The 288,358-nt window shown below is 35.9% G+C and overlaps 1 long non-coding RNA gene across 2 annotated transcripts; it reads left to right on the forward strand.

The window, feature by feature from the left end:
• Positions 1–23,096: 23,096 nt before the first annotated feature.
• On the forward strand, positions 23,097–150,149 carry LOC147913322 (uncharacterized). 2 transcript variants are annotated; one of them, XR_015548869.1, is made up of 3 exons: positions 23,097–23,414; positions 53,246–53,300; positions 150,111–150,149. It is a non-coding gene; the product is annotated as an uncharacterized LOC147913322 (long non-coding RNA). The 2 variants fall into 2 exon arrangements; XR_015548870.1 differs by lacking the exon at positions 150,111–150,149 and adding an exon at positions 121,328–122,223.
• Positions 150,150–288,358: the final 138,209 nt, after the last annotated feature.

Here is a 288,358-nt window from a genome sequence, read left to right on the forward strand (position 1 = left end):
TGTGTGAAGGCGTATATTGGATGTCACTTTCGGAGTAACTTGTTATGCAGTCGTGCTTTGGTGGTGGAGAAAAATACTCTTAATAAATGAGAAGAGAATAAGTTCCGGAGAAGAAAGGCTGACTCAGTTGATCATTATTTGTTTTAATCACCCTGTGCTTTCACGAAGCTCTCAAATAGACTTGGTTCAAGTCCAGAGCACACAATTGTCATTTGGACAGCAAGTGTTCCAAATGTTGTCACGGTGACAGGGTTTCAACCATTTGTGTATCATAATATTAAATTTGAATATAATGTTAAGTTAGTAGGAAGAGGAATTGAAGGATGGATTCTCAGAAAAAATAATACCCTTAAAGGATGTCTCAATTAGACTAGCTCTGTGAAAAGCATGCAATGGGGCCTATTAGTGTTATTTGCATAGTCTTCTGGATAGATCTAATTCCTTTTTTATACTGCTAAAGTACATAAATGAAAACTAGAACTCAGTTATCTCATTATCAGATGAAAACAGCCAGATCTATATTTCCATAGAGATCAAGAGCCTGGCTACCCATTCTTCATAGTATAGTTATCAGTGGCAGCTAAGATCATCATCTCTGAAAAAATATCTAATATTTTTCTTTCAAGTTTCATCATGTACATTTTAAGCCATGCTAATCACAGTGTTGTTTATCTTATGATGGATATAAAATATCACTATAGCCTATCTCATGTTTGGATTAAAAGTCCAAGGAATTCTGAGTTGCTTTGAACTCCTGGTTTATCTGTTAATGTGCTTTTGGCTGCAAGTTGCAGAAACTATGATTCCAACTGACTCAAACAATAGGGGATTTATTTCATACTTACCAGGAAAACCCAAAGTAAAGCAGGCTTTATGGTCGTTTTATTCAGCTGCCCACTTCTATCATTTTTATGGTTTCCTTCTTTGATTCTGCACCCCCGATTCATGTTGGTTTCACCCAATCTAGTAGCAAGATGGCAGCAGGGGATACGGATGTCACTTCCAAGCACCTCATCATTCGGGAAGGAGAAAAAAACATTTATTCTTGCATATTTTTCCTGAAAGGGAGGGAAATATTCCTAGAATCCCCCAGAAGGTAATTTTTCATATCTGATTGGCCAGAGTTCCATCACGTGTCCGTTCTTGAACAAGTAACTGGCAAGAGACATAATATGAACCTTAGGAAGATCGGAAACTGCATTAGAGTGGGACTTGAACTCAGTTTCCCCAGATGCATTCGGTTCTGTGGGGGAAGAGTGGAGATTTAGATAAAATCTGAGGTTCTGTTTGGAAGAATGAAGAAGAGATTGGATAGAGGGCAGGTAAATAATAGTGTCTATTATACCCTGCTAATTTTATTTGTCCGTGTTAATGTATGTACAAAATAGAAGACAATGCAACTACTAATCATACTTATCTTTGACATGTCTTGCAGGACATTTTGGGGGAAGCTAATTTACCATACTGAGTGTATGTATTTATGCTAATATCACAATAAGTTTCTTTGTTGTAGACAGTATTAAATAAACCTACTTAAAAGTAGATGGTGTCAGGATATAGCAGTCTGGGATTAAATATAGGTTAAGGCTTTTCCACAAGGTAAAACCTGTTTATATGGATAATAGCAAGTTGATGTTAATATATGTAAAATCTACGGTGATATTGAAACATGTTTTTGTGTAACCAAGTTGCCTCCCTTACATCATTTTTGGTGCAAATAATGTGTCACATTACTGCTCAGGATGCAGCGTACTTGTGAATTTACATGCCAATTGCATAAAGATGACTGTCCTCCTTCAAACACCACTTCACCACCCCCACCTCCGCCAAGGTCACCAAGTTGACCTTGGTCAGAGAGTTCTAGATGTAGAATCTGGAGGATGTTTCAGAGTCTGGGACAGCGAAGCATGCTAAAAAGCAGGCTCTGGACCCAGTGGTAAATGCTTGGGAGAAAGGGGGGGATGTGCACAGTGAAGAGGGCTCCTGGTCAGACTAAGCAGTCCTCCATTCTCAAACACTTCCAGCTCGCTCACATTTCCATGGAGGGCTGGTTGGCCCTGGAATGTTGGATGTAGAGGATAGAAAAGGTGCCTATATCAGGCCCTTCATAGATGCAAGGTGGAAATTGAGACTATCTGGACTAGTGCCACTAATACACAAGTCATTGTTGAAAGGGCTCAGAGGCTCCATAATATTGCTGCATTTCAGAAAGGGAAGAGAAGGACTGTCCAAGATGTGAAACTGTTCCCAGAGATTAAATGCACATCGTGATGGGGAAGGCTAAACCCAGAGGCTCCAGGATGAATGAATCTGTCAGTTTCATGCTCCCTTGAGAGGATTCCTGCCTCCAAAGGACCAAGTTCTAAGACTTTCATGTGCCTGGGTACTTTCCAGAGCACATGGTGACCTCGGTGAGCATCTATCTTTAGCCACTTCCTGGATTAAAAATTGCTATCCTTTCTTCCTAACTGGCTACCTGGAAGTTATTTTATTTATCTATGTATTTATTTTTAGCATTCAAACACTTACTTGATCTGGCTTATTACTCTCTTCTCTCTGCACAAAGGAAGAAGGTACTACATTCACTTAACTAATGGAAAGACTGCTACTTCTAGAAATAAAGAGGATTGAATAAGAAACCTCTTTCTACAAAACCACAGAAATGCTGGATACATTGTAACAAAATCATTTTCATGGCATAACTGAGTTTCAAGAAAGAAAGGGAAATTCCCAAACCCCCAAATGACAAGGAAGCTGAAAATCAGAGGTGAGAAAATGGTGGACCATGCTTGCCCTGAAGGGCATGTGCCAGTCGCCTTAACTCAGGAGCATATTTTTAAGGACCATGCAGGGAAAATGTAACTTAAGGCCTTGGACCCTTTCAAGGTCGAGAGGAGGGACTGAGAACTCCAAATGTACAGCTGTGACCCTTGAAATTTTAAACTCTCAAAGAAAGACTATACTCGAAAATAACTTCTGGTCTGCAAAAGGAAATGACAAAGGAATGTGTCGACCTGAACTCTAATTAGGAAAAATGTTTCTCCATTTTGCACATAAAATTCCTGAGCCTTCAGATGCATTTAGAATTTGAATTTACCATGCTAGTGTCCAGGAAACCTAAGCTGAGAAATGAATGTAAGTAGTCCCAGGTTAGCAGTGCTGAAGAAGTAGTTGCAAATATTTTCTGGAGGCCTAGGTACTTAATCTAAATTGTACAAGATACCCACAATAAAACCTAATCAAATATGAGCCCCCAATACAAAATTGCAAAATATAAAATAAAGCTAGTCACCATGTGTGACATTCAGCAGAAACAAACAAACAAAATAATACTCTCAGGATCTTGCAATAATACATTTATTTGTTTGGAGTATAAATATCTGTTTTAGTAATGATTAAAGAAATAAAATGTGAAATTGAAAACATGAGAAAAGAACAAACTACAATTTATTTATTTTTTTTTGCTGAGGAAGATTTGTCCTGAGCTAACATCTGTTGCCAATCTTCCTCTTTTTTTTTTTTCCGCTTGAGAAAGATTAGCCCTGAGTTAACGTATATGCCAATCTTCCTCTATGTTGTACGTGGGTCACCACCTCAGCATGGCTGACGAGTGATGTATGTCCATGCCTGGGATCTGAACCTGAGAACCCGGGCTGCCAAAGCGGAGCACGCTGAACTTAACCACCGCATTGTGGGGCCGGCCCCAAAGTTACAATTTTTTAAAAATCTTCAAGAAACAGTGTTATAAACAAGTCACAAAATGAAATGAGGCACTTGTCACATATATAACTAATAAGATTATTATTCGGTGTGTATTAAAAACTCATTCAAGTCAATGAGAAAAAAAGAGAACAAAACAGGAAAAAAAAGCAAAATATACAAATAAAAATTTTGCTAAAACTCAAGTGGCCAATACACTTGAGAAAAGATATTCAATCTCATTAGTAATCAAGATAATCAAGTGAAAATCACAAGATATTTTATACCGATGATGTTGGCTAAGAATAAAAAGTGAAACAATAGAATTTTTGACAAGGATGCACAACAGCAGGAATTTTTTCTGCTGTTATCTGATAAAGTTGAAGACGTAAATGTCCTCTAACCTAGCTCTTCCGCACAATTCATACAATTGATAGCAGTTACCTTCATAGAGGAGAAAGGAGAATGGAACTAGAGAGGGCACACACAAGATTTCACGTATTGCTAATTGTCTGTTTCTTAAGACGCATGGAAAAGAACATGGATTTTTATTTTATTTCTTTTTAAAGCATACATTTATTATATATACATTTATTTATATAAAATATATAGTATATAAATATAAAATTAATCATATTTATAATATTATTATATAAATAAGACAATAAAAACATATTTATTAAAACAATAAAAACATATATTTTTATATAACTAAAACAATAAAAACAATATAAAACTAAAAAAGAGAGAGCCACTGAGGACTATGTTAAAACAATATGCCAGCCCGGTGGCATAGCAGTTGGGTTCACATACTGTGCTTCGGTGGCCCAGGGTTTGCAGCTTTGGATCCTGGGCACGGACCGATGGTCGCTTGTCAAGCCACACTGTGGCAGCATCCCATATAAAATAAAGGAAGATGAGCACGGATGTTGGCCCAAGGCCAATCTTCCTCAGCAAAAAAAAACAAACAAAAAAACATGACATTGTACCAGGGGTTTCTCAACTAATAGTGTGGATTCAAGTTATGTATTATATATGTATTTTAAATTCACCTGGATTCACTTCCGAAGATTCTGATTTAGTAGATTTGGGGCATTTGGGGTGAAGAGAGTGGGGAGAGGAGATAGTGAATTTGTTGTACACAAAGTGTTGAGACTACTCCGTTTCTCCATTTGTGTTAAGGAATCTGGATAAACAATATTCTTATCAAATAATAGAACAGAAATTTAAGTGCCTTTGGCTAACTATGGAAGAAAATGAATTACTTTCATAAATGTATCTATCTTGATGAGCCAAGAAATTTTAACAAGTTAGCTTTTTTCTTTTCTAAACTATTTTGTTAATGATAGTGGAACTTTTATTCATTGTGAGTGACTTTAGGTATTGGCTAAGGTGACGTTTTGAGACAATTTTACAACACCAAGTTTTTATTACAATATTTCCTAAGCAAAGACACTTGTTTTCACAATTCTTCAGATAAGTTGCAGCAGAGTTGACTAAAATTTTTGTGCAGTTGCAACCTCACATAAATGGCTTGATAGTCATATTGCTGTCTTGCCACTTACCTCTTCTCTGTTCTCTGTTGCACATGAAGTCAGTTGGTTCTTTGCCTGTCCAAGACAAGTGCATCTATGGAGATGTAGAAGCTTCTAGAATGGATCTAGGCAAGACTTACTGTTATGGGTAGTTGTGATTCAGATTTCAGTCTTCCTTACAGCCCTCACATGCAAATGAAAATGTACATTCAAAGGAGCTATTTTGTTGCATACAGTCTGCAGTGTCAATGAAAATTTGATAGAGGAATGAAGTCTAACACCAGGTGAATTATGGTATATAGGATTATGAGTTGATTTTCATCATATGAATAGAATAGGGGGACATAGACAGATTTTTATTATACTTTGCCAGAAATTCCATATTAAATTTTTCCCTATGAAGACATAGATACAAATACTTATAAAGTATTTTAATTCTCCAGTAAGTAGAAATAACTTCACCAATTTTAATCTTTAAATTAAATTTAGAAACAAATTATTTATGTGCAAAAAGTATTATAATCGAACGTTCGTATGAATATTTAATATATTCATAGAATTTTGCATAAGATTTATTTAAAATGTTAGCTTGTATGGCAATGATTGCATACATGTTTTCCAATAATTACAGATATACAATACCCAAGATGAGGCATTTCAGATTTCCCAAACCCAATAAGGAGAGAATCAACAATGCAATTTTCCTTGGATTCTTTATTTGAAAATCAACAATGTTTATTTACACTAATCCCAATATATTTTCAAATGTATATTTTGGGGGATTTTTAATGGGGGGAAAATGCACATTAAGGTTTCCTCCTGCTATATGTAAAGTACAAATAAAAATAGTGTGAAACTCTTTTAGAAAAATAATGATAGGCACCAGATTAACTATTTTGACATCAAATGTGATGCTATTAGATGATTTTCTGGTATAAATTAAAAACAGAAAGAGGATAGAAATAAGTGGTCTGTAGAGCTTGAGAAAATGAGTAAAGGAAATCTAGAAAATGAAAAGCATCAGGAAATGACATTTATTGTGTGACTTATTTTTATAGTTATTGACAGTGACTTTATCAGAATTACTCTTTGTTTAAAGGTGCTTAGAATGCAGAGATTATTGGATGGATTTTACTCAGTATAACTGTGGTTTTAAATGTCTTCTCTTTTTCTCATATCTTTTTATTTATAATTATGCTTATGGAATGTATATTTTACCAGAACATTCACACATGAAGAAAAGCAGCAAACAGTGCAGCCACGGTGAGATGTGCAGGTTGTGCAGTAGCTAGGTGCACACCCTAGCCTGGAAATTTGCTCCTGTCCACTGCTTTACATGGTTATGCATCCAATTCACACCTCAGCAAAATGACCAATTATTATGTGACCTGGACCTTCAGGTTGGAGGATAATTGTTGAAGTGTGTTATACAGTAACCATTATCCGTTAAAAAGTTAAGGATGCACAGCTGTGTCATTAGGACAACTGACAAACCAACAAAGAAGAAAAAAAACTAAAGGGCTGATGTTATTCCAAACCCTTCATATTCTCTCTTTATCTCGAAAACAAGAATAATATTTACCTACAGATACTATGCATTTGATTATTTATTTAAACTTTCCTTGGTATGATTTGCCAATATAATTTTTTTAGGTTTGTATCATTTTGGTGTTAAACGGATGCCACAGCAGTAGAGGGGAGAGTTGAAAATCAATGACCAGAATTATAGCCTTGGTCAAGTTTTAGGTCCACTGAGCAGATTCATGGCAGGCAGGCATCATGCTGTTCCCATCCTGGTTAGAACACATCACAAGCTTCCTCTTCATCCATCTCAGGATGCCTCCAGCTATCTAAGTGACATTTTCTTTAATCAGAGGAAGCAGCTAATTGAATCCTTTGGATTGATACTAAGAATGAAATTTTTTACAATAAATAAATGGACTTATGGCTAAGATGGAAGCAAGTTTGTCCCCCCCATTGTAAATGTGTCATGGCCCATTAGGGTCATTGCTCTCCCAGACCCTGGGACACTTTTCCATTCTCAAAGCATGGCCAAACTGGCACACAAGCAAGAAGGTGTAAAACACTTTCTACTTGCTTTGCTTTGCCTGCCTTTCTTCCTTAGAGAATTTCGTTGAGCAGAGAACAGGAAACCTTCTGCTGTATGGAAACCGCTTTCTGGCTAGTAGCTTTTCACCAACTGTCTCCCCATTACCATTTTAGACACCCATTTGGAAGCTATAACTTAAAATAATGCAAAACAAACAGGCACAGAGGTGGTGAGGACTTGTTTTACCCCAAGTTGTGAAGTTAGTAGCAGGAAGGAGCAGAAATTGGAAGAAACAAGAGAGCCAGGCTCTCTGAGGAATGTAGAGCTTCACGCGTTCCTTCTGACAAGGGAAGAATGGCAGACTTTAACTTATTCAGCAATAAATTCCACTCAGCCTGGTCATCTGACCAGAGAGCAGGAACAAGAGATTTATCCTTAGTCCAGCAGAGCCAAACCAGATAAATGACTGATGGAGAGAGACGGGTATTTGGTCATGCATATTGACTGTCTGCCCTCCAGGTTAAAAGAGGATTCTAACAGTCACAGAAGGGCTGTAAGTATAGAATCCATCCAAACAATGAACAATGTGCCTGACAAGAGCTTACCCTATTCCAAGATGGCTAAGGTGAGAACACGCAAGATACAGCAACTACAAAAGATCCTGCACGTAAAATAAAGGGAACACCGGCTGCAGGATATGTAAGAATAGGATGTTCTATGGAAACAGTTCATTGAAGAGCGTAAGTGAAGAAATATCTGCAATTTCTGTTTTTTAACTTAATTAAAAAAAAATCAAAGTAATATGTGCACATGTGAACAAATACCATGGTACAGAAAAATTTAAGGAAGGCAAAGGAATCACGCTCTTCCACTCGTATGCCCTGTCCCACTTCCCAGAGGCAAATTCTACGAAGTTTTTCTGCTCTTACTTATTTCTAGGTTTGCTTTCACAAGTCTAGAAATTATTCTTAAGCCTTCGTTTCCTGACCAGTTTCAGACAGTTATCTATTCATTCTCGGTTATAACAGAGGAGGATTCAGTTCATCTTCATTACCTACCTCCCAAAGTTTGATATTTACATTATTACCCCAATTAGTTACCATTGTAATTTTAAATAATGTCTTTAAACTTTACTTCCTTTTGCCATAGGCATTTAACAGTATCTCTTGGTAATCCTATTAGTGTTCTTGCTCTTTTCTCTTTCATTTTTTCTTCCTAATGTCTTACTTTCTGTTACTTTTACATTTTCAAAGTTATTCAATGTGCATTCTGTCTTGCAATACGTTATACATATTAAATATACATTCTCTCTATACATACATTCATGTGTGTGTTTATGATTATATATGTTTATATGCATGTACAGCCTCTAAGTCAATAATATTTTACATTATTAAGAGTGTATTAATAGTGTTCAATATCAGGCCAATTTTGGTATGTTAGGGTTACATTTCCTTTCTGGTCTAACGTCATGATGTCTTTTAACTTCATCAATGCTTCAACTCATGCCACAGTTTTGTTTACTCCATATTTGGATAGAATATTTTTGTACCATTTTTTTCCCTTAAACTGTCTAATTGCAATATAAACACAATATACAAAAACACTAAATTCAGATCATGATTTCTACTGTAAAGAAAATAAAACATAGTTAGATGAAAATCAGTGACTGGTGGAGGTGCTCCTTTAGACTGAGTCATCAGGGAAGGTCTCACTATGTAGGTAGCACATTAGTTATGACGTGAGAGGTCAGAAGAAGCCAACCACGTCAAGGTCTGGGGGAAGGCTCTTCCAAGCTGAGGAAGCAATGAGGTCAGATGTGGGAAGTAAAAGACAGAGAAAAATGAAGATAGTGTATATTTGGGCTTGAGTAATTGGGTTAGGGCATTTATGATATGGAAAAGACTTAGGACAAGGAGGTTGGGGTGTGGAGTGTAGCGAGAGATGCGAAAATTGAAATAAACATGGATATCAAATGGAAATGCAATGTAGGCAGTTAGATATATTGAGTCTGTTTCAGAGGAGGAGTCAAAAGTGAAGATACATGGTTGGGAGGTTTGGTGTTACTGGATGGCATGGGACTGGATGAGATAACCTGGGGTATAGAGAAAGAATAGAAGAGAAGGATTTAAGACAAGACTTGAGGAACTCCAATGTTTAGAGGTAAAGCAGAGAAAAATGACACCACCAAGAAGATGAAGAAGGAGCAGTCAGTGAGAATTTTAGAAGTCCTATCTAGACTATGAAGTGTCCATTCCAGTGTCTTTCTTGTTAATGTTTATTTGTTTATATTGGTCTTCTCTTTCCTGCCCCTGGTTGTCCACATGCTTAGCAATCCTTAGTAGTGTTTTCTTTTTTTTTTTTCTTTTTTTGTGAGGAAGATCAGCTCTGAGCTAACATCCGTGCTAATCCTCCTCTTTTTGCTGAGGAAGACCGGCCCTGAGCTAACATCTATTGCCAATACTCCTCCTTTTTTTTCCCCAAAGCCCCAGTAGATAGCTGTATGTCATAGTTGCACATCCTTCTAGTTGCTGTATGTGGGACATGGCCTCAGCATGGCCGGAGAAGCGGTGCCTCGGTGCGCACCAGGGATCCGAACCCGAGCTGCCAGCAGCGGAGCGTGCACACTTAAACGCTAAGCCACGGGGCCGGCCCAGTAGTGTTTTCATATTTGAGACAAAAGAACCAGGTAACCAGTGTGGATTTCTTCTAATGCAATAAAAACAGATCTGTTGTCCACTGAGGGCAAGATGGGTCATGTAGAGTGAGAGACTTAGGGAATCAATTATGTTAAGATGGATTTAAAGTCTTCTTTTCATATTTAAGAATTGTGAACTAATAATGTATTAAGGAATTTAGAATATTTTTTATTTCCTTCTAGTTTTTATGCCTTTCTGATTTACAGACCATCTCTCCAAATGGTTAGGATGCCGCTTCACATATCACGTGAAATTAGAATTTCTAAACAGCTTCAGATAGAACATGTATTGATGGGGAAATAAGAACTTAATTTTATCCATTGTCTATACACATTCTGACCAAAATAACTAATTTAGAAAAAGCCATAAATTGAGTAAAATAGTAAATAAAACATCATAGTTGCTGCTGATTTCATTAGCTGATATTTTTACACTCTTACTGATAAAGATGCAATTTAAATGATTTTAGCATTTTGCTTTGATTCTGAAGGTAAAGCAAAAAATACAAATGTGAAGAATATCAAGAAGAGAGCATTGACTTACTGCTGTTAACTTGCTCTATTTTCTTATCAATAGATTGTCATTTTGTGGAAATATTCATATGTGTTTAAAACAGAATGACAGAATATACGACAGGGATTTTAAAAACAGTCAATCTGAATGTGTTCCATTAGTGCTATTCTTAATAGAAACATATATGACAATGTTGATCTTGCTCAGTGATTTTATTTTGCCATCTTAACATTTCTGTTTTGTCAAAGTTTACTATTTCCTTCATTCTTCTTTTTGACAAACTACTCAAAAAAACCCACCCTCCAAAATAAGGCTGTGTTGGCTGGCCCTGTGGTGTAATTGTTGAGTTTGGCATGTTCTGCTTCAGCGGCCCTGGTTCGTAGGTTTGGATCCTAGGCGGAGACCTACACCACCACTCAGCCATGCTGTGGTGGCGACCCACATATAAAGTGCAGGAAGATTGGCACAGATGTTAGCTCAGCGGTAATCTTCCTCAAGCAAAAAAAGAGGAAGATTGGCAACAGATGTTAACTCAGGACTACTCTTCCTCAGCAGAAAAAAGGAAAAGAAGCCCATGTCATTAGATGCCAAAATTAAAAACTCAGGTGATTATAGATTTAAATGTATTTAAAATGTGAATTAATGGTTTATTAACAAAGTTTATTTTCAAAATAAGAGCCCTGAAGAATTATCTCAGCAGACTTGTTTCCAGTCTGATGATGGTGCTAATCTAGGTTAAGCAGATGAGAAATAAGCATTTCTCCTTCTTACACACTTAGATCTCTCTAATCTCCAACATTACATAAAAATCCATATTTCTGTCTTCTTTGAAAAAATGGAAGGAACTGGCAACATCATGTCTACATGGCAAAAATATCTTTAGAAGCTGAGTAGTGGTGGCCACCTGTTACTCTACAGTACAACACAATCTCTACAATTCCTAAAATATATGCAATTCCTAAAATATATGCAACATCAACCTGGTTTCTCTAGGCATTTAAACTTGTCATCCTTATAATTGATCCTTGTGGTTCAGAGACCTATGGATGAAAAAGACAGGTTATCAGTCCCTCTTCAAAAAGTACTATACAATGGTGAGGCAAGGATAAGGTAACTGAAAAAAACATTTCACAGAAAAATAAAGAAAGGGAGACACACAATAGTCGCTGGTCCAAGGTAGTGATGAGATCTTTCTGGAAGGTCATGGAGAGGTTTTTCTAACCTGGAGGTAGGGAAAGTTCCTTGATTACACTCCGGTTCAGCACTCTGGGAGGAATTACCTTGTGCATTGTTCTCTGTAGCCTCTGTGAGTTTCTTCCTTGTTTTTATTCTCCATGGACATATTTGTTGGGCATCATGCCCTCTTCTCAGGTTTACAGTTTTCACAGTTTCTTCTTCATGTTTAAGGGCCTGAGGATGGGATTAAAATTCAAAGAGTCAAAGGCTGTTTTAGCCCAGGCTTGTGGTTTCTTTGGTAATACAATTACCTAGAAAACTAGTAGACTTTTTAACTTGCTTCCAGTAAGTTCTATGGATCCGTAACAGCCCCAAAGTTCTTTCTTGGACATAATTCTCATGAATGGTTTTTTTTTTATCTCTCTCTCTCTCACAATTGCTCTCCCTCTCTCCCTCCTCCTACTCCCCCACCCCCACCCCCCAGTGGGGTAACCAACCTGAGGTCATTGGCGATAATAGGCTCCGTGGGAGACACCACCCTTAACCTGAGTTGTGCCCCTGTCAGGGTCTGAATGGGCTTTGTCTTCCAAAACCTCTTTCATCCTTATCTCTTACTATTTGAGGTCCAAAAGCTCCCATATTTCTAGATTCTCTTGTGTTTCTTACCTTTCTGCTTAGAATCCATGCCTTAACTCATTCTTTTCTTGCAACACTTTGCTAAAATCTGAAAGAAATGCCAACACACGCTACCATTCTGACTTTTTCCATTTATTTCACCTGCAGCTACTTTTAATCTGCCTTCCAAGTTACCACAGGCTGCAGACTGATCACACACTCGCCCCTCTATAACACAACTCTATCTTTCCAACCTTCTTGCAGCTCAGTCACGCTCAGCATTTGACTTTCAAGGTCCCCTGCTTATTGCCTCCAGCAGGCAAGGCGGAGGAGCATAGATTTTTTTCTTAGTGATCAGGTCTATAGGTACTGTCCATTACTTCCCTTCACAGTCTGTTACTGCAAAGGTGAAAGGAAAATAGAGCTTAGGCTGTGTGTTGAGGAAGGCGAGGTAACAGGTTTGATGACTAGTTAGCAGTCTCTGCCACAGATGCTGAATGCTAAGCACTCACATCACTGTGCTAGGGGAAAAATAATGGCCAGATGATTCAATAATATAATTGATTAAATTTCTTCATATTTGCATATATATCTCAATGAGTATTTAATTTTGTATATGCTGCAGTTATGTATTCAAGTAGCTAGTTTATATTTACTTGTTGAGTGAGATTGCAGACTCCATAGCAAGGTTTTTATGTTTAAGTGGTTTCTCTGTTCGTAACCTCTAGTTACATGGGATTTTAAGGCATCCTTTAAAAGGAAGCATTGATACTGAATGTAATTATTTTGGTTTCGTCACGTGATCATCTCCTTCTGTCATCTATAGTATAAAATCCAAAGCCAATAGATGTGGAAAACATCTGAGTGGATTGACAAGTTGGACACAAAATGTACTTTAAATTTACATGAAATACGTAAATATTATGTTAAAAAGTGGACAGGTTTTAGTAGCCTGAAGACATATCTTTTTAGACTTTTGTTGTTGTTTAAGAGAAAACACTCAGATTTCTTAGGAACTTAAAATGTTTCTTATTTTTAAATTGCATTCATACCACCAATGTGCTATTTGATTAAGAACAGTGATTTTTTAAAGTGGTATCCTTGATGTAAAGTGGTCTTTGTGATTTTTACTTTTTCTAAGTTTTTAATCTGCATTTTCTGGTAAAGATGGGAAGCTTTGAAAGGCTCAGAAACATCTGTATTTTTAGTAAGCAAATGGGTTCAATAGAAAATAAAAAAAGACAGAAGAAGGAAGAAAGGAAAGAAGGAAGGAGAGGAATTAGATTACTTTAGTTTGAGTATAACCATGCTTTATAAAAGAGAAGAATGAGGGCAGCACCTTGGAGTTCCTTCCTTCTTCTCCATCACTTGCCATGAGGCTGTAGGGGATCAGAATTGGCCACTTCAAAATGTGTCTCTTTGGTTAAGGACAAGAGACTCTGAAAGAAACTTTGACCTTCCCCCTAACTGCCAACAAGTATTTAAGATAGAAGTCCTGTCCCCAGGACAGGCCATCACCATAGAAAACTCTGGGTATCCGTAGACTGTGAGGGTCCTTGCTAAGCCCATTCTTATCAAAGTTCTGTCTACCAAACATTTGCTTTTCCATTTCCGTGTGAATTGCCTTCCACCCTTTTGAACTCCCAAACCATTACCCCCAACAGCCTCCTTTGTCCTTAGCTGAAGATGGTATTTAAGGTGGTGGCTTTGGCTATTCTGGCAAGTTACTCAGCTTTCCCGGATTTCTCCCATGTACACATGTTATTAAACTTTGTTTGATTTTTCTCCTATTGTTCTGTCTCAAGTCAATTTAATTTTTAGACCAACCAGAAGGACCTAGAGAGTAGAGGAATTGTCTTCCTCCCCTAGGTGGCTATTAGCCATAGTCACTAGAATAAGAGCTTACAATAGACACATAGAATGCTGAGAGGTCATCTAACCCAACTCCTACATTTTTAGAGGCCTAAAGATGCTACATATCTTGTTCAAGGTCAAGCAGATTCTTCTTTGTACAAAATTGCATCTTTAATCTAAAAAAATGGTGAGCATTTGTTTTTACAACAAGAGACAAAAGGACCAGCTAATATTTAGAGAAATAATATTTTTCTTTTTTGTTTTGTATTTGGATATAAAATATCCATATGCATATTTAAGTATTCTGTCATTATTTTTCTTTCACTGAATAATTTTGATTAGGCTAAAACTTCAGAAAAGAAACTACACAATTACCTGCATGCAGTATCTTTCATCTTTAAACAAATGTTGCATGAGAGAAGATTCCAGCTGCTGAGGAGTAGGCACTAAAGTTTAGCCGCAGTCCAGACAGATGGTGAGATTACTTCTAGGCAAGAAGGAAGCAGGAGGGACAAAGCTCCCATTCAAATGTTCCAAAGATGCTTTCGTGATGTGACAATCTAGGTATGGTAACAGGCAGTAGTGCAACAGAAGGTCTTAGGGATGCAAAACAGTGTGACTGACTCTCTTCTGTATCATGTGGAGATGCTCTAACTTGGACTTTCCCAAGAGAAGAGGGAATTGTTATCACATCCTGCCTTCTAAGTTGGTGTTTCTCTAACTCTTTGCCCCATGCTGTTTGTTATATATTTTGTGTTTTTCATCCTAAAAAGCCACCCCCATAGCAGCATTATTGGCCAGTGACAGGCCCCCAATTCCCAGCCAGGAAGGCTGGCAACAAATTCCCACCTTGATAGGACTCTGCCAACATGTGCACATGTGAATGGCCGGGATTATGATTCATCAGCTGTAGGGTTTTTAGTGTCTTCACCCTAAAATTGCGTGAGGACGAAATAATAGCATAGATGTAGACGTAGCTTTGCCTCTACACTTTCCACTCCTCCCATAACTTGTCTAGTCAACTTTGGAGCTCTTTGCTGAGCCTGACTACCTGCAAGGCCTCCCTCAGCTCTGAATTCCTGTACCCTGGCTCCAGCTTGCTGCAGAGTGCCTCCAGGCTTATCCCCTCTTCAATTCCCGCCTAGACGCCACAGAATCGGAGGCCTTCCTGACACACAGGACTGACTTATGTCAAGCATATGTCACAATTATTTCACCTAAGGGTCTCTAGTCTTACCTCCAGACATTCCTCAGGTTAAGAAATATATACCATTAACTGGTGTGTACCTTTTTACAGAATTAAACAATGAATTCTTAAGCAGCGTGTAATAAAATCCCTTATTTCACCCAAGGAATATCCCATATACTGTCTTAATTTTTTTTTTTTTTTTTTACTGAGGAAGATTAGCCCTGAGCTAACATCTGTGCCAATCTTCCCTCACTTTATATGTGGGTCTCCTCTACAGCATGGCTGACGAATGGTGTAAGTCCATGCCCAGGATCCGAACCTGCAAACTCGGACCGCCAAAGCAGAGTGTAAAGAACTTAAACCACTATGCCACGGGACTGGCGCCATACTGTCTTAATTTTAATAGAAAGCATATGCTCTACTTTCTGAAGCTTGAAACTCTGGGACATACAGTAATATACAATATGTTGATGTAGCAGATGTGTTAAATAATTCAGATACAGGCAAAATGAAAGAAAATTATTGAAAATTAGTATGTGCAGTTTGTTAACGCTCTTGTGTAAATAAAACAAACATGAGGAATATTTACCTAAAACTGAATCTTGAGTTTATCACTTATATCACTTGCAGAAGATGAATATTTGTTAAAATAAGTACAGGGGTGATGTCAATAGTTACAGAAGTTATAATTTTACATTCCTACTTGTCATAGCAGCATAATTCCCTTTAAAAACAAGGAAGTAGCACATTGTATTTGGACAACTAGGTGGCACTGGTGCATTATCCTTTCAATCCTAGAAAAGCGAATTAAAAAACCATCTTATATATTCCAGTTCAGTGGTCTAACATGCGTATGATACTCAGCTGCACATTTCAGGAGTAATTTAGAAGAGACTCATGAGAGAATGTTGGAAGTACTGTCAGTCTTCAGAGACCACTAACTACTCTCTAGCCTCCCACTGGCATGTCGTGGATATGGACCTTGAATTCACTATATTATTTTTTCACTTTCTACAAAAGCTAACAATCTTCTAATAGAAGGAAGGATTTTGAATTCAGAAAAAAGTTTTCTTTGGACATGTGGGTGCTTAGAGACACCAGAATATTAAAAAGGGATAATTCAGAGCAGTTTTGTTACCATCAGAAGGGTGAAAATGAAATTTCACAGCATAAAACCAAAGGGACGCATTTAACTGCTTAGATCCCGCATAAAGACAATATGTAACTTTTGAATAAAGACATGCAAAATTAGATAATAACATCAATTACTTGTGTAAGTCTTTCGGTGTCAGGCACTGATCTGAGGACTTTGCATGTATTAACTTGCTTATTCCCTGCAACCACGTTTGAAGTGGGCACGATGACTCGCCTCTTTTATGGATGAGGTTACTGGGACATAGGAAGGAGTAGTCCTTTCCCCAGGCATACAGCTATAGTGGTGGAACAGAGTTTCAAATACAAGGAGAATTTATGATCTTAATGACTGTGCTAAATTGCCTCTAAAAGAGCATTCATAAACACTACTTTAAATGATTTGAATATGATACAGATGCTTAAAGTACAAAATTAAAATAAACTTGAAAGGGAAATTAGAAGGATTGGGCATTCATTTGATGTCAACATGATAGTTATAGGATCAATAACTTTACGTTGTAGAAATACTATAGAATTTAAACTTTACTTGCATATAATTTAAATATATTAGAGTGTGAGACACATCAAGAAGTATATCAAGGTACCTTTGAACTGGGTTATTTAAAATCTGAATACCTGGAGAAAACCAGCAGCAGTGTCCCAGATAATGATGTAGAAATACATTTCTTTAAATTTTTATTCTTTTTCTTTTTAATTTTTTGTTTATTGCAGTAACATTGGTTTATAACATTGTAAAAATTTCAGGTGTACATCATTGTACTTCTATTTCTGCATAGATTACATCATGTTCACCACCAAAATACTAATTACAACCCATCACCACACACATGTACCGAATTATCCCTTTCACCCTCCTCCCCCCCCTTCCCCTCTGGTAACCACCAATCCAATCTCTGTCTCTATATGTTTGTTTATTGTTGTTATTATCTACTACTTAATGAAGGAAATCATACAGTATTTGACCTTCTCCCTCTGACTTTGCATTATACCCTCAATGTCCATCCATGTTGTCACAAATGCCTGGATTTCATTGTTTCTTATGGCTGAGTAGTATTCCATTGTGTATATATACCACATCTTCTTTATCCATTCGTCCCTTGATGGGCACTTAGGTTGCTTCCAAGTCTTGGCTATTGTGAATAACGCTGCAATGAACACAGGGGTGCATGTACCTTTGCAAATTGGTGTTTTCAAGTTCTTTGGATAAATACCCAACAGTGGAATAGCTGGATCATATGGTAGTTCTATCGTTGATTTTTTGAGGAATCTCCATACTGTTTTCCATAGTGGCTGCACCAGTTTGCACTCCCACCAGCAGTGTATGAGAGTTCCCTTCTCTCCACATCCTCTCCAACACATGTTGTTTCCTGTCTTGTTAATTATAGCCATTCTGACGGGCGTGAGGTGATATCTCATTGTAGTTTTGATTTGCATTTCCCTGATAGTTAGTGATTTTGAACATCTTTTCATGTGTCTGTTGGCCATCTGTATATCTTCTTTGGAGAAATGTCTGTTCAGGTCTTTTGCCCATTTTTTAATTGGGTTGGTAGTTTTTTTGTTGGTGAGATGCATGAGTTCTTTATATATTTTGGAGATTAAGCCCTTATCAGAAGTATGGTTTGCAAATATCTTCTCCCAATTGTTAGGTTATCTTTTCATTTTGTTCATGGTTTCCTTTGCTGTACAGAAGCTTTTTAGTTTAATGTGGTCCCATTTGTTTATTTTTTCTATTGTTTCTCTTGCCCGGTCAGATGTGGTGTTTGAAAAGATGTTGCTAAGACCGATGTCAAAGAGCGTACTGCCTATGTTTTCTTCTAGAAGTTTCACAGTTTCAGGTCTTACATTCAAGTCTTTAATCCATTTGGAGTTAATTTTTGTGTATGGTGTAAGGTAAGGGTCTACTTTCATTTTTTTGCATATGGCTATCCAGTTTTCCCAACACCATTTGTTGAAGAGACTTTCTTTTCTCCATTGTATGTTCTTGGCTCCTTTGTCAAAGATTAGCTGTCCATAGATGTGTGGGTTTATTTCTGGGCTTTTGATTCTATTCCATTGATCTGTGTGTCTGTTTTTGTGCCAGTACCATGCTGTTTTGGTTACTATAGCTTTGTAGTATATTTTGAAATCAGGGAGTGTGATATCTCCAGCTTTGTTCTTTTTTCTCAGGATTCCTTTAGCTATTCGGGGTCTTTTGTTGTTCCATATAAATTTTAGGATTCTTTGTTCTATTTCTGTGAAAAATGTTGTTGGAACTTTGATAGGGATTGCATTGAATCTATAGATGGCTTTAGGACGTATGGACATCTTAACTATGTTAATTCTTCCAATCCAAGAGCACAGAATATCTTTCCATTTCTTTGTGTCTCCTTCAATTTCTTTCAGCAATGTTTTATAGTTTATACAGATCTTTCACCTCTTTGGTTAAGTTTATTCCTAGGTATTTTATTCTTTTTGTTGCAATTGTAAATGGGATGGTATTCTTAATTTCTCTTTCTGCTACTTCGTTGTTAGTGTACAGAAATGCAACTGATTTTTGTATGTTGATTTTGTATCCTGCAACTTTACCATATTCGTTTATTACTTCTAAAAGTTTTCTGGTGGATTCTTTAGGGTTTTCTATATATAAAATCATGTCATCTGCAAATAGTGACAGTTTCACTTCTTCCTTTCCAATTTGGATCCCTTTTATTTCTTTCTCTTGCCTGATTGCTCTGGCTAGGACTTCCAGTACTATGTTAAATAGGAGTGGTGACAGTGGGCATCCTTGTCTGGTTCCTGTTCTTAGAGGGATAGCTTTCAGTTTTTCACCATTGAGGATGATATTAGCTGTGGGTTTCTCATATATGGTCTTTATTATGTTGAGGTACTTTCCTTCTATCCCCATTTTATTCAGAGTTTTTATCATAAATGGATGCTGTATCTTGTCAAATGCTTTCTCTGCATCTATTGAGATGATCATGTGATTTTTATTCTTCATTTTTATTAATGTGGTGTATCACGTTGATTGATTTGTGAATGTTAAACCATCCCTGCATCCGTGGAATAAATCCCACTTGATCATGGTGTATAATCTTTTTAACGTATTGTTGTATGCGATTTGCTAGTATTTTGTTGAGGATTTTTGCATCGATGTTCATCAGTGATATTGGCCTGTAATTTTCTTTTTTTTGTGTTGTCCTTGTCTGGTTTTGGTATCATGGTAATGTCAGCTTCGTAGAATGAGTTAGTGAGCTTCCCCCTCTCCTCAATTTTTTGGAAGAGTTTGAGAAGGATAGGTATTAAGTCTTCTTTGAATGTTTGGTAGAATTCACCAGGGAAGCCGTCTGGTCCTGGACTTTTATTTTTGGGGATGTTTGTGATTACTGTTTCGATCTCCTTACTGGTGATTGCTCTATTCAAATTCTCTACTTCTTCTTGATCCAGTTTTGGAAGGTTGTATGATTCTAAGAATTTATCCATTTCTTCCAGATTGTCGAATTGGTTGGCATATAGCTTTTCATAGTATTCTCTTATACTCTTTTGTATTTCTGAGGTGTCTGTTGTAACCTCTCCTCTTTCATTTCTGATTTTACTTATTTGTGCCTTCTCTCTTTTTTTCTTGGTGAGTCTAGCTAAAGGTTTACCAATTTTATTGATCTTTTCAAAGAACCAGCTCTTGGTTTTATTAATTTTTTCTATTGTTTTTTTGTCTCTATTTCATTTATTTCTGCTCTGATTTTTATTATTTCCCTTCTTCTACTGATTTTGGGCTTTGTTTGTTCTTCTTTTTCCAGTTCCTTTAGGTGCATTGTTAGATTGTTCGAGATTTTTCTTGTTTGTTGACATAGGCCTGTATCGCTATAAACTTCCCTCTTAGAACCGCTTTTGCTGTATCCCATAAATTCTGGCATGTTGTATTTTCATTTTCATTTGTCTCCAGGTATTTTTTGATTTCTTCTTTGATTTCTTCATTGACCTAGTCGTTGTTCAGTAGCATTTTGTTTAATCTCCACGTATTTGTAGATTTTCTGATTTTCTTCCTATAGTTGATTTCTAGTTTCATACCGTTGTGGTCAGAAAAGATGCTTGGTATTATTTCAATCTTCTTAAATTTATGGAGACTTGTTTTGTGGCCTAATATGTGATCAATCCTGGAGAATGTTCCATGTGCATTTGAAAAGAACGTGTATTCTTTGGTTTTTGGATGGAATGCTCTGTATATATCTACTGGGTCCATCTGTTCTATTGTGTCGTTTAAGGCCAATGTTTCCTTATTGATCTTCTGTTTGGATGATCTAACCGTTGGTGTAAGTGGAGTGTTAAAGTCCCCTACTATTATTATGTTACTGTCTATTTCTGTTTTTATGTCTGTTAATAATTGTTTTATATATTTAGGTGCACCTACATTGGGTGCATAGACATTTACAATGTCTATTGTAACATTTACAATGTTATATCCTCTTGTTGGATTGTTCCCTTGATCATTATGTAATGCCCTTCTTTGTCTCTTTTTACAGTTTTTGTTTTAAAGTCTATTTTGTCTGATATGAGTACTGCTACCCCAGCTTTCTTTTCATTGCCATTTGCATGGAGTATCTTTTCCCATCCCTTCACTTTCAGTTTGTGAGTGTCTTTAGGTCTGAAGTGTGTCTCTTGTATGCAGTATATATATGGGTCTTGTTTTTTTATCCAGTCAGCCACCTTATGCCTTTTAATTGGAGCATTTAGTCCATTGACGTTTAAAGTAGCTATTGATAGGTATGTACTTACTGCCATTTTTTAAGTTTTTTTTTTTCTCAGTGTTTTAGTAGTCCTTCTCTGTTCCTTTCTTCTTCTATACAGAATTGATGGTCACTTTAGTTTGACCTCTGTCTGAAAGCTGTACTCTTTAACTCCCCTCCTCCCTCCTTTTATGTTTTTGATATCATATCTAACCTCTTTTTTGTGCATTTGTATCCATTACGTTCTAATCATGGAAATAGATAATTTTTCCTATTTGTGGTCTTCTCTTTTCCCCTTAAATCAGTCCCTTTAACATTTCTTGTAACACTGGTTTCTTGGTGACAAACTCCTTTAAGTTTTGCTTATCTGGGAAAATTTTGATCTCTCCTTCCATTTTGAATGATAACCTTGCTGGATAGAGTATTCTTGGCTGTAAGTTTTTTCCTTTTAGCACTTTAAATATATCGTGCCATTCTCTTCTAGCCTGTAAGGTTTCTGCTGAGAAGTCAGCTGATAGCCTTATGGGGTTTCCTTTGTATGTAACTTGACATTCTCTTGCGGCTTTTAGGATACTCTCTTTATCTTTAATTCTGGACATTTTGATTATGATGTGTCTTGGTGTGGGCCTCTTTGGGTTTATCTTGTTGGGGCTCTCTGTGCTTCCTGTACCTGGATGTCTGTTTCCTTCCTTAGGTTAGGGAAGTTTTGATCTATTACTTCTTGAAATAGATTCTCTGCCCCCTTGTCTCGCTCTTCTCCTTCCAGGACACCTATAACACGGATGTTAGTGCGCTTGATGTTGTCCCAGAGGTCCCTTAGACTGTCCTCAGTCTTTTTAATTCTTTTCTCTTTTACCTGTTCACCTTGGGTAATTTCTTCTAGTCTTTCGTCCAGCTCACAGATCCGTTCTTCTGTATCCTCTACTCTGCTTTTGAGTCCCTCTAAAGAATTTTTCATTTCCAGGATTGTATTCTTCATTTCTGATTGGTTCTTTTTTATATCTTCCATATCTTTGTTGACATTCTCACTGAGTTCATCTATTCTTCTCCCCAGATCAGTGAGCATCCTTAACACTCTTAGTTTGAACTCTCTGTTGGGTAGGTTGCTCATTTCTATTTCACTTAGTTCCTTTTCTGCGGTTTTGTCCTGTTCCCTTACTTGGAATGTATTCTTTTGCCTCCTCATTTTGCCTCTTTCCCTGTGCTTGTGTCTATGTATTAGGTAGGTCAGCTACGTCTCCTGCTCTTGGATAGGTGACCTTATGTAAGTGATGGCTTAGGAGGCTTCCAGTGTGCTTCCCTCATTTCTCAATGTTCCAGGGTTGACCCCTATGTGGGCTACGTGTGTCCTTCTGTTGTGGCCTGTTTGCTTTCTCTGTAGGCACCCAGGGAGGCTGAGTTATGCTCCTGGCCAGCTGTTGTAATGCTCAGCTGCTTGTAGTTGTTGTGGGCCCTTCAGTGTCTTTCTCAGGTGTGGGGAGCCCCAGCACAGTTGGCTGCAAGTTCTAATACCACATTTGTGTTGCAGTATTTCTTTTAAGTGAGTAGGCCCCCAGTGTGGCAGGTTGTTAGGCTCAGGGCCTTACAATTGCTGTAAGCCTCTAGCCTATTAGGTCTCTTGTCAGCTCTCTGAGGATTGCAGCTGGGTGGGGCTGGCCTCAGGCACAGGAGCACCCAATTGTTTCAGGCTTTGGAAGGTGGGGCAAACCTCCTATGTGGGTCTTTGAGAAGCACAAGTCTTCTGCAGCTGACAAGCCCTGTTGCCCACAGGTCCACACACACAGTCAACACGGTCCTGCCCCGTGTGAGCGCCCGTGTGAGCGCCCCAACCTCCCCAAGCGGACCCAGTCTCTCCACGGCGGGAGCCCCACACACTCCGCCACTGCCCCACACTCTCCACCCTCTCCTTGTGCACACCCTGCCCCACTGAAGTCAGCTCAGTTGCCAGGCTGCAGAGAATCCAGTCACCAATCTATGCAGGCCCACACGTTGCCTGAGGGCTTGTTGTTGGGTGGGGCCAGTCTCTAGGGTGGGCTGCCTGCCCTGGCTGAGCTGGATTAAATCGGTGCTCTAGCGGGTGGAGCAGACCCTGGGCTAGCAGGCCTCAGGGAGAACTCCAATGGCATCTGTGTCAGCACGCCCACACCAGGCCACAACAATGGCCGCCGCCAATGTCCCAGTCCCTGGAGAGGTCTCACCCCTCACCGAGATGCACTCAGGGCCTATTAGGTGAGTCTCTTGTCACCGAAGCACTGTGCACCTTTCTTTCTGGTGATTTTAGGATGCTTTCTGAAACGGGTGAGTTTGCGCGTGGGCCCTTTAAGAGCCGGTTTTAGTTTCTTTGTGAACCGGGTTTCTGGGGGTGCTCCCCAGTGTTTTAGCAGCAGGCACAGTCAGATATTATGCCGCTGGTGTCGATTGTGCTGGGTCCACAAAATGCCCACAGCGGGGGCGCTCCCCGGCTCAGGACCCCGCGCCTCCAGGGAGGCTGCATAACTGTGAGCTGCTCCCGGCGGCCGTGACGCTGGCGGCTTGTGAAGGTGGCGTTTTTCCTCTCCAGAAGGGAGTCTCTGCCTCTTCCACCTCAGTTAGGATTGTCCGTTGTTGCAGGAGTTCCTCTCATCCAGTTTTCAGTTCTGTCTCAGGGGTAATTTTTCCACGAGTAGTTGTAAATTGGCTGTGTCCACGGGAGGAGGTGAGTTCCGAGTCTGCTTACGCCGCCATCTTGACTCCGCCCTCCTTAAATTTTTATTCTTCTTCATTTTCATCAGTAGGAGCCTTGACAAATAGTTTTTTATATTTCAAATATCTTTTCTTACAAGATAAGTACAGACATTCAAGAAGTATTTCAACATTTCATGGATAGACATTTGTTGAACACTTATAATAAGCCAGAAACTACATCATGAAAAGCATCAGAACTGAAAAGAACATGACTGTATTCATTTTCCATTGCTTTATAACAAAATTACCATACATTTAATGACTTATAGTACCTGTTTATTAGATCACAATTCTATAGGTCAGAAATCCAGAATCTTGGGTCCTCTCAGAGGGTCTCATAAGCCAAAATTAAGATTTTAACTAGCCTGGGCTCTTATCTGGAGGTATGGGGAAGACTCATTCAGTCAGGTGCTGGCAGAATCCAGTTCCTGGTGGTTGTAGAACCGAGGTTCCCATTTTCTTGCTGGCTGTTGGCCAGGGATTACTACTGACTTCCAAAGGCTTCCCACCTTCTTGGCTCACAGCCCCCTCCATCTTTAATGTTGCCTCCATCTTCAAAGTCAGCAGTGCTGTATCAAATCTTTCTCAGTCTTTGACTTGCCCTGACTTCCCATGTGGCTTGCTCGTCAACCTCTTACAAGCTGTGTGTGATTAAATTAGGCACGTTATGGTTAATTTCCACATTTTAAAGTCAACTGACTGAGGGCTTCAATTACAACTGCAAAGTCCCTGCAGTCCCTAGACTAGAGTTGGATGACTAACCAGGAGATGGGAATATTAGGGAGTCATCTTAAGACTCCTGCCTACCAAATGGCTTACACCATCAAGTAGCACTTTTTGTTTATCTTATGATTCCTTTTCAGTGGACATAGTCTTCCTAATGTCAAGGTGAGTATTAACATGTATAATAAATCTAGAGATTAAACCAACCAAAATATAATAATAACCAGCATCGTGAATTAAGTACATTGAATATGCCTGGTACCATAAGTACATTATCTCCTTTGATCTTCATACAACTCTCCAAGTATAAAGCTGAGTTTCATACACTTTCAGTAACTTGTTAACATCAGACAACCAGTAAATGAGAGAGAGCCAGACTTCTGGGCAAGAACTGTATGAATATAGTATCTGTGCTTTTTGCGGCTCAGCATGAAGGAAAAGGGATTTAAGAGTCTTGTCCTTGAGAAGAAAGTTATGCTTCAAGCAGAAAGATTAAATAAAATTTGTTATGCAACATCAATATGATTAATGATTCATTACAGATAGCATAGAAGACTTTTATGTGTATGTACCTGTGATACTGTGTCCATTTTTATCACAATAATTAAGGAAGTTATATATATGTGTGTACATATATATTTATGAAACTAAGGTGAATTCGGAGATGTAAAAGCTGTTATATAATAATTATTGAGATAGGACTTTATCAGGAGTAGAGAAACTTGAGGAAGACCTAAAACATTAACTTGCAAATATAGTGACATTTTATTTGTTTACTCTATCCTCAAACTCCAGTTTAAGGGGCACTGTTTTAAATTGAGGTGTCATATTTAGAGCACATTTTAAAAAAGAAAGCAGCATCTCAGATAATTGCTAATAAACTTTTGGAGCAACTCTTCTCATACTAATGGATGAAACAGTCTTGTCAAATTTGTGAATTACAGAACCACGAATGCCAAAATAAATTTTTAGACTGGTACCGATGAATTGAATCTTACCCATCGGGATGTGGTTCTTAAAACTGCTGATGGTGAGAAGATCCTAAAAGGAATAGAAGTGGAGAAATCCAGTGGGGAATTTAAGTTTCAGGAAAATAAGAATATTGGTCAAACCATTATTTCTGCTACTATTAATACTATCATTTATTAAGTACTTATGTAGGCTACTGCAATACTGTGATTTATAAGAAATATATATATTTCTTATAACCAAATCAATATATTTCTATGACTAAATATATATTTCTTTTGTATATGTTTGATCTTCCACCAGAGTTCCTGATACAGCTCCCAAATCCCTTGGAATTTCCTGGGTGATGAGAGTTTAAAGGTGTCTCTTATGTTGTGTTAATGAGGTGACTTTTGGAAAGCATTTAAGGATGGGGGCTAGTTGCCAGTGGAGCCAACCATGTGATTAGAGGGTTGAAACTTTCAATCCTACCCCCTAACCTGTGGGTGGTTGGGAAAGAGCAACAGGAGAATGGCCAATGATTTAATCAATATTGTCTCTGTCTCCAAGGCTCCATAAAGACCCAAAAGAACAGGGTTTGAAGAGCTTTTGGGTTGGTGAATACATGGAGATTTAGGAGAGGGCAGTGTGCCTGGAGACGGCATGGAAGCTCCGGACCCTTTCCCGATATATCCTGTGTCGTATACATCTCTTCCATCTGGCTGTTCCTGAATTATATCCTTTCATAATAAACTGGTAATCTAGTGAGTAAACGGGTTTTCTGAGTTCTCTGAGCTGCTCTAGCAAATTAATTGAACCCAAGAAGGGGGTTGTGGGACCTCTGCAGTTGGTCAGAAGTAAAGGTAACAACCTGGGCTTTCAATTGGCATCTGAAGGGGCTGGAGAGTCTTGTAGGACTGAGCCCTTAAGCTGTGGAATCTGATGCTATCTCCTGGTAGATAGTGTCAGAATTGAGAGGAATTGTAGGACATCTAGCTAGTGTCCAGAGAATTGCCTGTTGGTATGGGGAAACCACCCCCTCCACACACACACCCATGTTGGAAATGTGGGTCCCAGAACACGCTTTTAGCTAGTCAAATGAGTTACACAATATTTCCAAACCATTGTGTGAAAAATGATATTTTCTGCATTTTTGAGATGAGGAGAGTAGGATCAAGGAACTATCACTTTCTCAAGCTTCATAGCAACTAATAGCCAAAGCTGGAATTCGCACCCTGGAAGGAGAATTGTGTCTTTCAAAGTTATTACTCTTTCTCCTATCCTATTGGGCCTCTCCGTAGTTCATCTATGTCCAGAAATATCCGACAACCGATAAGTACTCTGTGCTTTGTGTATGACTCACTAGGACAGGCATGATGCCTTCTCTTTTTCTTCCATTGCCATTAGTTTTAAATGAACTCAACCAAATGTCCTGTGCAGCCATGCATCAGTGACATCAGTGAGCAGGGTGAATACTTGATGATGCAAAATAATTTTTGTTTGTGTAAGACTCATGGGTGATTTTGTCATTACAAACACAAGGCTCTTCCCTATATGATTAAATACTCCAAAGTGATTGAAAATCATTTGTCATATTTTCAACTCGCAGTAGAAAAAGTGAAATTATCTCCTTTGTCTTAATGATTTAAATCCATGTCTGGGATTTGAAAGAAAACTTGCTTAGAAAATTGTGTCTAAGATGGGGAGAAAGATTCTCGTTAGGGACACAGCAGATAGAACAAACTGGGCAACGCACATCTCCCAGGAAAGCAAGACAAACACATATCACTGCTAAATAAAAGAAATGTATCTACTGGTTAGAAACAATGTAAAACAATTAACTATAAATTATTGCAGAGGAACTAATTGTTCTATGGTTTAATGAACTTGGGGTATAATGGTCTCTATAAAGAAATCTTTGTACTTTTATTTTCTAAAAATGTTTGCCATCAGCAATACAAAGATGTAAAGAAAAGAACTAAGTGTGGTTTAAAAGCTTTAAAGCAGTAAGAAAGAGAAAATTAAAATAAGGCAGTAAAGTGCTGATTAACAAAGCAATTGTGTTTAACATCAGTTTTCTGCCATCATCTGTGTACCATGGCCTCTGGGAAACTTTTGATAATTCAGTAAGCTCTTTGAAGATGAACTTTGGTAAGTGCAGTAAATTCGGGAGGAGGATCTTGAGGAGATCTGGAGGCTCAGGGGAAAGTGGGTCTATATTAAAGAGAGAGTGTTTGCTTCTGTTGGCAGGGGAATAAAGGAAACATTCATTTGGCAGGGATGTAGGAGAGGGTACTGGCAAAGTAGTTGGAGCAAGGCCCTCGCTATTGCAAACATCATTGTCATCAGGACTTTGTTCTGTAAGAATGTTACTATTTCATGGATTTTTATTATATACTAAAAGAAAACTGTTCCTTGCTCTACTCACAACACCTCTGACACTAACTACCCAGAGTTAGCACAGACCCCACAGGTTAAATCTCAGTCCCAGAAAACCGCCCCCACTTCAGACACCAATTGCAAGTCTGGGCCTCCCATACTTTTTTGTGTGTGTGTGTGAGGAAGATAAGCCCTGAGCTAACATCTGTTGCCAATCCTCCTCTTTTTGCTGAGGAAGATTGGCCCTGCTAACATCTGTGCCCATCTTCCTCCACTTTATATGTGGGACGCCTGCCACAGCATGGCTTAACAAGCAGTGCATAGGTCTGCGCCCGGGATCTGAACCTGCGAACCCCGGTCTGCCGAAGCAGAGTGTGTGAACTTAACCACTACACCACCAGGCCAGCATCATGGGCCTCCCATACTTCTGACAAACCAGGTATAAATTGGGACTTCCCCTGACCCCTTGCTTGGGTTCAATAATTTGTAAGAATGGCTCATAGAACTCAAGAAAGTGCTCTACTTGCTATTACTGGTTCATTATAAAGGATACATACAACTCGGGAATAGCCAAACGGGAGAGATGCATAGGGCAAGTATGAGAGAAGAGGGACATGGAGCTTCCCTGCCCTCGCCAGGTGCACCACCCTCCCAGCACCTTGATGTATTCACCAATCCAGAAATTCTGCAAATCCCATTTTCTGGGAGTTTTTATGGAGGTTCCACATGGGCATGACTGATTAAATCATTGGCCATTGGTCATTAATTCAATCCAGCCCTTCTCGCCTCCCCAGAGCTGGGTGGGAGTGTGGGACTGAAAGTTCCAACACTTTAATCACATGGTTGGTTCCTCTGGCAACCAGCCCACCCTCCAAGAGTCACCCCATTAGCATAAACTCAGCTGTGGTTGAAAGGGGCTTATTATGAAGAACAAAAAATGCTCCTCTCACTCCTATCACTCAGGAAATTCCAAAAGTTTTAGAAACTCTGTGCCAGGAACCAACAACTAGGACCAAACGTTATAACAAAAGATGCTCCTTCACCCCTATCACTCAGGATGTTACAAGCGTTTTAGAAGCTCTGTGCCAGAAACTGGGAGCAGAGGTCAAATATGTATTTCTTATTATGTCACATACACATTAATTTGAATATTGAAATTTTAAAAGTTGATAGACTTTATCTCTTAGAGCAGTTTTAGGTTTACAGAAAAAATGGACAGAAAGTACAGAGTTCCCGTATACTCCCTCCCTGTCCTCCACCACCGTTTCTCCTGTTATTAACATCTTACATGACATGGTGCATTTGTTACAGTTGATGAACCAATCTGATAAATGATTATTAACAAAAGTCCGTAGTTTTCGTTAGGGTTCACTATTTGTGTTGTGTAGTTCTATGGGCTTTGCTAAACGCATAGTGTCATATATCTATCACTATGGCATCATAAAGAATTGTTTTACTGCCTTAGAATCCCCTGTGCTCCCCTACTTCCCTCCCAATCCCTGGTGACCACTGACCTTTTTACTCTTTATAGTTTTGCCTTTTCTAGAATGTTATATAGTTGGAATCATATAATATGTACCATTTTCAGACTGACTTCTTTCATGTAGCAATATGCATTTGAACTTCTTCCACATCATTTCATGGCTTGATAGCTCATTTCTTTTTATTGATCAATAATATATCATTGTCAGATGTATCGCAGTTTATTTATCCACTCACCTATGTTGATATCCTGGTGGCTCTAATTTGGGGCAGTTACGAATAAAGCTGCTGTAAACCTCCATGTGCAGGTTTTTATCTGGACATAAGTTTTGAACTCCCTGGGTAAATATCTAAGAGTGCAGTTGCTGGATCATATGATAAGAGTATGTTAAGCTTTGTAAGAAACTGGCAAACTGTCTTCCAAGGTGGCTATACCGTTTAGCATTTCTGTTACTGCACAAAATTGGGATTCACTTGCCCGATGTGCCTAAACAAGCCAATTAATTATGGCATCAGCCTTTGGGAAAAGAGATTAGCTTTATTCTGTGAGATTAATCTGCAGGGAGACAGGGGGCATGTACCCTCAGATCTGTCTCTCTGATTCAGGATTTGGGGTGAAATTTAAGGGGTTAGGGAGAACAGGCTGGCACTCAGAAACACTGGCGGGACAGGTTTTGATTGGTGGGCTTCAAACTTTATGGTAAAGTTTTAAACATTTATGACAGGGTTCTAAACATTTATGATGAGGTGGGAAAGGAATTTTAACACTGAATCTTCCTGAATGAGGGACCCCTCACTTCTGATGAGAGTCTGACTTTCAAGTTCTGGTCGTGTCCCAGTCCTTAGGTTCTGGGGAGGAGGATCTTGGGGTCCACAGTCAATTCAGGTCAAGATTTCTTCTTTTCCACATGCCCTGGCTACATGACTTTGCAGATTTTCTGAAAGACAGTTCTTAGTCACTCTGTTGATAAGAGATGGGGTCAGTTGGACTGGTCCTGGAGGGCCTGTGGTTGCATTTCCACCAGCAATGAATGAGAGTTCCTGCTGCTCCATTGCGGATCATTTTTTTTTTTTTTTTGCAGCAACTAATTTATTCCTTTTTTTTTTAAATTTTTTGTTTATTGCAGTAACATTGGTTTATAACATTGTAAAAATTTCAGGTGTACATCATTGTACTTCTATTTCTGCATGGACTACATCATGTTCACCACCAAAATACTAATTACAACCCATCACCACACACAATGACAAATGAGAACTGATTCTGCATATTGAAAACTTTAATTGGCATTGACATGAACAATGAAGGGGTATTTTCATAAAGACTCATCATTTTTTCTTTGTAGAACTATGGGATACTTTATGTCTGAAAATTACAACACAGATCGTTTTCTTTTCCTTGCCCAGAGATGTATATTTTGAAATAAGCTGACAACTGAATAATCAGAATAATAGTAATAATATTTAAATATTTAATGGTTACACATATATTTCAAGTTTTAAACATGTTAGCTCATATAAAACAACTGATCTAACAAATATACACAATATTGTAGGTAATGTATACAAATATGAGTAATATACAGACTCTTGATTAATTTGAGTGGCATATCCTAGAGACAAAGAACATGGACTTTAGAAATTTATAACTTGGACAAATTACTGCACTTAAACTTCAGTTATATCATCTGTAAAATAGTTATAATAATACACTCTGCTGGAGGATGGACAAAGTCTGCAAATCAGGAAAGTATAGAATATTTTTGGTAGAGAGTAAGAAGTCGTTTGGGCTGGAAGGTATTATTCTTAAGGGATAATACTGTGGGCGGTCCTGAATGTCAGTGTAGAGTTCAGGTTCTATTTATTAGTTTATGGAAATCCACTAAGGAGTCTTTAAAGGGTTGCTCATGGAGTATGGCCTAATCAGAGTTTTACTTTAAGATTATTTGAGAATAGAGTCAAGAAAAATTTTGAAAGATAAAATCAATATGGCTTGGCAACTTTTTAGAGTTGCCATTGCTAGTCTGTTATTTCTTTCTGTGAATTAGAGAGAGGACTCCTTCCCTCAAGACATTCCACTGCCATCTTCTGGAGAATCCATGATGACTAAGATATGGATAGCGCCCCACAGAGTTGTGCAGTACACAACATTGCAACTGTATGCAGGAGTCCTCTCCTTAAAATCTTGTTATCGCCTCCCTTGTTTGATAAAACAGCCCTCTCAAGTTTCTTTCTTTGTCTTTAATCTCTCTTTTGAGCTAATTCTTTTTCTGCTCCATTTGCTTTAAATATTACCTAATGCAGATATATTTAAAATCTTTACCTTTAATCCTGACATTCCGCCTTGGAGCTTTATTCAGCATACTGGACTTGCCTACCTGATATTCTAATACTTTTCAAACATAACTTATCCAAAGTTGAAGTCATTATCTCCCAATCTCCAAACAGCTCTTCCTGACTACTGTATCCCTGTCAATGCCCTACTTTTCTCTCAGTCAGTCAGGTTTCAAGCAAAAGAGTTGTCTCTGATTCCTCTCCTTTTCTTCGTACATTCAGCATCACAGTTTGCATTTGTCCAGGTTGTGCACTGCCCAAATCCAAGGGGCATCATCTACATCATAGGGATTGTAGATTTGTACAACCATCATGACAATTTTCTGGCAGATGACAGCACATATTTTTATGGAATACACTGTTTTTCACTGGCATAAAGGCCTTACAGGCTAGTGACGGTGCTGTAAGGAGAAACTGAGAAGATTCTAAGAAAGTGGAGGCATCAAGGGTATAGTCCATGCTTCAAATGTTTGGTTGTAAATAAGTTAGATCCACAGCAATGAGAGAAGATTGTAAGATCTAAGTGTAGTCAGCCTTTTTTTTATGATTAGAGCACATATATAAGCAGAAAGAATAAAGTTATTAAACATGTGTGGGTCAGGGATAGAGGCGAGAAATGAGTTAACAATGTGAATTTATTGTATATACATTAATCGCATTTTATAGTGCAGAAAACAATATAAGAGATATTGAACCTAGTCCTGATTTTCTGCTTAGCCATTCCACCTAAAATATTCTGACAGCGATTCTCAAGGATAAAAGAGGACTGAGAGCCCAGGACTATGGGTCATTGAGGAAATGGTCATAGCCCCTCCTCCCAGGTTAGCTCTACTATCAGAATTTTGCAGATAGTTTGCCAGAGGACACATGTGGGAGACGTTTTCCTACTACAGTGTTTCGAATCAAAATTGTAAATCATGGGAGTTGATAGACAGCTATCATCATGTTAGCACACAAGGCTGATGGCACCGCGAATAACATCACTAGTGCTCGGGGGATGCGGAATGTTCCCCTGCACACGCTTGTTAGCTTCTCTCCAAGGCGTTCATGGGGAAATTTTATGCTGATTTAGTTCTTTCCATGGTAGGTACCGGCAGTAGGGGCTCCCTTACATTAAGCACAGATTGTTTCATGTGGCAGAAACAGACATGTGTCTGTAAAGACTGGTTCTTTCGTATGTCAGCAAACAGAATTACGTGTCATAGGGCTGAGAGTATCAGCCGAAGGTAACTAGATCCTTGGAATTACAAATGTATTACAAATAGTCATTATTTGCATTAACCAACAATATTTGCTATTCCTCTATGTTCAGGACTCTATCATGACAATTCTTATCTTATTTGCTTATTACTTGATACTTGTTAAAGCTATCAAAAGCAGCCCCACCTTTTATTTGAGAACAGCACCATATGGGCGGGGCAAGTTGTCTTACGACCATTTAACAGAAGAGACAACTGACGTCCAGTGAAAGAAAATTCTGGAAGCACAGTTAGTAACTAAGAACTGCACATGGATTTTTGCCCCATCCCTGGACTCCTTCAACTATGACCCACTGCCTCTTTATAGGTAGCTTTTTAAGTTACCTTTGAGATAAGACAGAGAGTAACTCTCAGCACATGGGTCTAAACATCATGATGTCATGCCCACGTCACTTACTCTGCCAGGATAGCGGATTGTGCTTTAATTAACCCACTTCCAATCTCTCTCCTACTCTGCAGCCACTACACTCAGCTCTTGGATTTCAGCACAAAAACATTCTTACCCAAGAGCCATAGGTACAGAGATTTTACATTATTAAAGCCAACACTTTGCAATATATGAAGACAAACTTTCCGTACTGGAATCTATATGAGAAACTTTAGTTCACTTCAGTGTCTTTCAGGTATCCATCTTCCCCTGGGAATGCCAGAGCTAGTAGATGTTTACTGTTCTTGGACGGAAGTACACTGGAATCCTACTTTAAAACCACCTTATAGATAAAACCATGTAAGTCATTCCCTACAATAGACTTTTCATTCTTCTGTAATTGAATATCCTTGAATGGAGTCCAAGCTGCCCTCTCCCCTTCCCCCATTCTTTTCCAGAATTCTCTTAATGTGAAGTGTTTTACAGTGAATTTTTAGTGTATGTCTCTTCTGACATAAAATATGCATACTATAAAAGATTTTCAATTAAGTTCTAATCTCAATTAACCAGACTCCAATAGATATTTAATCAAAGACAGTTGCATAAAAGTTTAATGTATTCAAGTTCCTATTTGGATTTAAGTTAAATCCATATGTACAAATGGGACTAGACACAGCGAATCTATTTCGTGCTCTTATGCAACACTGTTTATTATGACATTCTCAAAATATGCCCTGGTTCCATTTTTTTTATATGTATATGTAAATAATCTACAGTGCATCATAATGATAAATCTTTTACTTTGAGCTAATATAACTGCACACATGTAAACAGAAACTGGCTGTTTTAAAAAGGAAAAAGTTTTCATTTGCCCATCATCTCATTTGATATAAATTAACTATAATTCCTTGTTGCTAATGTGGTTTATAAACCCTAAGGAAACAAAACGTAGATTTACTTTCCTATCTCTTTTATGAAGTATCTAAATAACTATCCTTTTTGAAAATAAAGAGATAGCTATGATATAATATTGGTATAAACCAGATTGAGAAATAGAGACATAAAATTGATAGGTGTGGGCAGAATACATACTAAGCCTATACAATCTTCAGCTCACGCATCTGTAATTCATTATCTGATGGAAATACATCCGGGCTATTGATTTCCATAAGATGAAGATTTTGGTGTCTCTAATCATGTCCATTAGTTTCCTCTAGACAGATTAATAATGTTTCACAATTGCTAATGGCAATCGTAGACATTTAATTTTGCTTCTACTCGCATATAGTTGCTACTTGGCAGCATATTTGTACAGTAGTAGGTAAAAAATAACCCTTAGGCAATAAAACAGTCTACATCTGTTATAGTACTTTGTTTACAAAGCATCATTATAGGGGCTTGAAAGTACAAAAAGTTTCCACCTATTATTTTTTTAATTAAAAATTTATGTTAGACTTGAACACAATTTTGTTACCTAAGGGACTAAAAACTTATTATAAAAATGTATTACCCAGAGAAGATGAACTTCTTTATTTTCCTTTCACTGGTAAATCTGAAGACTGTAAATCTGAATAGTGCTTCTTTTGAAGAGAATGAAGTTATTGTTAAATCCATATGTAAAATTTTGATACATTCATGCAATAGATTTTTTTTTTTTACTGTCTCCTTCTGTACAATTTAGAGTGGTCATTGAATCTGATATGTATTAATTCTTTGGGAACATCTTAAAATTTTTCTCTACAAATATTTTTTAGGTAGGTCCACCCTTAGGTCTTTCCAATGGCATTTAGTTACTGAAATATTGATTGATTATTTTAGAGAAGTTTGTATTGTGGTGTGGACCTCCGGATAGATTTCTATAGTGATAGAGGATCTAAAAGTCCTCACCGCTCACAGTAAAAGTATTCATTGCAAAATAATTTTCAACTCCAAACATGAGCTCTGATTCAAATTACAATATATTCCAAACTACATTCAACTTCTGACATACATAAGCATAAATGATTCTTTTTCTTTTTTCTTTTTTTTTGGGTGAGGAAGATTGATCCTGAGCTAACATCTGTACCAATCTTCCTCTACTTCGTATGTGGGACACTGCCACAACGTGGCTTGATGAGCAGTGTGTAGGACTGCGCTGGGATCTGAATCAGCAAACCCCAGGCTGCCGAAGTGGAGCACGTGAACTTAACCACTACGCCACTGGGCTGGCCTCTTTTTTTAAAAATAGAATAATTGACATATAATATTAGTTTCAAGTATACAATATAACGATTTAATATTTATACATACAGTTGTCCCATGATATCCACAGGGGATTGGTTCTAGCCCCCCCACATACCAAATCCAAGGATGCTCAAGTCCCTTATATAAAAGAATGTGGTATTTGCATATAACTTATGCACATCCTCCTATATACTTTAATTCATCTCTAGATTACTTATAATACCTAATACAATGTAAATGCTATGTAAATAGTTGTTATACTGTATTGTTTAGAGAATAATGACAAGAAAAAATGTTTATCCATTTATCCATGTTCAGTACAGACACAACCATTGTAGACCCTGAAATCTGACGTTGATTGACTCCAAGGATGCAGAACCCAAGGATATGGAGGGCCAACTATATTGCAGACTGATCACCACAATAAGTGTAGTTAGCATCCTAACCATACATGGTTACCAAAATAATTTCTTTCTTGTGATGAGAACTTTTAAGATTTACTCTCTTAGCAACTTTCAAATGCACCAAACAATGTTATTATCCATAGTCCCCATGCTCTACATTATAGCCCTCTGACTTATTAATTTTATAAATGGAAGTTTGTACCTTTTGATCCTCTTCACTCATTTCACCCACCCCCACCCCCTGCCTCTGGCAATGACCAATCTGTTCTCTATATTTATGAGCTTGGTTTTGTTCATTAGTTTCAGATTCCACATATAAGTGAGGTCATACAGTGTTTGTCTTTCTCTGGCTGACTTATTTCACTCAGCATAACACCCTCAAGGTCCATCCATATTGTCGCAAATGACAAGTTTTCCTGTTTTTTATGGCTAAATAATATTTAATTGTGTGTGTATGTGTGTGGTATCTATCTATTCATCTCACATTTTCTTTATCTATTCATCTGTCGATGGACACTTAGGTTGTTTCCATGTTTTGGCTGTTGTAAATAATGATGCAATGAACATGAGGGTGCAGATATTTTTTGAGGTAGTGTTTTCGTTTTCTTTACATAAATACCCAGAAATGGAATTGCTGGATCATATGGTAGTTCTATTTTTAATTTTTTGAGGAACCGCCATAGTTTTCCATAGTGGCTGAACCAATTTACATTCCCAGCAACAGTGCACAAGGGTTCCCTTTTCTCCCCATCCTTGTCAACACTTGTTATCTCTTGTCTTTTTAATAATATTCATTCTAACAGGTGGGAGGTGATAGCTCATTGTGGTTTAGGTGTGCATTTCCCTGATGATTAATGATGTTGAGCATCTTTTCATGTACCGACCACGGTATCGACCATCTATATATCTTCTTGGGAAAAAATGTGCTTTCAGATCCTCTGCCATTGTTTAATTGGATTGTTTGGTTTTTTTCGCTGTTGAGTTGTATGAGTTCCTTATATACTTTGGATATTAACCCTTTATCAGATATATGATTTGCAAGTATTTTCTCCCATTCGGTAGGTTGCCTTTTCATTTTGTTGATGATTTCCTTTGCAGTGCAGAAGCTCTTCGGTTTGATATAACCACACTTGTTTATCTTTGCTTTTGTTGCCTTTGCTTTTGGTGTCGAATCCAAACACATCATTGCTAAGAACAATGTCAAAAAGCTTACAGCCTATGTTTTCTTCCAGGATTTTTATGGTTTCAGGTTTTACATTCAAGTCTTCAATCCATTTTGAGTTAATTTTTGTGTATGTTGTAAGATAGTGGTCCAGTTTCATTCTTTTGCATGTGGCCGTCCAGTTTTCCCAACACCATTTATTGAAGAGATTATCCTTTCCCCATTGTATATTCTTGGCTCCTTTGTTGTAAGTTAGTTGACCATATACACGTGGGTTTATTTCTGGGCTCTCTGTTCTATTCCATTGACCTATGTGTCTGTTTTTATGCCAATACCGTGCTGTTTTGATTACTATAGCTTTGTGTGTAGTATGTAGTACATATGTAGTATGTAGTGTGTAGTATGTATGTAGTATGTAGTATATAGTATGAAATCAGGGAGCATGATGCCTTCAGCTTCGCTCTTCTTTCTCAAGATTGTTTTGGCTATTCAAGATCTTTTGGGTTCCATATAAGTTTTAGGATTATTTGTTCTATTTCTGTGAAAAATGCCTTTGGAATTTTGATAGAGATTGCATTGAATCTGTAGATTGTTTTGAGTAGTATGAACATTTTAACAATATTCATTCTTCCAATCCATGAGCATGGGATATCTTTCCATTTATTTGTGTCTTCTTCAATTTCCTTCATCAATGTCTTATAGTTTTCAGCGTATAGTATAGTTTTCACTTCCTTAGTTAAATTTATTCCTAGATATTTTATTCTTTTTGATGCAATTATGGGATTATTTTCTTCATTTCTCTTTCTGATAGTTTGTTATTAGCATACAGAAACACAACAGATTCTGGTACATTGATTTGGTATCCTGCAACTTTAGTGAATTTATTTACTAGTTCTACCAGTTTTTTGGTGAAGTCTTTTGGGTTTTCTATATATAATAGTCTGTCATCTGCAAATGGCGACAGTTTTACTTCTTCCTTTCTGCTTTAGATGCCTTTTATTTCTTTTTCTTGCCTGATTTCTCTGGCTAGGACTTCCAATACTATGTTGAGTAAAAGTGGTGAGATTGGGCATCCTTGTCTTCTTCCTGATCTTACCAGAGAAGCTTTCAGCCTTTCTCCATTGAATATGATGTTAGCTATGGGCTTGTCATATATGGCCTTTATTATGCTGAGGTATGTTCCCTCTATACCCACTTTGTTAAGAGTTTTTATCATAAGTGGATGTTGAATTTTGTCGAATGCTTTTCTGCATCTATTGAAATGATCATATGATTTTTTTAGTCTTCATTTTGTTAATGTGGTGTATCACATTGATTGATTTGTAAATGTTGAGCCATTCTTGCAACCTTGAAATAAATCCCACTTGATTATGTTCTATGATCCTTTTAACGTATTGCTGAATTTTGTTCACTAATATTTTGTTCAGGATTTTTGCATCTATGTTCATCAGGGATATTGGCCTGTAATTTTTCTTTTCTTGTAGAATCCTTGTATGGTTTTGGCATCAGGGTAATACTGGTCTCATAAAATGAGTTTGGAAGTGTTCACTCCTCTTCTGTTTTTGGAAGCGTAAATCATTCTTACACTCTATAAATACTGCCTATAATTAAGGAGCTTATCATGTGATATAACTATAATGATAATTAACATATATTAATATACCTATTGCCGTAATGTCAAAATAAGCCTTAGCTGAAATATGGTCAATGTGCTATTTAAGAGGTAGATTGGGTCTCAGCCTCCAAATAGCCTGGTGGAGAAAAATGGTATGATTTGTAATATTGAGGCTATTTAAAAATTCCAAAACACTTAATAAAAAATTCTGAGAATTTAAGGAGAGTAAATTAGTTTGACCATTTTTTTTCTGTTCCTTTTCAATACTATGCTGATTTCCTAGGTAATTATTTCAACATATTCCTAATTACTAAGTACCTCCAAAAAATTAGAGTGGCAAGAATGAATATATATATGTGCAGAATAACTGGATAGTAAGGAAAACAAATTTGGGAGGAATAATATCTACTGGTTAAAGACGTTGAAACAAATTGAATGAGTCCCATTTTATGTTTTTGGAGTCAATAAACATTTTGAGGAGTAGAATAATATGTTGAATGAGGTACTTGAAGTAGGGATTTTAGTCTAGAAAAAAAGGCCAATTTTGAATCTTTGATAGAAATCCAGACTTGCATGATGACGACATGGAAGAGAGTAAAGGCAACACAAAACAGAGGGCAGAAAAAAAAGAGATCCTTGGGATTTCCACGGGATGAAAAAGAAGGAAATCATTCTGAAACCCTAAGCACCATTGATTGAAGTGGGTGATAGGGCTGGCAAATGGAAAGGTCATAAGGGAGAAAGATACAATAGAGGGGAAAATACTAGTGTTGTTGTTAGTTTTGTTTGCTTGCTTGCTTTCAAGAGAATTGTATTTATTTGTTTCCGATATCATGGGGAAAAGTTTGAGATCTTTTTCATCTTTCTTCTCTAAAATTGTGCAAGTATATTTACAGTCAAATAACTTTGCATTTAAGTTATATGTCATGGCTAGCATTCAAAATGCTTTAATTCATTCATTCCTTCAACTAGTATGTATTAAGTGCCTATCATTAGCATGGATTTGTGCCAGGCTCAGGTTATTTAATGAAGAAAAAATGAGTGAGTTCCTGAGCTCATGGAGCTTCTAGTTTAGTGGAGAAAAACATTACTCACATTATCATACAAATAAATGTAGAATTTTATGCACCACAATCAATGAAAGTAAAAGAGTTCTTAAAAATTATATAACAAAGAGTTTGGGGTGTCAAGAAAACCTTCCATGGGGCAGTGACATCTACCCTGGGATTTGAAGGATTACGGGAAATTACAAAGGGAGAGGAAGAGAATTCCAGAGAGAAGAAACAGTATGGACAACACCGTGTAGCAGGAGAGAGAGTGATATCTTACAGAGAGCCACAGGGATAGTGGTACAGGCAAGAGGAGATAGAAGAGATATAAGCATGAACCAGATCACAGACAGAAGGGTATTTAGAAGATAAAATGGACTATCTTTGTGTTGAATTGGATATGAGGTCTAAAGAGCATTGTCAAAGTTCATTAAAATGAAGACGTTTAGTAGGAGACAATATCTGAATATATCATTTTCTCCTGTTGACATTTTAGTTAACAAAATTTATTTTTCACAGCAAATTGACTGGGTACAAGTTCCCAGGTGTGTGTTAACCCTCTTGTTGAAACTTTGTATTGACAAGGTCCGTAAAGAGACCTTATATTGCTGTTGTATCTGCTTTCTTTACCTCCACGCAGGGGCCGTGGGTTTGCTATTCCTGGCTGAAAAAATCAAATTGGATGGTCCCTCCTTGCAGCTGTACATTTGCAGCAGCACAATGATCCAAGGCAACTTTCCCTGGAGTTGCTGCTCAGTGTCTAAGGTGTAACACTAATGACGGGAGCAGAAAGGAGCTTCGCTTACTGCGGTTCTGCTGTAGCTCCAAGAGAGTCACAGGTTCCTGCTGCTGCTGCAGATATTTTCGAAAAGACAGAAGACTAGATGGCCAAGCTGGCTGTTGTTTTGTGAGAGTTGTTGATGTCCATCTCCTGATGATAATTGGAGGAAATTGTAAATGTGCAAAGAAAGGCAAACAGTGCAATAAGGTGGGAGGAAAGCAATATGAGGTTAAATGAAGGGGAGATCAAAGCTCTTTGGGTGCTGAGGGAAGTTTATGCTTCTTGGAGGATGTTGTGTTTGAGCTATGGCTGGAAGGATGGCAGGTACTTAAAAAATGGAAGTGGTGGGGCCGGCCTGGTGGCATAGTGGTTAAGTTGACGTGCTTGGCTTCCACAGCCGGGAGATTGCGGGTTCGGATCCTGGGCATGGACCTGCACACTGCTTATCAAGCCATGCTGTAGCAGACATCCCACATATAAAGTAGAGGAAGATGGACATGGATCTTAGCCCAGAGCCAATATTCCTCGGCAAAAAGAGGAGGATTGGCAACAGATATTAGCTCAGAGCTAATCTTTCTCACCAAAAAAAAAAAAAAAGAAAAAAACGAGAGTGGAAATCAGAAGGGAAGAACATTTTAGGTAAACAAAAAATTATAAACAAAGACAAAAAAAGTGGGAAAATACTGAGTATGTTGAAAACTAACAAATAGTTTGTTTTGACTAAAATTTAAATTAGATCTATTTTAGGGAGATTAGTTTGATGCCAAAACAAAAGTGAACAAAAGACTGGTGATACTCCTCTCAGTTAGGAGACTTCTAGAAAGTGCTACTAATTGTGTATCCTCAGTTGACTGAAACACATATTACTCTTAGGGACAGTTGGAAGTGATTTGTGACGTTTCCTTAAGTAACTGTCAACCCCTCTGCTAATATATTTTAATTTGCAGATACGCACATTTGAAGTGGGTTAGTTATTGTGTGAGATTTGAGTCATCTATGTTGGGTGAAAGTTAAGGTAGTGAGAAGAAATGCATTTACCGAGAGAGACTGCAGAGAACAGGGCAAAGAGAGAGAAGACTCAAGAAACGAGAAAGTTAGGTCAGAAAGGAATTCACAACAGCCCATAAACAGTGACCACGTGGACGGTATGGGAGAAAACTGTGCATGTGTGATAAAATTCCCAAGGGAGAAGCCCACATCTTTCCCATGTCGAGATTCCCTAACAGCGCACAGCACTTACACTTATCATAAAATCATTAAACAGGTACAGAATGATTCCAGCCAAAAATATACTTAATAAAAATTACTGAAATATCTATTTTAAAAATACAATGTGAAAGAGTAAATAGATATTTTTTCTAGCCAATGAACCTGGCCAAGAGGGTTCCCTACAGAAAGACATGCAGTGTGATGGACGAGAATGGGACTCGAGTTGTGGACCCAGTGAGACTTGGATTGACAGTTGTCTGACGTTGTATCTGCTCTTTGAAATTAGAAAATAAATCATACTTCACCATGATAGAATGCATGTAAAGCACTCACATATCTTAGATGAATAAGAATTTTAAAAGAGAGTTGAAGTATCATTTTTGTAGTTGACCTTTATTGTTTCCAGGAAGGGTATTCTCCATAACAATCCACAACTATAATTTTGATCTTTAATTGTTGAAGATAAAATAGACCTGTGAAAGTCCATTTTATTCTCTAAAGATTACAACCACTTGATAACTCATTCATTACCATCATCTCCCTCCTCCTCCTAGCATTGGCTTTATTTGAAACTTTGTAGAAAATTAAAGGTTCCAATAAGTATTTGTGGTTAAATTTCTCAATTTTTCTCATCATGTGGTCTTAGATGCATCAGAGTACCTAAGAATAAGTTTGGAAGCATTAATTGGAATTCTTCTTTATTTTATTTTTGCTTTACTGTGCATTGTTTCAAAGTCTTTAATGTAAAAATAACGGACAAATGAAATTTATGTAACTATACAAATTGAAAAGGGCAAGGAAATGCATTTTTTTGCAATACCGCTATATTTTGTACAATTCTTTTTTGTAATTAAAGATACAGCTCTGTGTGAACAACATAAAATGGAAGATTTACTATAACATTTGCCTTCTACTTATATCCACTTTTTTATGCTAATAGCTGTACACTGTGTGCTTTTTACATTCTTTAAAAAAGACAAATTTTTCAGATTTATTTCTCTATTGAGAACTCTAAAGACACAATATTCATATTAAAAAGGATTTATCTTTTCTCATTCTAGAGAATTGACATTCAGTTGTTAATTTTTCCCCCTTCATTTGTTAGTGGTAAATACTAAAGATCAAAATGTTTAAGTATTGTACATCTTTTACCTAACTTTGAAGGACAGATGAATGACACAATTGATTTTTAAACTTCCACGTTAGATACAATGCTCCACTAGCACGTTGACAAAGAGTTCCATGGGTTTCAACTTTGGAGATCCTGCTTATTGCTCTTCTGGGTTAAAGTTTGCTGCTAGGCCTTAGTGGCGGCATTAGTCAGAATTCTCCAGAGAAACAGACACAGGATGTGTAGGTGTGTAAAGAGAGAGGGAGAGGGAGCAGGTGAAGGAGAGGGATGGGGAGAGGGAGAGGAAGAGAGAGAGAGGAAGAGAGAGAGATTTATTTTAAGAAATTGGCTCTCATGATTGTGAAAGTTTGGTAAATACAAAATCTGTAGTTAGGCCAACAGACTGGAGACCCAGGGAAGAAATACAGTGTGAGTCCAAAGGCAGTCTACTGGCAGAATTTCCTCTTGGTGGGGGGAGGTCAGTCTTTGTTCTCTCAAAGCCTTCAACTGATTGGAGGAGGCCCATCTACATTATAAAGGCTAACCTGCTTCATCAAAGGTCATTGATTTAAATATTAATCTCTCCAAAAAACACCTTCACAGAGACATCTAGAATAATGTTTGCCCACATATCTGAGCAGTATGGTTCAACCATGTTGACACGTAAAATCAACCTGTAAAATCACAGTGACCATCTCTCCAGTGCATTTTCTCTCTTCATTAGCATTTATACATTCTATTTATAGGACTGTTGCTCTTTTCTACATTCCCAGATATTTGCAGGGGTGTTTTTTCCCTAAAGGATTATAAAAGTTTTTACTACTGATAATTGCTACCATTCTAAATTGTTACAATTACTGCTGCTACTGCCACTAATGGAAACCAATTGCTAAACACTTTCTATGTGGTTGGCAGTGAAACATGGGTTAACTTGCATATTTTCTCTCTAACCCTCACAACAAAACAGGAAGGTAGTTATAAATGTTCATTTTGCAGGTGAGGGACCTGAGGGTCAATAGGGTTAAGGGGCCTATCCAAGGCCTTACAGTCGTGAAGTGGCCAAGCCTGGATTAGGTCGCATGACTCCTTGTCTTTCTCTATACTAACCTGCCTGCCTTAATTAATTAAAGACATTTTTGTCTTGTAAACTGTACCCTACTCATTCAGCTGTTATGACTCCACAGTGACCAGGGAGGTTTTAAATTAAAGGAAGAAACATCAAGTAAGATATATGAACAGGTTTTGTAACTAAAAGTCCCTTTATCATAGATTACTGTGAGAGTTTCTGTAATATTTCCTTGAGTTTTGAAAACAGCCCTTTATTTTGGATTATTTTTTAGAGCGATCCTGACTAGAGAGAGGAAAATTGAATATATTCAAAATTTTCTTCCCCCTCTGTCATCTCTGTCTCGCCTTCCATGAGTTGATGAGGGATGACATTGGAGAGATTCAGATTTGAGTTACTTGGTAAAGATGATCAAGATCCAAGCTGAGGAACTTGGATTTGTTTTCATCAGAAACAGATGATGCTATAGATTCAAAGGAAGGAGCATGCTAGAGCCAAATGGACTGGGAATCCTGTATTATGCCATAATGGTACTGCCTCACATTCCTGAGACAATCTCTTAATACTTCTTACATTATGATCCACTAAGATATCCCAACAATGTTTTATGTCACAATGTTTATATCCTACAGCGTTTCTCTATCACAGTAAGTATGCCATCAGCCCCAGGAGTGTCATCCTTCTCTAACAGTTAATATTGGCTTTGGAAAATGGTATTGCCTTTTGAGATCACCATTTAGAATATCCTTAATAATATATCAGTTGCTATTGGCAGTGATAGCAAGGAGCAGCACTCAGAACTCTGTCTTGCCTGTAGTTAGAACAGCCCCAGTGGAGGCTTAAGTGGAGCCATCTCTGCATTTTGGGGCTGTGCATGCTCAGCTACTCTGAGCATGGAATACAGAGGTATTGGATATTGACATACATAGTCTTTAATTCTGACACAATCTAGTTCCTTTCTAAATTTTTTTTTTTATAATTTTGTAAGATCTTAGAGGTAATTCTATGTCTTCCATAGAATAATTCACATTTTCCTGAATTTTATACAGCACTGAATTTTTAAAGTTTTAAATCAAGCCTCTTTGGGTTGGGAGAATTATTTACTGTATTTTGATAGGATCATCAACCTATTTGGTTATATCCCAAATCAGAGTGCATGTAGCTTTCTTTAAAAGTATTCGTATTTTAAAATGTTGTTTTGCTATCATTTTTGTTATTGTTTTTCTTTTAAGTCTACACGCCACAAAAATATTAAGGTATGCTTCTTTAACTTTTCTTGAATCCATTTATAAAAATTATACACTTGATCTCATTGGGGAAATGTGATAAGCACAACACAATTTTAAGCCTAGAAAATATTTTGTGATTCCTGACTCCGCTTCCAACTAGTGGCTGGTTGGTTCACTGTGGCAAGCTACTTAATATTTTAAGTCTTAGTTATGTACCCGGCGCATAGTGGAAAGTGGTAATTATTTCTATTATTTTTAAAATTAGCAATTCTGTCTCTGAGAGTCTTTTATAGAATAAGAGAAGTATAAAACTGCTTCCCCTCCAGGAACTTACAATCATGTAAAGCATTGAGTCCAGTCTCCTCAACTTAGAAATGATGCATTTGTGCAGGAAGTGTAATTGGGTTTGCTTACGGCATGAGGAAGGACCCTTGTTCTTGTTAGGAGCCATACAGCTAAGGGCTAAAGGGCAGTGGACTAATCTATGGCACTCTTGGTTTACATATCAGTGCCAACCCATAGTTTTTTTTGTTTTTTTGTGAGGAAGATCGGCCCTGAGCTAACATCTGCCAATCCTCCTCTATTTGCTGAGGAAGATTGGCCCTGGGCTAATATCCATGCCCATCTTCCTCCACTTTATATGGGACGCCACCACAGCATGGCTTGCCAAGCGGTGCATCAATGCGCGCGTGGATCCGAGCGAGCACACCCTGGGCCGCCGCAGAAGAGTGCGCGCACTTAACCTCTTGCGCCACCGGGCCGGCCCCAGGTTTTGTTTTTAATCGAACATTTTGGTGGTTTTAAAAATATATTGGTAAAAATACTAATTTCATTCAGCAAATGCTGAATCTATGGCAGGACCTGTTCTAAGTGCTTTACTGATATTTTCTCATTTAATTCCCACAACAATGGTAGGAGTAGGGAACAGTTATATGTCTGTATTATGATGAGGAGGAAACTGAAGGTGCTAGAAATTCTTTTGCCTAAGTTTGTAAAGGTAGGAAGTAGCAGAACAAGAATTCAAACCTTGAGTCTTATTCCAGAGTCCTTGTAATTAGTGTCTGACCATCCTACCTTCTTGGTGAATAATGATGATTGTCATCAAATAGTATCGGCCATTGACACCTCACATCTCTTGGTTCTAGGCATTCTAAAAGTATCTCATTAATAGTGTTATTAACAGGTATTGAGATTTTTGGATATTTTTTATTAAAAGACTGAGAAGTAGTTTTTCTTTTTTCCTCATAACCTAGAACAAAATTATTATAAGGTGGTATTTAAATTAATATACATTTTTATATTTTGTGTAAATATTCTACTTAATATTCCATCAAGTTACATTCCCTTAAATAGATATCATTGTGACTATTTTGAAGTCATCAGAATACAAACCACTGTTACTTTAAATGTTTAATACTTTAAAAATTGTATTGATGTCTCTAAATGGAAAATTATCTCATTATTTGAAAATTACTACAAATTAATATGAACTACCCAATTTCTTAGTATTTTTTTGATCATCAACCTTACATCTATTTCATTAGAGAAAAGTAGCTTCTATATTTTATGAAATATACATTCCAAAATTCTTATTGCTTTCCACCATAGTATAGTTTTATTTTGAATTTGAATAGTCAATATTAGATATGCATTCTTAAACATTTTTTCATATTGTTAAATCCATATAATTTTCCCTTTTTGATATTCATTAAGGTAAAAGGAAGGAAATATTAACAAAAAACTACTAAAGTTACATTAATTTAACGAAGTTATCCTACCGTTATTTTAGAGCAGATAGAAATAATTTTAATGGCAGATTATGATTATTCATCTTGATTCCAATGAATTAATAAAACTTGATACCATTTTCAGAATTTATTTTGTAGAATATTATCATTAAAATGCTTAACTATTTAAATTGCATCTTGAAAATAGAAGAAACAAATAGGTATTATCTCTATTTTATATGGGGGAAATACTGTATAGTTATTAGGAGAATATTTAAAGTGATGAGAAACGTTGTTATCTTCAGATGCACTAGAAGATATTAAACTTTTTATTTGATATATTTTTCAAACTTCAAAAAAGATAACACTTCTCTAGTTAAAGCAATCTAAGAGTAGAAGTATCATTTATTTACAATAAAAGAACTTGCTAGCATTTTCTTGGCATCTTTGTTCTTCTTCTTGCCTGGACATTTACCCGTTTGACTTTACATGAAAATTAGATGAGAGCTGAGCATCTCACTCAGATCTGCATTTAACTCCTCCAGATTGAAGATGGTCACTCTCGGCTGACCTCTCTTTCACTTAAATTGCAAGATGCTTGCCACAAAATATTATTTTATTATGGACTTTGATATCATTTATAAATTATATGTAATGTAAAACTCTGGATTTATAAGTCCAGAATATTTTTAATACTAATTACCATTTTCCAATGTTCATGTATAGTTGAAATATATTACCTAAAAATTAATATTGTACAAAACAAAATACTGAACAAAATAACAAAGCACAAAAATATTTATCAGTCCTGAGCAAATTCTTATAGGAAAAAAAAAAAAAAAAAAAAAACCTGTTCTGTTGTTAAATGCATTTGACAGATTGATTCTTGCACTCTCTGTTGATGTACTGCTTCCCCTGTCTGTTGGATAGGGATTATGCCTTGTTTATTTTTGTGTTTTTGCAACTTAGCACAGGACAGACATTCAATAAATAGTAATTAGGAAAGAAGGTAAGAAGAAGAAAAAGAGTGGAATGGTGAAGGAAAGGAGAAAGAAATGAGAGACAGTGATGCTAACTAAACAATAAATACTACATATCCTTCTGAAACACTATTACTTTACATATGCTATTTTTATCAGGAGAGAGAGAGGTCCTCTTCTCTGAGATTTCTACTCATATCAATAACTGTACTAAGGCCCAAATTATGTCCATTTTGATTAGAAGAAGGAACCAAATAAATGAAAAAAATAGATAAATAACATGTGCCAAAATGAACTGGAAACTCTTTTAGTGTGAAAGACTTGTAAGAATTCAAAGAAGCCCAGAAAGGGATGGTAAGCTCACATGGCAGTGTATCAAAATATTAAAGAAGATTATGAATGACAGCATAAGATAATGAAAATAGTACATTAAAGGGGGAAAATTGTTGAGGAGTGACTCTGGACCAAAAAAACTCTGGATCTGGAATCTCTCCCTTTGTCAGCTGTCAGTTAGCCCTGTCACCTGGTGGGGCCTTTCTTTGCTCTTTCAATGCTCTACTACTAAAATACCCCTATGCAAAACACGTGGTGTGGTGGCTCCCATTTTATTTATTTATTTTTTTTGCTGAGGAAGATTCGCCTTGAGCTAATATCTGTGGCAATCTTCCTCTATTTTGCATGTGGGTGGCTGCCACAGCGTGGCTGCTGATGAGTGGTGTAGGTCTGCACCTGGGAACTGAAACCAGACCACCAAAAAGGAGTGCCCCTTGGGGTTCCCTTTTTCCCCATCTACTGGAGAGAAGCAATGAATTTGCCTCTCCTGAAATCCTGAGACCCTGCCCTCCTCAAAGCCTAGGGCCAATTCTCCTTGCAGACTCATTTCACCCTCTTTGCCCTATAAACCAGATTCACTAACTGTAGACAAGCAAGACTTGTACTCTCTCCTTCTTTTCAAGCTTTCCCTAAACCAGGCTGTCAACCTCAACACTACTGACATTTCGGACCACATAATTTTTTTGTGTGTGTATGTAGGGGAGAGGAGGGCTGTCCTGTGTATTGTAGGATCTTTGGCAGCATCTCTGACCTCTACTGACTTGATCACAGTAGCACCCTCCAGTTGTGATGATGGAAAATGTGACCAGACATTGCCAAATGTCCTTTGTGGGACACAACTGCCCCTCGTTGAGAACGTCTGCCTTCAATAAAGATTATTCTTATTTCCTCTCTTCATCCAATACTACACTTTGATTTATTTTCCAGTATACTTGCTGGACTTGCCCTGGTTCCTTCTCAGTCTCTCACTAATATCACTTACACAAATATAAGGAAAGAATGTAAAGGTAGTTTAGTTCTTCATTCTGGAACCAACCAATCCCCTAAGGCATCGGCCCAATTACTTTGGCCTTATTAGCATAAAATGATTTCACAGAATTTTTTAACTGTCACTATTGTGTACCACAAAAAAGATTAATAAACTATCCAATAATTAAAAGCAGAACATGTGGCCAAAATGTCATTATGTGGTATTAAAAATATAGCTGGAAATACCAGTTGGTATGTTAAATTTTTTAGTGAAGTCACATGTATAAGGAAATATTGGTTAAAAATATTATGACATGTTTTTCCTTTTCTGTATCTGCCACATAATTATTTCCAGCAAACCTTGCCTCTGAAAATGACTATACAAAGAAAATTGTCAGAAGATGGAAGATTTTTTTTCTATCATGGGATATTGTAGAGAATGAACATTAGGGATTACATCCCTAATTCATTCCACAACCCCAATGGTGCAAGATGGGACTGCGTATGTATCCACTTTCATGCAGTCTACTTTAAGCACCCAAGTTGGATGATAAAGAAGTTAATGTGGTTTCCAGTAGTGCCTAACTTACCCTCAGGGAGTAGCTCATGCTGGGAGAACCTGGCTCATTATGGGTTATTTTGCAGCATCGATCATGCTATGAGATGACAAGGCTTTATAAGACAAATATTATGGATCAGTCTTCAGAGGCCAGCACTCCATGCAGCCAAAAATCCTCATTGGCAGAACAAAACTGAAAGCCCTTAATGAATTCTGTTACTGTGGCAGCATACTGTCAAATTATGCACTAATAGCGAAAGAGCTAGAAAACCGTACCAAGAAACCAGCATGTCTTTTGGCAAGCTGGAGACCAAGGTCTGGTGCTGAGCTTCCAAGCATTCTAAAGGAGAGAATTAACATCAGAGTAAGCCAAAATCCTGGTGCAAACTCTCCAGGCCTTCAGGTGTGAATCCTAGAGCAGCTACTTGAACATGAGGGTTATTTTTTCTTGTTTCTTCTCTCTTTATTTTTTTCTTCCAAATGTAATTAGATGTTAGTTGGTTCAACAATAAAGATCATACCAAAAGAGTAATGATTGTATCTGGGAACACAGTCACATTTTAGGAAACAGAGTTCTACTTTATGAGTCAATGTCTATAGTACATCAACCTCTGTAATTTAAGATGTGGCAGAATCTTAAGGCAATGAGTATAAGATAAGGGTAACCACATGTCCTTAATTGCTTAAGAATGAGCCTGTATTTTATATTTCTGTCTTTGGAAGAGAACCACATTAAAATCGTTCTCAGATTGAATCATGCAGATGATGTTGTAGGTCACCTGAAATATCAGAAAATCAGAGATTTAAATGATAGATAGAAAGCATCTGGGAGAAGGAAGATATCCAGGTTGTCTGTAACGTTTTCATTTATTTGTAGTATTTCTTTTTTTTTCAGTGCCTTTGTTTCAAGACTGTGTTTCCCAACCAGTTTCTGAAAACATTCCATACGTACCTGCAACATGGTCTCTCTGTTGCCTGTATTCTTACTCAAATCCTGTACATTGTTTCATATCTCACATTTCCCTTTTCTTTCCCAGAAAACTTACAGCTTCCCGGGTCTCTTCTCCCACTGTTTTTTAAAATTAAAGGAAAGAATATGGAAATGGAGAAGTGGATTTCATAATTTGCTCCCTGAAAACCTAAAGTTTTGCAGAAGTGGCTTCAGAGCTGCAGGTGGGGAGGGAACATAGGGTGTAGAAAGAGTCTGGGGCCCCCATTCCAACTTCCAGCGCAACAATTCCCAAAAAATATTTCATTTGGAGAAAGATTTCCACAACACAAATATCTCAACAATGATAGAACCCACAAGACTATTAGGTAGAATATACCCAGGTGGGGCATTTGACAAAAGGAAAGTAATCCCACTGACAGATGGAAGTGAAGGGATGTTGAAGAAATTCACTGTAGGGGTTCTATCTCATGATTAATCTTTCTTCAACCACCTTAAGTGCAATCTAAATCTAAACATCAGGAACTACTCACTTCCTCCCATTTAATAGTAGCTTCGACTCTCCAAATACCTCTAGCAAGATTTAACACATTCTGTGATCTCAACAGGAGCAAAGCGTGTAATGGTACTAGAGTATTTCCATTAAGTAGGATGATTAAAAGAAATAGCATGAGAGGGTAAAGATGTAACTAGATAGTGAAGCAAGGAAACTAAAAATGATCTCAAATGATCTCTCTGTTGTTGTCCCAAAGAAGGATGATGTATCTCAATAGTTTCTATGGCTAGAAAATTATTTTTATAGCCAGAAATGCTATTTTTTAATCATAAAGATATTTTGATTTGATATAGCCTTATTCTTACATAAAATAAAAAATTACACTTTGTATGTGTTATAATAAGATGTAAAATTAATTTTAAAATAATTTATAACAATACATTTTTAAAATTTGTCCTATATTAACAAAAATAGAATTTGAGATTTATAGGACATGATGTCAAAATGCTAACACTTCCTAGCAAAAACATTAAAGAGCAGGAGGTCATAGATCATTAATTATTTTTATCTAAGTTCTCTAAGTTTAACCTCAAATTAACCGCTATTAAGTAGCTTTTAGAATAAGATGTTTGATGATAAATCATTTAAGTTATTATTTATCTTGGTATCTTTCTTGAGGAAATAACTCTTATTACCCCAAAAAAATCTTAACATAGTAGAGAAATGCGTAAAGAAACATTTTAGGTTACAATATGTCGGCAGATTTTGATTATTTGAAAAAAAAAAGAAGCTTATTAAACAAAATAACATTTCCAATTTTGTATTAAATTTTACCTTTTCTACTGTGTAAAGCAGGGAATATTTTGGCGAGATATAGCTTTTAAAACTAACATTAAGCATATTACTGGAAAAAGACTGAAAGTTGCCTTGTGCTCTTAGCAGTGGCTGGGAAAGGAAAAGAAATTAAAATAGATAAACAGATAAAATGGAAATGCATAATTACCATGAAATGATACTTAAATCCAAAGCAAGTTTCAATATAATTAGAATATATTTTTAAATATCTTCAAAGAAATAAAAATGTTATCTCTTTTAAGATTAAAAATTTGTTTGACAAAAGTATATTTTCAGATGATTTTATTTGTGATTATGCACGTCTAATTCAAATCATGTTGTGTTTCTATCTGTGTTTGCTAACATCCAACCATGAAAAGTCAAATTAGCGTTTAAGAAATAATTCAAGGGAAAGACTCTTCCAATAATATTTGCCCCAGTGAGCTGGGTAATTCTTGTAAATTGGTCTTTTGGCCTGAGTGATTTAGATAATTACTTAACTTCTCTATATCAGGTTGAATATTCAGATAGTACTCAATATCAAGCATATGGTAAATGACTTGTTTTATATTTTATTAGTAAATTGATCTACGATTGAGTGAAATAGTGTACTTGAACTGTGTATTGCCATCATATAATCTCAAATTGTTTGGAAGTAGTGTCTCTCTAATTTGATTATATCTTTTTCCTATTGGTATTTTTAAATTTGTTTGATGGATTAAGAAAGTTTTGTTCAATCAACAAGAACTCTGGATAAACATTAAAACATAAGTCTCTAATCAGTATGTAACTCAAGCTACTCTTTATTCATTCAATATAAACCAATGATCAGATTACCTATAAACATTAAGGAGTAGGGGGGAATGAGTACATTCTTTCCTCCAACAAAGATGTTTCTGTTTTTCTGTAATTGAAATTTTCTTCTCCTTTTTCAGGAGAAGAAACTTATGGTTAACTTACGGTTTTCATTGAGAAATAATTTTCCCTTGCCTTTTGTAGTTTTTAATTCATGAAAATAAACTAAAACCAAGAGATTATAGTTATAATAGTTCTTATTTATGAACATAAAAGAATCTTATTAACTATTGCAATTTAGACTTTATTGTATTTTAAATTAACATATTCACATTTTTGTGACTTTTTAACAGGCAATAACTTCAAGCTCTTGTGGTGGATATAGATTTTTGCTGCAAGGAAGTAACAGTAAGTGCTTATGCATATGCAATAACTTTTTAAAAACTATAACATCTCAATTTTGGAATTCCATTATGCTTAAATGCATGAAAAAATGTTAATATGATTATTGAAATTTAGCCTACCATTTTACAATTTTGATAACATTATATACTCTAATAATATTTCCCATAAAATTTCAATAGATTAATACCAGGTAATTTTAATAATGAAGAAAAATAGATCCATAGCCATGTCTTTTCATTTTGCCAGTGTGTTTGTTGTCAGTCTTGCTATGTAAATTTCATTTATGCATATATGACATTGATTATCTCTCTGATTAGCTGATTTATAAAGAGTCTGTTTTCTATGGGCAATTATTTGACAATTCGTTTTCAAATTTTGGATTGTGGGACATTTATTTTGCATTAATAACGTTTTTTGCAGCAACTCAAATTTGTCATGCATGAGTCACTAGTTCTTGTATTAATCTCACAAAAGAGAGGAGTATTTTTCTCCCAGTTGGAGTTAAATAGTAAAGTGGGACTGGACCAACCTTTCAGTTCTTCTGCAATGTGTTTTCATAATGGTTTAAATCTGTACTTTTATTTCAAATGTAAACATCAGTAACTTTCATTTTACCTGCCATCCCTGGTTGTCTTGTGCCTTCCTTTACATTAATGTAATTACTTGAGAATTATCTCTATTCCAAATTGAATAGGGAAATATCAACATGCTGCAGGCTCTGTGCTCATCCAGGAATTAAAGTAATTTAAGATATGAGGTTTTAAATGGAAACTCTATTTGTAAGGAGAAGATATAATTCACTGCCAGAGGTATCTGTCTCACTGAAACTTCTAGACGGGCAAAAATGCTCTCCAAATTCTGAATTCTTGATTTTCTAAACAGTTCAGATTGTGGTATCTTATTTACTCGGATAGATTTTTAGTGTGCTGTGCAAACCAGGCTGTGTCCTGGCCTCCGTTCCTTGCTGTTACCATTTTCTGGGTGTCGTCCTGACTTAAGAGTTGAGTTGAGTTGTTTGACAATACTCCTGTCTAGTGATCTTCAATTTGACATAGGCTTCTTAGGCAATTGCAGCGTCTTTCTTGAGTAGAATAAATTAAATATTGTGATTTTATAGAATAGATAATGATTATACTTATAAAATGCCTGCAAGGCTCATTCAGAGATATGCTGTATTATAAAAGAAATTATTTTCTCTTTTGAGGATTCCAACTTCACTTGTTTATTAATGTGGTTGTAGATAAAGCCTTTGGTGAATAAACTATATTGATCTTTAGAAAGCGTTGACTGGTACTAGCTTTGTGATAGCCTAAAGCATGATTTAAAATTACTGGTGAAATGACTCGCACTATTTCTCTGTCTCACTGAGGATAAGGGAGAGGAAAAAGGGAAAAAGAAAGTGCCCTCATAAATGAGAAGTGTGAGGATGTTCATTTCCTTACAAACAAGTGGAGGTCACCAGTAGTAGGACTGCATGTTTTGAAATAACGTTATAGCCCATTTAGTTCAAACTCTCTATTCCTTAGAATATGTTTCTAGTATGTTTCTTTTATCGTCAAATCATGTTTATGTACTTTCTAGGAACAATCAAATATAAATATGTATATAAATAAATAGATGTATTTATAGAAATGTGTATATATTTACATAAATATATATGTATGTGCACACATAACAGCAGAATCGTATGCTCTTAAGGCCCCCAAATGGGAAGCTTTGAATACACACACAGAATTTTACTTATCTTTGGATTATTCTAATTGTTATTTTGTCTCTATATCTTCAGTCCCAATCTGTTCTTATTTTGTCATTTATTCACGTATTTGACAACTCTTAGGTAGCTAGGTGCATGGTCTCAGACACTGGGAATATAGGGAGGAAAGATTAAGTTCCTGTCTTCTAGTTGCCCACAGGCTGCTGGGGAAAATATAAACATTTAACAACAATTTCATTGAAATGGCGGTGGTGGTGAGTGTGTATGTTCCAAAGTAGGGGCAGGGGGCAAGGGGCGAGGATCAGGAAGAAGAGACTGTAGGGAACATTCCAGGCTATATAGGAAGGAAAGGCTATCTATGCAGTATGTAGCAAGATCGAGGTGACAGGAGAACCTTACATGTTCAGGGAGCATAGAATAAAAGTTGCCAAGTAGCAGGAAATGAGAGAACTAGAGCATAAAATTATAGCTGTGACTGTACTAAGGACTTTGCATTTTATCTCATTTTTGCCCAGAACACAAAAAGGAGCCCTAGTAGATTTTACATCAGTAAGGAACATTGGAGTTCCATTTTGGAAATACCAATAAAGCAGCAATTTTTAAGGATTAAGGGAGATGAAGAAGGAGTGGCAGAAATGAAGATAAGAAAACCAGTTAGGAAACTATATTCATAGTTCCAAGATAAGTGACGACAAACTTATCAAAGGAAGTGGCTTTGCTGGTAGAGCAAAGAACTTGAAAAACTCTAACTCTGAACAATAGAGACCGGGTTATTTAGTTGAAGTTATCTGTCCTGTTTGAAGAAGGGAACCTACAGGACGATTATTGATTGGAAGGCTTATAACAATGGGAGTGGGTTGAGGGAGGAGAGGCTAATTTTAAAACAAATAGTTTTAAGAGCAGAAAGATTTAGTTCAATCTAATGTACTGGACTGTTCCTCTTATTCTGTAGGCTGTACTGGGAGTGAATACGGAGCCCAGGTCAGAACCCAGACAGAACCAGTTGACTATAATGACTATGATTATTTGTTCTGTCTTCCATATACTGTCCAGTACGGTAGACACTAGCCTCATGTGACTATTAAATGTAAAATTAATTAAAATTAAACAAAATTACAAATCTAGTTCCTCACTTGCAGTGACTACATTTCAAGTGCTCAATAGCCAAATGTGGTGAGTGGCTACCCTACTGCACAGCGTGTGTATTGCCAAAAGTCATATTGGACAACTCAGTTCTAGATTTTCAGAGCACTCATAAAAGAATGCAATTTTGCATCACAAAAGTAAATACATAACTAAGTGTATTTTAACATTTATAGCTTTCTAAAGTTTTAGAAGTAGAAAGACTTAATTAAGTTCTTGTTCCATAATCAGTTAGGCTGGTGAATAACATTTGAATTTTAATAGAAAGAGAAAATTTTAAATCCTCAAGTTTATAATTCAAGCATTTTTCTTTTCCATCAGTGAGGGGCATACCTAAAAGCTACCCTGGCTCTTATAGAACTGACAAAAACTCACAGTAACAAATCAAAGAACAAGACAATTTTCTCAAAATATCTTATTTTCTTAATGCTTTTTCAGCATCTCAATTTCCATCTTTAAATTCGTTAATAGAACTCATTAATGTCAGTCCTCACTAAAAGATGATAACATTTGGAATAACAGAATCTTATTAAAGTGCAATTTCCAGTGCTCAATATGTAAAATATAGTTCACTACCCCTGACCCCTGATAATGTATGAGATAGAAAAATCTAAAATATCAGCTTTTAATAATAGTGTTGCCAAACGATGGAATATCTTATTTCTGAAGGACCTATGCTTTGATCTTACAGGGAAAAGTAATGTTGCTCTCTATTCTAATTGCACACAATCTGAGTTCATTACCTGTGGTCTGTAGGTTAAAGAATGTTTTGTACCTGGTGGCGTGTTCATTATAACCAAATTATTTGATCTTCCTTTAACATGATTTGCAGATGAGATATTCAGGGAGAAAAGTCAGTTGGAAACAATGTACAAAAGAAAACAGTGAATAGCTGAGTTAATTTATAACTTCAGCCCTGACCTATTTTTCATAGAACGTTCTCCATGATATTATTTACTGGATATAAGCTATTTGCATTTGGTAATTTGTCTAACACTATAAACTAACATATATATACATTAGTTTATTGTATATATGTATAATATATATAGTATGTATATATAATAAATATATATATATAAAATCATATCAACCTTTAGAACAAACAAGTCCATACTTCACTCTCTTTCCTAGCTGAAGAAAAGTTTATCAATGTTTTTGTCTAATTCAACTTTGACGTTTTAGAATGAATTTCAATTCCCCTCTCTCAAAAATAGCTTCGTGGTTGGTCTCCTTGACACCACATACTTTTCTTCTTCCTATGCAAATTAATATAAGGTGTTGTTTTTATCATATCACTTATTTTGCTCATAATCCTTTAGGGAATATATTGAACCTGCAGAATAGTTTTGTCTTTAGCTTGGCATTCACAGCCCTTCCAATCTGTCCCAGTCTACAACAGTTTACACCCAGTCACTTAAATTAAGTGACTGGATATAAGCTATTTTGCTGCTGTTTGAGTTCTCCTCTACTTAGTAAGGGCAGTTGTCCCCTTAGCCTTCTCCTTTTTCTCTATCCCATCAGCCTTCATGGCACCTTTTCCAGATAGCCTTGGTCTCTAGTGATCTAACTTCCATCCAATATTCCCCACTTTTCATGGCATTTATTAATTTGATACATCTATATGCTCCCTTATGACCACTCCTGAAATGAAATGAAATGAATAATAAAGACTTGTTTAAGTCTATTAGTCAGTCCTCTTAGCTTGTTTGAGGGCAATTGTCATGTAATAAACTTATGAGATTATATTGGCAAGGATGCACTTCAAGGTATTTGTTGTTTGAGAATTCAAAGAACAGGTACCTTACACTGCATGCCTTGATCAGCTCACTTGCTCACACCAAACTGAGATGCGATATGGATAGAATTAGCAAAATCTTATTGTCCTTTTTATTGCGCTCAAGAATGCTGGGATGATGGATTTTCTTCTTTGAATTTCTAAAAGTCTCTAAGATCCATAAATATTGATACTTTATATGTTTAAAGATCAGTCAATTTCTAAAGTAACATTAATGTGTTCATGCAGTTACCTTTTAAGAAAATATGGATTTTGATTTACTTGCCTATACGTATTGAATTATCTGAAGTAAATAATATGGTTATTTCTATGTTACTTTATAATAAACATTTCATTGAATAAAAATGAAAGACAACACATTTTGTTAATAATTATTTTTAAATTGGTTTTCCAATGAAGGATGACTGGAGAGACTTCACAGCTAATGGAGCTGTCTTGAGGAGATCATCTTTTTTGTTTAAAAAGAACTTAAGTAACGTGAGAGTTACTTAGAGGCCTTTCTAACCCCAAAATATCTCCTTTAGCTACATCTTCTTTAGAAGAAATACAGATGTTTCAAATTCCTAATGACTACTTGAGAGTCTTCTGAATAAATTATCCAGCTATCTCATGCAAATATCTTATATGATTTTATCTTCCATTGTCACTTCATGTATCAAATGGTCTTCATGGAATGGAACCATGGACAGCCCAGTTGTGATGGAAGAATGACAAAAAAAGTTTGGAGCAATAAGAAACTTTAGCATCTAGGGAACAAAACAAGAGTGAGAAGTACCTACTATTAGCTAGTGAAAGGCTGAGGGATTTCTAAAATATGAAGAGAAGATTGGCAAAGATAGATTTTGATTAGATGCAGTTGTCTGAAATTTAACCCAGAATGTGAATTTAGAAAAATAAATGACTGTAATATATATATGCAAAATTTTGTTGCCTGTATTTGTCAATCCTATTTATAGTGTATTAATCAGTTGTGTTCGTTCCTCAAAATAACAACTTTAGGTGTGGAAATTAACTTGATTTGGTGGGAGAATTGTACAGATTCAATTTTATACTGATAATTCAAAGTATAGCTTTAAAATGAAACCAAGTTTTCTCCCCCTGAATGTACTGGCTCTGTTTAAATGGCTCATTTGAAACATTATTAGGTTTTTTTTTTTTTTTTTTTGTAGAGGAACATACCATAAGTGCTTCAGCTCTTTGAACTGCAGAATTTTCTACTATTAGTCACTTAATGGATTGCACCCGTATAGATCGTGGAAGCAGACAGAATTATTGGCTAGGATAAGGCAGAGCCTGTCTCTCCTTCGGGCTAGACTAGAAAAGTATCTTCTAAGAAAGTGATAAAGTGAGAAATCAGGAATAAAGCTAGCCTGGAACTTGGTCATTGACTTAAAACAGGAAATTCTAAAGGAGGAAAGGACTCTGCTGATAGAATGGAATGGAAACCAAAGTGGGTGAGGCAACTACACTGGGACTGTGGGGAGGAGGCTGCCTTCTGGGCACTTCATGGGCATCCTGCCTTGAGAAAAGTTGGCCTTGGCTTCAGACTGTGACCTTGATGGTTTTCTCAGTTTTCATGAGCGGTGTCAGCTAACTCTCCAGGCCTATGGCTCTGATTTTAACTGGCAGCATAAATCAGCCTTCTGGCATATACTTGTTAGGAAATTTTACCTCTTAATCAGTACCACAAGTTTGAAGAGGAAAAAAAAAAAAAAACACCACCACAAAACAAAAAAACTACATTTATAGGGATACGTTCCTTTAGGTTAAAAAAAAGCAAAACAAAACAAAAGCTCAATAGATTATTTTAGACAATCAGAAAGCTGGATCTCATTCTTTTGTCTCCTCTCCCGCTCTCTGCTCTCTCAACACACTTTGTGAATTATGTTTTGGTGTGAAATGATTATTCCATATATATTTATAAGAAATAATTCAATAAGATTGAATTCATTATTTGTTATATAGATACTGGTTAAGAACAGAGGATAGGAGTTTTTAAATCTTGTCTCTGCTAATTTCTAAAATTATGCAATCTTGGTAAAGTGATATGAGTTTGAACCTCATATCACTTTCTTATTAATAATAATTACTTATCTTATAAGTGGTTATAAGGATTAAAATAAGGTTGTGTGTATAAGGTACTTAGAAACAGTCAGTATACAGCACGTCATCGACAAAACGTAGACGCAGGTATTGCAGCAGTTGCCAGGACATTGTCTGTCTGAGAAAAACTAGCTAGGAAAGGAACTAGCCCTGGGTCTCATTCCCAGGACTGGGGTTCTACTCCTGGCCAGTCAGTCTGCTTTATTAGTCAACAATAGAGTCAAGCTCTATTATGCTAGGATGGTGAAATTTAAACCTTATTAGTTTCCCTTGGCTAGGCAAAATATATTTATGCTTTAATATTTTTACTATGATGTTACATATTTTTTAAAGACAATAGGAGCTCTCTTCAAAGATGTATATTTCTGAAAGGCATTGGAAAACTTGGTATATAATTAATTTATACTTAACTACCTTCCCACGAACAAAGGTGCCAGACATACTGAATCAAGGTGTAGAAGACATCTTAAAGAATCTTTACTGTTCGCTTATTGGTTTGTGTAATGCCAACCTTTAAAATTGCATTTGAAGCACCATTTAATACACAAATTTGTTGGATATAAGATCCTTCTATTTGTTGAAATATACATGTAAGACGATAACTATAGTTGCTGTATTTCAAAATCTGGGGGAAATTTAGATTTATTTTTAAATTAAACATTTCATTAGTGTCCAATTACCAAAAGATAGTTTATTCTAAACTTGTGTGGTAATTTTTGGCACTCTTGTTCTCATTATAAATGTACTAAGAAGACTAATGTAACAAAAAGTCACAGATCTGGATTACTCTAGATAGATACCTGCTTACAAGTGAAAGACTGAGTTCCAAAGAAAGTGTGAAAAAGTTTGGTGATCTAGGTATTTGGAGGGAAGTTGTTAAGTCTTTACTAATCATGAACTGTAGTTTTGCCAAAAGCCCATCAGCACATGCTCTGTCAGAAAAGAGCTGGAAAAGTCATAATCAATCTGTGATTTTGTATCAACCAAGAAAGATGACGGATCTGAAATAGCTTTCCTTTTACAAGGCTTAAGATACAAATATTTGTATGCATCACTTTAGTGATAATGGAATCTGACTTTGTGACCTCAAGTAATCTTTCAATGATATTTCCATGGAAGGCTAGGAAATTGCAAGATTATGTAGAATGAGTTAAATTTGCCACATTTCCTTTACTCGTTTTTAGAGAATGAATTTCATTATGCTATTTTACATTCTTATTTAAATTTTTACATAAGAATGAGGTCCTGGCATCAGAAGGTTACACCTCCTATGTGAAATTTAGCTGTCTCTTCTATCAACTTGACCTTCTACTATTCTGTGTATTGACTGGCTGCACATTTAACCTGTTCTTCATTTAGTGAAGCTATAAATAGGAAGAAGAAATAGAAAGGTTAGCGAATCAAAATGCAGAATATGGATAAAGGTCATGGTGATAGGGCATGCAATTCTAATTCCTGACATACACCAGACAATAAAAATCTGGCACATCATTCTTGTGGCAAAAATTGTAATAACGGAATTGAAAATACTGTGCAAATTATTTTCCATAGAGGACTTGGAGTTGAAATGGAGTAATAGTATTTGTCCATTTTCATTAAACTTTTTGAATTATACTCTGATGCTTGTGAAAAAGAAGCCATACACACAAAATAGAAAAACAATAACTGTATATTTGAAAGTTCCATATTTTTACACATTTTCTCTTTATTCGTTAATAAATTATAGTCTGAATTATATGTAGGCAAAATAAAGCATAGGGGAGATGAATCTGAGAGGGTTAGAAATCCAAAATGTAAAATGAGTTGAACCATGACAAAAATTGCTGATGATGTAATAAAGTTAATTTTTCTTTTCACTTAAATTATAGCATTTACAGATAGTTCTTGGCACTTGTGTAAAAGTTTGAGGGGTATGGGAGGCTCAATAATGGCTCCCCAAAAGATATCCACGTCCTAATAATCTGTGATTGTTTCCTTAAATGGCAAAAAAAGACTTTGTGGATACGATTAAGTTAAGGATATTGAGATGGGGAGATTATTCTTGATTATCCAGGTGGGACCCTAAATGCAATAACATGTGTCTTTGTAAGAGAGACGCAGAGTGAGATTTTTACAAACACACACACAGAGGAAAAGGCAATGTGACTATGGAAGCAGAGAACAGAGTGATGTGGCCACAAGCTAAGGAATGCCAGGAGCCACCAGAAGCTGGATTAGGCAAGAAACAGTTTCCCTTTTAACCTCTGGAGGGAGCATAGCCCTGCCAACACCTTAATCTCAGCCCAGTGAAACTAATTTCAGATTTCTGGCCTCCAAAATGAAAAGAAAATAAATATATGTTATTTTAAGCAACTAAGTTTGTGGTAATTTATTACAGCAACCAAAGAAATGAATACATGAGTCGTTTTTGGGTGAAGGAGCAGAGTTCTTAGAATATTTTTGCTGAAAGCAATATCCCTTTCAATTATATAAAGGGAGGGTTTTATAGATATAATCACAACTAATCTAATCATCAATTCAAACTCAAACGTTTCAGCTTATTTTAATGTGTATTAATCTATTAGCTAAGTCATCAGTTATCTAAGAGTACAGTGGTTTGAGGCTCACTGATCATAGTGCAAAGGAATAAGATCTGGATGAGGAATGAGGAGACTTGGAAATGCATCCTGGCTGGCTGACAGATTCAACCTCCTTGCTCCTTAATTTTCCCAAGTGTTTAAAGGACAGCAGAGGTGCTATATCAAAATCTCTTCCAGTAATTTAGGATATTTATTCTGAAGGAAAGGGGGAATTGAAAAATATCAAAATCTGGTTATGGTTAAGGAGATAAGCCTGGTGGGGTACCGTGGTGTGGATAATGAAGAATACGAAACTCTGGGCATCTGGAACATGAAAGTTTAGAACAGTAATTATGGAAGATAAGGACAAGGTGGAGTCGAAAGGTGTCCAAAATATGATTTTACAATATTTTAAAGAACATGTCCTGTCATTCTCCCTGCCCACATGTCCTAGATATTATTTAAAGCCTGAAAAGGAATGAAATACTTGCGTATAGTTAGAAAAGGGAAGGGATCCACAGAGTGAGCCTGGGGGAATTCCAACCTTTGAGAATGGAGAGATAAGGAAAAACAGCAAAGGATAACAAGAAAAAGAGACCTGAGAAATGGGACAAAAGCCATGAAAATATGGTGTCCTGGAAATCCAATCAAGAAAATGTTTCAAGGAGGAGGGAGAGATCAACTGTCAAAAGCTGAGAGGTCAAATAAAATAAGGATTGAAAATTCACCATTGATTTTAGTAAGGTGGGAGGTCACTGGTGACCCTCACAAAAAGCAGTTTCTGGAGAGTTGTCTGATTGGTGAGTTACTTTATCATGAAATAAACCTTTTCTGAAGTATTTGTACAAACTCGTTCTATGAAATTGATAAATACTCTATGAAGTTAGATGGAATTTCACTGATTGCCTTAAGGTATATCTTTTTCCCAAAGAGCTTTATTCCTAATATCAACGCCTAGAGGGAGAATAAGAAGAGAAAAATCATAAGCAATTAAGCTAGACAACTTTTCTAAGGAGTTTTGCAATAAAGGGAAGGAGAAAAATGGGACAATGTCTGGAGGGAAAGGTCAAGATATTTATATGGTAATGAGAATGGTCTTATAAAAAGGAAGGAATAAAGGAACTATTGATGCTGAAGAGGTGATGGGAGAGAAATGCTGGAGCAAGTCTTTGAGAAAGAGATCGGGGATAGAATCAAGGGCACAGGTGTGAGAAGCTGACTAGAGATGAGGGAGCACATCAGCTCTTTAGATGTAACAATCACCAAGAGATTTGGAAAGAGTGGTGTTGGAGGGATTACAGTAACACTGGAAGCTAAAACATTCAAGGAATGACAGAGAGTGACCAAATGCTGATGGATGATCCCAAGCAAGAGGGTAGAGGAGGAGTTGTTTGGTGACGTAAGATTCAAAGCTGACATTTTTCAAGAAGAAAGGAGGAGAATGATTTGGAAGTGCCACATGAGCAAAAAAGATACTCAAGCTCACTTAGAAACCAAGTGATACAAAGTATGTGGGGGCCAGGGGGAACTCACACGAAAACTTAAGAGGCCTGCAGGGAAACCGTGTCTACATCGAAGAGCAAGAGAAAAGAAAATGATCAGAGGCAAGGATGAGGGTACAGGGTATTTTCTGATAATTGACCATGAGTTCCAGAGGGCTCACTGGAAGAATTTCTAGAGTTGGAAAGTAGTGGGAGATGAGGTTCACTAACGGGAATTAAAGTAAACCAGATGACCAGGGCTTTGTTTGGTAACAGACCTAATGAGTAGCAGAGGGCAGGGCGAGGAGATTAAGTCTCTTGTGCTAAGGCTGTTTGTGGTGACAGGGCTGTGAGTGATGTGGAGGGAAGGAGAGTTAGGGGCCTCACAAAGAGGAGACACAGTCCTGGGGCTCCTACCTGATTGTTGCTGGGGAGGAAGAAGCCTCTGAAGAGGCCATCTTACTGTAAGCTCATAGGACTTCTAAGATCTGTCTTATCTGCAGCTGATAAGGGAGTGGAGGTCAGAAAAGATTCATGTGCCTCAAATCTCAATGGTCCTGCTGGGTCCCTACTTATAAAAGGAGAGGGGGTGCTGGGAGGGCATTTAAATACAAGGTCATTGAAATGCATACTTATCAATCCTGTATCAGGGCTGTGGAACTACTAAAGGTAGGTGGGACAACCTTTGAGTCATAGAAGTGATGGGATTTTAAAAAGTTGTATAGAATATCCGTCCTATCTCAGCAGGGCTATAGCTAGACGGGATCAGGCAGTTATATTTTCTTGCATACTAAATATGAATTATCTTCCTTATGACTAAGAACTCTTGAGACTTGACTAGCAAGGCATAGCGATGCAACTTTGACAGAAGTGGCAGATATAAAGCTTTACTTGAATGGTTGCATCTAATCTAATTACCAAGTGCTCGAGCCGTGCTATCACAAAAATGTCAGAATAAGAGACACATTTAGGATATTCTTTGGTAACACAACACTTTTATTGAGAAAGTTGTTTTAAAAATAAATGTTACCTCTATTATTATGCTTAGAAGGAGTCTGTCATGAGAGAAGATCAACTGTATTCTCTTAAGTTTTCTTTGGCGGTTCACAGATACAGACATACACACACACACAGACACACAGACATACACAGTGTAGCATCAGCAAACACAAGGAATGGTAACCCTAGAATACTTCCCAACACTCTAACTCAGTCCCTGGGCCACTATTTACCAACTTGAGTAGATAAGCATGAAAATTTCTCCCTAGTCAGTATATGGGAAACTCAGTGTCCAGAGATAGTTGTTTGCAGACTTACATTGCAAACCAGGTCCATCATATAATTTAAAAATGTTTTATTCGGGTACAAACATCAAAGTGAGAGCCTATTTTTAAATATCTTATCAGATCATAATACAAAAGGCAATTTAGGATGAGAAAGTTCACCAAAGGAAACTTTCAATGGTCAGAGAGAATCATTCCCTGGAGGCATAGAGCACTGGAGTAGAGCATCACCGAATCAGATCAACGTAGCTTGATGGTCCTTGTTCATTGTAACATTGTCTGCAACACAGGGGATAGTCTTGAATAGGAAATAAGATTACCAGAAATGCTTTTCAGATTAAATTATCCTGAAAACACGCTGCACATTAACCAAACATTACATTTTTATATATATTTTAAAAATGAGGGCTTGCAAAGTAGCAGGATCTTTATTGTGTTTCATTTAGTAAAAATCGTGTAATTGTTTTAATTGAAGTATTTAAAGACGGAATACTAATATGCCTCTAATTTCGACTAGGGCTATAGTGTTTGAATTGACGAGAAGTTGGCATAGTCCCTGTCTAATTAGTCATGTAGACAAAAGAAGAAATGAAAAGCAAATTAGTAAAACAAAAGTTATGAACTTTAAATTCTCAATTTTGAGAACAGAATGGAAAAGTAACTGAAGAGAAAAAGAAATGGAAATCTTCCCCCAAAATCAGTGGTTGAAAAGCCAAATAATAGTGAATACCAGCGAGGGGTGATAAAAGTACCTTTGCTAAGTCAACAAAATATTGATAATCTAGAAAGTCAGTCATGATGAGGGGAAGATGTTGTTTTATTACACATTTCCATGCCCCCCCAATGCACAATAATATGAAGAAGAGTAAGAAAGGGGAAGAGACAAAATCCTGATGTTGCTCACTGCAAAATAATGATCATTAAGATATATAATAAAAAATGCATTCCAAAATTATAGAAACTCATAGTGATGTCAAGTCTCAAAAATATAGAGAAAGTGCCACATGGATAATATATTAAATATGCAAATAATGTTTCAGAATATGATTATGGCTATGAATATATTTTTAATATTTTCACATCTCAATATAAAAGGCAATATTATATTCAAGCATTCCATTATATTCTCACATAATTGCCTCAAATATTTTTTAAGTAGGCAGAGTATAAATAAGCAATCAAACATATATTTAATTAATATATTTATACTGTTGCAATCGAGGGATTTATGTAATAGTACGCCACTGATGTTCTTATTCGCATGCCTATTTGATCCCAAAGGAAAAGAAATATTTCACCAGAGTGTAGGCCTGAAGACTTATGTCCCTTATCCCTTATATTTCATTTTATGGGCAACTGTTAAGATGGAAGTAAAAAATAAAGTATATTTTGCTTGGTAAATATTTTGGAAAAGTTCCAAATCTTACACTTTTAAATTAAATACATAGTACTTGTAATTTCATGTGAAGAATTTGATCAAATAAACATTTTTAAAGATATGTCTGTGGAGGAGTGACTCCTAAGTGTTGGAAAGTGAAAATCAATTCTTTCCTCATTATGTAAGTTGAAAGTGTTGGCCCAAGGTTAAGTTTAACATACAAACTGGAGTTGAAAGAGCCAAGAAATCATGAGTGTTCTGTAGATCTGAGGCAGAGAGAGAACAGGTAAAGAGAAAAGGCTCAATGGTAAGAATATAAGAGAAGTCACCATGCATAAACAAGGTCAAAGATAGGTCAAGTCTAATTCAGTTCCAGCTTGTATGTGTTCCATTGGAAACGCTTCTCCAATGCCCAGTGCCCAGGTGGGGACATGCCCCAAAAAGGACCAAACAGAGATGGGAATCTAATATAAGGTTGTTAATAAGAAAGGAGAATCAGTTTCTATACCTGATGATTTACAGGATCCTTGAAAAGGGACAGAATATAAGGAAAGCAATGTCCGGGCAGCACTATCTACCTCTAGACACCTCTTGACACCTTAGAAGGAAAACTTCTCTCCATGTTTCCGTGAAGCCATGAACTTCCTTGAGCTTTTTTTATTTAGAATTCTACACATCCTTTCATGATTTTTCAGCTTCATAGTCTCTCACGGCAAAGCAGTGTGGCAGAAATTAAGACAAAGAATAGCTCTTGCTGCTGTTATGCTAATGACTCTCTTCTAAGTATTATCAAGTAGACAAGCAATTAAACTCTAAAGAGAAAAAAAATCAATTTTTACAGTTACTCAAGCCCCAACGTCACTGCTACCTATCTTTGCTCTTTCTCCTTGAGGTGGTGTTATTTTCTTGTTTGAGAAGAGTACATCTCCTTGTATGACAGAAATGAATGGGTGAAACAAGTGATGTGGAGGCTTACCTTGCTGGGGAAATTTTAATAATCACAAAAGAAATTCACCAGCTCTAAGACATCTGATTTGTGTTATCAAATCACCCGTAAGACGTGTATACTTTCATTGGAGTTGAAAACCGTTTTTGTGTGTGTGTGAGGAAGATTAGCCCTGAACTAACATCCAATGCCAATCCTCCTCTTTTTGCTGAGGAAGACTGGCCCTGGGCTAACATCTGTCCCCATCTTCCTCTACTTTTTATATGGGACGCCATCACAGCATGGCTTGACAAGCCGTTTGTCGGTGTGCACCTGGGATCCGAACCTGCAGACCCCCAGGCCGCCGAAGCAGAGCGCACGCACTTAACTGCTGCACCACCAGGCCGGCACCCCTGGAGTTGAAAACCTTTTAAAAGACGTTAGGAAAAAAAGAGCTAGAACGTGTGATGGTCAAACATATCATATCAAGACTATGACTTAATTCATCTCTGGGGAATTTTATTTTCAATTTGTAGCAGAAACATGGAATAGATAGATCACTTGTCAATATTCCTTAATAGACGAAGGAAAGCTTAAGTGAGAACAAAAATGGAATTGGCAATACAATAAAGATGAGAGAGTAAGAATGAGCTCCATTTTGGATCACTGCAATTTATATTCATTAAAATCACTCAGCTTGATAAGCTAGCCTTTTTAAATACTAAGAACAAATTGTTAAAGAACTGTTATTATACTCTTGCCTAGTTAGATAATCAGTTCCATATTATTGAAATAGAAATAGCAACCTGGGGGCCAGCCCGGTGGTGTAGCAGTTAAGTCCACGAGCTCCGCTTCGGCAGCCCAGGGTTTGCCAGTTCAGATCCTGGGCATGGACCTACTCACCGCTCATCCAGCCATGCTGAGGCAGCGTCCCGCATAGAGGAACTAGAAGAATACACAACTATGACATACAACTATATACTGGGGCTTTGGGTAGAAAAAAATGTAAAAAAGAAGGAAGATTAGCAACAGATGTTAGCTTAGGGCCAATCTTCCTCAGGAAAAAAAAAAAAAGAAATAGCGTTCTGGATTTGATTGAATATCTGACTTTGTGGCTCGTGCAAGTAGTAATGATGCAGGGTTCCAAGGGTTAATTCTTGAGTGGTCTAGCATGTTCACAGACTTGTGTGGTCTGGAATCTAAACCCAGTCTTGGTAAGTTTCATGGGAAGTCAGATAAAAGAGTATGGATTAATCCAAGGGGGTGAATTATTTAAAAACTCATTTTTGACTGACAGTGGATCAGTCTGGATATCTGTATATAAGGCAGACTCAGTATTTGGTGATTGAATTTTCTGGTTCAAGGTAACTTTAGACATAGCAAGCATAACTTTCATTACAGAGCTACTATTTCTCTTTTATCAGTAGTTATATGCATTGGTTCGACATGAAACATCCCTGTGAGAATAAAAGGTAGAATTGAAAACCATGTGCATTTGTTCATCCTATGTGTTTGTAGGGGAGAAGAATTTGCTACCCCCAAATGTGTCTCCTTGGCTTGATTATTTTTAAGAACAAAAGACTCGGGAAGAAATTTTGACCTTCCCCCAACTGCCTAAAAGAATTTAAGATAGAAGGCCTGTCCCAGGAAGGAGCTAATATAATAGATAACTATAGTATAATATGAACTATGTGTGGTATACAGGAAGGAACCCAGCAAGGCCCATTTGGTCAAAGTCCTCTCGATGTCTCTTGTCTTTGCAAGATATGGCAAACATCTGTTTACCAAACATTTGCTTCTCCATCTCCGTGTGAATTGCCTTCACCCCCTTTGAAGTTGCAAACCACTACCCCCAACATCCTCCCTTGTCTTTAGCTAAAGATGGTATTTAAGATGGTGGCTTTGGCCATTTTGGCAAATTACTCAGTTTTCCTGGGTTTCTCCTATGTACATATGTTATAAATTTGTTTGATTTACTTGTGTTATTCTGTCTCATGTCAGTTTAATTCTTAGACCAGCCAGAAGAACCTAGGAGGGTAGAGGAATATTTCTTCCTTCCCTAGATGTTCATTACTGAAGGTTTCCAACTGAACCTTGTTTTCATTTATTCTTTTACATCTAATATGAGGAGGCATTGTTATTACCTCCATTGTTAAGATAACAGATCTACCTGAGACTCCTCAGCCAGAACAGAAAGAGCCTCTCCATCAAGATATATCTTCTCACTTAGCATTCAGTTATTTTTTCCTGTAATATTCTCCTATTTTACCTTGAAAGTAGCCTACAAACTTTTGTGACTTAATCAAAGGAAATTTCAACATATGCACTGGGCAGTAAAGCCTAGAGGAGAAACATGGGGTGTTTTTAACACATTCATTCATTCACCCGTCTTCTTAGAGACATGTATTGGCTGCTTACTCTGTGGTAGACACTATTCCATTTGCTGGTGACTAAAAAAAAAAAAATTGAATAAGCCACAAATAACTTTCAAAGAGGATCAACTTTTTTTGAGCTATAAATAAAATAGTTTAAATCAGCAAACATTTTTAACTTTGGATCAAACCTCGTTGAGCATGGAACAACATATATGCCAGGTTCAGGGAGATAATAGAAGCCAAGGCATTTGGGAAAATAGTGAATTAACATTTGTTTAACAGCCATTTATTGGTGCCTGCTTTGTCTTGGTCAAGGTGCTAAATGCTCAGGTTAAAAAAATAAGTTAAAAACAAAATTGACTTGAAAAATTTGTATTGTTCCTAAATTTGACATCTCTGGAAGCTAATTTAAGTAGAAAATAGGTTGTATGTATTATCCCTAAGCATGATTCTCTAAAATTTCTATGTCTCAAATAATAAGTGTGAAAATACTATTAAATGTAGTCTAACTGAACAATATGGTCCTACCCTCAATTACTGGCTAACACTTCTCTATTTACAAGTTGCTGGAAATACTTGCACATAAAAAATTCTATTACAAATACAGCATTCAATGTGAAAAGACATTTTTTTTCCAGTGCTCCTTCTCATTGTTTCTGGGAGAAAGCTTTAATTAAATGTTGATGTGTTGATGGTCTTTAACACATCTTAAGAAAGCATTAGCCATAGCAATTTCCACAAGTATGGGGCAGGAGCTAGAGAAGAACCAACTAAAAGAACCTAAATCCAATCAGAGAGTGTGTGTGTATGTGCCCGGCTGGGGGGGCAGGAGGGGGGCGGACAAGAGGTAGGGTAACTTCTCACATACTTGCTATAAATGTACTCCCTGTACTCTGCATGCTGTGACACTCTGTGCACGTATGATTTTATTTATTTCTAATGCCAGCTATATGTCTTATAGCATAGTTATCAAACTCCATGATTTTCATAATTTTATTTTGCTCTGCCTTTTCAGTTCCAGCTATACACCCAAAAGTATTGCACTGATTTTTGATCAGATTTTAATTTGAAGCCCGATTCCTAGGCACTTGGCATTTTTTCAAAGTTTTACTGTTACTCAATTATGAAACTTTTCAGAATAAAAACCCTGACATCCAAATCAGAAAGACACAAAGATGACACTTCTCATGTATAGAGTTAAATAATAGAGTAGACATGAGGTTGCCAGATTGTGCAACTAAAAATAGATACTACATGGGGCATAGTTATACTAAAAAATTGTTATCTGTAACTCAAATTTAACTGGGCATCCTGTATTTTATCTGGCAATCCTAAGTACAGAACTGAATGAAATACAAAATTAGGATAAGTAGACCATGCATTAATTCTCCTGACCATACACAAAACTACCAAAAGGAAAGTTACTAATTCATTAATATGAGTTTATTCTTATATATTGAATTAGATCTCCAACTAAGAATTGTAATACATCAAAAAGCCGTATATTGAAGAGTCACAACGTGAGATTAACTACCTTAAATTGCTTTCAATGACAGAAAAGAGGCCAGGGCTTATTCACAGGAAGCTTTCCATAATAAACTAGAAAAATCATATCACCTGCATGTTTAAGTAAATAAGATTTGGCCTGCATTTTGAAAAATGTAATTTCATTATTGGAAAAATAACTATTAGAAAATGAGCTGGAATGGTCATCAGAGGAGGGAAGTATAGTCAATTTTTCTTTTATTCTTTATTTTTGAATTTCTCTATTTTTAAAAATACTTCAAAAATCAAAAATCTAGTGAAAAAGACGAGATGAAGAAGAAAAAACATTACACACTAAGAATTATTTAAGTATATACACCTGGTTCTAATAACAATAGACAATTAAGTATATCCTTTACTTTAAATTTTTATCCTTTAATACTTTAGAAACTAAAAAGCAAAGAATTTGAACCAAGATTGTTTAAATGCTAGTCCCAGACTTACCATTTCCTAGTTGTGTCTCTTTGGGCAAATTAATCATCTTTTTATGCTCCAGTTTCTTTATCTGTAAAGTGGGGATAGTAACATTATCTCATTCAAAGTGTTGTTTTGAGCATTAAATGAGTGAATATGAAACGCCTGACTCATGGTAAGGGCTATATAAGTGTTAATGGCAGTTTTTCTTGTTATTCTTATTTATGTGTATAAGGCTTTGTTTGTTTTTAGCTCCATTTTGCTTTAGCTCCATTGAGCTAGAGGTTGCCTGATCCAGACGTTAAGATACCCCAAGTTGCTGCTGGACCTTTTTGGAACAAACCCAGTGAGAAGTTGTGGTAATGGGAAAGCCCTAGAAAGAGAAATAAGAATAAGCACTACCATTTCAAAAGTCTCCTTTAAAAGATTGTTAGCAAGTGCCGCAAACAGCTGCTTAGCTGCCAGTAACAACTTCCTATTTCTGGTAGACTTGAAATACAAACAGCAAGCTCTCTATAACAAAATACCATAGCCTGGGTGACTTAAACAACAGACATTTGCGTCTCACAGTTGTGGACACTGAGGAGTCCAAGATCAAGGTGCCAGCAGATTCGGTTCTTGGTGAGGGCCCTCTTCCTGGCTTGCACCCGGCCGCCTTCTGGCTGTATCCCCACACAGGGAAGAGAGAACACTCTGGTGTCTCTTCCTTTTCTTTTATGTGCACTAATCCCATCATGGGGCTGCACCCTCACAACTTCGGCTAACCCTAATTAATTCCCAAAGGCCCCACTTGCTAATACCATCATATTGGAGGGTAGGTCTTCAACATACAAATTTTGGTGGTACCCAAACATTCAGTCCATAACACAAGCCAATGTTATTTTGACTGAATATGTTCGTACTAAACACCTTGTGCGTACAAATCCTGACTGGGAATGCCATCCTCCAAAAGAGTGCCGATATCAGAGAGCCCTTGCCTTTCAAAAATCTTTGCTTCATTTCTTCATAAACAGTTGTAACCTCCAGTGTTTTTTTTTTCCTACCTGCCCCCTCCCTATTTATTTTCTTCTCAAAATTAAAAGTGAAAAGGGAGAATGATCCTCAGAAAGTGATCGGAAACAGCAGTAACATATTATAAGTGGATTTGGTCCACTGTTACATTCTTTTCTATTATCATATCAGTATTGCCTTGAAAAGATGGCATATGGCAGAGAGGAAAATGACTCACAACTGAATGTGCAATCCAGCTGTGTGTATGTGATTTGTCTTCATATGGGGTTAAAAATAAATTCCTGATCCAATTTAAACTTTATAGAGAAATATGTTTACCTGTGTAGCAGATGCACATAGTATCTATTTTTTATCTGAACACATAGATTTTTTTTTCTTGATAGTTACAGGATTTTAAGACTAATTTAATAAGTGGATGAGAGAAATGAGTTTAATTTAAATTGAAAATGAAGATTTGATCAGATTAATTATTAGATTTCTCACATGGATGGTGATCTAGCAAAATATGATGTATAATTAAATCCACATGGAAACAAAATATTTATCACCCTTTTATAATTGATTTAGGTGATATAATCATAGAATAAAAAGACCAAATGCAAATAGGTGAATACGCTTTTATTAATAGCATACTATTTTTAAAATATTAAAAGTATATATCATTTAATATTAAAGTGAAAGATTATTATTTCAAAATAGTGTTTTTCTGAGTGATCTCTATAAAAGTATCTGTAAGAATTTCATGAATATCTTATGATAGGATTACATAATTGAACCTTAGATTTAAAGTATATTCATGTTTAGAGAATTTTAATGTATAATGGAATAAAAAATCATTTTCTTAGTTCTAGAGAAAACTGCTTTTTTGCTTGTTTGGTATACTATGTTTATTGGAACTATCCTTTAAAGTAAAATATTGAAAAACTAAAAGAATACTGCATTAGAAGTAAATATTCAACTGGAATGTAATTAGATTGAATTTTCCCCTTCATTAAGCACAGGGACAAATCAGATGTGCATTTTCATTTAAAAAGTTTGTTATAGGGAAAACACGTAAATGTAATTATAAGCATTCATTAATTTATCTTTGATTTCTTGCCATTCTGCATACATGTCCAATTTCACATCTATGCAGGCCATTATCTTGAATTGAATTTCTGCTTTAGGGAATATGGATCATAATTATATTTGCAAGGCTTTCTGTCACTTACAGGCAAATGTCCATAAAGGTAACATTGATGTTTAGTCACCAAAATCGTTGAAAATAAGGCAGTTAATGAAGTGAGTGACTATGTAGGAATCCTTTTGAAGTTACTGAATAAGATTTGTGATTTATCATTATGAGTCACTTTTTAAATGTACTGTGGGATCCCATGTGACAAGACCTGGATTAAAACTGATTCAATAGATAATAACAAGAATATTACTTTTTAAGTCAAATCGGCCAAATATGTTGTTTTCAAACTAGAATATCTAAATGTTCTTGGAAAGTGCTATCTACTTGAGGGCAGAGAATATGTCTTTTACTTTGGCCTTAGTATAACTTAATAAAATGTCAAGGCCCAGGATAGGTGATCAATAAATGCTTTTTGAAAGAAAAATGCCACAGACTTAAAAAAAAATAACCATTATTTTCCCAAACACTGCTGTTAAGCTTTTTTAACTGAATGTGAGTTCAAACTATCCATGTCTCATTAATCTGGGTACCCCTTTCTTCCCTAGCAACAGTTCTTTTAGTCAAAATACTTCAGCAAGTAATAATTGATGAGCAAAATAAATATGATCACTGTCTTCAAAAAACTTATACTCTAGTCACATTAATCAAATAAGTACTTAAACGAGTATATAAGCACAAAATGTTGTAAGTTCTTGAAGGAAAATGACAAGTTCTATAAGAGGGTATTATGATACGTATGTCCTGCTACCACCTACATAAAATTTTCAAAAGCAAACCACAAAAATAATATCTTTATTCATTGATCCTACATATATAAGAGGAAAAAAAAATATGTCTGGTAATGATACATGCTAAAGAAAATCAGAGCTTGACAGCAGTTAAAGTGGTAAAAACAGATTTTATTCAGGAACTATTGCTATAGGGGAAAAGAGACCTCAGTACAGAATTGGGCTCAATGCTGAATACAACAAGCACAAATGGGGATTTATAGCCAAGGAGCAGGTTGGGGAGTCAATGGATAAAAAATTACTAAGAGGAAACATCAAGGAGATTCTGGTTAAACTGACTTGACAGGATTCTTGCTGAACGCAGGCCAGGGTGATCAGCCATCACTTAAGAGATTGTGAGAGGTGAGAAATGTGACCGGATATCGAGGGTGACCACACATCCAGGGTAGGGGATTCTGCCTAAACTAATTTAGCGGGATTTTGGCTAAAATTGGGCCATCCAAAGATCGGCATGAAAATCCAAAAGTTGAGGCCTAGTTGAGAAGAGAGTTCAGAGAAGCCTGACTAAAGTTTAGTCAAGAGGAGAGTCTTGGTCATACATACCAGCATTGGGTAGTTCTGCTTCTGTGGAAGCAGGATGAGGGAAGGAATGAAGAGTTTGACCTTAGCTGTATTTGCAAAGTTATATGAAAAAGAAAACTGAAGCAGACATCATAAAATGTTAACTTTTGTTGAATATAGGTAGTAGTATCTGTTGTATTATTTAGTGCATGTTTGAGATATTTTGCAACATACAGATTCTCTTTTAAGAAACAGATGTTCTTTGAGCTGAGATCTGAAGGATGGTAGAAAGGACTTGAGAGGAGAGCCGATGGTGGGGGTGGGGGTCAAGAGAAAGCATTACGGGGTAGCATTACTCAATGCTGTGCAACAGGGGAATTAAGCTGTGAGAAATAAGACAGCTTAGGTGTATTTAGAGGTGTATATATGTGTATGTGTGGGTACAGAAATATATTTACATATCATTTATCATGTATGTGCTTCCTACTTCTTTCATAAAAGTTTTTGATGAACTTCTCAGCTTAAATTATCAAAGAAATGCTCCCTAAAAGGTTTACTGGCACAATAAATCTATAGCATTAATTATACGCAATCTAAATGGTGAATTAATCATTTTAAGAGCTTGAATTTAGTAAGAACAAACATTATATTAATTAGAGAAATACCAACTCTGCACTTTCACAAACTGAAGTGTGAAAATCAAAGCATCACTAGAGTCATTCTTTGTAGTTGATCGTTTCTTCACGTTGATGGGATTTTCTTTGTTCTATAATTTTCCACTCTGATGTAGAATTAATTGATTGCCTCTAATTATCATTGAGGTAATACAGTCATGGTTAGAAGACAGTTTCTGAATCAATTATTCTCTTTCAAACTTTTTTACATGATGTGGAATTCCTTTCATCTAGAATGTAGGATTTGTCATTGCTTAAAGTCTAAGTTGCCACGATCAAAATCTGTTTTTTAAAAATTTTGATAAATCTACCTATAATTGAGAATAGAACACATCTAATACATGCATAGTAGAATGGGCTTTAAAGTATATTTAAGGTTATACATTCTCACATATTCTATAATTTTATCTTAAAGACATTATTAATCACCAAATTGCAAGTAACTTATAGAAGTCATCCGGATTCGAAGTGGATCTATCTTGGAAAAAGCTTTATTAAAGCTTTATTATAACCTTCAATTTATAAATTTTAAAAGATAATTAGTTGACATTACTGACACACTGTTGATGATTTTTAAAGAAAAAAATAACACTTTCTCACCCTATTATCTCCTAATTAGTTAATTAGTTAAATGTGCTTATAGATATGAGCTCTATTCATCTGGCTGGTCACCTGAGATTCCAAATAAATTTCTAAAATACATACTTTTAAATCCAATAAATGACTTTCAGTTTATAAGAAAAAGAAAACATAGATGATGCATAGTAATGTAAGGCAGTCTTTCGTAAGGACACCGTTGTGTAAGTGGCCAGCTATAGGATTAAGTGGCAAGATGGGACTCAAGAGTCAGGTGCTCTGTCTTATCCTCACCGTGCAGTTTTTCTGCATTTTGTGAGAAGCAGCAGCTCTGCTATTTACCCCATAACCTGGAGTCAACACTAACCTCTCCAAGCCCTGTTTCCACACCTGTGAGATAGGGACCTCCCCTGTCTCACGGTGGTATTGGAAGGAGTCAGTGGGAAGACATGTATAAATCAGCGAGTTCACTCCAGTGTCTGACAGACGGAAGGTGCTCAGTCTGTGTTATTTCATTTCCCCTTTCCTGCTTCCCATTCTATCTTTGAAACAATGCTTATTGTAGATTTTCCTTCAGATACTATTCCTGTAGAGTATGTATGGAGTTGACAGAAAGAAAATGTTTAGGAAGAATGCAGTGTCATCCATGTAACGTATATTAAAAATATAAAATGCTATGGAAATTTTAAGATATCTTGTGAAAAAACTCCTGTTGCATCTTCAATAGACGTTGCTTATCAGCTGAATGAAATGTCTCTTTTCCTTCAATCCACCAATTTCCATTGTGTCTACATTGATGGTAAGGGAGCCAATAGATCAAATGTATTAGTGCCTTTGGGACTAGTTCTTCATTCTTTCGGTCTAAAATAATGATCCAGATAAAATAGCACACTGAAAGAAACAAGAAGACACAGAAGGAGAAAATATTATGGTATAATCATGTGTTATGTATTTGCTTCATGACAAATATCACCCTAGTGCATTTGGCATAGAATTAAAAATATTAGAATAAAACTTGACACCCAGCTAGCACTAAAGATATTATACTTATTTTTATTATAATTTTTATTATAAGGAGTTGACAAACATTCTAAATATTATCAGCACTGAGAAAGAAAGCAGAGGCTTCATGGATGAAGAGAGTTGGGGATAGTTTATGAGTTATTCAGAGAAGAATGGGAAATAAAAACCAAGGAAGTTTTAAAACTTAAATAGAATTACCATATGTTTTAGCAATCCCACTTTTGGGCACACACTCAAAAGAATTGAAGAAGGGACAGAAACAGATACTTGTATACCAGTGTTCGTAATAGTGTTATTACCTACAGTCAAAAAGTAGAAAGAGGGGCCGGCCCGCTGGCTCAAGCGGTTAAGTGCACATGCTCCGCTGCAGCGGCCCGGGGTTCGCCAGTTCGGATCCTGGGCGCGCACCGATGCACTGCTTGTGAAGCCATGCTGTGGCGGCATCCCATATAAAGTGGAGGAAGATGGGTATGGATGTTAGCCCAGGGCCAGTCTTCCTCAGCAAGAAGAGGAGGATTGGCAGATGTTAGCTCAGGGCCAATCTTCCTCACCAAAAAAAAAAAAAAAAATAGAAACAATCCAAATGTCCATTGACAGAGGAATGGACAAATAAAATGTGGTCTATACATACAATGGGGTATTTTTCAACCTCAAAAAGGAATGGCATTCTGTTACATGCTACAACATGGATGAATCTTGAAAGTATTATACTGAGTAAAATAAGACAGACACAAACAGACAAATATTGTATGATTCCATTTATTTGAGGTTCCTGGAATAGGCAGATTCATAGAGACAGAAGAGGAATAAAGGATACAGGGACTAGAGGCAGGGAGAATAGGGAGTTATTGTGAAAAAGGGACAGGGTTTCTGTTCGGAATGTTGAAAAAGATCTGGAAATGGATAACGGTGATGGTTGCCCAACACTGTGAATGTAATGTCATTGAATTATAAACTTAAAAATGATTAAATTGGTTAAAAAAAAAACAAGAAGAATTAGGCAATTAAACATTTAAATTTGCCTGATGATAACCTTCAAGACTAATGTTGTAAGTTAAGTATAACTAAGACATTAGGAAATGAAGGTTTGGAGTGTGGGAAGATATCAAACTATGCTCTTTCAGATCAAGACTGATGTGGGGGCCTGGCCCCGTGGCTTAGCGGTTAAGTGCGCGTGCTCCGCTACTGGCGGCCCGGGTTCAGATCCCGGCGCGCACCAACATGCCGCTTGTCTGGCCATGCTGAGGTGCCGTCCCACATACAGCAACTAGAAGGATGTGCAACTATGACATACAACTATCTACTGGGGCTTTGGGGAGAAAAAGGGAAAAAAAAAGAGGAGGCTTGGGAATAGATGTTGGCTCAGAGCCGGTCTTCCTCAGCAAAAAGAGGAGGATTGGCATGGATGTTAGCTCAGGGCTGATCTTCCTCACCAAAAAAAAAAAAAAGACTGATGTAACTTAAGTATGACTAAGACATTAGGAAATGGAGGTTTGGAGTGTAGGAGGATATCAAACTATGCTCTTTCAGATGTTTCCACATATTAACAAAAGAATAATTATTTAGATAATTGATGTATTATATTTAAGTACATTAGCTTTAAGATCATGCCTATACCAGACAGACTAAGGTTCAAATTCCGCTCTGTTACTCGCATACTTTGTGACTTTGGGCAAGTTATGTAAGTTCAATTTCTTCACCTGTATAATGGGGATGAAAATAGGACTTATGTTAAGGTTATGGTAAAGATGAAATGAAAGATGCTTGCAAAGTGGTTACCATTGTACTTGACATCTAGACAATGCTGAGCTCATGTTTGCAATTAGCGTCGCCTCGCAAAGACCTGAGTTCCAAGTCTGTTGAGAGGCGATGATTATTAAAACCACAAAGCACCAGTTTCAGTGGGAACTTCCACTGAAACTAAGTTAAATAACTTGTGTGCATGCGCCGTTAGACAGTTTCTGGAAAGAAGATCCCAGGGTCATGAGATACTTAAAGTGGTCCAGGACTTTAAAAGTTTCAGAACCACAGCCATAAAAGCATGTTTAATGCCATTGCTTTATCATTTAGGGCCACTCTGCTTATTGTAGAGTATTACTGAATTTACCAATTTAAGAAATAACTGAAGAATGTAATAAAATGATTTAATAAGCAGGCAATAAACTGTACCATTTGAAATGCTTTCTATTTCCTAGACATCTTCTTTCTCCTTAAGATAGGGAACACTTCTATTCATTTCCGTCTTGATACTCAGTATCAAGCTCTGTAAAGTCGGTGGGAACCCATCAAATATTTGACCAGCTTATATAAATTAAAATCTCCCTGCAAACTCTGGGAGATAGTTGAGAGCAGTAAAGTATAAACCCAGAGATGCTTACAAGGATGCTCGTGCGGGAGTTGAAGGGTGAAGTTCACTGTGGCTGAAAAAGGTCCACGTTTTCTCTTAGGTCCTCTCCTGGGTTTAGTCAACCAGCCCAGGATTCTGTGCATTTAATAGTTTGCACTTTGTCAGTAAGGTCATGGGTACAAATTACTAGAAGTACAAGATGTTAACTCCTGATCTAATATTTTAGTTAATTAATGAATAAATTCTAATTTACAAAACTCTTGAGTGCCGAAAAGATAAATAAGGACATTGAATCCAATGTTAACTGATTTGGGATGGGGAAAAAGTTCTTCCACTACCTAAATGTGTGACTTTGGGTATATTATTTGTCCTCTTTAGGCTTCATTGGTATAAGGAATTGGAACAAAGCAATGTTTTTAAAAATTTTATCCGTTGTGAAACACTTTAATCAAAGAAAAGCTTGCAGGGAAGATATAACTGTATAAAACTGATAAAACAGAGAAAACTCTATCCTTTCTGCTTGTGACCTACTTTGTTCTTTTTTTACACTCCACTACTCACTCCAGCCCCAGGGGGCATTTTTCTATAAAACACATTTCGGAAAACTCTTGGACTAAAGAAATTTAACCATTAGGTTCTAAAATTCTACAAAATGTAATTGTTGGGTGCCCAAAGTTACAAATGATAATGAAACAACATTTTAAACAAGGATGAGAATAAACTTAAGATCCATAAGTATTTCATGATACAGATGTCTATTTAAATCTCTATGTGAAAGCACTCTCTTTCAAATTTGGCGTTCAACCTGTACTCAAACTACTTCCTGTTAGAAGTCTTACAAGGTTATTGTTAGCAAGGTCCATGCCTATGCAGCATTAGACTATGTATAAAAGCCAGCTGGGTTAAGGAGTTCAAATTCCTTCTTTCAATAACATTTACTGGGACAGACACTATTAGAGGAGAGAGGAGAGTTACATAATTACAATAAAATGTTTTAGGTTCTTTAATAAAGAAGAAAGGCCCCCCTTGTGCCTGAGAGGGCCAACAGGAGGAGGAGATGGGTGGCTCAGAGTTAGGCAAGTATGTGTTTAACTAAGGTGGTACCTAAGCTGTTCTCTCAGTTACAGTTTTTCTCACTGAAGCGTCTGATACAATTATCCTGCATATAGACAAAGTATTCATTTTTATACTTATCAGGAAGAGTGAGGCCATAATAATTGTGCAATACCCTATTTCCCCATTAGGCCCTCAGGTAAGCTCGTTGCTTATAAAGGCTTCAATCTGTTTCTCTTAAAAAAATATTTATGGTCATACAAAATACATCTTCGCTTTGAGTGCAGAGATATGGTATAATTTTCTCTTTCTTAGTGCAAAGAGAACCTGTCAAATGTACAAATATTAAGAATATGAACAAGGCAACATAATCATTAAACTAATGGGCCTGGAGTAAACTTAACAGTCACAGAAACAAAGTGTGGGAAACGGGGAAATAAGCCACTCCATTTCAGGCTCTTAATTTATGCAGTAATTTGTATATACACAATGATGCCAAATAGAGTGATCGTTCTAATATCTGTGCAGAAATCCTTCAAAAACAACATGATATAATCAAACCTGTTGTTATTTTAAATATATGAACCGAATACTACTGCAGCAGAGTTATGAACGCGATGCAAATTCCTTGCTGAGAAGTATTCACATAACAAATGTTCGGCTTTGGCTTTATTTAGTCTATTTTTCTAACAGTTTGAACACTTATAACAATCTCCCTTTATTAAATTTCCTGGGTACTCCTGCGGTTACCATCCTTTTTAAAAAAGACAGATGTTTTATGAATCTAGTTTCATGTACCTGGTGTATTTAAACAGTGCTTCATTTTAAACAAACTCTAAAACAGTTGAATAATTAAACAAAAACAATATTTTATTAAAATATGTGGTATTTATTTCATTTGATATGAAATAATTTATACACTTAGAGACTAGACTTTTGGCAAATAGATAAAACCTATGGATGGACCTTTTCTTAGAAAGTGTACAAATACATGAAAATCTCCAATTTTTGCATATAATTTTAGGATATTCATAGATCCTAGATTAAAAACCAATTATAGTACATTTAATTTTTGATATAATATTTTGCACATTTCCATTCTTTATTATTGTCCATTTGCATTGTTTAGCTCTTAAGGAGAATATTACAGCCTGTGTAGCTCCTATGACTATATTTTAAATAATTTTATTTCATATGGAATGAATTTGTAGTCATACACTAATTAATATCATGTCTGCATAGTGTGTCTTTTGACCTATCTGTCCCCTGTCTTAAAATGTTTCAGAAGAAAGATTAAGTAGAATGTCTATAAATGCAAGTATTTATGTAACATTATCTGGTATAAATTAATCATAAAGAATTTTACTTGTGTCACGTATGCATATTTATGACACTGAGGTCTAAAATAATAACTAATTTTCTGTTGCTACATCAAACTACTTGAAAAGGTCGAAAGTGTGTCTTTATTCTGGAAAACATATTGCTTCGACAGGTCAGCTTGTGTTCATTGTTGTCCATTGCAGGGCTAAAAGGAAGGGCTGCATAGATAATTATTTACAGATGAAATTAGCTATATGGGAGTGCACCATAGTTATTCTCATTCTGACCTGAGGTTCTAAACAATTTAACCAACTATGAGTCAAGAGCAGATGGTACCTTCATTTTTTAAAGTAATAAACATAAAGAAGAGTACTCCTGAGGAATACAGTCCCCCAGAAAGCAATCATGTGCATTGTCAGCATTGGGAAGGAGCCCAGTTCTCAATACATTTTAAAAGTATAAGATTGCTTTGAATTGAACCATACTGACACCTTTAATCTATTTGTAATAAATAACTGTAATGCATTTGTCATTAACAACCTGAGGGAAAGAGCAGATAGAGGGAATTACACCATCCCCATCTGTTTCTTGGCTAACTAAATTTGCTTAAGAATAATCTACCTAAATGGATTTAGATATAAAAAGGGAGATACTGTGAAGGTGTTAGGTACTTTAACATCCTTTAGAACTTACTGAGACTATATAAATTAATCAGGCAGTCTTTTTCATTTTCTAGGCTTTGATCTCTGATTAGCTTTGTTTTCAGCAGGAATGAATGAGAGTCCTCGTGTTTTATTACTCTTTTAACCTCAAATGTCAGGCCCCATGGCAAAATCGAACGCAAAAATGAAGTGAGAATTTCTGTTTCTTTCCCTGCTACCTGCTTTTAATTGTATATTGAAAGGAATATCTCCGAAAATTTCAACAAAGGAAAATTAAACAAATAAGCATATTCCCATTAGCAGGAAGGCAATCGTTTGTATCATTTTGGGGAAGTTTGGATTTTTTCGGGTCACTGAAATTGAACAGAATAAGAAAAAGAAAGAACTTATCTCCTTTGACCAATCTGGACTCATATAATGCCAGATAAACCTACCTAGTGGCTGGCTTAGGGACAGGAAAATTTTTTCCATTTGTTGCCTCTTTCTCTTTTTACATTTTCTTTCTTTACATTATTTAACCATAACTTTGCTATTTCCATTATTATTTAAGCCACAAAACTGATTTACTTAAATGAAGTTGCCATAAGGTTGTTATGAGAGCAAAATGTACACCACCTAAAACAGGAAGCAACACAGAGCAACGCTCCATTCATGCCTGTTCTCTTTTTTCCTCTTACCCTTGCTTCCCCTGACCAAATGAGTCATTTAATGCTGTACACATCTACTCATAATTCAACTTTAAATTAGATCCGGGCTTATACTGCTGTCAGGAAGAGTGAGAATTTCAATCACTCCTTAATATTCTAAGACCTCTCTGGGTATATCTGATTCCTCGTATCACCAAAGTTCACTCTTCTGTCCTTGAGCTGGGCTAGTTTTGAACTGCAAGCTTTCTGCCCTTTGGGGCTAAATCTGGTATCTGGTACATATGTAGAAGAGATAGACATGAATCTGCGGGGATATTGTTCACCTCAGAGTCTATGTGAGTGGTACCCCATGGAGTTGTGCTCTGGAGCTGTGCTGTGTACAAACTGTACGGATGTATGCTTTAGCCCTGAAACTTACTTTGTCAAAACGGAGAAGGACCCAGTCAAATTGCTGAAATTTGTTATTAAATGTGTATTTAAGCACCTGTGCATTGGTCGTGCTCATGTAAAACATAAGCCAGAAAGGTATCAGATCAACTTCCGGAGCATGTTAACGGACCAGATACTGGCTACAAATCTAAAAATCATTATTCCAATAAGAAGCCTCATAAGACTCCCTTCATATTTCTAAGAAAGAAAGCTGTAAATGTTACCCTGCAATATGTTTATGTCTTTGAAAGTTTAAATTTCAATTTCTAAGAAATAAGAATATTATGGAAAACAAGCATGTTAAATTGCTTTTTATTCCTCATAGCTAAACACGATTGTGAATGCAATTTTTGAAATCATGCAGCAGCAAATGGAAAAACCCCTCAACAAATTGGGAAATTGGGTTGACTCTATCATAAAATATGGCAGTTGTGTGGAAGCTTAAAGATTTTTAAATGTACTGTTTTTAAAGTTTGCTGATTATGCTCTTATATGTTTATAATTTGTTTTTGACATGTGCTTACCTAGAGTTACTGAAATTTAATTTTGTTTGGTGCACATTTACAAATGTGTATTTCTGAGAGTCTGTCACCAGACAGAGCTAGGCTAGGTTGAGCAAAGTCAGGAAAAACTCTTCATGAGGAGTTACTTAGGATTTTTCAGTCTGGAGATATGACCATACTGTGAAAGTTCATGCATACATTCATGAAAGAAAACATGCTAACATTCGAAGTCTTTTCAAGTAGCTAATGAACAAAATGTATTTCTAAAGAATGGCTTTTTGGAGAGGAATCTCTACCTTTTAACACATATCTGAAGCACTCCATTGAACCTCTGAATATTCAAATATTCAAAGGGAGGAGACCTTGGATAAATTTGACTACAAAGCTATCCTATCCCACAGCTCTGGTCAGATAATGAATACATTAGGAAATTAAAATTTCACATAGTTGTTCAGTTTTCCTATGGTAAAATTGTCAGAGAAAGCAATTTAAAAATCCAGTAATGATGTCCTTTTCACCAACAAGTCATTAAATATGTGGTGACTGGTCCTAGTTCTGGGATGAACTACAGTGTTCATCTAATTTATTACCTTGTCTTCATATAAAATCAGGGCTATCATCTCACACAGACAAGTTTCTCTTCTGTGTATAATAACCTCTTAGGAAGAAGATTCCAGAATTCTGCAATAACTCATCAAAGTAACATTTTTAAGTCTAATTACAAAAATAACACAAACTAATTGCAGAACATTTTGAAAATACATACAAACTAAAACACAAGAAATAAAAGTGAAGCACTCATCAATCTAAAAGCAGAGATAAATATTGTTAAAATATTTTGCATAAAGCCTTATACTCTATAGTTTTTGTGTCTATCTTTTTCCTACTTAAGAATAAATTGTGAACACTTCTATGCTTTAAATATTCTTCTATTGTGTTGGTGTGTTGATGGGGGCAATAAAGAGCACTTCTCTTCCCTGGCCAAGTTGTAAACATTTGCGATACAAGACAGAAGTGTGGACAGAATGGGGCCAAAATTTCGTCTTTAATATTGATAAACACTAGGTTGGAGGATGTGGCTTATAAATTCAGTCAAGAGGCCATATTAATCCTGAACCCCAAATTAAACAGCATACCTACCCAGCAACAGATGGTCATGGCTTGATGTAGGTGTTCCTCTCCAAGACTCCTATCCAGACAATTTTAAATACTGGAGGAGTAAAGGAGAGCTAATGCTACCTGCAGAAAAACTCACTCCCAAGAGGAAAAGGCAGAGTTTATATACCCTTTTCCCCTTTCCAAACTCACCAATCAAAATCAGTCATTTTTCCATGATAAGGAGATGTGACAGGATGAAGAGAAGCCAGGAGTATCAGATAATTAAACTACCTGGAAGGAAACATCAAGACTGAGAATGAAAATGCTCCCACCTGTCTCCACCAAAATACAGCATGTTTTAATTGGCTCTGTAGTATTTTGTTATGCAAATATGACATCAGTGTCTAAATTTATCCTTTCTTGTGGGAGACTTTAGTTGTTTCCAAGTGTTCACTACTAAAAACAATATTCTGATATACGTATTTGTGTTTGCACCCCTTTATTATTATTTCTTTAAGATTAATTGCTAGAAGTTGAATTGCTAAATACGTATTGGCAAATTTCCCTCCAGAAAGGCGGTCAGCATGTGAATACTCATAAGCAGTGTTTGAAATTATCACACTTATATGCCAAGTTTGGATTCCTAGCAACCACTGCTACATCTAGTCATTCTTCTTAATACTTATCTCAGTTTACTAAAACGACAGAGACCTGATGAAATTGCTTTCCTCATTTTTTTGATTACTGTTGACATTTAACGTGTTGTGTGTATTTAATGGCCATTTCCATGTCTTCTTTTGTGAATTACCTTTTTTGATTAGCCCTGTTTTTCTTTAAATATTTAATATCCTATGTTTATTGGCTAGAATTTTCATTATATAATACCATGTATAGTAAAGGTTTTGCGAGATGTGAAACACTATATAAAGATTCCTCTACAAATTCTAATTCATATTAATTGTTATATTTTTAAAGTGCAATATGTTCAATGTTTACCCTGAGTGCCAAAAGTGCTTATTTACAACTGTCACCTCTAAAAATCTCGAAGTAGTTTTTTCCCAAAATAGATTTGGAACCCATAACACACTGAACTTGTCAATAAGATTAATTTTATAAAGAATCTATGTTAATTTTTAGTTGATGAATTAAAATATATCGTGGTTTGCTCTATTTAGGGTTTTTGCTTCTCTATAGCATTTTAGTGCCTCTAGTGCCAATGTTTAGTTCATTTTACCTGATAATTTCTCCCAAGAACTGAAGCTAATTTCAACACATGAAGCTTGGGCGATGTATTCCACTGCCATCACAAAATATTGTGATCTCTTCACCCGGTCCTTGAACTTCGAGGTGATACAGCTTGTGAGAAGTGTATTTTTGCTTTCTAATCCTTTGTGGGTAACCTTATTTATGGTTTCCATCAACCAGAATGCTCTAGTTCTATTTTCTTTTCACATCAAAAATAAATATTTCTCAAAGTATTGCCCATCATTGAGTTGAGTCCCCTTTGGCTACTGTGGAAAACAATGTTGCCATACCTATTATAGGTGATCTGGCGTGACCTTCCTACACTAATGCATGGCCTCATTACAGACGCTAAGCATTTTGTTTCCTCTTTAATTCTCAGTGGGGCACAAATATATTAACCCATGACATTTCTCCTAATAGAGATGAGAGAGCGAAAGTAATGCAATGAAACTTACATTAGCATTCAATGTGCTATTTTGCTTCAAAAAGGCAAGTAATTATTTTGTAGTAGTTTGTTGTTGTTGTTTGAAGTTGTCCCTAGAAAATGAAACTATGCAAATAATTACCTAAGTCTGGTATGATTGCTATTTGTGCAATATGACCACTGATCATCCAATTTCACAGGAGTCTTTTGAGCAATGGGTCAGGTCATAAAGATGGCTTTCCTCTGGGAAGCACACGGATGCAGTTAATGCTGATCTGAGGGCACCCAGAAACATATTCGAAGCAAGTCCACTTCGGATGAGTGAGTTTATGGATAAGGCAGAAAATACACAGAATGGCATAAAAACCAAACGATTTAGGAGTACAGAAGTGCAGTATCTACTATCACATTTATAGATCTTGGCTTTGAAATATTGTCCAGTTTCTTTTTCCCTCTCAGTCACTAGCTGAGCTACCAGGAGGAAAGTAATACTTATCTCTCTGAGGCCTTTGGGGCTTATTCATTCTTTTAAAAGTGGGAGCTGTGGAGGAAAATCATTAGTCATTGCCTGGATACTAAAGAGAGAAAATTTTATCCACTAAACAATGACCATTTTGCCGTTTGCAATGGACCATTCAACTGGGAATTTTTTGTTGTTGTTTCTTTGAGCTGAATGAGGTTATTCATCACTTTATCTCCCCCCAGGACTAGTTACTTTGAGGCTTACTGAATAAAAGAAAAGAAAGAAAGAAATAAAAGGGAGGGAGGGAGGGCAGTATTTTCACTAGCCTTCTAATTATAATGATTTGTGAGTTTCTAAACAGAATCAGTGTTAAATATGTCTGCTGCATGAATCACTATATTAGTTTTGAGATATATTGGACTCTGTGTAGATGAACTTTGGTCTTATAAGTGATGGCTAAGCTCCAATGGTTTCCCATTCAACCTGAAATAAAATTACTCTCACTCACAATGGCTACAGAGCTGTGTATAATCTGGGCCCTCACCTCATGTCTCAGCATTCCAATCATACCACCATTTCTGTCCCTGAAACTCACCAAGCGCATGCCCACTAGGGCCTCTTCTAGGAAAACTCTTCCCCCTAGAAATTTGCATGGGTGGTTCCATATTATCACTCAGATAGAGGTCATTCTTTCCTTAGGAGGAAAAGTCTTCTGTGTCTATTCTATATAAAAATACTCCCCTTCCAGATACTATCTATCACCACATCCTGTTTTAGTTTCTTTATAGCATTTATTGCTATCAGAAATGATCATGTTTATTTGTATGTGTACTTGTTCATTGTCTGTCTCCCTAGCTACTGGGTAAGCCCAGAGAGTGGGGACCTCACCTATCTTGTTCACCCCTCTGTCTACCACCTAAAAGAGAGTTTGGCTTGTAGTTGGTCCTCAATACAGAATTGCTGAATGAACTGATGCCTGTGTAGTCTGTACAACTACATAATTTTAGTATTCAGACCTCATCAACAATTTCAAGACTGCTGCTGACAAATTCAAGAGACCCCAGACAAATAAACCCTATTTTTGTAACAACACCAACATGTCCACTCCAAGATTAAGGTGACATCCTGAAATTCAGGGTTGAATTTTTTCCTTCTTTCAATAGTTTATATTGAATTGAATATTACTCCATGCTAGGCTCTGGAAGTCCAGTGATGAACCAGACAGACATGTCCTTTTATCTCAGAGTGCTTACAGTCCCAAATTAGTAGTGAAGACATAATTAAACAAGAAAATATAATGCAATATAACTTCAACATAAAAGAAAATGCAGTGTATTTTAGAAAAGTCCCCAGCCAGAGCACCTAATGTGGTTCAGGGAGATTGGTAAAGACTTCTTAGAGAAAGTGTTTAATCATATACTTTAAATGGGCAAAGTCAAGGAAAAATGAGACTGAAGATAAAAAAATCAGAGGGACGTAAGTGTTTGGATTTTATCTGAGGAAAATTAGAAGCACTGAAAAATTTTTAACAAGGAAGGGGATGGTCAGATTTGTATTTTAGAGACATCACTTGGCTGCATTATTAAAAACAAATGTACAGAAGCTAGATGTGAAGCAGGGACTTAGAAGCTGTTGCACTAATCTAAGCATGAGGTGGTAGGGCTTTGATCTAGGAAGTGGCAGTGGAGAGAGTTATATTCTGTTAGAGGGACAATCAGTGGGACTTTGTTATTGATTAGACGAGGGCATTTAAAGAGAGAATAGAGCATAAAACACACCCATGTTTCTGACTTGTACAGTTGGGTGGTGATACCTTCCATTCTTCGATTGAATAAATATTTACTAAACACTGACCATGAACTAACAACTGTATAAACGTTGGGGATACGGCCATCAATCAACACACGGTCTTAAAGTAAAGAAATAAAATATGAAATATATAGTATGATAGATAACAATATGTACTCTGAAAGAAAAGAAAGCATGTTAGGCAGGATGAAAGTTCTAGAGTGGTCGAGGAGGACATCAGTCATAAATGGCATTTGAACAGAGATCTGAAGGAAAGGAGGGAGCAAGGCACACAGAGATGGGAGTATATGAGGAGAATGAGCAAGTGCAAAGGCCCTGAGGCTTGGTGTGTTTGAGGAAGAGCAAGAAGGTTAGTGTGGCATATAAGCCGGGGCCAAGCAGTAAAAGGTAACTTAGAGAACAGCCAGGAACCTGATCATGGTGAGGTGTCCATTCAATCCTCTAGCATTTCACCACCCATCAGGGCATTCAAGTACATTTTGGATGAGAACTTGGTAGAGATGTTCCAGAAGGCATTTGAACTTAGTACAGATTCCTGGAATCCATGACCTTTAAATCTTTTCTACAGACTCTGAGATTCTGTGATTCTTTTATTCTAAATGAAGCCTAACCTTCATTATCCTCTGTATCACAAGCCACATTTGAGGTAATACTAAATTTTCTTTGCTGTCTTCTAATGGGAGCAGGTTTCTCTGTATAGACCCAGCCAGTCATCTAAGTATGATGCTTTTGTGACCCATAATAGCTGGATAATTATTGTCAGGTTCTCAGGTGCCATCAAAATTGTTTTAAAGATATATTCATACGATTATTTCTTAATAACAGTGTGACTTTTCTTGCTTAAAGAAAGTAAAAAATACTGTGTGAGAAGACCAATATGATATTAGATCAGAACTAGCCTTAAGCAAAATCGAGAAGCAAGAAGAGATTTTTCTTGAACTGTTTTTTTTCCTCCTGATGCCCCTTCTTTTTTCCTACTTTAGGTACCTTCTCCCACTGTTTTCTGTTGGAAGCCCCCAATAGAGTGCTGAAGGCTCTTCTTTCATCATCACAACCCAAATCAACCAGTTCAATTTCCTCGGGACATTAATTGTTATTTTCCAACGTGAAAGCTAGCTAATCTGATAAATTCATCTGTACAATTTTGCTGATGGAAAAGCCTGGCTTTTTCCATTTTTCGTCCTGTCTGTGTGATATATAGAATCCATAGTTACCTGTTTCATACAGTTTCTCCTGGGTTGACTTTTTCAGGCTGGCATTTGACAATTCAAGTGCTGTGTACAACCAGCAGAGGAGATATTTGGGGCACATGGGGTCTTGAGAAGTGTTAAGTCAAAAGTAAAGAGGTTTGCACTTACACTGACAGACAAGTCCCTTTCTGTAGATGCCATATATTTTCAGCCTGTTAATAGAATGCACGATGAACTCCAAGTCAGATAGTGGGAGAAGAGAAAGAATTATACTAGTGATCTAAGAAAACTGTTAAATGATCAGGACCAAAATCTCCAAAAGACTTTTCTGTGTACCAGGAAAGCTCCATAATAGCTTTTCGATTGGATCATAGCTAACAGTCTCTTTATTACTTGAATAGATTAAAGATCTTACTCAACCTTCCTCAACCAAAAAAATTAAAAATCAAAACTCAACTAAATCCTTATATCAATCATGGTAGAGACCGGATGGTGACAAGCTATCATAATTAAAGTATATATATATAAAGTATGGAATAGATCTTTTTAGTGTGGCATTGTTTCAACCTGTTATTCTTTTCAATGAGGAGTTAGGCTGTTGATATATTTAATTTCTGTATTTTTGTGTTGTTACGTGGGTTCCCAATGGCCTTCAGGCAATGAGTGCATTTTTAATAAATTGCATTTGAAATAAATAAACAACAGTGGTTCATTACACTGAGACTGACTTTTTTTCATGGTAGAATTAAAACGATGAATATTTAACACTATATTTTAAGTCTTTCAAACATGAATTTTGTGGGGTTCTTTTTCCCCGGAAAATGAAATGTTTCTCTTATAAAAGTAATTTTAAAACACTCAACTGAGAATAACTTTTAAAAAGAAAAGATTTCTGTGAGCATATATTTTTTCAAATTATTTTTGTGACTAAAATCTAGTACTGCTTATTTATAATTGTGCGTCCACTGTAGGTCTTTAAACCAAAAATTCTATTATTTTTCTATTTTGTCAAAAAAAATCAAATGTACCTGTAATTCAAGGAATTACAATTTTAATGAGATTAAAGGTAGATGTCTGAATTACTGAAAGTTAAAAGCCTCAATTTTTACAAAACTGTTCTTGTGCCTCAGCAAAATTTTTCGTTCTGTTTCAAGACAATATTTATACCACTTATTTTTTTCCCCTTTGGAGAAAGAATATTGGCATAGTTCCTAGAATCAAAATGAAGTAGATATAATGCACATTCTAAAACATTAAGACAGACATATCTTCAGCAAATGGATTCAGCATCTGATTACCAAAGATACTTTAATTGCTTATTAACAACATTTTAAACTGTCTGATGAATGCATACTGTGGAGATATTCTTAAAATCATTTTTCATAACAACAAAAAAATTCTATAACTTTCCACTTAAGACCGTTAAAAAAAACATTAGATGCAAATTTTAAATAGACATATACTTTGGAATAGAGCTACTTATCATTATTGCATACACATGTACATACTATATAGACTATATTTATAAATATTACTCACATATAAAACATAGAACTTTCAGTATTAAATATGAGTAAAATTAGGAAGTGAGTTCCTTTGCTATTCAAGGAAATATCAAGTCAGATATTGTGGATACATGTGCCTATGCGATGTTAGTTTGTAATACCTTTATAGTACATCCAAGAAAACAGTATATTCCCTATTATAGGTAGTACAGGCATATCATTTCCAGTGCTTGTGAAGTTAGGCCTTGCTTTAGAATTTTTGAATTCAGTATCCTACACTTTTTACCAGATGCTTAATTGTTTTCAAATTTGAATCCATAAAAGCAGACTCTCTTTCTTAATGATATGTAGAAGTTACTGGAGTTAGCATGCTTGAAGGATTTCTGGGAAGAGCCACGTTTTCTTTCTCTGGAATTTTTGGTACAAGTAGATCAATGCAAGTTGGATGAAAACTATTATTAGTTATTAGGGAGTCATTGAGGTGTATGGACTAAACCCTGCTTGCAGAACTGTAAGTATAGGTCAGTGAGTCGCAGGGTTGTTCTCTGCCTTCAAGGAACTTCTACTTTATATAGTGAGTCTGAACATGGCATGCAACTACAGTTCATTATATAAGAACATTAAAATCTACTATGAGTTTTGTAGAGTGGGGAGGCTCTACACATAGTAAAGATAAAGAGAGCAAAGTCTGTGGAATCAGATGGCCCTGGAGTGAATCCTGGTCACAACCACTTTCTGTTGTGAAAACTGAGCAAGGTATTTTGCCCTACTGTGCCTCAGTTTCCTCTTATATAAAATGAGGATATTAGCATGTATTTCATGGGGTGGTTATAAATATTAAATAATTCACTGTGTAATAGGCATTCCATAACTAGTAGTTTCTTCCTCAATGCCCTCAATGGTGATGAATATAAAGTTTTATCAAAATAGTTGAATAAATTGGAAAAGTCTTTTTAAAGTAACTGAACTAAACAGGCATATAAGGTAAGATGGCATGATACTGAGGGACCCTTAGATTCAGATGAATGTAGATGATCAGTTCAAATTGGAAAGTATAAGAAAGCTGGGCCACTGATTTTTCCTGCAGGTTTTGATGTGGTCACCAAAGGCGTGAATGGTTTTCTTGATGAAGCTACTAGTTCTGGGACAGTTTGTGGTGTTGAGGCATCTGGGGAAGGGCCTGTCTCATAAGGAACACTCTGAGCCCCGTTGACCCCCATAGCCACAGAGGACAGTATCACAGCCAAGGAGAGGCAATCTTGATGGGGATAAGAACAGTTGTTACAAGAATTAAATGAAATGGTGCAAATAAGTCACTTAGTGCTGTATCTGACATAAGGTAAACCATACGTGTTGATTGTTGTTATTATCATTGTCATTTACCCTACAAATTACGGTAGAAATTAGAACATAAAGATATGTAAGAAAGACAGACACGTCTCTCAGAATTTTTGGAGGATGGAGGAGTGATGTCAAGAAAGACTGACTTCTCAGAAAAGATAAGAATTTAGTTGAATTTTTTAAAACATTAAAATCAAGTGAGTAAGACATAGGCTCATATTCTAGGCCCAGAAGCAATATTTAAAGTCCCCTACCTCCCTGAGATTTTTGTGATTTGCTGATTTCTATAATGCCTTACCCAATGTAGGAGCTCAGCAAACACTTTTGAATAAAAGGATGCCTAAATGCATAAATACATTTCCTGGAATAGAGAAGAAGATTGGACATAACAATCCCCCATCCTTTCTGAGAGCTAGTCAAGTTTCAGGAACTACATCCCTTGAGCAGACGGAGAAGGAATATTGCCTCCGCAACACAACTGGTTTTCGGGCTGCATATTCCATTTTGATTCCTGGGCACACAAGCTGCTCGTTGTGAAAAGGCATATGAGCAGCCGTCTTAGCCTGCGGTCCAGTAGAGCAGAATTGACTACATGGTGGTTATCATATATTAATTAGTGTCCGTGAAGACATATAACTTTGAAAGATGGAAAACCACTCATGACTTTGGAAGGTCAGTTTCATCATATTGGATTTTTTGGAAGAGAGTTTCTGACATTAGTATTATTATGAGTCATTTTAATATCTGCTTTTCTCTTTTTAAATTTGCTGAGATATGAGTGTCTCCTTATATACCATTTATTTTAAATTTTATACTATCAGAATGGACTCTTGCTGCACTAGAGAAACTGCCTCTGGCTGTATTCCAGTCATCTGATTTTTTTCTCAGTGGCTGGACTGTCTATCGATCTGGTCACCTAAGGTGAGGAAAAAAACAAGCTCAACAAAAATTGTATTCAAAGCTCCTGTGATCATTTTTTCTCCTTTTGTGGCAGCAGGAGGGCAATGGGGGAGGGGATATGTCTTCCTCTCACTGGGGAAAATGAGAAAATCACAGCCACACACAATTTATGTAGGTCATGCTACTACTGAAAAGAGAAGTCTATGTCCATTTCCTATTAAAAAAAAAACAAAACTGGCCCACTCCGAAATTTAGTCCTTTGTCTATTTCAAAAACACTTCAGGTAACTGAAAAATCAAGCTGTTTCTATAATGTCATATTGAATAGTAGTATATATGCAAATGAAAAACCTATGTATAATAGACAAGTATTTTACTGTTATATTGGAAAATATTTCAGGCAAATGAGGAAGTTACTAACATGGATTGCCATTAATTTTAAAGAAATTGAAGTTATGAAGTGATGAGAAAACATTAGATAATTATCTAATGTTATAATTACTAAAGGCATTACTCTGTAATAAAATTTCATTTTAACCTTTACATATTAATTTGCATTAATAAATATCTTACCATTCTTTACTGTAAATATACTGTTTATCTAGTGCTAAACCAAAAAACAAATTAGAAAAGTTTTTCTCATGGCATTTTTGGCTATCTTTTCTCAGTTTCAGCTTTCCTTTATTTTTTTTGCCTTATAGTAAGCTATTTTGGATAAAATAAGATTATTTTCATCCTTTTCAAATGGAATCTTTAGCTTGCTCTCAGACAATGGGGTTGAAGGTTACGACAGAAGACAGCGGAGAAATATGGACTTGAGCAGAAAGCCCCGGAGGGAAAGCAAGGGGGACAAAGGGCATGGAATTAGGGTGGTCAGGAGGTGAGAAAGCAGACAGAGAGGGCAGGGGATTAAAACTGATAGCATCAAAGTGGCCCCAGAGCACAATTATGAGACAGGGTGGGCCAAAGAGTGCCTCAGATGGTTAAGGACACCTCACTGGCACTCTGACTTAGAACCACAAAGAGGATTACAAGCAGAAGCGAAAAAGAGACCTTTCCTTACAAACTCCTGTGTAGTCCCTGCTTGCCCATCAGTCTCACCAAATGACCTCTGACCCTTCCTATTTTACAAGAAAAATAAAGGCTCTCAGGAGTAAAGCTTCTCTTAACCTCATCCCCAACTTTCGCCCAAATCCTAAACACATCTACCCACCAGTTCCTCCTCCTCGGCAGTGATGGCTCTGTCTGTGCCATTAATTCCCTTAGCTCCTGGCCTCTCTGAGGCTTTACTCCCTTGATCTTACTGTCTCTTTGCTGCTCTCCACTTCTCCCTCTCTAACACGTTCCTTCAACGGAGAAGCATGCTCAAATCTCACAAACCAACAATAGGAAACAGAACAAAAGGCAAAAGTACAACGTTATAAAGTGGCTTGCATATCTTTTCCTGTTCGCTTCTGGCCTGTGGGATGACTGTTCTCAGGCTGTGCAGCTGACAGTGGACACTCTTGGTTGCCTACCCAACGTGTTGTCACCGACTAGGTGCCCTGGGGAACCCAAGGATGGATTTAGAAGCATTTAACTGTTCTTATGTTAAGGAGACAACCAATAGCCACTCTGAAGCTAACCAAGCCTCCCTATAAGAGCTACTCCCATGACCTTGCCTTAATTTTAATGCGAAGATCTCTTCAAGAGGAGATTAATCCTCATTACCATAATCTGCAGTGCACCCGCCTCTCTCTTGTGAATATTCATTCCCCAATCAAATCAAAGTTCCTGCTTCCCTTTGTTCGGGGTCGCCATGACTTTGGAAATGATTCCTCATGGCCTCCTATTTGCTGCAAATACACTTTCCTTTGTGAGATAACTTCCACTGGTATAGAGTCTTATTTAACTCACCAGGAGACGAGCCTACTTGGTTCGGTAACAATATTGCCCCATTTTTTTTCCTGATAGAACTGTAATTTTGTTCAACTCTCCACCAGGCCCAACCTTAGAGGTGGATTCTGTTTCACAGCATGTGGACTTTCCCTGGTTGTGCTCATCGGTCCAGGAGTGGACATGTTTCCCAAGTTTGCCTAACAAAACTGAAAGACCTGGCTTTTAGGCCATGCTAGTGGATGGGCTTCTGTCTATCTCTTTCTGGAATGTAAATGAAAAAACTTGTACCTACAATCTGTCTTCAAGCCGTGGGGGAACCAGTCTTAAGATGAGACTTGCTGAAGATGGCAAAGATCACAGAGAAATATGCTGATTACATTGAAAGACTGAATTACATAATCCTGGAGCCTGCGTTACCTCTGAATTTTGGTTATGTAATATCATACGTCAGCTCATCTAAAAGCTATTTTGCGTTGAATTTCTGTTGCCCTCATCACAAAGCACCCCGGTTTGCTCGTAGCTCTAGTGGACCACATTTTCACTTCTTATTCAGTCCTCTGCCTGTCCCACCCCATCACTCCTGAAGAAACAGATCTGGCTAAGATCACCAGTGAATTTTCACTAAGTTGTAGATAAACTATTTTCTTCTATTAAATGATTCTCATTAACGTTCCTTGTTTCTTGAAATACTACTTTCTATTGGAATTTTTGGCAATATTGTTCCTGGTTCTTTTCTTAACCTTAAAATGATTGTTTTTCCTAAGCAATTCTATGGCACAGCACTCCTACCAGAGTCCAGATTTGTAAATCCATTTATCCATTTATCTGTCTTTGAATGGTTCTCAAGATCTTAAAGCTGTCATGCCCAAAACCGAGTTTGTCATGTTTCTCCTCCTTAGCTTGGATCTCAGATTTCCTCCTTCTGCTGTCTTCTCTCCTGGTTAATTATTTTACTAAGCACTCAGTTACTCCTGACAGAAACTTGTCGTCCTAGATTCCTCTCTCCCTCCCATTCCCGTGTCCATTAGGTACCTGGGTTAATTAAATCCTTCTCAAGCCAATCCATCCCTCTTCATCCCTACTCTTTCTGCCGAAGATCAAACTTTGGCTATCTCTTCCCAAGGCTGTTACAGTAACCTCTATCCAGCTCCCAGCCTTTGTTCTTATGCCCTTTATAACTGTCCTTCATCATCCTTCCAGCCAAAATAAATTTTGAAATTAAAATGTGATAATATTAGCCCCTCTACCTCTAAAAATGTCCGTTTACATGCCATTTCCTACGGTATAGAGTAAATACTCCCCTGATGGCACACAGTCTTGCTTTTACTTTTGACTAGGCTTCATATCTGTTCCTCACGTACTTTATCACCTCCATACTAGCCACACCGAACCATCCACCTTGATGCTTTACTCATATTTTCTATGTTTGCAATATTCTCTACCTTTAGTCCAATTAATAAACTCTTTCTCAAATCTAATTTTACTTCTGTGAATTCTTCTTCTAAGCATATTTGATCTCTCCCTTCTTTGATCATTTCTGCTAATTATAAATACCCGTAATAGAGCATTTAAGACACTATATCACATATAATCGTTTACTACATGTCTTCTTCCGTATTTGACTTTAAGTTCCTTTGGGAGAGCAGCAGTTGTATTCATCACTGAATCTTTTCCTTTTTTTAATAAGTAAATGGTAAAAGGATTCAGTTTCTGCACAAGCAATCTATTAAGCTCAGTAATTCTAAAGTGTTGTTGATCTACAATATCTTCCAAAGGGGAGAGAAAGTACATTTATCTCACAGACCAATTCTAATCAATCTATATAGTAGCTGCCTGGAACTCTCTATTGAGAAGGATTGTGAAACTACACGCAAGTTCAGCTGGAGGGCATCATGGTCAGTTAGCTTGAGCCTGAGAACTCTATTTTGTTCTAAAGGTTTTACTCCTTAAGTATAGTTAATATTTTTTATAGCCTGCCTAGTATTTAATGTTGTCAGAGATACAAAATTATATTAAATATTGGAATCAGGAGGCTTGAATGTAGAATTAGAATAACTTTAGAGATCATCACTCTGTTTTACATATAAGGAATCTCAGACCCAACATAGAGAAATAGTTTTCCTGTGATGACGTAGTTGGTCTAGAACCCATGTTTCCTAATGTCTGATTCAATATTACGCTACAATTGCCTATTAAGAACAGAACTAAAGAGAATATTGTACTGGGATCCCTGAAACCTCCAATGTGCATCATATTCTCAGGATTGGAAAGCCATGTAGGTACATGTGAATGTAAAAATGTTAGATGATCCTCTTCCTTATTCAAGCAGAGACCTAATTGCTCCATCTTCTGGCGTAATGTATATGAATTATATGTGTCACTAATGGCAATACAACTAGTATCTACAGTAGAGAAAACAGTATACAATTCATTAGGTGGAATTCATAGTGGTTAAGGCCGGCTCTTGGTTAGTTTCACCAGTGAAAAGTTGTCTGACCTTGGGATCGTTGCCCATTTCTCTTTGCTTCAGTTTTCCACCTGAAAAGTCTTGACCTCATAGGCTTGTTGTTCATATTCTAATGATGCGTGCAAAATACTTGTAAGGAGGCTGTAGTTATAAATATTCACATATCTGGTTTTGAGAGACAATTCTGCGTGGGTTTATCATGTCTCTGTCTTGTGAGCAGAGAGACCAATTGCCTTTGTTCTGCATTATCTTTTTAAGGATGTTTATAGCCAGCCCACTGCAAGAGCAGGTGTCACCTGGCCCTAGGTGTATCAGCCGGTGGGAATTTGGGTTCAGGAAATCAATTCTAAATGCTGCTACACTTGCCACTGCTATTCATGTGAGTAATAAACTGGCCTTTGTTTCTGACCTCGAGGCCTCCTGTCTTCTGACAGCGCCACTAAACTGCGGCACACTAACTTCTTGGCTTGTAGGAGTGGTCAAGTCTCAGGCCCTTCTCACTTCTTCATGTCTGAATTCTGTTCACGTTTATAATGTTGACTCTTATGGTCTGTTCATTGTAATGAGTTATTTTTTCTTCATTCGAATGAATATTTTCCCAGTAAAGTGGTCATTGATTTGAATTTTCATATTATCAAATTAAATAGCAGAGAGACTCAGGATCAGCCACAGCTTTCACAGACTGACTCTGGGAATCAAATTATTGGCTTTGATTAAATGAAGAAATGTTTAGAAGCTGATTTAGCTATTTTAAATTTTCGTTTCTATCTTACATTTTAAGTACTGTGACAAATATCTTAATAAATGTGTCTGCCATGTAGAATGTCCTCCTTCGAACTATCTATTGGTCTAAACACTACTCTTCAAACTCAGCTCCTCAGGAAACTGATCCAGAGGCACGGTGAGCACTCCGTTCTCTGACATTCTATCTAATCCTCTGAGTCGCTTATTAAAAACTTGCTTATAGTCCCACATATTCTCTTTATCTTTTCATAAATAGATCATAGACTACAGAACGGCAAGGAACATTTAAAGAAATATAAATTATATCTGTGATGCTAACACATTCCAGGCAATCAATAAATATTTGATGAATATTATTAAAATCTTCATCCCAAATCCTATAAAATGATCTATGATTATATGCTTCTCCTTTAAAATCAACATAAAATTTAAGAGAATTTGACAAAATCAAAAATCTTGGTTATTCTTTTTTCAAGATTGCAATTCCACATAGATTGTATAAAAATATGAATGAAGAGAGAATAAAAATAACATATTCAGCTCCTTGACTTAATTACCTTTGAATGCTTACTCATCACAAGTGAGAATCACAATAAATGTCTCCATTCAGTAAAATTTGAGGGAAAAGTATCTTGATTCTGAACTCAGTTGTACTCTCAGGTTTACTATGGATGAAAGACTGCATACAAGACCAGCGCTGAGACCCTGGGGCAATAAAGACTCGGGAGATATCTTGGAGGAAGCTCCACGGAGCTGGAGTGTTATTAGCTTAAAAAGTAGACCATGACACCTCGCCCCAAGCTACTTCCCTGAGGCTGCTCTTTTGGCTATGCTGCAATAATAGCACCTTCATATCTAAAACCAAGAGCTGGAAAGCTCTCATCCATGTTGCTTACAAGTGTTTCTCACTGGAAGATAAATATAACCCTAGGCCTTCCTCATAAGGGGTGTATCATGATATGAGAAACAACATCCTCTACTCCTGTGCCTATTGAATCATAGTTTCAGAGTCCAGGATTAGATGGAAAATTTGCATCAGTAAGAAGTTTCTAAGTGGGAGTCTTCAATGGTTGCAAGCAAAATTTTCTTAAATTCATTAAACATCTTAAGCAACCCTTTCCTGCATTCATTTCCAGACAAGGTGTGTTCTTAAGAGTTGACATGCAGAAATAGATGGGATTCGGAACAGTTCATAATCTCGTTTTATCTGGTTTTCTTATCAATCTTTACCAAATAAATTTCTTCTACTATAAAGAATCATTACAAAACTTAGCCAGATAAAAATGTTATAGCTGGTATTCCCTTCTTAAAAAAATAACTGTTATAATAAGTGTCATAAATTGAAGGAAACATCTCAGCCCACACCATGTGCCTTTTGAAGGGGAAATGTGGCAAAAGTCATTCCAGAAAATGAAGATTAAAAGAGATGTTATCTTTAAATATTGACAGAAGAGAACACTATGTGAAAATATTCTGAAAACAGCTAATTACTAAAGGAATTTAGTACATAATGATTATCAAAATATGTATTTGAAAATTTATTTTCTAAATTTTTTTCTGCATGCTATATGTGATGACTTTATAGCAATATTACTACAAAAGAAAAATCACTGAAATTCAGTGGCAGTTTGAAAACTGGTATCTCTTATCCACCAAGGCAATGAGAGTGGAGTTGCTTTGTGGATATTTGATAGCAGGTGATCGTAATTAACAGCAAAAGACTTACCAATGTGGAAAAACTGCCAAGTTAACAACCATTAGCAGGTGAACTTGACTCAATGAGCAGTGAAAAATCTCTGAGGCAAAATTGGTTCATTTCCCCTCATTGATTTTCACTGTCTGTTGAACCATGGTTTTAAATTTATTTTCTATTGCCTTTTCCTGGTTGTGCAGAGGTTCCCTCATCCAGCAGATTCCATGTTGACCTCAATTACTCTAAACTTCTGGAGAACTACTGAGGGATACTCTTGGATTCTGTGAGTTATATATAAAATATACCCATGGGTGGCCAGCCTGGTGGCGTAGTGGTTGAGTTCATGCGCTCTGCTTCGGTGGCCCGGGTTTCGCAGGTTCAAGTTCCGGGCACGGACGTATGCACTGCTCATCAAGCCATGCTGTGGCAGCATCCGACATACAAAACAGAGGAAGATGGGCACAGATCTTAGCTCAGAACCAACCTTCCTCACCAAAAAAAAAAAAAATATATATATATATATATATATATATATATATATACACCCATAGACTTTAGCTAGCCTTAGGGGAATGTCTCCTTGCAACAGGTCTTGAAGGTCATATTGATATTATGAGGACTATTTGAAAAAGAAATATATTTTGTGTTCTGAGGTTGGCATATTTTAGCATCACATAATACTGGATTTTTTTCTCACCGATTTTACTGTGTTCGTGTTGCTATTCTTATCAATAGGCCATGTGGAACCTTAGGTAGCCATGAACGCTGCTAACCACTAATCCCTTGATCACCAAATGTAAGAGCTAATGCATCTACAGTAGCTAGGAAAGGAAAAAATTGGAACATTTCATTTTGGTACATGGTATGAAATTAGAAAAGGATAGTAAAGGACCAGAGACAGAAGAGAAAGTGGCTGCCTTCTCTAAATAAGCATGAGTGCTGATCTTAAGTCGGAAGACTTTTATGGCGACATCACAATGACTACCTCCACTGCTAGACTATAAATTCTATAGGATAGTGATTTTCCTATATTCTTTCCAGTGGTCAGCAGTACCAAACATATTGCCCACAAGGTAGTTGCTTCTCAGTTAATACTAACTGAACGCATGGATCAAATCATTAATCTATGCATGTATGATTGGGCTAGAATCAAATTTGAAATATAAAGCTCATTTAAAACGTTATTTGTAGACAATGACAAAAACAACAAAGAAGTGAAAGTATAATGCCGATCAATTAGCTTTTATTTAGTGCTGATTTTTCGGCCCTGAAGTCAGTTGAACCACAGTGAAGAACACATACAAATTCACTCATGCCAATACACATGCACACGTATAAATGACAGCTTTTGCTTCTGTAGCTTTACATTTCACCAAGTATTTTTCCTTAAATTATCTCATGGAGGAATAGAATCCTTTTCATGCGTTTACATTTCTTGATTGCACTAAACAAATGAAGTCTATTCGGAATCATGTTTGCTGAATATATCATAAAACCACTAAAATTTAGACCTGATAATGCCTAAACCCTTTTGTTCTTTATAGGTTTGCACCTTAAACTAATATTGATAGGAATTGCTCTACTCGCAATGGAAACTATTATGCATGGTTTTGCTAAAAAGGCATCTATACTCTTTGCTTTCGTATTTTAAATGGTGCTACTTTTCAGTTTTAATTTATGTCAATGTGCCTAAAAAGGCAATGTGAATGGAATTTCATAATAAATAGTATAAATTGGAGGATTGACTTGACAATGAGTCAAGTGAAGGAAAAAAGGAGACAGAAGATTTAGTTATCTTGCAGTTATCTGAATTTTAGAAAGACAGCTAAAGTAATTATAATATGCCCTAATGAAGTTAGTGTTCAGATAGAGGGAAAAGTCCCTCTGAATTCTCTATTAATAAAGTTTACACCTGGAATTATCTGTGCTTAAGGCATACTGGTTAATGGTCTTGAACACTGGCTCTCAATCAGAAGACATTGACAATGTCTCGTGGGTGCTATAGGCATCTAGTGAGTACAGGCCAGAGATGCTGCTAAGCATACCACATTGCATAAGATAGTTTTCCACAACAAAGAATTATCCAACCCAAAATATGAATTTGTGCTGAAGATGAGAAATGTTGATCTTGAACAGAGATTGGCAAACTACAGCTTCCCCGTCAAATCTGGTCCATCTCTTGTTTTGATGAGACTCATGAAATAACAATGGTTTTATCATTTTTAAATGGTTGAAAAAATTTTAATATTTATGAAACATGAAAAGTAGAAAAATACAAATTTCAATCTAGAAATAAAGTTGTATTTTAACATAGCCACAGATTGTCTATGGTTGCTTTTTGCCACAAGAACAGAGTTGAAAACTTTTGACAGGAGCTGTGTGCCCCCACAAAGCCTAAAATGTTTATTGTCTGGCCCGTTACAGAATAAGTTTGTTAATCTCTCTTCTAGAAAGTGAAAAATAAAAATATTCATAGTAAAATAACAAGAATATTTAGGGATCTGGAAACTATGAGGTAGTGAAATGTTATATTGCTTTTACTTCATCATTATTTTTATTGATATCAGTAAGTAAAAATGAAACATTTTTTTACATCCATACTTTCTTCAGTTCTTTAGTCTTATGTTTCTATACAAATGGAGCTGATGCTCACAATCAGTCTTGAGATGATGGTCTTGATTTTAGGAATGACCTGGTTTTTCAAGCATGGTTTACTGGTGTCACGTTTTCTTGTTATTTTTTTTCTTTTTACTTTTGAGAAAACCTAATTGCCGTTCCTGCTAATTTTGGTTGGTTATAATATTATTACATCATACTTTCCAACTGAAATGCTGTGTGGAACTCTGATGTTAGCCTGATTCTTCTCCCCCACCTTCCACTCTACTCTTTGTGAGTCTTGTTTTCTCTGCAGGAATGCCTAAAATGCATTTACTTGCTAATCCTTAAAGTTGAATAATTTACTTCATAGATTTCTTGATGCCAATTGTTCAATATAAAATTTTCCTGGTGTAATGTATAATTTTTGATCTTCAGATTTACTTTTTTCTTGATTTCATGAATATGTTCATTTACTATACTTTTGATGACCGTTTTCTTCCCTCTTTTAGGGTCTCTACTTCAAGGACACCAGTTATCCTTAGGTTAGAGCCTCTCTGTCGTCTATTATATATTTTCTGGTTGTTCTAATTGTCTGGCTTTCCTCTTCATTTACTTGAATTTTAAGCTCTTCTTTCCATTATTTGAGTTTCCATCTATCTCTGTCATATTTTTGGTGTTTCTAATTCAGTGGTTCTCAATCCTGGCTGCACATTAGAATCACCTGTAAAGATTTTAAAACTCTCAAGACCCAGTCTGCTCTCCAGAACTATTAAATTAACAGATACTGAGGTAACCAAGACACTGGTGTTTTTAAAGCTTCTGAGATAGTTTCAGTGAGGTCTACCATTTTAATCGATTTAGATACATCAACATTTTGGTTTGGTTTTTACCTGGGCTTTGCAATCTTCCTTTCCATCTTCTGTCGTTTTGTCTTCTTATCCTTTAACACGTCTTATTAAATTTATATTCCTATTAAACTCTTCCAGAGCTTGAAGCTCACCTGGATAACTTATTTCTGCTCTTTGGATTGCTTTTAATTCCAGCATAGGTCATTCTTTTGCCTATTTTATTGGTCTCTTCTGTTCTCCTTCTCTCTTCTCTCTTCTTCTTCCCTTTATTTCTTCCAACCCTGCCACTTCCTCTGTTGTTTGTAATATTGTGCTATATCTGTCATGCCATTTCTTGCTTATGCTTAATAAGGGCAACTTGATCAAGACCTTCCATTTGATATAATATTTTGTAAGTGTATTTTTCACCGAGACTTATTTTTAAAGAACGGTTTGTTTTCTAACTCTAGTTCCTCTTTGAGGTCTTGGAATTGTTTTCTATCCACTTTTCTGACCTGTGGGCATGCAAATTTGATGAAGGAGATCTGGACTGGGGCTGAGTACAGCCTTCCTGGTAGAGATTTAGACTTTTCTCTGTCTTCTAGACAATACCAATGAGCTCATGCAGTCAGCTCCACTCACTCAAGAGTGTGTCTCCTCTGTGGTTATCTTTGGCCAGTCTTCTTCAATTTTGAGGCATAACTCTGCAAATCCTTCAGAATAGAAACGCTCTTGCAAATGCTCAGTTTGAAACTGATGCCAGTTAGATTGTCAGGACAATGGCTTGGAAAGTTCAAGCAATAGCATTGTGTTGCATGAATCAATGTATGTACTCAGCACACTTTGTATTAGTGGCTGTTAAGCCTTAATGTTCTCTGGGAATCACTTGGAGTTCTTATTAGAAATTCTAATTCCTTCTGATTCAAGTACTCTAGAATGAGGCTTGGTAGCCTAAATGTTGAACAGTACATTAGACAGTTCTGATGCAGGTGGTGTGTGAATCCCACTTTTGAGAAAAAATGCTTATGTGCTTAGCGTTCTACTTGGTATTATGAGGGACAAAAAAGAATGTATGGTGTGGATCTTGCCCATGGGATACTTAAAAACTTATTTATCATATGTCTGTTACACATATGAAACAATTCTAGAACAATACAAAACATATTATTAAAAAAGAGATTAAATATATACAGAATTGTTAAAAACCCTAGACAAAAGTTTTATGGCTATCAAAATCCAAATTTAGGGGTGCTGGCCCCGTGGTGTAGTGGTTAAGTTTGGCATGCTCCACTTCAGTGGCCTAGGTTCACAGGTTCAGATCCCAGGCATGGACCTACACCACTCGTCAACCATGCTGTGGTGGCAACCAACATATAAAGTGGAGGAAGATTGGCACAGGTGTTACCTCAAGACTAATCTTCTTTAAGTAAAAAAAAAGGAGGATTGGCAACAGACGTTAGCTCAGGGCTAATCTTCCTCAGCAAAAAAAAAATCTAAATTCAGATTGAAAAAAATTAATGTTTGACTTTTTAAATCTATTTTAAAATGCATTATCAGAATTGATATGACTTTATAAATCTTTCTAGGCCCCACAAAAATTGTACCTGCTTCATGCAACCTTCTTCATGTGCTTTGTTACTCCCATAAGACATGCAACTTGCTAAGAATCCTAACATCCTTTTTGGCACTCATGGTTTTTCTGCTGTGTTTCTACCAATCCATGTGCTGGTTTTATTCTGCAAGAGAGCACTCCTTCAGGATAAGTTCTGGGCCTTGGCTTATTTATCTTTTTCTTTTTTTTTTTTGCTATTCTGCAGAAAAACACTGCTCTTTGCATATACAGTAGTCCCACCTTATCTGCGGGGGATATGTTCCAAGACCCCCAATGGATGCCTGAAACTGCGGATGGTATAGAACTCTATATATACCATGTTTTTTTCCTATACATACATACCTATGATAAAGTTTAATTTATATATTAGGCATAGTAAGAGATTAACAACAATAACTAATAATAAAATAGAACAATTATAATAATATACTATAATAAAAGTTACTGTAGATATTAGCAACCTCAGCTATGATTTTTTTTCTTTCCTTATTAAGTCGAGAACTTGCATCTTTTCACTTGAAGGAAGAACTTTTAGCTTCTCTTTGGCATATCCAAATTGCCAGCATCACTACTCTTGTGCTTTGGGGATAGTATTAAGGAAAATAAGGGTTGCTTGAACACAGACATTATGATACCACAACAATCAATCTGGTAACCAGGATCACTACTAAGTAAATGACAGGCAGTTAGTGGATACTGTGTAGATGCGCTGGGCAAAGGGATGAGTCACATCCTGGGCAGGAGAGAGTGGGATGGCCCGAGATTTCATCATGCTACTCAGAACCGTGCACAATTTAAAACTTATGAATTGTTTATTTCTGGAATTTTCCACTTAATATTTTCAGATTGCAGTTGACCATAGGTAATGAAACCACAGAAAATGAAACCACTGCTAAGGGAGGAATGTGTAGTAGATTCTCAACTGAAGTTTACAATAGTAAAGAGAAAAAAATACAACCAATAAATCTAAGCATATTATAGGAAAGAAGGACATACAATATTTCACATTCTTTGTGAAGAGATTCAAATTTCTCATGCCCAATGAAATTTACACTTTTCAGTGCTCTGTATTATTCATTCTTCTGCTATAGCTAAAAATAGAGGTAGAGATATACTTTATTTTTCATAAAGAATCTGGTAAACACAAAGAATGCATAAAAAATTAATAGTTTTCAAGAGAAATAAAGTATGCCCCCTGTCTTAAAAAATTTGCAGTATTGTTGATGAGGGATAAATAGAGATTAAAGGGAAAAAAGTATGAAACGTAACATAATTTTGAACACAGAAAAAAGAATATATTGATATAAAGTAACTTTATCAAGGAAAAGGTTTCTTGAGGGGAGAATTTTTAGTCAGCACATAAGAGAAATTGTTGACATATACTGGCAGTAAAGAAACAAAAAATTCCTTCCAGGTGATGGAAAAACTATGGAGAAAGACTATGATGAAAAGGATCATTATTATTAAACTAGTTGTTGTGTGGTGATTGTATTTGGGAATTGTATGAAGTCTACTGGTCTACCCAACCTGTGAGTATTGGGCTATGAGAAAGCCCTCCTCTTGGCACCAAAGGGTATATGGCAGTTTAGATAATAGTCTCTACTCTATAGGGGGTCCACCTACTTATGAGAAAGGATTTGCAAAATAGGTAGAAGTATATCACCAAGAACAAGAACTCAAATAACTCTCTGGAAGAAAAGGAACTTAATAGGCCTTTGAAGGACATTTTTCTATGAAGAAAGTTTTATTTTCTGTATAAGACATTTTTACAAGGTTTTGTTGGGCAGCAATGATGAAACAAGATGCTATGACCACTCAGTGGAATCACATTTTCTGTATTTGTCTATGTAAAAATGAGTGCACTATTAATCTCAATATCTGGGCTTTTTTTGTACAATGGTGATATCAATTTTGACCTACATAATAGTTGTGAGATTTAAATGAGATTTTGCAAGCAAAATTTTTTGTGGAGAATTCAGCATTCACTACAAGGTCAATGAATATTGATGAGGGTGATGAAAATGATGATGATGATGACTTTAGAGAGGAGGAAGACAGGGAAGAAGAAGAAGAAGATGAAAAAGGAGGAGGCAGATGAGGAGCTGGAGGGAAAAAAGAGAGGAAGAAGAGAAGACAATGAAAATCATTTTTGTAAAATCTATATGTCCTTTAAAATGGATTAGATGAAGAAGAGACTAGAGAAGGCAAAAGAATAGAAATTTGTGCACTCAGGAGCGAATCTAAGGCAATAGAAAAGAAAATGGGGAGAAAAGGATGAATTGGGGCCGGCCGGGTGGCGCAAGCGGTTAAGTGCGTGCGCTGCGCTGTGGCAGCCCGGGGTTCGCTGGTTCGGATCCCGGGTGCGCATGGACGCACTGCTTGTCAAGCCATGCTGTGGCGGCGTCCCATGTGAAGTGGAGGAACATGGGCACGGATGTTAGCCCAGGGCCAGTCTTCCTCGGCAAAAAAAACAGGAGGATTGGCAGATGTTAGCACAGGGCTGATGTCCTCACAAAAAAAAAGAAAAGAAAAGGATGAATTTGTCAGAGTTTCAAAGGAATGTTTCATAGCTTAAATATCAAACTTGGATGATTGCATAATGAAGTAATCAGAGGAAGTAGATAAGTGGAAGTAAAGTCCACTTGGGGACAGAGAAGAAAACAGATGGATGATATTTCAAAAATGTTGTGAAGTGATAGCAGAAAGCATCATTATGGAAATAACTTGTAACACTTGGAAATAGAGAACTGAAGATTGCATCCAATCTATTGGTACAGATTTGAAACTCATCAGTCTTCCTATAAATTGAAGCTCAGAAATGAGATCAGTGTACAAAAAGGACGTAGAGAAGGATTGTTCTTTTCCGCTTAGCTCTTCTTCAGTAGTCAGGATTTTTTCATCTCAACCTCCTTCCTTAACTTGTGGTACCCTCCACCCCTATGGGACTTAGAGATACCAGCCTTGTCCAATAATAAAGTAATTGATTTACAGACGTACATGTGCACACACATATGCTCAAACACAAATGTGTATTGCTAAATATATGCCCACTTTATTGAGAAGCTGCGTGTGCCATCCCATGGGGAAAAGTGAATTCAGAGTCTTGTCTCCTCCACTTACTGGCTTTATGAAAAAAGTCAGCAAGACGCTAATTCTCTTGGTGTCCATTTTTTTGTCTGGAAAAACATCTATATCTATCACACCCAGTAGTGAGGAAGCTGAGATGGTTTATAGAAAGTGTTTTGCCAGCTGTAAAGGTATAAATGTAAGATGGGTGTAGTGAGTCGCATAGAGTAATAGCAGACATCAGTCAATCCTTTTTTCTCCTTTGGTGTTCCTTGCCACATCCCTCCTGTACAAAGAAAAGTAGTTGACTTAAATCTTTTTTCTGCAGTTCCTTTGTCTTTTGTGCTACCAAGTCAACATAGGGCAAAGATCTAAAAACATAAACAGGAGACATCTAGGTATATAAATCAGAAACCCAGACCTCCTGTAAATGAGTAAAGCATAAAGTATATTAAGTTTATGAAAAAAATGATTATAAACGTTACCTACAGTCTTTTATGAGTAGATACAGTAAAACCACATTTATTTTATGACTCTGTCATATCAAGAGTGACACGCATGCTTCTTATTGGATAAAGCTTCAAATTGATGAAATATTTTTATTTATGGAGCGTTTTACATACTGTTTCCCATTACGAGTTGATTCTCTTTCCATTAGCTACTTGCTCTTACATAGAAGTTCTCTTAACTGACATTGATTGAGTGGCACGTACAATGGCCAACTCCGGGAATACTCTGGAGAAATAAAGAAAATAAACAGTATTTCTACACTTAGAGAAATTGTATTTTGTTAACTTCATTTATATTTTGGCATTATTTGTATCTATTTAGAACCTACTTAGAGTTTTGTAATACTTAAAAGACATTATATATTAATATAAATGTTCAAATACTTAAGAATTAAAAAAAATCAAGATTTCCGTTAAACTATGTTTCAATTTTTCCCGATAAAATTGATCAGATGAGTTTATTGAATTATTTAAAGTTCAGGCATTGTATTTCATGCTACTTTTCTTCCCCAGGATAGTGTAGTGGCAGGTGGGATTTTAGTATTTCTTAATGTAGGTCACCTTATATTTTGTTAAGCTTAAGAATTACCAATAAGAAAGCAATGACATTATTTCCTATCTTTAGTGAGTTTAAATGAAGAAAGCAACTACCATTTCTGAAGACCTGAAGCCCTATAGATTATAAGTTTAGTGGTTTAACATTCAGTAAGTGGACCTTGGGATGGTGAAGAGTATAAACATTTATTTTAATAGATTCATGGATCTTTGAGGGGAGTAGAGGGAATAGATATTTTATCTGAATTCTTATCTTGGCTTTCATGCTTACCTAAATTATTAAACATACAATTTAACATAAACCAGAGCAGTGCTTAAAATTACATAGGCGTGCTAATCATGAAAAAAAAATACCTTTCAAGGCTTAGACAATAAACACAATATTTGAGAATTGCTTTTTAAAATTTTATGTCACATTTCTCATAACAAGTGTTGTAATAAAGTTTTTATTGCTAAAACAATACAGAATTAGGTCATTCATAAATCTGTTGCAATTAATGTTTTAGGACAAAATAAAAATAAAGGTCTGTTATTCTCTTAGTAAATACCCAAAGTATAAAAGACTTCTGTTATAATTCTGTTCCTGATGGCAAGATCTTTTATAAATCTATGAACAACTATCTCAATAAGATTTCATATTTTTACCTAAAAGCTATATTTATTCGAGTTTCATACATTTTTTCCCCATAAAATCTCTTAGATAACTAAAGTAAAATTTGACATTTATATTTACTCAGCATTTAAGTGTTATAAGAAGTTCAATTAAAAACCCACTAGATTGTAAAACACTAAATAACACAGGCCGATCTTGTTTTCCCCATAAATAGAATACCAGAGATATTAGGTACTGAGCTCATGTTTTTGGATAAATGAATGAAATGAATGGGAAATTATGAGCATCTGTTGTCAACAAATGAAAATAATTTACTGTATTGGTGCAGTTATGGGACATGCAGTTATTTTTTCAACTGAAGAGCCAATATTTAAGTAGCATATTTATAAAATTTTAAAAATTATACACCAAAACATTATTTGCACTTGTCTGATAAGCTAACTACAATTTGCAGTTGTATGGTAAACTTTTCTTTTAATCAGCGGAAGAAACTTACCTAAAATGTGGCATTATATCATTTTTAAAAGTTTTTCCAACTCAGATTTTTGATATTCTTAAAAAAGCAATTTCAATATCTAGATCAGCAAGGTCAATAACTTTCTCTTCATGATCACATTTTTTAGTATTAGTATAGATTATGCATTGTATTTCATCTTGTCAAATTTCTGGTTTGAACCACAACATTGCCAGGATTTCGAGTTCCCAATACCTGTAATTGGAAGGCCACGTGAGAAACACATTCTGTGGGGTCACCTGTAAATATGATAAGAGTTGACTTTGGGCTCCAGCTTGGATTTGAAACGTGAGGCCATGAGGGATTTTATGGACTGCAAATATAAAGAAGACACCCAAGACTAAAAAGAGATTTTTTGTGTCAACATTTTAAATAGAAATGACTGGAAAATTTTTATCTGAAATACATCATAATCAAAAGATACTGTCTCCGTTTGTTTTTTCTTTTTTCCTCAAAAAAGACCCTGAGATGAGAATTTGAGTGGAAGTAGTCTATTTGGGAGGGGATCTGGGACCCCAGGAATTCACAGTGTAGGAGTGAGGAAGTAAGATAGGGAAGAGAAGGAGGCAGAAGGTGTGTTATTAAGCGAGTTGTCATTGTGGGTCACTGGAGTCTGACTGGATGGGGAATTCCAGGAGGTAGAACACAGTTCAGAGATTTATCCTAAACAAGCCAAAACCACTGGAATATTTATCCACCGGCGCCGCATCTGTCGCTGGTTGAGGGCTGCATCCAGCGCATTCACATTCTGGCAGGGCCGCCTGTGCTCCCGCAGCCAGAAAAAAATACGACCCGGCGCCGCGTCACAGGTGTTCACAATGCCTCTCGTCACCATGTAAGGGTGACTTCTGAGGGGTATGGGCAGGGCAGTGGCGGTCCTAGCGACATATCTTTAAAACCTTTGACTGATTGCACTGCCAGCCTAACAGTATTTTTCCTCCTGCCTCAAAATCTAGAAAAAAAATGTTATCATTATCTTTCTCATTGGAGTGAGTTCCTTATCACGCCTCCTGCTGGTCTGAACTTTCAGCCTTTTTTCCGGGTGCATTTTATCTTTTAGCAATTAAAGTATGTTTGAGTATGGGATTTAAAGGCTTTATAATTTTTGAAGGAATAGTTTAGATTACTTATCTCACTGAAACCTTAGAAGGATGTACCAATTTACCGTAATGATTTTTTATAAGTTGGCTGAAACAAATCTGTTATACTTATATTCACCAGACGGGGTTCTTTTCCCCCCTTCAAACATAAGAGCTGCCTCTTTCTTTCAGAAAATGTTTCTCTGAGTATTGGATGGCCGGGAGGGGGAATATCGGACTTAATTCCTGCTCTCAGTAAGTTTAAAATTCAGTTGAGGCCCCGTGGCTTAGCGGTTAAGTGCGCGCGCTCCGCTGCTGGCAGCCCAGGTTCGGATCCCAGGCGCGCACCGATGCACCGCTTCTCCGGCCCTGCTGAGGCCGCGTCCCACATACAGCAACTAGAAGGATGTGCAACTATGACATACAACTATCTACTGGGGCTTTGGAAAGAAAGGGAGGGAGGGGGAAGGAGGAAGATTGGCAATAGATGTTAGCTTAGGGCAGGTCTTCCTCAGCAAAAAGAGGAGGATTGGCATGGATGTTAGCTCAGGGCTGATCTTCCTCACAAAAAAACAAAAAACAAAACAAAACAAAACAAAATTCGGTTGCAGGGGAAAAGTCATATTTATTCAACTAAAATGCCATACAGTGTGTGGTGGGCACATGGACATAAGGAAAAATGTGCTGTAAAAATTTAGAAGCAATAGTTTCTTACTACAGAATCAAGGTAAGCTTAATTGAGAAGGTAATATTTGATCTTAGTCTCAAAGAATAGGGAGAAATGGAATACATACTGGAGAGAAGCTTTCCAAGTAAAGAAGACAGAATAAACAAAATCATGGAGATATACTTAAGGAGCTGTTAATAGTTAAACCTGATGAACAAACATTATTTTGAGTTCCTCTTTTCAAATCAGCATGAGTTGTATTGTGATTGCTATTTTTAGAGTTTGTTTTGTTTGTTTAAGAGTTTTGTGGTTTTTTTTTTTCACATCGAAGGTTTCCTCATAAAAGTGATGTAGGTTGAATAAAAAGAAGTAAGGAAATCAAATAATGAATAAAACCTTTGTAGCAGTAAATATAGAGGTTAAAACTATATACACAGGGCCGGCCCCGTGGCTTAGCGGTTAAGTGCGCGCGCAGCGCTGCTGGCGGCCTGGGTTCGGATCCCGGGCGCACACCAATGCACCGCTTCTCCGGCCACGCTGAGGTCGCGTCCCACATACAGCAACTAGAAGGAAGTGCAGCTATGACATACAACTATCTACTGGGGCTTTGGGGAGAAAAAATAAATAAAATTATAAAACAAAAAAAACCTACATATACAGTTATCATGGAATAGTCAAAGAGTGCCACACTTGTCAGTAGACCTAAATTCTACTCCTAACTCTGCCACTGATTAACTTAACCCTCTGGGTCTCAGCTTCCTCATGTGGAAAATTAATGTGTCTGCTGTATGTCATGAAAGCTTATTTAATCTCAAGTTCTCTGATAGATTAGATGATACTGCAATTTGTGTTAAAAAAAAAATATCGAGATGATTCTATTTACTACAAATCAAAATGGTTGATCAAAATATTTGTCTTAATGTCAAGAACTAAGGAGTACAAAATTGCCTCAATACAGAAGATATAAAGGCATTAACCTGTGTTTAAGCAAATAAGCAATAAATATACAAGGCCGGGAAGAAATTGTGAATGATATTTATATTAATCTAGTTTTTTCTGGTTCACATGCCATTCTTTTCCTAGTAAAAATCACTTTCTTTAATTTTATATTCAGTTCAACACTGTTGTTTCCTATGTGGAAAGGAAAAATCCTCAAACACATGCAAATTTCTAATGTTGTCATTATAATTTTAGTACTGGTATAAGGGAAGATAACATGAAGAGAAATCTTTGTTTTATTATCAGATTTGACTACCCACTCAAATACTACTCTCTAAATAACTAATCATTAAAATATATTATATACAGCATTACATGATGTATGTTTCATACAAATCAAATCAATACTAAAAATATATAATCAACACTTTACTAAGTAGGCCTGAGTTTAAAAAAAAGAGAGAGTTGTGTTTTGTTACAGGTGAAGAAAACAGACCATGAGGATGTGAAAGTTATTACTTGAACATGTTCCTTATAAGAATTCCATGTTCGGTATTTTGTATCTTAAAGATATATAATATTATTACATTACATTTAGAGTTAAGAAAATGCCAATGAACCTAGAGTAAAATTTACTAGGGAGAGATGTAAGAAACATGGTCACTGACCTTCAAAGTCAAGTTTAGAAAATGGTGGTGCAGTCAAGGGAAAAACCATAGACGTCGGAGGGAAGAGAATGAGTTCCAGCTTTCGCATTGTCATTAACTAACAGGGTGACCTTGCAAACGGAGCCTAACTACTCGAATTCTCATTAGCCACAACTGTGAAAGAAGAAATTTGGATGACATCTAAGATCCCATTCAGCTTGAACACGTTATGAGACTGTTTCGATATGTCTAAAACAGCCTTGGAGTTGCCAGCTTGGAATCTACGTACCATATGCAAAGTTCCACATTGTTTTATATGTGGAAATTTTTCTGTAAAAATGATGACAGTTTGATTCTTATTCCATTGTACATAGAGAGAAATATCCAGCCAATGTTTGCAGCGTCTGCAAGACTGATGCCTAACTTAATATGACTCCCACACTCAGAATCCTCTTGCCTAATGCTCACAAGGCACCATTCCACAAAAACGTCACGATTTTGTGTTCTGAGAAAGAAAAAACCCAGCTATCTTTCTGGCATAAGTATGGCACACATCGCTTCCCAGTTACATCAGTATTATAATGTACCCCAATTTCTGCGACCAAGCATTTATTGAGCTTTCCTTTTGAGCCAGAACTCTGCTCAGCTTTATGCAGGCATTGTTACATTTTTTTCCCTTACAGCCAGACTGTAAGTATTGAATCATTATCCCCACTTTATACACAAAAAAATGGAGGCTGAGAGATATGAAATAAATTGCCTCTACTCACAGAACCCAGTGCTGTCTGTCTCCCAAACTTGTGATCTTTTGAGGAAAGGGCTAAAAGATGACTCTGAGTTTAAGCCTGAGCAATTAGAAAGACGATCATAAAATTAACAATTATAGAGAGTGCCAGGCTTCAAATGGAACATTTTGGTTTCTGTCAAACGTTAAAATAGAGCCACTGATGGAATGTTCAAGAGAAGAACTCTTATAGTAAACTGGAAATAAACAATTAGGTTTGAACTAGAGAACAATCAGTTATAGATACCGTCCATCCTTATCTCCAGGATTAAATAAATCTGGATACCATTGCTAGGCTTTATTAATGACACTATTTATAAGTATTTACATACATACATACATAAAATAAAAAGCAATAAATTACAGCTCTTGTCTTTGGTAAATGACTGTTGATTGGTTGCCAAATTGAATGTTTATTTTACCAAAGGTTCTCTCTCTCAGTTTCAGAGGCTGAAAATCTTAATTATGTCTACACAGTGAGATAGATCTCATCACTAAAAGCTGAACTGTTATTACCTAAAGCTTATAAGAGATTGATATATAAACTGACATAATAAATTATTGATTTTAATTGACCACTGTCATACATACCAGAATGCTCTTATCTGTATGAAAAATGCATATTTTCCCTGTAGGCCAACTGACATGGCAAAACATTTTTTTTTTTTTTAATCAGATAGTTCCTTATTCAGCATGGTATTGAAGCAAGGAGAGCTAATTGGATGATCCAAATATTTAATAACTCCATTTTCATTTCCAGAATGCAATATACTTGTCGCGGTGAGCTAAGTGCTCAAGTTCCTTTGCTAGGACAGATATTTCCCTAGACAATTCTTGGATGGACATTGAGACAGTATTCCTCACATGCTCTTGCATTCAGATCTTGAATGTTTGTTTGGAGGTTCCAGAAGTAGGACTGTGTTTCCTCATATTCCATTAACTGAATAGCTCGCCTTTGACTGAGAAATTCCTCCCTTTTAGCCAATAATCTAACTTCTTGGGGAAACAATCTAAACTAGCCACATTAGGCAACTGTAATCTCCATCATAAAGTGTTTGATAGATACTACAGCCAGAGAACTTCAGAGGCAACCACTTTGATTCTTGCTTTTTTTCTGTGTCATGAGGATAAATGTACAAACACATTCCTCATTGTTATTGTTATCATTATTAGTAGTAATAGAGATTTTCTTATTCTCAGTTCTAATTCTTTCCTGTTATTCATTCCATCTTAAATTATATTTAGCAAATTTATGATCTAGCCTGCGTGTGTGTGTGTGTGTGTGTGTGTATGTTATTTGATTCTAAGAAGATAACCTAATTTTCCTTATTTCCATGTCTGGAAGAGTACTGTCTTATAGTCATTTCCTACTCCTAACCAGAAACTGTCCAAGTACTAAGAAAATCTAAGTGGTGATATCAAGTTTTCAATGCATGTAAAAGAAATCACTAATCTTTTGGAGTGTGCATTCATTTTTGTTAAATGAAATGCATGCTGACCTAAAATTTAATGAGAATATGATCAGATTTGTTCTTACCTTGTTTCATATCTTATTGGTAGAAAAATATTTTAAAATGTGTTATACATCTACTGTCATATCTGCAAGCATTGGAGAAATCCTGGGATAAAAATAAGATAAATAAATATATCACAACTGTTGTATTTAAGGAGTGCCTGTGTATAAATGCCAAATGTGAACAGAATGAAAGGAAATACAATATGGATTATAATTGCATATATGAATAATTCCAGAAATAGGTGGTTTAGTGGATCAAAAAGGAGAGAGAGAACCCTAGCCCAAGATTGTCAGGGAGGATGAAATGGATAAAGGGAAAATAACATTGGTCTTGCTATTTGAATTCTGGTTAATTGAGGTTTTGAAAATTGTAAAGCACGATGTTCTATCACTTTGCTCTGTTTAATTGTGTGTATGTGTGTGTATGTTTAATGATTTTACAATAAAACGTTGATGGTTGTTTCTGTATACAAAATTAAATGCAAGCAATGTTAAAATAGTTTATTTATATCAAATAAAAATGCATTTCTTGATGATGCTTCCTAATTTTCTTAGAATAGATTTTTTTAAAAAATTAGATTGCACTTTTATCACTATACGTTGTTCTTGAATAATTATAAGCATTGCAGAATGGATTTTAAAGGAATATACTTGAATTTAAACATAAAATACTGATTTCAATTTGTGAAATAAGTGTGACTACGTAAGTTGTCATAATTTTCTTTATAGCTAAATAAGAGTATTCTTTCCAACTTGTTATTCATTTCTTGTCTTCCATCCCTTCAACCTATAAGTATTTATATAAGAAGTATAAAGAAGAAAATGTATAGCTAGTTTAGGAGGCTCTAAAGATTTTAGTAATAAACACTTTCTATATAAAATTATTGTGCAGGTGGGAAAAAAGAATTCATTTCTATTCATTATTGCATCATTTCTTAAAAATTTGCTATGCAGTTTGTGGAAATAAGCTATAAATCTTTGCACGTTTGCAATTGTTAAAATGTTTTATTAGGACATATATTTGGCGTCCTGCCCCCATTTTACTTTAGTGACTGAGACTGTTGCTTGGAAGAACATTCTGTTTCTCTATGAGTAGTTTCTAGTCATTTCCTAAATAGTAATGGAGGGACATTGCCCCCAGCAGGGAAACAAGAGAATAGAAATACAGATCTATTCTAGCAATTCATGTAAAAGGTAATGAATGTGAGTATGAGAAACTGCACACATTGACAAGAAGTAATCTCACAAATAAATATGTAATATCACCAGCTATTGTTAGTGCTATTTTTTCAATCATTTACATTTTTAAGACAAAAAAATCTTGAAGAAAAATCATTTTATGTAGACAATATTGAAAATTAAAGTTAAGTTAAAATAGCTCATAGTTAACATTTATGCTCAAAAACATCATCAATGTTTTATTGTAATTAAAAACAACATCAGATTATTCTAGTTCTGTTACAGATCAGAACTAGATATAAACTCAGCTCTTAAATTAATTTTTTGACCTCTAAACTTTATGAAATCGGAAGTAAATGTACTTATTTGAACATCTTAGGAATTATCTCACTTCTAAAATATTAATAGATTGCTTTAATTTACATTTGTGGTGTCCTCTTTCTTTAAATATATAGAAACTATATTGCAAACACAGGAAGAAGTGGTATTTGACGTTTCTTTCTCTGTGACATTGTTCTGAAATATTGTACTACAATTACAATGCGCAATTCAAAATTTATGATGCATTGCATAATTTATTGCCGCATTTCAGGTTGGCTTATTTTTTTTTTAACTTACGGAGGGATGAACATTTTTAAGGTATTTTCAGATACACGCTTCTAAAGTTATTCTTTCTCTCTCTGTCTCTGGCCTGATTTCCGCCCCCGCATCTAGAATTGAGAACTTTTGAACACCTCAGTGTCTGTGACGAGATTGAATTTATGTACGGTTGACATTTAAAATAAAATGTTATTGCAGAAAATGTCAGAAAGTGTAGAAGTTAAGTCATCTGTTAGATGACTTAATATACTTTATAACCTTGTAATTTTTATCAGATTTAAAAGATTTATTCTGTCATAAATAAATGATATTATCCATAAACTTGAACTTTCTCTTGGAGTAAATAATAATCACTGAAGAAAATAAACTGAAAGGTAAGGAATTTAAATAGACTGTTTAAATACTCTAGGATAGGTAATAGATATACTACTTTGAAAATTTTTGCAGTCTCCAATATAGGGCAGTATCTACTTGCATTTAGAATAATCAAGTCATCTACATATATTCTAAGCATAAGAAATCTCTAATGCATTGAAAAATATGTGCTTTCACTAGAAAGCCATTTACATTTTCACATAGTTGAGTTTCTGCGTTGAAAGGGGACATTTTTAAATTACTATACTTACATTCAACATGGGAGAGCTCTCTAATCCCATCATCCGTCTGTCCTTGGCTCTGTGGGAGATACAAAAGAAGAACACACATCCTCATTCTCATATTACTTAAAAATTCTAATTGGGAATATTAAACATACACATGAAACAAATTGCTCAAGATTCACAGCAAATCAAAAGTAAAATGTTATAGCACCAATGCCTAGATACCAAAGAAATACCTGATAAACAAGTGGGATTTAAGTTTATAAGCATTGTAAACATCTCTATTTTTTCTTATTCGACACTTCAAATCGCATAAAGGAGATTTTTTCATATTTCATTTACTTACTGACTCTTGAATATTTTAAGTGTGGTATTAAGAATAAGCCTTTTTATTTTATTTTAAAGTTTCATATACAATTCTGAAATGATTTTGATTAATATAACCACCACATTATTTAAATATTAATTATTCAAATGGCATTTGTTACTGCTTAATTTTGGGGGGTGGGAGGGACTAAAAATTAAGACTTCAAGTTTCCTTAAAGCTATGAAGTTTACATTTACTAGAAAGCTGCACAAACATCTCTCTCTATTTACATTTTATTTGAGGGAGACCAGTATAATGATTGCATCTACAAAAGACAAACCAGCGTTAGGTCGGCTCATGCTTTATGGGGATACACTTCCCCTAATGGTACGCAGATTACCCAACACAGCTGCAGCTCAGTTATCAGGTATTTCTGGTCCTGCTGACCTGGGAGCTTTGAGATTTGGAGCAAATTATTCTCTCGTCTTCACTCTCAGTGTCTTCATTTCCTCAGATATTGCACTCAAGTTGCTTAAGTTTATTCTAAATAGTGGGAAACATTATGATTCTCTGAATGGACAGAAAGAATTTTGACATCCCCCTAGCTGGAGAGCAAAGAATTGATTTTAAACAATGACAGGCCAATAAACAACAGTCCTTAATATGTTTGTGAGAGCATAGAAAGACTATTCCTCAGATGCTGCCCAGTTGGTTGGTAGAGATCATGCAGCCAGCTTTATTCCTGGTACCCAGTTTAGTTCTTTATTACTATCTGGTTTCACAGTGAGGAACCTTCTACTTGTGAGCAAAACTTGGTTTCCTGTGGATGCGTGAGTCTGGGAGGAGTTTGATTTCTCTAGGGTATTGAGAAAGAGGCAACAAGGACAAGCTATTTAACAAAACTGATGTAACATGAAATGATCCAAGATATAGAAAGGAAATGAAAAGAAAATAGAGTTCTGGAGAAAGCATCACCACTGTGAATTGAATTTCTCAGGTTTCCTGTTTCTCTACCTCCAGGTCCAATCATGAGCCAATTAAGACATTTTTACATGTAGTTTCCTCTTGTTTCTTTGTTTTGCCACTGTCCCTATTACCCCCAACAGATTAAAGCCTTTTGTGGCTCTTTCTAAAGTAAAACTTAGCTAAGATTATTAAAATAATAATTAGAAATTTATTTGGCCACCAATGAATACTATACTTAACCAAAAGTGTTACATTCTTATACCTCATAGGTCACCAATTTTGGCCGTGTGTTAAGAAGATGAAGAGTGAAAATAAGTTTTGTAAGTCATCCTTCAAGAATATACTACATTTAATTAAAGGAGAAATGTCCCATGACAGTGATACATTTGTGGGGAAGAGAACTTTGCCCCCTCATGAATGAAAAATGTCTGAATTAGGATACCACAGCAACAGCCTGTGAAATCTTAGTGTCCAAATAAATTTCTAATTATGGAAAGATCTCATTAAATAGTGAACATGTATAATTACAGAAAGGTTTTCACTTAATTAGAATCTCATCAGAGCTTTCATTTGCATTGAGATTTTGATAATAGAGGTCGGGACCTTTTGGGTCTTTTTGGGGAAAAGTAGGTCAAAATATGAGGAAGTTATAGATCTATCAGGAAGTTTTTGGCATAAATGATTTTTATTGAGTTCCGGAAAAATCAGACACAGAATAAATGCAGTCATAAATTGTAAAGGGTGGGTGTCAGCATGATTCGCACTAAGGATACCTGCTAAGCAATTATGCTCTTAGCATTACAAATTAAATATGCCCTAGCATATGCATTGTTGAACTGTACATATTTTAGGTGAGAGAAATTACAGTATTGAGAAGACAAAAATGTTGACCTCTGTAGCAGCAAATTTGCTGTTGAATGCAAGACTCCATGTATGGAATCATAGTTATCCTGCTGATAAACTTTAGACAGCAATTCCCCAGGAAACTATAAAACAATTTAATTTGAGAAGAAAGCTTAAATTGAATACTGTAAGTTTATATTGCATGTTAATTATAGCAGTGCATGGGGATCTACTTATTATAACATGGACAGTAGATGGATAGACAATCGTACTCGATGCTCGCTTATTTTTAAATATAATTACAAATTTACTATTCTAAATATAATCCTTTTTACTTTGATAGTGTGTTAAAGGAATGATTGTTATTTAGATGGTTTAGTTTAAGGCACCATTTATAAAAGGTAATAACTTAAATGTTGATGCTTCCAGAGGAATGAAAACCTAGCTGAGTACCAGGCATTCTTCTAGGCAATGGGAATATAACGATACGTAAGCTATAGTTCTCACCTTGAGGAACTCAAGGACATATGACCATGTAATTATAATACAACATTATAAACCATATAAAAAATGATAAGATAGCAGCAGGCCCCATGGCCTAGTGGTTAAGTTTGGCACGCTCTGCTTTGGCAGCCCAGGTTTGATTCCAGGGCACGGTCGTACACCACTTTTTGGCGGCCATCATGTGGCAGTGTCCCACATAAAAAATAGAGGAAGATTGGCACAGATGTTAGCTCAGAGTGAATCTCCCTCAGCAAATAAATAAATAAATAAATAAGTAAAATAAAAAAATTATAGGATAGTATGGAAACATAGAGTAAGAAGAAACAAAGACTTATCTGTGCCAACTACACAAAAATGGAGAATTTAGTCATTCATTCAAAGAATTTTTGTGGAGATGCTACTATTTACCCAGACAATGCCTTCCTGCCATCAGCTGGTTGTAGACACCCCTTTGCTATTAAGACTCTGAGTTATTTTCACATAATAGAGACCTCATTCGATGGGGCAATGTGATGAAGTTATCCAATAGAACTAGGGGGAAAGGATTAAGACTATACACTATACATGTTGTTAACTCATGAAAATAAAATTCCATTTCCTATGAATAATAAAGAACTTTACAAGGCCTTTCATCACGTATTTCTCTTTGCAAAATGCACGGGTAACATTCTATTAATTCAAATCAATATACACTTATTCAGCAAGCAGTTTGTTCAAGACATTGCCCTGATCTCTGAGGAAACACAGAACTTGAAGATGTAGTCCTTGCCCTCAAGGAATTTAAGATTGAATGGGAAAAATAAACAGATAAATAATGAATCCTAACACAAAACAAAATGTATTCAGTGCTAAATCAAGGTACAAGTAATTGGCTTTGGTAGGACAAAATGTTTCCATTTTTTCTCCATCTCCCTGACCACTGATTTAGTTTAAGTGCCTTTCTCTCTAGGCTGCCTTAATTCAGCAGACTTCCGACTGGCTTCTCTTGCCTCTTTCAGCTTAATCTCTTCCAGCATAATCCACTTTTGGGATGATCACATAATTTACTGTCCAAACAAGGACATTTTCGAGAATGAAGGGGGGCAATTAATAATTACACCAATACAACAAGCATGAACCAGAACTGTCCCACGCAAATCAGTGTGAAAGATTACCCTATTCATACTCCATCCTAATGCCAAAGTGAACATTGAAAGTGCAACCTGGTTATGTTGTGCTCTTACTTAAAATCATTCAGGGGTTCTCCATTTCCCTTCATGATAAATTCTAGCCTTTGTCTTGGGCACAATGGTATCTTGGTGACCTGATATCTCCTTCCTACTTCAGCAGAATCTCTCCTTATCACCTGTCACCTCCTCACTCATCACCTTGTGCATCTCCTGTTTCCTTCTGATTTGTAATTCCTTCTGATTTCCTTCTCACTTGTAATTATGTATTTGGAGGCTCTTTTCAGAGGCTACTGAATTCTTAGACTTATAATTCCCCCTAGGCTATAAGTTCCTTTAAGGCAGAGATACATTCTAGATTTTTTTTTAATCCTCAATAATGAACATAACATCTGACACATTAGTAAGTATTTAATTAACATTTGTGGACAGAAAAAAAGAAATGAATATACACGTGTTTTATGATGTGGGTTGAGAGAGAAAGATGATACACAAGGTCTCATTGAGATGGTGATATCTGAGCTGAGATTAAAGGAAGAGAGACTTCTTTATGGGAAAAAAATGAGTAAAAGGACATTTCAGAAAGCAGAATGATGGAAAGCATGAGCTATAAAAATGATTTATTTTCTTATAGAGAAAGATTTTCAAATTGCAGTAAGTTTTGAATACATTTTTAAAATGTATAGGTAGGAATAGAGTTTTCCAGTAAGAGGTTCTGAAAAATGATGGGGGTCTGTGAATGCAATAGAAGTTGCATTTATCTCCGCTGCAATACTTATATAGGTGCAGTTTGAGAAATGATCTAAAGAGACCTAAGCTTTCATAATGACTTTTCCCTTGATTCTGAAGGGTAACAATGCCATTATTTTGTGAGCCTGTGCACTATGCAAGGTTAATAGTCAAAGTCATCTAGTGCTATCTCCAAATGCTGAGACATCCCCAGGAGAATTTGGTCCCTGAGAGCATATTCAGAAGGAGGTAAATGAAGAACTGCTCACTTTCCTCTGGTCATCTCATCCTCCCTATGTATTAATCAGGACTTTCTTTTCTTTCTTTCTTTCTTTATTTTTGGCAAGGAAGATTGGCCCTGAGCTAACGTCTGTGCCAATCTTCCTCTGTTTTGTATGTGGGATGCCACCACAGCATGGCTTGATGACGGTGCATAGGTCCATACCCGAGATCCGAACCCACGTACCCTGGGCCAACGAGGCAGAGCACGTGAACTTAACCACTATGCCACTGGGCCTGCCCCAATTAGGACTTTCTTTTAAGAGGAAAGTTCAGAAAATGTACTTGAAAATTGCTTAAACCAAAAGGAATTTATGCTTATTGAACTGAAAAGAAATGTCTTAGGCATAGCTGAAATCCGAAACTTAAAAAAATATCAGGAAGTCCCAGTTTCTCTCCATTTCTTGGTTCTTCTCTCTTCCATGTTGGCCTCACTCTCAGGGAGGCTTTCCTTACATGGTAGCCCCTAGCATCTCCAGACCTGCATCCTCCCAGGTTCAACTCTGGCAGAGCAATAATTCTTTCCCAAAGTTTGAACCAAAGTCTTGAACCTCATTCACATTGGCCTAAATTGGGTCACACATCTTTCCCCAGCCAATAACTGTAGCCAGATTCATGCAATTATCAAATTGGCCAGCCCTATATCACATAACCATCCTGGAACTTGAAAAAACATACATCCCACCCTAAGGAATTGTCCTGAGACTACAGAAAAGAGTGGTTCTGAGGATACTGATGGCAGAAGGAGAGCTGAACTTCAAAAGCTGTAATTATCCACAACTTCTTGTCACCTTTCTCCCCCCTCAGCCCAATGATAAACCAAAGTTCTCTTGTTTAGATGTTTTAGTATTTCACCAAATCTTGCCTTCCCAGAGCAGTGAGACATTATAACAAAACTATTTCTATGATGTTCTTCTCTGTCCACTTCCTGTGACCCAATGGCAACTAATCACTAGAGAAAAAAATTTTTTTAATTCAATTTCAAATTTTATTATTAATTACTGATAAAAATCTAAACCAAGGAAGGTCAACACATACTCTGTGAATAACCACACGTACGGGCGAGGCTAACTAGAGCCTCGTAAATGAGTTGTCCTTCCCTTGAGTTCCTCTTTAACCATTTTGCTGGGGCTTCCTAAGTAATATCACAGTTAATTTCTTTAAAATCTACATATGGGTTGAAACCTAAGGAATTACCATTTTTGTAGGTTAAATGGTCAGATATAAGCAATTTCATAGGATTCAGCATGATATATAACCAGCATAATATATACTCATGATCATTATGTATATTCAGCATAATATATAATCTGACTCCAAACTCTCCACTGAACTTCTCTATCTGGTAATCTCATAAGTGTTTCAAATTACAAATGTTGAAAAGTAGACACATTATCTTTCTTCTAAACCAATTCCTCCTACTTTATTTGGTATATAGAAGAATCACGTCTAAGCTTTTGCCATACAACCAATTCTAAAGACAATGCCTCACTACCTTTCTTACCTTTACACATGTTATGCTAGTTGATGGCACTATATTAGGAAAAATAGGAATTATACAAAAACTAGTGTTGACCTCTGCTGTTGCCCTAACTCTCTATGGAACAAGTTGTTTAGTTCTGAGGAAATAAATGTATTGCTTTAATATAAAACAAAACATTGAGATCGTCTATAGGACAAAATATATTTAAACATACTGTCTCAACAGATACTTTTAAAAATAAAAATATTCAAAATATTCCCTTGTGTATGATACAATCAAGAATGTGTGCAGGCACATACATAGTTACATACAAAAATAAACTCACATCTTTCATGCATATAGTATTTCTATATGACTTTATACAAATGTTTGGATCTGTGTTGATGCTTACTGACAAGTAGAATAAACCCCTGTAAAATTATCTTTGTGACAGCAATAATTATTTCAATGTATAAAAATGAGACCCACATTTGTTTATCATTATATGGTTGTTAGTGAAAATTAAGTTCATGAAGAGGAAGACAAAGGCAGTTTTATTTTCAAAATCAGAATGTTCCCTAGAGAACTGAGATCTCAAATGTGTTTCGTGATTATAGAAGGAACATAAAATAAACCTTGTACTGTGCGTGGTACAAAGATTCTTTTCAAACAAAATGACTTTTTTCAAAGCCCAGCAACATAGTTTTGATAACTTTTGGTTGCCAGTTTAAATGCCTTGAGCACATTTACCCAGAAAAAAATATACATTTTTGCAGTATCTTGGATGTTAGTTAAATCTCTAAAATTAACTACTGTGGGAACAAATGTACAATGGTACACCTGGAAAAGACCTCAGGAAATTAGCTGTTTCTTATACTCATCAGGAAGGTCTAATCTAATACAGGATAGACTAAGATTGTTCACTTATTTAAAAATCACTCAAGGTTGAGAATCTAAAACTTCTTTTTTGGTAACTTGCATGCTTTCTCACCATACTATGTTAAGAGGATGGTTCTGGAGCTGGTCAGATTGAATTTGAATGTCCTGTACTCCACTCTCTAGTTATGTAACCAAGAGCAACTTGCTTGACATTTTAAGCCTAGATTGCCCAATTTGTAAAATAGACCTGTGATTCCTACCACATAGGATTGCAGTATTCACTCACTTTTTATAACACCTACCACATACTAGACACTCAATAATGGAGCCAAATTTAGTCTTTAGGAAAGTCATTAGTCTTTTTGCAGGTTTTGTCATGGTGATCTATAGAAATCCTACAGAAAATTGATTAGTTTCCTTTTGAGATTTTTATTTAATAAAACTTCTGTATGGAAATATTTCCATTTCATTCTTCATCTTATTTTTCTTGTCTCAATATTAAGAACTTCTATGCTCAATGTAGTTTAATTATTATACATTTTCTTTTTCCTATTGATCAAAACTTATAGTTCAATAACTGTTCATTTTCATTCATTCATTCATTCATTTGTTCAATTAGTCCACTCTAGACCCACTGCTCTTGGTTGATGTCTGTGCATAATACTTATTCTTATACCTCTTTGTTTAGTTAAATTATCACAAATACATTTGTATTTAGTTTAAATTCGTATTTATTCAGACTACCAATTCATCAGATTATCCAAAGCATTATACATTATATGTTTAGGTTTTCTAGGTTCTAGAAACTCTGATAAATTTGACTCATTTGCAAATTATGTTTATGGTTGTATTAGTTAGGTTTTTCTGGAGAAACAGATTGACAAGGTATATGTGTGTGTATGTATGTGTTTGTATAGATAGATAGATAGATAGATAGATAGATAGATAGATAGATAGATAGACAGACAGATAGATGGAAGGATGAATTGAGTTATATGATTGTGGAGGCTTGGTAGATCTAAAATCTGCAGGGTAGACTGGAAGGCGAGAGACCTACTGAAGAATTGCAGTTTAAGTCAAAAGGCAGGCTACTGGCAGAATTTCTTCTTGCTCAGGGAGGTCAGTCTCTGTCATTTTAAGGTCTTCAATGGATTGAATGAGGCCCATCCATATTATGAAGGATACTCTGCTTTCCTCAAAGTCTGCTGATTTAAATGTTGATCTCATCCAAAAAACACTTTCACAGAAACTTCCAGAATAATATTTGTCCAAATATCTGGGTATAGTTGTCCAGCCAATTTGACACATAAAATTAACCATCACAATGGCCTTCAATAAAAACTAATAATTAGTTCACATATTTTTATTACTGAACATATGTTTTATAATTATAAAAAAGCCCTTTCTGTTTTTATTAACAAAGATAGAGGGACTAGTTAGTTGTGTATTATCAAATAATACTTTATAGAAGTAACAATCATTCCCAGTCAATAAATTTTTGTACCAGAAAAAAATTTCATTCATTACCAATTTTAACTTCAAGTTCACTAGATATAAATTGATGCAAGTATGCTTCATATAAGTCAAATACTGTTTATATCCTTCAATATTTCATCAAGGTAGCCACAACTTAATTCTGTCTCTCATTAAATCATTCATTCTCTTACAGAAATAATTTTTCTAATGTTTAGAAATTATATTCTGAATTAAATCCAAAAAAGTATACTAATAATTATTGACTATACTAATAATTATTGAACACAATAAAACCGAGTTTGCCATTTGATATCCTGACACAGATTTCTGTGTGTTGGTATGAAAGGTAAAGAACTGGCTTGGGCATCAGATAGACCTGGGTTGAAATTCACATTTCATTATCTGTTAGTTATGGATTTAAAATGACATTTTAAAGAGACTTTTAGCCTTCTCAGCTCAGTTGTATTCAAAGATCTTCTCTCTTTAGTCATGGAAACTTTTGGATAACACATCTTTCAAAGGGAAGATTGGTCATGTCCTTGGCTAAATGATTTATTAAATCATGTGGATCTCTACTCAGCTGGCAGCAAAAAGAAATACAATCCAGGTGTTTTTATTCACTGCTATCTTGAGCTTTTGTGTATTTATTAATTTCTGAGTTAGAAATATATTTTAGACATTTTTCTTAAAGGACGTGTAGTCCTTTAAATACTTTAAAATATTACAAAAATCTACTTCCTATACAACTTAGAGAGCTGAGTAACAAACCTCATTTTATTGCATCCTCTCATATGATTATAGTCACTTTTTTGAGGATTGTTATGGAAAACATGTAGTCATTGTGGAGTCTAATGTAAGAATGATGCCATGGTTTTAATCCATTCACTGCCTTCTTTCCTTTGAACAGTGGGAGAAATTTCGGTGTAGTCTCAGGACCAGAAATGCTTTTGGTTCTTTTCTAGGGTGATTGTTGCTTTGACTACGAAATTTTTTAAATGTTTAACTTACTAGATTTATCTCTCTGCGTTGACTATTTGAAAGCTCAGAGCCAAATGTGGGGTCCATACATACATACATACTAATAATAATAATATTCCTAACTAAAAATTCCTTTAATATCATCAATGTCATATTAAGCACCTATCAAAACGAGGCATTGTACAAGGCTTATGACATATAATTTTATTTAATTCTTCCTAAGACCCTCTAAAAAGAATGCAGAATATGATGAAATTATTCTTAGTGTTATTCCTGGCTCCTTGTTAAATCCAGGTTTTTCTTTTGTGCCATTTTTAATTAACACTGTTTGGTTATAGTTTACGTAACTTTGTAAAGCTTACATCGTTTTGTGAACTCAGCTCCCAAGAGAAAGCAAATTCAAATGAAGACAAGTATTTTGTCTGTGTAGTTCACTGTTTTCTCCTCAGTATTTTATCCAGATGCTCAAAAAATATTTACTGAATGACTGATGAATGTAAAAATGCAGATATAAATGAATGTATAGATTTACCTCCCTACATACTCGACTGAAAGATAAAGACTGAATTCTATAATTTTCATATAAGGATATAGAGATAAGGCTATAAAGCTATCTAGTGGCGTTCCAAGTGTTAGATATGTAGTTAAGGTTGACATACAGCAGGCACTCAATAAAGGATAATTATTATATTTTGACAATAATTGAGACTGGATATCTTCTATATTAACTTCATCTTCAGTAAAAAACATTGCTCTGCAATATGCCACCAAGTGGAAAATAAAAATACAGGGAAGACAGGAAAATATTTCTCTATTAAATTATGAAAACATGGTATCACTGTCAGGAATGCAAGAAAATAAAACAATCCTGAAATAGCAAACACAGAAAAAAGAGATAATAGGATAAGGAGAACATAATCGATGTTTTCCTAAAATTTCCCAAATTTACAATTGATAAAAAAAAAATAGTGGAGGATATATGTTTTCTTGATTTTTAAAATAGAGCAAATATTGTCATGATAGGATTTTATTATTGTCACTATGAAGGTATAAGTTTAAAAAACATTTCAAGGTTGCAAGAATAACAGCTTACAAGATAGTCATTGCAAAATGCTTTCACGATAATTATCTACATTTTGCAATTAGGTCAAACCATATGAATTTGCTGATATCTGACTTTTTTTGAATGACAAACCAAAAATAGTTTTACACCATCTAAAAGTTCTCAAAGCTTCCAGAAAGTCCATAACTTTCATCACATTTTATTTATTTTTCATGTAAGCTCCAAAAATCTTGGATCCAAGATTGTCTTGTTTACCACTGTGTCTTTAGCAGATAATACATAATATACGTTTACCAAATATTTTTTGAAAAAAATTATCTCATTTGAATTTTGCTATAACCATGGGTGAAATAATGCAGACATTATTTCTCCCAATTTCTATTGTTTAGTTTTACTTAATATGCTGTTGTACCTACAGCTCTTTGTTTTCATGTTGGCTGGTTGTAGATTTAAGCATTGTTAGTCCATTAATGGTGCACATACCCATTGATGCTGTTTTGTCAAAAAAAGCAAGTAAACTGACTAGAATATTCAAGCATCTTCGTTTTTGTTTTTTCCCTGCAAGTAATATCTTCAAGGTCATACCTGCAAGGCAGGGGTTACTCTGCCTCTTAGAAAGAATGTGTCTCAAAAATATATATATATATTGGATTAACTGTGATCTTAGTCACCCAGGCAAAGATGAGCACCCCTCCTCTCAGGCACCCTCATAAATTAGATGTTTTTTTAAGCAGATCACTGGCCTAGCAACACAGATATTCAGGAAGAGGAAAATAAATCACTCAGATTGAAAGTAATTTTTCTAAAAGAAACAGAATTAAGATAGTGGAATTCAACCAGACTTGTACAAACAAGATTTTACAACAAACACATTTGAGGGATGGGAGTTGATCTCGCGTTAACGTGGTTTTGGTGTAATCGGTTGCCAGCAGAATGGGATTATTTAGTGAACAGTGCCCTCTGTGTGTCCAGTCTCTAATGTAACAGCATCAGGCCCTCTCAGAAAACAGAGATATGGACAAAGGGAAATTCAAACAAATTAGTTTATATTTGCCAAGCATTTTTATGGAGGAAAAATAAATCTACCAATAAGAGACACACTGTAATTAGTCTCTCTAATGGAAAAGTAGGGTCTGATTAAGAATCTTCTGCTAATGCACTCTAGAGTTAGTTATAACCAAATTACTGAAAATGTTCAAAAAGCCCTTCTATTATTACTTGGCTTGCTTTGTCTCGTTTGTCAAAGGGCTTCTGCAACCTTTCTTGCTGAGCAAATGTCCTTTTCGCAGCCTTGCATTTCTGTGTGGGGCTGAATTCCTCGGCTGGTTGTACCCGATCACCCAGCAGGCACAATTAAGGGAGTGCATTAGTTCTCCAGTAGATAATAGAAGCTCTTAAAGAGCTTTCTATAAGAGTCTGCATGGCATAGTTCTGTGTTTTTAAGTCAGCTGGATTCGCTGTTTAATAACATGAACAGCTTGAGTAATTTGAAATCACAAAAATACAACTACAAAAAAAAGAATTGGGGGCTGGCTGTGTGGTGTAGCGATTAAGTTCACGTGCTCCGCTTTGGCGGCCCAGGGTTCGCAGATTCGGAACCCTGGGCGTGAACCTGGGTACCGCTCATCAAGCCACACTGTGATGGCATCCCCTGTGTAAAGTTGAGGAAGATGGGCACTGATGTTAGCTCAGGGCTGATCTTCCTCAGCAAAAAAAAAAAAAAAAAAAAGAATGGAAGAAAGATAAAAGGAAAGAAAAAGACATAAATTGAGTAACATATTTTTATTCAGCTCATTGCACACAATTATCCTGTCTGAATATCTGAAAGAGGAAGATTATATCCAAACACCAGTAATACATGTTTACTTACATAATATGAATGTGCATTAGCTAACAATAGTTCTCTTCATATGCACAGTTTAGTTTGATCACTTTGACTAAAGAAACTAGGTTGGTAAGCAGTAGGATGAATAAGGTGCAGAATCAATACATCAATATTGGAAAAAAAGAAAATTGCTGATCATTTTTTCTATGTGTTTACAAACATTTAATTGCAATGATGAGTGTGGTTTGAAGAAATGGCTTTTAAATGCATAAAACGATAGTAAATCTTCATATATGTAATACCTAGGTGCTTGGCAGGGAGATATGTTATTGCAGGAATATAGGATATCAAAGAAAACGTAAGACCTTTATGTGTTTTGTTTTTTCCGTGATGGCTCCACCACAAACTGACTGAATCATAATCTTGGGATGGGATGGGGGAGATTTGCATTTTAGCAAGAACCATAGATGACGATTCTTTCCTTTAATAAAATATGGAACAGGGAACCACTGATCTGCATGTGATCTAGTTACTTGGTTAACTATAGTTATAAGTTTGGTCATGCCATGACAGGCCAACGGATTTGGAATTTCTAGGTTCCCGATACAAATCTATTTGACAAAATAAGCAACTGTTCACATGAATCAGTTAGACTTTTTGTAGTCCCAATTTACTTTTTTTTCAATTTATACTCTTTGATTTCCAATGACTGTGCAAAGCCCTGGAGATATGTAGACAAATATCATTTGTTTCTTCCCAATAAGGAACCTGGAGTCTAGTGTCAGAAGCAAGGGAGTAAACAGAATATTGTAATTTCAGCACAAGACTGCTATGGGAAAATCGCTGATAGGTCTTCCAGAAATGCAATGCTGCTGAATTTAGTGGTGCACTGAAGGGAAGGAGGATAGCAGGTAAAGCTTTGTCTAGCAGTGTGGGTAAGAGCAAGGTCATGAAGAGCCTGGTATTTCATGCTAATGGTTATAGATTTTATCCAATGGGCAATAGAGCAACCCTGAACTTTTTAGAGGAGAGTGACATAGTTAGATCTGCATTTTAGAAAGAGCATTCGAGTCATTGTGTGGAATATAGATAAGAGGGCTTAAAACTGAAAGCAGTGCCTATATGTCCTCACTTATCTGGATAATTTGTGAATGGATCACATTTGAAGAGACTACATACATGTCGATAGCATATAAATTTTTCAAATGAGAGTCGTTAGAATATCTTTAAATATACATTGTCTAAAATTGTTAATTATGTGATGAGCTCAAATATTCTGGATGATTGATCTGAAAAAATAATATCTAACATTTCTGGACCAAAATGTCATTTATTTATATTTGTAGTATTTTTCAGTGAAGATTAAGAAATCAACAATTCATTGAGGTTCCATTTTGTGTTCTTGTTCTTTCTCTATAACAGAAATAAAGAAACATAGAATAAGATATAAAATGAGACCAAAGTTAGGTACATTGCCCATATTTCAAATGGTACCTATATAATTTCTCTGCATTAAGTAAGATAAATTCTACATTTAACTCAGGCAGTGGGAAAAAAAGTAAAAATTGCAAGACTTTCCATCAGGAGACTTGGGTTCTAGACCACACGTGGACAATAAAAAGTTGTGTAACTATTTAGTTCCCAAATCTACCTAAGTTCTAGTTACTTCAGCTCTAAAAATCCTTGGAAATGATGATATCAAAGTTATATTTAGTTCTTTAATGCTAATGCAGTTTAAGCAATTAAATATGCCTATTGATATTATAAGCAGGTATAGTGTTTAGCTATCTCAGAAATAGAGAAGTATAATGTTGCCCAAGATTTTCAATTGCATATTCAATTTGGAATGGAAATTTCTTTCAATTTTAACTAAAATGTTAGGAATAAAAATACTAGCATCATCTTTTCTGAACATATGTCTAATATACGAGTTCATGTACAGGTCACATGGCACTTATTTTATTCATCTTTGGCAGGAGGTATCTTGTGTGGGAGTTTTGAGAACCATGTGGAACTCCAGTTGAAAATGTAGCCCAATAAATCTTCATATAATTATTTTATTATAAAAATATGATTCAGATCTTACCCTGAAAATCCACATTTGCTTGCCCAAATCATCCTAATACTTAGCTTCCTTATTAAAATAAGAAAAGTATATGTGGTTTGCATGAGTGTTTGTGAATGGATGTTTGACTACTGTATTATATCTAATGACTCTGCTCAATAGAGACGCTGAGCAAGGAAATGGTTAGGCTCTGGCATAAAATATTTTAAAATTATAATTGCTGAAATAATCTGGAAATATCCCATTAATTTTGTAAATTTAATTTTGACAGTTCTCCAAAAGTCCTTGATTCAAGTGATGATTAAATAAAAAATTAATACCATTACTAGAGTGTACTGGAAAGCTCTTTTGAAAGCATTTTAAGGTAATATCATGGCATGAGTAACAAGTTTTATATATATCATATTGTATATATAAATAATACAGGAAGGAGATTACTTACCATTTGATTTTTCTCCAAAGTGCTAACTCAGTCTGTAGAACTGATTAAAGTAACATATCTGAGTGTTATATGCAGGGAAAAAAAAAATCAACAAAAATTGTATATACACACACGCACACACAGATATATCAGTTAAATCATTCTCTAAATGTTATATGTTGTGTGATTACTATAGAAATTTTGGAAATAATAGGTAAATGATAAAGATTAAAAAAGAAAATTCACCTATAATCTCACCATGCAGATATAACACGCTTTAGTATATATCTTTTATGCTCTTTTTTGGTTCATCAAACATACATACACACATATACATTTTAAAAATAAAACATAGACCCTGTGCTTTGGATATCATAGGCCCTATGCTATACATATTGTTTATAACCTGGCTTTTGTTTATTTGCCAGTATATTTCCAAACCTGTTATGGTGCTACAACATGTTAAATAGCTTCACAGATTCCCTTTACATGGATTCACTATAATTAACTTCAGCAATAATCTATCATTATGCATTCTCTTTATTTCTGATATTTTTTGCTACATGCTGCCATGAGCATATTTGTGGTTAGATCTTTGCACATGATCATAATTTCTCTAGAATAAAATCCTAAGAAAGAATGTCTACATTATAGAAGAGGGTGATTGTCTTCTAATTTACATACTTATCAGTGACCAGTGAGTAGATACTCTCCACCCCCATGCTCTTGAGAACAATGAGTATTATCTTCAGCAGCCTGTCCCAAATTATGTTTTGAGGAAACCTAGCATATAACAGACATTAATACGCGTTCTTGAATAAAACAGTGAAATGGTTGATGAAGTTTGGGGAAGACTACATACTGAATCTCTCTTTTGGTGATTCGCACTGCACATTAAACTATTGTAGGCTATAGAAGTATTGATATAAATACACCAGTTTAAGCTTTGTTAACCCAGGATTTCCTGAACCTTGATCACAGACTACATCATAGAATTCTTTATTGATAGAATACCTATTAAGGTACGGGAAGGCGTTAATGTTCCTTAGAAAGCAGTTTGTAGAAACCAGTTTTGAGGACATAAAACTGATAGTTATGGAACCCTTTGTGAGCTGACTATGCAATGTCCATTCCCCTTCTTCCTTACCGCAAGTTATTCAGATGAGCAGCACGTCCAGCTAAAAGACTTTCTTGTGACCACCACCACAAACAAGATACAGAACAGTTCCAACACATAAGGAATTCCCTGGTGCCGATCTTTTGTCATCAGAACTTCTCCCCACTCTTAACCTCTCATTTTTGAAGAAGTTAGCTACTGGTTTACTATCACTATATCTCTCTCCAGCCATAATTCTTGGTCATTTCAGTATCAGCGTAGATGATCTTTCCAATCCCCTGAATCTTTCAGTGACTTAACCTCATCACAGTCACACATTCATACTTTGACCTGTTGTTACCAAATCAATAATACTCAGTTGTCTCAATTTCAAGTATGCCGCTCATCAGCCATGACTTACTATATTTCAGTAATGCTTTAAGTTTCTGGGAACGTTTAATTCTAACACCTTTACACTGTCCCTCTCCACCTCACCAAACCCATGTCCTCTCTTTTCTCCTTACCTAATTAGGCTCAAAGGACTTGGCCAGTCATTACAATCACTCTAATGCTTGTATCATCAACTCCCTCACCCCTTTCACACTTCCTGGAAACTGTTAGGCTAAACCTAAAGGTTGAATTCAACTCTTCACATGCCTGCTCCTATGCAGCCAACACAAAGCAATGATAATTGGATTTTTTTTTTAATTCAAGATCATTACACTAAGTAGGCTCTTAATGTTCTGCAGAATTCATCATACAGTTCCCATTTATCACTTTCCTATGTTCTCAGGTGACTATATCATATCATATCATGACTCAGATGACAATTTTGAAACTTCCTTAGATGACCATATGGTATCATAATCCCAAGCTCCCTTCTTTTAAAATCTCCAGCCCAGTCTTGCCGATTTTCCTTCTGAGCTGACAACATTGTATCCCAATTTATTGGGACAGTAAGAGCGATTAGAAGCACCTCCTACCACAACATCTATCCATGTACAAGCTATACATCTATAGGATACATGTGTACATGCAAGTTCCTGTATACTCTGCTTTAATCCTGTTCCTGTGGGCGGACTCCGTGTGCTCCTAGTAAAGGCCACTCTTGTACACTAAATCCCATCCTTTCTTGCCTATTTAAGGACATTAGTCTAGCACTTCTCTCCTCTTTAAATGGCATCATCAATTTTTCCCGCTCAGATGGATCTTTCCATCAGATTAGAAATATACTGCCATTTTTCCCACCTTAAAAAACAAACAAAAAATGTTAACACTTCTATTATCTCCACTTCTTCATCCAGGTACACATACCTCTCTTCCTTTATAGTCAAACTCTTCAAGAGTTGTCCGGGAGAGAGGTTTCCATTTTGTCTCCTTTCCTTCTCTCTTGAATCCACTCCAATCCATTTTTTTGCCCTACCACTTCCTTTAAATGCTTTATCAATATCATCACTGATGTCTACATTGTTCAATCATTTTAATTTGAGACACAGCAGTTTTGACAGAGCTGATCACCCGCTGCTTCTTGAGACACTTCCATTTGGCTTCCAGGACACAACGCTCTTCTGGCTTCCTTCTCCTCCTCTACCTGTCCCTTTTCAGAATCCTTTGTGGTTTCTCTCAGCCTCCTGTCCTCTAAACATTGATGTGCTCAGGCTGTGTTTTGGGACCACTTCTCTTACCTATTACACTCACTCTAGTGTCTTGGTTTTAAATGTTATCAATATGCTTACACTTCCAAATGTGTGTCTCAAACCTAGGCCTCTCACCTCAATTCTGGACCTTTATATCCTAATAGACATCTCACACGTGTATGTCTAAAACTGAGTTTGTGATCACAACTTGCTCCCTAAGAATCTTCCTCATCTCAATGTTACAACTCTATTCTTCCATTTCCTCAGGCTAATAGTCTTAGCATCAGCTTGATTTCTCTCTCTATCACACTCCCTCTATGATCCATCACAATATCCTTTTGCTCTGCATTCAACATTCACCCAGAGTCTCGCCAATACCTACCGTATCGACTGATACAGCCCATATTTTAAGCCACTCCTGTCTCTCTAGCAGATTATTGCAATAGCCTTCTAACTGGTTTCCTTGCTTCTGTTCCTGCCCATTGATTGTACTCATTCTTAGCATAGAGATGCATTGCCTGGAGGGACAGCAGCCAAGTTGAAGCCATGAGGACAAAACTCCATACTAAGGAAGACAGAGGTTGTATGAAAATAAGAGACTGACCCGCGTGGATGTCTATGGGAAGAGTTTTTCAGGTAGAACTAACAGATGTGGTGAGACTAATGTGGTTAGTGTTTGAGATTAAATGGTCAAATATTGTATGATTTCCTTCATTAAGTAGTAGATAATAACAACAATAAACAAACACATATAGACAAAGATGGGATTGGTAGTTACCAGAGGGGAAGGGGGGAGGGAGGAGGGCTAAAGGGATAATTTGGCACATGTGTGTGGTGATGGGTTGTAATTAGTATTTGGGTGGTGAACATGATGTAATCTATGCAGAAATAGATGTATAGTGATGTACACCTGAAATTTATACGATGTTATAAACCAATGTTACTGCAATAAACAAAAAAAAAAAAAAAAGAAAGAAAGAAAAAAAAAAGATTAAATGGGAGCCAGACCATGTAGGGTCTGAGTGAAATCAGAAGCCATTGGAGAGTTTTAAAAGGGGAAGTAAAATGATCTAAATTACACTTGGCCAGAAATTACACTGGCTCTAACATTGAAAATAGGAGTAGAGTAAGCACAGATCCTGGCTTTTTTAGGATCCCATGTCAAAGAGCCCTCTTCTGCTGCCATATTGGAAATGGCTGATAAACAGAAACTTGTACTGTTCTCTATTCATATAAGCAAATACTAATCTGGAAATATTACTTTCACTGAGGATTTGTTTCCACTTTTTATTTGTTTGTTTGCTTTTTCTGGCATGTATATTAAATAAGAGATTAATCATAAACGTACCATAGTCTATGGAAGAAGTGTTTCTGCTGCCAAATGCAGAAGCTCATGTGTGAAACTAAAAACAGGCTCACTAAAATTTGGGGACTATCCATTTCTGGAAAATAGCATATGCATCTATCATTCCACCACAGCACGTAGCAAATAGTCTGTTATTGAAGATATGTTCAACAATTGACCTGAATGGGCTCCTCACCCTAATTAAACGGAAATTAGGGAGACCCGAGCAGAACTGGCCTTCTTGCTTGTTCATAGCTCAGAGTGAGACCTGAGCTTAACCAGAGGCCCTATTTCAATAGTTAACACTAGAAGGGCCAATATGCAGCCTATTGCGAGATGGTAACATGGCTCTTTGGTGAAAGGTAGATAGACTGTGAGTCCCAAGTGGCTTATGTCTATATAAGCCAGGGCCACTGCCCTTGAAGAAACTCAGAGAAAGTTTCAGAGAAGAAAGAAGACATAGTGTAAATCACAACTTATCTTTGGAAGACTAACTGGAGATTTGTTCAGGTTAAGAAACTATTGCAGAATTCTTAAGTTTATCTGAATTATTGCTCCTCTTGGACCAAAGTACATGACTTATTTATTAATAAAGTGTTTATTACTATAGAAAGTATCACATAGACATCAAACTTTTTGCTTCAAGGTACTGAATAATTTGCACTTGTTGGCCACGAGGAAGGCAATAACAAACTTTCTTAGTAATTCATAGAAACTGTAGACATACAAGGCCTGGATCCTAAGAAGGATCTAAACTGGCAAGTATTGGATTGAGTCTGCTCCTAATCATATATCACCCTTTGTTTTGATGGCCAACAAATCCATTAACCTATCTGAATTGAGGCAGTTAAGTTATAATTACATTCTTTATTAGATTTCTTTGTCTACATGCAAACGAGAATGACTGTAAGGGGTCTGTCTTCTCCCACTGAAATGTAATTTCCAGAGATTCTCTACCCCAGCCCTTGAGAGAGTTCATGGCTCATAAAAGGTATTCAGTAATATTTAAATTGTGCATCATGGTATAAATATATTACTGAAGCAGTGCCTTAAAATCATTTCGCATGATGTACTAACCAGTGAATTTGTTACTGCTGTTGTGGTACACCAACTCAATCCTGAGAAAAACATTGTTTTAAATAATAAGTTGATTGCCTCAGCTTCAAAAAATATTCAGTTTGTAAGCTCTTCGTCAGTAGGTTCATAGCATATTTATTTTCTCCGGGAAACTTAATAAGCAAATGAAAGGAAACATTTGAAAAATTCAAAATTATAGTTTAGAATGAGCAATTGTTTCTTAAATTGTGTAGAATGGAAGCATTTCTTTTCCAACAATGTTGAGTGAGTTAAGGTACTTATGAGTTAAATTTTAGATTTATCACACTTTATATTATCATCCTTGGCAACAAGTAGATTTAGAAGAGAAACTGATCTATTAAAAGCCCAGAATTTATTGTTTTCCAAATGTCCACAAAGAAATGTAGATATTGGAAGGACTATTTATTACCAGCAGTATTAGAAGTACATAGAATTGCTTTTCTTATGAAAATATCTGTTGTGCCTAACACTGTGATTTATTTTTCTTTGGTTAATTGAATAAACTTCCATGTTTTTTATTTTATCAAAAATGAGGACAACGTTTTTCATTTGTTTTCTTTTCTTTTCTTTTTGGAGTAACGCAGAAAATTCTTAGCACAGAAAATTTCTTAACACAGAAAATTCTCTTTGGAGAGCTGTAGAATGAACTTATAGCTCTGCTGAAATACCATTTATTTCAACATAAATGCTACTCACAGGTGACAAAAAATAAAGTTCACTGTGATAAGGTCTTGCTAGATCATATAAATATGCATCATGGAAATATAGTCCCCTATAGGGTTTAAAAAAGAGGAAGTATTTTTAAAGGTAATATGAGAGAGTGTTATTCCAGAAAAATTTAATCCGAAGTCTCATTATATTTGTATAGAATTTAAAAGAAAATGAAAGGGTAACATAGTTGGTGCATATATTATTTACAGCAAATCCCAGATTAGCTTAGAAAAAACCTTATTCTCAATAAACCCTCCAGCTAATCTTAACCCCCAGGTAGCAACATTTATTGGAGAAGAACATGATTTCTTAAAACTTTTCAATTAATTTCTTTGTGTTAAACTACGCTGTATAATTTAAATCCTGCAGTTAATATATTCCCAACTATTCGATTCCTTGGAGGCTCTATATAAAAGGAGGGATTTAAAGTTGGTGAGATAACCTGAATTATTTAGTTTGAAAAATTTCTTAGAAGCTCAGAAAATACTTTCTTTTCAAAAATATTTCTGTGGTAAATCATAACACATATATTCATAGCTTTTAAAACAATTGCTTTTTTGAGAAACTATAGACCTTCTAGGGTCATGTCAAAATATTGTACAGTGGTTGAAAGTCCAGGTTCTAGAATTAACTGACTGTATTCCAATCCAACCTGTTCTTCCTGGGTAAATTTATCAACTTCTCTGTGTTGGTACCTGCCTTAAAAGGTTTTGAGAAAACTAAATGAATGCAGTAAGGTGCTTAAACCTATACCTGATACATAATGAGAAATCAATAAGTGTTGGCCAGTATTTTGAGATACTTACAAGTGCTAATTGATGCAGGGGATACAAGATAAGTGCCTCAGAAATTTACAGTTTATTCAGGGCTGAATAGGATCATTTATTCCTTCACTAATTCATTCAGCAAATGATTAGGGAGTGTCTACTTTTTTTGTGTGTGTGTGAGGAAGATCAGCCCTGAGCTAACATCCATGCCAATCCTCCTCTTTTTGCTGAGGAAGACTGGCCCTGGGCTAACATCTGTGCCCATTTCCTCCACTTTATGTGGGATGCCACCACAGCATGCCCTGACAGGCGGTGCCTCAGTGCGTGCCCGGGATCCAAACCTGGGCCACCAGCAGCTGAGCGCATGCACTTAACCACTACGGCACGGGGCCGCCCCGGGAGTGTCTACTTTTTATTGAGGATGAGACTACAAGTTGTGATAAGATAAAAACCTAGGACAGATAGGTGAGATGGTATAAGAATGATGACAATCCAATGAAATATGAACTACAACCGAGGTTGTACAATGTAGGATGGGAACGCGGTGGAGGAAAAGTAATTCTGCCATCTCAAGAAAAATGTCACAGAGGAGACACACATGAGATGAATCTTAAAAGTATTACTAGAAATTTGCCAGGTAGACTAGAGGGAGCTAAGTGAAGGAAGAAGAACAGGTGCAAAAAACCAGCTGCCTGAGAGACCGCATGGCTTTCAGCAATCAACAAGCAATTTAGTGGGCCAGGGTACCTGGAGATCTAGCAGGATAAGATGCGCGGATTGAGTTATGAAGGACCAGGGGTTGGAAGTTGAAGAGCGTTAACCTCATCCGTTATGCACTAGGCAGTTAATGGAAAATTTCATGTAAGCAAGTGATGTGATAAAATTTGTGTTTAGAGATTGGACTAGCCACAGCGTGAAGATGGAGGGATTTAAAGGAGGGGGCTATAGAGCCAGAGAGGCCAATTAGGAAGGCATTGTTTTAGTCTAGACAATAATTTATAAAAGCCTGTTCTAAATGGAAAGAAGACATGCTTACTGATTATTTACTAAGTTCTGAACACTGTTTTAAATTCCTTTCAAACATTATCACATTTATTCCTCACCAGAATCCTATACATTTGGTGTCATTGTGTCCAATTATAGCAATCAGACAAAACTGAGGCTCGGAGGGGATAAGTATTTGGATCAAGATCATACACCAGCATAGATTGGAGACAGATTTTGAATCATAGTCAGTCTGGGTCCCAGTCTTCTGCCTCTTTCACTATACCATTCTGCCTCCCATAGTAGTGCTACTAGGGATGAAGAACTAAAATTGAGCTTGAAAATATTAGGAGTTCAATTTCATGAGACTCAGTGGAGATGTCCAGGGAATAATTAAATACATGAGTTAGAATTAGAAAAGAGAAAGGCTTAAGGGTAAATTAAAACCATGAGGATGTGTAAAATTTGAAAGAGAATAAGCAAGAGAGAGTATTGAAAATATCAGTATTTAAAGATGAGGAGAAAGAGAGTCCATTAAAAAGGATAGAACGTGAAAAACAGGATAGCCATGGTGTCATGGAAGCCAAGACTCAAGCATCCCCAAAAGAAGGATGTAATCAAGCCATGTTACATCTACCAAGAGGTTCACTGTAGTAAGGAATAGAAAACGTCCATAAAATGTGAGCTGAGAATGATTGAGCCCTTCATTGAACAGTTTCAGGAGGGTGGTGGCTAGTGGGGACATCAGACTCTAGTGGACGGTGAGTGAATGGAAAGGGAAGACATGGAGGAGGAAAGCATAGAAACTGAATCTATTTCAAGAACTCTGGCTGTAAAGAGGAGGAAGTAAATAATTTACAAGAGTGTTATTTTTTCGTTATTGTTTACTTATTTCTTTTCTTTTAAAATAAGGTTTAAGAGGAAAGGTAAAGGAAGTGTGAGAAGGCCAGTCCTCAATGATGGGAGAAAGTGGAGATAAGGTCCCTCATTTTGAGTGGAGTGTGATGAGAAGTTGAGAAAAGTTTCTATCCCTATTTTCTTTATGTTCTCTAGAACATTGAAGAAGAGTAGGTCATCTATTAAGACCAGGGGATTAGATGAGAACTTAGGGAATGCTATTGTTCTAATGTTTGTGTCTTCTCAATATTCATATGTTGACATCCTAATGCCCAATGTGGTGGTATTAGGAGATGGGCCTTTGGGAGGTGATTAGGTCATGAGGGTGGAGCCCTCATGAATGGGATTAATATTCACATAAAAGAGACCCCACAGAGTGCCCAGGCCCCTTCTGCTATGTGAGGAGAGACTTCTGCAATTAGAGGTCTACACCCTGGAAGAGGGCCCTTACCCAATCATGCTGGCACCCTCATCTTGGACTTCTAGCCTCCAGAACTGTGGGAAATAAATTCTGTTGTTTATAAGCCACCTAGTCTATGGTATTTTTGTTATAGCAGCCCAGACTGACTAAGAGAGGGACTTTAAGAAAGGGGCAATTTTAAAATAGCTGGTGTAGAAATGGTGTAGTGGTGGTAGTAGTACACACTTAGAAAATGTCTGTTCTGTGCCAAACGCTGTTCTAAGTACTGTATATATGTTAACCCTCACAGCGACTATATGAGGTGGGTTCTAGTGTTAACCTCGTTTACCAAGGAGGAAACTAAGAAATGGATGTTACATAATTGTCTACTTGTCAAAGATTTCATAGCTTATAATGAAAGAGGGTGTTTCTGAACCACTTCAGAACCTAGATCCTATAAGATCCAGTAAGAGAGTTATCATAGGAAAATAAAACACTAGCATATGAGTAACTCCAATACAAGATAGAATAGAATAATTAACCAAAACATTTTTACATGGTCTTGGGTTTCAAAGAATAACAAAAAGAGATCAGGAGTCGTTAGCTAATATTGTAGTTAAAGGCACAAAAGGGCTAGTGGGACTCAATAATAATAACTACATACATAGAAATATTGCGTATTGGATTGCTCATTGTATACAATTCTGATTAAATCCTTAGTAATTATTCTATCTCAGACTTCAGAATAAGAAAGAAATCTGGTGGATTTGTGAAAGATTCAGAAGAAAGGTAGAAGTGAACATAAACTTAAATGTATAAAAATATCTTACAAAGGTATGACCCTTTGCTATACATAGCTACTGAAAATATACTACGAGAAAATAAATTTAAATGTGTGCTTGAGGTACTTAGGTTTAACACTGGAGGAAATATTTTATTAGTAGTTAAGAATTGCTCTACCATTTGTTATCTCTTTGACTATTTAAATTCTTTAAATTTTCTAGGTCTCCATCTCCTCATCTGGAAATGAGGATAAGAGAGTATCTATTTAATAGTGTTCTAGGACTAAATTAGTTAAACCGTTTAATGTGCTCAGCATAGTGGTGGGCCAAAAGAATTAACGCATGTTAGCTTTTGTGCCTTCTCTTCCTTATTACGGTTATTATATTCCAGAATATTTGTTTTCAATAAATCTTTCTTTATGCCTATAATGAATATTTAATTAGTCACCAGAGAAAATAAATATGTCTACATTTAGGATAAGAACTTAACTCTTGTAGATATGTTCTCTAGCATTGGTGACTTGACTGATTAATAAATTAGTCTCTAAGTAAAGAAGATTTGAATTTAAGTGTGAAGAAACATAACATATTCACTGAAAACAAATGGACCATTTTTCCTATGCTATAGCTGACTCTAATTATTTGCCTTATTTTGATTGCTGCATTGTATTTTACCATTTACATTATCATCTTATTACCATATGACCACTGCTATGGTGGAAAATGTATTTTCTATGATTCACAAAGAACAGTTGGGAAAAATTGCCCTTTATTTGCAAATCTCTGTTGATACTTTGCAACAGTTACCAAAGTAAAGCTACAGCATCAAAGCAATGTATGAAGATCATGCAAACTAAACGCAGAAGTGTTTGTGCTATGTTGTGACTACCAGGGAAAGAATTCATTGTAATTTAAGAATCTGGATGAGCATGGGGAGCAGGGAATACACCATTACACAATCCTGGCACCTGTATTTATGAATAGAAGGCAAATTATTTGGAAAATTACACGTTTTTTAAAAACCAAATTCTCCAGAAAGCAATGATCTGGCATTAAGTCCCTTCTATATGGGACACCTGCCAATCCTCCTATTTTACAAAAGAGCTATAGGCCACGTGAGTGTGGGATAAAGGCAACAAATGTGGTATAGAAATTAAGATCATTGAAATTCCCAAGGTATAGTCTCTGAGACCTTAGAGAATTCCCAAATCTGTGAATATCACAATAACAATTATAGACATCCTTCCTTAAAATGTAGTGCAGTTTCCCTGGAAGATTTCCAGGATCCCCTTTGGAATTTTAATGAGTTCCTTGTAAATAGTGACTAGAAGAGGACATCCAAACTCAGTGGAAAGATTCCAGAAAATAGGGTAGGCCCAATCTGAATATAAATGATCGTTCCTGCACCCTAGCCTCATAACACTAACTAAATTCATGTAAAATTAAAAATCATGCCATGTTATTGATCTTCAGGGTCAGTCTCAACCAACTGAAGCTGTTGGTAAAGCCAAGATTCGCAAGATTTGCTCTTTTTTATTAAGATATTAAGTATGTGGCATAAATGAAAACAAGTTAGAGAAAAGAGTGAGCACCGTAGATTTATCTCTGGGGAAGCAGCCACAGAAAACATGGGATGAGCACTAATACTTAACACAGTGGCCCTCCAATTCTGATATTCTGCACCATGCTTCATTTGTTGCATCAAGTTGTTGCAAGAATAAAAGCAATAATTTCCTTCCTCCCTTTTAAAAATAAAATTAAGAAAATGGATAGAGTTTCCCTAGTTTAATTTCTTTTCTATACAATTTTCTTAAGCCCTTGGCACTTGCTCCTACTTGCCTGCTAGCAAAAGCTAGCAGATGATAAAATGAAAGAACAAGTAGCAAATGAATATTAACAGAAAATTCAGAAACAAACAGCTTGTTTTGTGTGTATGGACATGTGTGCTGGTGGTTGCGATTCTATATTGGATACATATAATAAAATCATATTTTTCTGCTCCTGATTTTTATGACAAAATTAAATATATCAATATGTCATGGTGTTCCACAAAGAGGGTGGTGTTTTGCAAAAAACACCATGACTGGTAGGTTTAGCACTACCTGAAGAAGTTTAGGGACAAGGACTCAAAGAACGGAGCAGGGAGAAGGGCATGGCATCAGGACACAGAACCCCAGCATTAATCAAGGAACTGTAGATGGACATCTGTATGGCATGTGTGGGGGAATGTGATGATCTTCACTGAGGAGTCATAAGACATAAGAAAATGATTATCAAGGTAAAGTATAGCCATTCTGCTTCTGTTACTGAATACAGTTTTTCTGGTATATAGAGGTAATGTAATGTCTATAGTATATTAATTTCAGTGTGGTATAGGAGATCTATTCCTATGTTCTGATTTTTAATGTCTCCAATTATGAAAGGTATTCTTTATTCTATTTTTCAGAAATTTAATTTATATGTATCCAGGTGCTTCAGTAAATTTACTGAATATTATTTACCTTTGTTGTTGTTGATGATCAACTGCTCTATGTCAGGGGAAATCATGTTGTTATTCAAAAGCCTAGGGTACCAACTTGTCACTTCTACCTCTATGCATATTACCTTTTCCCCCTTAGGGTAACCTTAAAGCCAGATGTTCCGTACTGGATTGGAGCCATCATTTTTTTTGATGAGAGAGTTACACAGGATAAATTCCAAAGAGAAGAAAAGAGGAAAAGTTATCTTTTTGTTGATTTTTCTCAAGCTGTTCTTTCTTGCCATGTTACTACATTCCTAGTAACTTATCTGTCTTTTATTTTGAAAAAATTTTTATCAGGGATATTTTCTGAAACTAATGCTTTCTCTTTTATTATTGAATGTCTTTCATGTCCATCCTTCTTTTCCCTTCTCTCTGACATCACCCCCATTCATTCAGTGTTCTTATTTTTTTCCGTGTAAGTTTTTATCTACTGGATGGCAATTCATAAACCTTTTGAACTCAGATTCCAAGTTATCTTATTTGCTTTAGTTTCCCCAGTGTCAGACACATAGTAGGCAGGAAATAAGTATGTGTTTGAGCAAATGTATATATGAATCGATGAATGAATGATTCAGATTGGTTTTATGAATATGCTACAGCAGATTACTTTCTTTTTTTTTTTTTTTAATTGATTTATTTTTCCCCCAAAGTCCCAGTAGATAGTTGTATGTCATAGCTGCACATCCTTCTAGTTGCTGTATGTGGGATGCGGCCTCAGCATGGCCGGAGAAGCGGTGCGACGGTGCGCGCCTGAGATCGGAACCCGGGCCGCCAGTAGCGGAGCGCGCGCACTTAACCGCTAAGCCACGGGGCCAGCCCGCAGATTACTTTCTTATGAAACTTCTTACTGAACCCTTATACATACCAATGGCACATCCAGGATTTTGAAACAAAAACACTTCTTTTCTGGGATGAATTAAGACCTGCAGTTACCAAATAAGACAAGAAATATTGGTCAAATGGGGGTTGGAAGAGTTCCTCGTTGAAATGTGTTCTTATGGACATATCTAGATTATTGCCGCAGGCTTCTAATAACTCCTTCATTTTCAAATGCTACGTGATATCATCCATTCTACATACCATCACTAGATTAACTTTTTTTTTTTTTTTTGCGGAGAGGAAGATTGACCCTGAGCTAACATCTGTTGCCAATCTTCCTCTTTTTGCTTGAGGAAGATTGGCCCCAAGCCAACATCTGTGCCAATCCTCCTCCGTTCCATATGTGGGTCACTGCCACAACATGGCTGACTAGTGGTGTAGGTTCATGTCTGGGATCTGAACCTGCAAACCTGGGCCACAGAAGCAGAGAGCACTGAACTTAACCACTACACCACTGCGCCAGGCCCACTAGATTAACTTTCTTAGGACACCATTTTATTGTCATTCCCCTGTCCCTGTTCAGAAACCTTCTACCAATTGTCTTATTGTACCTTAATTCATTGTCTTACATCTGTCTCTCCAATACATTGTACAATTATTGAGGAAAGGGAATATAATAATCTCTCTGTTTTTCTCTCTATTTCTACTTATCTATACACAGATGTATATACACATATATATATTACATATTGTAACATGTATAACAGCAAATACTATGCAATCGATGAATGCTTGTCAAATGTTCAGGCATTTGTGTATGAACTTTAATATTAAAAAATGCTAATAAGAAGGGGAGGCAATGGACCTAGAGTAAGGAGTTTTTGTGTCTAAGTTGTAGTTCTGCCATTAAAATTCACTGAACGCTGGATAAATCACTTTCTCTCTGGGCCTCAATGTTGTCATTGGAAAAAATTGGGGTAATGGAGGAATGGAAAGGACTAGATCCTCTTTCAAGCCCTTTAAGACCTAACATGTTTTGTTCCTATTCATCATTATAGAGTGCAAAGGCAATATAAGTTTAACCATTTGGATGACAAAGTTTTTTTTTTTTCTTTTTAAACAAACAAAATTAGGTACGCAACAAGACAGGGAAGCCACAAAGTTCTTCCTGACATATTTCAGAGTTTGTAGATCCTTGAAGAACATCTGGGTCTATGTAGGTGTATTAAGTTGCCCACCCTTGAGCTTCAGATTACAGAGAAGCAGTGGACAGAGTTGGAATATGAAGATATGCTTTGCATTAATCAGGCTTGGGTTTGAGTCCAGATTCTCGCTCTAATTGTTTGACCTTCAGTCACAATGTTTTCTTCTGCTTCTGTTTAGTCAGCTGTAAAATGGGGCTAAATACTACCTTCAGGGTTGTTTTAAAAATGTATACAATATTTGTACTCTGTGTACAGTCGTTGATGAATAGCCAATGCTCAATGTATCATAGCTATGACTATTATGCGACTAAAAGTAGTGCTGCCAAGGCAATAATCTGTGTTAATATATCAATTATCACTAAAGGTACAGGATAAGAAGGAAAAAAGAAATGATTAACTCTGTTAACCACCCAAGAAATAAGAGAATTCTGTCTCCAACCTGCTGATAAAAGGCCAATTTTCAAGCTTTTGGTGTTCAAAGATTATTTTTAGTCTGACATTGCTCTCATCCCAATTATGAACCCAGTTCAGAAGTAATGATTAGACGGTGAATATGCCTAATGATCCTGCACATGTATAAGCAAAATTTAGAGGAGCATGGATTTACATTAAATAAACAAATAAAAATTTATCTGTCTGCCCTACTATAGACAGGCGGTATGAGATTAATACAGTTCCCCATCCTATTAAAATACACATGGAGTTTCTGAAGCCTCCCTCTAATAGATATTTACTGCGTGTCACAGTGCGAAACACCCTGATCTGCAAAAATTACAAGATATGTTTTCCAGAATAATATTGCTAATAATTTTTGGTTGCTAAAATGAGTCACCATAAAAAGAACTTAGCATATTAAGATATTCACTGTGTAATTGAAAAAGATGATCATGCCTGGCCCTATTTTATAGTGTTCTTGCCATAAGTTATCCTCATAATATTTACTCATATTCTAAAACCATCATAAATTATTCCATAGGATCCTTTTTCCCCCTTCAGTATGGCACCCCATTTGAAATGTATGTTGTAGAGAAATGTGGAAATCAAAGAGAAAGTAGCTTATTTCTTCCTCAAGCTTTGCTTATTTCTTTTTCATTCTGCAGCAACTAAACAAATTCATAAGGAGATACTCGTTAAGGCACTTATACGCAGGTAACCTTTTTTCTCTTTGTTTATAACTTTGGTTTTAGGATTAAAACGATGACAGAATGTGGAGAAAATTATTAATTTGTGAACCTGTTCCACAAATTGTTTCCCAAAAGACAACTTCCTTGAGTAGATATCTGTAAAATAAAATAAATAAATAAATAAATAAAAATTAAAAATTTTATTTTATCTCATATATTATTCTCCTTTCCTAAAAATAGATTCAATGAATAAAAACACAACCTTTTTTGCTATTTCGCTGCCTGCAATTTTGAATCAATGCTAAATATTCTTTTTATGAATGTTTCTCATGTTTAGATACCAAGCTTCTGTTACTGCTCTCGAACAGGATTTTAACTTCATCTCCTTTGTCTTTCTAAGAGTCCCTAATTGATCTGCCCATCCTAAGTCTCTTCTTGCACCGTTTCTCCCTCTACACTATTGCTGGGATTTTTGTTCTAAAATATATCTGGCCATGTTACTTCCCAGCCCAAAACCCCATGGTCTACACTTAGAAAATCCATACTCCTATCTTGGTACATTAATGTTCTTCCCCATATTCACTTTCCAACTCACCGCTTGCCTCTACTTTATTTCTCTTAAAATCTATTCACACCAAACCACTCTCCGTTCAACAAAGGTACCATTTCCGTTAATGCTTCATAATTTTCCATCAGTTCTTCTCTCTTCCTAGAACCCTCCTACTCCAGACTCTTCTCCATGTGGAGAGATCTTATTCACCCTTCATGATGAAACCTAAATGTCACCTCCTCTGTGAAGCCCTCGTTACTCTAGTAGACAGGGTTTGTGACTCCTTTCAGCCTCTGCAGCATTCATTCTCAGCTCTCTCATAACACTTACCTTAACATATTGTTAGGACATCCTGTTATGTTGTGATCTCTCTTTAAATGTCTCTCTACACTGTGGAGTCCTCAGAAACAGAGCGTTTCTTATACATATTCATATCTCTAATGTGAAACTTAGTGTGTAACATTACAGACCCTCCGTGTTGAATAAATAAGCAAATGAAAACTTGTTGGAGTGGCTGACCTATTGACAGATATTATACCTATTTTAGGAGGGATGAAACTGTCCTGTGGGGCTGGCCCTGTGGCTTAGCGGTTAAGTGCGCGCGCTCTGCTACTGGCGGCCCGGGTTCGGATCCCGGGCATGCACCGACGCACCGCTTCTCCGGCCATGCTGAGGCCGCGTCCCACATACAGCAACTAGAAGGATGTGCAACTATGACGTACAACTATCTACTGGGGCTTTGGGGGGAAAATAAATAAATAAATAAAATCTTTAAAAAAAAAAAGAAACTGTCCTGTGTATTTTTAATATAAGCTTATTTAATTTAATAACTACTGGGAGAAATAAATAATTTATATAAAGCTAAGAGTATTTATAAATATTTGCTCTTATTACTTGCATAACTATTATTGAACTGTCAAGTACAAATCGTGAATAATGATGAAGAAGGTGGGAAGTAGGGGGGGATGGCAGGAATGGAAGGGAAATTCTCTCTGGAGGTGTAAGTGGTGATGTAATGTCCAGAATGATTCCAACTGCCCTTAATACTTTCTACTTAATTTCCATTCTACTGGGTTCTCGGGTTGCTGGCGCAGCATGGTTATTTCCTTATCATCCTGTCTCCCCCTTAGCTTCCACTTATAGGATCATTATTGTTTTTGTTGCCACACAATAATTGGTATTTCTGTTTACCATTCTACGGGATGTGTGTGTTTGTGTGTGTGTCTGACGTGTGTGGTATATGCACGTCTTTGTCTGCTTAGGTTGCTATAACAAAGTATCACAGACTGGGTGGCTTAAACAACAGAAATTTATTTTCTCACAGTTCTGAAGACCGGAAGTACAAGATCAAGGTGCTAGCAGGATTGGTGTCTCATGAGAGCTCTCCCTTTGGGTAGCAGAGAGCTGCCTTCTAATGCGTGTTCACATGGCCTCTTCTTTGCATGTGAAGGGGGAGAGAGAGAGAATTCTTTGGTGTCTCTTCTTGTAAGGATACTAACGCCCCACTCTTATGACCTCGTTTAACCTTAATTACATCTTTACTCCAAATACTGCCACACTGGGGCTTATAGCTTCAACACGTGAATTTGGGATGGGCCACATACATTCAGTCTATAACAGCACATTATCGTAGAATTTACTGGTTAAAAGTTTTAGTACCATAAAAACTCCAATTACGATGTGGAATGGAGGACTAAGATGGACATGATTTCAGAGAGCAGAATTTTCAAGGAATTTGCGAGTGTAAAGGCTTACCATATTTTCTACGCAGAACACTCTTTCTTCATTAAGGTGACTGTAATTTTTTTATTCTAAAATTGAAAGCAGCTCCTCTTTGCACAATCCATCTTTGTCAGACTTTCGCTTCTGTTCAAATGCTTTGTAGCCACTTTGATTAATTCTGGGGCTTGATGTTCAGAGTTTCACTTTGATAAAACATAGAATCATTTTGTACAAAGTGTGCAGGCATTTCTTTTATTTATTATGGCAACAAGCTTTAAAATTTCCTTTTCTTCTGCCATTGGGGATATCTATTCAAGGAATGGTCCTATCTGTTGTACATTCCTCCATTGTCATTTTGGATGTCATCTGATGACTAAAGAAAATATAAATCTGCTTTCTTTCCACATTTCATATATCAAAATCTCTCTCATTAGTCATGGGTTGTAGGATTTTCAAATTCCATTGTGTAAAGCCATAGGGTTAGATTATTTCAAAAGGTACTTTTTTAGTGCTTCTTTCCAGGTGGAGAATCAGCAACGTACTGTCTTGAGAATTCTGATTAGTGGCTCAACATCATCAAACTGGCCCAGACTGCTTTGTGAAAAAAAAGTTGAATTTGGCACAATTTGGTATAATCCAAATTGGATTACAATAAATTGTAATAAATGTAATAATATTTGGATTATAATATAATTTATAAATTATAAATATTATAATTATAATTGGTTATAAGATACGGATTATAATAATGAGAATTGTAATAAATAGTACTTAAAATAATTGGATTTTAATAAGTATGCAAACAATATGTAATTGTTGGATTATAATAAATATGAGAAGATATACTGTAAAAAGAACCTGGATAATATCCTATACTTTCTTTGATTAAGGCTGATATAGGTCTATTTTCCTTCATGATGGAGTTGTGGCTTGTGTAATCGATCCTGACCTTGTCAAAGGATCGTAATCTGGTAAAAACACAAAGCTCATCCTCCGTCTGCTGATGTTTACGAAGAGTCTTGTGGCATTTGGTATGGAGCAGGGCCTTAGAGCTTTGCTTCTGGAACTCATAAACAATTACCAAGACTTAATGATGCAGATTGGTTAAATGTTACAATCACAAAATTGACTCCAAATATTCAATATATATGTCTTTTAGATTTTGCAAGATGTGTACCTTTAATCCATTCTAAGTAAAAGTTTCACTTGTATGATTTGAATAGAAAGAGCAAAGGAGAAATATGAACGATCTGATCAAAGAAAATCATTTCAAATGTTGAACCGTGTTCCATTATTACCATTAATTGGTTACATATATCCTTAGTTTTAGAAGTGTTTTTCTTCATAGGTTTATATATAATAGCTTCCAATTTGATAAACCCTCGGGCACAAGAAGATAAGGAGCACATTGCACATTAAGTGAAGAGAAAATGTAATTTTCATTTTGTTCTTTTTAGTAGCAAAAAGATTATTTGAATTTATGTAGATTTCAAAGATTAGGTTTTCAAAAAGTTACCATTGCTTTAAAAATACTGTGTATATGTAATATAGCCTTACATAAAAAAGAATGGGTTACTGCAGAATTGGGTGAAAAATACTGTCTGATCTATTGTTAGCATGCAAATATATTAAGATAAGTAATATAAATTATTTTCATATATTAAGATAGAAATTAAATCTTGCGTAAGCCATCAATTTGAAATAGATTTATGTTTTCATTAGATATAGCATAAATACAAAATAATTATAGTAGTAATATTTTAATAAGTTTTTAATATTATATCTTACTGCTGTGCACATATTTTTAAGCCTATCTGTATTCTACTATGTAAGTTAGGAAAAGGATATATTTGTCAGGTATGATACCTTGAATTGAGTGTCAAAAAGCAAGATAACCAGTTTTTTAAGGTTATTTTTCTCTTCCCTCAACCCACACACACAAAAAAAGAGGGAGACAGAGAGACAGAGATTTGCCTTCTTGTTCCAAATACATCTTCAATATTCCTTTTTACCTTTGTGAACTGATGAGCAAAAGTAGAAGTATATTCTCAATAGAAATTTTGAGGAAAAATCCTCTCACATGAGAATCAATGAGTGAAGCACATAGTGGTATGATGGAGTGTGTTAGGAACAATATGGAATGGAACAGGCTTGGTTGTTGTTATGTTGTTATATATGTAACAACAACATATGCTATGTGTGTATGTTGTTTTGTACGTAATGTTAGTGTACTGAGTTGATGTAGCCCAGTCTCTAGGATCTGAGATAGGATTACTTGCCTAGATATGCCAATCAGTAGGACAGCTTTTGATTCACCTCTGCTGTGCAATCATATTTTAAATGAGTTATTTCTTTCATAGGTACCTGTATGTTCCTGGGACTCTTCTCTGATTGTAGACCATTAATATTGCTTGTTGCATGGATCTTGGACCTCTGTTCTCTTACAGTTTTGATCCAAGTATCCGCAGTTTCTTTCTGTTCCTCTTATCTGTGCTAAAATAGAAGTATTATAATGTTTTTTGCCACTTCTTTAGTTCAAAAGTGAGGACCTCAGTCTCAAATTGCCTTCTTATCAACCAAGGCCATTTAGAGAGGACCCAAGGGCTGACATAAATGGCCTTTTACATTATCCAGCTTGAGAAAAAAAGAAAGGATTTTTATTTCTAAATTATAACCTTCCATTTACCTCACTCAATCCCATATAAAATTTACTCTAGCTCTAATTTGTACTTAAATATAAAGCCTGAGTTACAGTTACCCAAGAGTGAAAAATTCTATCAAGTTAGAGACATTTTAAAAGTTGAGATGACCAGTAGTAATATTATACATATATTTATATATATATATAAACTAACGTGCATTTATATAAAATATACTTATATGTATAAACTATTGTACACATTAAATTCTCTATTCATTTTCCTCACTTTAAGTTTAGTAGTTTTAGAAATATTATAAAAATAAACTTGATGTCTGAAAAAAATTAGATCCTTTAAAATATATAAAGGTTACTCTTATTCTATATCTTCAGACCTGAATTGGAAATGAGTATAAACTCATACACTCCCTGGAAAGATCAAAATCACGAAGTACAAAGATCATGTTCCTTATGCTATCTTGTATTAAGGAACAATGTTTAATTATTCTGAATATTTTAGGCAAAATCTTTCTTGACTATATGTATACTGTAGACTATAAACTGAGAAGCCTTGAGAATCTGTTGAGGATCCGTGAAATTAAAACTACTTTCATAATGATACTAAGATGTCATTTACCTTTTTCACTCTTTCTCTTATGAGTGTACCGTGGTATGTCAGAGAAATCATGATATGTGATAATAATATCACTCCAATGGTTAATGAAATATGTGTTTGTGTATTCTTGTATTTTCTAGAATGTTCTAATGTACTAGGTATAAATATGTACTTTTTTCAGAGATTAATTCAATTTATTCCCAATACTTCTATTTCACTCTTACTAGCGATAACCTAACTTTTGCCTAAAACAAAGGTCGGCAAACTTTTTTTGTAAATGTCCAGATGGTAAACATTTTTGGCTTTGTGAACCATACAGTTTGTCACAACTATTCAACTCAGCATTGTAGCCAGATATGTAAACAAAGCATGGTTATGTTCAAAGTAAACTTTGTTTATGGACACTGTAATCTGTATTTCATATAATTTTTGTATGTCATGAAATATTATTCTACTTTTGATTTTTTTTCAATCATTTAAAAATGTAAAAACCATTCTTAACTCATGGGCATTTCTAAAACAGGAAGAAAGCTGGATTTGGCCACAGAGCATAGTTTGACAGCCCCTATCTAATAAAACTTTATTGTTGAAACACTGGAGTTTTCCATTATAAATACTTGGAAACACATGTAAGAACAGTTTGCTGTTTCACTTTTCAAAACTTTTCTAAATTTTTAAATTTCATCTAAAATATTATTTTAGGACTTAACATGTTATTCTAAAATAAAAGAAAATGCACTTAAAATAAATTTTTCACACATTTAAGAATAATAAGCACATAAACAAAAGTTCTTGGGGTCCTCGATAATTTTTAAAACTGTGAAGGAGTCTCTTGACTTCAAAAAGTTCGAGAACCGTTGCTCTAGAGGCTATTGCAGGACATTCTCTGTCCCACTTCCAGAATGTGACGCTGGTCTCCCCAGCTGCCGTGTTGTTTGGGCTGTCACAGATGAGACCTTCCAGGAATAGCTTCCAGGCAGAAAGAGTGTATTAGTCTCCTACTGCTGCCATAGGAAAGTACCAAAAATTAGGTGGCTCAAAACACCAGGAATGTACTGTCTTACCATCTCACCCTTCTAGGTGGTTGGAAGTCCAAAATCAAGGTGTCGGCCGAGCCATGCTCTCTGAAGGCTCTAGGGGACGATCCTTCCTTGGCTCTTCAGAGCTTCGGTGGCTGCCAGCAATCCTGGGCATTCTTTGACGCATAGATTCATCACTCCAATCTCTACCTTCATCTTTACCTGGCACTTTTCCAGGGTGTCTGTGTCCAAGTTTCACTCATTTATTAGGTACCAGTCATTGAATTCAAGCCCACCCTAATCTAGTCTGATCTCATCTTAACTTTGATTATATCTGCAAGAGTCAAGAATCGAGTCCATGATATTTACATACCTTCATAAAGTCTGTTATTTATACCCTTTTCAAACGTTAATGTTAATAAATGTGTTTACTCTTTGTAACACATATGCAAAAGTTAATTATAATGCTATTTAGCAATATTTATGGTATTTCTGTAAAACTAGCCCTTTCAATCCACTGAACAAAATGTCTGTTATTTTTTTTACGCTGGACTTACTTTCCTATGACTGTTAACTCTCTGAGTAATCAACGTATTCTCTTTGGGATGTTTGCTAAATCTCCTGGAATTGTCAGAAACTGGAAATGCTTGGAATGGTAGATTGGAAAATTTCCAATAACTTATAGTTCTTTTGTTTCATAGACCCACTGGCTTCTTTTTATGAAAAAGTTTGCTGCCATTTCCATCAAAAGGATTTTGGTCTAAGTGTCAAATCTTAAGTCATAGTAAGCACTTCTCAGAACTATGCATTTAAAATTCTACAAGAGTGACTTAATCTTTTGTTTCTACATTCTTGCTGGAAAAAAAAGAAATTGTGTTTCATGTGTTTTTCTATATTTTTTTTAAGATGAACAACAATGAGATTAGCCTTACAATTTTTTTTTTTTTTGGTGAGGAAGATCGGCCCTGAACTAACATCCCTTGCCAATCTTCCTCTTTTTGCTGAGGAAAATTAGCCCTGAGCTAACATCCGTGCCCATCTTCCTCTATTTTGTATATGGCATGCTGCCACAGCATGGCTTGATGAGTGATGCATAGGTCCGCACCCAGGATCCAAAACTTCAAACCTGGGGCTGCCAAAGAGGAGCTCGCGAGCTTAGCCACTCCTCCGTCAGGCCAGCCCCAGCTTTACAATTTCTGATGTCAGATGTTGAGGATAGCAACACCCTCTCCCCCATTTATTCCTCCTTATTTCTTATTACAAGTTCTTTTCTGTGTTAAAACTTTCTTAGATGTAGTTCAAAGCCGTCCTTAGGAAACGGCTCAAGTTCTACACAGCTAAGTACAGACTTGATGACTGGGCAGGAATTGGGATTATTTAGCTGGAAGAAGAGAAGGGAGAGGATTATTTTCATAATAATAAAAACATATAAGAATTGCTTTTTACGAATTATTATTTTTTTTTTATTTTATTTATTTATTTTCCCCCAAAGCCCCAGTAGATAGTTGTCTGTCATAGCTGCACATCCTTCTAGTTGCTGTACGTGGGACGCGGCCTCAGCGTGGCCGGAGGAGTGGTGCCTCGGTGCGCACCTGGGATCCGAACCCGGGCCGCCGGCAGCGGAGCGCGCGCACTTAACCGCTAAGCCACGGGGCCGGCCCACGAATTATTTTTAAAAGAGGTCCACTATTTTGTCTCAAGGAAAAATAATAAAAGAGGAACATTGTAGTACAAGCATTTAGAGCAGATACAAAGGAGACTATACAGCTAAGGACAGGCCATTATTGGAGACCATTCCCGGAGGTTATCAAAAAGTAGGACTGTTTTATAAAATCGAAGCTATTTACTGCACACATGCAATGGCTATGCACAAAATGAAGTATACGATATGGGCCTTTCACTCAAGGCCATCACAGACTAGTGAGGGAGGCAACATCCAAATAACGGAAGATGCTCTAACAGCCAACAATGAAGGTGCAGCCAGAGACAACAATAGGAGTACTGTTAGAAGGAAGAACAGGACAAGATCTCAATGTCTGGAATATTCTATAAAGGCAATAAATGCTGTTAGATTTTAAACAAACAAGAGATTCTTTTAAAGAGAGATTTTTTGGGGGGATTGAGTAAGCAGACTTCAGTTAAATGGAAGAAAGAAAATACTACAGAAAATATTCAGAATGAGAAATTATGAGAAATGTTTAGAGTAGGCAGAATAAATGAATAATCTATCTTACTGGAGCAGAGATGGTTCGCCTGTCTTTTTATTTTTTTAGTGGCCTCTAAGATATGCTAAAGAGTTTGTATGTTATTCCTTCGATCAGAATGCTGCCATTCTAAACAGAAAGTGGAAACAAAATAAGAAAACAAAATGACATCCTAAAAAAATTAAAAATCACATGATGCCAAGGGGTTGATTGTATTGATTGTAGGGTGGAAGTTTTCATGCTCAAGTTATATTGGGAAACACTAAATAAATTTTTAAAAAATATTTATATATATATATATACATTCATATCTTCATATTGTCTATGTGTCTATATATATATATATAATTTTACTGTATGGCTCCTTAGAACTATTTAGGTGAACAGTAAATCAGAAAGGAATTATTACACACATTAAAAAAAATTGACCATAGAACCCTCATTTTTTTCAAAGCACCTATTAAAGCCTCCCAAGATGAGGAATTTATGCTTTGCATCTGTTTTCTCCAATACGGTAGCCATAAATTACATGTGGCTCTTAAAATTAAATTTAAGTTAAATAAAATTTTAGTTTCTCGGTCACACTAGCCACGTTCCAAGTGCTCAACAGCCACATGCAGGTAGCAGCTATGGTATTGAATGACCGAGAGAAAGAATGTTTTCATCACTGCAGAAAGTTCTATTGGGCAATACTACTTTAGACAACAAATAATAATCAGTATTATTATTTATTATTAATTATTAATTATTGTTATTCTTTAATTAGGGTGTTGAATTAACAAACCTCAATATGTAGGCATTGTATGGAAAAGACTTCTGGGTAGAGGAAACACTTAAGACAGAACATTATAATCCAGATATAAATTCAGATAAGGAAATTGAAAACATTGTATAGGTCATAAATCTGTATATAAATATTCAGATAAAATTTGTAAATGATGTAAAAATGGATATGTTACAAGATCTGTCCTCAACGCGTATCTCTTAGGAAAAAAAGACTGCTTTATGCATAAATAGTAAATATATGCTTTTTAATAAGCCAAACTAAGTAAAAACAACATGCTAAAACAGGCACAATTCATTCTAAGGGGTTCAAGGAAGGATTTGCTCTAGAAGTGAGTACAAGGATGGCTGGTAACAGGGACACTAAAGTTGACAATAGAGACTGGTAAGAAAGGATTAAAATAATTTTTTAAGAACTAGATGATAGTTCAAAGCTCCTTTCAACTCTCTGCCTATATGAACTTTTATTTCATTTACATCCTGTTACTATCATTACTCAGTCCATTTAATTACGAATTTTAAACACTTTACAACGTACTCCCAGTTTCTTTTGAAAGAATTTTATTTTTCTCAAACTCCCACTAAGCTATTTACTTTCAATTTGTGAGTAATAAATTGGAAATTGTGTGCTGAACTGTTAAACTGATGAGTGAACAATTAAATGAAGATAAGAAGCTTTAAATTTAATACTTAGAAAAGATAATATTCGGATCATTGCATAGATGTTATGGTAGACTCATTTACCCAACTACAACTGTGACACTCTGTGAATTCCCCAAAAAACTACTGAGGATAATATCTAGTAGAGTAATCTGTAATTTTCCTAAGTAAACATCCATTTAAAACGGGTTTTCTTTGTTTAATAATAAAGGTTAATTTTCCTTCAAAATTTAAGGATACAGAAGAAAATTTTTATTCTAAAGCTTTAGTTTACTATGATTGATTGGATTACTGTATTTCTTAGATATTAGATAGTTAATGAATAAACTTGATTTGCAAGACTTAATTATGATAAGCTAGGCATCTTCTAAAACTTTCCTCAAATACAAATTGTGAAAAATGTCAATTAGGGAATAAGAACTTTATTAAACACTAAATATTCAACATTAATATTAAGTACATAATTGAGAGAGATATTTTCATTGGGTCCTTTAGCACATGTTAATTATTGTTATTCTTGTTATTAAATATTCAGATTTTACCTGCTAGCAGTTTTTCTTTTTTTTTTGTGAGGAGGACTGGCTCTGAACTAACATCCATTGCCAATCCTCCTCTTTTTGCTGAGGAAGAGTAGCTCTGAGCTAACATCTGTGCCCTTCTTCCTCCATTTTTGTATATGGGATGCCACCACAGCATGGCTTGACGTGTGGTACATGGGTCCCCACCCAGAATCTGAACCTACGAATCCTGGACCGTCAAAGTGGACCACGTGAACCCAATCACTACACCACTGGGCCAGCCCCTCTAGTGGTTTTAATTTAAATCAGAGATGAGATTCATTGAGGAGTGTGTGTGTGTGTGTGTGTGTGTGTGTGTTGGGGAGGGCAAGATTTGTGTAATAATCAGAGTAGGTTAAAGACATGTAATTTGAATAAGCATGCTTGGTATTATAACAATTTCTGCTATAAAATCTAGAAAGTAAAATTTCTCAGAATCTTCTTATCAAAGAGAAAGCAGTGCTTCTCAGCCAGGCAAGGGATGGAAATGCAGGTGTGTCCTCTTCAGAGGTATGTTTGCATTAGGAATGGTTGAGAAACATCCACATAAATCAACTAGTATCAGTGCAGACAGTTTATAAACTCAGCAGCAGGTGATAAATAGCAAATACATTTCCAACATAGAGTCCATGTCATAATGACCTAAAAAATGAAAGCTGGAAGAAATGCTTGCCTAAATGAGAAATTAGAATTTGTATCTCAGCTCTGTTAGTAATTCAGGCACATCATTTAACTTTCTAAAATTTCCTCATTTGAAAAAAGAGGGAGTTGGATTAAATCTCTAAATCCCCTCCAGCTTCTCACATTCCACAATTCTAAGTCAATAAATAAGCTATGATTCTTGTCTCTGGGTCTAAAATAATACCACTTTAAAATTATTAGAAGAAAGATTATCCTTTCAGACATAAATCTAATCAGTGGGAGCAATTGGGGAGTTGGAGTGTACATCCTGATTGCTCTACTAATTGTAACAGTTTGCTACCTAAATGATACATTGTTTTAAGAAATATAAAAGTTCTTTCCACAGAGAATTCAGTACCTATAACCTAGAGTTTGTTTATTTCCTATTGAGTGAGAGTTGAGTGCAATTGAGTAAGGGGGTAAGGGAATGGCATACTTTGAACCTGGAAATATTCCCTAGGGCTCAAACATTTTTACATTGGCATGGGGCCCAGGGAGCACTTAGAGCAAAATGATGTTGAAAGTGCTGTGGTGATATTATTTGACATTGGATCTGAGGCAGCTGATAGCAGCAGTTACTGAAAAAATGGACATGAAATTGACAAACTTTAGCAATAAAAGTTTATTAGAATATTTGATGGTGTGGGAAATACAGGACATTGGATTCAATAAAATGTAACTGAATAAATGAAAAACATGGAATAGAACAAAGCTTTGTTATCCACTTCCAATTGTATAAAAGATAATGCCAAATTCTTTGTCCTCTGATCCTACTTTTCCATATTTGCAATCCAATTGTATACAACGGCAAAGTAATTAGAAATTAGGATAAAAACTATGTTATTCCGTATCACAGAGAGGAATTTCTCTGTATTCCTCTTATGTTTATAGACATCTACCAACTACCAACATTTATACCCATACTATCTTCAATCCTCTCACAATGGATTTAAGAAAATTTACAGGGGGCCAGCCCCACGGTGTAGTGGTTAAGTGCGGGTGCTCTGCTGCTGGCGGCCCAGGTTCGGATCCCGGGCGCACACCAAGGAACCACTTGTCAGGCCATGCTGTGGTGGTGTCCCATATAAAGTGGAGGAAGATGGGCACAGATGTTAGCCCAGGGCCAGTCTTCCTTAGCAAAAAGAGGAGGATTAGCATGGATGTTAGCTCAGGGTGATATTCCTCACCAAAAAAAAGGAAAATTTACTGAATCATGTCTACTCTTGCTTTCTCAGTCAATCACGCAGCAATTATCACCTCTCTCTGACACATTTAATTTCCCCCTTTCGAATGGATCATTCTATCTGCATAAAAACATAGAGCGGCATTTTAAGCTGTCTTCCATTCTCACTATTCTAGTCTTGTCAAGGTTACTTCCCATGTCTCAGAATCCATTAGTTACTTATCTCCCACTTAACACAACGTATCAGTGTTTGGAGTTTATTATTCCCTGACATTTGACATTTTGGCCTTTACTGACACCAAGTTCCCAGGATCTCCTTATCTATTTCCTTTCTTCTTCTCTCCCACTCCCCTCCTCCTGCTGCTTCTCTTTTTTCTATTTCTAACCTCTTAATATTGAAGGACACTTGACCTGGAGCCCTTGGTGTTCTCCTTAAATAGATACTCTCTTCCTAGGTGATCTCCTCCAGGCTTTTGACCGGAACCATCTCAATGCAGATAACTCCAAAATTTACATCTTCAACCTAGACCTATCTGTTAAACTCCAAACTCTATATCTGATTGTATGTCCACAAGGATATCCAGTAGGCATGCCAAAACATAGCTAAAAAGGACCCCACAGTTCAAGCTTCTTCCTCAAACCTGCACCCTTCCCATCTTTCCCATCTCTAACATGACATTACCATTCACTCAGTCCCTCAAACCAAAACCTGGGGATTATTTTGTATTTTTTGTATGTATTCGGCCACACTTCCTTCTAATTATTCACCAGTTAATCTTCTGTTGTAAGTCAAATATATCCTGAATTTGTCCCTACAAATACCACCTGAAACCACATTCCCATCATCCCCCTGAATGTACTATTGCCTCAACAACCCAAGTGATTGCCTTGCTCCCAAATCCAGCTACCTACAATTCATCCCCAACAAAGCAGACGGGCAGTTTTGTTAGGTAACTAGAATGAATTCATATGAAATATTTCGACAAATAGAAAAGTACAGAAAATAATATAACAAAACCCCTGTATGTATCTCACAGAATTCACAGAGGAGAACATTTTGTTATAATTACCTCGTAGCTTTTCGTTTCTAAAAGTGCAGTAGTATTAAAAAAGTTGAGATTTTCTCACTGTTTCTTGTTGTTCTCACTACTCATCTTTCCTCACTCCCTCCAAGGTAACACATTTTGACTTTCATGTGTATTTTCTCTTATTATATGCTATTAACACACATATGTGTGTATAAACAATACACAGTATTGCTTTGTCAACTTCATTAAAGACCCATATTTTCTTCTAGTTTTCTTGTTTCTTAATTTTGTGTGTGTTTTCTCAAATAAGAAATTTTAATTTTAATATAGTTAAATTTATCAATATTATCCTTTATGTTTAATTTATTGATCTTATTTAATAATTTTTTATTACCTCAAGGTAACAAAGATGTCTTTCTAGATTTCTTTCTAAAAGTTTAAAATTTTAATTTTGCCATTGATAGTCTTAATACATTTGGATTTCTTTTTTTTTAAGAGAAACTTCATTTTATTGTTATTATTATTTTTTTTTGTGTGAGGAAGATCAGCCCAGAGCTAACATCCATGCTAATCCTCCTCTTTTTGCTGAGGAAGACCGGCTCTGAGCTAACATCCACTGCAAATCCTCCTCCTATTTTTTTCCCCAAAGCCCCAGTAGATAGTTGTATGTCATAGCTGCACATCCTTCTAGTTGCTGCTTGTGGGACACGGCCTCAGCATGGCCGGAGAAGCGGTGCGTAGGTGCGCGCCCGGGATCTGAACCCGGGCTGCCAGTAGCGGAGTGCCCGCACTTAACCGCTAAGCCACGGGGCCGGCCCTGGATTTCTTTTTAATATATAATGTGAGGTGGACATCTTATACTTTTTGCCCTTGTGAATGGCTATTTGGGCCAATAATGTTTGGCTGATGTGCAGCGGTTCATGTCATATACCAATTTTTCATATTTGTGTGGGTCTATTTTAAGTTTCTCTATTTTGTCCATTGACCAATCAGATATAATACCACACTCTTTTAATTGCTTTAACTGTATCGTAAAGCTTGAAGAGAAATGCCGCTCCCCCAATCTCAATCATCTTGTTCTTTTCTTGGCCATTCTCTTGACCATTCTTGGCCTTTTGCTCTGTTAGGAAGACACCATGAATTGACTATACATATCCATTCACAATCACCGTTTTTCCTTGAATTCATCATTTATTGATCACCTATTGCATTTCTGGTACTTTTCTAGGCAATTGGAATGCCCCTCTAAAGAAAACAGACAAGATCCCTGCCCTGACAAAGCTTACATTCTATTGAATTTCTCTATTATGGAGAACTAGAAGCCTGAAATATTTATCTTCTCAGAATTTGTTGCATTTGGGATGGCATTTGTCAGAGTTCTGGATGAAATGTGGGAGTGAAGTTTTTTTCTTCTGTCTTATTTTTCCTTTCTCCCGTCTTCCTTTATATAATGCAAACACTATTCCTGGAGTTACAGCAGCCACTCTTAAACATGATGACAAAAGCCAAGCACTCAGGGTGAGGCAGCAGGGATGTAGGATTAGCCCGCTCCTTAATGACTCTCTTTAGAAGCTGGAGCAGTCTGTGCCTGCCTCTCCTCTTGCTTGTTTTACGCTATTATTTGTCTGTTTTGCTCTTTCTCAAAGCCTGCTTTTTCCTATCAGAGTTATTCTTCAAAATATATTTTAAAGTAAAAAAGTTTTCAAAATGTAAGAACAAAAAAATCTACATTGGGATAGGAATTATGTTCACTTTATAGATTAATGTGTAGGAAATGGACATTTTACTCTCTTAAATCTTTTCATTCACAATCGCGGTCTATTTTCCTGTTTATTTAGGTCTCCTTTTATGTCTCTCAATACAATTTTATAGTATTATCTGTATAAACACTGTACTGTTTTTTAGATTTATTACCTATTACTTTATAAGTTTGTGCTATTTTGATTAGAATTAGTAAAATAACATTTTCCAATTTGGTAATGCTGTTATATAGCAATGTTGATTTTTCAAACTGATCTGGTATTCAGAATACTAATTTTTCTCTTAAGTAAGAATAGTTATTTCTCTTTGTCTAGCTTGTTTATAGATTCTCTTATTATTTCTATGCAAACATATTACCACTGAACAATGATATTTTAACATTTCTTCTTTCCACTTTTTATAACCATATTTCTTTGTCAGGTCTTATTAACTCAACTAGACCCTTCAGTGTAATGCTGAATAGAAAAGAGCAATAGAGCAGTCTGACGTAATGATAATACTTCTGATGGTTTATCATTTCAATGACATTTTATAGAATTTTAGTGGAAACTCATTATTGAGTTAATAAAATTACACTAAATTCCTAGTTTGATTTGTATATGTTATAAAAACATATGTGAATGGGTGTTGAATTTAATTAAATGCTTTACTACATATTTTGAGATGACCATAACTTTTCACCACTTAATACCTCAACATGGTAGATCACAGTAAAAGATTCTCCAGTGTTGGAGCTGGCCCAGTGGTGCAGGCAGTTAGGTGCGCGTGGTCCGCTGCGGCGGCCCGTGGTTCGCCGGTTCGGATCCCGGGCGCGCACAGACACACTGCTTGTCGAGCCATGCTGTGGCAGCGTCTCATATAAAGTGTAGGAAAATGGGCACTGATGTTAGCCCAGGGCCAGTCTTCCTCAACAAAAAAAGAGGAGGATTGGCAGATGTTAGCTCAGGGCTGATCTTCCTCACAAAAAAAAAAAAAAAAAGATTCTCCAGTGTTAACTTATCCTTTCATTTCCAATATGGAAATGAAAGTTATGAATAACTTTCTATTATTAAAATTTGTATTAGCATCCTCTTCTCTTAATGAGTCTTGCTAGAGATTTGTCCATTTTATTATCTTTTTAGAAAATCCATTTTGGGTTTGTCAGTCTTTTATGATATCTTTATTTTCTATTTTACATTTTTGCTTCTATCTTAATTTTTCTTCATTTTACTTTCATTGTTTTTCCTCTTTTGTTATTTTTCTAACTTCTTGAGTTGAATGCTTTGCTCTTAAATGTCCAGTCTTTCTTGTTTTCTTTTTTTTTTTTGAGGAAGATTGGCCCTGCACTAACATCTATTGCCAATCTTCCTCTTTTTCTTGTTTTCTCCCCAAAGCCTCAGTACATAGTTGTGTTATCATAGTTGTAGAGTTGTAGATCTTCTATGTTGGACACTCCCTCAGCATGGCTTGATGAGTGGTGTGTAGGTCCCCCAGGATCCGAACCAGGGAACCCTGGACTGCCAAAGCGGAAAGTGCAAACTTAACCCCTATGCCACCGGGCTGGCCCCTCTTGTTTTCTTACATTTAATTTCATGCATGTTTTCATGCATTTAATTTCATAAATTTCTCTCTACTCCCACTTTAGATATATTACAAATTTTGGTGGGTAGTACTTCAAAGTCATTTGATTCTAAACATTTATTTCCATGTTTTATATTGTCCACGAATTATTATAATCGTGCTTTATAGTTTAAAACCTATGGGATATATTAGCTGCCTCCTTGTGTATATTTTGTCAGATTATGTGGCCTATATGCTATCACTTCATTGTTTTTTGTCAGGGTCATTTTTTATAAATATTTATACATTTTTCATTTGAAATTAATATGCATTTACTTTTTGGCATAAGTTCTAATAAATGTCTCTTCCATCAAGTTTGTATATGGTGTTCAAATCTCCCATCATCTTACTAAATGAGTTCCAATTAATCTTCCAGTCTGTGCAGGAAGTTTGAGTTTGTTTGACTCACTCCAAGGTTCTTTCCCACTTCTCTGGGCCAGTGAGTAGAGGTTTCCTATTCTATGTGGAAGCAAAAGCATTTCAAGACTCTGGGCTCTGTGTAGGAGGCTCACTTTAATTCCCTCACCTTGTCTTATTCCCCCACTTAGAGGGAGCCTTCTACAAAAATCTCAAGTCCCATGAGGCATTAGCTTCTGATTACAGTTAAGGTCTTGATTTCTCTCTCCCTTTCTGGCACTTAGGGAGTTTCCTTGGCCATGTTTTTAAATGTTGCTGGTGCTTCTTCCATTTTGTATACCATTTCTAAGTGTTTGTAAGAAGAGGGGATCCTTTGGCAATAGTTCAGTGCTCCGTTTTGTTATATGAAGATAATCTTTTTATAACCTGTATCGATCATGCAATTCTTCTATGTTAAATTTCCAATAGCTGCTTAAAACAGAGAGGAGAAAATCTTTTATGGCCTACATGCTCTGGCCTCAGCCTACCATTCTGGCCTTATTTTGGACAACTTTTTTGGCTATTATAGAGACACTGGCCTTTTCCTCTGTTCCTTGAACACAATTAGCTTATTCCCATCTCCAATCATTCGCACTGATATTTCCTTATGCCAGAAATGGGCTTCCTCCCAGCTTTTCAAAATTGAAGTTTTTGTCATAAAGATCTCACCTCAAATGTCATAGTCTTAGAGCAGAGCCAGCTACAAATTTATGAGGCTACTGCAAAATGAAAACGTGGTGCCCTTTGTTCAAAAGGCAAGAAAAGAGTGTAATTGAAGGTTCTAAAATATAAAACTTTCTCCTTTCTTCCACAGTCTCTCTCAATTTGAAATGCTGTTTTTTTTGCAATTTTCTATTTAATATCATTTGAAGTAAAAACATTAAAATTAAAATTATGAGCATAAATTTTAACATTCATCTTTATATTGTGCAATGCCAGTTTTGAAGGCAAACATAAGAATGTTTAACTTATATGCAGAATCACCAGAATTTCATAATTCATATTTGGTAGCTCATCTATGCATATGTTTTTTGTTCTTACCATACAGGAGAAATGCTACAGAAAACTAACTCAACTGTTTTTATTTGACTTCTGGGTATGCGCACATTCTACCAACACTCTCTACCTTGGCTTACTGATGAGTAAGGAAGGATTGAAAGGAAAAAGAAAGATCTTTCCTTTTCTTTCTATGTTATCATTTTCACTGTTAGTGGTTGGCTAATCCAGGGAAATACCATAAGTAAGAAAGAATGTGATAGGATTTTTAGGTCATTTGTATTTAGTAGAACATCATTGCCTTCTTTCTGCAGTGAAATGGGGCTGTCAGCACTCCCTTTGACTTGGTCCTAGATGTGACATGCTTACCTTGTCCTTGCTTTGAGTCTTGCTGAATTCCCACGTCCTGTGGGCCCACCAGAATTATGTGCTCATGGGCCATCATGAATATCATAGGTGAAGGAGGCTGCAAGGAAAAATACATGCTCACATTAAGTATATCTCCTCTGATTATGTGCATGTTCCATTGTCCTATTGAACTTCATTTATAAAACCAAAGTTCAAAGATAAAATTATTGATAATTTCAATAGAGTGACAGGAAAGCATTTAACCAAGTGCAGGAATCTTCTGAGTTTGGGCCCCAACCTCAGCTGTGATGGCACAGGCAATGTGCCCATAAAGTCATTGTGCCTCAGAGAGGCTTTCCTTAAATAGGGAAACTAAATTAAATGCATCTTCAGCATGTTCTTTCAAAATATGGTTTTATTTTCTTTCAAATTTTGTTCATTATCTGAAAATATTTTATTTATTCATTTGTTTACTTTTCTGTTGTCTGCTTCCTCTCTGCTCCTCATCTCTCTAAAAGGGACACTCCAGAACAGCAGGGGCCTTCCTCCCACTTGTTTACTGTTATATCTGCAGGAGCTAGTGCAAAAGGCACGCACTGAACATGTTAAATGAATAGTTCAGTTAATGAATGTAATTACACTCAAAGCATAGAGACAAAGGCAAGCATTTTTGTTTAAAGTACTTTAAAATACTCTATCTCATACTGTCCTGCACAAAGTTTTTTTTGTATAATCTTTTGTGGGATTTTTATAAGATCAGGATGTTTAAGAATGAATAACATTATAAAAGCTGGATTTTTCGGTAGGCTAGTAGACTCTAAAATTTTTTTACATTATTATTATTAACACAATTTAGTTTGACAAACGTTGAAAACCTCCTCTATGTAAGACATTCAGTAGAGGTATAGGAAATGAACAAAGAAGTAAAATAAATACAAGTAGACCTCATTCATTTTATAAAATATATCATAGGACTTGTATTCAACAATAACACCACCACCACCAAATTTCTAGCTATTCCAATAAAAAAACTAGTAAAACAAATTTTTGCAAAATAAATGGTTATATAGTCTAGTGGCAGACTACTAACTTATCGCCAAATCTGTTCCTCTTATTCCTGGGACACAACTAAACTTTTCCCAGCTTCCTACATGGGTAAGCGTGTCAAAGATGGAGTGCTAGACAATAGAATGTTAGTAGAAGTGATGTAAGCCAATTCCAGACCTGGACCCTAAAAACCTCCCACGTGTGAGTATCCATATTCTTTTCCTCGGAAGCCACATGGTCGAGATTGTAGATCCATTAAATGGAAGGATTTGGAGTCTGGGTTTGTGATCCTCCTGGAAAAGATGTACCCAGTAATCTAGGTCATCCAGTTTAGATTTAGTAAGTAAGAAATATGCTTGTATTGAATTAAGCCACTGAAATTTAGAACGTTTGTTTTTCCTTCCTGTTACTGTAGCTAGCATTACTTAATACTAAATTAATTTCACAAATTTGATATAGCTCCTTTTGTTGCACTAGTGAAGAAATCCAGATCTAAACAGAAACGTGAATATGCTGTAGTTTAAGTCAATTGAGAATATCACATACATTTTCTGTTTGGTTGCTTTTCCTACAAGTAGATTGGATTAATTGTAGCCTATTTTCAAAATATTTTTTGAAGCATAACTAAATACAAAATTTGAGGGCACATGAGAGCTTCCGGCACTTCTACTTATATTTAAATCTTATGTTTTGTTTTTGTTTTGTTGTTGTTGTTGAGATAAAACATCATCACCAAATGACCAACGGTCTCCATCTTGAGAAACAAGTGATTTCAAATGATACCAGGTAAATGGACAGATCTTCTAAGCATAGAGTCTTTTTTTTTTTTTTTTTTTTTTGTGAGGAAGATAGCCAATCCTCCTCTTTTTGCTAAGGAAAACTGGCCCTGGGCTAACATCTGTGCCCCTTTTCCTCCACTTTATATGGGACGCCGCCACAGCATGGTCTGACAAGTGGTGCATCGGTGCGCGCCTGGGATCCGAACCTGGGCTGCCAGCAGCGGAGCCCACACACTTAACTGCTACACCACGGGGCCAACCCCAAAACATAGAGTCTTGGTTTGGAATTTCTTGTTTGGTCCTCTTCTCTGATTAGACATGGGGTGACTATAGCTTGGCTCAAACTGGTCATTTCCATTTCCTCTGTTTTACCTAGTACCCAGTGTTGTGTCATATAAAAGGTAAAGAGAGACATTGAGATTGTGACCTAGAGATGTGCCCGAATCAGCTGAGAATGTTAGGTCAAAAACATAGTTGTCAATTCAAGGAACCAGATAGACTGAAATTGGAGCTGCAATGTGTTTGGATTGGTGAAATTAGAAAGCTAAGAGTGACAAGTGAAGAAGAAGGCAAAGGAGAAGAGGTTAGAGGATTCTGTAGATCAAGAAATGATAGCTTTTAAGTAGTCCCAGGATGAGCTTAAATGATTTGGACAACTTTACTTGTAGGTGTTAGAAAGGAGAAATGTGGGTAGCTCTTGAGTTCACTGAGGTCAAGGAGAGGGTTATAGAAAATCTCAAAGATACTGTTTCCCTTGTACCTAGGAAAAAATATCCCCTGGGAAATAAATGAATTGCCATCTGAACCTATCATTGTTCTTCCTCAATGGCCACTGGACACAAACAAAACTGTCCTATATTTTTCCTCATAATTTATAACAACTGGACATTCTTTTTAGACTTCTCATTCTTAGGAAATATTCCCCTGTGAATTTTTTAGGAATAAACCGAAGTTACATCATTGATAGTGAAGTGACTATTTGTCAATCATATCAATTCTCAAATGCTAAGTGACTATGAATTGCATGTGAAAAGAATTTTATTTTTCTTTCTTTGTGGTTTTGTGATAAAATTACATATCCAGAAGGATATTGCTTATTTTTTTAAACACTATAAAAGTATTCTGCCAGGCACCTCAATAAATATTTTTCTTCATAATACTACTTTCAACTTATAGAAATTTTGAGAAAAATCTGATAAAAATACATCTGTTCAGATTTACACATTTTTACAATTTAGTGTCTTAATATACTATGACTCCCACTGGTCATGAAGGCAGTCAGTGCCAAAATATTTCTAAATCACTAATAAAAATGGTTGTTCAGAGTGAAAGGTGTGCACTCAATATAGCGTGTCTAGCCAACCTGAGGAAGGAAAGATAATACGAACCTTGGCCCAAGATTTCTACCTCCTTCTCCATTAACTCCCACACTTTTATTCTCACCAGCTGCAATCTCTCATTCATCACGTGTTGTTTCCATTTTCTATCTCAGTAAACTTGGATCTCCTTCCTCATAAATATACATATATCTTCATTTCATTCTGTAATCTTGCCCTTCCTCGCATTCTCCACCCTTCTCACAGGAGTGAACTATCATCTTAGCTGCACTTCCTTACTGCCCACTTTTTCCTTAATTCGCAATCTTGCTTTTGTCCTCGCTGCCATTTTGAATTCTACACACAAAAGTCACCCATGACATCCACCTCTCCTTTGGCCATTTCCAGCCTTGATTTTTCTTGTCCTCCCCAGTATTTGACTCTTTTGATAAGCCTTCCTACTGAAGCTTTCTCCTTTGTTGGTCATAATGAGGATGCTACATTTTCTAGTTTTCCTCCTACTTTTATTGGCAACTATGTCTCTCCCTAATTGTGTGCTTCTTCTTCCTACCTAGCCCATGTGGAATATTTCCCGAATTAAAACCTAAACTCCTCTCTTTTCCTTTCCTCTCCTCTCCTTACAGTTCTCACCTACTCCTATGACTCTTTGTATCGTCTAATATGTAACTTTCAAATTTTTACATCTGGCCACCATCTCTCTCCAGATCTCTAGGTTTGCATTTCCAAAGGTCTGGATTCTATCTTCTACCTCCACCCATTCCTTCTTCTATGATTCTAATATAGGCTCCTGTCACCTCACATCAGATTAATTAACAATTTCTCCAATTCATGTCCTTTGTAATTTTTTCGTGCTCTAATCCATTCTGTGTACCATAACCCGATTATTGCCCCTAAACTATTTAAATTATGTCAATCTGCTACTCAGAAATGTTCAGTGCCTCCATACAGCTTAAAATTTTAGAATCCTAACCTTGCTTTCAAAGCTTTTTGTAGTGTGACCCCCATCTACCTTTATTACCTTGTCTTCAAGTACTCACCTTCACTGATAATTTCTTTAACTTTTTCCAGAACACTTCTGGTACTTTATAGATCTTGGAATACTATGTCAATATCTGCAATGAATTAAATACAAAGGTAATAACTTCATCAAGATGAATTTTTATTATACAGGTCGTTCCCTGCAAACAATAAGTCCATGAGGTACAAAATAGACATCTGTTGAACTGTTGATAATATTTCCCTCTACTAACTCTGAGGTTGTTCAACCAAAAAATTGAAGGCCTTTCTGTTCCTCTCTCACTTTCATAGTCCTGCACTTATTTAAAGTTTACTAAAATAGGAAATAATATACTTGTGTACAATTCTTGGGCTGTCATTTTATAAGTTGACATTTATACACAAAGAAAGAATTTTAAGGATTACTAAACTTTGCCTAAGAAATCTCATTTTCTCTCTGGAATATAGGAGAAACTACAAAGTCCTTTAGTGCCAAAAGCCAACAGAGCCAAAGTTATTCACAGCTGTTAAAAGACAGAACAAAAATTTCTCAGGAAACATAAGAAAGGGTTCTTTGGTAGTCTACCTACAGAAGCCAGCTAGTCAGAAGAAATATTTAGAAGTCGAAAGCCAGTATCTTTATTATAAACAATTACTAGCCAATTAGCGTATTGATGTGCTTGTGTGTTACTATGTTGAGCTTTTTTTTAAGAATGGTTATGTTTTAAACCTTTCTGCTCCAATTGCAATATGGTAAAAGGGTAAATAGGAGAATATTAAGACTTGTTATTCACAAAATTCAATTTGGAATGAAAAATCTTCCATTCTTAGATAATGACTCTAAAACTAAATTGTATGGGCTGAGAAAATAGGTATACTCATTTGAAAGCAGCAGTATTTGTTTGCAAGAAAATACAAAGAGCATATGCCTTGCATGCCAGTAAGACATTTATGAAGCAGATGAAAGTATTGTTGTGAATTTTACTCAATGCACCAATTAAATAAGGGAAGAAGAAAACTTGACAATTTAAAAAATATAGACTATCGGTATTGTAATTCAACATGTTTTATAAATGTTAGAGACCTAATGAATTTGATTAAAGCAGTTTAATTAAGGTATAGTCTGCTGTGTTGCAACCCCCTTCCAGACAAAATAGCTCGGTGAACAGGTAGTACGTCCCCAGTGAACTGTGAATATCAAAGTCGGGGAAAATTCTTCATTTTAATGAGCTGCATTTTCTGAGCCCAGACCTCTCCCCTGACAGGGTAGCTGCAGGAGGCAAAAATGAAAGTAGTTGTTTTCCTTTGAGACATTCGACTGCTAAATGCTGTGGATGCCAGAAATTAAAATAGTGGCGTTGAGATTCTTTATGTCTGCTCTGTCTTGCACTTGCCCTTGAGCTGGAAACTATTGTTAAAGGAAAAGCCCTACAATTAAGAACGTTATTTTCATATTTAGGACACAATTAGTCCTCTTCTGAATATTATGAAGCATTCAAACTATCATAACCCATTCCCTTTATAAAAGTTATATTCTCATATAAAAACAACCCTATATAAATACAAATATTTAAACCAGATAGAGTGTCTTTCCATTGATTAATGGTTAGATTTGTAATGTGAATACTCTTTACAACCCGAGAACAAAAAATTGCACTTCTTTCACTGTTTAGGAAATTCACATGTCATGAAAGATTGTTATTTTCTGAATAGATGCCATTAAATATAGTCGAAAAAGAATCATTCAGTATTTTATAGTATTTTTCACTTTCTTTAAATAAGTTAGAATGTGGTAATCAGAAATTAAGTGTAGCCATTCTGGTAGTTATTTAAAAAATATTACTCATGGTATTGAAGAATATGGAAACCAGATATCCAATCATATGATAACTGTTAATACTCAACTCTTTGAATAGTTATCATCTAGATGCAAACACTAGTACCAAACACCACCAAGAAATTATCAGTTGGCAAGGAAAGGGAACCTTAAGTAATTATACTTGATTTCAATAAACATGTCATGAAAGTTGGAAGGAAAACTAAACACAATTTCAAAGAAGTACATTCCAAAGAAATAAGCATAATTACCTCCGTTAGTTAAAGGCTCATAGAGTGCTTCTGGATTTGCTCCAAGGTACATGTTGCTGTCCAGACCCAGGACAGCAGTTCACGGCAACCATTTCGGGGAAAAATAAAACCAAACCAAAACACATGCACAATGATTTATAGCTTCTAACATTAAAGTACTGAAATTGATTGCAGTTTCTTCAGAATTCTCGACTTGAACTGCTTTTCTATTCAGATTGTCTGGCTTATAAACCTACAAATTAATTGTATTCTACTTTAGCATGAAATTTTCTTAACATTCTATAAATACAAATCTCTCAACTTACTACTGTGTAAAATTAATGTATGCTACTGTGATTTTGTACTAAACATGTTAAATCCTACATGAAGAATGTTCATTCTCTTTTCTCTTCCGTAATCTCAATAATATACCCTGTGTGCCTTTCTGTTGTTTACTAAAATCAAATGGACAAGTAATTATAGATTCATGGGCTATCTTCTAATCTAGGCTACCAGAGTTGCACAGTCACAAATACAGTGTTTCATGTTGTCAAGAGTGCTGCCACTTTAAGAAGTTATTATCTAGTCTCCGGTATTGACAATGTCTCCAAGTCACTTGGGAATCACCAGCATTGGTTGGATGTTAACAGGATAACCAGGAAGGCAAAAATAGGCTACAGTCTTACCACAGTATTACAGAGTAATACCACAGTACACCCTTGTTTTGAAAAACTGATTCATTATAAAGGTATTTGAATTTATTGAGCCATATATAGTTTGAGTGCACATGACCAGGGTTAATTTGCTCATTAAAAGTTAGACTAGCAGTGTCCTCTGTATGTGATCAGAATATCTATGACATTTCAGATAATGTTTAGTCTAGAATTGTTTTTCTGAAAGACTGATCTTAAATATGAAATCCTGATTTGATGGTAATAGCAGTACTGAAATACTCATAATTTTTTGCAGGTACCCTTATTTATAATCGAGACATGTACGCCTGTTCCTGATATGTGTTACATATTGTATGATAAATTTAATAAAATGAGTCATTTTACTGTTCATTAGTACTTTCAAGGAAGGAAAGTCAGCATTAGCAGTTCCCAAGAAGCATACAGGATGAAATGAATTGCTATGAAAAATAACGTGAGGGCACTCAACTGTAGTAACTCCAGGGTTTTTTAAAGAGTAGAGTGGTGAATGGTGGTTGTAGGGATTTGTATTTGAAGTATATGTAACTGTATCTTCTCTTTTTTCTTTTTCTTTGTAGTTTCAAAAGATGTATTTTACCAAAATATATAGGAGTTTTTAAACAATAATAACATGGTGTATTTTGCATGTCACTCTATGCAGAATAGATACTCAACACACGTGTTTAAATAAATGCGTAATTGCTTTGAATAATGAATATATATTTGTTAGGTATTGCTCAGATATTAAAAACAATTAAAATTTAAAGATTTTATTCATCTGCACTGACACTTTGCAAAATATTTACTAAATTCAATTTTTCGATATGGAGTCCAAAATAAAATATTTGCCGTCTCTCACTTCACTATGATTTCTTAAAAAGAAATTATGCCTTATAATTAATTCTTATCATCTTATTTAAATCTGTTTTTTCTGCTCTTTTTTCAAACATAATTCTTTTAGATGTTTGCCAATTTCTGTGTTTGCCTCTTTTCTTTTTCTATCTTTACTTTTCTGCATGCGTTTTTCGTATAGCAAATATTTATCAGGTTTCCACATTTTAAAAGATTGAACAGATGGTAGTTCCTTAGGGAATCAAAATAAGGTATTATCTGATGATCTTACAAGCTATTACCCTATTATTTTTCTGTGGCTTGATTACATCTTGTTACAGATTATAGTTGCACAAATAATACACACTGATTCAAACCAACCAACAATAGTCACGTTCATTCTAGAAGCTAAAATTCAAGTTAAAAAAGTGCTTTCCTTTTAAGAGCATAATTTTTGCACCAAAACTGCCTACCAGGCAGAGGCACACTTTTGAAAATCCATGTATCTTCTCTAGAAAAACATAATAATGGACAACAAAAACAAAACATCAAAAAACAAATAAATAAACAAAAAACACCTTTGGGCCTTATTATGGCAAATATTTCTGATATCTGAGAAAACATTACAATAACACATTTTGTATATGGTAGCAGTATAAAAATATCTGTAATGTAAATACAGCTTCGATGGTAAAGAGTAACCAGATTTCCTAAGTTTGAATTACAGCCCTACCAGTTATTTATTATATGACACTGGTCAAGTTGATACTAATTATTATTCTCAATTTCTTCATCTGTTAAATGAGGCTAATAAAAGTACCTACTTTATAGAGCCCTTGTATGGATTAAATAAAGGAGGGCATATAAAATGCTCAGCATGTTGCCTGGCTTGTAATTAGCATTTAATTAATATGAACTATATTACATTCATTGAATTATATGCAGTTGAGTTTCTTCTATAATTAACTCGATATATATTTCATGGAAAATAGTTGAAATAGTCCCTAAATAGACTAAAAATGCTTGTCCCCAATACTAAAAATATTATGTAGTTTAGCCCTTGCATGTATGAAGGAAAACAACATGCAGTTATTCATTATTTTGAATTAGGATTTTGACTCATCTCCTTGATAATTTGCTAGGAGGCCAGTAAAATCAAGTGTATGTACTCTACCATATTTTTCTTTCAATTCTGCCTCAACACACACACCCCTGAGAACTGTGTATATAATTTAGTAATTTATAATCATCACAAAGGGTAGAGAGTAGAATTGTGAGCATCTTCAGTGGTGTCAAGGATCTAGAACTGTGGACATACCCAAAGGACGAGGATCTAGTCATGCATTTTCACTGATTCTCTTCAGGAGCGTGATCTATTTACTTGGTTTCTCTGTTTTCAAATTTTTATTTTTTTTACTTTTGTTTGTTTTTTGTTTTTGCTTTCATGAGGAAGATTGGCCCTGAGCTAACATCTGTTACCCATCTTCCTCTTTGTGCTTGAGGAAGGTTGTCACTGAGCTAACATCTGTGCCAATCTTTCCCTATTTTACATGTGAGACGGACGACGCCACAGCACTTGATGAGCAGTGTGTGGGTCTGCGCCTGGGATCTGAACCTGTGAACCCCAGGCCGCCAAGGCAGAGTGTGCAAACTTAATCACTTTGCCATCGGGCCGGCAACCACGTTTTCAAATTTTTAATTAGGAAATGAGGGGTAATCGTTTAATCTTGATTAACGTTACAGAAGTACTGTATTTCTTGATACTTGAGTCTACTCTAAATTAATCTGCACCTCAAGAATTAAAGAAAACAAATAAAAGTGAAAACCTAGTGTATAGATCACATAAATAGCCTCCACATAAATATTGTTCACTTTGCTTCACTTAAGAATGGCTGGAATATGGTGAGAAGGCTCCAGTGTAGATCCTATGGGCTGAGAACTTGACCAGAGATAACGTAGCAAGTCAACTCAATGAACCAAGACTTGTGGAAGTGTGGTATGGGATAATGTGGACAAGCGTGGAACTGTCAAAACAACAGCAGAAGAAATAGAAATGTGGAATTTGGACATGACATGCCCAGTATTTTTTCCTCTCTGTAGTTCTTATTTGTCAATAAAAATTTTGGAGGAATTATTTTAAAAGAAAATTTAAAAAATGTCAATATGTTAGCAAGAGAAAGAAAGAAAAACAGAAAAGAAGAAATGGAAAAGGAAGGAAAGTTGATTTGTTTATTTGGTTTTCTTTTTAAGGTTGCATAAAGACAGGAAGAATGTCTAAAAGTATTTTGAAAGAAAGACCTTTCTTCATGTGTGGAATGAATGAAAGAAAGAAGAAATTAAGCTAGATGATCTGTAGATGGGCATGCTGCTTTAATATGCTATTATTCTAAGAAGATACCAAGAAGATGTTGAAACTTAAGTGCTTGTGTGGGGCCGGCCCGTGGCTTAGCGGTTAAGGGCGCGCGCTCCACTACTGGCGGCCCGGGTTCGGATACCGGGCGCGCACCAACGCACCGCTTCTCCGGCCATGCTGAGGCCGCGTCCCACATACAGCAACTAGAAGGATGTGCAACTAAGACATATAACTATCTACTGGGGCTTTGGGGGAAAAAAAAAACGAGGAGGATTGGCAATAGATGTTAGCTCAGAGCCAGTCTTCCTCAGCAAAAAGAGGAGGATTAGCACGGATGTTAGCTCTGGGCTGATCTTCCTCACAAAAAAAAAAAAAAGTGCTTGTGTGTTTGTGTGTGTGTGTGTGTTCCTCCTTCAGAAAGTGTAAAAATAGCTTTGCAACAAGAAAGTCTATGGAAGGGACCATGATCATTAATTCAATTAGAATGACCTATGAAGATATGTTGTCTTAAATTCAAATCCCATAAATCAAGTAGCTTCAAAGCAATAGAAAGTTAGAGTTGACTTTAGAAGCAACACCAAGAGAAAAGGAACTAGAAGTATAAAGAAACTGTGCCATTCTCTTTAGCAAGTCAAGGATAAAGGTATTTATTTCTTTTCCTCAGCATAGCAGTGCATGTAGAAAATTTAGTGATCTGATTTGTAATATTTTTTCTATTTTAGCACTTTTAGTTAAAAACAGAAAGTGAGTTTAGGATTTTGCATAGTGTAACATAAAATAAAACTGGCAACGTCAGAATGAAGTTAGCCGCTTAGAGTCAAAGAAGGGATTTAACTGGCATGGGACTCCTCCACGCTATCTACATATGTGATTCCACAAACTATTTTAAAAAAATGAACATGTGGTAAGGAACATTATTTTGTTATGGAGAACAGTGCTTCCTGAAAAAAAGAGACTCACACGTAACCTTGGTGAGGAAAAAGACCACTCCTGTGCAAACTCAAGTGCATATCCTCATAATACAGGTGAAGAAGGCCCAGCTGGGATAGATTCCAGGGTTCAAAATAAAAAGGGGAAGAGAGATAAGAAAGTGGTAACACCTGCCCCAGTGAAGGCAGGGAAGTCTCCTCCCGGGGATGGAGAGGAGGGGAGGAGTGGAGCAGGGGTTTCAGAGAGAGAAGGGAAATAAAGGCGATGGATGTCCAGTGATGGCGACGGAAAAAAGGAGAAGGAAACCCCAAGGAAGCTTGGGATGAACGGGGTTTCAGTAAGAAAACAGCAGGGAAACAAATTTTTAAACCCTTGAAGAAAAAAAAAGGAATCAGAAAATACTGACTTCGGAAGAAGTTTTATCTGAAATCTATAGAACACAAAGGGAAGATGGAGGGAAGAACGTTGAGAAATTAATGGAGGAGATGATTAAAGAATTACAAGGCCAGTGTGGCCAGAACTGAAGTGTAAGAAAAAAGAACACAAGAAAGAGGATGTAACACAGAACTTGAGATCAGGGGAAGAGTTAGAACATAAGGAATCAAAGGGGGGAAAGAAGAGGAATTTAAAAAATCCTCAGACGGATAAATACAGGAAGACAGAACTTAAGGGAGCAACGTAAAGCCAGTGGCATGAGAAGGAGGGTATGTGGGCTGAAGCAAGGGCTCCAATTAAAGAATGAAGAAGCAAATGATGAAACACCAAAAGCAGCCTCTAAGAAGTACCTCGTGTGAATGACGTTTTTGAAGAAAAAGAAGATCTGACCGCTGATAGCTAAAAAGAGTTTTGAGATGTGCCTGAGGGTTGTTGTTTAAAAGGAAGATGTGGAGATGAATGTTGTTCTGCAAGCACAATGGAGAAGGAAGGGTTGACGATGCTATTTTTAAATAATTAGAGGGTACTCAACACTGGAGGCCACTGAACACAGATTATAAGAGTTTTGCTCAGGCATCTTCCATCAAAGGCTGGTAGGGTGCCATAAAGACAGATATCCCTAACTGGCTGGGGCACTTAAGAGAAATCATGGGACTTGCAACAGGAGGGAGCCGGCAAGGATGGTTTTCACATATGCACGAGAATCATGTTTTAGGATGAGGCAGAAGAGCAGTGTGCTGGATAAGAAATTTGGGGAGCCATTATCCACTCCTCATTACATTCAAAAAGCACATGAGGAAAAGTAAATGTGATGTTAAAGGTGATGTATATATTGCTTAGTGCATGTCACTTCAGACCCCTTCAATTTTGTCAGCACATCAGTTAAGACCTATAAAAATCAGAGTAGGAAAAGACAGTAGCCTAAAACATTAAGGTACAAATTCCATAGCAACCCCTTCTGGATGCCCAGGGGACTCTCCTTCCTATGGGTGGGTGACATAATGAAAATGTGTAGGCTTCTGACAAAGCCCAAAATGACTACTGCCTGCATGTCTGACCTTGGTCAACTTATTCAATCTCTCTGAGTTTCTTAATCTGTAAAGTGGGTGTGAAAACACATATCATTGCCAGATTTTGTGAAGATTTAGAGATTATATATGCAGCATAAATTTTCTATTATGTAAGTGGTTTTCTACAAATATTATACCCTGCTCAAAATATGTAGTTTTATTATGTATGTTTAAAAATATATTGAGTGCTACCATGTCCCAGGCCTCTCCTGTGTGTGTGTGTATGTGCGTGTATTGGGAGAGAGGATGGAGGGAAGGAGGAGTTCACAAATATGAACAAATAGCTCCATTATAGATCAAAAGCCCCATTGAGTATATTTCTATCTGGAACCTTCTTGTTATTTCCTCAGGAAAATCCAACCATTATATTGGAATGAAAAATCCGAAGTACTATTATCTTTGGGAATTAAATTACTATAACTTTCTAAAGTTCCTAATCCAATGCCAGAAAGGGTTCAAATGCAGACTGAATGCTTTTTTGGGATAAAAGAAATTTTTGACAGGAATACCGAACCTAGGCCTCAACTTCCATACTTTTAGTAAATAGTTTTAGTAATGCCACCAAACATTCCACTCACGGGCACTCACGAGCTTGGTTCCATGGAGGCTCGTACATTGTCAGCGTGAACTCATCCGCATTGATGTTGAGGTCATTCAACAATCGTATAGTTTGACTATCTAAAATTTAATTCTCTGCATGAAAACCTGTGTGTGTTCATATTTTTTTCAGCATCATAGAAATAATAGACTAGGGTGTACGTCCTGTTAAAGCAAAACAGGGTCTGCTTTTGCTCACTGTTTTATTCTCAACACATAGTAGCACACTGTTTTATTCCCTAACACAGAGTACATGGTCAATAAATATCGATTGAATGAGTGAGTAATACACAGAAGCATGCCGTATTCTCCACCATAATGAATAAATATAAAGAGGCATTGCTTTCAGCCTTGGTTGCTTTGAAGAACCTATGTAGGGCCTGAGGCACCCTGTTGGATGCATTTCTTTACTCTCTGATTTAACACAAAATCCAGAAACAATAAAGCCAGACTTAAAGCGGTAAATCTCAAATTTTATACGCACAGGCATCTCAGGAAAAACTAGTTAAAAATGCAGATTTCTCAAGAGATTGATCTAGTAGTTCTGAGGTAAAGCCCAGTAATCTACACTAATAAAAGAAGAGTTTCCAGGAAACAGAATTGATTTCTTACCATGCTACATGGTAAGAAATCAAAAATGACACTTTTGATTAATTGTCAAAATAGTTACAAAGATTCATAGATATAAAGAGAGCAGGATAGCAAATTTCCTTTGTCCCCTGTTCCATCCAAATAAGTAACACCTAAGCACATTTCCCTTTGTTTCTTACAAATTAATAATTGGATATTTTGGGCCAGAAAAAAAAATTTTTTTAACTTTTTTTAGCTGGAGTCGTTTTTCATTGTGTAAAGATTTGCTTGTGCATAAGCTATCTTCAAAAGTATTCTTCGTCACAGGTTAGAGAATCTTCAGGGGATATTCAATGCCTGTATAGGAAACTTGATTTAGTAACCCATAGTCTAATATCTTGAACTAAAGGGCTTTGTGGTAGTTGTGATAATATTTAATAGTTCATGAAATCATCTTTCTATCCCATGCTTCTCCTCATGGAGTAAATAAACACTCACAACAGGCATTGTTCCTACTCTTGAGTAAGGGGCTGTGAGACTCTTCAGATATATCATTCTTGGTTAATAAAGTCAAAATACAGTGATATTTTGAAATACTTGGCAATTTCATTTACCCAGGAGGATAGCTGTCACTAATGAAGAAAGCCTTTGGGCAGTTAGCACAAATGCAGTTGAGTACTTCTGTAAGTGGGATGCTTTTCATGCCACATGCCATTCTGTTTATTCTCTCAACCACACTGAACCCCTCCCCAAATTACAGGTAAGTGACTTACCCAAGTTGATCTCTGTTATAGTGGGATGCTGTGTCTAAGGATTATCTCCCTCCTCTCAGCATGATAAAGAAAATCAGATGAATGGATACAAGAAAGAATGAAGGACAGCTAACAGCCCAATAGCAAATAGAAGCGTGAAAAACAAAAGTCAAGAACTCAGGCACATGGACACAAGAAAGTAAAGATGTCTAAGACTCTTTGGAGGGGAGGGGTGGCCAACAGCTTTACTCTACACAGCCCACTGGATCCTGAATTTATCCTTACACTAAATTAGGGTGGAAAATTTGCTACCAAACAATGAAAATTCTAAGGTAGCACAAGAAATGAGATTACCAGTGATGTACTCTGTTTAAGAAAAGAAAGCATAAGTTTTGATGTTAAGAACATTTTTTATAAAAAAGGTGATTAAAATCAAGATATTTTCCCATTTAGCTTTGTCAATTAAATATAGCCACTTTTTCCTAAATTTAAAATATGAATATCACAAATGCCATTTGATACATAAATAAATTATATATTTTATAAATTACATAAGAGCTACTTTACGAAGAGGAAGAAGGAAAGGTTTTGTACGGTGTATTCCCTTTATCTCCATGGATATAAAGATTAAATTATAAAAATTCTTGATAGACAGAAATCATGATTGTATTGAGCTCTATAATGCAGGAACTCCATAGCATAATACTAACAGAGACTAGTTGGAAAAAGCATTGTCTGCACCAGACATTCAATTTTAAAGTATGATCTTTATTCTGAATTCAGCTCCAATGGTAATGTGTAATCTCTAAATTAATTATTTTGTATTTCATGGACCACTAAGCAAAGTACCAAATTCTGAATTCTAAAATATTCATTTTAGCAATCTTACTTTCTTGAGATAAATCCTGATCACTTTCTTGTCTTCATTTTTGTAATGAGAATGAGATCGTTCAAGTCACGTTTATAATATGGGATATGAATATGGAATAAGAATACAATGAATATGTAAATACTGACTTTCAGTTTAATTTTGAGAAGAATGATTGTCATTGTAAATATAGTCAGTCTTATGACAAAATTGTTGAAAGTAAATTTTGTCTTCCTTTTCATTACATACTTCTCCTCTTTTTATTGATGTAATCCCTTCCTTAGTTGCCCTACTTCTAGGTGATGTGTAAGTTTATGTGCAAATACACTTTCTGCAGGGTCATATAAATACAAGATCTCAAAAGGTAACTTTTTATAGAATTCTAAGGTTGAGGCTGACTTTAGGGTGAAGGGATGTTTTGGCATCTCCCTATGTCCCCCACAATATTATAATAATGATATGCAACATAATGAAGAGAGAAGAAAATATTGCCATCATTCTCTTCTGTGTTTGACACTATTCTGGATACTTTTACAGAATTTGTCTCATTTAATCTTCCTAGCAATACTACAAAGTAAATATTTAAGATTTGTTATTTGTAGACATGTTCAATGACATTTAAAGAGATGATGCTCCAGGTCTCATGGAAAAGTTGGGATTTGAATCTAAATCTATTTGATTCTAAAATCTGTGCTTTTCACTCTTTCCTGATGAGGGGAAGAGTATTCATGCTCTTTTAGATCATTCTGTCAATAGCCCCAATCCTGTCCATATACCCAAATGTTGGAACCATCTTTTGCTTTCTTCCTTCTTCTCACAGTCACTACAGCATACAAGTGGTTATTCCATTTTCTAATTTTCTGTTTATCGTTGTTATGGACTGAATTGTGTCCTCTAAAAATTTATATGTTGAAGTCCTAACTCCCAGTGCCTCAGAATTTGATGGTATTTGGAGATAGGTAATGAAGTTAAAACAAGGTCATTAGCATGGGCCCTAATTCATGATAACTGCTGTCCTTATGAAAAAGTTTAGACACAAATTTGATACAGCAGGACGACCATGTGAAGACACAGGGAGAAGATGGCCACCTGCAAGCCAAGGAGAGAGACCTCAGGAGACACCAACCCTGCTACAATGTTGATCTTGGAATTCTAGCCTCCAGAATTGTGAGACGATAAGTTTCTGTTGTTTAAGCCATCCGGGCTGTGGTACTTTATTATGGCAGCCCTAGCTGACTAATACAGTCATCATCTCTCAAATCCATATCCTTACCATGTACACTAGAACTTTTTGTTTGTTTCCTCTCATTTTGGTGAGTACATAGCACTCAGCATGTACAAGTGCAGGCGTAAGCACTTTTCTTATACTACTCATTTAGTTCACACCTAAAGTCTTAAGGACTGTTGTTATTAAGCTATGATCTGAACACAGGTAGTCCAGTTCCAGAATCTGTCCTCAACTCTGGGCTACACCGGCTCAGTGATCAAGTCATGGCCCCCAGCTCTCTTTCCATCTCTGAAACACTGCCCTTGCCCAGCAGGGCTGTTTGGCTCACCAACTAATCTTAAAATGCTTATTTGAACGAGTCTCCTACATTAAGCCCAAGCTGTAACTGAAACAAAATTATCAATAATTTTTAAAATATTTCATTTTTCTCATCTCTCTGTCTGTGACCTTATGAAGCTCCCTTTTATTGTCATCTATCAAAATTCTGTTTGTTAAGACCCAGCTCATTTGTCTCCACCTCTATGAATTCTATTTTCCCAGCCAGATGTTTCCTCTCCCTCCAGTGAACACTGGAGTTCTCTTTACCACACATACACACTTGCATTATAATTTTCACATATGTCTTATGTCAAAACAAGGTTACAAGCTCTTTTAGGTTATCAACTGTGTGTTATGCATATTGACGCTCTTCACTTTCTAATGCTTTGATGACTGTATTAGTTTGCTATCACTTGCCATAACAAAATACCACAGACTAGGGGGCTTAAACAACAGAAATTTTGTCTCTCACAGTCCTGGAGGCTGGAATTCCAAGATCAAGGTGTTGGCTAGTTTGGTTTTTTTGTTTGTTTGTTTGTTTTTGTTGAGGAAGGTTGGCCCTGAGATAACATCTGTTGCCAATCTTCCTCTTTTTTTGCTTCAGGAAGATTTTCCCTGAGCTAACACCTGTGCCCATCTTCCTCTATTTTGTATATGGGTCACTGCCACAGCATGGCTTGATGAGTAGTGTAGGCCCGTGCCTGGAATCCGAACCTGTGAACCTGGGCAGCCAAGGCAGAGTGCACTGAACTTAACCACTAGGCCACTGGGCTGGCCCCAGCCAGATAGTTTGGTTTTTCCTGAGGCCTCTCTCTTTGTCTTGCAGAAGGCTGTCTACCCACTATGCCTTCGCATGCTCTTTCCTCTCTGCAGACACATCTTTGGTGTCTCTCCCTCTTCTTATGAGCACACTAGTTATATTGCATTAGGGCCCCACCCTTATGACCTCATTTAACCTTAATTACCTCCTTAAAGGCCCTATTTCCAAATATAGTCATATTGGGGGTGAGAAAATCAACACATGAATTGTGGGGGCGGGGGACACAGTTCAGTCTATAACAATCACAGAAGGCATTTAAGAATATTTGTTTAATTTAATGCTGATCAGTTGTAGGGTATGGTGTGCTGGTAAATGTTTAACAGCCAGCTCTGGGGGTAGCTCTGGTTTGTAGTGTTTTCTGGTTTCCCTGTACAAATACACCCACCATTTCAGAATTCAGGCTATCAATATGTCAACTAGCTTGCAATTTTACCACTCAACCCAAGTGAGCCTGCATGAATGGACTCCAGTATACTACTGACTTATGCCAAGGTTCTTCAGGGCTGATGGAAAAAAAAAAAAATGGGAAAGGTCTGAGAATGCTATGTTTATTTTTTTTCCTTCTTTGTTCATCCCCCCAAAATGGAGCCTCAAACTCAGAAATCAAGCTGTGTTCAGGGAAAAAACTTATATTACTTACAAATCGAAGTTTGTAGGCCAAAAGTCATACTCACTCCAGTAGCTGCTTTTCAGATGATGCTTATCTTTGCTTGGGCACCCAGTCAATTGATAACAGGATAAAGAAAAACTTCACAAGGTGACATTTTAACAGACAGCACATTAAATTAAGTCATTAAAAATTGAATCCCCAGTAGTCAGCTTAATCATTATAATTAAACCAAGTAGTTTGAGTAAAGCCTAACCCAATCTGTAATGCTGCTTTCAAATGCTTTCTGTGTTTTGATAAGTTGTTCATTAGGAAAAATTCCCATTTAGCACCAGTAAGTAGAATAAATGCATACCTCAAAGCAGCACATTCTATTATTTTCTAAACATTGTTCTCACTAGTATGCAATATATTCACACATTACTGAGAATAAGAATGTGATATTGTGCATAATGTTTTGTATAGTCATTGATCCGGAAATATGCTCTGTAATAGTTTGATGTGGTTTGAATGCCTTAACTAATGTAAGGGTGGGATAAAGGTTATCAATTACCGCAGGCATCACTAGAAATGTGCATATGGGACGTAATGCTTTGTGTAGGCATCGCTGACCCAGAAAGTCCCACTGTAATAGTTCGGTGTCTCTTGAATGGTTTAATCAATGAAATCCAGAGTGTAAAGGTTATCAATTACTGCAGGCAATACTGGGAATGGTTTGGTTTTCAGTGATACTTGTAAAAATATTGTATATATTGTGAGCCACTGTCATCAGCAGTACCAGCTCCAATACTGATATGCCAGACTGCAGATGCTCCCTTCAGCTAGGTGGATGTCACAGCTCTCTAGAACACTTTCACTTGCAAGAATATGATGGTATCTGCCAAATACTGACCCCTGCAGTAGAACCTCTTCAATTACAAAAAACGGTTATTTTAGCTGTTCAAATGTTAAATATAGAGGTTAAAATAATCTATTCATCTAACCCCTTCATTTATAGGGGTTTTTATGTATTAAAACACTCTATAAGTAAACACTGGCATTATATTAAGTCATTGGATATTGTCAATTTATTTTTCAATTTTATATATTTAAAAATATATACATATTATAAATATAATCAATATATATCTATGTTGTAATTAAGGTATAGAGTTTTGAAACAAGTGTTTACATACTAAAAAGGAGTTTGAAATGGCTTCACATTAATAAGCATATATACCACACAACTGCCAAGATATTTTTGTTTCTGAAAAATTTGCAATATGATAAAATCGCTTGAAAATATGTCATCTGGGGTTAGGCTCATCCTAGTTGGGAGTCAGTCAGTATTGCATGGTTTTGTGGGTCTTCTGGCCTCAGCTTTTCCCTGGCATCTGGCACCTCTCTATTAGAGGATCATGATGTGTGAACAGGATCTCCCATTAAAACAGAACCCTCTCTCCCATCGCTGATTGAAGACATTGGCAGTTTCGTAAGTTCTTTTGTATAGTTAAATTTATCAGATTCTTTCTAAGTGATGGATGATGGTAGCTGAAGAGAGATTTTGATTGGATTAGGGAGGTAGGGGAAAGGTAATTAAAGAAAAAAACATTGACAGGGAAATCTGTGTGGTGGGTTCTGAACAGCCAGACAATGTTATCGGACTATCTCTGTAAGACTGGTGCGGTTGCTTTATAGTACAGTATTTAAATTCCCTGTTATGTAACTCTAGTCATTGCTTTACACACACACACATAAACACATGTGCATACACATACATATGACACTTAACATCTGTGTTTTTTAAATCTCGAAAAGAAAAGGAAATATATACCATGGACAATGAAGGTATGTATGTCATATTTCCAGGTTTCTATTGATAGATATTTTAAATAAAACTTTAAATATGATGTCCTTCTTGGAAGCGCTCTAGCTATCTTCTCAAACCAATGCCATCAAGGGACCATGTTTCTGGAGTTTATGATTGAAAGAATGAGTATTTTATAAGATAGTGGGTTTTATAAAAACAAGTCATTAGCTTAATTCTCACTTTAATTCACTGTTTTCTCCCTCTCCCCCTCCCACTCTCCCTCTCTGTCTTTCTGTTCTTTTTCTCTCTGTCTGTCATATTCTGCCTTCAAGTACTATTCACCCTCCCTCACTGATTCTCTTGTACTTCTAATAAAACTTCTAATTTTTTACTTTCCTCATGTCATTCATTTTTCTCAACTAGGAAACTGTTTTATGAATTAAATCTTTGGTACTTGACTATGGAAACAGCTCATGCCTGCTTGAAGCATAGGGTGTAATGGAATTTAATTTAGAAGATTCAATAAGTTTTATAACAAATAATAAATGTTCATGTTCAATCCCTTTATTATGATCCTCTTTAGGACTGGCAAAGAGAAAGGAAGCACAATAAATTGTAATAACTTACAGAGAATAGGACTATGTGCCATAACTATATAAACGAAGCACTAGTTGATATGTTGAACTATTCTGTGACGTGGAGGACTGCCCTGGCTTCAGAACCTGGCTTCGCAACTTTACAGCAGGTGACCTCAGTTGCATAGCTTCAGTTCCCTCATTGGTAATATGAATATAATGGAAGTAGTAATAGTTAAGGTGGCTGAATTTCTAATAACCATTCTGCCTAGAATCATTTTGTCTAAGCAAACCATGGTAATCCCATTCCTCTTACAGGTTATTGGCTTATAGTTGGCTTTACGAAAGAATTCTATATAAGAGTTAACACTCTGATTTCTTCCCTCCTAGTAAAGAGACTCTAAGGAGAAATAGCTCTATTTCTTCATCTGTCCTCTGCTGCATCAAGATGTGATGGGCACTGCTGGAGCTGTCTGGGGCAGGGTAGGAGCTGCATTAGTTCCCTAGGGCTGCCATAACAAAGTACCACAAACTGAGGGGCTTCAAACAACAGAAATGTATTCTCTCACAGTTCTGGAGGCTGGAAGTCTAAAATCAAGTGTTGGCAGGGCCATACTCCCTGTGAAGCCTCTAGGGGGTGAATCCTTCATTGCTTTTTCCAGCTTCTGGTCGCCCCCCACCAGGCATTCCTTGGCTTAAGGCAGCATAACACCAATCTCTGTCTGTATCTTCATATGGCTATCTTCTCCCTGTGTGTCTCTGTCTTCACATAGCATTTTCCCTCTTGTATGTCTCTGTTTTCTCTTCTTATGAGGACAACAGTCATGTTGCTTCAGGGCCCATCCTAATGATCTCATCTTAAATTTCTTGCACCTGCAAAGACCCTATTTCCAAATCAGGTCACATTCACAGGTATGGCTGGTTAGGACTTCAGCATATCTTTTTGAGGTACACAATTCAACTATAACAGGAGCCAACTTGAGGATAGTTCCACTTGAGTTCAAGTCTTCCCTTCACCCCACCTCCTTCTGCCACCCCGGGGAGGATGGCAGGTGGAAAGATGGAAAGAACTGAGTCCTTGGTTACATTATTGAGCCAACTATAAAACCACTCTCCTCTGGACTTCTGGGAAGATAATAATTTTCCGTAATGGGAAAATAGTTTCATTTAGGACTTCTGTTAGTCCTAGCTAAAAGTCTCTCCCCTGATACAAGAAAACTGACTCCCACTGCTATTGCAAAAATTAAAGGAACTAATGCCAGTCTGACATTTAGCAGACTGTCTCGCATGTGGTAAGACATAATAAATGTTGGCCATTATTATTTTTATTATCATTAATGTAATTATTATTATTTAATGAGAAATCAAAATTATACATTTTCCATTTCCTTCTTTTACTTGAGGTAACAAATCTTGGTGACAGATATATCTAGATCTTGATTCATAGATTTTGTTTCTGGCTAACTTATAATGGAAATAAAATCCACTTTGTTAGCTGTTGTTGAATATGTAAATGTAATTAGGTGAGATCAGGTTTTATTAAGAGCTAACAAATCCAATAAAAAGCAAATATATATTAAAGAAATAAGACAATATACACAACTCATTCCAGTTTATAAATTTCTGACTTAAAGATTCAATTCACATTTTAAAATATCATTCAAAGTTCTATATTGAAGCAGCAAACGTCAGTGTCACAGTGGCCACACACTGATTTCTATGGTACTCTATAATGTAAAGATATTGGCTTTGTTTAATATAAGTCTGGTTGTGTTTCCAGGTGAGATTGCATATTTTCTCTACATGAAAAAAAATTGCATTGAGTTTCTGGTACTATGTGTACTCAAAATCTTCTTGTCATTGGAAATTTCCTTCCTTTATTCTTTACAAAATTCAAGTGATAATAAAAATGCTCACTAATACTTCCCTAGTAATTCTTCATAGAAATATAATGATTAAGTTTTGGGATTTATGTCAACAGACTATATCTGAATGTAGCAGTTTTAAAATTCTAATGTTATAGCATCTTCTGTTCATCATAAGAGGTAGAATTTACTCACTTTGAAAATCCTTTATTGAAAGACCCCATATAGTCAGCATTCGATACATAAATGTTTAACTTTTATATATATTTTCTTGTTTTCTTTTCCATTGACTATGGCTAAGTAAATCCATTATGATGCTTTAAATCATATCTCTATATTCTATGTTCATGTTAAAAAACAGTTTTCGCTGTTCTTTCTTATCTCTAAACACAGATCCTCTTATTTTTCTTTCTTCACGAGTCTTACAAAATCAGCACTTTTTGTCACATATGCTTCTATTATATTGTAAAAAATACCTGTAGCCAGGATGAGGTAAATTGGTAGCGTTAACAAAACATCCCTTAGTGTGCTATGTGAGAATCTACATTATTGGCACAGTTGCAAGGAATTCTCATCTTGTTCTACACCCCACAGAGCTCCCACTGACATCCGAGGACATTTAACTTGAACACATGCTCTGTACTCTGTTTCATTTTTCTTTTAGATATAGGTCAACACCATTCCATAGCTCTTATGGCAATTAGTGTTTTGAAGTTATTTGATTTCTGCAGTGTTTCTTGTGGAATCTTTGCATATTAAGACACTCACCAAGAAATGGAATTCTCTCTGCTTTTTTCCACCATGACTATAAGGAGTAAAACTAAGGGACAAAATATTTGGTTAGGGCCCATATAGGTGTGATGAGAATTAGGAGCTTTTCACACTGGTTTACTAGATAACGGATACTTTAAATACAAGTGCTATTGACCTGTCCCAGGTTTTAAATTTGAATTATTGAATCTACAATATCCAACATAATGTCAAATACATAAAACATCTTAATAAAAATTAATTAAGGTTGAACGACATCATAGTTATGAGAGAAGCAAGAAAGGACCAATTCTGGCAAACCATAGCCTTCACTTTCCATTCTCAGTCTCAGATTATGAATTTAGTGGGAACCCATTCTTAAAGAGCAAAATGGATAGAGAAGCAGGAATCTTAGTACTGAAATGCTTCTCTTTTTCACTGGAGAGTCAAAAAAGCATGTATAATGGTGGATATTCTGATCATATGATGACTCTCAGGCCATTCTAAAAAGATTCATTGGCTACATTTAGGAGAAACACAAGCATAAGTACTCTGAAAGAGGGAAAGAAACAAAGAACTTAGTCTTTTCTTAAGTAATGATTAAAACTGATGGCCAAAGTAAACTTGAGGATTAGATAAGTACTTAAAATACTTTTCACAAAAAACAATTTTGATGTCAGATTATCTATGTTCAAATCTTAGCTCTGATATTTCCTAGTTGTTTAAGCTTAAGAAAATTATTTAAATATATCTCAATTTCCTCATCAGTGAAATAAGAATAATAAAAATAGCAACTTGAGAAAGCTTTGTTAGGGCTAAATGATATCAAATTTGAACCTAATATCTAGCCCAGCATGAGTGGCCCAACAAATACTAACTGTGCAATGTTGAGTGAGGACAGATAAATTCTACAATAAACAATTGCTCAACTCTTTGAATCATCAGAGGGGATAGAGTTTTACACGTTGTAGCTGGCAGTTTTTTGCATCTCATATCTAATGAAATACAAATTTAATAAAATCTTACCAAGATTTCTCCAGCAGAGTTTAAGTCAACATGAATGCTTTTATATTACTTGTCTACTATCTAATGGAGTGTCCTAGTTTCTTGGAAGCGTTGTCATTTGAGTCAATCATGCTTTCAATCTTAAAATTATCTTCAAAATTTTCCGATTCATTCTTAGTTGGTCATAGGAAATCTGATCTTTCTGATTTTATGGTCATGCCTTATTTCCTCAATAAGCAGAATGTAGATAAATATTTTGTTATTCCCAGTCACATTAAATGTGCTGCCTCAAAACCTCGTTCTCTTGGTCAGGTAAACCAGATATGAGACTGACATTTTCTAATGCACTAGAATGATGTGATGTTTAACTAGCGAAGTCCGTCAGGCTGACACAGGATTGGATAAGTCCTGGTTATTTGAACAGCTGATAGATGACCAGGATAAACTTATCTTCAGTGATTGCACCTCTGTGTCTAATGCATGAGGGAGAGATGCCATCCGTCAAGGTTTTCTGGAACATTTTCAGCATGACCCCTGTGATTGGTTCTTTAACCTTTTTCGGATACAGCATTAGACGTGCATATTACAGCATACCCAACATCCTTGTCAAAATAGCACTGATTTTTAATTTTTTATATAGTGATAAATATTTTAAAAGATTCTTTCTTCCTTCTTCCATTCTCCAGAGCATTTGTTTCTCAGGTTTTGTAATATTTTTAATAAAGGTGTACAAGACTGTGTAGTGGTTGAAATCTGCTTACATTTTGCATGATAATAAAGATATTTGCATGGGCTCTTTTCTAATAACTATGTATCATAGCTATAGAAACACTTACAAATTGAATAACTCTCATGGAGCAGCGTGAAATTGGAGAATTAGGTGGGGAATCCCCTAGAGTTCTTTCTATAGTTCAATTACCATTAATGTGTTCAAAAGTGGAAAGGAGAGAAGGGGAGAATTGCACTTATCTGACTTTTGTTTTATGTATAATTGTGAATTTTCTCTCTTCTTTGTCACTTTCTATATCTATTATTAGGAAGGGAAAAGAAAGGGGACTCTAATGCTTTAGGTCAGAAATACTTTTGCCTAAATCTCCCATCTACCTCTCCAACATGGAAAGCAGAAATCAAAGATAAAATGTGGGAGACAGACATGTTTTATTACTTTTCAATTTCTAGACATGGTAGGATGGATTATACTAACTTTCATTTTTGTATTCAAAAATAGGTCCTTTGTTCATAAACTTTTTATGATGAATTTACTATGTATAAGACTCTAGTGGCTATACAGTCTGTAGCCTTTATGGAAAATTGAAGGTGTGGTTCTGTATTTCAATTAATTAATATTAATAATAATAATAATAATAATATAAACAGATAGTATACATAAGTCTATGGATGGTTAACACAGAGTTTCATGCTTATATATGTAAGAGAGGATATAAGACAAATGCAGTTTTTGAGGCAGCCAATAATGATATCCATAAAGCACAAAATGGGAAAGTATACATAACAAATTAGCAATGTTAAAAATTATCCTGTTTAATGGAAATACTATACTTATATGCAATACAAAATATGTGTTAAACCATTTCTGCCTAACTCCTTATTAGTGGATTCTTGTCATAGACAATAATGTAGCATAATCATTTCTATCTTAATTATACCTATATCCTCTTACAAGCTCAGTGAATTCTATGGGGGAAATGATATCTCCATTGAAAGTTTGAAAGGCTGATATGCCAAAAGATTATGAATTATCTGAAATGTAGATTTTCATATTTACTTTGGGTCCAATGAATACAAGATGATGCTGCCAATCATTTGGGTTCTGGTGGGCTTTCACGTTTGGTGATAATTCATTGTCCCTAATTCTCTGAACTGGGCACAGCCATCTGCCCAAGAATAAAAAAGAATGAAGAGATTATGGGGGAAAATGTTTGGGATTTCAGCCACCACACAAAGATTATTAATTAGAAAAGTGATACAGAAGAATTGCTAAGGAAATACAAGGTAGATTTAATCTCATACTTAGCTCAGCTTGGAGAGGGAGCTTACATTGTGGGTGTAGGGGAGAAAAAACTATTCCTCTATCCTCTAGGTTCTTCTGGCTGGTCTAAGAATTAAATCGACATGAGACAGAATTAAATGAGACAGAATAACAGGAGAAAATCAAACAAAGTTTAATAACATGTATACATGGGAGAAACCCAGGAAAACTGAGTAACTTGCCAAAATGGCTGAAGTCACCACCTTGAACACCATTTTCAGCTAAAGACAAAGGAGGATGTTGGAGGTAGTGGTTTGGGACTTTAAAGAGGAGGAAGGCAATTCACATGGAGATGGAAAAGCAAATGTTTGATAAACGTTTGCCATGCCTTGTACAGACAGTGAGACATCGACATCGAGAAGACTGATCAAAGGGGCCTTGCTAGGTTCCTCCCTGTCTACCACACCTAGTTCATATTATACTATAGTTATCTCTCGTATTAGCTCCTTGCTGGAACAGGCCTTCTATCTTAAATTCTTTTAGGCAGTTAGGAGGAAGATCAAAGTTTCTTCCTGAGTCTTTTGTTCTTGAAAATAATCAAGCCAAAGAAACACATTTTGGGGTGGCAAATTCCAATCCCCCACTCAGGGAAGGGGGATAATTACTGAAAGTGGCATCTTGTTTTTTTTTTGTTTTTTGTTTTGTGAGGAAGATCAGCCCTGTGCTAACATCTGCCAGTCCTCTTTTTTTGCTAAGGAAGACTGGCCCTGGGCTAACATCTGTGCCCATCTTCCTCCACTTTATACGGGACGCCGCCATAGGATGGTTTGCCAAGTGGTGCGTTGGTGCGCCCCCAGGATCTGAACCGGCAAACCCCGGGCTGCCACAGGGGAGTGCGTGCACTTAACTGCTTGCACCACCGGGCCAGCCCTGGCATCTTGTTTTTGATATCAGTTACTCCTTATAAACCAAATTGAACTTTTTAGTGGTAAGACCAGGAGTTTAAAAGCATATAGTTGACATTTTTAGCATAATGAATTTCCTTCCTTGTCACGGTATATTTCTAATTTTTTTCTCTATTTGCCGTCTAAAAACATGTTGAGCTACTATTATGCCTTAGGTATTATCTTCTATACCTCAAACCCCTGTACCTTAAATCTGGGTTTTTAAGAGTCTCAGACTTCTTCCATCCTCTGAGGTCTCTCTATCTTTTAAGATTCAAATAAAAATGTCTGAGCAGCCTATTCACATAGAGTGGAGAACCCAATGCCTTCCTTTTTCCCATTTACCCTACTTTACCCCGCCCTGGACACTGCCTCTGTTCCTTTGGTCAGAAGATCGCTAATGTAAGACATTGACAGATGTTTTGGTATTGTGGAAAGATATTGCCCCAAATCAAAATACAGGTAACTACTGAAAATTAATGTTTGATGTCAAGGTTCTCCAATTTACAATACTCTCCTGCCAATCAACTCCTTCACCCCAGTGACCCAACATGCCGGGTCTTTCTTGAATCTGACCCTAAATCTTCCTCAACTCTTCCTCCCTCTCCCTCTTCCCGAGGCCTGGACCCCTCTCTCCAGAGCTCACTTGGAACTCAATATTCTTCTACTTTATAGAACAAATTTGTTCTCTTACCATCCTGGCTATGCCTAGGAGGGCTCATCTTCTGAGCCAAATGGCTCATACAGACTCACCTATTCATTTCCCTTAAAAACAAACCAGAAATATATTTGTGCCTGCCCTTGCTCACCAAATAAGTTTGTTTCTTTTTCCATGGGTGCTTCTCCTGCTAAAAAGATAATACCTCCTCTCTGGCACGAGTCATCTACATTCTTTTCCTTTTTTTTTCGGTTTTGAGGCATTGGGGCTGCTTTCTCTGCCTGTTGCTCACTACTGCCACCTACTGATGGCTGCAGAATAAGGCAGAGCCCTCACTCTTCACCTTCAGAGGACTAGTCAGTAGATCCTTTCCTTTGCAAATTTCTTTTTGTCCTGCTGACAATAGGTGAACAGGGGCTATCAAATACAGCAAATAAGTGAAAATTACTAATGACAACTACTGTCCCTCCGAAAAAAACCACAAAAATATTCTGTGGATCAAACAAAGCCAAGTTTATTGCCCACTGCAGTAAAAGCCATCACCACTTAGACGGAGTCTTGGCAATGTCTCAGAAGAGCGGGTACAAGGGCAGATGCATATGAGATGTTGACATCTGGTTGAAGTCAGATCTTTTAATGCTGGAACTTGATTGGGACTGAGCAATGTTTGTGATATAATAGTCTAAGGCTGATGGCCTCAGGGAGAAAAAAGGATTTGAGATAAGTCTCATTGAGTAAACTGTCATTTGATAAGCTAACGGTTTATCCATTTGAGCTAGGTATTGTTCTGAGAAAGGCCAAGTTGAGGAATCTATCCTTCAAATTAATGCATTTTCAGGAAGTTCTTAAAACAATTTTATTTGCAACTTTGTCTTCCTGGACAAGAATTTGGGGGAACGCTAAAGTCATGTTAATATGGACAGTCTTGGTTCTTGGTCTAACAAGCTATGTAGTTATAGGCAAGTTATTCACACTAACAGGAAACTGTCCTGTGTATGTGTTCTTTTCTGTGCTCAAGACACCTCATGGCAGAGACCATTCAAATCTGTATCTACAGTGCCTGGAATTCACTCAGAGAAACTTTCCTTGACCATGCAAGATCCTTCCCTCATCTCTCCAGTAGGGATTCAATAATTTGAGGGAGTGAGTGAGTGAGTGAATGAATGAATGAATGAACCAATGAATATGCCCATTGTTGAATTAGACACTTAGAGAATGGAAGTAAATATTTTTTCAAGTTTTCATTTAAATCAAAGTTAATTGTAAACAGTTTCTCTGATATTATTCTGAAGACCCATCACATTACTAGTCCTGAAGGGAAAAGTAAAGATGCCATAAGGTCTTAATTGCATCTTAATTTGCATTTCTGAGAAACTCTAAGCATGCATTTCCCTTAACATGTCCCTTCATTGGAATAATACTTCCTCTTGAGGGAATTTCCTCAGACCCATATCTGTCTCAATCTAAACTTCATCCCACCTCAACAGAGCATAACACTCACTTCAACCCTTCATTCTCCTTGTAGGATAGGGGTCATAAGGGAGAGGTACAGGAAAACAAGGTGAGTGGTGTTGACAACTTACAACAGAAGCAGCCAAATAGGGTGGAATATCTACTCTTTTAGTCACTATACAAAGAGAACCATTGCTGGCTTAAATATAATCTCTTTGTTTTCAGAACATAAGAGAGCTCTCTCTCTCTTTTATTCCTTTGCAAATATCAGTATATTTTCTCTGTGCTACTGGATAATTTGAGTGATTTCCATTAAAAAGCCTACCAACTTTTAAAACAGCATTTATTTTGGCAGTCTACATTTACTCCAGATGTGAAAAGGATCAATACAAATCAATTTTTATTTAATATCTGTCTCATGAAAATTTTTGTGAGACCTAAAACGTTTTTTGTACTACTCAAAAAAAAAAAAAAAAACCTCCAAGCACACATTATAAAGTCCTTTATGTCCAAGCAAATTGATACAAATATTAAAAGCATTTACGAAGTTTAAAATATTTTAATAATGGAGGCTAATGCAAAATCTGTCCACATATCTCCTGATAGATTGTATTCAGAGGCATTTTCCCCCCATCATATAGCCATGGGATCTTATGATCGTGGTTTTGATACCAAACCTCTTAATCTCAAGTTCATGTGACTGATGTGCAGTAAGCCAATCACTGAGACATCAGTGCTTGGAGATGGAGAAAGATTTATTCCCATTGGCCAAAACAAAAAGGCAGGGGGATGGGTTCTCTTCAATCCACCTTAACAAGAGAAGAAAGCAGGGGGCTTTATAGAGCTAAGGGTCTTGGCAGGAGGAGTTTTGGAGAAACAAATGGAAAGTCTTTGTTTCTTTCTTTTCCAGTAAGCCTCTGGGCAATCTGACTTCTGGGCATCAATGGCAGCTGGGGGCTGCTTATCCGGTGATCCTTGAAAGCATTCTTTTTTTTCTGCAAAACAAGCTCATAAATCCTTGTGACCCTAAGTCACCCCTCAGGTTAAACAAGAAAGCAGCAAATTGATAAGATTAACTTCTTTTCATCTATGTCTGTGTTGGGAACAAGGTCAAAAGGTAATCTCATTGAATATTTACAGTAACCCTCAGGTACCTGGCTTCAATTTCTTCGCTCAAAATCCAGTCTATAAAAGAAGAAGTACAACCCTACTCTCCTCATTAAGGTTAACATTTAATATCTCCACGACTTGTTGCTGGTAAAATACATATTACGATGTGAAAGACAAAATGTACCAGACAATTAAGGAAATGGTTCTGTTCAGGCTATTACAGTAGGGAGAACCTCATATCTCAAAGAGAGAGAAAAGCTGGGTGGAGTTGGGTCTTATCTGAGTCCTTGAGGAAGGATGGAGAGGGGTCTTATCTTGGAAGATGTGAGGGCAGGGTGATCCTTTGCACTTAGCCATTTCTTGGGACATAGAAGAGTGGGGCTTTTAGAGAACAAAAGAGTGGAAGGATTTCTTAACCAAAGCTATTTTCTGGGAGCACAGAGCTAGAGTAGACTTGTACATTGTCTTTGGAAATAGAGATCAAAGTAACTAATGAGCACTCTTTTTCATTTCTGTTTGCTTTTTGTGCCAACATGAAAGAGTAGACGTGAGAATCATGTTTTACTTGGCTTGTATAGTTTTACCATACTAATTTCTTATACATTAGGTATTTTCATTCATGGAGATTTCTGGAATAAGAATGAATTTTGCTGTCTTTTTTAGATCATAAACTAGTGTTACAGGATTCTTCAGCGGTTACTAGGGTTTACATAGAGCGTATTGTTCTTTTAGGGCTCCCTATCCCTGTGGTCCCAAACTCCTGTTGTGTTATCTCCTTCACTTATTGTTTGTGCCCAGGTGGCGACATTTCCTCTTTCTCCTTCCACTTGCACTCTATTGAGGCAGTGACAGATGTTTGGAATAAGTAGCATTATTTAGGACCCAACCTAGAAAGACTTTTTTTTTTGGTTCTTTGTTTTTTTCCTGAGTAACACTTTTATGGAGAGATTCACTGGTTTCTTACCTTTATGTTCCCATCCCTCTGATGCCGTCACATGGATGGGTCTGTCTTGTCTAACAAATTAGTTCTTATGGTTTATGTCAGAACAGTAACACACCAATATAATTACAGGGCTTCCCAACAATAAAACTTCATATTCATTAGGCTCCCAGCATCAAGTCAGTTTGCCTAGGGCTAGGTATCATTGTCTTATAGATATTATTCTTAGATATTCAATGTCATGTCTTTTTACCCCTCCTTATTACTGAGTGGGGAGCAAATCCCCCTTTCTTCTTTGCACAATAAAGTTTCCAGTGTTAATAGCCACATATATTTCTTTATTTACCAGGCTTTTGATATCCAGTCCTTCCATTATGAAGTCCTACCATTCATGAAGATTTTGTTCTCCAGAGAAGTAATTGACATTGTGTTGGAATTTTATTTATAAACTTTAGAAATATTCTTATTATTAATGATGACAAAGATAATCTTACTCTATTTTCATCTATGCCCTCAGTATAAAATTTTGTTTCCTAAAAGGAAAAAATAAAACTCATTTTACGTGTGTTCTGAAAAAGTTGCAAGTAATTAAATGTTTTATCCAACAAATGATATTACTAGAAAGTGTATAAATTTGAGTTTCAAAAGATCTAGCACTGGCTAGAAAAATCTATATATCTCTAGATAAGTTGACTAACCTTTATTTGAACATGGCACATTTTCAAATTAATTCTAGACATCAGGATCTGATCACAATTTTATTTGAAAGTAAATCAAAGTTATTCTATAAGATATAAAACTAGATGGTCTCTATTTAGTAATAAAAATAGTATTTCTTTATTCACATTGATTTCATAAATTTCTTCATAATTAAACAAACATTAGTTTATTTTGATATTTTGAAACTTTATTATTTACTGTGAAAAATAAAATTTACTCCACCTCAAAATTGATATTCTGCCTTTTGGGACAAATTTGATGATTTCCAGAAAGATTCACAAAGTCTCCATAAATTCATAAGTCCATGTCAACTGAAAGAGAATAATATTCTTAAAGTGAACAGGAATAGTTATTATGGCAAAATAGGGCAACCTATTTCACTTTTATACTGATGACTCATTTTCAGAAAATGACAACTTATTTCAAGAAGCTCTCTTCTAAAAGCTAGGTGAGTCTAAAGCAGGACTTAATTGAAATGTTTGAGGAAAGGAACAATCAAACAAGAAACAGAAGAATACCCTGTGTGTCCACTGGTAAGGCCTTCAACACAATGAATTTGAAGCTTGTCATGAGCAGGGACAAGGATACAGCCTAATGGTTGGCACATGATCATTTAATTTTATTTATTTTTATTTTATTTTATTTTTGGTGAGGAAGATTAGCCCTGAGCTAACATCTGTTGCCAATCCTCCTCTTTTGGCTAAGAAAGATTGGCCCTGAGCTAGCATCTGTGCCCATCTTCCTCTATTTTATGTGGGACGCCACCACAGCATGGCCTGATGAGCAGTGCGTAGATCCCCTCCGGATCCGAACCTGCGAACGCCAGGCTGCCAAAGCTGATCACACGAATTTAACCACTACTCTACTAGGCCCACCCTGGCACATGATCGTTTTAGTTGAAGTAAAATAGCAGTGGAGAGTCATAGCTCAGAAGTTGATTACATGAGGCTTGGTTGGAACCAGTGATCTGATTTCAGCATAGTGCTTCAGAATTTTTATATATCAAACAATAAATATATTGCTGACAAATTTATAGGTTAATATATCATCTACATTATTTAGCTAATTTCAGAGCTACATGGTCATATACTGAATATGATCGAACACCCACAGAAATATGACAATGTAAAAAAATCAAATTGATCACAAATCAAAATTAACAAATATCTTAGAAGCTGCTAAACATTGCTTTATTACTCTGTAAAATTGTAGAGATATCATCCTTTATCCAGGCTCTTTTGGAAAATTATTTAAATAACATGTAATTAACATAAACAATTTAAAAACTATTGCAATTAGCATAGAACAATGAGATACATGTAAAATTGACACCTTTCACTGATTTACCATATTATTAAAAGCACTATTACGTGCACTAGAGATACATTCAATAGAACATCATATTTTTGTGAAATTTTTTTAATGAGATTAAGCAACTAAACAATACCATTTTTCCAAATCTGTATGTATAGAGATAAGCATTTGAAAAGAGATAGCAATGCACCATGAATATCTTTTTGATATTTCAGATAGAGGGAATTTTTCTAATCTCACATCAATAATCATCAGGAAAGAAGTTTAAGATAGGTTGGACAGAAGAACACTAACAAAAGAAAGAATAAAGCGGCTTAAACCAGATATGTATTGGAAGAGATGAAATTATTTCCTAGACCCCATGTCACATTTTTAGTGTTTTTTGAGGGGGCAGGGTGGTGGTGTTCATGGATTAATCTCATTCTTTTAATCCCTTCTGTGCGATTTATTTGCAGAGAACCTTCAAGATTCTTCTAGAAATGGAAAGAGCAAACAGGAATCACTAACTTGACAGCTCAAGGGCAGTGATGTGTATGGTAGAATGGTTAATCATTTAGGCTCCAAGACTTCTAGAAAAAAAATTTATAGGGCAAGTAGAAGGTCATATTGGATTTATTTATCATAATATGGATCTTACCATTAACCAGTTTCCTGCAAAGGAGCCAATCCAAGATGAAATCACTGGGTAGCCACGTGTGCTTCTGGTGTTTCATCACCCCTTCCTTCCTCTGGCCCACCACTGTGATTCCACCATGATTTGAGCTTTTTTCATTGTCCCCTCACCTCTAGGTACAGAGATTTGTGCATTTCTCTATATTTCAGGACCCCCACCGCAATCTAAATGGTACTACCTTAGTGCCTATTGAAGGATAGGTTCTACAGAACGTTTAATAGTTTTCTAATCTCTAATTTTCTCTAATCAAATTTTCCACCAGTCTTTCCCAGTTGCGTTTACTAAAGGCTAATGGTGCCACTCTTTTCCTAGTAACTTAGTTTTTTCAGTGTTTATTGCTCAGGGACTTTAACCCCAATCTTCAATGAGTTATCAAGATTTGCTAGTTTAACCTCGAAACTTCCAGTTGTATCTTTCACTAATACTACCCTTATTTGGGCTATTTTTATCACTTCTAGATTGTTACAGTTGCTCTTTGGCTGGTTTCTAGGCACCAGTTCTTGCCCACTCAATCTAACCTCATATAACTGAAAGATTCATGCTGATAAAATACCATTCTCAAAGTTACTCAGACACCCCAAAATCTTCAGTCACTCCCCATTGCCTACTGACCAAGGCCAAATCTCCTTTCCTTAAGTATCTACCCTTTCCTATTGACTATCCCATAATCCTATATAACAAGGATATTTTGCATAACTTGGTGTATGTAGTCCTCAACAATGATATGAAAGTTGACAGTCTTCCATTGGCAACTCTCATCCGCTCCCTTCTACCACTATTGGTTGGAATTTCCTACAGAAACCACAAGATCAATGTCAAATTTCACTTTATAGAATCCATTCCTGATAACGTCGGCAGGAAATCATCTGACCCTCCTTGAATTTCCCCAGCAATTTTTAAATCTCTGTCTTTAACTCCCTTTTAGTTTTAGAAATTTGTAGATACCTGTTCTGTTAAACTCTCAGTGAGTTGGAGGCCTCATCATCATTTTTATCATTGTTGTTTCTCACACCATTATGATGATCGTCATCTGTATGACCGCATCTTTTTTTTACCTGTTGTCTTTTTGCTTTGTACTTAATTTCTGATTTTTAATTTTTTATTATGAGCTATATCATAAGATTAAAGGTTTAGATACAATGTGTAAACAATTTTTAAAAAAATAAACATAAGTGCCTACCATCCAGCTTAAGAAATAAAACAGAACCCATAAACTTTGAAGGCTTCGATGTTCCTTCCTGCTCTCAGACTGGCAGATGAAATGACACTGCATTCTGGGTTTAATTTTTAAATCCTTGATTATAATTAAATTGAGCATCTTACTATGTATTGGCATCTGTTTTCATCTGTAAAATACCCATTCATTTATTTCGTCTCTTTTTCTATTGTCTTTTAAAAATTTTATTAATCGGAGTTCTTTTTGTATTCTGGATATTAGCCCTGTGTCAGTATGTTTTCTGAGAATTTTCTTCCAGTGAGCAGCTTATCTTTTCACTTACTTTATGATGTCTGTTGATAAACAATGGTTGTTAATTTTAAAGTAATAGAATTTATCATTCTTTACCGCAATGGTTAGTAATTTTTGTGTCTTGTTCGATCCTTTCCTATTCTGAAATCATGAAGACAATCTCCAATGTTGTCTTCTAAAAATTTTAAAGTTTTGCCTTGTATAGTTAAGTACTTCTTCAATCTGGAATTGCTCTTAGAATAAGTTGTGAAGTAAGAATCAGGCTTCATTTTTCTTCTTTTTTCAGATGGAAATTGCCAAAGCATAAGAAATGGTCCATACTTTCCACACTGTTCTTCAAAGCTAGCTGTGTAATATGTCAAAACTTCTATAATACACAATAATACAAGCAAGAACTTTTCCTTGTTTTGTTCACTGACTTATCCCAAGCACCCACAGCTATCCCTGACACAGTAGGCATTCAATAAATGTTTGTTGAATGAATACGTTTGGATCTGTTTCTAAGCTCTCTATTCTCATACACTGGTTTAATTGTTTATCCCAGAATGAATATCTCATTTACAATTGCCATAATTTTGTCTGTTCTTGGAATGTAGTTTTGCACATAAATTTTTTGTCAACCTGGTAAGTTCAACAAACCAACCAACCAACCTTTTGGGATGTTCGTTGAAATGTCATGTAATCCATAGATAATTTAGGCCTTATGAACACCTTTAAAACAATTTATTGTCCTAATCATAAACATGGTCTATGTTTCTCTTTCTTTAGATCTTTTAAAATGCCTCATAATATATATATATATATTTTTTTTTAATTTTTTGTTTATTGCAATAACATTGGTTTATGACATTGTAAAAATTCAGGTGTACATCATTGTACTTCTATTTCTGCATAGATTACATCATGTTCACCACCAAAATACTAATTACAACCCATCACCACACACATGTACCGAATTATCCCTTTCACCCTCCTCCCTCCCCCCTTCCCCTCTGGTAACCACCAATCCAATCTCTGTCCCTATGTGTTTGTTTATTGTTGTCATAATATATTTTTAAAATAATTTTTCCCATAAAACTCTTAGCGTCTTTCTTTAAATTTTCCTACTAGATACTTTGTGTATGTATGTGTGGCTGCATAACCACCTGTGTACATGTGTATGCGCATGTATATACATAATATTTTCCATTGTTGGTGTTGCTTGTGGTTAGAAATGTAATTGATTTTTTTTGGTACTAACTTTGTGCTAAAAAGTCTTATCTCAATAATTTATTCTAGTAATTTATATAGTTTTTTATAGTAGGTAGTGCTATCATTTTAAATAAGGATAATTTTGATTATTTCTTTCCATAACTTAGAACTTTTATTTTTGTTTCTATTTTATTATTGTAAACAGAACCTACAGGATGTTGAAGGGAAGTGGTGGTGGTGGGTATTCTTGTTCCTGAAATAAAGGGAAAACTTTTACCATTTTGCAATAATTTTTCATGTTGCTTTAGGGCTTTCTAAAAATATGTTGTTGGTTTTTAAAAGTTTCTTTCCATTTCTATTTTGCTAAGTGATTTTGTTGAACTTATAGATTGCAATTTTTTTCATCTATTGATATAACCTAAGGGTTTTCACCCCCATTGAGTCTGTTAAAGTGGCAAATTAGCTAAATAGGTTTTCAAATGTAGAAGCTATATTATAGTCCTGGGGTAAATCCATCTTGTTGATGATGTATTATCTTTTTAAAACTAATTCTGGTTTCATTTAGCTAATATTCTGTTTAGGATTTTTGCATCTATATTTACAAGTGGGAATAACCTATAATCTAATGTTCTTGTAATGTCCATTCCTGCATTAGTATCAGCTCTCTAATAACCTCATAAAACTCTCTGGAAGGGTTTGTGCAATGTGAAACATATTTTTGTTGAATACATTGTGGAACTGGCATACAAAACTCTCCTACCCTGGGATTTCATTGTTGTGACTGTTTTCAAGTACTGATAAAATTTCTCCAACAAGTATAGTAGTAGTTTAGTTTCTATATTTTAAAATCTATTTTAGCAATTCATACATTTCGGATTTTGTTTTTCTAATTTGACTGTCTTCAAACTTTTTGACATAATAAAGTATTCAAAATATTCTCTTATTATGTTTTTAAATCACTGGGGTATTTAATAAAAAAATGAACATTTCTATTTCTAACAGTGTTTGTCTATATTCCTTTTATTTATTTATATTTTAATCAAGCTTGACTTAGGTTTGTCAATTTTACAAAACTTTTCAACAAACCAAGCTTTGGCTTTGTGGAGTCATCTATTTAATTATTTTCTTTTTCATGAATTCTGCTCATATTAAAATATTCCTTTCTACTTGCTTTAGATTTATTTTATTGGTTTTTTTTTTTTGGAACCGTTATTTTGAATACTTAGTTTATCTAATTTTCAGTTTTCTTTCTTTTCCAATATAACCATTTAACACTGTAAATTTCTCCCCACACACTGCCTTAATTTAGATCCCACAAGTTTTGATTTGTTATTGATCAGTTGTAAGTGTTTCTAAAGGCCTTTATGGTACTCTCTTAGACCCGTGAGTCTATCCTCAATTGTTTGTTTATTTTGGTCTTTTTAAATTACTGATTTCTTTCTTAATTGAGTTTGTAGGGGAGGAAAACTCTTCCTTTCTCAGTTCTTTGACTGGTCTAATACTTAAATTGATGTTAGATAGATTAACAGGAGAAAAATAAATTTAATTTTGTACATACAGGAGCCCAAAGATAGGAGGTTCAAAGAAGTGACCAAAACAGGCAGATTTTATACCTTTTAGACAAAGAAACAGTACATTTCTGAAGAATTGACAAGACAAAAGAGTTTGAGCTTGGGGTAGCTAGTAACAAGGTTTGTTTATACAGCCTTCTCAGCCCTGAATTCTCTCTCTCTGGTGATCTCTACCTCCTGGTACAGGGAGGGTATCTTTCACATGGGAGATTTATTTCCTGCTTTCAGGGGGACAGAGGAGGGTCAGAATGTCCTCCTTGCATCTGCTGTAACTTTAATTCAAAATAACCAATATGCCAAAGTGGTATATTTTGGGGTGGTATATTCTCTGCCACCTCAAGTTGTAGTCATTCAAGGTAGTCTGTATGAAATTTAAACTTTGAAATTTGTGGCTACTTCTTTTATGCTCTAGGACAGTGTTTCTCAAACTATCTTGTTCAAGGAGCATTTTCTTTTAAATTTCCTGTCCATCGTGGCCAATACTTTTGTAAAACACAGTAAATTGATAAATAATGTCAGTAGAAAAATAATACTTTAAAAGGCATACAAAATGCAAACTCACATTTTATTATTTACTTCAACAAACAGAAATTTGCATTCCAATAAATATAATCAGAACAAAATAACAATGGAAAAAAAAGAAGTTATAAAAACTGAATATATTGTTCACTAAAATCATACATATAGGTGAATAATATAAAGGATTGCTATTAGGCTCATAACTCTGTCCTGTTATCATAACAAAAATATAATACTTTCTAAGTGCTTACTATTAGTTTCTGAACTTGTTTTGTCGGGACTGTTAACAGGCATTCAAAAATCAGTCTTGTCTGTGGACTACAATGTGAGAAGCATTGATGTCCAACACGACGTTTTTTCTTAAATGTTACCGTTATATTCCAGTTTCTGGAATGGAATTGTTTGCTATTCACAACTTCTCTACCTTTCTTGATTTCTGGAGTGTTGATTTATAAATTTTTGAATATTAAAATCTTCCATTATGGTGGTAGATTGGTCCATTTCTTCTATAGTTCTGCCAATTTTTGCTCTATATATTTTGAAGCTATGTTATTTTATTTTTAAAGATAATACAGTATAATGATTAAGAATATGGGTTCTATAATTAGTCTACTTTGATTGGAATACAAGCTACATGACATTGGGCAAGATTCTTAACATAGAATCTTAAATTTCTTCACCTATAAAAATGGAGATATGAATCATATCTACCACATGGATAGGATGGTTGCTGAAAAGTTAATGAGATAATGTATGTAGAGTACTTGAGTGATACTTTTATAGTAAGCCCTTAATAAACATTAACTAATACAATTATTGTTATTTCCTAAAGTTGTCTATCTAATATATATTCATTAAACACTTATTAAGTAAATATTAAATAAATGTAAAGAGCTAAACTAAATTAATGCAGATTGTTTCATGTTACATGTGGAAATGGCACAGAGAAATCAGCCACAGATTTGAATACCTGCTTCAACACTTCTAGCTTTGGGGGTCTATGAACGATTTTCCTAATATCTCTAAGTTTCAAGGTCTGTATTTGTAGAATGAAGGCTAATAAATACCCAGTTCTGCCATTTCATACCTTTTGAAAAATATAGCAGTGCCTTCATGGCTTAACATAAGTAATTAGCATAGGGATTTTAGGTTCTTGTCAGGACCAATGGAGATTATGATTTTCGTTGGTGATGGAAGTGGGAAATATGGTGCCTCTCACAAGACACTAATTAGATGACTGCCATCCTTACCTGTTATTCTGGCCCTGACAACTAACAATATAATCCAAAGGAAAAAGCTACATACAGATAAAATAGCATGCCACTGCCCAATTTTTATTTTTAAAATGTTATCTTTAATATAATTGTGTTCTCAATATCTATGAGACCTATAAACCAAAATCATTTTTGGATTCCAAAGTTCTCTGTATAAAAGACATTCAGGATGCTAATAAAATGGTAGTAGAATTTAGTATGAGTGTTGTTAGTGAACACAACTCTTGGAAACAACATTGGCATAGAGGCAATTATGGCACAAAACACTCCCAATACCACTTGAGGGTCCCCCTTACTACAGGGTTTAGGATTCAACTTCCCAAACAATTTAAAAAGAAGTGTGTTTAGTTATGATTTTACTGGATGCGTTCCTGTTATATTAAGTATGTTCTAGGGGAATGGTGATTACAGTGGACCCCCCCATCAATACCAGCGATGTTTGTGGTGGCAATTGAAATATTGGAACACAGAATATTCCAAGACATTTCTTGCAAACTCACCTCAAATGTCATATTCCTAAAAAACATGGTACTTAGTATTTAATGAATTATTGAATAATGAATTTTCTTCGGTTTTACATGCCATATTGAAAATTGTTTAGAAAATTAAAATTATATTTTGGTCTTACTCATCATGGATAGTGTGTATGTATGTATTTCTTTATGCTATATTTTCTAGAATTTCTTTATTTTTCCAATCCTGTAACTCGAGCTGATATTTCCATATACTAGTCTCAATTTATTTACTCAAAAAACTTATCTGGGAAAAAAATGTATTATCTTAACTGAAAAAGGAAACACATATTTCTGAAACAGTGCATTCACTGGAAACATAGTAAATATGATTGCAAAGAATTGGAATTCAATTTTCTTAGCTCCATATGATAACCAAATTTTTAGTTTGTGAATCCCAAATAACACAGAGTACCACAACAGAGCAGTGCATCGGTATTAATGTTTTTTTTTAAATTTCCTTCTGATGATAAATATATGATTATTGTTGAGTATTTGGAAAAGTGTTAATTTAAAAATTAAAATTGCTCATAATTATCCATTCTCACTTATAAATTAAAATTAGAACTAATATTTTATATATTTCTTTCCAGTCTTTTTTCAATTTATTTTAAGTGAATTGAGAGTTTACTGTGCACTTAATTTATATGTGTGTTTATGAAAACAAATACATGCTCTAAATAAATATCTAAATAAATTATCAAAACAATTTCCTAACGATTATGGAGAACACTCATGTACTTCATGGTGCTAAAATTTAATCCTCTTCTAATTCTTTACAACCATGCCATCTACTTACTAATCCATATTGATTTTTAAACAAATAAGCATGCTCATGACCACAATTCACATTTTATTCTATAAACTGTTCTTTCTCTTCTGGACTGGTTTTCCTATTCCCGCTAGAGACTGAGGTTAAAGTTGCTGTTCTATTGACAAAATTCTAGTATTGGACCCTGCAATGATTCACGTGGGTGTGGAATTATTTCCCTTGAAAAGCAGCAAGGGAGTGCTAAGATGGTAAAGTAATAATTACTTCCTTCAGCTGCAATAGTTTAGGGAAAAGCTCAAAGACATATGGGCTGAATATTTAGCAGGCAGTGATGATGGTGGGGTCACAGATATGACTCGGTGGGATGCTAGCAAAGCAGTATTGCAGGGAAAATTGATTGAAATCTTTGCCCAAAAGAAAAGGGAAAGGCAAGTACAAATACCGGAGTTAGGGACTAAAATTAGGAACCTCCAAAAGGAGCATATTAAGAAGGGTAAGGCTAAAACTAATTGATTTAGAAAATGCCAAGGGGAAACTTAATAGGATTCTAAATGAGGGAATGGAGTGTCTAATAAAGCTCAGTAAGAGCAAGTTTTCATCCCATGGTAATAAAGCAGATACTATCTCCGCCTGCTAACTTAGAGGGAGAACACAATTGAGACTAATTACGGAAATTACGGGACAAAAAGGGGCTCCCCTGCAGCCCCCACGAAACAAGAACCAGTATTGTTCTTTATTATTCTCTCACAGGCACATAGAGCATTAAAATTTGTGTGTTATTTTAAAGTTTCTAGACTCAGTTGATCACAATAAAATGTAATCTACTTCATTCAACGTACTGTCTATATGTCTGTACATTTATGATGTTTCAATAGCCACTCTGTTAAAATAATGTGGAGTTTGGGACATGACGTGAAAAGTAATGTAATATTGTGAAAAGGCCACCAGACTAGGAATCAGAGGGCCTTTTGTCTAGTCTTACATCTTGTTAAATGATTTTCCTAAGTTCCTACATAAAAATCAAAAATCTGGCTCCTCCATTTGAGTTTAACAGAAACAGCTATATATTATTCTTCCAGAACTATCAAAAGATTGAAAGAAAAGCGGTAAATATTACAACAAAACTGTCTGGGAGACCATTTGTGCCAAAGAAGAGATGAGAAAATTAAAGGACGATAATAATGAAGTGACTAAATCTAACCGCATAAGATGACTTGCTAAGTGTTACGTGATGATAATTGAGCTACAGTTAGTTGAGTGCATACTATATCAGGTGTTTCGTTGTTATAAGAGAAATGCCTTCTTTCTTCCAATGGCTCAGGACCAAATTGCAGACCAACAGACATGGAAGAGATAACAATACCGAGCAACATATGGGTTTGCCATTTATTACCTGTGTATATTCCAATAACATTTTCAAATTAAAAGTATTACTTTGAGCAATTTGACACTTTAAACATTTAAACTTTTTCCCAATACATAAAAAAATCTTAGTGTTTAATAGATTTTTTCAAATATAATTTTGCTTATTTTAACTGGTGAAAAGAGAAGGAAAAACTGTGTGTTTACTTTCTAGTTCAGTTTGGTAAGGTCAGACAGTGAAACTGTTTGGTGAATAATTCATTTATCTACACATTTGTCTCTGCTTAACTTAAAGAATTGGTACTCAAATAGGTTCACCTTAACGCACTACTCTGTTATGCATTTTGTATCAAACGATGTAACCCCCAATTTTAGATCCTCAAATAGTTAAAACTGCAAAATCATTTGGTTGAACAGGTTATTTTAAGGATTTAAAGGAAGTAATATAATCAAGAGACTTAAATATGAAAGAAAACTTTTCATTCATTCGTATACATAATACATAATATAATATTATCGTCTTGAAAAAGTGTAATTTTATGTATCTTCAAAAATAAATCCAAGCAAAAATGTTAACGGAGAAATACTTACTTTAGAATTTACGAATTTTAACGAAGCATACTATATACTATGAGCAGATTTTGTGTATGTGCAATATTTAATGCAATTCAGCCAATATTAAATACCTAATATGCAAAAGGCACTTTGCTTATTGTAAAATATCTAAAAACCTACAAAAGTTATAAGTTCTTATTACAATGCATGATGAAGTTGAAGAGAATCCTTCTTTCTCACGTAATTTTTTAGTGCCAGGGAAGACTATTGAAAAGATGCAATATAAATAGATTCTAGGAAGGCGTGAAACTGCCCATTTCATGCCTCTCTATTCATCTACTAATTTTTCACGTTAAACCACATACGATCACGACTGGTCACACTGAGAAAGTAAGGATGAGCTGAAAAGAATATAGAAATTCTGGGGATATCTCCTTTGATTGTTTGTGGCAGTATCATTAGAAAAGGAGGGGGGTTTGGTTTCCTGGGACATTGTCCATTGCGGTGGGCTTCCCAGGTGAGCCATAGAGATCCACCCTCACCTGTTATGAATGTATAAGTTCTAACAGGAAGACCAGTAGAGAAACTCACAATAAATACAGACTATAAAAGAGAAACATGAGACTAAAATATGAAAGGATGATCAATTTAGATGTAAGTGCTTCATAGGATGATAGAACATGTACAGACATAAGCAAATGAAGAGACTGGGGCTGTAATTCTTAAGGAGCACATAGTAAGGGAGAGAACCTGGTAGCTTTTCTCTGGTCTTCATGACAAAGGTGAAAATTTACCTATTTAAATAATGAGAAAATATATTTATTTTTAGTTTTTGGAAAAGGAAATTGTGTATAAAAGCATGTATGAAAAAAATAATTCTTGAAGATATGTGCATTCAAGTTACCTGTATGAATATTAATTTTATGCAAAATCTAGAATGATCTGTAAAATCTTGTTGACAGAATTATTAACTTGAACTTCTTTAGCTGCTTAACCATCTATGCTGCATAGTGAGTACTGTTGTCCCACAGTCTTCTTTAAAAAGATTTTAATTAGCTTTAATTTGAAAAATTAATGTTCTACTGCTGATATAATGAAAGGGATTAGCAGAAATAAAATTTTAAAAAGAACACTTTAGATATATTTATGTTCATGTCAGAATGTTTTATAACTCTCTTTTCAAATTCTCAAATATTTTAATTTTTTTCAATGTTTATTTGTTTTTCAAAGCAGAAATCGGATTGTGTAATTCTGATGTTACTGTCATGTTGATTTTATAACTTTGTACATTTTTTCTCATTGAATTTTTTTATCCACTGAATATATTGATTTAAAGTAAGAAATGCTCCAAGTCAACAGTAATAATAAGTTTTGGAATTTTGTGTCTAATTAGATTGTTACTATATCAATGACATGATGAAAAATGACAAAATCTTCACCAAAAAGTTTCAAAAATACCAGAAGAAATATTGAAGAACTCTCCTATAGGCTTTTATCATATTAACAAACTGAATTAGAGGATTAAAAAAATTAGTGACACATATTATTACATTTTGACCAAGGAGGTTTTTCTTTCTTTAATGTTTTAATATGAGAAACATAAAATCCATGTACATCAAACCTCTAGATGATAGTGTGTATATTAATATACGGTTCTGACAAAGACTGCTGTGTCCTTTCTACAAAAAAGCACAACCATGTATCAAAGAACCATCAACCACTGGGACAGCTCTTTGTTTTAACTGATGTGACAAAGGCTCACAAATTCTTTGGGCAAAAAAGCGAGGGAAGATCAAAGAGCTTACAGGGGAGCTTCCAATATAAAGGAATGATCTCTATATTTATTCTATTTCAATTTTGAGTAATAGGTATAAAATAGAACACTTTTTGGCAAAATACAGGTGTGAACTATATAGATTAAATTTTCAAGAACAATTTATGATAATTGGATAAATATGTTTATTTTTCTTCAGTACTGTGTAATTTGGTTTAAACAGTGCTTAACCAAGAATAGATTATTTATTCTTTCATTGATCTAATAAAGTTTGTCTGGTACCTATTGTGTATACTCCAGTCAAGCTCTGGTCTATAGTATCCAACTTTTAGGTTGAGATGAGAAAACTATTGGGAGTAGAATTTGCTAAGAATAGAGCTTACCACCTCTCATTTTCCTCAGATTCCATCTTTAAATGCACTGAAGGCTTCAAGATGGAATCAAAGTAAAATGATAAGAATTTCCAGGCTTCAAGTTGAAAATTACTTTCTCTAAGGAGCCCTGTCTCTCATGGTTATTTCTTCATGTGAGAGAGACTTTAAGAATATATGTTTAACAATAGCAGAAGGAACAAGCAATTTAAAGGAGATGGATATTTTGACACGGTAGTGGGAAGCTCTCTGCCTTAAATATTTTTTAAAAAAGAGTGACAAACTCAACAATGATAGACAGTATTTGACCAAACATTTTCCTCTGGAACCTTCCATTTCCTCTTGCTTACCCCACCTCAGTGAGGTGCCACCATTCATCCAACCAAGTGCTCTACACAGAACCCTGAGGATCATCCTTGACCTCCCCACACTTCATATTCAATAAGTCACTACCAACAATTTATATCCCTCACGTCATAGAGTTTTCTCCAACCCTTTCCACCATCTCAGAGCCAGGTATCGTTATGTGCCCCCTGGATTCTGTAACAGCATCAAATCCGTCTGGCTCTGACTCCAGCCTTGCCAGCCCTTGTTCATTCTCCCCTGCACTCTCTTTGATTCCGCCATAAGGAACTGTTTGAAATCCGTGAACACATTACATTTTCTCTCACATCTGAGCTTTTCCATGCCTAGAGAAGCTTTTCCCTCCATGACTACATATTACCAGAGAGAAAATCTTGCTAAACCCATCCTGTTATTAAAATCTTCGCTTAACTAATAAATCCTCAAAACAAATCAAAGCTAGTTTCCCCTCCTTATAGGCTCTTCACAACTCTGACTACCTCTGTTGTATCAGCCCCTAAAGTGGGGTTTCCTTTTTGCCTGCTTTCTCTCTCTTTTCTCTGTTCCCCATAAGTTCTTTGAAGAAAGAGGTTGTTCATTACCATATTTTCGGTACTCAGACTATTTTCAAAATGCAGAATCAACTTGGGTAAGGTAGGGTTTGGTAGAAAGAGGGAGGAGGGCAATGGGAAGAGGTAAGAGAAGTCAAACGAGGAAATCATGGTGGTAATATAGGAGCGAGAAGATAGAGCTCTTGAGTAGCCTTGGTGGAAACAGACTGGAGCATATCCTAACCATGTAGAAACAATTCTGCATGACTTGGTAAATTATACAATTAAAGGTACCAAATGAGGGGTAATTAATATGTAACTCCGAGTTTCCTTTCTTAGAACATTATAAGAATGATCATTTAGCCCAACATCATGAGAAGTTTTAAAAAGCAGGAAGAGGGGCCGGCCCCACAGCTTAGCAGTTAAGTGCTCGTGCTCTGCTACTGGCAGCCAGGGTTCGGATCCCGGGGAGCACCAACTCACCGCTTCTCTGGCCGTGCTGAGCCGGCGTCCCACACACAGCAACTAGAAGGATGTGCAACTATGACATACAACTATCTACTGGGGCCTTGGGGAGAAAAAGGGGAAAAAAAGGAGGAGGATTGGCAGTAGACGTTAACTCAGGGCCCGTCTTCCTCAGCAAAAAGAGGACTGGCATGGATGTTAGCTCAGGGCTGATCTTCCTCACACACACAAAAAATAATAAAATAAAAAAAATAAAAAGCAGGAAGAAATGTATGAATTAAGCTACAAAATTCTCAAACAAGCACAATATTTTAACATTGTTTAATTAATGGTGAAATCGATATGTAAAATAGAGTGGTAATTTGTGGGTAATCTGAGCACTAAATTAAGCCTTAGAGATAAGTATCCACTTTCTTCTTCTTGTACTTTTTAAGAAAATTCGGGGGACATGTTTTGATTACCCATTATAACAGCGGTAACACACAGAACTGGAAAAGCAGATAGGAATATACTCATTACTCTATTGCCTTTCTTTCGTGCCTTGGTTCCTTTTGAAGCTCTACTCCTCACCATGCTCTACCTACCATCTCTATACCTCTGAATCAAGCCAAAATTGACTCTGATTTTTCAAGTTCTGCCCACATCTCTCAGGGGATTTCCTTTAAACAGAAGGCAATCACAAGGGAGTTAGAAGCCATTGCTTTTTAAATAAGAAAAGTATATAATGATAAGTGGAAAGACATACTTAAAATAAGATTCCACCAATCTCTAAGTTTTTCTACATTTTTCTTAAATGCGATGTAATGTTGAACTTACAAGTTTACACTCTCCCCACAACAATACAGAGTCCAAAAAAAATGAATTTATATTATATTAACATTTTAGACAGAAATCTTTTCTTTTTTTCTAAGATTTTGAGCATGCAATGTGTGGTATATTTCCCACATTATACTGCTTAGTATTTAAAACAACAGTTGATATAATACAATTTGTTCTTTAAATTCATGGAGCGTGATATTCACCTTTAAATATTATTTCTGAAAGCTTTTCTGGCTTGAACTCATATCCAGAACAGGACCAAATGCTATATCTATGAGGACATTTAAATTAACCATAATAGTAAGAGTTACGTCAATTCTATATATTGATCAAAACTCATAAAAATCTTTATATCATAGCATCTATAAACATGATAGCAGAAGATTAGCAGAGGTTGAGTGAGATATTTATAATAAGCTATAATTTAGGGCAAAGTTGATTTAAATTTTTGATATTATAATAACCTTATCATTGAAGAGTCACATTCATCAGGTGCTTAGTTATGCATAACACCATGCAAGTTTTGTACAAAAAAGAAAAACCTATCTTGATCTTAGTAAAAGAATCACCTGGCTACTAGAAAATGATCTCACATTCTGATTGTATGAAATTATAGAAGGGAAAAGAAACTAGGAAGCAAAATAAAATAGCCTTAGTTAGAATGACAGTGTCCATAAGCTACAGAAGAGATGAATAAATTCCTCTTTATCTCTAAAGGATTTGTTTGTACTTTGCATTGTTTAGAGCAGTTCCACCAATCCCTTGCAATCTAATTGGCCACATGATACTTTTTTGGCACTTGGGTTTGTCAGGGTTCTGTTTTTTCCTACATATATATATATTTTTTTTTATTGCAGTCACATTGGTTTATAAAATTGTATAAATTTCAGGTGTACATCCTTATACTTCTATTTCTGCATACATTACATCATGTTCACCACCCAAATACTAGTTACAATCCATCATCACACACATGTGCCTAATCATCCCTTTCTCCCTCCTCCCTCCCCACTTCCCCTCTGGTAAGCACCAATCCAATCTCTGTCTCTGTGTTTGTTTGTTGTTGTTGTATCTTCTACTTATGAATGACATCATACGGTATTTGACCTTCTCCCTCTGACTTGTTTCACTTAGCGTAATGCTCTCGGTGTCCATCTATGTTGTCACAAATGGCTGGATTTCATCGTTTCTTATGGCTGAGCAGTATTCCATTGTGTATATATACCACATCTTCTTTATCCATTCGTCCCTTGATGGGCACTTAGGTTGCTTCCAAGTCTTGGATATTGTGAATAATGCTGCAATGAACACAGGGGTGCGTGGTTCTAAACTTAATAAAATATTGAGGCCACCTTGGAGTATTTTGAGAATATTTTGATATTTTAAAATGTGAGGTTCAATAACTTCAGGGAAAAAATGAGGTTTCATTTATTTTAAATTGGTTCTCAGGATTTGGGGAGGAAAGCAAAACTGGTTCAGTTACAAATTAGATTATTTTCAATTTGCAACAAGTTAGAGCCACTTATTATGGTTTCTAATCATTAGTTCAGACTTGGCACTTATACATAGAAGGACATTTGGGAGAAAAATTCTAACTGTATCTTTAAAGAATATTTCCAGGTCTAAACTGAGCATTCTACTACGTAAATGGACTGTGGTAATGTGTTTGACTAAGAGTTATGGTTGGAATCGTTCTTAGATCTGTTCTCCTGTGCAAATAGATCAAGCCTTAGGTACCTTTATGGTCCACTAATATCACTAGTAACTTTGTGTTATTAACATATCATAAAATAATATTTGCTGTCGTCTGCTATATTCAAGAAACATAAAAACTGCACTACTTCAGATTTAATTGACCAAAGGGTTAGTCTGCCTTGATAAAATCTGAATTATAGAAGAGTTTAAAAGAAATACTCCTTTTTCACTCTATTTAGTGCCGGCTCCTAATAGATTATTAAAGGAAATTGATATGAATGATTTGTTATGAGCCTGGCTGTAATAATGTCCTTGAGTCCATGCCATGGAACTACCTTATAAGTAAGATCATTGTGGAATAAGCTTCTTTTAGTGATTTAGTAATTAAATGCTCTAAATGGTGTCCAAGACAAATGTGCCCCATTTACTATCTCTAGTTAATAGAATTACATCAAGTTCCCCTAGCACTTGACATCAGAAATTTCTCTTCCTTTTACACAATTCTTAAACTCTTGTTTGGTTTTTTTAAGCCTTTCCCTCATAGATAACAAACATGCTTATTTCAACCTTCTTTAGGTCAATATTCAAATCTACTCTTTTAATTCCCTTCTTTTGTGTTTTTAAAATAGTCATCATTCCATTCATGAATACTCCACTGCATCAACTCTGCTTTGTAAACAACACTAATAAATTACTTTATGTGTATTACTTTATTTGAACGCCAAAATCAAAACAAAACAACCAACTCTAGAGCCAGCATCCCTTTTCACAAATAGAAGCGTGTGGCTCAGAATCTACCCCCAGCTCCCCAGCCAGACTCTGGTTTTAGTCCATCTTCTGATGCAAACCTTCTGGTCCATCTTCTGATGCAAACCTCAGAACTCACTCTGTGACATCTAATTGCTACTTTTCCTAAGAAATAGAATACTGAGTGTGAGAGATGAGATGGGTCTTTTAATTATTCTCTTGTGGCTAAGATTGTACCCCAGTGCTACAAGTCTTATATATTGAAAAATTCCTGTTGTTGTTGAATTGTAGTATGTTGGTGAAATTTATACCAAAGAGCGTCTTTGCTCTGCTAATGCATTGAAGGTGCCTGCTTCAAATTTGCTATGACTTGCTCTTGCCAGGTTTAAACACATAGTCTAAAGACGGGACATTTCCATCACCTATGTTATATATAAACTTTCCGAGAGTTAGCAAGGGACAGTCTCTCTTTCCCTATTGCCCATAACACCTTGGGAGGAAATTTTGCTTCAGTTTGTGCAGCTCCAGTGTGGTGTTCTTTTAAACAGAACTTATCACTCTACTCCTGTGAGGGAGCCAAGATGTGATAAGATAAAAGAAATGAAGCTTCAAGTTATCTTTCTAATCCTCATACCTGGGATTACTTTCAAAGGGTGTGTTTGCTCTTATCTCATGGGAAATTCCTCTTCCCTTAGACTACAACATTCTGGTAAAGTATTTTAGAAAACATGGTATACTGTTTATGAAGATAACAAAAAGTATCCATCTTTTGAGTCTTTTACATAGAATAATATATCAAATATATTTATTTATTCTTTTAGCCTGATTCTAGACCTCTGCTCCTTTCCCAAAGACAAAGTGTCAGGGAGAACAAAGAGATTATTCTTCTCTATGCTCCAAAGATTGTCTGAGGTGGGTTTTTCATCACAATTTTCAGACTCTAATTCAAGCTTTTATTTTCTATGTCCATAAGTGATTGCCAATACAAATGCAATTCTCTCATAGAAAGGCCATCAGCTAATCAGTTATCCCATTAAGCACATTTTTAACCTTATCTCTCCTTAAAGTAAAGTTTTATATAGAAAGAAATGACCACATAGCTTATCTGCAAACTATATATTTCAGACAAAAATCAATTTTACCGTACAAGAAAGTGGTATCCAAAGGATTAAAATTATATATTAGTTTACCACTCTTAGATGGAGGAAGGTTTGATACACATATCACACTATTCTAAGTAGCAATAAGAAAAAAAAGCAACAGTTAAAAAAAAACTTAATATTTCCTCAGCAACATGCAATCAGAGGCAGAGTTATTAAGCCTTTCAAGGACAAAGTATGTGTGTGTTTCAACTCTGAAAAGAATAAAAGAAACTTCTCACAGCTGGAGCACGGTTCTATTCTAATGAACAGAAGGACACGCAGGAAGTTGAAGTAGGTTTTATTTTCTGGGAACACACATTTATGTTATTTTTAGGAGATTTTAAATTTAATATCGTGTGTATATGCAGAAGCCAGGATTCTTGCAAAGTATTTTTTTTTTCCTTTTAGTTTTAAATCTATCTTCTGCCAACTTGCATCACAATTCCTAGATTTAACTGAAAGCTTTGGAGGAATTGAGTAAGAATCAAACATCTAAATAAAGATTTCCCCTAATCTTCCCAGATTTTCCTAGAAAAAGAAAAGGAAAAACTTCTTGTTTCTGTTAGAAATAATTAGCAAACCATTCCATCTCCTTGAGGGGCTGATTTGTTACTTGGGAGTTAAGTGTACCTTTATTATTTATGATAATAGCTATCTGAAATATCTTTACTAGTACCTTAAAACATACTTTATTTTGAGTAAAGCCCCTAAGTTTGATTTGATACATCACAACCAAACAGAATTGATTCTGTCAAATGTAATTTAGAGATATTGATGTATTTGCTAGTGCTTTGTTTAGGCTTCATTTTACTGCATTGTCCAGCGCTGGTTTCACATTCATTGGTATTTCATCTTACCCCTGGCTGTGGGATTTTAAAAATTATACCTCAATTCATATGCAGATATTGAACCAAGAATGTAAGGATGCTTCTAAACTCTAAATGTTTTTCTTTACCAAACTTCTAGAAAAGTGCATCACTTAAATTATATATATTGAAAAATATATATATATATTGCATAGGAAGTTACTATATTTTCTTTTTAAAATTAAGATTAACCAAATTGTGTTTAACCTGATTTACAGAAATGTGAAAAAACAAATAGAAATCATCAATATATGCATTATCTAAAATGTATTACTTTCTATTCAGTAAATATTAAGTAGTTCTTCCTGAGAAGTGTTATACTACCTGCCATGGATAGAAGGAAAAAGCATGAGATGACTCCTGACTTTAAGAAGTTAATTGAACAGTTTCAAATTGAAAAGGAAAAGACATACACACAAGTTATATCTGAATAAAAGGAAATGTTCCTCAAAATGAATTGCTAAGGTAGCAAGTACTTGGAAAAGTAGACCAGAATCAGTTCGACTTGAGCCTTATCAGTCAAGAGAGACCTGGAAAATGTGAGTTGGCTATGAAATGATGGATGATGTGGGCAGAAGAGAGCATAAGGAAGACCATCTGTTGCCAGTTGGGTTCTGGAAGCAAATGTTAAGATGGAGTTTGGGGTTCAGGATGTGTATTAGGAATGAATGCTTGTGAAGGAAAGGCAGGGCAAACAGTATTGGGCAGAGAGAGAAGCTGAACTGGGATATAGGCTGACAAAGCCTCAGCCAACCCAGCAGAAAGTCTGGAGCCAGTCTTCTCCATAAAAGCGTCCTGAATCTGGCCAAGATGGATCTTTAGACTTCCTCGATTTGTGGTCACGAGTGGGAGAGCTTAATCCTGGCTAGGTGGCCTTCTGCAGCTGAGGCTGATCCTGAAGTTGCTGAGACTGTGAGGGTGTGTGGTGACTACACTGACCACAGCTGGGCAGCAAGTCCTTCCTTAAATGAAGATGTGGGCAGTACATCTTCACGTCTACCATACCATTCCTTGTGTGAGGAAGAACATAAGGAAAACCCTGGAGGAGAGAATAATAAGCAAGATTATGTCTGATGACGGACATCACTAGTAAGGGCCGCCTAGAGCTGAGAGTCATTGCAGATGGCAATCAACAGATAGGAGGGTGCCATGCCGAGGGAGCTCTAAGTGCCTGTGTGAGAAGTTTGTCTTCAGAGGGGAAGGAGCATAAAATAAATGAGAATATGGTGCAATAAAAACAGCACTTTGGAAAAATGCTATGTGCACTTTTACAGGCTGTCTGTCTATTAGGGAAATACGGAGAGGTGGGGGAAGCAAGATGATAGTTCTCCTAAAAATGATTCCTGCAGATAGATATCACAGATAGTATCTTAAGAGCAAAACTGTTCCAAACCAACAAAATATCTCAGTAAAATATATTGTTTGGGGGCCAGCCCAGTGGCGTAGTGGTTAAGTTCGTGTGCTCCATTTCAGTGGCCGCAGGTTCGCAGGTTCAGATCCCGGGTGCAGACCTATGTACCGCTCATCAAGCCATGCTATGGTAGCGTCACACATACAAAATAGAGGAAAATTGGCACAGATGTTAGCTCAGGGCCAATCTTCCTCACCAAAAAAAAAAAAAATATGTATATGTATATGTTGTTTAAACAAATGGGTTTATGCAAAAAAGAGTTTCAACTAAACGGATTATTAAAAATCTGTTTTTTTAAAGGTTCATGTCTACTCTGCAGCCTGTAGTGGGAACATTTTTATTTGTCCAACCACCACCAACTGTCCATTCATTTACCAAACGTTTGCTGAATAACTACTAAGTTCCCAGGTGACTGAGATATGTTCCCTGTTATGAGTAGCTCCCAGTGTAATGAGGGAGACAAAAATGAAATAGATAACTTGTCATAGAGTACTATAGCACTATAGGGAAGCAGGGGATGCTGGGAATACACAGAGAAGAGTGGGTACCACTTCACCTGGAAGTGACTCTGAAGCTAAAGGCTTTGTATTCCATGATAAAGTGACGAAGAAGCATTAAAACAGTGGTATGTCTACATTTATATTTTAGAAAGGTTACCTGGTGGCAATTGAAAGATAGAATAAAGTCTGGTGAGACTAGAGGTAGAAAACCAAGTTGGGAAGCTATTGCAAGAGCTTGGATAGGAGAGAAAAGATGGAATTAAGATTTATTGTGCACTTACTATATATACTCAGCTCTGTTCTAAATTATATATACATACACACACTAACCCTAACCCTAACCCTAACCACATGTATATATGTGTGTATGTATATATAATTTAGCTTTCATAACAGTGAAGTTTAAATGAATGAATGAATGATATGTTATTTGGATTTTCCCTATAATTATGTCAACTCAATGTTGACTTCTTATAACATTGACACACTCAGGTGATTAGGAACTGTGATTGACATTTATAAGTACAGGAATTTTAAAAGAGCAATGACAAATGATTACTTACATAATGAAATTTATTTGACCAACCAAATCCTTAAAACCATATAATGTTTTGGGAAAAAAGTTAAGTGGGCCTTTTTAAAGGATAAAGATCATTGTCTGAGAGAAAGAAGATAGTTAATCAGGAAATTGTTTAAGAAGTAAAAGTTAATTTTCCTGTTCTTTTTAATGTACTTCTGTTTTATTGGGCAAAATTTAATTAAGCCATACAAATCATACCCTACACATTTACACATAAATACTCCAAAATATTTGCGGGGCAAATTACAATAAATTAGGTACAGAAGATACAAAGCCATAGCATGCCTTCTACCTCAATATGTTTGAGCAATAATGAATAGAATGGCCATATATTTACAGAAGAAAAAAAATTAGCCTAAGAAAAATACCCTTAAAATACAGAGATACTCACTGGCATAGTCACAACCAGCATCCAGCTTGCTGTGTGTGTGTGCATGTGTGTATTTAATCTCAATTATGAGCCTTGAAAGAGGGGGATTCAAAGGAAGGGATAAAAGAGAGTACACAATAGGTATGAATATTTGTAGAGAATCTAAACATGTTATGTAATACCCACTCACCTCATCACCCGTCACTGACCCTTCATAGCACTTATCCCTAACATTATACCATTACGTATATAATATATGTGTACATTTACCGTCCCACTCATCTTCCCCTACTCACTCCGTTAGAATGTAGGCCCCGTAGGTTGAGCTTTGCCGTGTTCAAATCTGTATCCTCCAGTACTGAAAAGAGTGTCTGGCAATGCTAGATATTCAATCAGCATCGTTGAATGCTGAATGAATGAGATGCACATATTATCTCCTTTTATCTTACATTCAGGAAAGGAAGTAGTATTTTTCTTATTTATACCTGACTAAACTGAGGTTCAGAGAGGTTGAATTACTTGCTCAAGATCTCAAAACTGTGGAGCCAATTTTTGAAGCCAAGTTCAAAGGCCTATATTCTTTGCTCTTAAAAAGTACTGCCTTCTAAGATATTAACCGTGTCCCGTGGGATTTTTCTTAAAATTATATGTCGATTTTGTGTGATAATGAAACGTGAAGAGGAGTGATGGTGTGAGAGTTGAAGAATCTTTAAAGATTAAGTTTACGGTTCACGGCATCTTTATTACAATAAAAACAGACTCTCGAAAATTAATTGGCAATATGCATCTTTTCATTTTGTGACATGATGATGCAAATACTATTTTATTTAAAAGTTGTAATATAATATGTGTATCTACCCCAAACTTTTTGTCATATTTATAATACTGGTATAAAACAATTAATGAATTTGAATTTACATAAAATCAATATTATTTATTTCCTCTTTTACGATAAAACATAATCAAGTGGTAAGAAACAGAGATCTGAGGATTTTTAATGGTCACTGTTTTTAACATGCTGAGCAAGTCAGTTTATTAATTGTCTCTTTTCATGACTATACCAAAGTGAAAATTCTTGGCTGGTTTCTCTTGGATGTTAGAGAACAAACACAACTCCTGTGGACTGAACACAGGCTGACGAATACCATTAGGTACTGAGCTATTTTCATAATCACAAAAATGGATGTCCAGGTGCATCTATATATAATCATCTTATTTTTACCAAACTTCTGACTGGTAGTAATCACTTTAGCTGAATGGATCTTGAGACCACTGGTCTGTATATTAAGACAGCTCCAGGAAATCAATATGATGAATCATTAATTTATTTTGCACATATAGACATGAACTGAGTTTCTAAAAAACGATCTTTTTATATTTACTTATATTTCCCCGTAAATTTTTGGAATCATTCCAATTTAGCTGTGATAACCCTAAGTATGCTCATATTTTTAAAATCAATTCCACAGTTGTTAGTGGGGCTGCTATTTTATTAAAATGAAGCAGAAGATGTACAACTGCGTAGTGAACGTGCACAATTAAAAGGCGTCGTGTGTGCTTCCCCGTTGTTCTAATGACAGAAAAGATATATTCTCGTTGATACTGTGTCTGACGTCCCACAAGTCCTTTCCTAAGCCACTACAGAATATTTGGTTCCATTAGTTTATATGACACAGCTGCCTTTCTACGAATTATTTTTTATTACTATCCATTAATTCTGGTAGAGTTTTTCTGCCTTGATTGAGGGTTTAGTTTGTCCTTCTCACTGACAGCACCCTAGTCACTTGCGCACATGCATATGAACACATGCATCCCTTTCATCTCTTCTCTCTCTCTTCCTCCTCCCCTTCTCCTTCTCTCTTGCTCCTTATCAGATGTTCATTGCATCTGGTATTTCTTCCTGGGATATTTTTCTAATTTATAAAGTATTGTTGGTTTTTGCACACTGCCTGACGCTGTAATTGGTTAACATTTGCAACCTGAGCTTTGTTATATATGTAGATACGTTTCTCCTTGTCTCCATTTATAAATCTATTACAAAGTACTTGTTGAATTTTATTTGATATGATTTTATTTAACATTCTAATAAATATGATTCTTTTAAATTAAAGAATTATTATTTTTTTATGGCGCTCACAAGTCGAACCCAATTTTGCTAAAAAAAAATATTCGGTTTATTGCATTCCTTACCTAATTTCGGCTTACATTTTCAGGAAAGAGATCCCTGCCTTCTCCCTCCCTCCCTGTTTAAGAATATTTGAATCTCAGTGAATCTTTTTGTTGTTGCTGCTGTCTTATTTTAATCTGATGCATAATCTGGTGATAGCGCTCTGCCATTTGAAACATCATGGAAATTGACATCATGTAAATTGCTTAGAGGCTACTTGCAGGTTACTTCACCTCTCTGAGATCCAGTTTTCATCATCTGTAAAATGTAGATAATAAAAGTTACTACCTCAGAGGCTTGTTATGAGCATTTAATGAAGTAATTGTGGAAAATAGCTAATATAGTGCCTGGCCTGTGGCTAATATTAGTCCTTCCTATTTCCTGTATGATTTCTGGGGTCTATAATTTTTCAAAAACAGAAGTAATTTTCACCAAAAATTTGTAGTTTAGCACTCAAGGCCTTGGTATTTATCAAAATTCAGATTATGCTGCTTGATGGAAAGAGTGAATAGTAGTTTTGTTTCCTTAGAATTTTCATGGATAATGTCAGATATGAGTTTCTATTTCAATAAACTATGATGCTAATTATTTATATTTTCAACAGCCTATCAACTTCTTTTCGCATGTCCGAAAAATTACACTCCAAAAGTGATTGTTCTCCCTGGTCTACTTTATAACTGCGATATCTTTTCCTTCCATTTAACCATAACAATTATTAGAAAGGGGAATTGTAGAGGTGGTAGAGGGAACAGAAAGAAAAGAAGTTGACTCTATATTACTGATTTACCTAAGAAACAGAAATAAAAGAACAGGAAAATAAAAAACCAGCATAGTAAGTTTAACTCTCCCTTGAGCCCTAAAAGAGCTCACTCCTTATAGATCAGGTACAATAGTACCTCTTTTATCCCCCTCTCTCGTTTTTTTCTGGAAGCACAAAAACGTGTGCTTAGCTCCAGGGGAGAATGGCTTTCCTCAAGCTGGCAGCCTGCACAGCTGTCGGCTCCAGTATATTTCTACACTAATTTTAGAGAGAGAATTCTGTGCATTTCTGGGATATGTGAATGGTTAGTTTCAAAATTCCTTTCAAGACAGCTTTACAAGCTACTCAATTCTGCGTAAACCCAGAGAGGGTTCCTTCTCCAAGTTTACAAAAGCCTGGTCTCTGAGCTATGGGATGGGGAATCAGGTACCATATCCTGTGTGTGTGTGCGTGTGTGTGTATGTGTGTGTGTGCATGCATGTGTGTGTGTGTTACCATGAAGCTATTAAACTGGTACTATAGAACTAAAATTCAGATGTAAACCACTGAATGAATATCAGAAAATTTTCTTTATTTGATTATTAGTTATTTCCATATGGTGATATAGCTCACAGTGACTTTTATTATAGTATGTGTTTCTCTGTTTCATTTCTTGTACATTTATTTTGGAATACTAAAAGTGAAATTAATTTACACAGTAACTCCCAATCCAGTTTAAAAAATGACGTCTATTTCCTTTATTCTCTCTCTTTTAAGACTAAAATCAGAGAGCAGGGGATAATTTCAGTAAATGTTCTGGATTGGATTGACTCTGGACTGGATTACATGAAGCTTGATCCCAGGATCCATGAAGAGTTAGGTAATAGACTAATTTATACATTAACATCGCCACACCGTTAGTGCAAAATAAATATAGTAATTGTGGGAGACAAAGTCAGCTTAGATTTGATAGACATCTAAACCTATGCCTGTGCAACAACTTCCCCTAAAAATTTGATGCCTGAAATCAAGCAAGAATCACCTTGCTTTTTCTAAGCCGCCGACAGTTTTTCTGTCTAGTTTCATTCATTTAGCCACAGTAACCTTCACTCCGCTTCAAGGCTGCCCTGAGGCGTCCTATATCTAGCTTGTGTCAGGATGTATTGATGCAGCTTCTAAGCATCGAGTCTTGCAGCCTCCCAGAAGCTCAGTAAAGACAGCCGCAGGTGATTAGATGAAACAAACAGCAATACCTATAGTAAGTGCTCGCATCCCACCCTTTCTCCAAAATGCGTGTGCCCTAGGCAAGAACCCCATTTGCTCCCCCTAGAGCCAGCTTTGAACCAGTTCTTCCTTTCCTCTGTCTTTGAGTAGGAACATTGTTGGCACCACAGAATCTGCAATAACATCGCATCTCTTAGGAGGTAATATGCACTTATTAAAAACTGCTACAATTTGTCAGTCAGTCAAATATTTCCCTTAAATTAAATCATCAAGGTGTATTGAGGTTGAATTCAAAGTTTCAGTTTGCCTACGTTTTAATGAGTTATGTGAAGGAGAATAAAGATGTTGCACATTTAGATTTAATTCTTTATTTTTAACTAGCATAGTTATGTTGGAAAAATGTAAGTACCAAGGTTTCAGAAGGATGTGCAATTCAAGATGGTCTGTAAAATGTATTCTATTTAATGAGCTCTGCATTCCATTGACTGTTGAACTATACATCAATTGCATGCCCCTTCCTTTCAACATTCAAACTGTTTAGCTCCCACTAATAGGTACATTAAAAAGAATCTTGCTACAAATATGAATGCAAACATCATAGCTATACGCATTTCTGCCTATGCTCACACTTTTTTAAAAGCTCCTAAGAGAAATCTTCACAAAGATAAACTGTAACTCTCTTTGTGCAGTGTTTGCTAATGGAGAAAGTCATGCCATGCATTTTTTCTGTACATAGCCGAGCTAGAGCACGAGGATGCTATTGACTAGGAAAAAAACGGAGTTGGAATAATCACTATATCATTATGGGTGTAGGCTATTGATGAATTGTTCAGCTTCCTGTATGTCTTTGAGTACTTCTGTAGAAAAAGTGTGAAAACAACCTTTAGAAATTGTAAATTTAATCATAATGCTATAACAGTGCTTTGAAAACAAGATGAACGTTAGAAAGTGGGCTAAATGAGGTCTGAAATATTACAAAGATAATCTTAGAGAGAAACAGTTGATAATCCTAACAGCAGAATTTAGAAGGTACACTTTTCATTTCCTTGTGTTTCAAATGATTTTTGGGTATTTTATTTGAACTCCAGAGTGAAATTCACCTAAATGTTGTCTGTTAAAAAAAGAAACAAAGGAAATCATTCTGTTAAAGAGACATTTAAAAAATATTCACTACTTGTGTTCCTATTAGTCAGAGAATTCTAAAATGGTCTTGTTTTAATAATATTTTTAATATATTTGTGAAAATACATCTTTCTAAGTCAGTGTAATAGTGGGTTTAATGTTGAGCAATCCTTAAAAAGTCAATAAGAGTTGTGTATTATTATCTTCTTGGTTATGCATCTTGAGAAAAGAAATATTTAGGCGAATGCTATACTGATAGCTAATCACAAAAAACCCTATAGTTTGTTCTTGGTTTGCTTCACATGTTAATAAGTTTGAAAGCAGTGTCCGAACATTTTCATCTTTTAAAATAGATTAGGAGCATATTTCACATATAATTGTACATTATATTGATTATTCTTTGTGGGCAATAGAGAATAAATATTTGACTTCTGTAGTCTCTGAGTAAAAGTGAATAGATTTTTTATCCAAATTATCTTAAAATTGTATCAGCTGTATACCTATATTGACACATAACCCATAACAATACGAAAAAAGATTCATAGTGAATTTTTTTACTTGGAAGCACTCAAAGGAATATATTTTGTGTCATTTTTAAACAAAAATTTTCCTTCTGGTGTTTCTAAATGGATTCATGCATTCTTCTCTCTCTCTCTCTGTCTCTCTCTCTCTCACACACACACACACACACACACACACACACACAGTCTCTCTCTCACGCAGTTTTTCTTTATTGTAGAGCTTATTGGTTTAAATAAATATTTCATACAAATGACAAATGAAAAGATAATTTTAAAGATTCTTAATGGCATGAAACTATTTAGATTTCATTTCCATAAAATAATACAAAAATTTCCATAATGGGAACACAGTATATAAATTAAATCAAAGTCTATCTACTAAACCATTGACTTTTTTTTCTTTTATATTTCAGCACATTGGTGTCGGATACTGTATTTTGGCTTCTGTACTTTTTTAGTAGAGTGCCATACATTATTTTTTATAGAAGTTGTATTTTGGAATTTGAAGAAATATTACAGTATGAACAAATATCATATGAAACAACTGTAAATATTAATAAATCTGCCAGTAACTTGCATCATATTAAACGAGATTATTCCATAAGTGGTGGAATTTGAGATCTCTTAGAATTTAAAATAAGTCCAGATTTAGTCATTAGCATTAAATTCCCTTGCAATTACATATATAAAGTCATGTTATTATTTTCATGAAAAAAAATTGAATGTTATACAAGTAATTCATGAAGCATATAAGCAAATGATTTCCCTTCATTCTGCATAAATCGGCTATGCAATTTTGCCGTATAAACATAACCTTCAATGTAATTTGATACCCTTTCAAATGGTTTCTGCAGTCAAAAAAGGGCTTGAATTATATCATGTACGTTACTAATATTGGCTTCCCCGCAAGGGTGAGTAAACAGAAAATAAAATGTAAACATCTGTGGAAAGCGATCCCAGTATGAAATATTGCCATAACATTTCATTCCAATCGGAATCACTGTTGACTTTCAATATTAAGACCTGCAGTAGGTAAGACCACTGGCTGAAAATTAAAAGTTAATTTATGGAAAATTGTGGCCAAGAGATGTGTATTCTACATTTGAACATTTGTTAAATAAATAATGAAACATAAGAAAGAAACCAAACCCTTTCAGAAATCCTTGGATTTTATTTATATCCGGGTGCCCAGACCAGAGGGCTGCTGTTCTCACAGTTGAACTGTTTTGACTGTCCCCAGCCAGGGATGACCTGGAGCTCATCACACAAGGTCCTTCTCATTTGCTTAGCCAATGCCTACTGAGACTCAAGCCATTGTTTTTAAAGAGCTTGGAGATTCCTTTTGCAGGAAAGTTGATTTTATATTACCCAGTTTTGTGTGTTTTCCGAAGTACTTTTGGTCATCTTTTTTCAGAATATAACTGTTACAAAACCTGTTCCAATTCACAGTGCAATTTGATGAATTACCTTCTCAGGATTTCATTATAAATGTGTTTTAAAGTGCTGCTGCAGAGACTGAGGTGTTTTGAAATAGCAAGTAGGTACACGGCAAATGAAAAGCCGTACACTGAAATGACTTGGGTTCTCAGCATTCCAGGGAGCTGTTCCTCTAATTCCTCAGAGCATCTGTGTATTGCTTTATTAATATTAGGCAGGGTTATTTCATTATTAATATAAAACAGAATGATTCTGCCCTGGAGAAGAATTCCACCTCAGGTGTATGACAGGCCTGACCTGTGAACAAACCACAGAATTCAGTAAAGCTTGTTTTCTGATTAATGACAATGAGACACGACATCTTCTAGCTATGTGATGAAGTGGAATGAACTCTCTGAGCTTTGTAACTTCCTTATTTCATAATCATTGCTTTTTAGGATTTCAAAGTTTATTTTATATGGCAAATCCATGGGAGGATAAATATAAAACAAGTCTGTGTGAGATCATTTTATCTTCAAGTCAAACTTGTCGAGGTTTATTTTATGTTCCTGATTCCCCCCAATTCAGTGGTTTTTCCTGGTACACACATTTAAATGGAATCTGAAGTATGAAAATCACAGAATCATCCATCTGCACAAGACCTTAGAGTTAATCTAACCGAAGAGAACAAGTCTCGCATCCAACATCACACAGGTTGGAAGTTCTAAGACTGATTGTTTACTTCTTGTTAATTACCATCAAAAGCTTCTCATTCTAGTGAAATGACATCACCTTTCAACTTCCAAGGTTTCTACAAGTTTACTTGTTTGTAATGGTGTTTGAATGCTTTTGTAGCTCTAACCCATTATTAAAATCAGATTGGCTCTGTAAAACTAAACAAGCAATTTTACATGGATTTTAACTTGACTGGCTTCTTGGTAAACTCAGCGGCTGCAAACACTGATTTATCTATGACACAGAAAAGTGCTCTGTATGTTGGATCAGCATATAACACACTCCATCCACGAAACCAGGACTGGTGGTGCTGCGTGAGGGACTCTAACCTGGCTTCCCTCAGGTTAGGTGACAGCAACAGTAGTATCTAGAGTAGTATTTAGAGGCAGAAGTACATTAATAATTTTTTGCTCTTTTTTTAAAGAATAAGGGGTGTCAGCTAAGTTAAGAGATTTGTTCCACACCACAGAGCCAGACAAAGTTTAAACTAAAACTCAGGATTTTTAACTCAGAGTCCACAGTACTTTTTTTTCATCATATCAGTTTGTCTTTTCTGAGAAAGTTCAAAATAATTCCTTTCTAATTTTGATGAGTATCATGAAAAAGCCAGTTAGAAGTGCTAGTTCCTAGTTTGGGACTTATTGGAAATTAATATTTTTAGACAAAGATTGGCTTGTGTTTTGTATACCATAGTGTGTCTGGTTTCTATTTGTTTATCCATTCAATAAATGCTTATTGAAAGATGTCAGTGGAGCAGGCACTATTCCAAGGACCCAGAATAAAGAACCCAACAAGCAGACCTCCCCTCATCCTGTTAGACAGTAGGATCGAGGTGAGAAGGATGAGTCCAAAACTAGAGACATCCTTTGCAATAGAGAGATGGCGAAGAATAAATGAAGTAAGATATTCAGTGTTATGTAGATCTCTAGAAGAAGGAAATTATTTACTTTATTTATTTATTTATTTTTGGTGAGGAAGATCAGCCCTGAGCTAACATCCATGCCAATCCTCCTCTTTTTGCTGAGGAAGATTGGCCCTGGGCTAACGTCCGTGCCAATCTTCCTCTATTTTGTACGTGGGATGCTGCCGCAGCATGGCTTGATAAGTGGTGCATAGGTCCACGCCCAGGATCCAAACCTGCGAACCTCAGGCAGCCGAAACAGAGCATGTAAACTTAACCACTGTGCCACCAGGCCGGCCCCATAAATTATTTACTTTTATGATGACTCATTATCTTTATCATAATGATTTTTAATATCAAGAGAACATCTAAAATATGGATTTTATTGAAAAGCAAATTACAAAACGTTCTGACAGAATAAAATGTCAGATAAAAAAATGACCCAACTCCAAGATTTTCAGTTATCATATGGCTGTAATTTATCTCTGATTCTATACATTATCCAAATGATCACAGACTACATCTCCCCACTTGGGGAGATGAAACTTAGTTTGATTTAGAAATTTCTCAGTTTCTATTGTGGCTTTGCCTATTTTACCAGACTTACATTTTTTATCTTATCCCAGGAGGTTAATAAGGTCTATTAAGTGAGAGAACTCTGCCAGCAAGTTATATGGCATTTCACATAACTTAGGTTTTTTTTGGTTAGTCGAATAATTTTTTTATGGTTAGTCAAATAATTTGAATGACATAGTTGAAAGACAAAAGATTCATCAACATTATATGCTTATATGTCTGTTTGACAAATCACTGCAATATACATGAATAATAAGATCTCTATTACTAATAATTAACATAATAATCTGTTGTTATATTCAAATAGATAGTCTTTCCTAATCAAGGTAATTTTCAGATACATATAAAATTATCACTTTTTTTTTTTTTTGTGAGGAAGATCAGCCCTGAGCTAACATCTATGCTAATCCTCCTCTTTTTGCTGAGGAAGACCGGCTCTGAGCTAACATCCATCGCCAATCCTCCTCCTTTTTTTCCCCCAAAGCCCCAGTAGATAGTTGTATGTCATAGCTGCACATCCTTCTAGTTGCTGTATGTGGGACACGGCCTCAGCATGGCCGGAGAAGCGGTGCGTCGGTGCACACCCGGGATCTGAACCCGGGCCACCAGTGGCGGAGCACGAGCACTTAACCACTAAGCCACAGGGCCGGCCCTAAAATTATCACTTTTAAGCTCAATGTTATGAAATGCACTATACTAGAATAGTTTTCATCTTCAAACAAAGGTAACGTATAAGTTCTGTAGTTAAGCAAAAGTAACCGAAAATCGAATGTTAGTATGAGCTTATTATTGTGGGAAATTTGTCTTTTGTGAGTTTCATCAGATTCTAGGCTGAAAGAGTCTATTTCTGAAACTTTTTTTTTTTTTGTGAGGAAGATTGGCCCTGAGCAAACATCTGCCAATCCTCCTCTTTTTGCTGAGGAAGACCGGCCCTGGGCTAACATCCATGCCCATCTTCCTCCACTTTATATGGTACTCTGCCACAGCATGGCTTGAGAAGCGATGCTTTGGTGTGCGCCCGGGAACCGAACTGGGGAACCCAGGGCCACCGCAGCGGAGGATGCGCACTTAAACACTTGCGCCACCAGGTCGGCCCTGTATTTCTGAAACATTTTTAATGTTACGTAGCCTTATATAAAACAAATACTGGTAGAAAACAAAGCCTAAAGAGACTAAAAAGGTTTTTAAAGTTTTTACTATAGATTAAAGAACATACTGGCCAGTGAAAATATTTAGTCTGGGCCCAATTGTAGACAACTCAGTGCTCATGTTTATAATATACACCAGCTCATACGCACCCTCTTAGATTCACAGACCCTTCCCCAAACTACAGCTATAGGAAGTCCAAGCTCTACAGAGCTGAAGTGACTTTTTTATACTAGTTTTTATCTCAGTATTCTGTAACTATAAACTGAGTCACAGGCAATTACACAAAGCCTTGTTTACCTAATGTTTCGACATTAATCCTATTACTGTATGTTCAGGCCTTCCCTGCAGACACTAAGAATGATATGAAAATGAAGTAATGCTTACGTAATGCATTCTTTTTTTGCATCTCCATATTATTTTTGACCATTCTATAGACAGAAAATTTATTTTTTATTTTTTATTTTTTAATTTTTTGTTTATTGCAGTAACATTGGTTTATAACATTGTAAAAATTTCAGGTGTACATCATTGTACTTCTATTTCTGCATGGACTACATCATGTTCACCACCAAAATACTAATTACAACCCATCACCACACACATGTGCCGAATTATCCCTTTCACCCTCCTCCCTCCCCCCTTCCCCTCTGGTAACCACCAATCCAATCTCTGTCCCTATGTGTTTGTTTATTGTTGTTATTATCTACTACTTAATGAAGGAAATCATACGGTATTTGACCTTCTCCCTCTGACTTATTTCACTTTGCATTATACCCTCAATGTCCATCCATGTTGTCACAAATGGCTGGATTTCATCGTTTCTTATGGCTGAGTAGTATTCCATTGTGTATATATACCACAGCTTCTTTATCCATTCGTCCCTTGATGGGCACTTAGGTTGCTTCCAAGTCTTGGCTATTGTGAATAACGCTGCAATGAACACAGGGGTGCATGTACCTTTGCAAATTGGTGTTTTCAAGTTCTTTGGATAAATACCCAGCAGTGGAATAGCTGGATCATATGGTAGTTCTATCATTGATTTTTTGAGGAATCTCCATACTGTTTTCCATAGTGGCTGCACCAGTTTGCACTCCCACCAGCAGTGTATGAGAGTTCCCTTCTCTCCACATCCTCTCCAACACATGTTGTTTCCTGTCTTGTTAATTACAGCCATTCTGACGGGCGTGAGGTGATATCTCATTGTAGTTTTGATTTGCATTTCCCTGATAGTTAGTGATTTTGAACATCTTTTCATGTGTCTGTTGGCCATCTGTATATCTTCTTTGGAGAAATGTCTGTTCAGGTCTTTTGCCCATTTTTTAATTGGGTTGGTAGTTTTTATGTTGGTGAGATGCATGAGTTCTTTATATATTTTGGAGATTAAGCCCTTATCAGAAGTATGGTTTGCAAATATCTTCTCCCAATTGTTAGGTTGTCTTTTCGTTTTGTTGATGGTTTCCTTTGCTGTGCAGAAGCTTTTTAGTTTGATGTAGTCCCATTTGTTTATTTTTTCTATTGTTTCTCTTGCCCGGTCAGATGTGGTGTTTGAAAAGATGTTGCTAAGACCGATGTGGAAGAGCGAACTGCCTATGTTTTCTTCTAGAAGTTTCATAGTTTCAGGTCTTACATTCAAGTCTTTAATCCATTTGGAGTTAATTTTTGTGTATGGTGTAAGGTAAGGGTCTACTTTCATTTTTCTGCATGTGGCTATCCAGTTTTCCCAACACCATTTGTTGAAGAGACTTTCTTTTCCCCATTGTATGTTCTTGGCTCCTTTGTCAAAGATTAGCTGTCCATAGATGTGTGGGTTTATTTCTGGGCTTTCGATTCTATTCCATTGATCTGTGTGTCTGTTTTTGTGCCAGTACCATGCTGTTTTGGTTACTATAGCTTTGTAGTATATTTTGAAATCAGGGAGTGTGATGCCTCCAGCTTTGTTCTTTTTTCTCAGGATTCCTTTAGCTATTCGGGGTCTTTTGTTGTTCCATATAAATTTTAGGATTCTTTGTTCTATTTCTGTGAAAAATGTTGTTGGAACTTTGATAGGGATTGCATTGAATCTATAGATGGCTTTAGGAAGTATGGACATCTTAACTATGTTAATTATTCCAATCCAAGAGCACGAAATATCTTTCCATTTCTTTGTGTCTTCTTCAATTTCTTTCAGAAATGTTTTATAGTTTTCGGTGTACAGATCTTTCACCTCTTTGGTTAAGTTTATTCCTAGGTATTTAATTCTTTTTGTTGCAATTGTAAATGGGATGGTATTCTGAATTTCTCTTTCTGCTACTTCGTTGTTAGTGTACAGAAATGCAACTGATTTTTGTATGTTGATTTTGTATCCTGCAACTTTACCATATTCGTTTATTACTTCTAAAAGTTTTCTGGTGGATTCTTTAGGGTTTTCTATATATAAAATCATGTCATCTGCAAATAGTGACAGTTTCACTTCTTCCTTTCCAATTTGGATCCCTTTTATTTCTTTCTCTTGCCTGATTGCTCTGGCTAGGACTTCCAATACTATGTTAAATAGGAGTGGTGACAGTGGGCATCCTTGTCTGGTTTCTGTTCTTAGAGGGATAGCTTTCAGTTTTTCACCATTGAGGATGATATTAGCTGTGGGTTTCTCATATATGGTCTTTATTATGTTGAGGTACTTTCCTTCTATCCCCATTTTATTCAGAGTTTTTATCATAAATGGATGCTGTATCTTGTCAAATGCTTTCTCTGCATCTATTGAGATGATCATGTGATTTTTGTTCTTCATTTTATTAATGTGGTGTATTACGTTGATTGATTTGCGAATGTTAAACCATCCCTGCATACCTGGAATAAATCCCACTTGATCATGGTGTATAATCTTTTTAACGTATCGTTGTATGCGATTTGCTAGTATTTTGTTGAGGATTTTCGCATCAATGTTCATCAGTGATATTGGCCTGTAATTTTCTTTTTTTTGTGTTGTCCTTGTCTGGTTTTGGTATCAGGGTAATGTCAGCTTCGTAGAATGAGTTAGGGAGCTTCCCCCCCTCCTCAATTATTTGGAAGAGTTTGAGAAGGATAGGTATTAAGTCTTCTTTGAATGTTTGGTAGAATTCACCAGGGAAGCCGTCTGGTCCTGGACTTTTATTTTGGGGGAGGTTTTTGATTACTGTTTCGATCTCCTTACTGGTGATTAGTCTATTCAAATTCTCTACTTCTTCTTGATCCAGTTTTGGAAGGTTGTATGATTCTAAGAATTTATCCATTTCTTCCAGATTGTCGAATTGGTTGGCATATAGCTTTTCATAGTGTTCTCTTATAATCTTTTGTATTTCTGAGGTGTCTGTTGTAATTTCTCCTCTTTCATTTCTGATTTTACTTATTTGTGCCTTCACTCTTTTTTTCTTGGTGAGTCTAGCTAAAGGTTTGTCTATTTTGTTGATCTTTTCAAAGAACCAGCTCTTGGTTTTATTAATTTTTCTATTGTTTTTTTGGTCTCTATTTCTTTTTTTTCTGCTCTGATTTTTATTATTTCCCTTCTTCTACTGATTTTGGGCTTTGTTTGTTCTTCTTTTTCTAGTTCCTTTAGATGCATTGTTAGATTGTTTATTTGAGATTTTTCTTGTTTGTTGAGATAGGCCTGTATCGCTATAAACTTCCCTCTTAGAACCGCTTTTGCTGTATCCCATAAATTCTGGCATGTCGTATTTTCATTTTCATTTGTCTCCAGGTATTTTTTGATTTCTTCTTTGATTTCTTCGTTAACCCAGTCGTTGTTCAGTAGCATTTTGTTTAATCTCCATGTATTTGTAGCTTTTCTGATTTTCTTCCTATAGTTGATTTCTAGTTTCATACCTTTGTGGTCAGAAAAGATGCTTGGTATTATTTCAATCTTCTTAAATTTATGGAGACTCGTTTTGTGGCCTAATATGTGATCAATCCTGGAGAATGTTCCATGTGCATTTGAAAAGAACGTGTATTCTTTGGTTTTTGGATGGAATGCTCTGTATATATCTACTAGGTCCATCTGTTCTATTGTGTCGTTTAAGGCCAATGTTTCCTTATTGATCTTCTGTTTGGATGATCTATCCATTGGTGTAAGTGGAGTGTTAAAGTCCCCTACTATTATTGTGTTACTGTCTATTTCTCTTTTTATGTCTGTTAATAATTGCTTTATATATTTAGGTGAACCTACATTGGGTACGTAGATATTTACAAGTGTTATATCCTCTTGTTGGATTGTTCCCTTGATCATTATGTAATGCCCTTCTTTGTCTCTTTTTACAGTTTTTGTTTTAAAGTCTATTTTGTCTGATATGAGTACTGCTACCCCAGCTTTCTTTTCATTGCCATTTGCGTGGAGTATCTTTTTCCATCCCTTCACTTTCAGTTTGTGAGTGTCTTTAGGTCTGAAGTGTGTCTCTTGTATGCAGCATATATATGGGTCTTGTTTTTTTATCCAGTCAGCCACCCTATGCCTTTTAATTGGAGCATTTAGTCCATTGACGTTTAAAGTAACTATTGATAAGTATGTACTTACTGCCATTTTTAACTTTTTTTTTCTCAGTGTTTTAGTAGTCCTTCTCTGTTCCTTTCTTCTTCTGTACAGAATTGATGATCACTTTAGTTTGACCTCTGTCTGAAAGCTGTACTCTTTAACTCCCCTCCTCCCTCCTTTTATGTTTTTGATATCATATCTAACCTCTTTTTTGTGCATTTGTATCCATTTCCCTCTTATCATGGAAATAGATACTTTTTCCTATTTGTGGTCTTCTCTTTTCCCCTTAAATCAGTCCCTTTAACATTTCTTGTAGCACTGGTTTCTTGGTGACAAACTCCTTTAATTTTTGCTTATCTGGGAAAATTTTGATCTCTCCTTCCATTTTGAATGATAACCTTGCTGGGTAGAGTATTCTTGGCTGTAAGTTTTTTCCTTTTAACACTTTAAATATATCGTGCCATTCTCTTCTAGCCTGTAAGGTTTCTGCTGAGAAGTCAGCTGATAGCCTTATGGGGTTTCCTTTGTATGTCACTTGACATTCTCTTGCGGCTTTTAGGATTCTCTCTTTATCTTTAATTCTGGACATTTTGATTATGATGTGTCTTGGTGTGGGCCTCTTTGGGTTCATCTTGTTTGGGGCTCTCTGTGCTTCCTGTACCTGGATGTCTGTTTCCTTCGTTAGGTTAGGGAAGTTTTCATCTATTATTTCTTGAAATAGATTCTCTGCCCCCTTGTCTCGCTCTTCTCCTTCCGGGACACCTATAACACGGATGTTAGTGCGCTTGATGTTGTCCCAGAGGTCCCTGAGACTGTCCTCACTCTTTTTAATTCTTTTCTCTTTTACCTGTTCACCTTGGGTAATTTCTTCTAGTCTTTCTTCCAGCTCACAGATCCGTTCTTCTGTATCCTCTACTCTGCTTTTGAGTCCCTCTAATGAGTTTTTCATTTCCAGTATTGTAATCGTCATTTCTGATTGGTTCTTTTTTATATTTTCCATTTCTTTGTTGACATTCTCACTGAGTTCATCTATTCTTCTCCCCACATCAGTGAGCATCCTTAACATTCTTAGTTTGAACTCTCTGTCAGGTAGGTTGCTCATTTCTGTTTCACTTAATTCCTTTTCTGGGGTTTTGTCCTGTTCCCTTACTTGGAATGTATTCTTTTGCCTCCTCATTTTGCCTCTTTCCCTGTGCTTGTGTCTACGTATTAGGTAGGTCAGCTACGTCTCCTGCTCTTGGATAGGTGACCTTATGTAAGTGATGCCTTAGGAGGCTTCCAGTGTGCTTCCCTCAGTTCTCAATGTTCCAGGGGTGGCCCCTATGTGGGCTATGTGTGTCCTTCTATTGTGGCCTGTTTGCTCTCCCTGTAGGCACCCAGGGAGGCTGAGTTATGCTTCTGGCCAGCTGTTGTAATGCTCAGCTGCTTGTAGTTGTTGTGGGCCCTTCAGTCTCTTTATCAGGTGTGGGGAGCCCCAGCACAGTTGGCTGTAAGCTCTAATACCACATTTACGTTGCAGTATTTCTTTTAAGTGAGTAGGCCCCCAGTGTGGCAGGTTGTTAGGCTCAGGGCCTTAGAATTGCTGTAAACCTCTAGCCTATTAGGTCTCTTGTCAGCTCTCTGAGGATTGCAGCTGGGTGGGGCTGGCCTCAGGCACAGGAGCACCCAATTGTTTCAGGCTTTGGAAGGTGGGGCAAACCTCCTATGTGGGTCTTTGAGAAGCACAAGTCTTCTGCAGCTGACAAGCCCTGTTGCCCACAGGTCCACACACACAGTCAACACAGTCCTGCCCCGTGTGAGCGCCCCGACCTCCCCAAGCGGACCCAGTCTCTCCACGGCGGGAGCCCCACACACTCCGCCACCGCCCCACACTCTCCACCCGCTCCTTGTGCACACCCTGCCCTGCTCAAGTCAGCTCAGTTGCCAGGCTGCAGAGAATCCAGTCACCAATCTATGCAGGCCCACACATTGCCTGAGGGCTTGTTGTTGGGTGGGGCCAGTCTCTAGGGTGGGCTGCCTGCCCTGGCTGAGCTGCATTAAATCGGTGCACTAGTGAGTGGAGCAGACCCAGGGCTAGCAGGCCTCAGGGAGAACTCCAATGGCGTCTGTGTCAGCACGCCCACACCAGGCCACAACAATGGCCGCCGCCAATGTCCCAGTCCCTGGAGAGGTCTCACCCCTCACCCAGATGCACTCAGGGCCTATTAGGTGAGTCTCTTGTCACCAAAGCACTGTGCACCTTTCTTTCTGGTGATTTTAGGATGCTTTCTGGAACGGGTGAGTTTGTGCGCGGGCCCTTTAAGAGCCAGTTTTAGTTTCTTTGTGAACCGGGTTTCTGGGGGTGCTCCCCAGTGTTTTAGTAGCAGCACAGTCAGATATTATGCCGCTGGTCCCGATCGTGCTGGGTCCACAAAATGCCCACAGCGGGGGAGATCCCCGGCTCAGGGCTCCGCGCCTCCAGGGACGCTGCGTACCTGTGAGCTGCTCCCGGCGGCCGTGACGCTGGCGGCTTGTGAAGGCGGCGTTTTTCCTCTCCAGAAGGGAGTCTCTGCCTCTTCTACCCCAGTTAGGATTGTCCGTTGTTGCAGGAGTTCCTCTCATCCAGTTTTCAGTTCTGTCTCAAGGGTAACTTTTCCACGAGTAGTTGTAAATTGGCTGTGTCCACGGGAGGAGGTGAGCTCAGAGTCTGCCTACGCTGCCATCTTGACTCCGCCCCTCCTAGACAGAAAATTTAGAACACTGAAAGAAGTATAGTTCCTTGAAAAACTTCAAAAAATAAATTTGAATGCACTTATATAAATATAGATTTGTATGGTTACTTCAAATGAAATCAACTATTGAATGAAATGCATTTTATTATTTAGCAAACAACCAAAAATGGCCAACAATCCAACAGCAAGGAATATTTTTTGTTGAGCCTCCAAATTTATCTATTTCAGTGTGATTTACCATAAATAAAAATCAAGACAATTACTGTTTTATTGCTTATCTGCTTCAAGGATTTGAGGGAAGTTAAATTTGGCACAACGGCTCATCTGCTAAAACATCTTCTCAAACTTGCATTGCATTCTAGAGCATTTGCTCCTGGAGGCACGGGATGCGTGGCTTAGATATTAAACACCCCACTTGTTGCTTGTTCTTAGTACCTGAAGATAACTTACAATAAATTTAAAGTATAGAACAATAAGGTTTGGTATAGAAGTAATAACATCCTTTACGAGGAAGCCTGCATATTGTCTGTGAATACCTCTGGCTTACACACATTCTATCCATTTCAAAAATCACTCACTGACAATCTGGCTGAACATCAGTGTTTAATTTTCCCCATGCTAAGTTTCAGACTCTTTCTCATTGAAGTTCAGCTGCTGGGAATTTGAGAAGAATATGAGAATTTTTATTGTCTTGTACTGGAGAACGGAGGCCACAGGATTTCCCGACATGACCCGTTGAACTCCCATCATACAGAAGGTGCACAAATTGTCCCTCATGGCCGAAATGCACTTTCTGATGTGTATGGCTTTGTTTTTCCTTTAGTTTTAATAAAGCCAGAGCAAATCAGAGCGTATTTTAAGGTATATTTGCCCAGTAACTACTCTAAGTGTTTCAGGTGTCCTAATAAAACAAAATTTTCTCATATGCAAATTGTAACATTCCTTTTGGTACATAAATACTTTTCCACGTCGAGCCTATGGTAACAGTCTAATGTTCCATAGGAGTGAAAAATGTCGTAGTTTGCCATTGGTCTGAGTGTATTTTTAATTTTCTTGCCTTGCCAATTATTTGCTTTCTGTGGTGTAACAATTTTTTCTTAACTTTTATTCAGTTGTGTTGCTTTAATTCTCCCCAAAAGACTTCTAGTATTTTATGAACCTTCACATTTTGACCTGTAAATCATCAATCTTGCAAGCTTTAATTTGGGGAAAAAAATGACAAAGAGCTGAAAACTGACTTTCTGAACCAAAATTACTCTCTTAACATATATTTTTAATGACGAAAATTACTACGACAGGTTGATTGCAATTTAAAACATTATCTTTGGTGGATTACAAGTATTTTAAGGTTCATAATTTCCATAATCATTTTTTCTGATTATAAAAATGCTTCAAATTTAATTTAAAATAACATCTGTATTAATTTTTATCGTTTAGAAGGAAAGTTGATTGTTTCTAGAGCTTGTAATTCTCTGAAGTGTTGTATATCAAACTCTGCTCTCTACAGAATTTAAATCATAAAATAAAATGTGCATGTTTTCCCCTGCAGGAATTCTATTTGAATCAAACCCATCTGTAACTCTTGACAGAATACATCATTAATAATTTATTAACGTTTATTGTAGTTTATACCTTATACCTTAATACACCTTAAGCTGTTTTAAATATGTATAAATTATAATTTGAATATTATTTTATACAGCTTCTCCAGTGCTTGATTCATCTATTACAGATTTGAATAATCTCTTATTGTGCTGGGCATTATGGGATACTACTTGCAGGAACAGGGTTTAAGTACGAGAAACAGAAATCAAACTATTAAGTGCATAATCATAGTAGGATGTGCCACTCTACAATTTTGCGTCTGCTCATTTGCTTTATTTAATGTATGTCAGTCTTTGAAATCTTTTTGGACTTTTAGAATGAATATTTAGGGGTACATTTCTGAGTGATTTTAGTTTCAAATCCAGAGATTTGAAAAACTTAATACATTTATTGCAATCAGTATTGACAATAGCTTTTGCGAGAAAAGGATCTTTGGGTCAAAGTAAATTTCAAAAGGTTATAGTGTTGTCAATGCTACAAAATTGGGAAATGGAAATGTATATTAAATGCATGACATTTTGTCAACTCCTAAAATGGCAAATGGTTAGCTATAGGATGACTGCAAATAACACTTCCTCCCTCTCTTGCTGTGACACTCCACGATACCAGAACACCATTCAAACAGGGGGACATGAAGGGTAAGAAATTATTTTTGCAATCTATTCCTACGTTACAGAGCATACTGCTCTATTCAGTGTATTTCAAGCCTGAAGGATCTGTCATACAGAAAATAGTGTAGAGTAAATATAAACGTGTGTGTATTTATTCATCTATGTATAAATGACATATATACATGTATAAAAGTATATATATTTTCCATACTATTTTCTGCCCACACACGCACACATGAAATGTTCTGAATTCCTTTTGAATGCTTACTGCATGTTACTTACATAATTAGGACCATCTGCTCTGTTATTACCAGCTTCTTAGAATTGTGGCATTCTGTGATACGATTGCAAATCATTAAGCAGCCTGTTAGAAGAATAAATATGCGGTATACTTCTAAAAGATCCTCAGAAATCTTGCATGGATAAAATATACAGTCCTGAAGAAGTAATGGATAGTGAATTTTAATTTCAAATAATCCTTTGATTCGTGAATGTTGCCCAACTTTTCATTTATAAATAATACTTCTTTTCAAAAGTAAAGAAAAATTGAGGGGAAGCGTAAAATATCACTTCCCATGTCCTAAGAAGTATGTATTTAAAGAATAATATCATGGTAACATAGTTAAAACATCCAATAATGAAATTATCTCTATTGCCCTTGTTAAGGCAAGGCACCACTTCTCAGCTGACAAGATTTTAGAATTAAATATTAAACTGCAAACTAAATAAATTCCATTGTTGTTGTCTTCCAAAATAATGTCATTGTCAAAAATTTAGTTGGTTATAAAAATAGCTGAATTATGAATTTATTTCTCTTTTAAAATATATATGTTTGAAGATGCCTACAGGGCTATTTTTGTAAACAGTTCGAGAGCAATAGAAATTTCAACCTTGGTTTAACTTGCATTTTGTTTTTTTACTTATTCCAGATGGAAATACTCTTGTGTATATGTTAACATGCCTCATAAGTGTCCCATAATAAAATTTATGCTTTTTGTCATAGTTTATATATATATGTAGTTGTAATTATATTATTTTATGTGTTTTCTGGTCTTCATATTGATAATGTTATGTGCAAAATTAAGAAATGTTAAAAAAATTATGCTTTCTTCATTGGAATGTCTTCTAACCAATCTAAGATACACTCTTTAGTCATTCTGGTGGACGTATTGCTGTTACCTCTTCCTTCTATAAGGTAATCATTAGAAACAGTGGTCATTTCCATTTTAAAAATTTACTAGTTATCAGTCTATAAGGTAAATTAAAGAACCAGATACATTTGCAATGAGGAAAACATCTTAGAGTCTGAGGTGTTGAAATGGCATGTGGGGCCAGATTGCTGTGTTCGGTTCCTTACCCACAGACTGCACCCAGATCCCTGCCCACCATCTTGAATATTCCAGACAACTAGACTCAAGTAGGGCCACTAAAAAATGAAGGTGTGTCAGAATTGTTTCATCACATCTACTAAACTTCACAGATATCACTAGTAATTTGAATAGGAGAACAAAAATAAATCTGTTTTCTAAAAAAAAAAAAAAAAATTCCTATTTAATAATTATCTCTGATCAAGAACAATGGAATATGGTCAATAATTGTAATAATTTTGTGTGGTGACAGATAGTAGACTTATTGTGGTGATCATTTTGTAATGTACATTGTGGTGATCATTTTGTAATGTATATAAGTGTCAAATCACTATGCCGTACACTTGAAACTAACATAATATTGTATGTCAACTATACTTCAATAAAAAAAAAATAAAGAAGAATAGCATTGAAATGCTGATCTAACTTTCATAACACAAAGAGGGACTGGCCGTGTTTCTCTCCAGCCTAACCTTCTGCAATTCTCTCCTTTGTCAGTGCGATTGATCTACTTTTTAACACAATACTCACAATACTGTAGTCTTTTCCCAAGTTGGCATTTGGGCTATCCGTTGGCAATGAATATTTTTTTGTAAACTTTTATTTACTAGGTCCTATTATTTTCCATAATTTTAAAATTCTTGGCTATTATAATCCTGAGCAGAAATTAGGACATATTAATGCACCATTAATAATAATAACACTAACCTGAAGAATGGTTCTCGTTCAAAGCAAATAAAAGATTGAAATGTGAAGTTCTTGTTTTTTCTGTTTTTTTGTCCCTCATAATACTTGGAAAACGATGTCATAAGTATGATGGCATTAAAGCAACTTATGAAATTAATGTCAGATTATGAGTATATTGGTGAATAAGAAAGTAAAATAGAAGAAAATACATCTATGTAAAACCTGCCTTTAGTCAAGTGTTTCTGTGGTTAACTGTGAAAGTTGAATTGCTTCCTCTTCTTAGCATTTCCCTATGCAGCGCTTCTCTCAGTAGGAGTCATGGCCTATTGGAAGAAAACGAGATGTGATTCCTAAGAACAGATGAAAAAGAGATTGATGAATCTGGGGAAATGTGTGCTTTGTAAAAGATACATTGCAGTTTTCTTTCAACTTTGAAAGTTTAAAATCAATGCACAGATTTTTCCCCATCATCCTATCCCTCCCTTTGAATGCACACTTGAGCACTGTTTGACAGCAACTAGATTGTTCCACAGCTTCAGCTATAGAACATCTATTGAACTTTACCATAAAGGCTCCTAAAAAGTCACATTTAAATTCTGTGGATAAATACTTAGCATTTCCTCTGAAATTTGATTTGACTAGATATTTGTAAAAACTTCCACTGTGCTTTGGATTTTTTTTTTTTTAATTACTTGAGGTCGTTTCCAGAAGACAATACTTAGGGATGAAATCTGTAGTCTATTTGTAAATTCACAAGTGTCATAAGAAATAATTAAGGATTGTACAAATACATTTCAGAATTCATTCAGTTTACAGAGATCCACTTTATGTTTTTGCTTTAGAATTCAACTCTAAAAAGAGATGCTGAATTTATAAAAGTAATGAAGAGACTTGCACTGTGCAGATTATTATTAGAGACTAATTTTGTTGAGATAGGTCAATGAATCACTTTCACAATATATTGCCAACTAGATATACTTATTCAATGTAACAGTTATGTCACATTTATTATAGGAAAAGATTGCAGCTTATTTTTAAAATTTTTTTATTGAGGTAACATTGGTTTATAACATTATATATATTTCAGGTGTACAAATAGTACAAAGGAAATTCTGAAACTGAATTCATAATTCAAAACATTTTCATAAAGTCCATAAAGGAACACGGACTTGACCAATTTCTGAATGTGTAGGTGGAGGAATTAATTCTTATATATGAGAAGATATTTGGCTACTGCCAAGTTGTAAAAATGGAATCTCTTTAAGCACTACCCCCTCTCCTTGAAGAATAACTTTTGTCTCTTAATCCTTAATTAGATATATATATATATTTTTGTGTGTGAGGAAGATTGGCCCTGAGCTCACATCTGTGCCCATCTTCCTCTATTTTGTGTATGGGATGCCTCTACAGCATGGCTTGATGAGTGGCACGTAAATCCACGCCTGGGATCCAAACCTGTGAACCCTGGGCCACTGCAGTGGAGCATGCACGCTTAACCACTATGCCGCGGGGCTGGCCCCTAATTAGATCTAATTTTTAAACAAAGTTTATTTTTGGTCTGATTAGGCATGAGTTTATTTTGGAATAAAGACAATTTCATTGACTTAAGTATAACAGAATTTTGTCCTTGAAGGTATGCTATTTTAAGGGTATTTGCACTGGGTTTATGTATTTGTGCTTGCGTCTCTATATATATTTAAAATATATGCATGGCATATAAAGTCTATGTTACTGCATTAAAAAAAATGACTCTAAAACTTAGTTTCTTCGGGTCAGGAGTCTGGATGCAGCTTAGCTCTATGATTCAGGCTCAGACTTCTCATGAGACTGCAATCAAAGTGTTGGCTGGGGCTGCAGTCATCTCAAGGTTTGAGTAGGGAAGGGTCCTCTTCCACGCTCTCTGTTGTGCTTGTTGGCAATCTTCAGGTTCTCACTCACTAGTGGCTAGATATCATCTCTTGCCATGTGAGTCTCTCCATAGGGCTGCTCACAACAGGGCAGCTGGCTTCCCCCAGACGGAGGTCTCTGATTGAGAAAGGGAGAGAGAGGCAGGGAGAGAGAGAGAGAGAGAATGAGAGACAGCCCAAGATGGAAGCCATGTACTTTTTGTAACCTAATCTCAGAAGTGACATCCCATATTTTATTCACTAGAAGTCAATGAATAAATCTAGTCCATACTTAAAGGAGAGATTACACAAAAGGCTGAATACCAGGAGGTGGAGATCACTGGGAACCATCTAGAGACAGCTTAGCACACATGATCAAAACTTACTGGAGGGCCAGCCCCAGTGGCCTAGTGGTTAAGTTCAGTGTGGTCTGCTTCAGCAGCACGGGTTCCATTCCCAGGCACAGACCTACACTGCTCTGTTAGCAGCCATGCTGGGCTGGTGGCCCACGTACTAAAAAATAGAGGAAGATTGGCATGGATGTTAGCTCAGGATGAATCTTCCTCAGCAAAAAAAAAAAAAAACCTACATCTTAATAATAGTAAAAGCATTCATTGAAGAGAAATCAATCGCTGAGAGTTACAGTTTTAACTTATTCCTTCTACAAATTGATTATTGGATAGTAAGAAAATAATTTTACTTCTTTGGACCCCAGCTACTTACTCATTTCTTGTTTGTATAATAAGATAAGTATCACATATAACCTACTTTAAATATTATGTTGTTTAGGTCATAGTGTTTTCAATCATAAATTTTTTATTTCGATATTTAAAGAATTTATTATATTTATATTTACTTGTACAATTTATCCTTATGTTATATATGTAGAGGTAGTTTAGAGATGAAGAATGGCAGTGCCAAGTAAGAGTGCCTTGGTTTGAACACCAGCTTTGCCAAAGCCAGCTACGTGCAAGTTAGTCAACCGTTGTTTCCATTTCTTCATTTGTAAAATAGAGATGATGATAACGCTTAACTCATATAGTTGTTGTGGGGCTTAAATGTCCTAGAACATATAAACAGTTTGAAAAGTGCTTATCATTGATTAAGCTCTCAATTAAGGAATCTATTTTTATTATTCGTGGAAATTGTAGAAGCAGTGGATGTATTAAGGGTATTAGCAGTATTTTGGAAAACAGTTTGAAATAATATAAACTGTAAGTATTCGGCAAATAAATGGACGATTTGATTTTAAAAAGAGATAAGACAAAGGCTCCCATATGAGTTCCTTGAAATAATTTTGACCTTTTCTTCTAGAAAATAAGATTATATGGTACAAAAGAAAATATCACGTAAGATATTACTTTTATGACAATTAACTGTCAACCAAAACCAAAGCCAACTTGAGTGACCAAATTCAGCTATGAGGCTTCATATATAGGAAAAAAAAAAAACCTTAAACTGAAATGCACTGCATGGGAGGCCCATCCTATGGAAACATGTGATAGGGAGATAATAAAATTCCTCTCCGTGGAGCTGAGTCTGTAACATCTACGTTAGCAGAGTGATACCTTAGAGGGAAAACACAGGAAAGGAAGTTTTATTTTTAGCTTTGATGACACTTAATGAGAAGTTGGTGATATTTTATATCAGATCTAACAGCATTTAATTGATTAATTTTACTCTTCAACATGAGCAATGTCTTAAGTGGCTAGGAACCTTCTGAGCAACGCCTAAAAACTTTGCCTTGGCTACTTTTGATTAAAAACCATGTTTATAACATCTCAGATAACAAAAGGATACTTTCACATAAGAAATTATCTTTTTAAACCAATGGTTTAAATGAATTATTACTAAAATATGATTCATCGTGAAATTGCAAATTCTAGATCATATCTATTTTTGGGTAATTTATTTCATATGTGTTCATGAAACCTATGAGATCATCCTCTGGTTGTCTCAATGGGCTGTTTACCTAGAGTGAGTAAAAACGCAATAATCTACAATTAAAGGAATTCCTTCAAAGTTGTGGCTTTACCGTGGTGCAATATGAAGCTGTAAGTCTGGAAATATAGTTTTCACTAGTACATTCTTTTTAAATGATTCAACATCTGCACATTACACTCAATCACCAATTTATTCCCTATCCACATTTAATCTAGGCCAAGTTTGGATTTATTTTTGGAGTAAATCTAACATTCTTACCTGCTTTTTCTTTTCTTCTCAAATCTAATTAAATACACAAAGAATATTAACTTTGGTTGGTGAAGTGACTCTGTGCATTATTGTCTAATAAACTAACACAATGTAGCCAATGTACTGAGAATTCAAATTAACATTGTCATTAAAGCAAAGGTCTAAAGCAAGGGAATTTGTTCTCTTTCACTGAGAAATCATTGAAAGAGGGCCTGGAAAAAGTAGTTCACAGACAAATGGGTACAGTATGTACTTGAATAAAAATGAGATCCAATTCGGCATTACTTCACTACTACTTCTAGCAATTTCTATAGCTTTATTGCTGCTGAATTGCTTGTCGCTGTGGGTGTGTTTTATAGATTTTATGGTTAAATAAGCACATAGTCATTACTGAGATATACAGAATTGTAAATTGGTTCATTTCATAGTTAGGAATAACTTTAGAACTGATTGTTAACAGAAATATTACTTCTCATCAGAGGCCTTGAGAGTCTAATGGATATAAGTGTCTCTTAGGGGAGAGAGGTCCTGCTGCTGTTTTCCATCTTTATCAGTATCCCAGTTTTCACACACCACTGTAAGTACAATGTACCTTGTAGTAGGACTCTCTGTATTTAAAGTGTGATTAAATCTTGCCTGAGCTCTTTAACAGTTTTTTTTTTTTAATCCAACTTTCCATCTGGCTAAAGATCAAGACTACTGTGAAGAATTTTATAAATCAGCCTTATAGGAAGAGTTTATAATTTCATTACATCTAAAATAATCTTCCAGGGTTAATCTAGATTGAGTAAGGAAATGTAGCATCTTTGTTAGATACTTCCTTGTCCTCCTCTAGACTCTTGGATTCTTTGTGATATTGTAACTGACATGTTCAGTTAGTGATTATTGTTGTCTGGTAGCCATGCCTCTGTAATGGGCTGAGGGGATACTCCTGGCCCTTTCTAAGTGTCACTGTCAAACCGATAGGACAATACAGTAACATACCATGAAGATAATGTCTCCAAAGCTCTGCCATAAAGTATGGGTTTAGGGATGTTACTTAGAATGTTTTAATTTATCCTTTGGTTATATTATGTCATCTTAAAATAATTTAGAAAAATTACATATCATAATACGAAATATGTATAATGCAATGATGTTTCCTAAGATATTTATAATCTAACATATTAGGAAAAATTGCATTATATATATTTCATATTTATTAAATTGTATCACATGTATTTCAATTGACTAAATTATTATCATTAATATATCACTATACCATTGACAAAATATTCAGTTACCTAAAGGTTGTTGATGATGATAATAATAATTCTGTTGTTTTGGTAGAGATACTAAAATATGTGTGGAAATTAAATTCTTTTATGGTGATGGTCAGACAGTGTATTTAAACTATATAGGCTTCTTTCATATTTTGGAACTTAACTATATTTTTTCCAAATGTGTCTGAAAATATTACTTCTAGAAATTTCCCATGTCACTAAGAAAATCACAGTATATCACAGTGGGTCTACACAAAACAAGGGCATAGTAGTAGTTTTTATGATCAGAACCAGGAAGGAAAAAATGGAAGGCTAAAGTATTTGTGTCATTCACAAACTCTACGTAATTCCGGTGACATGATGTCAAATATGTAAATAAGCTATAATAACCAAAAAGAAAGTGCTGTTTTGTATCACTGTTTTATCAAAGCACACTAATTCCACCCTCGTTGAACCTTTATGCAGCTCTCTAAGCCGGTGAAGCAGTAGTACCATTGATCTATAGAAAAGGAAGTTGAGGCCTGGGAGGGTCGATGCCTCACAGGAGGCGCTTGGCTCCTCCCAAAACCAGAACTCAAATCTGTCGCTCTCCTGACACCACCGTAGTACTCACAGAGTTGGACAAGGTTTGGTAGTTTCTGGGTGATTGTCAATTATAGGCACTTGTTCATAAAATGGACTCATAACTCCATTAATATGCAGGAAACTGAGGAAAATACTCAAAACCAGAATGAATAAAATATGCTAATCTCACAATCACAGATTTCTCTTAAGTAAAATTAAAATTATATCAAATGCAGAACACTTCTGTTCATCTGTATCTATCTATCTGTCAATCATCTATCTGTCCACCTATCTTCTGTCTGTCCATCCATCCATCCATCCATCCATCCATCTGTCCACCTGTCCGTCCGTCCATCCATCCATCTATCGATCTTTTGAAGCTTGCATTTTTATTTCAATATATGAATTGTAAGCTATTCTAAGTTCTGAATTGGGGCACATAACTTAGAGAACTTTAATTGTAAAGGCACATAGGTGGGTATTGAATATCTGGGTGAAGTTCCGACATATGCAAAAAGGGAGGGCCTCTATGCATACTATTAACACTAAGTAAACAAATTTGTAAGAATAGTATTTATATTGTGGGGGCTAGATCCAGAAAAATGTCCTTTGGGTGAGGCGTGACAAAAGGAAAATAGCTGTACAGTGTTGATTATTACTAATAAGTAAAAATTTCAATAAAATGACATGGATTTGCTTAATTTATTGTTTTTTAAAATTTTACTAACTATAAAATATATATGTATAGACTTTTCCAATGACTAACTCAATCTTTAGCCCCCAACCCTATTTTTCTATTTTAACATAAGATTTTAATTTCATTTTGAATTTCCCACTCATGTGGGTTTCATGCTTAAATTATTCTCCTAGGAAAGTTAGATGCTTAGAATACTACATTAATTTTTCCCCTATTCTCTATGGAGTCAGATCAGATGCCAAACATTTCTCTCCTTTTTTGTTGACACAGTGGGTCTACACAAAACCAGTGCACAGTAGTAGTTTTTATGACCAGAACCAGGAAGGAAAAATGGGAGGCTAAACCTAAAAGAATATCAATGGCCAAAAAGAGAGAGAGAGAAAGCAGAGGGAAATAAAATAAATAACAGCATATGGTCGAGAGTGATAGAGAGCTGTTAAAAAGTCTTCAGGATTCCTAATAAGTCTTTTATACCCTCATATTCCTGTTTGAATATGTCACAGTTGTTAGTTCTTTTTTTCCCTGAAAGAGGAAGAAGAGATTGTGGCACAAAGTGGCACAAAGAAAAGGTGAAAAGCCATTAGAGGACTGACTGTCTTTTATAAGAGAGAGACTTCTCCCACTCCCTTAACTTGGCAGATTTTCAGGACTTGTCTGCACAGGACATTCCAGCAGAGACAACATCTCTGGGTGAGGGCCAATCCCCTGGTCCAAATACTTTCAGAGCCTGGGAAGAATTTTCTAGTTTGGGGTCTTCAGTTAATGGAAGTCCCGAGAGCTCCCTACCAGGAGGGGACAGTTACGGTAGTGTACTCAGGACACTGATTAAGTTCATCCATGGCTTTTCTTGATTTAGAATTGGGCTCATCTGCAGTCTTCTCGATAGGACACTCCAGGTACTTGTAAACAGAGATCAAGAGAGCTTAAAGGACTTGACCTGGGGTTACATAAGTTGCCCTGAGATGAAGTCCAAGGGAAGTTCCTCCTCTTCCCTGACTATAGGGCACCATCCTGAGTATGTATTTCCAGGGCACATGCCTGTTTGGGTCACTGTCCTGGCTGCCAGGCATCTTCCAACGAACTTTTCTAACATCTAATTTATTAATTCCTAAACTTTTCTTTCCTCACACCATCAAAAATATTTGTGAGTTTTCAATTAGTTTTTTCTATTTAGTATTTTAGGTAATTAATGTGTCATTGTTAGATTAATTACAAATGGCTTTATTTTTATCAAACCCTGGCAAAAGTGCTTTTGGTTTGAATATATTTTTAAATCCTAATTTCATGATTTTGATTAATAAGAGGAAAAGGACAATTTTAGTGTAGATGTTAAGATATAATATAAATTTGAAACATTTCTAAATCAAAAGTGAGTAGTCACTTAAATGAAATAGCCCCATTGTAAATGCAGATGATTCATTTTGTACTTAAACAATCAACTAAAAGCAATATCTGAACTTTATAATGAGCATGAAGATTGTATTTCCTGTGTTTGAATACAACGGCAAGAATAAAATTGAAGAAAAATATACATGGGGGAGGATTTCTAGAAACAAAATAGAGCCTTTTGGAAAGAATACACATTATACCAATAGCATCTCAGCAAGTGTGCTATCTATAGTGACAAAATACAGAGTAATTTTAAATATTTGAGCAGAAGAGGCAAAAATGATTGATTAAAGTAAGTTTGCTAAATTGAAATAACGGCCATTACCAGCTACCGTGAAACAATGAATCTTTGCTAAGGCGGTGAGTGCAATAAGGCTTTTCATAACTTTTTGTATGCATAGTAAAGACTAAATTCGTTGCAGCATCCACAGAGATTTAAATTAATTTCAGAAAGAAATTATTACATTAATTTGTTTTCATCGAATATAATTTAGAATTAGTTATTCAGTAAGAGTTTTCCCAGTAGCCTTTAATAAAATGATAGAGATGGGCTTATGGGGAGAGAATCTTAATTGTTCAGCATTCCATTTCTGTTTGACTCATTTTGGAACTTAGTTATTAGTGTGAAGCAGCTTCAGTAAACTGGTGTTTGTAAACTAGAGTCGCTGACTCCCAGCTCTGCTTTCCTATTATTATTACCCTCAAAGAAACACACGCATGCAGACATTGTTTTAGCCTACATTGTTTGAGGAGCAGTCCCATTGTTCTCGTAGCATAACTCAAAGAACTGATTTTAAATGTCATCTCAGTCTGTTGCATTTTATAACTCTTAGAGACACTTCCTTTGGTCCCTAAGGTAAGGAAGTGGGCACCTGGGGATCTTCCATTAAGCCCTTAGATTACTTGACTTCTGTTCAATAAGATACGGCTTTCCTAGACTAACTAGATGATAACCTTGTCTTGAAAGAGTTAATGCCCGACAGTGGGTCTGTATAAACCTGTTCAAAGGAGACGGGTACTGAAAGAATGGTCTAATTATAGTGGGGTTATATTTTAGGTTCTGAGGAGTAGCTGCTTAATTGAAGATTGGACCAACTAAATGTCCCCGGTCTTTCTGATTTATTGATGGCAATATAAAATTTGATTAAATAATACATATAAAATCCTTTGAAAAATATTAAGTAGTTATAGAGTTATAGCCTAGTTTGTGGCAGATTTGCATGTGAATTCCAGTTTCTCATCTCATTAGCTGGGAAGTTTGAGTGTCATTTGGTCAATGCTAATCAATAGTGGCTGTTCACGAAGAATTGGGCAACTTGAGATCTGTGCTATCTATTCACAGGCTGGCGGCCACTGCTATAATCTTCTCTGCATAGCTTCTTTTGTGACTCTTGCCCTCAGCTCTTCAAAATACCTAACTTCATAATACCACCTCTTCTTCCATTCTTCAACAGCAGGCTATACCCATACACTCCAGCAAGAGTAACAGAACATTAGAGTCTGAAAACTTGTCACACTTCTAAATAAAATGCGCTAAGCCCTGGACTTGGCAGCAACAAGACAATAACTATTTGGTGAATGATTCAAGGAATAAGTGATTGAATAAACAAATGAATAGTATAACCAGTAGTACCTGTTTATTAAGTGCCGGCTGTACGGAAGGTTTTATGTTAGATGCTATCCCCCTCCAAAAAAAAAAAAATAATAATAATGTTTGCAGCTTCCAAGAGGCTAACTGGTGGAATAAAGGCATAAAAATAAAGAGATAACAATAGACAGCTTATGTCCACTGATGAGGGAGAGGAACAGATAAGGGTAGTGGTAAAGTTGATAAGTACTAATAGAATGAAGGGGAAGGAGACAGCACCTCAAACTAATCTGATGAGTGAGGTTCTTTGAACAGAGAGAACTTGAAGAAAAGATACAGACCTGGTTACATAGACTGGAATGAAGGGCACGTCCTAGGAAACATGGTGGAATGAGCAAAGGCATTGAAGCTGGAAGAATGGATTTGGTGTGGTCAGAGATTTAGATTTTTAGAGCAGTGCTTTCACGTGGTACCTAGTGGATTAAAGACCAAGAATGGGCTGCACTGCGATGTCCAGGATTGTAGATTTGAGAAGATGAACTTGCTTCTACATAGATGAGAATCTTGAAAATGAAGGAGCTGTGTAACATAGTGCTTCACCAGCCTGAAGCTAGATGTGTGCTAGTAAGATGAATTCAAGGGCTGCAAAACTGAAGCAGAAGGTAGGAAGCGCTATTTGCATAAACCACAGGGAAGGTGATTAGGGTATGGGGTCTGGGTGCCATCAAAAAGCGCAGACAGAAGGGGACAGCCCAGTGGCATAGCGGTTAAGTTCACATGCTCTACTTCGGCAGCCTGGGGTTCACAGTTTTGGATACCTGGTGGGGAACTACACACCGCTCATCAAGCCATGCTGTGGCAGTGTACCACATGTAAAATAAAGGAAGATTGGCACAGATATTAGCTCAGGGCCAATCTTCCTCACAAAAGAAAAAAAAAAGAAAGAGTAGAGAAAAATGAGCCCCATGCATGTAATACGAATTAAGTTCCAATGAGCCTTAGAAACTGATTGTGGAGTTTTGAAAAATTATTTTAAAATGGTATTGCCCTGAATATTGGAGTGCTAACAGATATTATATCTAGTCAAAAATTTGGGAATCATGTGGTAAAAATATAAAACAGCTATATTTGGGGACTCTCTTCATTTGCTTATTTGTTGTTTTTATTGGAGGAGTTCTCATGACTCCTATGTCCTTGGCCTTACAAATCTCCAAAAAACTTAGATGACATTTCCCTAACACTGTTCTACCTGAACACATTTGATTTTTTGAGAAACCTCTTAAAGAAGTAGTGTTCCTTAGAATACTCTTGGGCGAACAATGAAAGAGACAGTAGATAAAACATAATAATGGGTGTTCCTCACTTTATTTTTTTGGCTGAGGAAGATTAGCCCTGAGCTAAGATCTATGCCAATCTTCCTCCACTTTATATGTGGGTCGCTGCCACAGCATGGCTGATAAGTGGTGTATGTCCACGCCCGGGATCTGAACTTGCGAACCCAGGCCAATGAAGTGGAGCACACCAAACTTAACCACTATGCCATGGAGCTGGCCCCCATGGCTCCCTTTTTTTATAAGAGCAGGTGTAGCCTGGGTGTTAGACACACTGGCGAAGCCTGAATGATTAAGCCTTATATTTACCTTGAAAATTCTTTGTGTACTTTTTTGAACCATCATCTTTAAAATTTAATAAAAGGGTGATATTTAACTTATAACCATGATACCCAATAAAATTAGACTATTTTACCACAACTCTTTAAAAGTAAATGGCATTCAATTGTTTTAAAACATTAGGACTTTGTTAGAACATAGTTATATATTGTTCTGAATGAAATACACATCTGGCTAACATATATTTAGAGTATAATTAACCTTTGAGTTAGTGAGTAGTCTATACTTTTTTACACTTTAAAAAAAATATAGTAGGGCCAGCCCAGTGGCATAGTGGTTAAGTTCAGTGTGTTCTGCTTTGGTGGCCGAGGTTCGCAAGTTCAGATCCCAGGCAGAGACCTACACCACTTGTCAGCCATGCTGTGACAGTGTCCCACATGTAAAGTAGAGGAAGATTGGCACAGATGTTAGCTCAGAGCTAATCTTCCTCAAGCAAAAAATGAAGATGATTGGCAACAGATATTAGCTCAGGGCTAATCTTCCTCAGCAAAAAAAAAAAAAAAATTATATATACATAATTTATATATATATATTTATTTATTTATATATTTATTAATATATTAAATATTTATATATTTATATTATATATTTATATATAATATAATATATATATATAAAGTGTGATGCACATATATGCTGATTTCTTTTGAAAAGGGGATCTTCTAAACTGGAGTGAAAAATATTTAATTAACCAACTAAATAGGCCAACTTAATAACAAGAATTTGACAGAGTATACAACAACTCGAATCTTACTGATCCAGAGTGATTTGGAATATCTAATCTTGTTGCTTCTAATTTCTTAACTTGAAATTTACAATAGGTTTGGAACTATGAAAAATAAATATGAAATTCCTTTCATTATTTCAAATGCAACTGTCTTTCATCAGCAGTTATACATATTTATATTAAATATTAAGACATTACCCCAAGGCTACAACGTTCTAAAGTGTTCTTTGATTTAAAAAAAAAAAATTACATCAATGTAGTTTGTGATAAAAATATTCTAATTTTTATGTTTAGTCAATTTATTCTACAGATGGCACTATTCCATTAACAGGATCCCTAGCCATGTTTATTGGTGTCAATTCAGTTTTATGAATATTCATTAATTGTTCACGAAAAGTATTAGAGATCACATGTAGCATTAAGCAGTATTAATAATACATGCAGTATTAGAGCACCTATTAATATTTTTGAGACTAAGTCAGCTATTTCAAATGATTTCAGATATAGGCAATGTTCCAACTGACATAAAATTGGAATTCCCCCAATAAAAGAGAGGCTGCAAATCTACTTAGCTAATTAAAGAAGCTTATGTTAGGCAGCAGGTTCAATTCAGAAGACTGAAGATTGCACCAATATTTTAAATATAAATCATAAGGGATAATTTGGAGATCTATGTTATGTTTCCACACAAAATGTTCAGTCTATAAATTACTTTAGTTAGAAAACTGCCTTTTAAAATTTGGGGATTATTATTCACTTTGCCATATCAAGAAAAATTAGCAACACTTCTAAATTTCTGTGTAATTGGACATTTTATCTAATGTTCTGTCCCACATTTGCTTGAATTAAATGTTTCCTTTGTTAACTAGTCATCAAAGGTTGCCATGTCTCCATCTATGATGTGATTACTATGAATTAATTCTGAACCTTTAGCCAAATAGTGACTTGAGCTAAGAACAACAGTAGATCTGATGAGAGTGATTTTTCAATATCTTTATTTAGGGGACTTTAAGAAAATACAAAGAGGATAATTTTACCTTTCTAGTACTTTGTAACAAGACATAGACTTTCATGTCTGTCAAATGTATATATAAATTTCTACCATAGGGTATGAGTAAATGTGCAAATTACGTAGCATATTCACTTATGTTTAAATCTCACATTCACATTTGCTGAAATAATTATGCTTACTTCTAGAATTTCAACCAGAGCTATTTACTTCATAAACTGAGATAATTGAGGATAGTGATGAAAAATAACTTTGAATCTTTGTATTCTATAAGCTAATTATATTAGAATTAAACTTAGATTTAATTTGTTAAAAATGAAAGCACCCAAACAAATATATCCTTGCCTTTTAAATCAAGTTTTTCTCTCAGTTGCTAATCTGCAAAATTTGAGCATCCACAACGAGCATCTTTCTCATTATCACAAATCTACCAGACCTGCCACAAAGGGCTGGGGGCACTTGGCTGGCTTAGTATGGCCAAGCCTCAGAAGAGCCTTTTTCTGCTTTTCTGGTAGAGATGGATGAAGGTTAATGGGTTTTGGTCAGAAGTACTTAAAGCAATTAAAAAAATTACATTTCAGGATATCCCACCTGACCTATTAGTCGTCCTATTAGACGTGAAGTGATGAGAACAAAAACTTGAAGTCTTAACCCACCTCCCTGGAGTTGCCAGGTGTGATGCTGCTATAGAAAGAAATCTTTAAAAGCCTCCGGCATGAGACAATAATACCCCCTACCTAGAAAATCTTAATGATGTAGAAACTGATTGAAGCAGAAAAAGAAGAGCGACATTACAATGGCATTTATTCCTGTTTCTATTTTTAAAAAGATAGACCGTGCTTGGTTTGATGTGAGAAAGCTCGTTAAATCTTCATCAGCTATGCTTTCTACGTCTAGGCGACAATCACATTAATATGATTATAGGTAATCTCTTCAGATTCATGAGGTAGGCATTTTGTAATTGCCTGCTGTAATTATGTTGAATTGTACCTTTTAGAAAAAAACTTGAGTCTTTTTATGAAAAAATATTTTTTCTCTTTCTCTTCTTTTAAAGCTGCATTTACAAAATCAGGTTATAATTATCTGACTTAAAAAGCAACAGCAAGCAAGATGTAGCTTTAAGTAACTAAGACTCAATCGATCAGTTAGAGCTAATGAATAGCCCTAGATTCATGGCCCTGGACCAGGAGTGAGATAATCAATGAAAAGAGGGAAAGGTATGAGGATAATTTATTTGTTCTCAAATAATATGTTTATATGTGCATACACCAACATTAAATAGTGGTGTAAAGTAAGTTTTCTAATGTAGATAAATCTCCATTAAAATTCATAGGAGAAATAAGGTGTTTATAAGGCTGATGACTATATTCTTAATATATTTAGGTGTAGTCATTTTTACACTATATGAAATATGCAGTATTAAGAAATGATTTGGTTACTTTTCAAGTCTGAAAAAAAATGTATGAGTAGGCTTCTAGTACTTCCATTTGGAAAATTCATTCTTTTGGCCCTAAAAGAGAGAGAAAAAAATGAAAGAGAGGGAAAGGAATAAAGGGAAAGTATGACACTGTACGATTATGTTAGGACAAACTAGAAACATAACGCAGACACACTGGCACAATGAAGTAGATGGCCTCTGCTGATGTCATATGCCACACTCTGTCACCAAAAGAGAGAAAATGCCTTGTGACATCGCAATATTTTCCTTTCCCAGAAGTTAAATTCAGCAGATGGCTCCGAAAGGGAAAGCCTGCATGGATCATCTTTATGTACAAACTCGTATGTTTACCCAGATAATTTCTCTAATGCTATAAGACACCACTTTGCCACAAGTATATATCCTTAGACCTTGATATTCTCATTCTTACATCTGTGAGAATTTTAATGTTCGTAATGTAACCCTATATGGTTTTAAGTTTTTTAATTACAAAATTCATACATGTCAATGGAAATAAATAATACAGAGATTCACAAGGTATATAATGAAATCTCCCACCCCTATTCTCTCAACCAGTCACGTTCTCCAGGAGTAATCACTACTAATGGTTTACTTGGTATCTATCCAGACTTTTTTTATACACACTCAAATATACATACCTGTACACATGCACATACAGATAGATCTAAATTTTTAAAAATGGCATTTTTCTGTATAGTGTGTTCTCTACTTTGCTTTTCCTTTTCTTTTTACAATATATTGTGGACATCTTTCCATTTCATTTTGTATTCCTTGTTTATTATATACTATTTAGATACATGATCATATTTTATTTAATAATTCTGCTAGTGGACATTTTGCTATTTTTGAGTATTATGTAATAAAAATCGTGGTACATGTATCCTTGTAGACTTAGACTAACATTGAAATAGAGTAGGTTCTTAGAAGTGGGAATGCCTGGTCCAAGGGAGAGTGCATTTTCACTGTGGATCAGGCATATCAAATTGTTCTCAAAGCAGTTGTACTTCTTGTAATTTAAATTTGCACTGGCAGTGTGTGTGAGTGCTACTTTCCCCACATCTTTGACAACACTGGATATTAAAATGTTTTATATGTGTACTGGAGCTAGGCTATAGAACATCTGGCCAGCTGTTGCTACTACCTGAATCACAGGTTTCTGAAATTTTCTTACGTTTCTGTTTAGGTACACAGAATTGTTGCCCAATGCATTTCAATGAAGAGATAATTCTTCAACATAATTACGTTTTTGAGAATATATTATTAATGACATATTCACATATGAAGTGAAAATTTCTGAAACTTGGAACACATTCTTATATACTGAGTAAAGTGATAGAGTGGACAAGGAGAAAATTTAAATATCCGAGGACCGTGTAGCATTAGAGTTAGGAAAACACTATAGATGATACAAAGGCTCCAAAAGTGTAGCAATGATCAGTGAAAGGAAAATACACTGGGAAGCTTTTTTCTGAATCAGAAATTTTCAGTATATTCTATATAGTGCTTCCCTATCGGAAATCATCTTAAAATTTATATGACCTTGGAAAGCAGAAAATAGAAGTAACTCCCCTTGCCTCCTTTCCATGGATCCTACATATTGAAAATAAAGAGATAATTAAATTAGCTTTATTTTGTTTATTTATTTTTAATGCAAGAAATAGAAATGACACACAAAAATTAATTTCCTTGAATTTGTACCGTGTTCTTTTTTCTAAAAACTCAGAAAATCTGCAGTTATTCATGTTTATCTCCCAACAATGCTTATGACGTGATTATCAGTGGCATATGTGGCAGAAAGTGCTGCCCCCTGTAAGATGCATGCTTGGAGGTAAACCCTGATCTCCTGAGAGCCAGTTCTCTTTCCATAGACTCCATTTTAACTCCATTATTCAAAATAGGCTACCAGAAAAGCAGTGGAAGACAGGCCATGTGGAAAAGGAGACGAAGAGTGGGCCTTGGTGTCAGTCAGACGTGTGTTTTATGTGGGCTATTCAAAAATGTCCAGAAAGAACTTCTTAACTGTCTCTGATGTGTATGACCTAGTAACTGTTTGGCCCTAAATGAGCCTCAGTTTCTCATAAGTGAAACAGGGCAAAAAACAACCACAGTTCAAGGGTTTTATGACCAAGAGGCATGATGAATCTGCTTAACACAGCATCTGCGCATGGTAGATTCCCATGTGTTATTCTACGAGTTTTAAATATTTTTCTCCAACGCTGATCTTTCCATAAGTGTCAGCTTTATATTACCATGTCATCATCTCAAGCCCAAGAAATAAATTTTCAACTTTACCAGAAACCAACTTACTTCTGTTTGACCTATTCTTGTTACTGACAAAACTTTTGTTTTTATCATCTAGCCAAGAGCATCCGAGTTTTGCCTCAATTCCCCGCATTGATTTAACACCCAGAGACTTGGGGGTTTGCAGACTTTAAACATCCCTCTCTTTGTTTCATAATTATTTAGTTAGGGCTTCACTTTATTTTTCTCATTCTTAGATTTTTGTCAAATCTCATTCACTTATCCATCCATTAATTCTTCAAATATTTATTAAGCATATATTGTATGTCAGATGGGTCTTGCCTCTTCATAACTAGATGCTGTCATCTTGTGTGTAGGTAAGAACTCTCTGAATTTTAAGGCACAAAATAATATCTGCAGGATCCCCAGACCCCTACAAATAGATTCCTGGTTCCAAATACACATGGGGAAAAGAGACTGTTTCATCACATCTGTCTTTCACTTCTATGGAAGCACAGTTCTTTGGTGCAGTGATATTGCACTTAGAATTTTGCTCATCGCCCTTTGCAAGAAAAGGACAAATTTTAGAAAAATGGAAAAGAAGCATCAGTGGAATAACTTGATGTCTCTTTGATTACACAATAATGACATCCAGGGAAGGAGAGAGGTAGAATTACAGGCAACAATCTCAGCAAGTGGCTGTGTGGCTCTGTCACTCTTTAAATCTTGGGAACTTTCATGCCATGACAGACAATACCATTTGAGTTCAAGGGGGAGCTATCATTAGACTTTCCATGTTTTAATCTCATTTGATTAAATAAGTGTTTGTAGTTCTATGTTTGATGCTATATTCCTAAAATTTTAAGGTAGCTCTTCAGTTGGTTATTTTTATAAGATTTTTATTTTTATTATAATTTCACAGGTTCCTCTCTCTGCTTTTACATGAAGGATGGTATAAAGAAAAATGTGATTTCTGTAGAAATTTCCTTTGTATCAGCAGCACAATCTTCTCTTGAATTAATGGATTAACCCTAGCCTCTTTCTAGTGACTTGTTAGATAGCCAGTTAACGCTCGTCCAGTGGCAAAGTCTAAGTCTGTCATTCTCAAGTGTTGATGTAAATAAGAATGCCCTTGGGGGGTTGTTACAAAGGTGAATTCATAGCTCCCTCTCTGGACTTTTTGAATATTGCTTTGCTGTGTGCACCCTGATATTTTTAATAAGTGGTCTTTATGGATTCTGATTTTCAGAAACACTACTGGAAGATTCATCAAGATTGTTTTCCCAACAGGATAACCTGTTTTACTGATTGATTTGGTGTTTATGGTCTCGTTAAATGCTTCTAGGTCATTGCTAGGAGAGAAGAGTATTTCAAGTATAATGAAAAACCTTTTGAATTTAAAAGCATGGTATTTTATGAGTTATTAAAATGGTTGATATTGTTCCAGAAGTCATCCTTTACGTTTCTTGTTTAAATAATGATTGTGTAGCTTTAAAATGTTGTGTAAGTAGAATCACTAATCAAGCAAACAAACTTTTTATATAAATAGAGTTTATTAAGATGTCCAGCAAATTACCAACCCAATGGACTTGATTCCTTGAGGAAAAATGACTGAGGATATATTATAATACTCCTCATCAGCCAGGGAACCAAGATTAGGCAATAAAAGACTTAGGGCACTTGGCATATGAATATATGAGAAATTTAAAATAAATATTCAAGACTGTCGCTAATATGCGTTTTCCTCGAGTAAGAAGGAAGGTCTCAGGTAGAGAATGTGAACCTAATCTTACTGTTTAAGTGATTTTAGCAAAAGACACCAAACGCATTTTATTGGGGGGAAGTCTAAAGTAATTACTCGGTCAAGAATACGAAAATGAGGGATTATATGCTAACAGAATAACCATTCAATACATCCACCAAGAAAGTAACTGGCAAAAATTATTTTGTATGAATTATTGAACACTTGATTCCAGGGCAAGTGTTAGTAAAACAGATGAATAAAGAAATTGCATTGAGAGAAAGTTAGAAATGTAATTGGTATTGAAAAAAGGATTTTCTAAACTTAGTACTTAATTGAAGTTTCTCTTGTTAATATTGAACATTAGAATTTAAAGAGTTTATGAGGCACTAAAAGCAAAAATATTTCTGAAATTGATTATTAATTATTCAAAAATCACTTGAGTAAGGCTTGCTTTAGATCTAGTCTGATTTGATGGCCACCCAACTGAGTATTACACAGTCGGTAAAGAACTGAATTTAAATGCTTTATGTGGGGAGGGAAAGAGGACTAGAAGGTGGGTGTATGGCAGTCAACAAGCCTTGCAGAGCAGGAATAAAGAATGTTATAGCAAACCAGTGCATTCAAAGGAGTGGAATCTGAAATGACCTCTTTAGGAAAGAGAACTAAGTCTGATTACATCAGAGCGGGGCAGAGGATTTTAATGATGGTCTCCATGAAAAAGTTCAGAAAGAAGTACTCATTAATGTTGGTAACCATGATTTACGGCTGATTTCAAGAAAAGATAGAGTAAGAGTCACAATGAATATATAACTTATTTCCAACAAGAGCGTGTGTTTATATTTAATCAGAATTGTATCAGGAGTAGACTAGTGGTATATTCTTAAAAAGAGAATTAGAATTCTCTTTTTTCTAATTCTAATTTATTCTTGGGTCTCACTCACCAGGAATTCCAATATGAAATCCAGTCAATTCCATTTCCAAATTGTTTGGTGTCAAATCCGTCATTTTTATCTCCGTCTCTACTGCCACTACCCCAGGCCAAGCCACCACCATCTCTTCTATGGACCATTGTGATTTTCTAATTGGTCTCCTCACTTCCACTCTTGCCTCCCTCCAACCCATTACCCACACACCATTGAAGGCTTTCTTTTAAAATAGAAAGCCAATCATGCCCCTGATTAAAATGCTTTAATGGCTTGTGATTGCACTTAGACTACCCAGACTAGCATAAGGGGACCCCTGCTCTCCTCTCCAGCCCTTTCCACACCACTTCCCATCAAGCACTGTCAGCTGGTCACTGCTCCTTCTCTCAGTGTCGCACTCTTTCCAAACCCTTTCTAAGCACAGTCCTGCCCCAGTGCCTTCATGCATGCTCTAGCCTACCCTCTGCCTGGAATGATTTTTCCTACTCCTTGTTCATGGTTGGAATATTTCTCAGTGAGGTCTCCTCTAAATATTCAGTTTAAAATAAAGCACCATTATTCCTTTTCAAAGCATCTTGTCCTTTTCCATTAGAGTATATACTGTTAATTGCAATTTGATATATTTATCTAAACCTATAATATACTATACATTTCATGTTCTAGTTGTGTTCTATTCAGTACAGTATTCTAGCACTTAGAACGGGGCCTAGATATAGTAGATACTCAACAAACATTGGTTTAATTAATGAATGAACAAACTAAAAGTGGAAGAGGAGGTTGGTAAGATGAGCTAGAGCATTGATCCAACACCCCCTCTGCCACCTTATTCCAGGCATCTCTCTCGCTATAGGAGCAGCAGGTTACTATTTTAGAGGGAGAAGTGCTAACTCTAAGGTTGAGGTTTGCCATGGGCCCCTGCACTGTGGAAAACGTATATTCATTAGAAGAAAGATGCTATGAATATTAATATGGAATTCATAATTTTTCATTTTACATTTGCATTCATTTCATTTTATATTAAATCAATTTACATTGCTATAATATTTTTAGTGGCTGAAGGTTATGCCACTGTATGGATTTTCCGTGGGTCAGATCTTTTTTTATGTCAGTAATTACATATATTTAATATACCAGATTGCAGCAACTCTATGTATGAATATCTGGATTTTATTCATGAAAAATGATACTTCAGTAACAAAGTGACAAGCCCATCCTCTACACTCCAAAAGCTTTTTATTTGTGCCCTCGTTTGACAATTCTCATGCTTTAACTTTTCTATAGTTGTTACATACTTGTCTTATTCTAACTACTGGCTTAGTAGATAAGAATCACGGTGATTAGGAATTACCTTTTATACATCTTTGTATACAGAACACATTTAGTAAGTGTTAGTTGAATTAAATATAAATTATCAGTAATTTCAGTAAATTCTGCTCTCTTAAGAAAGGGCCAAGCGACTGCTGGCTATCGTTGAAATGGTGTTGGATTTACACACTGTTGAGCCTTGTGTTTATTTGGGTGGTTATCAATCTAATGGAAAAACCCAAGATATGGGGAAAAGATGAAGTTCAAATCAATTGTTTCTTTTTCTTAGAAAATCTTATGAGAAATTTTCAGTAGATTCAATATTTAAAATATTAGCTTAAATATTTAAATATTAGATTAACTCAAATTTAATGTGGATACAATTTATTAATTCCTTGTAGTCACACTTCTTCATTAGTACAAATGATCAACTTTTAGATGTGCAATTATAACTCTTAAGATTTTTATAAGTAAGGAGAAATTTTGTGGTGATTTGAATCCTAAGTACCACATAACCTAAACTCGCAACTTGGAGACTTCTGAAGTTACAGAATAACGGGAGGACGTTTAACATGCTATAATGACATGAGTAGAAAATGTATAAGCTTAGAAGTTAAATACATTTGGGTGTGAATCCTTCCTCTGCCATTTACTAGCTATGTGACCTTGAGGAAATTATTTCACCCCTCTAAACTTTGGTTGGCCTGCCTGTAAAAAGAAGAAATTCATATTTTTATCAGTGGGTTGTGAGCTTTTCCCGTGAATTGCCTGTTCATATCATTTGCCTGTTTTTCTATTTAATATTTTATTTTTTCACTTATGGATTTATATATATTATCTGTTCTCTATACTGATCTTCTGTTAATTTTTTCTGCAGCAAATATCTTCTCCTAGTGTTTAGATTGTTTTTGCCTTTGCTAATGTTTTTATATATCTTCATATAAAATTTGTAATTTTATTTATTTATAAATCTGACTACATTATATAATTTGATTGTTTTTGTCTTTCCTTCTATATCTAGTTAACAAACTCTTTCCCATCCACAATATCATATGTTGTTTTATTTCTTCTGAAAGTATGATAGATGTTTTAGGTTGGGCTTTCCTAAAAGCAAGCCCTGAGACTATGATTAAATTGCAATAAGTTTTGTATGGGAGCTGAACCCTACAGCACTGATAGAAAAATGAGAACATGAGACAGGGAAAGGGAAGAAACTGATAAAGGATGTGTTTTCAAATAGGTTATAATTCTGGGCCACCGTGGCTCAGTCTGCCTGGGAAACCCTAGAAGACAGTATAAATTTGAGAGTTATCCTTTCTGAGGGGCAGAAATGGAATGTCCAATGTCCATCTATCACTGGATGAGGGCTGCTCCCAGGGGTATTAACTTTGAGGTATTTCCTGCCTGCCCCCCTAAAGGTGAGTAAAAACTCACAGATAGAGTCCAGATGCTTCCATAGAACATATTGAAATTTAAAGCCCAAGGAATATGGATAGAGTGTCCACAGCATCTGCTAAGATATTTGAAATTTATTTTTATGCATTTTGTGAGCTAGGGATCAAATTTATCTTTTTTTATACAGATAACCAAGGTTTCTCAATTATTCACTGAATACTTCTCTTCCTTGCTATGAAGTTCCATTTTGGCCATAGACCAACTTTCCATACATATATGGGCATGTTTCTTGGCTCTTGGATCTGGTCTATTTTTTTCTAACCTTTGCCAATTCCATAGATTTTTTTTTTTTACTTTTTTGTTTATTGCAGTAACATTGGTTTATAACATTGTAAAAATTTCAGGTGTACATCATTGTACTTCTATTTCTGCATAGATTACATCATGTTCACCACCAAAATACTAATTACAACCCATCACCACACATATGTACCGAATTATCCCTTTCACCCTCCTCCCTCCCCCCTTCCCCTCTGGTAACCACCAATCCAATCTCTGTCCCTATGTGTTTGTTTATTGTTGTTATTATCTACTACTTAATGAAGGAAATCATACAGTATTTGACCTTCTCCCTCTGACTTATTTCACTTTGCATTATACCCTCAATGTCCATCCACGTTGTCACAAATGGCTGGATTTCATTGTTTCTTATGGCTGAGTAGTATTCCATTGTGTATATATACCACATCTTCTTTATCCATTCATTCCTTGATGGGCACTTAGGTTGCTTCCAAGTCTTGGCTATTGTGAATAACGCTGCAATTTTAATTAATATATTTTTATAATGTAGTTGAAAGTTTGAATAGTCAAATAATTCAAGCACAGACGAAAACAGAGAATACATATAATGCAGACGCCAATTTTTTCACCTCTTTATCCTTCTTCAGTATCTTCTTGGCTGTCTCTTCCAAGAATGATTTTTAGGATCTGCTTGATAAGTCACACATGAACACACACACAGACACACTGTTAAATTTTTGTTGCAATCATATTAATTTTAGAGAGTAATGTGATGAGAATGACATCTTAAATATTTAATCTAATCATCCAGGAGAAAAGTATTTCTTTCTTTGTTTTTTAAATATCTCATTATTTCTCCACAAATATTTTGCAGTTGTTGTTTTAAAATTAATTCCTACTTACTTTAGAGAGTTTTGCTCACTCTTGTTAATGGGATTTTTATATTAAATTACCCAATAGGTTTTTGTTGGTCTAAAGGAATGGTTTTGTGCCCAGGAACTGTGCTGAACTCTGTTATTAGTAAAGACTATGAATTTTCTTGTATTTTCATTGAAGATAATCATATCATCTATAATTAATGAATATTTTTCTTCCTTTTTATCCTCATAGCATATATTATGTTTTCTTGACTTATTGCAATATCTGATATCTTTAGTCTGATGTTAAACAAAAAGGTAACAGCAAACATTCTGGCGTGTTGACCATTTATCATGCTTTTCATATTGGGTTTTGTTGGAATCCCTGCATCAAATTAAGACAGTTTATTTTGTTTCCTTGTTTGCTAACATTTATCATGGAAAACATTTAGAATTTTATAAATTTCTTTCTCTACATCTTTTCAGATGACTGTATGTTTTTCTCTCTCTATCTGTTAATGTGGTTACTTTCACTAATAGATTTTTGAATGCTAAACAATTCTTGACTTCCTGGGAAAACTCTTACTTTGTCTAAACATAACTTTAATATTTTTTTAATTTGTCTTGCTAATAATTCAGGATTTTCTGAAGCAAAAATCAATAATTTTCCTTTGCTCTAATTGTCTTGCATGGTGGGTACGTGTTAATATTATTTCAGATTAAAAGAAGAGTTGGGTAACTCTGCTTTTATTATTATTCTCTGGAAGAATGTGAAAAAATGTACACCATTTGTTTTTTGAAAGTTTTAAAATTATGTAGACATTGTGCTTTTGGGTTAGAATTTTTCATTAATGATTCAACTAAAGTAATACTTGTAGGTCTTAAAGGTTATATGTATTTTTAAATTCAGTAAATATTACATATCTTTTTCAAAACATTATTTTCTCTGTTTTCATATATACTGACAAAAATTATACCATTTGTTCATTGTTTACAGATTTCTGCTAAATTGACAATTTTGTTGTCTTTGCATTTCCTAATGAAGCTCACTTTTGTTTTATTTCTATTTATCTCTCATAAATATCTCAAAAGTTTCTCTAATTTATTAGTATTTTTAAATGTCAAATTTTTTCTTTTACTTATGCTATTTTTGTGTACTTTCTCTTTTAAAAATAATTTGTGGGTTTTTTCTACTTTCTTGAGTTAATTCTTTATTATATACTCTCCTTTTTACTTTAATTCTTTGCTTGGTTATTTTCAATTGATCATGTTTTTATTGGAGCATTTTGAACTACAAATCTTCTTTAGCTGTATTTCTGTGAATTTGGATACAACTTCATTTAAATATTCCTTAGTTTTCATTATTGTTGCTTTTTTGAATCCTGAATTATTTAATTTTGGATTTTTGAATTTCCAAATGAATAATTATCTGATTACTCTTTGTTATCGATTTCACATTATATTTCATTGTAGTCAGCTACTGTGATCTGTTTGAAAACAATTCTTTGGTAAATGTGGAGATTCTTTTTTTTTAAGAGTATGTGCGTGGTCTTTTTACATAGCTTGTATGTAATCTAAGTATAGCTTGCAAGACATCTATGTCTGTCCAGTAGATCAATTTGTTAATTGTGCTGTTCAAATCTTCTGTAGCTTCATGAGTTTCGTTTTTTGCTTGCTGTACCTACCAACCAGGAATTCAAAAATTTTTATGTTTGTGATTTGTCAATTTCTCTGACAATTTTTGCTCTGCAGACTTTGAGGCACCACTCTTATGATCAAGATTGTTATATTTTCCATGTGAATTGATTAGTTTTTATAATCAGTAATGACCCTCTCTTCCTCATATACAAATTGGAGGAAGATGGGCACAGATGTTAGCTCAGGGACAATCGTCCTCAAGCAAAAAGAGGAAGATTGGCAACAGATGTTAACTCAGGGCCAATCTCTCTTACATTAAAAAAAATGATAATAAATTATTCGTCATCTCAAGTTCATGTAGGTCTAATTATTTTGATGTTTGTTAGTATACCATATCCTGTGGTGATTTGTTTACTCGTATGGTTAAAATGTTTTTATGTGTGACCTTATCTCCAGTGAATTTCTTTTTCTGCAGAAGTCTCCTGCTTCCTGAGCTGTAGAAGGCTCCCTGTAGAGAAGTTCTACATTTGTTTCTCTTAAGAACCTAGTGATTTTACCAATCTGGAACAAGTTTTTAATGTCAATTTTTCAATTGAGCATCTATTACTTCACAGTTTTCTGTTTCAATCTGTACATAGCTCTGGTTTCCATTTCCAGCCAGAGCCAGGGCAGATGAAAAACTTCCTTGTTGCTTCCCAGAGTCTGGAGGTGGAGAATCTCTATGTCTCCTTTAAGGGAGTAAAGCTGGTGCCGAGAGAGACCAGTCTTACACGTGGTGGACATTAACACCTACCTCCTAGCCATTAGGGTCTATATCTGGGTCTATACCCCTTGCAGTCTCTGAGGCATCAACTCAGGGGCTGACAGCTCTGGCTTAGAGTTTCTCCCTTCCTTTCTAGCACTTAGATTAGAGACTTTTGTTTCTTTCTTGGAGTATATCTATGTATGTATAGTAAATGTTTATTATATTTTATCTGACATTTCTCTGTGTTGTGAATAAGTTGGCCTCCATACAGTCTGCCATGTTGCTGTAAATTCTAAAGCACTTTTTTTTTTTAGGAAATGTCTGCCACATATCTGGGGACCCTGCTGTGAAGTAAAAAAGCAGGGGTTTTATTTTTTTCTGGTAACTTAGGCAACAGAACTTGTGCTAGAATTTTCAAAATTTCCTTTCTCTCTTTAAAGAGTTTTAAAAAGAAACAGTGAAGTTGGGAGCCTCTTATATTTGCCTTTCCTGAGAAATCCTTAAATTCAATAGTCAATGTGAGACACAGGTTCTGAGAGTGATCAAGTGCGTCTGGGTCGCTGATGCTGGGCCCCCTTCTTTTGCTTCAACAAAAAGAAATGCATAAAAATATGCAAATTAGTCATGTCTAATATGATATGTGCTAAAAGGAAATCTTATTTTTTTCTATGCTGATCGACCTACATCTTTGGAATGGGGAGAAAATTTTCCTCTAAGTGTGAGAAACCACAATTTGATCTACTGTCAGGATGCATACATTGATTATCAGTACCTTAGAATTTTACTATATATGGTTTATTTAAATTGTTGGGCATGAGACATTTTTCATCTGGTCCCTGATTTTTCTTCCAACAAGACTCATGTTGTCTCTTCAAATATACAGCAGCGTGCATTCAAATACACACACGCACACACACACACACACACACACAAACAAGCACATCCAAAATGAGGAAGGGAAGGATTATTTCTATATTATTGAGATAGGAAGAGTAATTTTGTTTTTATCTGAATTCTGGTATAAAATTGAGATTACAAGAGATGGAGGGAACATGGAAATAGTTGGGATGAAAGAAGGAAAGAGGCAGACATAATATTAGGTTGGACTTGGCGGTGTCCTTTAGAAGGGAGGCTTCTGGGAAAAGGAAACAGAACTGATTGTGGGTTGACACATTACAGGAAAGAGGTGATGTGAAATACAAATAAGCTGACCCAGCTTTAGTTTTTAAAACCATTTTGACAAGCTATGTCATAAAAATGTCATAAACATGGTCCACTCCCGTGCGATGAATCCCTAAATGTCCCCAACATGCCAGGTGAAAGATACCAATTTAAAAGGAGTAACGTAACATATTGACAGGAGCTCTTTCTTATTCCTGAATTGTATCTCCAGTGAACATTACTTTCAAGTGTTGTCCAGTTAATGGCACATTTACCACAAGGTGGTTAAATTAAAAATGAAGATATAGAGTTAGAGAAAGGAGGAAGAATTAATGTGTTCACTCGCCATGACTGATGAATAATTATTTGCAAAGGGGGAAAGGAAATGACATTTAATGAACACCTATTATGCGTAAGGCATCATCCTAGGTCATTTGTAATGAGACAATAGGTACTTACAAAGATAATTAGAGTCTCCCCTCACAATCCAACCTCAATGATCTGAAAACCACTATGCTCTCGGAGATTCATTTTACATTTTGTTAAAACGCTCTTTGAACAGAAATAAATCACTGATGTCTGATTATAGAAGATTTTACCCTTCATTTATAAATGTATTTTCCATATTGAGCGTAATGACTACTTTTTTAAAATATTTGAAAAGAAAAAGAATTCTACCACTCTAACATAACTACTATAAGAGAAGCTTTTTATCTACACACAAGATATCTCTTGATAAAGACATGAACATATTTTAGTGGAAAGTGTGTCAATTGCTCAGATTTTCCTTGCAGTCCACCTTTCTTGCTGCCGTTGACGCATATGTGAAATAGATGGGTACAGCAGTCATTTACAAGGTTCACATGTGGTTCTTGGAAAATCTAGGTCATCTCTCAATATCAGGATGCTAAATTGCCCATAAAGCAGGTCAGCTATCCTGCACTGCTGATTTGCAGCACCAGGACAGCCTGCTATTTGCCTCTTAAGAGTTAAATTGTATCCACTAATCCTAGCTTTTAAGCAGCTAGAACTGACATTGTTTAATTTACTTGTAACCCTTATAACAGACTTTTAGCAGAGGGTATTGGTCTTTGTGCTGGATTGAAAACTGGCAGTCCCATAGGAAACTGAGTAAAACAATTATCATAGTTAAGGTTGCCTATCATTCTAATTATAATTCACATCCAATAATGAACACCTTGTTCAATAATATTTAATTCAAATCATGATGCTGAGTATAAAATTACATATCGAGAGAATTCATTAGAAGTTTCAAAAGTAAGCTGAGTAAATGTGCCTCGGAGAATGTATTTGATGAATTTGTAAAAGTATTTAAATTAGATCTGTAAAGTATTATGAAAAATCCACAAGGGATGCACAATTAGGCGCATCAGCTCTTCAAGGCCAGGAGCTGCTGGGCATTCATTGTAAAATGCTTTCTGATATATTGTTTATGCAAAGTAGAGAGATGGGAGTGGGAGCAATGATATACAACAAAGAGGAAAAGCAGCAGAGGTGGTGCCAAAAGCAATGGAATAAAATGTACGTAATTCCGCCATAATTAGTTCTCTCGCCTTTGCCTACATATTATTCACATGTCACTGAAGTATTTTAATATGGGACTAATGCTTATTTAATTTATGCATGTTTTATAAAGTCCATAATGTATGAGCTTCCTGAATTGCTCAGTCATAACCAAGTCCTCTTTTAAACTCTTGTATGTAGGTTGGACAATGCTGAATGTACAATTATGTAATTTATGACACTTAAACTGGTTATATCTATGGCGATTTTATCTTAATATATGGGTGACATACGAAATTGTCCACTTTTATTTATGTTGTGCTCATTACTATATAACTAGGGTAATTTTAAAATCAAATGAATTTATCTTGTTGGTCCATGCATTTATTCATTTGTGTTTTCATTCCGTTTATTCAACATGTATTGAATGGTAACCATATTCCAGACATTAAGCTTGATTGGTGGTGAGGAAGCAGTGAAGATCAAGAAGAAAAACGATCCGCTTTGTAGTGGAGTTTATATCTTAACAGGGGAGGGAGTCATCTTGTAAATAGCCTCAATAATAGCACACCATTGGAAAATAAAATAAATTCTTTAAAGCAGGCGTCGGCAAACTTGCTCACTGAAAGATCAGATAGTAAATATTTTAGGCTCTGCCAGCCATACAGGCTCTGTGGCATCTAGTGAACTCTGCAGTCGGACTGCAGAAGCAGCCACAGACATATACATAAATGATGGAGTGTGGCCATATTCCAATAAAACTTTGTTTACAAAACCGGGTGAGTGTCTGCATTTGGCTCATGGATTGCGGTCTGCCAATCTCTGTTCTAAAGAAAAGAATTGCAGTCCCATGAAAGTACAAAAAATGGACTTGTTCTAGAATGAGCAAGGGGGAGGTAGTGAAATTTTTACCAAAGAAGTGACGTTTAAGGTGAGATGTGAACAATTAGTAGAAAAGAATTAGATGACATGTGGAGGAAAGTTTTTAAAAGCTCTCTAGAGAGCCACGTCGCAGGAAGTAGACACCTACTCCATGAAGTTTAGATTGTTATTCCTACTTTACAAATGCAGAAACTAATGCTCAAGAAAGCAGTGTCTTACCCCATGGTTTAGCTCAGATTCCAATCTATATTGTTCTAATTCCAAAATCTTATCTTCTTTCCATTTTACCATGCTGCCTCATTGAGTGTAACACACAGACATGTTTAAACGTAATTCCTTTCCTCTTAGGAGTTTGCAATTTATTATAAACTCTTTCGAACCTACCTTTATAGTGTAAAATAAAATTTTTAAACTTATTTTTGGCAAACCTTCATAATTTCCTGATGTGACAAAGACCAGGAATAGATTCATGAGGGAATGTTCACAGGAAACTTTCTAAAACACATTTGTTACAGTCCACCAGCAGTTCCTATACACTTAATATATCACAGAGCAAATTTATGGAGGGACAGAACCCCGTTGGTTATTTTAGAGTGGACCTTGGGCTCTAATGTCTAGGATGTGATTTATTGTTTGCTATAAGGCAGAACAATGAGAAATTTACAGGACTGAGGTAAAAAGAGAAAAATAAGTATCTTTTGGCTAGCAGCAGATTTAATACACTGGAAGAAATATTGTCTTTTTACACTCTATGAATAATTAAATATGTTTTATAAGCATGAAGATATACGGATGTGGGTTTACTTGTTAGAGTTTGCATTTTACTTTCTTGTCTTAACTCTGGATCTAATAAATGCCTTTATGCACGTTGATTGGTCTTATCCCTAATGGACTGAATGTGGTTTTATAGTGTCAAACATTCTGTGAACTCTTTTTGAAGTGCTAGGTAAGATTTTGTATCAAAATGTAGTTAAATAAAATACAAACTTTAACAAATGCGATAAAGAACCAAATGATTTGTAAATATTTATTTTCTGTAAGAGTTATATGACATTTTAATATAGTATCTTTAGCTGACACATTGAAAAAGAAGCATTATATCCTGACAATCAAGAAAAATCTGATTTCCATAAGTAAGGAAATGGAAAAGAACACCAAAAAAATGGCTCTTTTTTCCTTTTATAATGTATAAGCTGGCCTAAATACATGCATGGAATGAGGTTAGATTGACTTTAAAATGACCGTTGCTTTTATTCAATTTGATCAGAAAGAGCTTAGATGGGTATAGATACGAAATAGGAAAGGAGCAATAAATTCTAAGAATTGTCATTTTCTAGTTAATTCTCTTCCAAAATGAGGTTTTTCTTAGCTGTTAGGAAAGAAAAGGGCTATTAACTAGGCATTAACAAGCAATTTCCAGTTCAATTTTGCAGATAAAAATGTTTGATTAAAGATAGTGTCTATAAATATTTAGAGGCGTTACTAAAACAGAATGTCAAACTTAAAAGGAATTTCCTATTAGCTGTTTTTCTTCTGTCCGTTTTCCTCTATTTTTTCGTGATGTAGTTAGAACTCCTTTTAGGCAGAAAATATTTAAAGAGCGTCAATTAATAAAGAAAAAGACACTGAAATCTATTTTTCCATGATGAGTATTTTCTCTCCAATTAAGAGAAAAATATTCTCAAAGATACAGTATGTATAAAAACACAAATATATAATAAAATATCAACACCACAACATTTAAGTTTATAGAAGAGAAAATTATTTTATTCCTTTTTTTCATGTTGTTTTGCTACTTTTGACCAAACATTTGTTTTAGACCATTCATATGACATTAGTTTCAAATACAGTGTATTTTCTTACAAAGATAATTTTATTAACCTATAAACTATTCGTTGACCACCTTGGGATGTTTTCTAGTTGTGAAAATGGAATGCGGATCTCTAAATGTCATTGCATTGTCCAGAAACTCTGACACACTCAGTAATGCTTCAGGAAGCCAAACTGGTTTTGGGAAACAAACAAACAAAAAGACATGAAGTTAGTTACAAGCAGCATTTTCAGTCTCCAAGCATTTCACTAGTAACTCGTGAATTCCATGAGAATTGTGAGAAATGGTCCTAAATATCCATGACAAAATCTTCTATGACTTGAAATATATAAAGCATTAATCTAGCTATTAAAAAAAAATGCCCTCTCTCAGTGGGTTTTATCCCTCTATATTTTCATTCTTAGAGGGGATTTATTTAGTTGTATGAAGTTGGATTGCAGTCAGGCGTAATAGAATTAGCGGAGACACTGAGCTACTCAGGGGATGGGCCCGTGACTTGCTCATCTCTGAGTAAACCTGATACCTCTCCTTAAGGAGAATTAACATTTGTTCTTGTTGCTCTGGTTGTACCTAACAGCTATTAACTGGCATAACAATAATAATAATAATAATAATAATAATAATAATAATAATAATACTCCTCTGTGTTTGCTAGACGTAGACACTGCCCATCCTTCAAACTTGCAAAGAAAATTTCCATAGATGTAGTTGAAAGTCTCTAAGAGACTATCTTTAATCAATCATTTTTATCTTTGGCTAAATTGTATTTGAAAATGGCTAAATGAACTTTCCTTTGTAAATGTAAACCTTTGCTAATTATGTGGCCAATGCCAATGTCTCTACTTTAGAGATTTTGTAGAAAAGTTGGTAAACAAAACAATAAAATGACTCCATTTCTTCCCTTGAAATAAAATCTTTAGTTCCCAAGAGCAAAATGCATGCTGTTATTATTGGATTTCCTTATCTTTTCTCTCCCATATCAAAGCTGTAATAAGTTAGTAAATCAATTTCAAATTTGTTCCTATTCTTTTCTGTATTGTCAGGCTAGATGCCACCCCTTTAAATAACAGCTAATTTATATTAGGGTGTATTGTCATAATCCGGTGCATTGAAGGCTTCAATGAAACACTTTTCCAAATATCTGCATTCTCATGCAGTCCCTATAACTTAGAATAGAGTGTACCAGAAATGACAATGTGCCACTTAAAAAGACCTGGCTGCTTTTGCCTTTGCCCCCTTGGGCTCCTTGAGCTGCCATGTTTTTTATTGGCGAGACCACTTGGAGACACTCTGTGGAGTTACCAGATGGAGAGGGACAGGGGAGAAAGAGAAAGGTCCCAGACACCAGTGGACTCACCAGCTAAATGTAACCACGTGAATGAAGACCAGCAGAAGAACCACGTGGCTGAATTCAGCCCAGATTGATGACATGTAATCAAATGAAATGATTTTGTTTTAAGCTACTAAGTTTGGGGGTGGTTATGCATCAATAGATAGCCCAAAGGAGGATTAAGAAAGACCTAAGGATGAGTAGGAGTTGGCCGGGACTGAGGACAGAAGGGATTCATTTCACTCAAAGGAAACAACTTATGCATAGTCTTGTGTGGGAAAAGAGACCTATGTGCTTGAGTAAATGAGAAAGAGAGAGAGGGAGAGGGAAAAGAGAAATGAAAGAAAAAGGGAAGAAGGAAGGAAGGAAGAAAGGAGAAAAAGGGAAGAAAAGTAGGAAGGAAGAGGGGAGGGAGAGAGGTGGGAGAGGGAGGGAGAAAGATAGATTGAGAAAATGAGCAAGCAAATAGCTAGTGTGACTTTAATTTAATTAGTGACAGGGGGAATGGCTCAAGATGAAGCTAGGGAAATAGACAAGGACCAGATCAGGCAGGATTCTGTAGACCGTGTTAAAGATTTTGGATTCAAAAGCAATTGTAGGGTTTTAAGCAGAGGAAGGAACATAAGGCATTTTGTGTTTTAAAAATATGACTTTAGTTACTGTGTGCAGAATGGATGGAAGAGGGCCAAGGGCAAAAGTAGAGAGACAAATTAAAAGGATATTGCAATATTTTAAGTGAGAGATGACAGTGACTTGGAATAAGCTTATAGCTGTGCAGGTGGGGTGAAGTAGACAGATATAAAACAGATGTTTTACAAAATTAATCAAGTGATTTTTTTTAAATGAATTGAATATGGGTGATGAAGGAGAGAGAAATGTGAATGATGACTCCTTGATTTCTGGTTTGTGAAAATAGTTTCATGAAGCTACCATTTATTGAAATGCAGTGCCCTGGAATAGAACAGATCTGGGATAGGTGTTTAGGGGAAGGGTGATTCAGAGTTGGGATTTAGCCCTGTTCAGTCTATTTGAGGTGTCTGTGGGGTATCAAGCGGAGATATCAAAAAGGCACTTGGATATACTTCTCTGTGGCTCAGAGGAGAGGTCTGAGGTGGAAACATGTATGTGGGTGACATGCATATAGATGGAATTTAAAAGCAGTGGAGTTGAAATAATGCTCTAGAGGAGTGAGTGGGGTAAAACGAGAAGAAGATCCAAGCTCAAACCTTCAAGAACTCTATTTGCTGGTGACTGAATTCAGGGAGAGGAAGAAAAAAAATGAGCCCAGATGTAGCGATCTAAGAGGATGAGGAGAACAAGAAGTAGTTAGTGTCGTGAAAGCCAAAAGTTTTCAAGAGCATAGAAGATTTTTCTTTTTTTTTTTTTAATTTTTTGTTTATTGCAGTAACATTGGTTTATAACATTGTATAAATTTCAGGTGTACATCATTATACTTCTATTTCTGCATAGATTACATCATGTTCACCACCCAAATACTAATTACAACCCATCACCACACACATGTGCCGAATTATCCCTTTCGCCCTCCTCCCTGCCTCCTTCCACTCTGGTAACCACCAATCCAATCTCTGTCTCTATGTGTTTGTTTATTGTTGTTATTATCTACTACTTAATGAAGGAAATCATACAGTATTTGACCTTCTCCCTCTGACTTATTTCACTTTGCATAATACCCTCAATGTCCATCCATGTTGTCACAAATGGCTGGATTTCATCGTTTCTTATGGCTGAGTAGTATTCCATTGTCAATATATACCACATCTAGAAGATTTTTCTGATGGGTCAAATAAATTGAAAGCAGGAGTTTCCACTGAATTAAGAAACCTGAAGATCATTGGTGACCTTTGGAAGAATCATTTTAGTAGAGTGATGAGAGAAGAGAGAGAGCATGGACTAGGTGATAGGCTGGTGGCTGGGGAAGAAGAGGCAGTGTGGGTTGATAAACCTTTGAGAGACTTAGCTATGAAGGCAGTAGATGAGTTATGTTGGAAATTAGAAGGGAGTATTGGGTTAAGGGATACATGTTAAAACATTCAAAATACTAGTTTAAATGTTGATGGAAACAATCCAGTTGACAGGAAGAGGTTGAGGATGGAAGAGTGAGAGGGAACAAATGATGGGATAAATAATACAGAAGTCTTGTAGAGAAACTGAGCTTCCTTTCATCTAGTTGTTACCCTATTCAAGAACTTTCCATGCCTTCCAAGGTCATGCACACTCACAGACACCTGCATAGCTAACTCCTTCGTCTTCTTCAAATCCTTACTCGTGCTTTCTTCTCATAGAGGCCCAACCTGGTCACCCTATGTAAAATTTCCACCAGTCTCCATCTCAGTGATCCAACCTCCCTCACCCCAATCTCTTTTTTCTTTTCCTTTCTGTGGTAATTATCACAGTCTGTGATGTAATTAATTATATATAATCAATAATAACTATAATTTTCTTATTTACTATTTAATAATATTAAATAATATCACATATTTAATATTTCCTCCCTCACTAGAATTTAAGATCTGTCAGAACAGGGATATTTGTCTATTTTCTTCACTGATATCATCCTTGTAGTTTCTGACATATTCCTTTACTCCTTTCGTGGCTTAGGAAACTCTTCTGATTGGCCTTCAGGAGTGTGTGTCAGGGTGAGTTGAGGGAGATTTTCACAGAGCACATTATTTCACTTGGCTTTCTCAAACCTCTTCTCATTGTCCTGGCACAGTCCATCTTCCCCTCACTCTTGCTATCCCTCCCCACCCCATACACTCACGCAGGGAGAGAGCTCCTTTATTCCCCCTGCTTCTCTGAATTTACCTTCAAGGCTTCCCAAGAGTAACATAGCCCATAATCACTTCTACCCTCTGTAGATTCTTTTTGCATAGAGAATGGGAACCACAGAATATGTCTTAGTCAGTTCAGGCTGCTGTAACAAACTGCCACGGATGGAGTGGCTTATAAACTCTAGGAATTTATTTTTCACAGTTCTGGAGGCTGGAAGTCCGAGATCAGGGTGCCAGCATGGGCAGGTTCTGGTAAGAGCTCTCTTCCAGGTTTCAGACTGCCAGCTTCTCATTGTATCTTCAGGTGGTGGAGAGCAGAGAGAAGTAAGCTGCCTCATGATTCTTATAAGGGCACTAATCCCATTCATGAGAGCTCCACTCTCGTGACCTCATCTAATCCTAATTACCTCAACAAAGGCCCCTCTTCCTATGGCTTCACATGGGAGGGGTAGGGTTTCAGCATATGTAGTTTGGGGGAACACATATATTCAGTCCATAACAGTACCACCCCAATATTCTCTCATGTGGAGTTTGACACACCCTCCATGCTTTGTCTGTCACTTCACCTGTTAGGGTGCTTAGTCAGAAGCATATGAGACAGTCTTAAAATACAGGTCTCATCTCTTCTTAGGCACCTCAGTACAATATTTTTAATAGGCTGAAGGAGGCTCTGCCATCACAACAAGAAATAAACAAAGTGTCTATTAAGACTCTGTGTGTGTGTTAGAGAAGCTCTGATTGTCATATTAACCAAATTCTTAGTCAAACTGTGAGTACTGCCCAAGAGTATCACGATTCTATCAGAAGTGACTCCAAAGTAATCATCATTTGTCTTCCCTCACCTGAGGGACAGACAATTTCAAAACCATCTCTCTCGACTTTGACTTCCTCAGACCTCATAGCTTCTTAACTATTTCTCTAATATATGTGTAAGTTCATCTCCAGAATGACAAAAACTGAGCTCCCCCAAAAATTGGATCTGGAATCATACTACTTTCATCATCTTGGACCTTGCTTTAACAACAGTCTAGGTTAGAAAGACAGAAACTGATTCTTATTCCAATGTTGCTCTAAAGTTGGTATGTTTGTGTGTGTGTGTGTGTATGTGATGAGAGAAAGAGAGAGACTGACTATTGTAAGGCTTCTCTTATAGTGTGTGAATCTACACATAGATTGGTGTGTAGACCAGTCTAAAAGATTAGCATGTCTTTGCTGACAGTGGTCATGAGAAGAGTGACTGAAATTTACAGGTGTTCTTGACCTAATGCTGATGGGAACATGTAGCTAAAATTCAGGCTTGCTTTGCCTGAGTCAAGCTGATAAATCGGAACAGGCATGCCTGAGTTCATTTAGGCAACTTTGTTCAAAATTAAAGGAGTATAAATGGAAATAATTTATTTTGAGTCTTTCTTTGACAGCCAAAAAGGCAAACTGTAATAAAAAGAAGAAAAAGGAAACAGGTGGGGGTGGGGATAAACTCCTGGGAATCATTTATAAAAATAAAAATGGAAATTAGAAAATATGTGTAAAGTGTAAAACTCAGTGGGGAACTGTACAACCTAAAAGCAGAAACCAAGGAAAGGCAAATCCAAAAGCTTTCTCACAGACATTTGGGAGTAACAATCCACCAGGAGGCAGGAGGTTTGAAAGAAATAAATGTACTTGAGACTAGATACATCCGTTTCCAAGGGAGGAGGACAAATAATCCTAGAGAAGGCATAGGGCATAGGAGACTTCCTCTCCCAATTTGAGTAGATTTGTTGTCTAGTAAACTCCTTTGGCACCTGGTCAAGGATTAAATTTTCTCACAGAGTTGAGAACTTGTTATTTTTTTTAACAGCAATATAATACAACATCAAAGCCTTTAGGATGAATTGGCTGTTACAGGAAGTACTCAAATGGCAACCAGGGGCCTGTTATTTCTATGTCTCCAGCTGGGGTCTGGTTCTATGATGACTGTACAATGAAGGCATCTTTTAGAGAGTGAGAGGAAGGGGCTGCTTAAATTGTTTTGGCAATGGTGATGTGCCACCTGGGAAGAAGACATGTGCTTGGAGAGGGGACATGTGCTTCTCGTGTTCCTGGAGAGGAGACGTGCTTCTCATGTTAAATGGATCTAACGAAAAACTGAGTGTAACCCAAAGAGAGCTCTGGGAGTGAACTCTCAATAAGTCTGAAGGAACGGCTCAGAGAGTGCCCTCTTGAGCTCTGGGGTAGAGAGAATTCCAAAGAAGCCAAGGAGTGTCTATTCCTTCCCTCTCACAACTCTTATTTTGTTGCAGTAATAAAATTATCAAGTAAGCTGTGAACATCTGTGCCTATTTTACTGAAAGAGCTGGACTTGGAGGGTACAAGGCAGGAAACAACTTAATTCTGTTCATCATGGACATTGTAAACCTACTCTATAGAATCGTTCTTCTGATAGACAAAACCTTGAGCCAAGTCTTTTGGTTCTTCTTGTCACACTCAGGTTCTGAACAAACAATATCATACCTGATCTAAAGCAAACTCAGATTTCTCATTCAGTTTAACATTTCTCCCCATCCCCAGCTCTGGTCCACCTCAGGCTCTCAGGACCACATGTTCTGAGCATTGGTGCTATAGTTGACTTTTCTCTGTCGTGTTCTTCTGTTCCTCTTGCCCTTCTCACTGCCTGTGGCTCCTTCAGGGTTGGAGGTGGGACAGGAAAAAGGCAGTGGTCAGCTCCCACCTCACTGTTCTCTGGCATGGGCCATGCCCGCTCTGGCTGGCTGACTGTGACTCCTTCCTCAGTCCCTGCTCATATGGTGCACTCCATGTAGGCTTTCACTTGATGTCTCCAACTCCTGGTAGGTCTTTTTGAACAGGTCCCTCTCAGGACAACCCAAGTCCAGCACCCCTCCATGGTGTCCACTTTAGCTTGACAAATTTGAGAAGTGGGGGCCACCCAGCCCAGCCCCCTCTTTCCATTGTACTGACAAAGGGTACTCCAGCAAGCCTTTTGTCTAGGCAGGCTTTTACAGGGACCACCAGCCTCTGGGCCCCACAGACTTGTGGAAAAACAAGACAACATCTTCAGTTGCTTTCATTCTGAGCTCTGTTCTTGGCCCTTTATCGTGGGAAAGTAGAAGACTTTTTTCGATCAGCAATGGTCCTGCTGGGGTGAAAATACAATTGCTTCTCTTGACAAACACTCCCAATTATATGCTTGGTGTTCTTGAAGGTTCCTCTCGTTTGACCTGAGGTGGTGGAAGGAACATCTTTACCCACACTCATTTATTTACATGCATAAAGGGGAGATGATACACACCACTCCAGCAACTCCTTCCAGAGAAATCCCCCATACCCCTCTTCTTCAATCAGTCCATTTATCACCTTAGCTTGAAGTGAGTGATGAAGTAGGTCACCAGACCAGATCATTTTCTAGCCAACTTCAGACCTCAGCCCAAATTCCCAAAGAAGAAAAGCCCCCCTTAATGTTTCTGCTATGCTCTAAAATGTATTGGGTATGCACAGAACGGACAAATTAGCGTAGCTTACAGTCTGCAGTGGCTTGGCAGGGGTGAAACTTGAACTTGAATCTTGGTGGGTTGAAATGTGAAAGAAGGGCATGTGGTGTGTGAGAACTAGTTCAAGAAATGGCACAGACACACTAATGAGCTTGAGAAGATTGGATGGATGTGGTGAGGTCAGAATAAAGAGAATTCTGCAAGGCCAAGTTAGGACTGATAAAGTGGCAGGTGAAGAGCCATTGTGCTCTCATGTGTATAACAAGAGAATAACAGTGGTTTAGGGAGATGACTGAGAGCTATGCAAGGGAAGACAGCTATCGATGCTTTTCACCTGCCTTCCTTTTTCACAATCTCTTGTACAAGTTTTAAAAATTGTTATAAAAAATAAATAGGATACAGACAAAAGAGCTTCACATGGCTGTGATGTATGGCCGGAGTTAGAGCTACAGTACAGAACTGGGAGATCCATGATGTGGGGACCCTGTCTGCCTTGTTTGCAGAGGCCTCCCAGGGGTCTTGAACAATATGTGGCCAATGATAGATATTGAATAAATATCGATTGAATTAAAGTGAATGGATTTGGTGGTTGGAGGCTTGAGGCATGAAGATCAATTAACAGACTATCATAGCATTAAAGGGGCAAGGGGGGAAAACCTCAAAACAAGATTGGAGAGGGGCTGGAAAAGCGACTGAAGAATAGAAATATTTTCATTCTTCAAATGCTTATATTACTGAAAGAAAGTTAGACAAGATCAATGTAAGAGTTTATGACAAAATAGAAATAGAGACAATATTGAAGTGGGTGTGTTTTCAAGGTAATTAGAAATGTGATTAGATAATAAATTACTTAACTCAGGCTTAGAGATGAAGAACTAGGAAACATGAATATAGAAGTCCTTTAAACGAGGAAAGTTTTTTAAGTCATTGAAGAAAGAGCCTAAAGAAAGAAAAACAAAAAACTAAGAAAAAAATCAGCTTTTATTTAGTCAGCTATATTCATTGACCATTCCCTATGCATCAAACAATCTGTAAAGCGCTTCAAATATATTGGTTAATTTAATCCTCATAGTAAACTTGAGGGAAGGACTAATATTATCCCCGTAGTTCAGATAAGGCAATGAGAAGTTTGTTCAAAGTCATGGGACTAGTAATGCTTGGCCCCAGCCAATCTGACTGAAGAGTCTGTGTTCTGATCCACTGCACTTGGCTACTCTTGGCAGGTGGACAGCATAGGGAGCTAGGAGAAGAGAAGTAGGAGGCCCAGTTACAGGAGGAGGAAAATACAGAACAACTCAAGTCACATTCAAGGGGAGTTAGAAGGAATCAATAATGAGCTGATTTAAATCATACTCAAGGAAGATTAGAGGGAATGAATAATGAGAAAAAGACCTGCCTTTTCAAGAAAGTCATTGAGAAGAACAATCCCAGGAACGCTGGGGGAGGAGGTGTGCTTTTAGAAAGTTTGCATGTTAATCAGTGAAGAGAAACAGGAAGACTGGAAGGTGCTAACCAAAATCCACAGCAAGATCAAGGGGAAAATTTCAAGTTGAAATTCCCAGAGATGAAGTCTACAGAGGAGAAAAGATTCAAAATGCTAAAGGGCAAAATGTTGAGGGCATAGGCCTTAGAAGAGATGGCATGGGAGGGAATCCTAAGCATTGATGGAAATGTGAAGAAACTGTGTAAAAACTCTTCTAATACATTAAAAAAGAGTTCAAATGGTTCAAACAAGCTGAATCTCAAGGAAAAAAAATCTATGTTGAAAGCAATTTCTGACAAAGAAAACCAAACTGGGACCACTGGGCTACACTTAACAATGCCCTAATATGGATGACCTAGTCTGAATGAGAGCCTCAAATGGTAGAATTTCAGGTCGTGCTATATTATGCCAGAAAATAATTTGTCCATTTAAGTCCAGTAGAAGCTCTCTTAATCAACCTGCACTTAACCAACTCACTAAATTAATGGTGCTCTCCATTTCCTCTGAAAATGTATAGGGACCAATGCTCATACTTAGTGAATATTCTGGGCTAGTAGGCTACCCACAAGAATGCCTTCTCACTTCAACTCCCACATGTTGGATGGAATATTTACCAAGAGTCAGTTAGGAATTTCTCCAATCTTAGTTTATGTCAGATGTCCTTGATATTGCAATTGTATAATTTAGTTAACTATTATATAAAAGATGAAATATGCATGTGAAAAGAATTATTTCTACTAAAGCCAATTGGAAGACTTTATAAAGATTGTTGGGGTTGTGGATTCTTTGCCTCCCAAGTTAGGACATGGGAGTTAGGCAGAGAGAAATCAAAATGTCAGTGTTATTACTGATAGAATTAAGATGGGAATATATATCCTAGTGGTGACACTGCAACACACTCTGTGATGTATCATTCCCAAATTTTACAGCAGTACTTGTGCCATCATAGGTAGCTCTGGGCAACTGATAGCCTTCCCCACAGAGGTGGAAACTCATCCTCGTGGAAAGCAGGAAATGTATCTGTCATGTGATCAGATTGGGTTCATGAGAAAGAAAGAAAATACCTGATCTGAGCCAATTCAGCTGCTTCTCCTGTACTCAACCAGCAGATGCCTTTCCTCCTGTCTAGAGAGTGGGAAAAGTGACCAGTACGATTAACTGCAACTGATTTTGTCCCAGGTGGAAATAAGGCAAGGGAAATGGAGCAGCCTTCCAGCAAATCCAAGTCACACACACACACATACATATACAAATCCTATACATCAGGTATGGACAAGACAGCTATCAAATATGTAGTGAAAATCATTAAAATCTGGATGGAGTTTACACTCAAATTAAATTTCTAATTCAACGTTAAAGGAATCACAATCAGAAATCATAGGTAATATATTAGGGATATGTTTTATGCAGAAGGCCATTCAGTAAACCCCACTCAGAGAAAAGCTCATGACTCTATGAAACATTGACAAATAAATGCATATGAATGTGTTTTGAGTTATAGTAAAATGTTAAGGTGTGAATCATTTTTATGATTCTTCCTTTTTAACTGATGTTTTAAAGCTGAACAACTACACTGCTTCTAATCACATTGGACAAGAAAACTTCTGTCAAACTTCTCGGTGATCAAAAGTTAGCACATCGCTACTCAAGTTTTTTGTTGCATTTATAAAAAATTAGCGTGGTTCATATATCACCTTGAGCTAAAGGGAAAACATTTTATTGCATGATCAACTCTGGATTCATTTATTCTTTCCTTCATTCTTTCAAAACTGTTGGGCTGTTCTTTTTTTGCCAAGCATTGGGATAAAAATAAGAATTAAACTTAATCTTGAGTATTCACAATTTTGTATTCATATAAGGAGTTTTCATTTGGTAAATCATACTATGCCAGTGTATTTGTCCAAGTCTTCTCAGGAGCAGATGCCAAGATGGGATAATATGTGCAAGGGAAAATACATGTGAAAGAAATGGGGAGGGAGCTGGAGAAGGCCGTCAGAGTTTTCGGACTGTAATATTAAGTCTGACCCAGAGTGAAGGAGAGAGGAGGTGTCCTGAGTTCTGCAGAAGGTTCATCAAGGATGTTGAGGGTTCTGAGTCAAAGTTCTCCATCAGGGGAGGCTGTGTTCTGTAGTTGGCTCCAGTAGGAAGTGTGGTCTTGAAGCTAAGGCTGGGATGGATTTCAGAGCTCAACTGCTGGGGGCTTGATCAAATACATTCCCTGTAGTTGGAAATCTGACAGGTGCATTCTCATGGCCATTCAACCAGGTTCTGAACTTTAAAATTTAAACAGTCTAGATAATCTATGCTCAGTGTGGAAAATTAGAAAACACAAGCCAACAATGTTTCCAAGCTTCCTTTAATCCGTTCTTCTACCTCATTAGAATTATCTTTGTGGAATGCAAATCTAATCATTATACAGATCCCCACTGCCATTACCAAAAGATCTG

This window comes from Ceratotherium simum, chromosome 28 (genome assembly GCF_057802395.1).
Source record: "Ceratotherium simum simum isolate JZ-2026a chromosome 28, ASM5780239v1, whole genome shotgun sequence".
Taxonomy (NCBI): Eukaryota; Metazoa; Chordata; class Mammalia; order Perissodactyla; family Rhinocerotidae; genus Ceratotherium; species Ceratotherium simum.